Source organism: Lynx canadensis, chromosome B3 (genome assembly GCF_007474595.2).
Source record: "Lynx canadensis isolate LIC74 chromosome B3, mLynCan4.pri.v2, whole genome shotgun sequence".
NCBI classification, from domain to species: Eukaryota; Metazoa; Chordata; class Mammalia; order Carnivora; family Felidae; genus Lynx; species Lynx canadensis.
This window is the reverse complement of record NC_044308.2, coordinates 32138231-32426588: the sequence shown is the minus strand read 5'-3', so window position 1 is coordinate 32426588 and position 288358 is coordinate 32138231. Positions and strand designations below refer to the sequence as shown.

Here is a 288358-nt window from a genome sequence, read left to right as displayed (position 1 = left end):
AAAAAGGATGTCTTGTTATGCAGGATTGCCTTCTTTGAATTCTTCATCCCTGGTAAGTCTTGGCTGATTCTCCAGAAGGCAGATTTTCTTCTCGCTGGATGAGCACTTGCCTAAGTGGGATCAGAGAAATTGACCCAGAGGTCACACCCTTGACCTTATGCTCAAGGCTCCCACCATTCACAGGTGCAACTCCATCTTTCTGTTTAGGGTAGATATGGTCCTCCCAGTGCACCTTCTGCTCTGCTCTGAGGCAGGTCTGCTCTGTGGGCTGGAATTGGGGGTATGTAAATTTCCTGCTGGTTGTCCTGAACTGGGGATGAGGCCCCCAAGAAGTAATATTGGAATCTGCTACATTCCCTCAGGTTTCCCATCTCAAGGCTTCCTGATGAAAAAACTGGAAGGGAGAAGGAACATGGGAGCAGCCCGATTGGATGTAGATGTATGGAGAGAACAAATTAACCACGCAGTCTTGACCAAGCCTTGGTGCCCATCCCTGAGCACAGCCACCAATGGATGGAGGCTGAGAATGGGGCGTCTGGGTGGCTCAGTTGGTTGAGTGTCCAACTCTTCATTTCAGCTCAGGTCATGCCTGATCCCAGGGTTGTGGGATTAAACCCCATGCTGAATGTGGAGCCTGCTTAAGATTCTTTCTCTCTTTTCCTCTGCCCCTGTCCCCAACTCATGCTCTCTCCGTCCTTCCCTAAAAAAAAAAAAAAAAAAAAAAAAAGATAGAGGCTGAGAAGACAAAGAGATGCCCTATTTGGGCCAGTTCTCAGTCTGGTCAAAGCAGTGAAAGACCATACCAGAAGTTTGTAATCAAGGGTCAGAGTGAGTGGTTCAGAAGCTCAGAGCAGTGGTGCTCCTGAGTGTGGTCAAGGTGGGCTTCCTGGAGGGGGTGGAAAGTGAAGTGGATTTTCTAGACAGTGGTTACTGTGTGTGTGTGTGTGTGTGTGTGTGTGTGTGTGTGTGTGTGTTTCTGTTGGGGGAAACAGTGAATGGAGCAGCCTGGCAGGGGTGAGGCCTGCAGAATTCTCTGTGGGGTTAATGAGGCATTGTCAAAGGATAGACCTAGGGTAGCATCCACCCCAGGGGACCACTACATGGTTGCTCTAAGCTGGCCCTAAAAGAAAGTCTGCTCTCTCCATAGGAGGACGGTATTGGGTCCTTTTGACCCCCTCCTCCCAACACACTCACCCTCACAGTCTGGCTGCAAAAACTACTGGGAGGCCACATGCTCACCCTCCCCCAATGACGTTAAGGCACTACTGAAAGAAAGTCCCTACAGGCTCAGTTTCCTATTGGATTTGCCATCTGCTTTCTTCCAGCTCTGCCTTGTTTCTTTAGGAGCTTGGAGTGTGGGCTATGGCATTGTCCCCTACTCTACCCCCTGCCTCTGTGCAGGACCCCACCTGTGAGTGCCCAGAGGCTGGCAGAGCCCAAAGCCCTTTCATCCCCAGGCCAGGCCTTGATCTCTCCATTCTCCCCATCCCGCACTCCCGGCTACTCCCCAGGACTCAGCCAGGACCCTGGCAGGGACATCATGCCCCTTTCCTCTCAGGAAGGCAGAAGAAAGATGTGCTGACAGCTCAGCCAGGCCTGGACTGTGTCTCTGTGTCCCACCAGGGCTCCAGGACGTCTGGGCCACCTGGACTCAGAGCCAGGCTGGAGAGTGAGGCACTTGGGGTCGGGGGAGGCTCCCGAGGTGCTGGCTGAGCTGAGCTGCCAAGAAGTTAAGTACCAGAGACTCCTCTGTCCCAAGTCTGGAATTCACCATATATCAGGGCTGAAGTGAGTTCAGACAGGAGCTCCGGAATGGTTCCAAGCCTGCGCTGGAGGAGTTAGGGAGGGAAAGGAAGAGACAGGATGGCCTGGGAAGGGGGAAGAGGCAGAAGAGGCTTGGCAAACAGGACAAGGTGGAGGATTGGGGGAGAGTGAGGAGCACCGGGCGGGGGGGGGGGGGGGGGGTTTCCACCCCCTCCTCAGGGAAACCTGAGGTGGCCCTTACTAATGCTGGGCTCCTCCCTTCTGCCAAGCCTTGTTCATGCTGTCCTGCCCTCTGTCCGCTCCCCCACTCCTCTACATATTCTTCCGCCAATTTCACATAGTTCCTGTTTTCGTTCAACTGTTCACCCCTTTATTTACTGAGCCGACTATGGAGTACCTACTGTATAATGCTGAGGATCCAGCCCCTAATCTCCAGCCACCGCAGGCTGTGACAAGAATAAGACAGAGACAGAACCTCTTGTAAAGAAGCCAGGGACAAGGGTCATGTGATGTGGACAAGTGGCTGGAGCGCCCGGAAGGAGGAGGAAGAACGTGGAGGAGGGGAGCAGGGGGAAATGGTCTTGCTTGAATTGGCTTTTGCAGAAGGCATGTGTGATTTGGAAAAGTGGAAGCAGAGAGGTGGCCTATGCCGGGCAAAGGGCACGGTGTGAACAAAAGAGGGGCAAACGGGAGCCCGTGCACTGGGGTGGCTGCGCAGTCTGGGGGACGGCAGCCCTGGTGGTCGGGGTGGGGGAGCACGAACACCCAAAGGCAGCCCGGCTCTGGAGGCAATGGGGAGTGACTAGACCTGACTTAAGACAGGCCAGGACTTTGGGGACAACCATCAGGTTGTGCCCTGGGAGCCCAGCCCTGTACTCAGGTCTTCGGTGAGTGAACAAGAAAAGAAAAAGATACAATCCCCGCTCTTGGAAGCTCACACTGGAGTCAAAGAGATTAAAGTCATGGCACAAAACCATTCAGTCATCCTGCCAGAGTCAAGGACCTGGCCCCCAGATGCCTGTGGGCGCATACAGGGAGCCACAGCCAGGGTTGGCAGCTGGTTTGAGAGCTCTGCTCTCCAGCTCCCTGCAAAGCACATCTTTTGTACGGGCCCCACAGCCCAGCCTCCCTCCCACGAGCCCTGCGCATCAGGATAACCTGCTATTACATGAGCCTTTCGCTGGACGCCTTCCAGAGAGAGACAGTTCCGCTGTGTAACGAGAGCCGTGCCCCACAGGCCACCCTGCAGGGTCCAGAGCAGAGGCAGTGTCAGGGAGAGGGTGATAGAGGCTGTGATAGGGGCTGTGGCAGACACTATGTTAGGGTCTGTGATAGAGGCTGTGACAGGGACTGTGACAGTGGCTATGACAGGGGTCTATGACAAGGCTGAGACAAACCCTATGACAGAGGCTGTGACAGGATCTGTGACAGAGGCTGTGATAGAGGCTGTGATGGAGCTGTGATAGGCTGTGATAGAGGTTGTGACAGAGACTGTGACAGTGGCTGTGACAGGGGCTGTGACAGGGGCTATGACAGAGTCTGTGGTAGAGGTTGTGATGGGACTGTGACAGGCTGTGATGGAGGCTGTGATAGGGACTGTGACAGGCTGACACAGGGGCTGGGACAGAGGCTACTACAGGGGCTGGGACAAAACTGAGACAGAATCTATGATAGAGGCTCTGACGGGGGCTAGGACAGAGCCTGTGACAGGGGCTGTGACAGAGTCTGTGGCAGAGGCCATGACAGGAACTGTGACAGGGGCTATGACAGGGGCTGTGATAGGGGCTGTGACGTGGTCTGTGACAAGACTGAGACAGAATCTGTGATAGAGGCTGCGACAAAGGCTGTGATGGACTGTGACAGGAGCTGTGACAGGAGCTGTGACAGAGTCTGTGATAGAGGCTGTGATGGGCTGTGACAGGGACTGTGACAGAGTCTGTGATAGAGGCTGTGATAGGGCCGTGACAGAATGTGATAGAGGCTGTGACAGGCTGATACAGGGGCTGGGACAAAACTGAGACAGAATCTACGATAGAGGCTCTGACAGGGGCTAGGACAGAGTCTGTGACAGGGGTTGTGACAGAGTCTGTGACAGAGGCCATGACAGGAGCTGTGACAGGGGCTATGACAGGGGCTGTGATAGGAGCTGTGGCTGTGACAGGAGCTGTGATGGGGGCTATGACAGAGACTCTAACAGGAGCTATGACAGAGGCCGTGATAGAGGCTGTAACAGGGGCTGTGACAGGTATTGTGACAGGGGCTGAGGCTGTGACAGGAGCTGTGATAGGGGCTATGACAGAGACTCTAACAGGAGCTATGACAGAGGCCGTGACAGAGGCTGTAACAGGGGCTGTGACAGGGGCTGTGACAGGTATTGTGACAAAGGCTGTGGCAGGTACTATGACAGATGCTGCCACAGTGCTGTGACAAAGGCTGAGACAGGGACGGTGAGAGAGCCCGGGACAGAAATGTGACTAAGTCTGGAACCACAATCAGAGTTGGGACAACAGCTCCCGGAGCCCAGGCCTACACTCCCACGGTTGACAGAGCAGTTGGCGGTGACAGCAGCAACACAGCAAACACATGGGCCCAGCCAGGCCCAGGCACTTGTGGAACCGCCAACAGGCTGAAGCTGCCACAGGAGAGCGAAAGGGGGTGAGTGAGGCCCGTTCCCAGCCCCCCTGCCGTGGGTTCCTGTGTGTCCATGGGTAAGTTTCCGGGCCTCCCTTTCCTTGGTAATGCCTGCCTTGGGGAGAGGCCAGGTCGCAGAATGAGACCGGAGCAGATGTGGACCGACCGAGGGTCCCTGTGAGACTCCAAGCTTTTTCAAGGGGTCTCAGGGTCTCCTCAGCCGCCGCCAAGAACAGCCTGCTGGCCGAACAAGAAACGCACCCTCCACCTATACAGACAACCATTCCCCCCATGTGTGGGTGCTAGTGTGACGCATAAAACACCGATTTGTTTTAAAGTATAACTGAATTCATAGTCGTGAAAACTGACATTTATGGAGAGCTAGCTCTGTGCCAGGCACCTTGCCAAGTGCTTAGCATGGATTAGCTCATGTAATCCCTGCTAGAGTCCTGGTCAGGTAAGTGGTATTATCTCCATTTTACAGATGATTAAATCGAGGCTAGTGAGGTTGACTAACTTACCCAAGCTCCCACCGGCAGAGGAAGAGCCAGGATTTGCTGGCAGTTACGTCTGACACAGTGTCTTAATCTCACCCACCATTGGCTGCTTTCTCAATCACAACTGCTATCACGTGAGATGTATTTTGAAGCTTCAAAGCCAGAGATTTTTTTCAGCGAAAAAGAGGTCCTTGTACTCGAATGGGCTGGGACCTACTGTGTACAGGCTCCAGCAGCCCTGCTGAAATCACACGGGTGCCCTGACTTGTGCTTCCTCCAGTTCCTGGTCTTTAATGCACCCGGGGCCACCTGGTGATCCCACTGTATTTTCCTATCTGCCTGTCCTCATGCTGTTCCCATCGGTTACCATTCTCCCAATCTTTGCACCTCTTCCTACAGAGTCCTGCCCATCAGCATTGAAGCCTGATCAGATGCCTTTGATCCAAAAAGGTCCTCTTTGAATCCTATTGTCTCTTTCCCTCCTTCCCATCACATCTAATCTTCTTGAAAGGGAGGGAAGCCCTCACCTTTGTCTCTCAACTGCCACTCATTCCTTAGCGTGCAGCCATCAGGCTTTGCTACCCTGTGTCTTCAGCAAGACCAAGTTCACCTTTCGTTCCCTTCCTTACCTCTCTCTTCTTGAAACATCCTCTTCCCTTGACTTCAGGAGCACATACTCTCCCGATGTCCTCTCCATCTCTGGCAGTCCTCAGTTTCCCGTGTGGGAGGAGGAGGGCTTCCTCAGCCGACTCCGCATCTCTTGGCCTCATTCCTGACTCTGTTGCCCGTGCTTTCTTTTCTTATGTGATCTCTCTCCTGGGACACTGTCACCCAGTTGGGCTCAGTTCTCATCCATGCCCTCAGCCCAGACCTCTCCCATGAGCTCCAGATCTGGTTGTTTAATGGCCTCTTGGGTATCTCACAAGCACCTCACATTCCACACGTTCTTCTTCAAAGACCCCTCTTTCTTCCCAGTCAGTGAATGACCACCATCCTTCCAGTGGCTAAAGCCAGAAACCCGGGCATCATTCCTGACTCCTTCCACCATCAGTCCCACCACCGGCCCCCATATCCAATCAACTCCAACGTCCTGCTATTTCTCCTTCATAAATATCTCTCAAGTATGTCTACTCCTTACCATGTCCGCTGACACAACTCCAGATGACTTCTTGCCTAGGCCATGACAGCAGCCTCCTAATGGAACTCCCTACCTCCAGCCTTGCCTTATTATAACCCATTATCCATGATGCATCCAGAGTGATTTTCCAAAATGTAACTCTGGCATATCTGCTTAAGACTCTATAATGATTTCCACTGGGCTGGGATAAAGACCATTTTTAATGGCCTGGCCACCATGATTTCCTCAGCCTTCCATCTCAACAGTGCCCTCCTTCCCCTGGCACTCTGCACTCATGCACTTTCCTAGACTTTCTGCTTGTGGTGGTAGCGACACTCTCGTTAATGACTGCAGTGGCGATCATGGAGATGTTAGTTGTTGATGATTAAGGTGGAGTAGCAAGTTGAAAACACTGCCTACCACATTGTAACGGCAGTCGTTGGAGGCAAAAACCGTCCCACAAGGTTGGTAACATATGCCCATCTCAGGACCATCTGCAATGGGGGTTGTTTGGGGACTCTCTAGTCAGGGCACAGCTGTCTTCCCATGGTGACTCTTGGCTGTCAGCCTGAACCTATGTCCAGTATTCATCTCTTTTCAGCCTTGAGTTGATCCCAGCAAGTTGGTGCAGTAGTGGCGAGGGTGATGATCGTAGAGGGACCAGGTGATAAGTGTGAAGATGCCACTGCTGTCAGCCCTTAGTGAGGACACAGGCAAGGTTAGCCACGAGGCCATAGAAGACCAGCTCCAGCCAGTTGGTGCCGCAAGCTCTGTCTTTGCTGGTGACTCTCTCGGTGACCAGCTGAGGTGGTGCTTTGACTTTCTCGGAAGCTTAGGTCTATAGCCCCGACCAACCACCCAGTTTCCGTGTATGCCCAAGACCGGTAGCCTGACCTCCATCACGGGGCACTGGCTTGCCAGGCGGGGCCTCTGACACCCCTGATATAGACAACATTCTTCCCCAGATTCAGCATTTATTTGCATCTATAAATATGCATGGGGGCTATTTTCCTGAACTTGGGAAAGGGATTGGGGGCTAAGAAGACAGGAGATGAGCAGTCTGGAGGATGATAAAAAGGCATCTGGCCCTGTGGCAGTCTGAGAAATGGTACCCAAAGATAATCGAGTCCTAATCCCTGGAACCCGTGAATGTTACCTGATATGACAAGACACTCTGAAGATGTGATTAAGGATCTTGAAAATGGGGAGATGACTTTGGATTAGCTGGGGAGGCCCTAAAGGCAATCATTAGTGTCCTTGTAGGAGGGAAGCAGAGGGAGATTTGACACAGAACAAGAAAGCAATGTAACCATTGAAGCATGATGCCATGCTGCTGGCTTTGAAGATGGATGAAGGGGCCATGAGCCAAGGAACACAAAGAAGGCAGCTCTAGAAGCTGGGAAAGGCAAGGGAAAGATTCTCCCTGAGAGCCTCTGGAGAGAGTACAGCCAGGCCTGCCAGCACTGTTATTTCAGCTCGAGACAGACTTCGGACTCCTGGCCTCCAGAGCTGTAAAAGAATAAGGTGTGCTCTTGTAAGCCAATGGTTTGTGGTCATTAGTTACAGCAGCGGTAGGAAACTAAACAGTCCCGTTTTGTCCTCCTTCTCCGTCCCCTCTGTCTTCCTCTTGCGCTGGGTTAATCCCCTTGGTGTTAGCAGGGAGGTCAGACACTGAGCAGTAGAGAAAGCTGTTCTCCTCACTTCTCCTCAGGGCCCAGAACCCTCTGGTTCCAGGAAATGGAGGCTTTGGGAACATTGGAAAGGGGACACTGCCTCACAGCAGTAGTCACACATGGGTCACTGTTGGAGTGGCTTTGCTGGCAGCAGGCACTGAACCAGGAGAGGAGAATTCCAGAGAAGCCATATGGGGATTGTAGCTGACGGGGTGATGCTTCATCATATGTGGGCTCCCTTTTTGGAACTCCCAGAAATACTTGTGGCAGAGGAGGAAGAGGGCAGAGGTCTTGTAGGTGCCAGAAGAGAAACAGCAGGAACTTTGGGTGATGGATGTTAATGGAACTTTATTTATAGCCCCAAACTGGGAGGGTCTGATAACATTTGTGTTACATTGTTCTTCTAGCCCACTAGTCTCTCCCTGACTTTACGCCAAGTGGCTGATTAAGCAAGTAATGATTCCCGAACTCTTTTCATGCCCTTTCCCCATTTCCATTCAGCTTTTTATCTTTTTTTCTTGTGGAGTTGAAGGAGTACTTTCTATATTGGGAAGAGTTTTTCCTTTTCTATCATTTATTGCTACAAAGACTACCCCCCCTCCCCCGGCCCAATTGTTATTTGCCTTTTGTTACGGGCCATTTGCCATGTCAGAAATTTTCATATTTTATATAGTGAAGCATATCAACCTTTCTTTTAAAAAATTTTTAATGTTTATTTATTTTTGAGAGAGAGAGAGAGAGAGAGAGAGAGTGTGTGTGTGTGTGTGTGTGTGAGTTGGGGAGGGGCAGAGAGAGAGGGAGACACAATCTGAAGTAGGATCCAGGCTCTGAGCTGTCAGTCAGAGCCTGACGTGGGGCTCGAACCCACAGACTGCAAGATCATGACCTGAGCCGAAGTTGGACGCTTAACTGAGCCACCCAGGCGCCCCAACCTTTTCTTTTATAATCTCTGACCTATATCACACCTGAAAGAGCTCTTCCCTGCCTGAAGAAATATTTATTTACATTCTTTTGTCTATAAGCACATGCCATATGCATATGTAATCGATCTTTCCCCTATTAACTAGCAGTGCCCCTTTTCTCATACAGTACATTTCTATCTGTATGGATATATATTCTGGATTCGATACCTATTCCGTGATTTGCTTCTTATTCCTGTTCCTATAACACAACCTTTCCCCCAAATTACCATAATGTACTATTATCTTTTAAAAAAAGAAGAAGATAAAGAATCTTTCTCCTCTCCTGCTGTCTCTTTCAGAATTCTTCTAGCTATTTCCTGTGAGATTAACTATATATAATTATTTGATGCTGGTCTTTTGATTAGGATTGTACTGGGTTTACAAATTAATTCAGAGGAAATAGATATCTTTAGATCATGGTATCTTCCCTTCCAAGAGGAAGGTCTGTCTCTATTTAAATCTTCTTTTGTGTCTGAGGAGAATCATGCCATGGTTTCAGCCCTGGTGCAGCCTTTTCTCTCATTTTTGTTTCTTTTTGTTCATTTCTGTCAAGTTTGGGGAGGGTAGTTTTGTAAACCTGCATTTAAGCCACCACGATTCCCTGAAGCATTTAGCTTTGTACTGCGTTGGGGGCGAAGGCGGAGATGATGAGCTGAGGCTGTGGATGGGGGTGAAATTCAGAAGGAGATTAAATGCTAAGTGAAACAGAACCTTACAAAGCTCCAGCATTTGGGGGGAAAGTGAATGTGGTGGGAGTGGATGAGAGAGAGCACACAGAAGGGAGAGGCCAGAACTAGCCAAAGGGTGTCAAGCAAGCCAGAGGATGAGGACATTTCAAGAAGGGCACAGTCAACAGAGCTGGTGTTGCTGGGAGGTTGTGGAGAATAGCTGCGATGAAGCCGTGGGATGTGTTGGTTGTGGCTGGTTCAAGGTCAGGTGATCCTATCACTCCGCGTTTAAACTGGCACATTGAAAACGATTCTGGGACAACAGGGGCAACCCAGGGTTATTTCTGGCAAACTGGAACACATGGTGCCCCTGATTATGGTGACCTCTGAGAAAGTGGTCTCAGCAGATGACATCCACAGTGCCCATCGTTGTGTCAGTTGAGGAGTCAAGACAGTGAGACTAGATTGTTCTTTTTAGAAGTCTGGCCAGAAAGGTAAGGAGACAGTTGGGTCATAGCCGGAGGGAAATTAAGGTTGGAGGACGGCTTACTTGCTTGTTAGTTTTTTACACTTGACAGATTTGTCTATCTGGGGAGGAAGAGGACTTAGCAAAGAGGGAGAGATTGAAGACGCAGGGTATAAAAGGAAAAATTAATAAGGACGGGAGACTTAGGAGGGAAAGAAGCAGCCCCAAGAGCCTACAGAAGACCTGAGGCCAGCCTGGAAGAGAAGGAAGGACAGTTCCCAATATGAGAGGCAAGTAAAAGAATGCATGACAGGCCAGGGAAAAACTGAGGTGCAGAGAAGGATCTGAGACAACTCATTTAACTTCTCAAGGATGGTTGCCGAGTAGGAGGTGGGCAAAAATCCATATGGGGCAAAGAGCGTCCAAAAGGAAGGCCCCTTGGCCCCTTCCTTTGGAGATCAACATGGTTATCCCCTCTCTGATGGATTGAGATGATTCTAAATGAGGTCCACTGGTGGTAGGAAGCTTGACAGATTGTCTAAGCTCAGTACCAGGCCCTAAGCTTGCAGGGTTCTGGCTGGTATGTGTCTGGGACTGGAAGCTTCTCTCACCCTAACCATTTTGACAGGTTGGGGGTCTTTCTCCACTGGAGAACTCCTTTAGAAATCCCTTGGAAATCTGTACCATTGAGGACATCAAAGCACTGCCTTGCTGGACAAAGATGCTGGGATTGTGCAGGACCAGGTTCTACAGGGATACCTCGGTGTGGCAACAGAAGCCATAGCTAATCAGAGGCTCCAGTGCTCTCGTCTGTCCCCTGGCTTTGGATGAGCCAGCTCTTTTGAGGACGTCCTTGTATGCTTTGACAATTCGGGGCGGAGGAAAAGCCCAAGACAGACAGACTGTACTTCTTGTCACTTCAGATGGGCTTGAGTAGTTAGTGTGAATACTTATGAAACATTTATCTTATTTCTTCCCCAACTTGATAAAGCAGGTTCATATAATAGAATGTTTGACAGCCATTCGAAATGATATCAGAAAATAAAACAAGTAAACTTGATGATATGAAAAAATATTTAGGGCACATTAATTGAAAAACGGGTATGAACACAGCAATCTGATTTTTTTAAAAGAATATGTAGTATGTCCATACATGGACAGATAGATGACTGTAAGTATATACCAGCTAACAGTGACTGTTTCTGAGTGGTGGAATGTGGAATTAAGGGTGACTTTTCTTTTTCCCTGACCTTTATTTACAAATTTTTTGACAATGTGTTTGTATTGCTTTTTCTTAGTTAAATAATGTGGTTATCATTTTTTTTTGAAGGATTGCCAAGCAGCAATGGGACCCCATCTGAGCCTGAAAGAGAAATCTGTCAAGGGGCCCATGTATCAGGTTGAGTTTACTCCCTCCAGCTGCACTCAGCAGCTTCCCTTTCCAAAGGGAAAACAACCTGGCCAAATTTAGCGATGTCCTTAGCCCAGTGCTGCTCACGGGTCACCCATGGGACACATCCAGGAAGAGCCTCCCTACATTCCCCACCTGGGGCTCCATGGACAGCCCACCATCGTTGAGCTGGCATCTTCAATCCAGGTGCATAAATGAAATTTTCCCCCTTCCTTGACCCTGCAGACAACTGTCTGGAGACCATTTGTACCCCGACCAAAGGGAAAAGGCACATTGCCAGACCGGAATCCAGCACTCAGAAGGATGGCACTTTTAACTCTAGCCAGAATCCTTGATGAGTCCTAAACAGCATTCAGATGTGAGTTGGACAGCGAGTGCACTCATCCTGGCCTAGTTTGTTGGTCCATCCTCCATGCATCAGTGAGTTTGACTCAAGAAAGTCCCATGGGGCAGTTGCTGGGCTCAGAGGCTTTGCTCCAGGTCAGCCCCATTGGAGAGGAGCTTAGTGACACTTCCTACCTACATTTGGCTAGTGTGTGTAGGGGCATAGTTGTTAGATATGAGGGGGTCTCCACTGGGCCATGCAGAAAGGTCTGGACCTTCACTTGGCATTCTACTCTTACCATATCCCTGAGCTTTTGATCCCTAAATCAGACATCACCACCTGCCCCATGGGAAGCCCCATAGGCAGCCAGACTTTTCTGTCCCCGGAAACAGGGCCACCTCTCCCAGGCACCTTTGCCGCAACAGCAGGAGTGAAGTGGGCCAGGTGATGAGGGAGGGGCCCACCTCTGTGCCCATGTGAAGATTCCGTGCCATCTCTGATACCTACTAGCTTTCTCTGAGCTTCTTCCAAAGACTGTGAAGGAAATGCACAATTCATCTCTGACCCACGATACGCATCCCATAAATATTTGTTAAATGAACAAATGGGTGAAGAAGTGAGTTAATCAATCACCTGGCTTTGTGGGCACAGAGGCCTTACGTGGTCGGATGAGGACATCAACTCTTTTAGACTAGGGACATGTAGATAAAAATACCTACAGCGCTTGGCTATGAGTAAAAAAGAAAGGCTAAGATGCCAAGTTTTGTGACTGCAATTCAAAATTTGTACGTATTAATCACTTGTATGTATTAATCATGATACTTTAAAAAGTCTTTCCTTGGCACTGGAACCACAGATTATCAAGTCCAAGTTTCAGATAAGCCACACCAAGGCCCAGAACAAATTAAAGCACACAATATTGGACAGTCCTCTCGGACCCTGGCCTCGCAGGGCTCTTCCCACTGTCTATGCCAGTGTTACTGGAGGTCTTCTGCTCTGGGGCAGCGGGGGGCAGTTTCTCTTATAAATAGATATTGGTTCGGTCACTATGTGTGCCAAGCAAGCTGCTAGGTGCTGATGATATAATGATGGACTAGATGGTGCTCCGACAAGAGAAGAGATGGGCAGTTATGGTAAGGAAAGTGCACCTGACTTTGGAAGCCTGGAGGAGGGACACCTAGCCCAGACTTGGGGTGAAGGGTCAGGTGGGGGGAGCTTCGGATGGGAAGCAGAAACTCCACATGCTCCTCTTAGAGCTCTCTAAGGGCATCCCTCAGCTGCCACCCCCGCGCCACTCTGTCTCCTGCTTCAGTGAGAGCACCAGATAAGAGTCACACCTCTGGGGCCAAGGGGGCAGACAAGCAATAAAGCTGCTCAAATGAAAGAGGCCCCAGGCAGGGGTGGGTGTCAGGCTCCAGAGGGAGGCCCTGTGAAGGAAGGGACCTGCTGTCCTGTTTGAAGGGATGTGGAGAGATGACACGGACCCCATGGCAGAGGCCTGAGCTCCAGGACTGTCTCAGCAGGCCCTCCAACCCCTGGGCAGTCAAACATGGTTCTGATCTTCAACCTCAGATCAATCTGTCTTGTCTGGAGTCCAAAGCTTCTCAGGAGGCCTCGATGACTCCTGCACTCTGTCTTGTTTTCCGCCTCCTTCCTCTGATTCGTTGAGTCTCCACCTCACTAACAACTCATCCCTCCTGCCTCATCAGCCCGCCCTGAGCTATTTCTTCCATCCTTCCTCATTTGGATGGCTCCCGGAATTCAGTCCCTTCTGAAGAAGCTTGGAGGCAGAAGCAGAGGTGGTGAGAAGAACATCCACCATCCCCCATGCCTGTGGTACTACCAATTGGACTAGCCTAGGCAGGGGCTTGTGTATCAGGACAGGGGAGGCATTTTCACACTAGGTCATGAAGGAGAACCAAGTAAAGAGTATCCATAAGGAGAAACCAACAAGGGACAGGGCAGCACCCCATCAAGAAACAACAGGAAGCGCCTTCCACCTCAGGACCTAAAGGGGCATATGGAAAAAGTTACTGGAACTTGGAATGAGGAGCTCTCTAGAGAGGGCCACCTGACAATGCTGTGGCCTTTCATAGAGGGACAGAGCCCACCCACAGTGGCCAGGCAGGGAGAATGCCACAAAACAAGCACCCCAACGTCTCTCCTTTCCTGCCCTCCAATATTCTGTGGTGTCTTCCAATGGCCAAATCCAACCAGAAGACAGAGGGCAAGGAAACCCACTGATGCAATCCACAAAGGTCAGGTTCACAGGCATAGAGTAGGGTGGAGAAGAGTGGATGGTGGATCTAGAGGGGCAAACTAAAGACACCTAGCTTATCTGGCTATGTGCGGGGCACCGTGCTGAAGTGTCAAATGGCTTAACTCATTTGAGGGCCATGAGAACCTTATAAGGCAGATATTATTATCATCCCATTTTAAAGAGAAGGAATCTGAATCCCAGAGAAGCTAAGAAATTTACCCTAATCGTAGCTAGTGAATGGTAGACTACAGATTTGAAGCAAGGAAACCTGACTTCAGGGCTATGTCTTTGTTTAGATTCTGTCTAATCCACCAGTGTGTCCAATAGAACTTTCTGCCGTGATGAGAAGGCTCTACATCTACATTGCCCAATATAGTAGTCACAGACTACATGTGGATACTGAGCACACAAAATGTGGCTAGGGCAGTAGCTAGGGCTGACTGAAGAAATGAGTTTTAAATTTGATTTTACTTTCGGGGCACCTGGGTGGCTCAGTCGGTTGAGCGTCCGACATCGGCTCAGGTCATGATCTCACAGTTCGTGGGTTTGAGCCCTGTGTCGGGCTCTGTGCTGACAGTTCAGAGCCTGGAGCCTGTTTCAGATTCTGTGTCTCCCTCTCTCTCTGCCCCTCCCCTGTTCATGCTCTGTCTCTGTCTCAAGAATAAATAAACATTAGAAAAATTTTTTTAAAAATTTGATTTTACTTTCATACATTTTAATTAAAATGGCCACATGTGACTACCCTATTGGACCACACAGTCCTCAAGCTTACTCTGTGGGTCTTGGGTTGTTGGACCTTAGAGAGAGGAATTTCTGCTAGTCTTGCTCTGCAGCTTAACCCTGGGGAGAGTGAGTTGATTGACAATGTCATGGGGATGCAGGTTAGCCTTGGACTGAGAAAAGATGTTGGGGGTGGGTGTCCTCCCCCATCTCAGGCTGCAGAAACTCATCAGATACTTCCCTCCACCCTCACCTGGGGAGGAGCAGCCACGGAGGTAAACAAGGGGTCATTAAGATGCTGGGGGCAGGGTCCTAAGGGAGAAGGGACAAAGACATTTGCTCACCTTCTCCCGCTAGACATGCTGGTTAAAATAATTGGCTGTGGTAGGTCGGCATCTCTGAAATTTTATTGCTACTGCTACTTGGCCTGGGGCAGGCCCCCAAGCACTTTTCATGCTTCTTGATCAGGAGTTCTTAACTGGGCTACTGGGGTTCCATGCATTGCTCTGGGGGGGGGTCTCTGAAGCCCCTAAAATTGCGTGCAAAACATCGTACCTGTGTCTTTGTTTCTAGGAGAAGGTCCACGATGCCATGAGAATCCCAAAGGCATCTGTGACTCACAAGACAGTAAAGCCCCTGACTCAGGTCCTTGGAGGAAGAAGTGCCTCCTGCTGGGCTGTGCCCTCCCGCGAGACCCGGTCTGCCCCCCCTCTGGGTTTCTTCCACTGCTATGGCTCTGCAGGCAGACTGTCCCCAGAGCCATCTGGAGCTGTGTGCCTCGCTGCTCACCTGGACACAGCGCTGCGCCTCTATCGACTGCCCTAGTTAAGAGCTGTTGAGCTGACTGCAGAGACCAAGTCTGCACCTGCCCCCTCCAGAGGTGGCCAGGCTTTGAGGTGGGGTATAAGCAAAAGCCCTCTGAATCTCTGGGCTTGCAGGAAGGAGCAGGAGTCCTGGAGCCAAAAAAGACGTGCACTTTACCTTGGATCTGTGCCTCCTTGACAAGTTAACGAGCGTCCCTGAGACTCTGTTTCCTCATCTACAAAATGGGGGGGGGGGGGGGGGAATAATGCCTCCCTACAGGGGTGTTGTAAAGATTAACTGAAGTAATGGCTATAAAGCACCAGGAACCCGATAAACGTTAGCTGTTATCTGGCACAACTGGATCCAGAAGTTTTCTCCACAGTGTTCTGGCAAGAGGCTGTGCAGCTCTGCCCTGGGGAACTGCGGCCTCCTGGGGCGGCCCGGCCTCCATTTGGACAGCTCTGTGAGAAAGTTCGGACGTCAGTCAGGAACCCTTTGCGTTGAAGTGACAGAAATTCAACTCAAACGGCTCACCAAAAAAGGGATTTTATTGGCCCAAGAAATCGGAAAGGGCAGGAGTCGAGGTGATTTCAAGGGCTCTGGAGACCCAAACAGTGTTGTCAGGACTTCCCTCCTCTCCCTTCACAACTCTTGGCTCTCTTTCTCCATGTAATTGAGGAGAAGGCAGCCCACAATGCTCAGCATACATGATCACATCTTACTGAATCACAAGATAAAGCTTCTAGGTCCCACTGATGACATATAAATTCTCGGAGAGGGACTGAGGGGGGGGGGGGCCCAGCCTTGGGTCACATGACCATCCTGAGCCAATCGCCATAGGCAGGGCCATGGGTAATTATGATTGGCCAGGTCTTGTCACATGACCCGAGGCTAGGCAATGCTAAATGGTAGCCCTAGTGGAACCAGTTGGAGTGTGCAAGGGTCGAATCCCCAAAGGGCAAAATACTGTTTCTAGAAGCCTATAGAAAACCAGAGGGTATGCACCACCCTTCTTCCCTTACATTGGCTCCGATTCTCTGTCCCTCTGACAACCTCCAGGCCCACACCGGTCCTCGCTCTGTCCCAGCAGGCATTGCACACGGCTGCTCACCCAGTCGAGCCAGCCGCTTGGAGATACAAAGTGTCAGTATGACTTGACCCGATGTGCTTTCCTCCAAGCAAAGTTGTTCTAGTTCCTCCATTTCTCCGAGTGCAATAGGTTTCCAGACCTCTTCCTTCTCTACTCCTGGGCAGACGGCAGCAATCTGGTGGAAGTTGGAATGGGCGCCAGACTTGAGATGTGTCTGCTGGAATGCTGATGAAAATCATGGAGGGCTGCAGTACCCCCTGGTGCCAGTCGCCAACCTGCTGTTTCCTTTGGCCAAGCAAGTGAGTTGACTGAGGAGGAAGCACAAAGAAGGAGGAGAATGTGGGGAAGAGGAGGAAGGAGAGAAGAGGGAAGAGTGGGAGGAGGAAGCGAGGCAGAGGTAGAAATAGAAGGAAAGGAGACAAGGAGGCCACGAGGAGAACAGGGAGGAAGCTTCAGCTCTCTAGGAGCTCCCAGGCTGGGAAGCACCATCAAATACTTTAAAAAGTACCCAGCTTGGGTGGCACAGACTGTACATGCAGGAACTGGCCAGTCAGGGGAGGCTTCCTGGAAGAGGGGGCCTGGAAAGAAGAAGGAGATTGCAAAGCTGGAGCTTGGCTCAGGGAGCTTGCTGCAAGAAGTGCAGAACCATCTCTGAATGCTCAGCTGGACAGTACGGGGCAGGCTGGCAGGGGAGGGGGCTTATGCTCCCCTTCCCCCCCCCCCCCTTCTTCCTTTCCAAATAGGGCTGCTGTGCAGAGGTCACCCCTAGGCTAATGAGGAATCTTCCTGAGGTTTAAAACCAATTAAGCAACAAACAGCTTCTGATTAGTTATTTCTCTTGATATGAATTTTAATGAACAGCCTCCTCTCCCCTCCTTACCTCCCAAGCACCCCTTGGGGTCAGCCAGCTTTTGGTCTGCCTTGGAGAGCCTGCAGGGGGTGTCTGGGAAGGCTAGAGGGGAAGGGGAGAGGGGCTAAAGTGGGGTCTAAGCAGTTTTCCACTGCACAGCAAGCCCTGCCAGTCAGCTTGCATGTCCCCTGACATTTCAGAGTTTCACTGTGTCCTAAGACAGGGCTGCTCTCTTGGAGGGGAAGGGGTGTGGGGGGTGGGGCAGAGAGATACACAACCACTGACCTCTGCCAGCTCACCTTGTCCGAGAGGCTGAGCAAAATGTAACAAGTTAGAGCACATGACAAACCTAGAAGTGCTTGGTGAAAGACATGGGAATGGGGGCAGTGCCATGTTTCAGGGGGCACAGAGCTGGGGACAGGGCTACAGGAGAAGGCAAAATGGCGCATGGGCAGAACTCAGTTCTACAGGGGTGCGCTGAGTGCTTTTGAACAAGCGAGCCCCCACTCTCACTGCTTATCCTTCCAGGAATGTAGAGATGCTAGCTATAGCTTGGCCTTTCTCTGGGGACTCTTATGTCCCTCCTATGAGATGATGCAAGAGAAAGTCCACGATAAGCCAAAAAAAGAGACTGGGGGTTGGGCAGGGAGTGTGCGAGAGGTGGCAGGGTACTGTCTTCTTTACTGCCCTGAGCGCTCACCAGGAGAACCCCAGCACAGCAGCAGTGGGACCCTGTTTGGTTATATGCCATCCCTATTTCACAGGCAGCAAACTGAGGCCAATATACTCAGCTCTGTCTCCAGTATGGACAAAAGGGGCAGCTGCAGAGCCTCAGGGTCCAGCTCTTTCCACCCTAAAATGGGCATCCTTTAGGATCCTCCCCTGGGATCTAGAAGCCCAGAGGGGAGGCTCAGGAGCTTGGTAAAGCCTTGCTGTCCAGACCCACACTCCTGACTACTCCTTCCAGCTGAGCAGGAAAGCTCTTTCTTGAAGGGAGAATAAAGTCCATGGTGTCTGCTGGAAGAAGGAAAGGGAGGGGGAAGCTCCTCTTGAGAATTGCTGACAACATAAATAAAGATGGATTTTTCTGCAGGTTCCTCTTTACCATCTCCCTTCTCTTCTCTCCTCCCAGAGTACATATTTTTCCTTTCCCTGTCCTCTCTGTCCCTCTCCCTGCCATTCTCTTCCCTACTCAGTCCATGTTGGCTCTGAGGGGCATCTGGCTGAGGGATTACAGAAGGGTCTGACAGGCCCTGGACTCCCAGGGATAGCCCAGTGAGTTTCGTAGTGATTCCCTGAAAGGCAGCCCTGCTGTCCAGGTCAGAGGAAAGACATCATTTCTGGCTCAGGCATCTGAGTGATGACAAATTTAGAGCAGCCACCCCCAAGCCCTATCTCTTTGGCTTCCGTTTTGGGTACCAGGAGCCAGCCTGGCCCAGAAGATTGGCTTCCAACCAGGGCTCTGCAGTCCAGAGTGGGGCCAGCTGTTCCAGGCCTAAGATTTCCCTGTACGTGTCCCCATGTCACCATCAGGCACCTGGGCCCCTCTGGTTTGCTTCACCGCCCCAACTTTCTGGACTGTGTCCTCCTCATGCAGTGGTGATGGGTGAGGAGACAGATTAGTCAGGTCACTTGGTGGCAGGACAGTTCATACTAACGTGGGCACAAAAAGGGACTTTGTTGGTAGATGTTGTGGTACCAAGTTGTCCCTTTTGAGAAGCAAGCCAAGGTCAGGTATGGGATATTGGCAAACGTATCCCAACCAAAAGAAGGGTCGAACTGCCAACCTGGAGAGAGCAGGGATACCACTAAGCCTCAGGAACATCTGAACTCAGTCTCAAATGCTGCCAGGAATCCAACTTCCTCCTTACGTCTCCATCCGTGTCCCTGCTTCTCTCTGACACTAGATTGGCTTCCTATATCTCCTGAGCTTCACCCTCACAACCGCAGCTCCTGGAGAGAGATGGGGTCTTTATCTTAGCGCCAGTTTAAGAAATGCCAGCAAAGAGATCTGATTGGCTCAGCTTGGATGGCAGTCCCGCCCCTGAAGCACTCAACTCTGGCGGGTGGAGGGAATAGCAAAATGGCTGCTCCCATGGGCACCCTATGATTGGAAAGGGAGAAGGTGCAGTTTACTGTAAGTTGGAAGGGGGGGAAGGGGGGAGGAGGGGAGCTCACCCCAGAAACTGAGAGGAGGGATGGAGAGACAAATCAGTAGGTATCTATCTCATCTTCTCTCTGACCATGAGGATAGTGGAATTCTTTTTTTTTTTTAAGTCCTATTACAGAGACTTGGTGAATGTTACTCTCACCAACTCTGGTTTGCTAGGACCACAGACAGCTGGATGTCTTTCCTTCTGTCATCCATAGCTCCTGACCTGTCGTCTTGACTCATGGACTGTAGTCACATGTCACCCCAGATGTGGTCCTGGTAACCTACCCCTGTCATCTTGTTCTGGCATCATCTCATCTTGGTCAGCTTTACTTAGCAGTTGAAATAGAGCCCACAGATGGGAGCCTAGGATTTGGAGTTCAATCTACCTGAGTTTGGATTAAGTGCCACCATTTACTATCTGTTGGATCTTAGCTTCTCTTGTCTAATTCCCTCTGGTTCCTCGCATGTAAAATAATACTTAGCCAACAGGGTTATGGTAAAGGATAAAACAATAGAGTGTAAGCTCATGGCACACAGTAGGCACTCAAAAGGGGCAGCTTGGAAAAAAGCCATGCAAATGTATAGGGCCTTCTCAGATTCTTTTTCAAATAGCAAGATCACTATATCTGAGCAGATGCTATTTGTGCTAGATGAGGGATGAGTGGTGGGGATTTCCTTCAAGTCCCAGGGTCCTGGATGCAGGCTAAGGGAGAGAACTTCAATCCCCTTCCCTAGGGAAGCCCACACACACCCCTTCCGGCCAACTCTGGGGAGCCCTCTCTTTCCTGGGTGACTTCTACAGCCCTGATAAAGCCTTCAGGCCCACCATTGGCCTCAGGGGAAAGGACTGATGCCCTAGAGTCTATCCTGAAAGCAGAGTGGATCAGGGGAGGGGGATCCTGCCTGGGATCCTGGCCACATCTGTCCTGAGGAAGCTCCAGCTTCCAAATGTCTCAGGCCACAGGGAGAACCCTGAATACAGGCTCCCATGTGACCACGATCTGCGTCTGTGTTCAAAGCAGTCTTGTGTATCAGTGCAAGCTGTCCCTTCTGAGGAGCTGGCCGTGACTGGGGATGAGATATTGGCAAACACGTCCCAGCTTCATCCCTCCCCCTTGTTTGGACCAGCATCCCTGAGCTCTGGCTGGTAGTCATAGTATTGGTGGGGGCGGTGGGGCTGCAAGGAGGATCAAAGACATGGGCACACACGTGCAAGCACACTCTCAGACACACACTCACCCTCGCACATGCTGGCCCTGTGAGCGGAGGGAAACAGATGGCCAAGACCAGAAGCCCTACCTGATGTCTAAGCCTCCCAGATGCCTAATAATAGTAATTGAGACTCTACACTGACAGAGCACTTACCACGTGTCAGGCGTTGGGCTCACATCTTCACCTTCATTATTTCATTGACTCTTTTCCACGACCCCTGGACATGGGCATTAGTCTGTAAAACAGGGGTTTTACAGATGAGGGAATGGAAGCCCAAGGGTTAAGTAACTTGCCCAAGGTCATACAGAATGTGACCGAGCCAGCGTTCAATCCCAGACTGACTTCAAAGCCCTGTTATCCTGCGCTCACCTGGGTACTAGAGCAGACACAGTTTTCCCAAGGAGAGATTCAAAGGGGACAGATGAATCTTAAGGCAGATGCACTGGTTCTTGGAGGGAGGCCTGGAGCGGACCAGCCTCAAAGTCACCTGGGGAAGTTGCTGGCGGTGCAAGTTCTTGGGTCCCATCCCCTCCCTCCATGTGCTCCTTTCCTTCAGGTATTGATTCCATGAGGTGGGGTGGCCTAAGAATATGCATTTGAGCAAGCCACCTAACTCCCATGAAAAGAGCTTCCTTCTCCATTGTAAAATAATAACAGTGTTCACTGTAAGACGTTTGAATCCACGTGGGGCTCAGAACTCTGCATTTTAATCACATTCTCCAGGAGACACCTCTGTTCACTAAAATTTAAAAACACTTTCTCAGGGGGTTGAGCCCGTGCCCTTCCTTAGGTGAGTCCCAGGCATCTGCACTGAGGACTGTGGGACCTCCACAGTCTAGAATTCTGGACACCCCCTCCAGCTCACACCTGGCCCCTGAGGCTCCCCTAGGCACTTTGGACTCAGCCTCACAAGGAGGGTGGAGAGGGTAGTGAGCTCTGCTCAGAGGTGACTCTACCAAAGCTTCCCTATCCACCGGGGATGCGTCAACAGCTTCTGCAAGAACCCGCCCTTCCCTCTGCTGCTCTGCCCAGGACCCTCTCTTGGGAAGCCTGGACCCACCCCTTGGCTCCCTACTTGCTCAGCCCCTCCCACACCATTCTGCCAGACTTACAAAACTCCTCTTCCAAGAATGTCCTCCCCTGGGTAATTGGACCCTCAGGCCATTGACATTTAAAGAAATGTTCTTGACCTTTTCAGCAGTTCCATAAAATCACAAAATAGAACGCTAAATATTACTGCAGACTCCTACTTGCCCAGACCCTGGCAGAGACTCATTTTCCAGGCTAACTCAAGAATGAAAGAAAATAGCAAAATTGCCAGCAAAAAAAAAAACAAAAAAAAAAGTAAACCCCTTTCTCAAACATCTCCTTTTTGGTAATCATCCCATTATGGACCACTATTAACTGCATCAAGAATCTGCCATCCTCCACCACCACCACCATCACCACATCCACCCCATCATCATCACCCATGACTACCATTGCACGGTTCACCGTCATCACCTCAATTGCATCATTACATAAAACTTGTAGGATTTGTGCTCCTGAGACCTTCCAGTGTGCAAAGTTTGCTTGTCCAGTACCTCTCCCTGCTTCTCTTCTTGCCTCGTTGCTATGGAACCAGGTGGAATAGTGGATGGAGAAGGACCTAATGGCTCTGGAGGGAGACACAAGAGAGGACACACCTTGTGGGGAGACAATGAATGTGTTAAAGACATTTTGAGAAAATCAAGAACATTTAAAAATAGATTCGATAGTGGATCAGGACCATCCCTTACATTTGCAGAGCTTGGGTCAAGGGTAGAAATTTAAACTATTTTTCCCGTAGGTTTCAAAGAAAGTTTTGTCGTCTAAAACAGGCGTCCACAGATTCTGGTCTGCAGGTCAAATCCAGCCCTCGGCCCATTTTTATGTGGTCCTTGAGCTTAAAAAAAAATGCTTTTTACACTTTTAAATAGCAGCTTTGTTGAGATATAATTCACACACCATAAAGTTCGCCTTTTTGGAGTGTACAATCCAGTGGTTTTCAGTGTATTCACAGAATTATACAACTATCACCACTCTTTAATTCCAGAATATTTCATCACCCGCATCCATCAGCAGTCATTCCCCCTTCCCCCATTCCCCCCCCCCCCCCAGTCCTTGGCAACCAATAATCTACTTTCTGACTCTATGAATTTCTCTGGACATTGTTCTGGACATTTCATATAAATGGAATCATACAATATGAGGCCTGTTCTATCTGAATTCTTTTGCTTCGCATAATATTTTCAAGGTTCGTCTACATTGCAGCATGTATCATATATATAGCATGCATAAGTAGTATTTCATTGTGTGGATTACAGATGTGGTGTTTTCTGATACCGCCTCTGACACCAAATGCACGGGTTTTTTCTTTCATGGCAAATATATATTATTTTCCAAACCAACAACAACCAATTCTCAGACGCCAACTGGGTGTCTAACAACTCAATTCAGTTCTGACACAGTCCAGGGTTAGCACAGACCCCATAGGTTAAGGACTCAGCCCCACAAGACTGCTTCCATTCAGATGCCAGCTATGAATGGGGTGCCCAGGCTACTAAGAGCTTCCACAATCCCTTTCAACTTCCACAATGCACTAGAACAACCCACAGAACTCAGGGAAGTGCTTTACTTGCAATTACTGGTTTATTGGAGAGGATACAAATAAACAGCCAAGTGGAAAAGATACACAGGGCAGGATATAAGGGGTAAGGCATGGAGCTCCCGTGCCCTCTCCAGGTGTGCCGTCTTCCCAGCACGTCAGTGTATTCACCAACACAGAAGCACTCTCCTTGTTGGAGGGTTTTTATGACCTTGCCTCCAGCTCCTCTCTCCTCCTTTGAGGTCAGGGACGGGGCTGAAAAGTTTCCACCCTGTAATCATGTATTTAGTCTTTTTGGTGACCAGCTCCCATCCTGAAACAGTCCAGGGGCCCCACTCTGACTCACCTCATTAGCATAAGCTCAGCTGTGGTCTGAAGGGGTTCTAATGAACAACAAAAGACACTCCCATCACTCAGGACGTTGCATGAGTTTTAGGAGTTCTGTATTAGGAACTGCGAACAAAAACCAAATGGATATTTGATTATGCCACACAATATGCCACATTTTATTTATCCATTGATGAATGGATAGCTAATGGACATTGGGATTGTTTCCACCTTGAGCTATAATGAATAATGCGGCTGTGAGTATGCACACCCTGTTTTTGTATGAATGTTATGTTTTCAGTTTTCTTTTTTTTTTTTTTAATTTTTTTTCAACGTTTTTTATTTATTTTTGGGACAGAGAGAGACAGAGCATGAACGGGGGAGGGGCAGAGAGAAAGGGAGACACAGAGTCGGAAACAGGCTCCAGGCTCCCAGCCATCAGCCCAGAGCCTGACGCGGGGCTCGAACTCACGGACCGCGAGATCGTGACCTGGCTGAAGTCGGACGCTTAACCGACTGCGCCACCCAGGCGCCCCTGTTTTCAGTTTTCTAAGGTGCACACCCTGGAGTCATGTTTCACTTCTTGGGGAACTGTCAAATTGTTTTCCAAAGAGGTGTTTCATTTTACGTTCCCACCATCAATGTGTGATGGGTGCAATTTCTCCATATCCTTATCAACACTTATTATTGTCTGGCTTTCTTAGTTTAGCTATCCTACAGACTATGACGTGGGATCTCCCTGCGGTTGGCTTTTACATTTTTAAAGGGCTGCAAAAACAAACAAAAACAAAGGAGCCTACTATATGTAGCCTGCAAAACCTTAAATTTTTAGTATCTGGATCTCCACAGAAAAAGTTTAGAACCCGTGGTCTGAGATATTCTAAATTATCTTTTGAATTAAAAGGCAAAATAGAAGTCATAATTAGCGAATATCAAGAGCTAAAGTCCAAATTACTTAGCTAAAGCTGAGATTCATATTTAAAACAGAGCACTTATATATTAAGTATTTTTATTGAAAAATATTCACTGGGGTGCTTGGCTGGCTCAGTTAGTAGATTCTTGCATGTGATTCTTGATCTCAGAATCATGATTTCAAGCCCTATGTTGGGTAGGGAGCCTACTTAAAATATAAATTAAAAAAAGAATTAAAAACATTCACAATTTTGGCATTCTTTGCTTTTCTAGTTGCCTAAGGTAAGGATCATATTTCAGGGATATTATATCTAGATCTAGCATACACAAATTTAAGAGTATCATGAATTGTTTAACTTTGCAAAATACTCCTCAGTTGCCATGTACAACTATTGCAAACCCTGTGCTAATTCATGAGTGCCTCCAGAGCTGTGAACTGGAATATGGAGAGAAGCAAGAAATGGTTCATTGGCACTGCTGGAACAGACAATTTATTATGCAAGAATCTACAACATCCACATTCTGTAAGAGGAGGGACGTGACAAGTTAATTAGTCTTTTCTCTACTTACGAGCTTCTGCTGTAAAATCTTGTAGGCTGTCTGCTGTGGACCCATCTCCAACCCCTGGAGCTGTACAGCTCAGATGCCTACTTAGTAGGTAGAGGCCCTAGGGCAAGAAGGGGGGAGAAGTGATTCCCCGGGGCCTGAACTGTGTTAGTCACAAAAGCGGATGTTAGGACAATGGGTCGCTCAGCTCAGTGCAATATCCACGGTGATATTGGTGCCCATGATTTCTTTAAAAAATTTATTTTCTGTGTGTTTGAAATATGTGGGAACTTCTAAAGGACAGGGTCTTGCTCAGGTCTGAGAGTAATATTGTATTCTTGTATTAGAAGATATTGAGGGATTGTTATTAATTTTGTTAGGTGTGATAATGGTATTATGGTAATTTTTAAAAGTCGTCTGCCAACACTGAAGTATTTATGGACGGAATGAAATGATGTCTAGGATTTGCTTTATAATACTGCGGCCAAAAAAAAATCAGAGAGATAGATGAAATAAGATTGACAAAGTATTAATATTAATAGTTGTTGAAATTGGGTGATGATATGACTTCATTTTGCCATTCTCTCTACTTTTATGTTTGAAATTTTTTATAATACAGTTAAAATAGGAAAATGAAACGTAAAAGGACAGAAAGATTGTCAAAGAAAGGAGAGGGTGTGGAGAAGATGTCCTTGGCCTCCTGGGAGGGCAGCCACATGCTTCCCCGTGAGAGTGCAGGAGGAATGCAGCAAGGACACCCATCAAGGCAGCTGTAGTCAGATGCAAGAACCTTTCCTCCCAACCCACTCCATAACAAGTGGTATGAAAGTACTTAGACCTGAAGGAAAGGACTAATTAAATGTTTCCAGGATTCCAGCTGTGCATGTAACCAGCTGATGCTTTGGTTACTTTGATATAGGCCGTTCCAATCCTATTCCATAAAGAAGGGTCTATTTAGGGTAGGTTACACCAGGAAGACTGCGGGATAAGGAGAAGACAAGGCATGCTTGGGATGACAGAAGAGTCCCTGAGAACCCATGGACTGAACCCTGTGGTAGCTGTGTTCCACATAATTTTCAAAACTGGGAGACAGTTCGAACACCAAAAAAAATTGTATAAAATAGCTTGGTAGACATCCATGTACCTGCCACTCAGCTTGTGAAATCTTAACATTTTGCCATGATGCTTTAGACCTTTTTAATAAGTTAAAATACAATATTATAGATACAGTTGAAGCTTTCATGAACCAGTCTGCAATTCTCTTCTCCCTTTTTCCTCAGAAGTAACCATGAACTTGTAGTTGGTGTTCATCATTCCCATGCGTGTTTTATACGTAAACTCCGTACGTATGCATCTGTAAGCAGTATTTAGCATTATATTGCATGTTTCTAAACTCTATATAAATTAAATCACACCTAGGTATCCTTTGGCAATTTTGTTTTTTCACTCACATTCTGCAAGATCTATCTATGTTGATTCTAATCATGGCACAATTTATTTATTCACCTCCCTGTTGATGGACATTTGGGTTGATTCCCATATTTCTCTATAACAAACTGTGCTAAAATGAAAATTTTGTAGCAATCCCTATCAAAATAACACCAGCATTCTTCACAGAGCTAGAAAAAAACAATCTTAAAATTTGTATGGAACCACAAAAGACCTCAAATAGCCAAAGCAATCCTGAAAAAGAAAACCAAAGCCAGAGGCATCACAATTCTGGACTTTAAGCTGTATTACAAAGCTGTAATCATCAAGACAGTATGGTACTGGCACAAAAACAGACACATAGATCAATGGAACAGAATAGAGAACCCAGAAATGGACTCACAAACAAATGACCAACTAATCTTTGACAAAGCAGAAAAGTGGAAAAAAGTGTCTTCAGCAAATGGTGTTGGGAAAACTGGACAGCAACATGCAGAAGAATGAACCTGGACCACCCTTATACCATACACAAAAATAAACTCAAAATGGATGAAAGACCTAAATGTGAGACAGGAAGCCATCAAAACCCTAAAGGAAACAATAGTCAACAACCTGTTTGACCTCGACTACAGAAACTTCTTACTCAACATGTCTCTGGAGGCCAGGGAAGAAAAGCAAAAATGAACTATTGGGACCTCATCAAGATAAAAACTTCTGCACAGCAAAGGAAACAATCAGCAAAACTAAAAGGCAACCAATGGAATGGGAGAAAATATTTGCAAATGATATATCAGATAAAGGGTTAGTATCCAAAATCTATAAAGAACTTATCAAACTCAACACCCAAAAAACAAATAATCCAGTGAAGAAATGGGCAAAAGACATGAGTAGACACTTCTCTAAGGAAGACATCCAGATGGCCAACCTACACATGAATAAATGCTCAACATCACTCATCATCAGGAAAATACAAATCAAAACCACAATTAGATACCACCTCACACCAGTCAGAATGGCTAAAATTAACAACTCAGGCAACGACAGATGTCAGCAAGGATGTAGAGAAAGAGGAACCCTTTTGCACTGCTGGTGGGAATACAAATTGGTGCAGCTACTCTGGAAAACAGTATGGAGGTTCCTCAAAAAATTAAAAATTTAACTACCCTGTGACCCAAGAATTGTACCACTAGGTATTTATCCAAAGGACACAGGAGTACTGTTTCAAAGGGGCACATGCACCCCAATGTTTTTAGCAGCACTATTGACAATAGCCAAAGTATGGAAAGAGCCCAAGTGCTCATTAACTGATGAATGGATATATATATATGTATGTATATATATATATATATATATATATATATATATATATATATACACAATGGAATATTCCTCAGCAATCAAAAGAATGAAATCTTGCCTTTTGCAACAACGTGCATGGAACTAAAGTGTATTATGCTAAGCGAAATAAGTCAGTCAGTGAAAGAGAAACATATGATTTCATTCATTTGTGGAATTTAAGATACAGACCAGATGAACATAAGGGAAGTGGAGCAAAAATAATAGAAAAACAGAGAGGGAGACAAACCATAAGAGACTCTTAAATACAGAGAACAAATTGAGGCTTGCTGGAGAGGTGGGGGTGCGATCTGGGCTAAATGAGTGAGGGGCATTAAGGAGGACACTGTTGGAGTGAGCACTGGATGTTAGATGTGAATAATGATTCACTAAATTCCATTCCTGAAATCATTATTACACTGTATGTGAACTAACTTGAATTAAATTTTTTTCATTTAAAAATAAATGAATTTTTTAAAAAGAAAAAAGAAAAAATGAAAAATTTGTAGATATTTTCTTATGCACATGTATGAGAGTTTCTATATAGCTGATGGTAAAATAGTTGATTTCTAGGGTGTACACATCTCATATGTGCCAGTTCCTCTCCGAAGTGGTGGTATGAGAGCCCCAGTTGCATGAGACTTCCTAATTTTTGCATCTGTTGAGTAGAAATGGTATGTCAAAAAAAATTTTTTTTATTTTAGAGAGAGAACACATGAGTTGGGGAGAGGGGCAGAGGGAGAGAGAGAGGGAGGGAGAATTCTAAGCAGGCTCCACACTCGGCACAGAGTCTTACATGAGGCTCCACCCCATGACTCCGGGATCATGACCTGAGCCAAAATTAAGAGTCAGATGCTCAACTAACTAGCCCCCCAGGTGCCCCATGGTATGTCAAATTGTTTTAATTTTGCATACCTTTGTTATTTGTGAGGCTGTGCACTTTTCCCCTATACTCCTGAAGCTTTATTTTCTGTGAATTCTGTTTGACCAGCTTTACATCAAAGGACCAATACATCATTGGTCCTTTTCTCGTTGCTTTGTAGAAGTTCTTTGTATATTCCCTATACTGACGTTTTAATGGTTTTATGCATTATATATAGATCATCTCTCAGTCAATAACCTGGCTTCTCAATTGTCGTATCTCTTTTGTGCAAAAGTTTTTGTTTCTAATGCAATTGAATTTATCCATTATTCCCATTATTGTTGATGTTTTTTCTTCCTTAAGACATCCCTTCCCACTCCAAGGTCATATAGATATTCTTTTATATTTTCCTCTAAAAGTGTTCAAGTTTTGCCTTTCATAATAGGGCTTTTAGTCCATCTGGAATTTATTTTCGTGTGTATGCTATGAGCTACAGTTCTAATTTGTTACATGTGGATAACCAATGTTTTCAGCACCACTTGCTTCTAATTCAAAATTCTACCTCTATCATGTATCAAATATCCATATAGGCATAGATATGTTAGTAGGCTCCCTGTTACATAGGGTTTTCAATTTATCAACATTTATTCCAAGAATACACTCTCTTAGCTACCCTAGCTTTATACTAAATCTTGATATCTAGTTGGAGAAATATCTCCTTCAAAATTCCATTGGTTGTTTTTGATCCTTCACTACGCCATATAAATGTTAGGATCACATTGTTCAGTTCCACAGAAAACTCTACTGATATGTTACATGACATTATATTGACTGTAGATATTAATTTAGGGGTAAGTGCCATCTTTACAATTTTGGGTTTTCCCAAATATAAATACAAAATATATCTCTATTTGTTTACATTTATTTAGGTTTGTTTTGAAATCTTTCAATAATTTATTTTTATTTTTATTTAAATTCTAGTTAGTTAACATTCAGTGCAATGTTGGTTTCAGGAATAGAATTCAGTGATTCATCACTTACATACAACACCCAGTGCCCATCATCAGTAATGTTTTTTAGTTTTCTCCATTAAAGGCCCTGAATGTTTTGGTTAGGTTTGTTCCTAGTTAATCAATAGTTTTGATTTGCTGTTTTGCTTATATTTTTAAATTATATCTTATAAGTTTTTAATGCTATTGTATGTGAATAAAATTGATATTTGAGTATTTTTACCTTCCCCTACTCTTAGTCCTAATAATTTTACTGTAGATTCTTAGATTTTTCTAGGCAAATAATATTCTGCACATAATGGTGGTTTTTCTTCTTTACTTTCAATAAATTTTTGACAGCTCTGTATTGATTGCTTTATGTTTTATTAGAGGGATGGGTTTTTTGTGTTTTTTCTTTTTCTTTCCAACATCTTTTCTTTCCTTCTGTACTGGCTACAGTCTCCATTACCTCATCAAAAAGAAATGGTATTAGCGTGCATCCTTGTCTTATTTCTGACTTTAAAAGGAATGCTTCTAACACACATGCTGTAGGTTTCTAATTAATATCCTTTATTGTGTGGAGGATGCTCCCTCCCTATTCCTATTGTGCTGAGTTACTTTTCCGAGTGGGTGTTGGGTCAACTGCTTTTCTCTGCCTCTCTTGAGAAGATCACACGGATTTTCTCTTTTAATGGGTTGATGTTTCAGAGTTTGAGAGTTTCAGCACGGGCTGGTATGCAGGCTAGATTCATCTAGAGAGGATGCAGGAAAATGGCTACCACCACTATTAGAACAGGATGCATTTGCTTCTTATCCAGCTGCAGTTGATATATAGATACATAGTTGATGATAGAGATCAGGCCTCAATGAGGCAGTGTCCTCAGGCTTTAGGGCCACTTCTCTGATGAACCATCTCCCTCTCACTGAGAGACCAGGAGAATTTCTCTGAGAAACACTCACACAAGCAGAAGACCCCCATCTGGGAGTGGTTTTTTTTTTTTTTTAATGTTTATTTATTTTTGAGAGAGAGAGGGAGAGAGAGAGAGCAGGGGAGGGGCAGAGAGAGAGGGAGACACAGAATCTGAAGCAGACTCCAGGCTCTGAGCTGTCAGCACAGAGCCCGAAGCAGGGCTCGAACTCACGAACTGCAAGATCATGACCTGAGCCGAAGTCTGAAGCTTAACCGACCGAGCCACCCAGGTGCCCCTCATCTGGCTGTTCTTATGGAAGGCCTCACTGTGTCATGGGCAGCGTGCACCTTTGAAACATTAGGGTGAACTAAGTTGGAGGAAGACTGGAATGGCACGAGAGTGGTGGCCAGTGGATACATCCTTACGATGGTTAACTCAGTCCACCGAGAATAGCAGTGCAGGAGAGGGGACAAGAGAATTTAAGAAGAACCATGTTAACCACATGAGGTTAAGGACCAGGCCCCAAGTAACTCATGGGATCCCAGTAGGGCCCAGTAGTGGTAGCAAAAGAACCAAAGCACTAAGGTAGATGTGCTGAGCACTTCCTTATATGTTAAAGGGTTGGGGTACTCAGTGACTGATTTATTTTGACCTACAAAAATCAGTAAGTCTGAAAATCCCCTGCATCTGAGGGTCATGGCTGTCATTTATAGCTACTATACAGGCAAACAGTTTTGTTTCTTTTGTTCACCTAGAGCAGAGCCTCTACACAAAACACATTCTACCTTTCTGATATTTTAAAAATGAGTGTTTGTTGACCATTGAATGAGCCCCCCCCAAAACACACACACACACACACACACACACACACACACACACACACACACAAAGCAATTAGCACAGGGCCTGGCCCAGTGATACAGGAGCCATAACAGCAGCTCTGAGGGCTGGTTGGTGAGATGTTGGGTGAGCAGAGGCCTTCACAGACTTTCCAGAAAAGTGTCAGACAGATAGTGTCTCCCTGACCAAGCCCAGGACGAGGGAGCAGGGTGAGAGAGCAGCTCCTGCCTCCTTCTCCTCCCCTTCTCTTATGCACAGTCTCTGATGTGTGCCAGAGTCACAACAAAGGAAAAGTGACCGGAGCATGGCAATTCACAGAGGCTGCCCCCCTTGGTATGGCTTCCCCTGTTTTTTGCTTCCGTTTCACTAAGAGAATGAGACCCATTTGAGCATGTGTTCTGCTTCACTCCTTCTCTAGGAGCTGTCAGCTTGCCTGTCAGAATTTATTCTTGCAAAACCATCAATGATCAGGCGATACTGTGGTTGGTTCCGTTCCTTGCTGCCTCCAACAGGACTACAGGAAAAGCACGGATCACATCTTTCCCTCCCTCCCCTCCTATTACCCATGTCCCTGGGCGGGGGAGATGGGCCTCTCAACCTCCATTCTACCTTTTTCTAGTTAGAGAGGTTGAAAGGTAAAAACTGCATTTCTCAGATTGCTTTGCAGCTAGGCTCCTGGATTCAAAGTTCCTTTCATCAGTAAATGCACTCAGACTGCATTTGGAAGTAGGAGGAAGGGGGAGGCCATCTTACTCCTGCTGATGGTAAGCAAGGCTGAGTGTGTGCATGGCGACAGCTGGACTCAGAGATCCGGTCCAGCTGTGGTGTCTGCAGAGGTGGCAGCTGCGGTGGGCGCCTGGTGTGGGTTCGGCGGTGTGTTTGCTTATTCAACAGCCTGAAGCCAGAACCCTGACTTCCACACCACAAATCTCTTCCAAAAACATACCTTATTCTTTCTATTAAATCTCTTTCTGCATGAAATAGAGTGATTTCCGTTAACTGCACTGAACTGATTAATGCACCCATCCTCTGCGAGATCCTCTAAGTATGTAACATTTTGCCCAGTTCAGCTCAGTCTGTACTGACCTTCACCGTGTTCCCAGTTCATTTTCTTGGGCCTTGTCTTCAGGAAGTTCCTGATCTGTCTGGAACAGGTGCAGACTCACACACAAGGGTCTGTTAATAACAGCTGCCATTTATTGAGCCACATAGCAGGAAGTACTGTTGGGGCTTTACATACACTGGTCTTTATTTCCCATCACAACCCTGTAATGTAAGTGTATTAGAAATGCTTTTGGCCATGAGCATTAGAAAACCCTCCTACAGGGGCACCTGGGTGGCTCAGTCAGTTAAGCGTCCGACTTCAGCTCAGGTCATGATCTAGAGGACTGTGAGTTCGAGCCTCGCGTCAGGCTCTGTGCTGACAGCTCAGAGCCTGGAGCCTGCTTTGGGTTCTGTACCTCCCCCTCTCTCTACCTCTTGCCTGCTCACACTCTGTCTCTCTCTCTCAAAAATAAATAGTAAACATTAAAAAAAATTTTTTTAAAGAAAACCCTTCTGGGGTGCCTGGGTGGCTCAGTTGGTTAAGTGTCCGACTTCAGCCAGGGTCATGATCTCACAGCTTGTGAGTTGAAGCCCTGCATCAGGCTCTGTACTACTAGCTCAGAACCTGGAGCCTGCTTCCAATTCTGTGTCTCCCTCTCTCTCTGCCCCTCCCCTGCCCATGCTCTGTCGCTTCTGTATCAAAAATAAATAAATATTTAAAATTTTTTTAAAAAAGAAAAGAAAGCCCTCCTACATACTCAGACAAGAGAAATTTGTCTTTTCCCATATAAATAGGTGTCACGTTAGGAAATTCAGGACTGTACTGCTGGCCAAGGTCATTATGAAGAACTAGGTTTCTTCTATCTACCGGTTCTACCACCATTAGTGTGCTTTCCTCCCTTAGAACAGATGCTGTGCCCTCAGACATCCCATCCAAGTTCCAGGCAGAAAGAAGGGGGTTAGGGAGGCAAAAAGTAAATGGTAAAAAGCAAAAGCCTCCTCCTTGTCAGGCATTGCCTGGAAGGCATCCTGGAAGGGAAGGCCTCTCGCCTCCCGTGGGGTGGGGTTTTCTGCTGCATCTCATTAGCTAGGGGTGTGTTATATCATGGCCACCTCTATCTGAAAAAGAGACGGGGATAGAAGTATTTCACTTGCTAGCCTCTGTAGTAGAGTAAGGCAGTAGATAATATGGTTGACCGGATGCTGAGTCAGCTAATCTACAGTAGCTGCCAAGGCAGGTGTTGTCCTAATTTTGCCGATGAGGAATCTAAAGCCGAGAAAAGCCACATGATGGGCCAGAGTTAACTAAAGGAATGTGGACCACAGAAGATACGTCATTCTGTCCTTGTGGAGAATCTGTGCATCATCCTGAGAGGGGTGAAAGGGTACCTTTCTCCAGTGTTCACCTTAGCCTCCTAGGCCTCAATGCCTCCTGCAGGTATCCCCAGACCTTGGATGGGAAGTGTAGACTTAGAGAATTCTTGAGGCTGTCAAATGTAGAGATTGTGAAACTAACTTTCTGATGCTGGAGCATTACCATGGGGATGCACAGGCCACTGTGAGAAGGAATTCAAGAGAAGTATCCATAGCAAGTGCCACCATCATACCAAGGACGCTTGCCAGCAACCTTGCGTGGCACCAGCAAGGAGCATGAGGGGTAACAGAGGATTGTGGCCATTGTTGAGTCGGTGTAGAGGTGGCCTACAGCATTTGGGATAGCTTAAAAGAGAAATGGTGAACAGGTAAATGGCTTGGGAAGGTAGAGGAAGAGTCTTTGTCCCTGCTGGATTGGCTTAGGCTTAAGGGAAGAGTAAAACTGTGGACAAGGAGACCTGGGGTGAATGGAGGTTCCAGTGAGGAACCTTGAAACAGATAAACACTTGATCTATGGCAAAAATAACATTGCAGAGCACTAAGGAAAAGATAGCCTCTCCAGTAAGAGGTAATCATGCAATCAGGTATTTATGTGGGGAAAAAAATCTGATCCTTATCCTCACACCATCTACAAAAAATGAATTTCAAATGGAGTAGAAAATTCCAGATTGACTGGAGTTCTAAAATTAAAGATAGGATAATAAAGTCTTTAAAAGACAACGTAGGAAAATACCTTCATGACCCTCGCAAAGGAAAAAATTTCATAAGACATATAAAAGTACCAGCCATAAAAGAGAAGAATCCTCATCAAAGGCACTATTAAGAGGGTGAAAAAGCAAGTCACAGAATGGGGGAAGAGGAGAGATCTTCCACACATATAATGGACCGTAAAGAACACCTACCAATCAATAAGAAAAAGACAACAGAGTTTTAAAACTGGCAAAGTACTTGAACAAGCACGTCACAAAAAAGGAAGTCTAAATGGTGAATATACTTAAGGAAAGGGATTCAATCTTATTAAAATCAAGGAAATGCAAACTAAAGCCACAATGAGATTCTATTACACACCCATCATATGGGTAAATTTTTTAGAAGTCTGGTAGGCACTAGGCATTGGCTAGGGTGTAGTGCAAGGGGAACTCTCTTACACTATTGGCTGGAGTGTAAATTGACACAACCACTTTGGAAAACTGGCATTTCCTAATAAAGTATACCCTATGACTCAGAAATTCTTGTACACGAATGTACATGGGCAAGAATGTTCATAGCAGTACTTCCTGAAAAAGCCTCAAATTGGAAAAAACCCACACATCCAGGCGCCTGGTTGGCTCAGTTGGTTAAGCATCTGACTTTGGTTCAGGTCATAATCTCACGGTTCGTGGGTTCGAACCCCGTGTGGGGGTCTATGCTGACAGCTCAGAGCCTGGAGCCTGCTTTGGATTCTGGGGCTCCCTCTCTCTCTGCAACACCCCCCCCCACTCTTTCTCCCAAAAATAAACATTAAAAAGAAAAGAAAAAGAAAAAGCCCACACATCCATCAACAGTAGACTGGATAAACTGTGGTATATTCATATGAGAAAATACGATATAGAAACAGATATAAACCCAGCTACCCTAAACATAAATGAATCTCACAAACACAATTTTGATCAAAAACAGCGACATGTAGAGTGCCTGGCTGCCTCAGTCAGTAAAGCATGCGACTCTTGATCTCAGGGTTGGGAGTGCAAGCCCCATGTTGGGCATAGAGTTTACTTAAAAAAAAAAAAAAAAAAAGAGCCAGATACAAAGGAGCAAACACGATGTGATTCCATCCATATGACATTTAAAACCTCACAAAACTAAGCTACCTCGTCTAGGCTTGCATGCTTAGGTAGGATGTGATTACCGTAAGTATTGGGATAGTGGGCACCTCTTGCAGGACAAGGGGATTGGGATTAGGAAGGGGCACACATAGAGGTGCTTTCAGTGGGTGCTAGAAATACTCTTTCTTGACCTGTCAATTACCTGGGTGATCAGTCGTAAGAAGATTAAAGCCTACATTTCTTCCTTTATGTTCTTTCCTGGGTATTCTTTAGAATAATAAAATGAAAAAATATATCTTAGCTTAGAAACGACTTCAAGAGACCCTCTGGTTTAGGTCCACTCCGACAAACAGATCAGGTGTCTTTCACGCCCATTTTCATTTATTTAATTTTTTTTAAGGTTTTATTTTTAAATAATCTCCACAACGTGGGGCTTGAACTCACAACCCCAAGATCAAGAGTCTCACACTTTTCCGACTGAGCCAGCCAGGCATCCCTTACACCCACTTTCAGATGAGACAACTGAATGTGAGAGCTTTAAATGACTCATCCAAGGCCGTTCATTGGTAGTCATCGGAACCAAGATGAAAACACAGTCTTGCCTCCCAGGTAAAGACTCTTTCTGCTCAGTCCACGTATAAGTGGTTCAGTTCAGAAAGGTTTAAGCAACACACTGAAGGAGGAGCATTTGTGGGTGGCCTGAGTGATCACTAGGGCAGATGAAAAAGCCTCATCCTTTCTGTAGGGTCCTAGCCTCATGCTGATGGTCCAGGCAGTGTAGCAGCTAGAGCTGGAGAGTCGACCCTGACACTCTTAAGGATTGAGTTCCCATTATTACCCTGCTCTGCTTCACGGTCTCTGGATGGCCCCTCTGCACTTGAAAGCCCTGGCTGATGTGACTAGCTCTTGTGATTGGTATGTTTTATTACTTCTCAGTCAGGAAGGGAACTGCTTAAAAGATATACAGTATAAGCTCTGGGAAGGCAGGAACATATCAGTCTTATTCACTAGGCACTGTATTCCCAGTGTTTAGCACAAGGCCTGCACAAAGAAAGAGCTCAAGCAACACTGATTGCTCATTTGGGTTTTTAAAATTTATTTAATTTATATTTATTTATTTATTTATTTATTTATTTATTTATTTATTTAGAGAGAGTGTGCATGTGTGTGAGTAGGGGAGGGGCAGAGGGAGGGAAAGAATCCTAAGCGGGCTCCACCCAGTGCAGAGTCCTACTGTGGGGCCCTTAATGCAGGGTTGGAGGGGGGGACCTTCCCGTGGGGCTCAATCTAACCACCCTGAGATCATGACCTGAGCAGAAATCAAGAGTCAGACACTTAACCGACTGAGCTGCTTAGGTGCCCTGAGTGGTCAATAGTCTAGGAGGGCTGTTGGGGAAGTGAGGTGGGGAAGAGTGGAGCTGAATACAGATCCCATTCCTTACTCAAGGCCATTCAGTCTATGGGCTTTGTAAGCCAACAATGCTTGGTGAAGGAAGAGAGCAATGTAGGCTGTCTGGTCCAAGAAATCACATTTGAGCTAAGTCTTGAACGATAAACAGGAATTAGTAAGTGGAATAGGAAAGGAAGCATGGACAATGGCAGTGATGTAGGGGAACTCTGACCAGTTTGGGGACAGCAATCAATTTGACCTCAGCCAATCGTTTATGTTGGAGTGTCTCAGTAGGAGTTTAGTCAGTAAGTCTCTCTGATATGGCATTCTGCAGGGCTTTGCCCCAGGGCTGCCCCTCGTCATAGCAGAGGCTCTTGCAAGGTGAGGTCATTCCTCCTCTTTGGGGCCCAGCCCAGAGTGCCGCCCTCAGTGGCTTGGCTGAATTCCCCTCTGATCTTCGGGGTCTCGGTCAGCAGTGTTCTTCCCCCTGACCATCTCTGGGTTCCACATGACAGCTCTCCCAGACACACTGTGTTGCATATTTTACAAGTTGAAGTACACTGCTCCATCCTGGCTGTCCCATAGGCCTCAATGCTTCTGCATTCGGTCCCCTTGGCCCCCATATTTTCAGCAATCAATGTAATTAATGTGCTATCTAATTTGTTTTCCTGGAACTGTGATTATGCTCAAGGTATTTCAAAGCTTTTTAGAGTAATTACTGAGAAAAGGCTTGGAGAATATGAACTGTGCGAGTGGAGTGAGCTGTAATCTGGCCCTTGGACACTTAGATATTAAAAATCTCTCTGACTGTGTCTGCTTTCATTTGCATTTCCAAATTTTCAGGTTAGAGGGCCTTTCAGTTGATTGAATAATGGGTTAACGGCATCCTCTCTCTAATTAAATCCAGATTGTCTCTTTGTGAAAGTGCACACTTGATAGTCTCTATCTGGATCATTCTAATTGCATTCTGAGGGTGCCATGGGGGCTGCTTTGAAGAAGTGAATGTCCTGTATGAGGGTTAAAGTTCTATGCAAGAGGGAGGGGAGTAGATCCAGGAATACTTAGAGGCTATCTGGTTCTGCGTGTTGCCATGGCGTAAGACTCAGGAGAGCAGGGACGGGCTCTGTCTTGTTGGCCACCATACACCCTGTGTCTAGAACAATGTTCTCAGTGCTGGCCCTTGATGCTTGATGATTAGTTCTTTTTTTAAATTTTTTTTAAACGTTTATTTATTTTAAACGTTTATTTATTTTAAACGTTTATTTTTGAGAGACAGAGAGAGACAGAGCATAAGTGGGGAAGGGGCAGAGAGAGGGAGACACAGAATCCAAAACAGGCTCCAGGCTCCGAGCTGTCAGCACAGAGCCCGACATGGGCCCTGAACTCACGAACTGTGAGATCATGACCTGAGCCGAAGTCGGATGCTCAACTGACTGAGCCACCCAGGCGCCCCTTGATGATTACTTCTTGAACAAATGAATGAGTGAATAAATGAGTTACAGTTGTGTTGTCATACTGACAACCTGCTGGAGTAGTCTGGATGGTCAGTCACTTGGGTAGTTTTAAGCCCATATTGAACCTAGAGCAAGAGAAGTTTCTGGACAAAGGAGAAACTAGGCTTCAGAGCCTATATCTCTTTAAGTACACATTCCCACAATCAGCCTTCTGTTGTGACCAGGTAGGCCATCTCCTGCACAAACACTTACCTTGCTGATAGTCATCTCATTTCTATGCTAGTTATTCCATATGTCAAAAACTTTTTTTTAATGTTTTTATTTATTTTTGACAGAGAGAAAGAGAGAGCTTGAGAGGGGAAGGGCCAGAGAGAGAGGGAAACACAGAATCTGAAACAGGCTCCAGGCTCTGAGCTGTCAGCACAGAGCCCGATGCGGGGCTCAAACTCACAAACCGTGAGATCATGACCTGAGCCGAAGTCGGATGCTTAACCGACTGAACCACCCAGGCACCCCTCAAAAACTTTTATATGATGTTCTCTCCTAGTACCAATTCTAGGAGATCTAAAACCTGTGGCTGCTCCCTGTAGACGTGCATCTCTGTGCTTAAGTCTCGTCTTTTTTTTCTTAACACTAATTATAGTCCTTGACTACAGAGAAAGGCTCCACATTGTGGTGGGGAAAGTATTCTGGGTATGTTCAATACAAACACTTACACATAAAATATAACAAATGTCACTTTTTAGAATGTATGGTCAAGCTTACAAGAAAGAAGAGTGGATCTTTCATTACCATCAAGGGAACTCATACCAATGAGTTACTATTCCATACACACTAGGATGACTATAGTAATTAGGGGGGAAAAAAACAGAAAATAAGAGCTGGTGAGGATGTGGAGAAATTAGAACACTTATACATTACTGGTGAGAATATAAAATGGCACAACCGTTGTGGAAAGAGTGTTGGTTTCCCTGTCCCCAAATTAAATATAGAATTTAATTCCCAGCGATTCAACTCAAGGGAATTGAAAAATACATGTTCAGATGAAAACTTGTACACAAATGTTCATAAGAGCATTATTCATAATAGTCAAAAAGTGAAAACAACCTAAATGTTCATCAGCTCGTGAATGCATAAATGGAAGTCTCACAACGGAACATTAATACACTTCTCTCAGGTCACTTTTCCCAGCACAAAAGTCAATGACCGGGTGTACTGCATAGAGCTTTGTCTACTAGAAGGTTTATGGTGTTGAGTTGAGTGGTAATGGGTCAGCAGCCTGTTTATGGCTCACAGAAACAAATCAAGGCATTCCATTTAGGAACCTGACCCAGTTTTTTCCTGCCTACATTATACAGAACTTCTCATGAGGCCTTAGGTCTGAGCAGGTGTCGTGGCAACAGAGGGCGGCATGGAGGTGGCATGGAGATTTGAAACACCTGATCATGTAAGTTTTTTGAACTCTCCAGTTTTGTTTGAGCACAGTTCCACCATATGATTGATTGCTGCTGTGCTTCTCAAGCTTATGACTTGGTGGATGTGACAGGATCCAACTCATGAAGGTCAGATCCAGTTACGTAGTCACCTGATGCCCCATGATTATACACTCAGTCCCTGCCCAAGCTCAGTGGCATGCCAGGAGCTGTCGCTTGAATGATGGATAGCTGTCTGCTGCAGATAGCCTTGCTCCAGAACCTTAGCTGTTCGTGGTGCTACTCCCCTAATACAACTTGCTGGAGATTCTGCACAGCACCCTTAACTACCACAGAGACCCTTAGCCCCATTGATCCTGCTGGGTTATATGATTCTAGAGGCTTTTGCTACAGCCTGGATCTGCTGAAGACTCCTGTCTTACTCTGGGCCCCACGCAAACCCAGTGGCTTTCTGACTCATCTGATGAATAGGATTTAATAATAGTCCCATGGTATGTTCTGTCTCTAAAATCCAACAAGGCCTCTCAAGGACTGCGCCTCCTTTTTTATGCCAGGGGGTACAAGGCACAATAGTTTCTCCTTTCCTTTGGAGGGGATATTCCAGCATGTCCCAGACTATTGGACACCTGAATGCTTAATAGGTGTGTTAGGCCCCCTAAATTTTTCTAGGATTTATCTCCCACCCTTTGGTACTCAGGTGTCTCACCAGCGCTTCCAGGATACTTCTCATTCCCACTTGCCAGCTTTGATTAATGTGATTTCATCAATATAGTAGACCAGCATGAAGTTCTGTGGAATGTCAAGATGATCAAGGTCACTTTAAACTATGTTGTGACAGGGGCGCCTGGGTGGCTCAGTCGGTTAAGCGTCCAACTTAGGCTCAGGTCATGATCTCACGGTTTGTAGGTTCGAGCCCCGCACCAGGCTCTGTGCTGACAGCTCAGAGCCTGGAGCCTGTTTCAGATTCTGTGTCTCCCTCTCTCTCTGCCCCTCCCCCATTCGTGCTCTGTCTCCCTCTGTCTCAAAAATAAATAAACATTAAAAAAAATTAAACTATGTTGTGACAGACAGTAAGAGAATTGATCTAGCTCTGGGTCAAGACACTGAATGTGTACTGCTGTCTGTCCTAGAAAATGCAAACTGCTGTTGATCCATTTTCCTGATGGAGATTTAAAATAACACATTCACCAGCTCAGTAGATGCATACCAAGTAGCATAGTCTGTGTTGATCTCAGTAAAGATGCTGTATTTGGCACAACAGCTGGGATTGGGACCACCACTTGTTTAAGTTTATGGTAATCCACCATAATTCACCTTGATTCATTTGATTTTTAGGTCCTTTACAGCAGCATTAATCTCTGCTATCCCACAGGATGCAGTATTACTTCTAATTTACTATCTTGGTTTGAAGGCAGTAGCATAGTGGGCTTCCATTTTGCCTTACATACCATAATGGCTCTTACCCTACAAGCCAGGGAACCAGCTGCTGAATATATCCATCTCAATTATGCAATTAGAGACAGCTAAAATGGACTTGGACTAGGACTCCACGTAACACCTGGCCTCCATATATGCCATCACTAAGCATAGGGACTATGATGGCATTTGGGGGTCCCCATAGTATCAGTGTCAGCTCAGATCCCATAAAAAACAGCCTTCAAAGATCTGGATATTCCCTTGCACTCAGTGTACAATGACTCTGTTGCAAGACTGTAGGTCCCTTTGAAGGAAGAATTGGAAGAATCTCTGCTACATAAACTTGATGTGACATTGCACATTGTTCTTCTTCAAGGGGCCCAGCCCCCTCCTATCAAGTGCTCTAAAAACTGGCTCAGTTAAGAAATCATGATACTTGGGGCGCCTGGGTGGCGCAGTCGGTTAAGCGTCCGACTTCAGCTCAGGTCACGATCTCGTGGTCGTGAGTTCGAGCCCCGCGTCGGGCTCTGGGCTGATGGCTCAGAGCCTGGAGCCTGTTTCCGATTCTGTGTCTCCCTCTCTCTCTGCCCCTCCCCCGTTCATGTTCTGTCTCTCTCTGTCTCAAAAATAAATAAACGTTAAAAAAAAATTAAAAAAAAAAAAGAAATCATGATATTTGTCCATTGCAACCAACCTTTTGTTCACTCTTTCTTGATTTTTTGATCATAGGATTTAAGCAACGTCCTCGCTGCTTGTCCATTTATCTCACTCCTAGAAACATTGTCTGTTAGCCATTGTCCTGATCCCCCAAGATCAAGGCCCTTGATTACCATCTGATCTTGTTGTTCATTATGATAATTACACTCACATGGTATCTGACAGTTAAGTGCTACTTCCTGGCCTCCCTGTTCTCGAGTTCTATCATCTCATTGACATGGGGACCCCAGGTCCACAGCAGCATCTCATACCATCAATCCTGGCCTACAGAAGACAGGAAACACTGAGCCACTTCGTTAGCACATTCCTTATTTCTTTAGTGGAGGAAGTATTTTCAGAGCCTTCCCAGGGAATATAGTCACCTGAGAGCTCTCTGGTATTACATAATAAATCCATTTTAACATGCTTATCCTTCTAAGGTTTGGGTTTTTTTTTTAATTGACGTAGTTGACCTACAATATTAGTTTCAGGTTTACAACATAGTGATTTGACATTTATATACATTACAAAATGATCACCATGATATCTAGTTACCCTCTGTCACCATACGAAGTTATTACAATATTACTGACTGCATTCCCTATCCTGTGCTTTTCATCCCTGTGACTCCTTTGTTTCATAACCGGAACTTTGTACCTCTTAATCGCCTTTACTTATTTTGCCCACTCCTCCACCCCCTCCAGCAACCACCAGTTTGTTCTCCTGTATTTCTGAGTCTATTTCTATTTTGTCTTGTTTTTTAATTTTTATTTCTATTTCATTTGTTTTGTTTTTCAAATGCACATAAAAATGAAGTCGTTCAGTATCTGTCTTTCTCTGTCAGACTTATTTCACTTAGCATAATAACCTCTAGGTCCATCCATGTTGTTTCAAAGGGCAAGATCTCATTCTCTTTTATGGCTGAGTAGTATTCCATAATGTGTATATATATTACATCTTCTTTATTGCTCTAGCAATAAATAAGTTTGCTTCCATATCTTGGCTATTGTAAGTAATGCTGCAGTAAACATAGGGGTGCATATATCTTTTCAAGTTTTTTTTTTTTCACAGATAAATATCCAGAAGTGGAATTGCTGGATTGTATGGTAGTTCCATTTTTATTCTGGAGGCAATCTCCATACTGCTTTCCATGGGGGCTGCACCAATTTATACTCCCACCAACAGTGCACAAGGGTTCCCTTTTCACCACATCCTCTCCAATACTTGTTATTTCTTGTCTGCTTTGATAATAGCCATTCTGAAATATGTGAGGTGATGTTTCATTGTGGTTTTGATTTTCATTTCCCTGATGATGAGTGCTGTTGAGCATAGTTTCACATGTCTGGGGGTCATCTGTATGTCTTCTTTGGGAAAATGTTTATTCTGGTCTGCAGCCCATTTTTTAATCAGATTGTTTTTTGGTATTGTTTTTTTTTTAATGTTTATTTACCCATTTTTGAGTGGGGGGAGAGAGAGAGAGAGAGACAGAGACAGCACAAGTAGGGAAGGGCAGAAAGGGAGGGGGACACAGAGAATCCAAAGAAGGCTCTGAGTTCTAAGCTGTCAGCTTAGACAGCTTGCCGATGCAGGCTTGAACCCACAAACTTTGAGATCATGACCTGAGCCGAAGTCAGATGCTTAATCAACTGAGCCACCCAGGCGCTTCAACACTCTAGTGTTGAGTTGTTGTTGTTGTTTTTTAACCTCCTCTTTAATACTCTACTGAGGCATCCCCACCTTATTTCCTATAGACCATCATTGGTTTCAAGCTTCAATGAATCGATCCATGTGAAGACCTCCTCCAGGATGGTTGCTGAACAGTCCCTTGCCAGGATGTTAAATTTGAAGTCATGGAAGTGTGTCTGTATCATTAAATCTTGCATACCAGATTTATATTTCAAGCTCTTTTGTCCAGCAATCCTGAAATCCATTCTCACCTATATATTTTTTTCACACGTTTGCTGTGCCCTATGTCTCTTTCGGGGAAATAATCCCTTTTATTCCACAGCAAGGACAATACTTCCCAAATGAAGCCAAGCTGAGACCTGACCACAGTTATCAATCTAGGTGGCAACGGGAGGCTAAGTTGTTCTGGCAAATGGGCGGCACCTCTGCTGACCCAGAGGATTCTAGGTTCTCAAAGACATCTACCCAAATATCCCTATCCCATGTGTCAGAGTCCTGATCTCACCTTACCAGGGCCCTGATTTCATCACAGACTTGTTAGGGCTGTGAATTCATCTTCCTTTGCAATCAAATCTTGGCCTGATTTTTTAGCACAATCTGTCTCCTCTATCTGGAGGAGATGAAGGTCACTTGAAACATTGCCATGCAGGCCCTATGACCTTCATGATGTGTCTTGATTTGATAGTAGGCTGACGTGAGCTTGCTATATTTTTTTTTCTTCAGGTTTCTATGGAGTTAACTAACAGACAACCAACTCTGCATTCAGATGTAAGAAATAAAAAACCCAATTCAAACTGGCTTGAAAAATGAAGGGGATTTATGGGCTTACATGACTGAAAAGGCCAGCGGTAGGGTAAGCCAAAACATAGCTGATGTGGTTCAGAGATTCAGCAATGCCATTCCCCTTCAGGGATCTGTGTCCTTCTCTCTTTCTGCTCTGCCTTCCAAGGTCCAGCTTTAACCCAAGGCTGGCTCCCTTCATGGTGCCAAAACGGCTACAGAAGTTCCAGGTTTTGCATTTACCTATCATGCTGCTCCAGAGAGAAGACCTCTCTCCTGGTATCTCTTTCAGAAGAAGAAATTTCTTTCTCATATGATTCAGACAACTAACACCTGAGTCTCCTTGACCAGATTGTGTCACATCTCCATCTCTGAATCATTATCCTGATTATCTCAGAATAGACAGGATCAATCCAAAGCAGATGGGCTAAAAGTCTGGGTATTGCTAGAATGTTGGCTAGGCGTCTAACAAATAAATGTCTTTAAGTGTGTTCTAATTTTTTTACAATGAGCTTGTATTTCTTTGGGAACTTTAGAAACCGTAAATGTGAAAATGTTCTTTTATCCTCATAATAATAGTGTTCCATATGCAGCAAAAAATAACAAACCTCTTTCTCTAGTCTTTTCCATAGTAATATATAGAATAAGCCCAGCATTCTGAAATCAGCCTTGATAATGATCTTGATAATACCATTAGGGATGATATTCAACATATTTAATGAGCAGTATGGCACAGTTATCGATCAATCTGAGGGGTCACGTGATCAAGCAGGGGGTCACTGGTCATCACACTGCATCAGTGACTTCGGCCACTATTAGAGATGCTACCGCAGAGCAGTTGCCATCAGCTCAGAGTGTCACATATAACTGTCCAATCCACCCTTAGCCACCAGTATTGGGTGCCCATAGCCAGGGGATCCTCACTGACACCCAGCCCAGCCCTGGGCTGGGACAGAGGGATTCCCCACCTCCACAAGTTCAAGGGAGGTCAGGACTGTCATTGTGAAACACCAAAAGAAACACACGCTCAAGGGAACAAAAAGAAAACTCAGCAAAAGCCTCCCTGGTCCTCTGTTTCATTTAGTGAAGAGACACAACATGGGAGTCAAGACACACCAAGGTCAAAACGAGCCTGATCATCGATTTACAGCTGTGTCACTTTGGACAAGCCCCTCTACCTTGCCAAGCTTCAGTGTTCACATCTATGAAGTAATTCAAGAATTGCTTTGAAAATGGTCTATGAACACTTAGAAGTAGTATGAATAAGGCGTCTAGCTCAGTGCTAGACACTTCAGTTAGTCATTTGGTTAATCGATGATAAGTATCACTTCTTAGCATCTCAAAGAGACGGGCTGAAAAGCCTCAGACACCCCAAGGGCTTACAAACATCCTTGCAGGAAGATTAGCTCTCTGATTTCTGACATAAGGAAACTCAGCCACTGGCCTCTCCATAATTTCACCCCCATTTTGGGCTTGAACCATCCATTCATCCATGCTGCCCCTGTCTCTATAAATATCTTGGGCTGTCAGCCACTAGGGCTGGAAACTGCTCTTCCCGAGCTGGAATCTCTAACAGCTCAACCTCCACAAGCTGTTCATGAGTTATTTCAAGGGACATTTTGCTGTCAATCACTTATCCTTGAAGTGGACTGCACAGGCCTGCTCTGCACCCAGAAGCATGAGGGGGTGGGAGCAACATTTGCTTCTTGGGAATTAGCACACTAGTTCATGACCTATAACAGGAAGTCGAGAAAAGGACTGTGATGCTAAACAAGGAAAGGAAACTATTCTTACCAAGAGCTCCATACATGTCAGGCACTATGTTACCTTTCAGAATCCTCATAAGAATCCTGGCAGGCAGGTAATAGATTCCCATCTTACAGGTGAAGAAACTGAGGCTCAAAAATGCTAACTTGTCTGGGGTGCCTGGGTGGCTCAGTCAGTTAAGAGTCTGACACTGATTTCAGCTTGGTTCTTGACCTCAGATTCATGAGTTCAAGCCCCACATTGGGCTCCGTACTTAGCATGAACCCTACTTTCAAAAAAAATGCTACCTTGTCCATCTGGTAAGGGGAGGAGTTTCCCTAGGGCTCTTTTTTTTTTTTTAATGTTTATTTATTCTTGAGAGAGAGAAACAGAGCGCAAGCAGGGGAAGGGTAGGGAAAGAGGGAGACACAGAATCTGAAGCAGGCTCCAAGCTCTGAGCTGTCAGCACAGAGCCCAACGTAGGGCTTGAACTCATGAACCGCGATATCACGACCTGAGCCAAAGCTCGACGCTTAACCAACTGAGCCACCCAGGCACCCTTCAAACCTATGGCTTTTTGACTATGAAGTTCTTCCAGTATTCCTCAGAGGTGGTGCTGTTGTATTTGGGGCAGGATAGTTTTTTTTACTGCACAATGTTTAGCAACTCTGGTCCCTGAGCATTAAGTCAATAACATCCCTGGGTCACTGTAGCAACTAAAGTTACCTCTGCACATTTTCAAACCTCGCCTTGTAGAGGTGGGGTACCCCAGGCTAAGGACTACTTACATAGATAGATAGATAGATAGATAGATAGATAGATAGATAAATAGATAGATAGATAATCTATAATGGATCTACCTGTAATAGAACAACATCTTGTTTCAGAACAGGATTCTGACAGAGGGTATGAGGAGAAAGGGAGCTTTGCAGACGTGGCTGTGAGGGCTCTCACCTAGCATGGAAATAAAATACATCTGTGAATCTGAGTATGTGTGTTTCTACCTGAAGTTAATGATGTTCCTTTGTGCATGGTGTGGGCATGCAAATGATTATGCACATGCATGAGGTGTGCCTTTGAACATGCGCAGGAGTGCTCAGGTCCCAGTGACCTGGCCCCCTCCTCTCTTCCTCCACGTTCAGTCAGTTTCTACTGTCCTGGTGAGTCTCACTCCTAAATATATCTCACACCCATTCCCACTACACTGCTCTACATCAAAACTCTTCATGTCTCCTTGGGGCCATTGCAACAACTGCCTCTAGTAGCAGATAGCACCAACTCATTCTCCACACCGTTGCCAGCACGATCTTTCTAAATGGCAAATCAGACTACATCACTCTCTAGCTCAAAATTCCTCTGTCATTGCCATTGCCTATAGCAGTTTTAGACGCAGACCCTGTATCTAAATGAAATCTTCACACAGAAGTGCAGTATGTAAAACAGATAAATGCAGGACCGCTCTGTTGAATTATGTAGACTCCTAAGTGAGGCATACAAGGTCTTTCCTGATCTGTCCCCTGCCGACCTCTCTAGCAACATCTCTTAACTCTACAGAATCAGTATGGCTTGGTAGCTACATATGAGGACTCTGGAACCAAGCTTTCTGCATTCAAATCCTTTGCCACTTACTAGTTGTACAAACTTGGGCACACTGTTTTACCTCTCTGTGCCTGGGTTTCCTTCTTGATAAAACACAGTTACTAGAACATCATGGGCTTCTTTTAAGGATTAGATTAGTTTATATTTGTGAAGCACTTAAAATAGTTTCTGGCACATAGTAAGCACTTAGTGAATGTTAGCTCTTATGACCTTCCTTATATCTCACCGGTGCTCTAAACTTCTACAAGTTCCCTGAAATGTTATGCTACCCCACCCTCCCTTGCTTTTCACTCTGTACACATATGTGGGCAGGTGTGCGGGGCTTGGCTACAAGACCTGGAGTCATGAGGCTGCTTGAGAAAGGAAGTAATTTTATTGTAAGAACACATGGAGACTGAATCTGGCATCAAAAAAAGCTATCCAGGATTTAAGGAGGCTCTAGGCACCAGGTGCTCTCACCAGATCTCCAATTCTTTCTGGAGAATCTCTCTTCATCATCCTTCTACACTGACTGGGCAGTCCAATCTGTACTCTTCAAATTCTTGGGGGGAGGGGTCCAATCTGATTGGCCAAATTCATTTTCCAGTGCTTCCTAACTGGGTAAAGCCCTTTGTGCCCAGCTACTTTGTAGGACATTACCTTCTTGTCATGAAGCCATCTCTGGTCCAGTCAGTGGTCACCATGCTTCAGAGAATGACTTTGCTTCTCTTCTCTGAGCTAAGTGTGGTAGATGAGGCAGTGCAGCTGGAAGGGGCATTATGATCAGGCCTCTATAACATCCTGTAACCTCCACTAGAATGACCTCCTTCCCACTTACCTTCCTGGCAAATTTCTATTTACCTATCAAGTTTCCACTCAAGGACTACTTCCTTGGTCTCTCTTCGCTGGTTTTCCCAGGCAGAATGGGGTGCTGTGTTTACACATGTAGGACCTGAGTATCAACATCTGTAAACATCTCTGGAGGCCTGGTCTTATCAGCATCTATATTTCTGTTGGCCCATCTTTTTTTTTTAAAACAATTGATATATAATTGGGGCTTCTGGGTGGTTCAGTCAGTTAAGCATCTGACTTCGGCTCAGGTCATGTGGTCGCGGTTTGTGGGTTCCAGCCCCTCAACAGGCTGTCAGTGTGGAGCCTGCTTTGGATCCTGTGTCTCCCTCTCTCCCTCTACCCCTTCTGGGGCACTCTCTCTCTTGGAAATAAATAAACATTAAAAAAATTTTTTAATTGACATACAACATTGTATTAATCTTAAGTGCACAACATGCCTGTCTTTTCACAGGAATTCCTCATGTACCTGGCACACAGTGGTGATTGACCAAGAATTTTAGTAGATGGATGAAAGGAATCTGGATATATATGCAAAAGAAGGTAAATTTCAGTCCTTGTTTGTTTTCTTTATTGAAATTGTGTCTCTTCTTCAGAACTAAGACAAGTTCATATTGAAAAGGAGACATAGATGTTGTTTCTATGACATTTTCAAACCTTATTTTACTACCTGGAGGCACAATTGTCTCTCGTGTCTGATTTCTCTGCTTCCTCCAGTTGGGATGTCCTTCAAAGGATCTTCTTGTCTAGCCCTTGTATACCTGGTGAACTACTATTCACCCTTGAATAAGCCCTCACATGTTAGCTTCTCTAGGAACATCCCCTTGACCTCCTCCTCCTCCCAACATTGATACTTCATTCCTCCTTGCTCAGCACTAAGTTTGTGTGGTATCCTATAGCCACTTTTGTGTTTATTACATAGAATGGAGATGTATTTCCTTATATATTTGTGGTTTTTTGCCTAGAAAGGAACTCACTGAAGGTAAGAAGAGGGACTTATTCCTCTTTACAGCTCCCACGCATCCAAGATAGTCCTAGGAATGGAGTACATACCCAATACACGTTTATTGAATGAATGAATGAATGAATGAATGAATAAGTGAATAAATGCACAGGGTGCACAGCTATTCCAAGATGGCAGAAAATCCCTTTGTTATAGCTTAGTCTTTGAAATGTGATTTTCTTGCTGCAGACCTCCCTTTCCATCATGTTTCATTCAGACTAAAGCTACTTTTCTCATAGTTTTCACAATTTCCCTGAATATATTTCAACTGACTAATGGGGGTGAGGGTACCCAAAGTTATTTGCTAATGTGCCACTGTAAACAACGAAGACCTACTATAAACCTCTCTAAAGTGGTTTTGTATGATTGCTTTGCCCAAAGAAGATCTTTGTACTCACATTTGGAAATGTGAAATTCCTCTGGTATCCCCGGTTTCTTCGTGTTTCCCCCATCCTCTGTTACCTTCCTGCCATTTCTAGGTCTGACAAATGTGCATTATGCAAAATGCCAAGACATCTCAGCAAGAAGCATGTTTTAAAGCAAAGAGAAGCTTCTTCTCAATGCTTGTTAGCTCAAAAACACCGATGCTTCACACCGTGCCTGAAAATAAATTCCAGATGTATTAAAGACCTAATTGTGAAATCAAACTTTAAAACTATGAGGGGAGGGGCGCCTGGGTGGCTCAGTTGGTTAAGCAGCTGACTTTGGCTCAGGTCATGATCTCGCGGTCCGTGAGTTCGAGCCCCGCGTCGGGCTCTGTGCTGACAGCTCAGCCTGGAGCCTGTTTCAGATTCTGTGTCTCCCTCTCTCTGACCCTCCCCTGTTCATGTTCTGTCTCTCCCTGTCTCAAAAATAAATAAAAAACGTTAAAAAAATAATAAAGGTTAAAACTATGAGGGGGGACAATAAATAAATATCATGAACCTCCATGAAAATGAGGATCTCTTAAGACACAGGGGCACCTGGATGGCTCAGTTGGTTAAGCGTCCGACTCCTGATTTCATCTCAGGTCATGATCTCAAGTTTCATAGGATCAAGCCCCGAATCAAGCTCGGCACTGACAGCATGGAACCTGTTTGGGATTCTCTCTCTCCCTCACTCTCTGCCTCTCCCCCACTCATGCTCTCTCTCTCTCTCAAAATAAATAAAAAGACATAAAAAATTACAAACTATAAAGGAAAAAATATCTTTTTGCAAGTAACCTGGGAATTTCTAATAAAGTTGGGAATGTATGCATTAGGTGACTGAGCAATTCTACTTTTAGGTTTACACCCTAGAGAATAACTTACACGTGGTCACATGGAAATATATAAAAGAATAAAGCAAGATTCTTTTGTAATCATAAAAAATTTGGAAACCTTTTATGTCATAGCTTAGATTCCCCCCACAAGCAGAAGTAAGACAAAGTCTTGAATGCAAGTGATCCCAGGAAATAGAGATGGGGGGATGGGGAAAGTGTAAGGGAGAAGAGGAAAAACCAATCCAAGAGTATTTATCTAGCCAGTCACCACTGTAGAGAACTCTAGTGGGGCTCCATCCTACTAGAGATCTCTTTGGGAACCATATAGAAAGCACTATGGGAATCGTTTGCCCCAGAGATAGAAGATGAGCACATTTATTCATGGGCTTCCAACTACCATTGGTCAAGGATTGCCCTATAGGGTGTTAACTCTCTTGCATTTCTAGGCTGTACACAGGTCACAATGGCTGAGTAGGATCCCACTGGAGCTCCCAGATTGTCCTTATCTTTTCTATTTTTTTTGAAGATTTTATTTATTTGTTTGTTTGTTTACTTATTTATTTTTAATTTACATCCAAGTTAGCATATAGAGCAATTATGATTTCAGGAGTAGAATCCAGTGATTCATCACCTACATATAACACTCAGTGCTCATCCCAGCAAGTGTCCTCCTTAATGCCCCTCACCCATTTAGCCCATCCCCCCCCACCAAAAACCCCTCCAGCAACCCTCAGTTTGTTTTCTGTATTTAAGACTCTCTTACGTTTTGTTCCTCTCTGTTTTTGTATTATTTTTGCTTCCCTGCCCTTACGTTCATCTGTTTTTTATCTTAAATTCCACATATGAGTGAAGTCATGTATTTGTCTTTCTCTGACTGACTTATTTCACTTAGCATAATACACTCTAGTTCCATCCACGTTGTTGCAAATGGCAAGATTTCATCCTTTTTGATTGCCAAGTAATATTCCATTGTGTGTGTGTGTGTGTGTGTGTGTGTGTGTGTGTATATCACATCTTCTTTATCCATTTATCAGTTGATGGAAATTTGGCCTATTTCTATACTTTCACTATTGATAGTGCTGTTATAAACATTTGGGTGCATATGCCCCTTCGAAACAGCACTGCTATATCCTTTGGATAAATACCTAGTAGTGCAATTGCTGGGTCATAGGGTAGTTCAATTTTTAATTTTTTGAGGAACCTCCATACTGTTTTCCAGAGTGGCTGCACTAGTTTGCATTCCCACCAGCAGTGCAAAAGAGATCCTCTTTCTCCACATCCTTGCCAACATCTGTCATTGCTTGGATTGTTAATTTTAACCATTCTGACTAGTGTGAGGTGATATCTCAAGGTGGTTTTGATTTGTATTTTCCTGATGATGAGTGATGTTGAGCATTTTTTCATGTGTCGGTTAGCCATCTGGATGTCTTCTTTGGAAAAGTGTCCATTCATGTCTTTTGCCCATTTCTTCACTGGATTATTTGTTTTTTGGGTGTTGAGTTTGATAAGTTCTTTATAGATTTTGGATACTAACCCTTTATCTGGTATGTCACTTGCAAATATTTTTCCCTATTCCGTTGGTTGCCTTTTAGTTTTGCTGATTGTTTCCTTTGCTGTGCAGAAGCTTTTTATCTAGATGAGGTCCCAATAGTTCATTTTTGCTTTTGTTTCCCTGGCCTCCAGAGACATGTTGAGTAAGAAGTTGCTGCGGTCGAGGTCAAACAGGTTGTTGACTGCTGTCTCCTCTAGGGTTTTGATGGCTTCTTGTCTTGTATTTAGGTCTTTATTCTATTTTGACTTTATTTTTGTGTATGGCGTAAGAAAGTGGTCCAGCTTCATTCTTCTGCATGTTGCCATCCAGTTTTCCCAACACCATTTGCTGAAGACACTGACTTTTTTTCACTGGATATTCTTTCTTGCTTTGTCAAAGATTAGTTGGCCATACATTTGCGGGTCCATTTCTGGGTTCTCTAGTCTGTTCCATTGATCTATATGTCTGTTTTCGTGCCAGTACCATACTGTCTTGATTACAGCTTTGTAATACATCTCGATGCCTCCAGCTTTGTTTTGTTTTGTTTTTTTTTTCTTCAAGATTGCTTTGGCTATTTGAGCTCTTTTGTGGTTCCATACAAATTTTAGGATTATTTGTTCCAGCTCTGTGGAAAATGCTGGTTTTATTTTGATAGAGATTGCATAGAATATGTAGATTGCTTTGGTTAGTATCAACATTTTAACAATATTTCTTCTTCCAAACTATGAGCATGGATTTTTTTTCCATTTTTTTGTGCCTTCTTCAATTTCTTTCACAAGATTTCTATAGTTTTCAGTGTATAGATTTTTCACCTCTTTGGTTAAGTTTATTCCAAGTTATTTTATGGTTTTTGGTGCAACTGTAAATGGGATCAATTCCTTGATTTCTCTTTCTGCTGCTTCTTTATTGGTGTATAGAAATGCAACCGATTTCTGTGCATTGATTTTATATCCTGTGACTTTGCTGAATTCATGGATCAGTTCTAGCAGTTTTTTGGTGGAATCTTTTGGGTTCTCCACATAGAGCATCATGTCATCTGTGAAGAGTGAAAGTTTGACTTCCTCCTTGCTGTTTTGGATGCCTTTTATTTCTTTGTGTTGTCTGATTGCTGAAGCTAGGACTTCCAACACTATGTTGAATAATAATGGTGAGAGTGGACATCCTTGTCGTGTTCCTGACCTTAGGGGGAAAGTTCTCAGTTTTTCTCCATTGAAGATGTTAGCGGTGGGTCTTTTGTATGTGGCTTCTATGATCTTGATATATGGTCCTTCTATCCCTACTTTCTTGAAGGATTTTATCAAGAAAGGATGCTGTATTTTGTCAAATGCTTTCTCTGCATCTATTGAGAGGATCATATGGTTCTATTCTTTGTTTTATTAATGTGATATATCACATTCATTGATTTGCAGATATTGAACCAGACTTGCATCCCAGGTATAAAATCCCACTTGGTCGTGGTGAATAATTCTTTTAATATATTGTTGAATCCTGTTGGCTTGTATCTTGTTGAGAATTTTTGCATCCGTGTTCACCAGGGAAATTGGTGTGTAGTTCTCCTTTTTAGTGGGGTCTTTGTCTGGTTTTAGAATCAAGGTAACGCTGGCTTTGTAGAATACGTTTGGAAGTTTTCCTTCCATTTCTAATTTTTTAACAGTCCAAGAGAATAGGTGTTAACTCTTCTTTAAATGTTTGGCAGAATTCCCCTGGAAAGCCATCTGGCCCTGGACTCTTGTTTTTTGGGAGATTTTTTATTACTAATTCAATTTATTTACTGGTTATGGGTCTGTTCACATTTTCTATTTCTTCCTGTTTCAGTTTTGGTAGTTTATATATGTCTAGGAATTTGTCCATTTCTTCCAGATTGCCTGTTTTATTGGCATATAATTACTCATAATATTCTCTTATTATTGTTTGTATTTCTGCAGTGTTGGTTGTGATCTTTCCTCTTTCATTCTTGATTTTATTTATTTGGGTCCTTTCCTTTTTCTTTTTGATCAAACTGGCTAGGGGTTTATCAATTTTTTAAATTCTTTTAAAGAACCATCTCCTGGTTTCATTGATCTGTTCTACAGGTTTTTTTTAGTTGTGATAGCATTGATTTCTGCTCTAATCTTTATTATTCCCCATGTTTTGCTGGTCTTGGGTTTTATTTGCTGAGGTTTTTTTCTAGCTTTTTAAGGTGTAAGTTTATGTTGTGTGTCTGAGACCTTTCTTCCTTCTTTTAGGAAGGCCTGGATTGCTATATACTTCCCTCTTATGACTGCCTTTGCTGCAGAGGTTTTGGACTGTTGTGCTATCATTTTCATTGGCTTCCATGTACTTTTTACCTTCCTCTTCGATTTCATGGTTGACCCATTCATTCTTTAGTTGGATGTTCTTTAATCTCCAAGTATTTGTTGTCTTTCCAAATTTTTCCTTGTGGTTGTTTTCAAGTTTCATAGCGTTGTGGTCTGAAAATCTGCATGGTATGGTCTCGATCTTTTTATATTTGTTGAGGGTTGATTTGTTTCCCAGTATGTGATCTGTTCTGGAGAATGTTCCATGTGCACTCGAGAAGAATGTGTATTCCGCTGCTTTAGGATGAAATGTTCTGAATATATCTGTTAAGTCCATCCGGTCCAGTGTGTCATTCAAAGCCATTGTTTCATTGTTGATTTTCTGTTTAGATGATCTTTCCATTGCTGTAAGTGGGGTGTTGAAGTCTCCTACTATTATGGCATTATTATTAATTAGTCTGTTTATGTTTGTAATTAATTGATTTATATATTTGGGTGCTTTACGTTGGGGGTATAAATGTTTACAATTATTAGATCTTCTTGGTGAATAGACCCCTTAAGAGTGATATAATGCCCTTCATCATCTCTTGTTATAGTCTTTATTTTAAAATCTGGTTTGTCTGATGTAAGTATAGCTACTCCAGATTTCTTTTGGCGTCCATTAGCATGATAGATGGTTCTCCATCCCCTTACTTTCAATCTGAAGGTGCCTTTAGGTCTAAAATGGGTTTCTGGTAAACAGCATATAGTTAGATTTTGTTTTCTTTTTTTTTTTTAATTTTTTTTTCAACGTTTATTTATTTTTGGGACAGAGAGAGACAGAGCATGAACGGGGGAGGGGCAGAGAGAGAGGGAGACACAGAGTCGGAAACAGGCTCCAGGCTCTGAGCCATCAGCCCAGAGCCCGACGCGGGGCTCGAACTCACGGACCGCGAGATCGTGACCTGGCTGAAGTTGGACGCTTAACCGACTGCGCCACCCAGGCGCCCCTAGATTTTGTTTTCTTATCCATTCTGATACCCTATGTCTTTTGGTTGGAACATTTAGTCCATTGACTTTTAGAGTGAGTAGTGAAAGATAATGAATTTAGTGTTATTGTGTTGCCTGTAGAGCTGGAGTTTCTGGTGGTGTTCTCTAGTCCTTCCTAGTCTTTGTTGCCTTTAGTTTTTTTTGTTTTGTTTCATCTTTTCCCCCCTCAGAGAATCCCCCTTAAAATGTCTTGCAGGGCTGGTTTAGTGGTTCTGAATTCCTTTATTTTTTGTTTGTCTGGGAAACTCTTTATCTCTCCTATGTTATTTTATTTTTTTAACATTTATTTATTTTTGAGAGGGAGAGAGAAAGAATGCTAGAAGGGGAGGGGCAGAGAGAGTGGGAGATACAGAATCTGAAGCAGACTCCAGGCTCTGAGCTGTCGGCACAGAGCCCGATGCAGGGCTCAAACTCACAAACTGCAAGATCATGACCTGAGCTGAAGTCAGATGCTTAACCAACTGGGCTACCCAGTCACCCCTCTCCTTCTATTTGAAACGACAGCCTTGCTGGATAAAGAGTTCTTGGATGCATATTTTCCCAATTCAGTATGTTGAATATATCCTGCCACTCCTTTCTGGCCTGCCAAGTTTCTGTGGATAGGTCTGCTGTGAACCTAATCTGTCTTCTCTTATAGGTTAAGGACTTTTTTTCCTTGTTGCTAATAATTCTTTCCTTGTTTGTGTATTGTGTGAATTTGACTATGATATACCTTGATGATGGTCAGTTTTTTTTTTAATCTAATGGGTGTTCTCTGTGCTTCTGGGATTTTGGTTTTTGTGTCGTTTACCAGATTAGGAAAGTTTTCCACTATAATTTTCTCACATAAACTTTCTACCCCTTTTTCTCTCTCTTCCTCTTCTGGGACTCCTCTCATTCAGATGTTATTCCTTTTTAATAAGTCACTGAGTTCTCTAAGTCTTGTATCATGCTCTCTTGCCTTAGTTTCCCTCTTTTTTCCTGCTTCATTATTCTCCATAATTTTGTCTTCTATATTGCTGATTTGCTGTGCTGCTTCATCCATCCTTGCCGCCATGACATCCTTTCAAGATTGCATCTTGGTTATAGTATTTTTAATTTTGTCCTGACTAGATTTTACTTCTTTTATCTCCACAGAAAGGGATTCTATGCTTTTTTCAACCGCAGCTAGTATTCTTATTATTGTGATTCTAGATTCTTGTTCGGACATCTTGCTTGTATCTATGTTGATTAAGCCCCTGGCTATCATTTCCTCCTATTCTTTCTTTTGGGGTGATTTCCTTCGTTTTGTCATTTTGGAGAAAGAAAAATAATTAACAAAATAAAAAATTAAATTAAAGTATTAAAAATAACACAAAAAATCAAATAACGGAAGACAGATACTAGAGGTCTTGGGTCTGGTTGTTGAAAGAAGCTTGATAGAATAGAGAAAAAGGGAAAGAAAAGAAAAAGAGTAAGAAAAAGTTTAAAAAACTTAAAAAATGTATATAATAAAATAGAATAAAATTAAATGGAAAAAGTGAAATAGAATTTAAAAATTTACAAAAAAATACATAGCAAAAAGAATTAAAAAACAAAAAATTTTTTAAAAAGGAAAATAAAAATAACATTTTCTCTTTCTGTATCCAAGAACAAGAAAAGGAAAAAAAAAAAGAAGAAAAAAACAATTTAAACAAAAACAGAAAAGAAACAAACAAAAAACAACAAAACGAGTAGATGGCTGCAAACAGAATGAAACCCGAATGAAGTTGCGTCCAGTTTCCTCTAGAATTCAAACTATGAAGCACTTTACAGCACTAAGCTGGCAGAGAAAATTGTGGTGGACCTCTAGGACATGTGCTTGGAGGGCACAGTTGGGCGGGGTTTGGTGTAAAAGCTCCATTCTCCACTAGGTGGTGCTGTTTAGCTTACTGGGGTGGATCGGTGTGGTGCACGCATGTGCATGTATGTACGAGACAGATGAAAATGGCTTCTCCAGTTTCCTAGTCTCTGGCACAGGAACTCTGCACTCTCACCAACCAGCAATCAAGCACGCTTCCTTTGTCTCAGCCTTCTGTCCATTCCCTGCTTCTATACTGTCTGTGTCCAAGCCATCAGCCTTCCAGGTGGCACCTTCCTCCTGAATTTTATCTCAGATGGGGCTGTGTTTCCAAACCCCTCACTACAGGGAACCCTGTGGTGTGGACCTGCTCCAACCCTCTGGGGGAGGGTCTCACTGAGCAATGGCTGGGTGCCAGCTTGCCTCAAAGAATGTTCATGAAATTGCACAGTGGCATAGGTTCAGAGATTATGGCAAATCACAACACAGCCAGCGCCAGGTTTTGCTGCTTTCTGGTGTCTCAAACGTGGCTGTTCTCCAGGGTCCACAGGGACCTTTTCCTGTGGGGAGGCCATATGGCCTCTACCAAATGCTCTTCAAGCCAGGGAACCACTTCTCCCTGTGTGGCCCACTGACCCCTTGGACGTCACCTCCTGTTCCTGGGGATTCACCCTTTCTCCTCACCAGAGTACCACCAGGTATTGAACTCCAGAATTTCCGACTTTGTGCTCCCCTATTTATAGAGTCCTAATGGTATTGAAACCCTCTCCTTTCTCCCTGTCAATGTTTTTGGGGAACAGATTTCTTGTTCAGTCCCTTGTGTTTCCACTCTTTGTCTTTCTCCCCAGCTACTTCTGGGACAACTGCTTTTCCTGAACTCTCCCCCACTTTCTCTGTCCTTTTTCCACAAAAACAGCTCCCTACCCTCTGTGGCTTCTCTCTCCCCCAGTTCACCTCTCTGCACTACATACCTGACAAGTTCTGTGGCTTAAGTTATGTCCTTATCTTTTCTCTTTGTCTTTTTGTCTTACTTTCTGAGATAGTTCCTCAAATTTATTTTCCAACTCTTCTACTTTCTTTTATATTTATACACAATCATATCTTTTATTTTCTGAGAGTACTCTCTTTTCTGTAATTACTTTTTTTTTCATAGCAACCTGTTCTTGTTTTATAGATGCACTAGCTTTTCATGTCTCTGCAGATTTTAATTATTATTTTTCTTCTCCTCCCCCCATGTTACCTTTATCCCCTAGGGTCATTTATCCTTTCTCAAAATTTCTTTTTTATGGTGGAAATTTTTCTCAAATGTCTGATAATATTGTTGGTTTTTATTTAAGCGTGAGGCACTAAGCTGTTTGGAGATGTATAATGGGTTAGGCTTTAGAATTGGTGAACTTTGTCTTATGTTATCAGATAGGAAGTTTGCTTTTCCTGTGAGTGGTCCCCAAATGCCAGATAAATAGGAATTATTCGGTTCTCCATGAAAGAACCCTCTGCCTTGGGAGAGATGCCCTGTGGCTAGATGTTTTATATTTAACTTGTGAGAAGTGGTTCATTTGTAGACATTCAATTAATCCATGTTTTCTGCCCCTTTGGGGATACATGCCATCTCTGCGGGCATGTGGCTTTCTTCTACATTATACTATCCTTCTGGTATGCTCCAGGCTGCAAATTCCCTTGTCCTACTCTATCAATTCCCCTTCTTGATGTAATTTTCTCTCTTCAGAAACTTGTTGAACTCTCTCCTCCACTTTGCTTTGAGATCATAGCCTTTTTTCCTCCCAGGTGAGCTGGTAATCTAAATTTATTAAAATGACAATACATTTCGTCTTTTAGGTCATTCCTTTGTTTAATACTTTCTTGTTATTTTACTATATTGATGTTTCACTTTATAATCTGTGTTTACTTTTCTGGGATATGTATGTATACCTGTGTATGTGGTGTTTTCTTCTGATAATTTGGATGTTTTACAGTCTGCTGTTCTTGTAATTGATAATGTTATAATTCTAACATATAATTAATGTTACGTAATATAACTAATTCTAGCATATAACTAGATTTTTAAAAAATCCAATCTGATAATTCATGTTTAATAAGTGTGTATAATCTATTTACATTTTTGTGAATATGTGCATATCTGAATTTTTAATACCAGTTTATGCAGATTTCTGTTTACCATTTTTTCTTTATTCTTCCTATTGATAGATTTTTCTTATCCCAATTCTCATGTTTTAGTGTACTTCTTTGAAAGCTATAGATTGTACTTCTATTTCTTAGTAGTTTCTCTAATTTTCTGAACATATACACAATTTCTTACCTTCTAACAAAACTAATGTTCTTAAATATTTCAGTTCTACCTTTGGACATTTTCATAATTTAACTACTCTTCGAATACTTCTCATTCTTCATTTTATTATACTTCTTTAGAATTTCGCTTTTATATTTTTACACAAAGTATTTTTTTACACTCAATAGTTAAATTTCTCTACATTTTAATCAAGTTTCTGTGCTATCATTAAATGCATCCTCTAATAATTATTTCAATGAGTGTCTGGAAGTACTCTCTTAGTTGTTCTCATATTTAAAAATGTTAGGGCGCCTGTGTGGCTCAGCGGGTTAAGCATCTGACTTCGGCTGAGGTCATGATCTCTCAGATCATGAGTTTGAGCCCTGCATCGGGCTCTGTGCTGACAGCTCAGAACCTGGAGCCTGCTTCAGATTCTGTGTCTCCCTCTCTCTCTGCCCCTCCCCCCCCTCTCAAAAATAAACATTAAAAATTGTTTAAAGATTTAAAAATGTATTTATTGCTTACATTGAATATTAAATTAGTGAATACCAAACCATTGTTCATAGGGAAAATACAGGGTTAGGCTCGTGAGAACCTCTGGAAACATTTCATAAACCAATCAACACAATTTTGCTCAGTGTGTGTTTCTGCTTGATGATCCCTTATTTAATATATATTGTTGACTCATTAACACAAAATTCATGGCCAACAGCACTATAACTCAGGTCTGAAGGAAATTTATCTAACACACGTATTTTCTACATAAGGCATATCACAGCTTCTTGAGCTTAGGAAGACTAGCCAGCATTTTAGACAGCTTAAAAAAAAGCACAAAAGGCACAAAAAATGCAAAATACATGGCACTAGGCAGACTACAAAAAGGATAATTGTTTACAATATGAAGATTGAAATAAGAAGGCAGAATGTTACCTTGAGTTTGACCTCAGATGGAACCACAAACATCTGATAACTCAAAATGTCCCCCTTACTGCTTATATCTGCGAATGACCACAAAGGGTACATGTGTTGATTTGGGGGTTACAAATAAATTTTTGTGAGTAGGCAAATTCACAAATACAAAATCTGCAAATAATGAAGATTGACCCTATGTATAACACAATGACTTCTCACAAAGTAAAGGCATCCATGTAGCAAGTACCCAAGTCAAGAAACATAACATTTGTAGCATGTCTTTGGGCTCTTTTCCACAAGTAACCACTGTCCTGATTTCTAACATCATAGTGTAGTTTACCTATTTTTTCAAATCATTGTAAGCATGAGTTGTGTCCTCTTGTGTCCGGCTTTTTTTTGTTCAATATTACATTATTTATCCATGTTGTTGCAGGTTGTAATAATATTGCTCATCTTAAAGCATTTTTATTAGTCTGTTCTGTATAATTAGTTTTGTCAGAAGTGAGTTTATATTCTTATTGTTGCTTTGGTTGGCTTTCCTAGAATTGTATTTCCTCATGAGTTTTGGATTTTCAATTTTCAAGTTCATTTTCAGTGGGAAGCTTCCTGCTTCCTCATCTCTCCCTTACTTTCTAGTAGTGTAGCAGGTGTACTGGTGCTTTCCCTGAACCTCCCCAAGCCCCAGTCCAGTCTTACAGGCGTGTCTCTGCATACCTTCTCTGCAGCAACATTGGGGACATCCAGTCTCAGAGCCTGCAGGAGACTTGGCTCAGGTCCTGCTTATGACGCTGTGTCCGTCCATCTGCCTCTGTAGGTCCTGATTTTCCTGAAAACAGTTACATTGAGCAGCAGAGTGGCAGCATTCTGGACCCCCTTCAAAGGAGGGGCTCCCCACTCCAGCCCCTAGCTGCATGCAGGGTGCCTGACTCTGTGCTGTGCCTTGTGTGGAGCTGTTTCATTCCCGCTTCTCTGCTGGAATTAGTCTCCCACCACCATTGTCTGGGTCCAGAGCTGGAACCCAGCAGGCCCTGGCTTCATCTTTGCTCACCTTTGTGGATTTCTGGTCCCAGAGATGCCTACCTTGTCTTTCATCTCAGCTATCTCTTTTTGGTTGTCTCTTCTTATATTTGACCTGTCACTGCTGTGTCTGGAGGTGGGAGAAGTTGTTGAGGACTGAACTTTACCATGCTCTCTGGAAGTCTGTATTGCTTTGTTTTTATCAGCAAAGCATTTTTATTCTTTTATTCTGAAATAAATAAAGCACTGTTCAGGAGTCCTCATCCAGGTGGAAACAACCCAAACGTCCATCAGCCAATGAGGGGTAAACAAAATGATGTATATCTATACAATATAATATCAGCCAACCATCAAAAAGAGTGAAGTACCAGGGCACCTGGGTGGCTCAGTCGGTTAAATGTCCGACTTTGGCTCAGGTCATGATCTCGTGGTCCATGAGTTCGAGCCCCGCGTCGGGCTCTGTGCTGACAGCTCAGAGTCTGGAACCTGTTTCAGACTCTGTGTCTCCCTCTCTCTCTCTGCCCCTCCCCTGCTCACACTGTCTCTCTCTCAAAAATAAACAAACATTTAAAAAAATTAAAAAGAGTGAAGTACCACTATATGCCATAACGTGGATGAATCTTGAAAAAATTATGCTGATTAAAAAGCCAAACGGGAAAGGCCAAACATTGTATTATTCCATTTATATGAAATATCCACAACAGGCAAATCCATTGAGACAGAAAGCAGATTGGTGGTTTCTAGGATATGGGGGAGGGGGAAATGGGAAGTGACTACTAAGAGGTATGGGATTTCCTCCTGGGTAATGAAGATGTTCCAGAACTAGACAGTGGTGGTTGTTGCACAACATTGTAAATGTGCTAAATGCTGCTGAATTGTGTGCTTTAAAAGGGTTAAACTCATAGGGGCGCCTGGGTGGCTCCGATGGTTAAGCATCTGATTCTTGGTTTTGGCTCACAGTTTGTGAGTTGGGGGCCTGCAGGTTGGGCTCCATGCTAATAGCACGGAGCCTGCTTGGGATTCTCTCTCTCTCCCTCTCTCTCTGCCCCTCCTCTGCTCACACTCGCTCTCTCAGAATAAAATAAACTTTTAAGAAAATAAACAAAATGGTTAAATGTGAATTTTAGCACAAGACACCTTACTGCCCACTTTTCTAACTGCTCCTGTTGGACAGCATCACCCTTTCTCTTTCTCGCACCTTCAGTGAGCATCTTTCACATTATATTGCAAGTTGTTTGTCTTTGTGTCTGTCCCACCACCAGACCATAAGCACTGGCAGGAGGGGAGTGTGTCCTATTCAAATTGTTTCCCTGTCACCTTGCTTGGTGTCTGGCACAGAGTAAGCCCAACAAATACTTGCTGAATAAATGAAGGAACAAATTAGTTCCGCTCTTGTGACCACCGAGAGAAAAAAAATTCACTCTTCCTCTAGGTCTCTCAGTTTATTGTTACAGTTATCCCCCCTGGAGAAAGGATTTTCATTCGGAAAACACATTGTGGGGCACGTGCTGAAGCCTTTTGTGTGAGGAAACAGGGCAAACAGCCCTGACCATTCCCCCGGGGAGTGGGGGGTGGGGGGTGGGGGCTGAGGGGGTGGCTACAACTTTGTCCTCCCAGTCTCCGCCAGTCCCCAGTCCTCACCTAACGTCTGCTGGAGGTGCAGTCCCAATGGCTGCAGGCTCAATTACTCAAAATATTCCCAACAACTAAGTGCAGAGATGCTTCTGCTGAGTCACCCTTCAGCACAAAGCATTTTTTACTATGATGCTCTCATCTGTCCTCTGGGGTGTAAATTGCAAATATGGCAGCCTCACTCTACAGAGTGGGTTTAAACACTTCTCCTGGCTTAGGCAACAAATGGTGAATAAACAATGTATCAGATTGGAAGAGACTTCAAGGGGCGCATTCTGTCTCTGCTCCTATATTTGACTCCATATTTGTGGGCTTCGGGGTTACACATTTCCTGATGATACCAGCTATCCGATTAAGATTTTGAGATATAAAAATGTCTTCCTTGGCTTTGGCTACAATTTTCTTTATGACATGGCCAAAGATGTTTCTTCTTGTTCCAGCTCATGCGGAGATAAGGGTGGGGAAAAGTCATTAACCATTTCCCTCGTGTTTGCCCTTTATAGCCTCAAAGTGACTTTTAAACGATCCCTCTCGCTCTCTCATATTAGAATTTGCAATCCTTGGGGCGCCTGGGTGGCTCAGTTACTTGAGCTTCAACTTTGGCTCAGGTCATGATCTCATGGTTAGGTTTGTGAGTTTGAGCCCCACAGGGGTTTGCTGCTGTTAGCACAGAGCCAGCTTCAGATCCTCTGTCTTCCTCTCTCTGCCCCTCTCCCTGCTCTCACTCTCTCAAAAATAAATAAAAAGCATTTTTTAAAAATTTGCAATCCTTTCATAAAAAAAAATTTAAGAATCTACCATGTGCCAGAAACTCTCGATTCCGACATAAGTAAAATATAATCCCTCTCTTCGAGGTATGAGTTCATTAGCCTTTCTTGAGGATTTGCTCCAAGTTCCTATTTCTGACTCTAACCCAGCTTTGTAAAATGTACCCCCAAATTTACCAGCTGGTAAACATTTTTGACTACCCTACTATTCTCTGTGCTTTTTTTTTTTTTAAATATTTGTTTATTTTTGAGAGAGACAAAATGAGAGTGGGGGAGGCACAGAGAGAGAGGGAGACACAGAATCCGAAGCAGGCTCCAGGCTCCGAGCTGTCAGTATAGAACCCTACGCAGGGTTCAAACTTACAGACCGGGTGACATCATGAGCTAAGCTGAAGTTGGATGCTTAACCAACTGAGCCACCCAGGCGCCCTCTCTTTGCTTTTAATAAGTGGATAAAGTCACTATTAATCTCTCTTCATGTTGTTGCAAATGCTCAGCAGCCTCTGGACAGGTTGGGATTGTCTGTGTCTAGTCACACTGAAATCTCTTCAGTTATCTCAAATGGAGCAGTTAGTTTTTGCATGTGAAAGATACAGAGTAGACACTTGAAAATAATTGCTTTCTAGCAGTGAGTGTAGAGTTCCATGGAAACATGCCCTTCTTACATAGCATCCCCAGGTCTGACATCATGGCTTTTCTGGGAAACCCCACAACCATCGACAGTGCCCTGCAGTTCTCAATCACTCTGTGTGGTTCCCAGAGCTGTTGTAAAGGGACATGGCAGGCAGAATAAAGGTGCTTATTTCTCTATCATCCAGGACATAGACCCAAGGAGGCTGAAGCCACCATTTCCTTTGCTTCATTTCCTTTGGGGTCCCTGGTCTGCTTTGAGAGGGATGTACTGGAATTCTGAAGCCAGCCCTACAGCCTGCTCCAACAATGATGCTGACTGCTAATGCAGCCAATATTTCTCTGTCATTCATACTACCTGCAAAATGGAGTTGAACAGTAAAAAGATTTGGGATAAAAAAATGTTCAATGAAATTAACAAACTTTTTTTTTTTTTTTACTTTAGGTGCTAGGTTTTTGGTTTTTATTTCATTTTTGTAAAAAACTGGTAATAGCCTCTGAAAAGGGAGGGAGAGGTGCTAACTCATAGTCACCTGTCATTCATTAGTCCTGACCACAAATGCTGTTGTTCTGTTACTGGTGGTCAGCTTGACGTTGGCGGGTCTGCTTTGGATATGAGAGTGACTTCTTTCTCCTCTTACTGCCTCCTGTACTATCTTCTTGTATGCAACTATATTGTAGAAAATACATGAAGGCGGGGGACCTGTCTTGTTTGTCACTGTCTTAGTTTGGGTTCCCTCAGAAGCAAACCTTGGGACAAAGATTCCTGAAAGTAATTTATCTGAGAGGCAATTCCAGGAAACAGTGGTTAGGGAGGAAGACAGGAGAGGGAGACCGGGAAGGGAAGCTAGCCAAAAACAGAAACATTATGAAGAAAGTTACAGCTTGGGTAACTGGAGCCTAATCCCATGAGTGAACTCTGGGAAACAGGGTATTACACAAATCTCAAAGTTATCCCACCTGAGGAGTGAAGAGATTGGGGTATTTATATGCCAATTTTCAACAGTCCTTGGTAAAAGGTTGTTCCTATCTAACATTAATTACGTATCTGCATAAAAAAAAAAAACCAACCTTAAGTCCTACTTCATTTCCTCCAAACAATTTAGGGCCATATGCCTAGATGTAAAAGTTGGAACCATAAAATTTCTAGAAGAAAACATAGGAAAGCATGTGAACAACGTTAGGGTATGCAAAGATTTCTTAGGACATACAAAGCACTAAAGAAAAAAAAGCACCTGAAAGATTAATAAATTGTTTCCATTCAGAATTAAATAATCCTGCTCTTTGAAAAACATTATGAAGAACATGAAAAGACAAATCACAGCACGGGAAAAATATTTTCAACACATATATCCGACAAAAGACTTATATCCAGACTATGTAAAGAACTCTTACAAATGAATAACGACAAATGATTTGAACAGACACTTCATAAAATAAGATATGCAAATGGCCAGTAAGCCATTGGAAATGGGCTGAATATTATTTATCATCAGGGAGATGCAAATTAAAACTACAATGAGACGTCACTATATATCCACTAGAGTTGCTGAACTAAAAGGACTTGACATAGCAAAGGTCAGCGAGGACAACTGGACCTCTCATATTTTGCTATTAAGGAGTGTGAATTGTACAAGCACCCCTATCACAAACTCTTTGGCAGTTTTTTTTTTTTTTTAGCTTATTTATTATTTGAGAGAGAGAGAGAGAGAGAGTGAGGAAGGGGCAGAGAGAGAGGGAGAGAGAATCCCAAGCAGGCTCTGCACTGTCAGCAGAGCTGGATGTACAGCTCGATCTCAGAAACTGTGAAATCATGACCTGAGCCGAAATCAAGAGTCAGACTCTTAACTGACTGAGCCACCCAGGCTGCCCCTCATTGGCAGTTTTGTATATGATAAAAATACATCTCCCTAGAATACAGCAATTTCACTCCTAGGCATATATTGAATATAAGTGGCAGCACATATCTCCGAAAAAGACTGGTACAAAAAATATTCCTAACAGCTTTAAAAAACACCAAAAACGGGGCAGCTGGGTGGCTCAGTCAGTTAAGCGGCCGACTTCGGCTCAGGTCATGATCTCGTGGTCCACAAGTTCTAGCCCCACGTCAGGCTCTGTGCTCACAGCCAGAGCCTGGAGCCTGCTTTGGATTCTGGGTACGCCCCCCTCTCTCTGCCCCTCCCCCACTCGTGCTCTGTCTCACTCTGTCTCTCAAAAATAAATAAATGTTAAAAAATAATAATAAAAAATAAAAGAGCACCAAAAACAACCCAAATGACCATCAACAGGTGAAGAACAAATTACAACACAATCATACAATAGAATGCTATTTAGCACTAAAAAGGAATGGATTACTGATACACATAACAACACGGGATGAAGGTAAAAGACAAATTTATGCTGACCAAAGGAAGCACATATAAAAGGGTACATTCTGTATGATTTCATGTATGTTAAGTCCAGGAACAGGAAAGCCAAGCCTTAGTGATAAAAAACAGACCAACAGTTGCTCTTGGGAGTTGGAGATTGACAAGAACAAGGCACTCCTAAGAGAACTTGGGGCTTTTGGAAATGTTTTATATCTTTTTTTTGGATGGTGATTATACGAGTGTAGGTGCCCAGACTTCCTTAATTGAACATGTAAGATCTGTGCTTTCATTGTATAAAATTGTACCTCAATAAATATTATAGATCTATCTTTAAGAAAGAAAATACAATGACCATTAAAAATATGGAGTAATTTGCTCAGTGTTCTGCACCCCCTCCCCAACTCCCTCCACCCTCTTGCTAGACTGTAAGCTTCAGGAGGGTAGAAGCCATACCTGGTTTGTTCTCTATTGTATCCCCAGCACCTAGCACAGCATCTGGGACCTTTTGAATGCTCGAGTAGCATTTGTTAATATCATAAGTTTTTAAGAGCCTCTGTGCATTGTGGTGTGGCTTTCTCATATCTCCCTTTGCAGACATGATCTGTTCTTGGCAGACACTGGTGGCCCCAGAAGCTCAAGCACAGGTGCATTGTCTAGGAAGGGAGCTTGCAGGTGGGAACCCAGCAGGGCCCTGGGTGTCCTTGGGCACTGACAGGGTCCCAACTGTGAGCACCATCTGCTCCTGTGAAGGGTGTCTGACAGCATCCACAGCCCTGGACCTGGAAGGTGAGTGCCTCTGAGACCGAATGTCAGGCTCCCATTCTCATCCTCCTGCCTACAGGGAGCCCACAGAAAGTCACTTTAACCCTGCAAATAGAAAGCACCAACATGTGTACTGCTTTGTAACTTACCAAGTATTTTCCCTCATATGATCTTATTTTATCCTTCCTGTGGCCCTGTATTTGCTAACCCTATTTTACAGAGAGGTTAAGTGACTTCCCCAAGGTCACACAGCTGGCAAGTGGTGGAACTGGGATTCCAACCAAATTTCTAACTATTCACTACTACATTAAATGCAGTAGTGCTGTGTCATTTGAGGACCTTCAGAAACAGTTTCTGAAATCTGACCCTTTCAAGCTCTACTGGCTAATGGAAAGATAAGTAACATATATCCTTTGCCTTGAATGCAATTTATTCTGTATGCCCCCCCAAAATCAGCCTGCCTTAGACCACCATTATAACAGTGTCACTCCCCTACACACACGTTCCAAGCTGCTTATCACCTACCAAGTAAAATTCACTCTCCTAAGCTGCTGTTCAGTGCTCTTTGGCCCAACTCAACTTTGTGGCTTCATCTTCCTTAAAACACCTTGCGCTCTAGCTGGTTATGTCACTATCTTCACCCCTGAAACTTTGCTCCTCAACTTGCCCTCCAGTTTCTTCTGTCTTCCCTTGGGAAAATTTCTCACCCTTCAAGTTCACACTGAAATGCCACTGCCATTCTTCATGGTTTGTACCTTTCACGTGGCAGTAGCTATCAGGTATCATGGGTACCTCTCACCTTTCTTATAAGATGCTGAGGTCCTAGAAGGCTAGATGCATGCCTTAACCATTTCTGTAAACAAAGGGTGACTAGACACACTGTGGGTATTTAATCGGTGCTTTGAAGGATGAATAAGTTACCACCTCTCCAACCATTGTCTATCCACTTACTACCCTTTGACATTCAGTTTTAAAAATTATATGTGGGGCACCTGGGTGGCTCAGTCTGTTGAGTGTCCGACCTCAGCTCAGGTCATGATCTCTCACCGTTTGTGAGTTCGAGTTCCACATCAGGCTCTGTGCTGACAGTTTGGAGCCTGGAGACTGCTTCAGATTGTGTGTGTGTGTGTGTGTGTGTGTGTGTGTGTGTGTCTCTCTCTCTCTCTCTCTCTCTCAAAAATAAATAAACATTAAGGGGCGCCTGGGTGGCTCAGTCGGTTAAGCGTCCGACTTCGGCTCAGGTCACGATCTCGCGGTATGTGAGTTCGAGCCCCGCGTCGGGCTCTGTGCTGACTGCTCAGAGCCTGGAGCCTGTTTCAGATTCTGTGTCTCCCTCTCTCTCTGACCCTCCCCCATTCATGCTCTGTCTCTCTCTGTCTCAAAAATAAATAAACGTTAAAAAAAATTAAAAAAAAAAATTACTTGCACCGGGCACCTGGGTGGCTCAGTCGGCTGAGTGACTGACTTCGGCTCAGGTCATGATCTCGGGGTTTGTAGATTAAAGCGTCATACCAGGCTCTGTGCTGACAACTCAGAGACTGGAGTCTGCTTCAGATTCTGTCTCTGGCTTTCTGCCCCTCCCCCGCTTGCTCGCGCGCTCTCTCTCTCTCTCTCTCTCTCTCTTAAATATAAATAAATGTTAAAAAATTATTTGCATTATAACTCTATTTTATGTGTTTGGTTAACATAGTCTCCATCCTCTGTATACTCTGCTTCTGACTTGACACAGACTCGGTGACTACCTAAAATCTTGGCAAGTGGGGTGGACACTTGGGAGAGATTGTGGAGACCACAGTTTTGCTCTGGTTGTGTAACCCTGGGCAAATCGCTTTGACCCTCAGGGCCTTATTTTGCCTCCCATCTATTCAATGGGGGGCAATAATCTCTTTTTTGCTTAATTCACAAGGTTGTTGGGAGGGCAAATGAAATAACAGATGTAGAAGTGCTTTGTCAACGACTCTAAATCACCCAGACCTGTCATTTAGTTGCACCTGCTGTTTGATTGAGGCACATCTTTTATTGCCTGCAGCATGCTACCTATTTGCTTCTCTCTTTTGGAGAGAACTTAAGGGTCTGGAGGGAGTATGTCCACAGAACGAGGAGAAAATAGCCTTACTTCCTGAACGGCGGGTGGAATTGATGCTGTGTTGTGATGGGTTTGGGGTGGGCAGGGACACTGTCATCTGAAAGGCTGCTGTGAGTAAGGGAAATATACTTGTCCACGCAGCCTCAGTCAGCGGGCCTAGTCTCAGAGCGGAGAAGTTACAGGGAGTCCGCCAGCTTTGGGAAATGTCCCAGTCTGAGGGGCTGGACCGTGACACGGGCGGCCTGAGGGAAGGTGAGGGCCTCAAGGATGTAGAGGAGAGGCCAACTACTATCTCCTAGCGTCCCAGCCCCTCCTCAAGGTGGAAGTTACTATCTCCACTTTGCCAAGGAAGAGGAGAAGGTCACAAGAGTTCAGGTGCCCACAGCCTCAGAAGCATGCAGGAGTCTTCGGGCCCGTCCATTGGCTTCCACTAGTGGGGGAGGTGGGCTTTGGACCGTCTCGCTTCCTGATTGGTTGGCTGCGCAGATTGGCAGGTGCCCGCCTGCAGTGCACGTCGGGAAGCTGAACATGGCGGAGGCGGGAAAAGAGCCTGCAGGCCTCGCGTTCCCGGGAGGAGGTGCCACCCAATGGCCTCTGCAGCGGTATGGACGCTTCATGCCCTCAGGCACCGGAGAGCCTCCTGGTCCTGGTCAGGGCGCGGGGACAGCCTCTTCCCTCACATGGAAGGTGAGGCCTGAGGGAGGGAAAAGCCGCGAGGCGCTCACTCCCGTGGGGTAGGTGGGGGAGGGAGGGTAGACCGTGGCCAGATGCCACGCAGGGTTCAGTCCTCGAATGCCATGCAGGCAGGAGGAGGGGACACCGCGGGACTGACAGGAATGGCTACAGCTAACAGAAAAAAAAATCTATGTAATATCTCATGTTTGGACATTCTCAAAATAATTATGCAAGGGAGTAGTCATATATTTAATATAGATTTACTGAGCGTCAGTTATGTGTTAGATTTTATTCAGGGTGACGGGACTATATCATCAGTGAACAAGATCGAAATGGTCCCTACCCTCATTTATGTTTCCAGTCTAGCGGAGGACACAGTATTTATCCAAATAACTTTGTAATTATTAGACCGGTTCCATACCCCTTATGTGGAAGCAATGGTTGAATAGCCCATAACCAAGTTGTCACGCTACAGGCAGTCAAGCACTCCCACAGAAGAAGGACTAAATTTCAATCCTTGCTTTGCCACTGAATTTCTGTGACCTTGGTTAAGTTATGGATCCCCTCTGTACCTTATTTAACTTACCTTAAAATAGAGATAGTAATAGTAACCACTTCATAAGGCTGTTGTGAGCATTGAATAAGTCAACATATATACATTACTTAAATCAGTGCCTTATACATTTATAGAAGGGTTTGCTATTATTATTTTCTGTTGTGGTGGTATGTTTGGTATATTTTAACGCCAAGCGTTGCTAATCATTCAGTTCCTTTCGATCTGGTTTGACTTAGTTGTGGACCCTGAAGTTTTGGATTGTGCCTGTGCATGTGTATGGTAGTGTGATTTGGGTAGCAATGGGTAGGAAAAGAGTAAAAGAACAGATATTTCAGGTAGAGTTTGCAGCAAATGCAAAGGCCCTACACCTGGAAAACCTCAGCATGTATAATGTATGGAGAAAAGAAGAAGGCTGGTATTTAGAGGACAAAGGGAATGATAGCATGAGGTGAGATTGTCTGGAGAGGTATACAGGTGCCTTGTGAACATTATCCTAAAACAAGCTGGAAGGCACTGAAGGGTTTTAAGTGGGAGAATCTTCATATTTGAAAGATCATTGGCCGAAGTCTGAAGACAGAATTGAAGGGGAATAGGAGTAGATTCAGGAAGATCACTTAGAATGCCATTGCAGCAGGCAGGTGATGATGACTAGAGTGGGAGGGGGTGTTGGAGAGGATGACAGTGAGGTTGGGGAAATGGCATATTGAAACTATATTTTGGAGGCCAACATGATAGGATTTGGAGCTTGATTGGGTAGGAGTGGTGAGAGTAAAGGACTTCTGGGCTTCTAGCAGGAGCAACTGGGTAAATGGTAAAGGAATCGAGAACATTGGAGGAGGAACAGTGAGAGAAAGATCCAAGGCTTCAGTTTTGGATGTATTGAGTTTAAATGTGTTTATGAAACATTCATATGGAGATGTTGAGTAGGTAGTTGGATATACTGGTGTAGGAGAAAGATCTGGGTTGGAGATGTAAATATGTTATTAGGCTGAAGGTGGGTCAACAGCATGAAGATGGTATTTATAGTTACGAGATTACATGAAATTCCAGGACCAAGTCCCAAGATAGTCCAACATTTGTAGGTCAGGTAGAGTAGACAGAGTCCCTAAAGAAGACTGACAAGGGGCAGGGAGTTGGGAGGCACCCAGGAGAAAGCAGGTCTATCAAAGCTACAGAAAGTTGTTTTAAGAGGGAGAGAACAGTGAACTTTGTTGAATGATGCTGCAAAGTAGAGAAAAATGATAACAAAGGGATGTCTGTTGGATTTAGCAACATGAAGGTCCTTATGGTCTTTACTAAGAGAAGTTTCAGTGGAGTGAAGTGGATGCAGCGGGTTGAAGAGTGACAGGTAGGTGAGGGAGTGGAGCTAACATTCCTAGATCATTCTTCTGAGAGACTTGGCTGTGGATGAGAGTAGAGATGGGGCATAATGAATTGTTCGCCAAATTTTTGAATATTATAGCTAGGGACACTACTTAAAGCTTGAAATCAATATATCTAGGGCCATAAAAAGGGAGTTCAATACTTAGTTGTACTCTTGTAGAATGCTGTCTATATTCTGGAAAATTATATAGGCTGCAAATGCAAAAAGGCATGAGTAAAGTTAAATAGAAGGATGACTGATCTATAATTGTGTCTTATAAAAAACCTGGGCATGTTTGAGGACATATTTAATTTCTGAGATTGCCCATAACATTCCTTCACACCTTCTCTTAACACCCCTTCAAACTCTTTCTCCCAAGGCATCCGTGTTGGGTGCGTTGGCTCAGATGTACACGGGTAACTCTTGGATTCTTATTCTGCAGCCCAGAGGCCATGGACATTTGGCTATTGTAAGGAGTTCATTGTTATTGCAGTTATTTTTCCCTTCTTTTTGCAAAGCTCTTCATAATTGCTTATGAGGAATGGCACTTTTCAACAGTTCTCAAATGTTTGGCATAAAGCCACAGCTCCAGTGACAAGAGATGAAGTTGGCTTTTGCAGTGCTTTTGAAAACTGAACATTTGTACCTTCCTTTGAATCTGTGCTGAAGCATCCTACCTGCTGTGATCAGTTTCAGCCTAGGTCTGTCATTTTTCTTTTTGGAAAAGCGAAAGAGAAAACAAGATTTGTTCTATTTTATGTGCACTGTGACTATTGTGTAATAGTAATAATAAAAGATGAGCCATCTAAAGAACTGTACTAAGTCCCATGTGAATTTCTTATTTTAAAACTATGTGGTACCTGCAGTAAAAAATATGTGTTAGGTAAAGCATAAAAATATATTATTGTGGAGGATAGAATCATTCTGGTCGTCTTTTCCCTAGGGAACTTTCTCCCCCCCCCCCCACCCCCACCCCAGGGAACTTTCAAGTTCAACCTTGGTTGAAATTATTTTGAATTTTTCATTTTTTTCTGAAATTATGGGGGGAACTGATCTGGTATTGTTCTATATAGTTGTTTAATTACACAGAAGATTTTGTCACAGTGGCCACATGCTAATGCTCACAAAAATGTTGACTCAAGAAAATATGGATAGTACAGCAAGTCTTCTAAGACTTGAAATCATGGTTGAGAGGGAAGGTCAAGTCTGAGACATAAATATATAGAGAACATCTAATATATGTATATCAATTGGATTTATTTGTCTGAATTAAATATTCTTTAAAAAAAAAATTTTTTTTTTAATTTTGAGGGTGGGCAGGGGCAGAGAAGGGGGAGAGAGAGAATCCCAAGCAGGCTCTGCACTATCAGCACAGAGCCCCATGCAGCTCAAACTCACAAACCAGACCGTGAGATCATGACCTGAGCTGAAACCAAGAGTCAGTCGCTCAACCGACTGAGCCACCCAGGCGCCCCTGAATTGAATTATTCTTGATGAAGAGTTACTATCTGGAGATAAGTCAATCAGTGTTTGGAAGCAAATAAACTTTTTGTAATACTGTTAAAAAAAAAAAAGTATGGAAAAAGATCAAGAATTTAAAACTTTGCTATTCAGGTTTCATTGTGCATAAAATCACTTGGGGGAGGGGGTGCCTAGGTGGCTCAGTCGGTTAAGCATCCAACTTCAGGTCATTCAGGGTTCATGGATTCCAGCCCCATATCGGGCTCTGTGCTGACAGCTAAGAGCCTGGAGCCTGGTTCGGATTCTGTATCTCCTTCTGTCTCTGCTCCTTCCCCACTCGTGCTCTCTCTCTGTCTCTCAAAAATAAATAAACGTTAAAAAAAAAAAAAAGAACTCACTTGGGGATTCTTTTCTAATGCACATTTGACTCAGTAGGTCTGGTATGCAGAATAAAATTCTGTAGTTCTAACAAGTTTCCAGGTGATGCTGATGCTCTGGTTATAGAACCACACTTGGAGAGGCAAGGGTTTAGAAGACCTTGAATGAAATGGGCAACCATACAGTAAAATTAATAAAATGAATTTATGGAGTTATGAAGTAAGGCAAGTAGATTCATAATGAAAGTGCAGATGTTTTGTTAATAGGGTTAATATTTAAGCCATCTGTCATTTAAGTGGAATGAGCAAATGAAATACAAACTTGAACTTGATTTTATTTTTTTATTTAAAAATTTTTTTTTAACGTTTATTTATTTTTGAGACAGAGAGAGACAGAGCATGAACAGGGGAGGGGCAGAGAGAGAGGGAGACACAGAATCTGAAACAGGCTCCAGGCTCTGAGCTGTCCGTACAGAGCCCAACGCGGGGCTCGAACTCACGGACTATGAGATCATGACCTGAGCCGAAGTCAGACACTCAACCGACCAAGCCACCCAGGCGCCCCATTGAACTTGATTTTAAACCCTTACATCTGTTAGCCCAAGCCTTTCTGAAAAGATTATGACAATAACAGATTGGTCCATTTTGTGTATTTTACGTCTGAATATAATTTGTTCTACTAATTTCAGAATAATTTTGAAAGGTGGTGTTAATTGTAGTTTCCTTTTAAATTAAAGTTTTATCACGTTTTTCAGATTTCAGGATTTCTTAGACATGCCCTAATTGGTTGAACCTGACAATTTCTTATTTTTCCCTTTCAAAGGGAAAAAAAATCAACCTTTAATTTTTATAGGAGGAACTTAAAATAATTGCCCTACTTAGAAATTAAGAAACAATATGAAGTTTGTACTTGAGATGAACTACGAAATGCGGATTCAACATAAAATATACTTCGGGTCCTCTCTATAGTGGTCTTTTTTTTTTTTTTCATTGTATTCCTAGTGCCTAGATACTAACTAGCATATGATAGTTCCTCAGTAAATGTTTGAGTGTATGCTAATTTTTCTAAACTTTCCTTATGATGATGTGATAATTATGACATGATAGCTACTGTTTATTCAGTGTTTACTTTGGTATATTTCTTATAGAAGCCCTATGAAGCAAATATTATCATACCATTTTATAGATAAGTAAGCCAAAATTCAGAGAGGTTCAGTGGCTTGCCCAGGAACAGAGATAAGAGTTTATTCAGAGTCTGGTTTTTCTGCCTCCAAAGCTTGTGCTTTTAACCATTATGCTGTTTGTCTTTGAAGAGTTAATATTTCATATGGGGAATAACAGTTCAATTATGTAGATGAGGGATTTTTGAGATTAACACACAGGGCGAAAATGATAAAAATGACAGGTTTTTTTTTTTTAAGGAAAATTTAAGATTGAGTAAAACCCCAAGAAAACTATTTTTAAAATAGCAAAGTAGTAGTTCTTCTTTACATGACTGGTAATTTTTGATTGGATGCTTGATGTTGTGAATTTTACCCTGTTGGATGCAGGATATTTTTGTATTCCTATAAATATTCTTGACTTTTCTGGGATAAGTTATCTGGAAACAGTTTGATCCTTTCAGGTCTTGCTTTAAAGCTTTGTCAGGTGGGACCAGAGCAGCATTTGATCTAGGGCTAATTTTTTCCTCACACCTGAGGCAAAACTCTTCGGCCTATCCTACCCAATGAGAAATTATGAGGGTTTTCACCTGAGGTGATGAGAACAGGCACTATCCCCTGCCCTATGTGAGGTCTCTGGATTGTTCTCTTAAATCCTTTCAGGTGTTTTTTTGCCCAGCCTCACACACACACATACATGCTGAAGAGTTGAGTCTCTGCAGGCATTGGGAGTTCTTTCTCTGGTATTCTGTCCTGTGAACTGTAGCCACACTGTTCTTCCTGCACTCACAGCTCTATTCCCTCAACTCAGCAACACCTCACCTGGTTCCGCCTGGGCCCCTCATCTTTCTACTTTGGCCTGGAAACTTTCTCCAGGCAGTTGTAAGGCTCCCCTTTGTTTCCTGTTATTTCTCAGGAATCATGTTTTTTATTACCTAATATCCAGTGTCTTGAAAACTGTTGTGTCCTCTAATTTGCCCTGGTTTTTTTTAGTTGTTTCAGGCAGGAAGGTAAATTCGGTCCCTGTTATTTTATTGGCCAGAAATCGTGGGTCATTTGATTTGGTTCCACTTTGTCATTCTCCACTTCAGTTCATCAATTCAACAAAATATTATTAAATTATCTACTGGGTACTTAGCATTTAGTGAGGCACTGGAGAGGCTATGGAGCTGTCCTTATGTTTCATCATGATCTTTTTTTTTTTTTAGCGTTTATTTATTTTTGAGAGAGAGAGTACATGCCAGTGGGGGAGGGACAGAGAGAGAGGGAGACGGAAGATCTAAAGCAGGCCCCAACACAGACAGCAGAGAGCCTGAGTGGGGCCCGAACCCATGAGCTGTGAGATATGACCTGATCCGAAGTTGAAGTCAGATGCTTAACAGACTAAGCCACCCAGGCGCCCCTCTTCACGCTCTTAAAATAACAGAGCATCAAGCACAGGATAACAAGGATGGGTAGCGCCTGATCATAGAGCAGTGTTTCTCAAGGTGTAACGGGCACATTGCTTTCAACAGTGTCTTGGGGTACGTGCTGAAAATGCAGTTTTGTGGTTCCTGTGCTAGACCTAATGAACCAGTCTCTGGGGGTGATGCTCCAGGTTATGTTTATGTACTGCAATCCATTCTCATGCTCCAATTCTGAAGGAAGGGTGGGGAAGAAGGAATAACTGACAAAGTAATTGATACCATATAGCTGTTTACAATTTGTAGAGTATTTTCGTAAACCTCTTCCAATTCTCACAACTTTTTAGATCTGTCTTACTACCATTTTATAGAAGAAGTTGAGGCCTGCCCAGGTTAAATGGCTTGCCAGAGGTTTTACGTAGGAAGTAGAAGAATTCGTTCTAAAACTCAAGTCTGAATACAAGCCAGTCCTCATTCTGTTGTACACTGCTGCTTCCTACATTGGTATTTTCTCTTAATGTAGATGTAGGAATATCATTGAGAGTTATTATTCTTTCATGCAGCTTGCTTTTTTTAAAGAGTTAACAGTTATGTTTTGTATTAATTAGAATTGATATTGACTCTGAGTAACAAAATATAAAATAACAGTGGATTAAATGAGATGAAAGTTTATTATTCTCCACATAAAAGTTCAGGGCTGGTATGACACTCCACAGTGTTAGGAACTGAGGAGCCTGTTTTGTTCCTCTGCCCCGTGTGGCCATGGTCAAATAGTCCATGATAGAATTGATACTCCAGACAGCTTGGTGGAGAAAGGGATCAAGAAGTTAAAGGATATACACATGCTGTCTCTTAAGGAGGATTTCCCATAAGCTGCCACATGATACTACCTCCTACGGCACAGTGGCCAGGACTTGGACCTGAGGCCATCGTAACTGCGTGGGCAGCTGGCATATGTAGTCTGTATTCCACAAGATCATGTGTCCAGCTAAAACCCAGCAGTTCTATTACCATGTAGAAAGGAAAATGGATATTAGAGAATAGCTAGAAGTCTGCCACACACTCTTCTCTTCTGAATCTGGAGACTGCTAAAAGATGAAGGCTTATTCCTAGGTTCCCTGGTTGGAACTCAAAGGCATTTTCTAATAACAATAGCAATAACCAAAAAAAAAAAAAAAACCCTGTTATTTAGTGCATAATTGCTGTGTGGCAATAGGTATGTATCATTACTTGTTTGTTTGTTTGTTTGTTTTTGCTCTGGGTGTTATGTTGTTGTAATTGTTTTTATTGTTACTATTAACACTTAGCATTTCTATGAAACAGCAAAAACACTGAATTTTATAGTTTGGTAATGGGTATGTAGCAAGATCACTTTCATTAGCATATATACTCTACTAGTTTGTTGAAATAATTTATGAGGCACTTTAGCTACCAAGAGGGAAGCAGCTGATAGCCTACTTAGCAGTTTTGCATGTTTTTCATATTTTGTAATGCATAAATTCCTTAGGGCCAATATATACAACTGTGACACTTTCTGAGGGGCCTCAAAAGCAGGAAAAAAAAACAAACCCTTAAGTACATAATTTGTCACATCTGAAGAGTAATGCTGTTTTAACCTTTCAACTAAGTATATTTGAAATATTTTTCTATATTTTCATACATTTCTTTTAACTGTTTTCTTTTTAACTTTAGTGTTATAGTGCAGTCTTGCACAAATACATGCATATAAAATTAGAATATAAAAATATGCATGTATCTGATTTAACCAATGTATAGACTGTGCCTGAAAAACCAGCTTGTAATAGATAGGCTCTATATCTTAGTGCATCCTATTGTATTGATGTCAAAACACCACAATAGACAGAGGTCATGTTGATGTAAACCTCCCCCCTCCAGTTTTATTGAGATATAATTGACATATAACGTTAAGTTTTTGATACACAACATAATGATTTGAAATATGTAAATATTGTGAAATGATTACCACAGTAAGTTTAGTTAACATCTGTAACCTTACATAGTTATACATTTTTTTCCTTGTGATGAGAAGTTTTAAGATCTACCCCCAGCAGTTTTCAAATATATAATCCAGTATTGTTAGCTGTAGTCATCATGTTGTATATTGTATCCCCAGAACTTATAAGTGGAAGCCTGTACCTTTTGACCACTTTCACCTATTTTGCCCGCCTCTATTCTCCACCAATCTGTTTTCTGTTTCTATGAGTTTGGCTTTTTTTTTTTAGATTTCACATGTAGGTAAGGTCATGCAGTATTTAACCTTCTCTGTCTGGCTTATTTTACTTAGCATAATGCCCTCAAGTTTCATCCATATTGCTTCAAATGGCAGGATTTCCTTCTTTTTCATGGCTGAATAATACTTCATTGTGTATGTATAAGTCTCAAATTATCTTTATCCTTTCATCTGTCTCTTGACCCTTAGATTGTTTTCATGTCTTGGCTATTGTAAATAATGGTGCAGGAAACATGGAGGTGCAGATATCTCCTTAAGGTAGTGATTTCATTTTCTTCAGATATATACCCAGAAGTGGATTTGCTAGATGATGTGGTAGTTCTTTTAATGGTTTTTTTTTTTTTTTTGAGGAACCTCTGTACTGTTCTCCTTCATAGTTATACGAATTTACATTCCCACCAACAGTGTACAAGGGTTTCCTTTTTTCCATATCCTTGCCAGCACTTGTTATCTCATGTCTTTTTTATAATAGCCATTCTAACACATCTGAGGTGATAACATATTGTGGTTTTGATTTATATTTCCCTGATGGTTAGTGATATTGAGCCCTATATCATATACCTTTTGAACATCTTTGGGAAAATGTCTTTTCAGGTCCTTTGCGCATTTAAAAATTGGATTATGTGCTTTTTTGCTATTGAGTTATATGAGCTGCTTGTATATTTTGGATGTTAACCCTTTGTTAGATATGTGGTTTGCAAATATTTTGCCTTATCCATTGGTTGTCTTTTCATTTTGTTAATCGTTTCTTTTTTTATGCAGAAACTTGTTAGTTTGATGTAGTCTACTTGTTTATTTTTGCTTTTGTTTCTTGTGCTTTAGTTGTCATATCCAAAAAAAATCATTACCTAGACCGGTGTCAAAGAGCTGTTTCCCTGTGTTTTCTTCTAGAAGTTTTATGGTTTCAGGTCCTACAGTTAAGTTTTCAATCCCTTTTGAGTTAATTTTTGTGAGTGATGCAAGATGGGGTGCTAGTTTCATTTTTTTGCATGTGAATATCCAGTTTTCCCAGCACCGTTTATTGAAGAAACTGTCTTTTCTCCATTGAGTATTCTTGGATCCCTTGTCAAATATTACTTGTCTGTATATGCATGGGTTTATTTCTAGGTTCTCCATTCTGTTCCATTGGTCTATGTGTCTGTTTTTGTGCCAATACCGTGCATACTTTTTTTGATGACCTAAATCTTAAGCCACATTTAGGTTAGAAACTAAAAAGAAGAGAAGATGTGAACAGGATAAATGTTCTCTCTGACAAATTAAAATTAATGTCTTTTTCTCTGATGACTTGGTCATTAGAGATAACATTTTTCTTTGAGCTTTCCATATTGTGCTAATGTGAACATTTCAGTAAAATGCTAAATCATCACTCATTAAAAATATTTCCCAAGAACCAGAAATAAGTAATTTCTTTTCTCAGATGCCTGGATTATACTAGGCATTATGATATTTGGAATTTGTAGAGTTAGGACACTGCATGTAGTATTCCTGTGCTTTGTAGTAAGCTAAATGCTTTCCTTAACCATAATTCTACCTATTCAACAAAGAAAATGGAAGGCTCTTATAAAACTTTTTGTTATAAAGAAATTCAAACATAATCAAAGATAGATAAAAAAAGTATAGTAAACTCACATGTATGTATCACCAGCTTCAATAGTTATCAACTCATGACCAATCTGGTTTCATCTATATCCTGTGTCCACTGGGTTATTTTGAAGGAAATCTCAGACAGCATACCATTTTATCGATTATTTCAATTACCTCTAAAAGATAAGGGACCAGGGGCGCCTGGGTGGCTTGGTTGGTTAAGCATCCGACTTCGGCTCAGGTCATGATCTCACGGTCCGTGAGTTCAAGCCCCGCGTCGGGCTCTGTGCTGACAGCTCAGAGCCTGGAGCCTGTTTCAGATTCTTTGTCTCCCTCTCTCTCTGCCCCTCCCCTGTTCATTCTCTGTCTCTCTCTGTCTCAAAAATAAATAAACGTTAAAAAAAAAAATTTTTTTTTAAATAAAAGGGACCAGTTTTTGTTTTATTTTTTTTTTTTTAGAGAGAGAGAGAGAAAGTGTGTGCACATGTGCACATGCAAATGAGCAGGGGAGGGGCAGAGAGAAGGAGAAGGAGAGAGCATCTCAAGCAGGCTCTGTGCTATTGGTGCAGAGCCAGACACAGGCTGGATCTCACAAATCATGAGATTGTGACCTGAGCTGAAATCAAGAGTCCCGACAGTCCGACACTTAACTGACTGAGCCACCCAGGTGCCCCTGGATGCTGACTTTTCTTTCTTTCTTTTTCTTTCTTTCTTTCTTCCTTTCTTTCTTTTCTTTCTTCTTTCTTTCTTTCTTTCTTTCTTTCTTTCTTTCTTTCTTTCTTTCTTTCAAAATGTTTATTTACTTATTTTGAGAGAGACAGAGAGTGTATGCACACACATGTGAGTGGGGGAGGGGCAGAGAGGGGAGAGAGAATATCCCAAGCAGGTTCTGTACTGTCAGCATGGAGCCTGATGTGGAGTTCAGACTCACGAACAATGAGATCATGACCCTAGCCAAAACCAAGAAGAGTTGGATGCTTAACCAACTGAGCCACCCAGGCACCCCTGGATGCTGATTTTTAATAACTGCTCAAGGTGGGGTGCCTGGGCGGCTCAGTTAGTTAAGTGTCTGATTTTGGCTCAGGTCATGATCCCGTGGTTTGTGGGTTTGAGCCCTGTGCTGGGCAGAGCCTAGAGCCTGCTTTGGATTCTGTTGCTCTTCCTCTCTCTGCCCCTCCCCTGCTCATGCTTTGTCTTTCTCTCTCTGTTTCTCAATAATAAATAAACGTTAAAAAAATTCATAACTGCTCAAGGAAAGGTAATTGGTATTTGGTTTGGATTTGGGAAGGAAAGACTGTAAGGATGCAAGCTACCGTTTTTCCTAACTCCTTAGAAACTTCTAATTAGACAATTTCAGAATGTATGAGCATACTTTTAAGATCTTTTAGATGAAGGATTACAACAAATATTTGAAAAATAGTATTATATACCCAGATATTTGTGTAACCCTCTCATGCCTTCAAGTCTTTGCTCAAGCCTCACCTTCTCATGATGCCTACTGTGACCACATATTGTAACTTTCATGCCCTGTCTTTTCACTCCTATTCTCTTGACCCTGCTTTACTATTTCCCTACCTTCTAGCACTTTCTGATATACTAGATTATTTATTTATTTATTATGTTAAGTGATGTGCCTAGAGCATTTGACACCCAGAGTGGATAATTTTTTTTTAACATTTTTTATTTATTTTAGAGAGAGGGAGAGAGAGAGACAGACAGACACTGAGCATGAGCAGGGGAGGGGCAGATAGAGAGGGAGACACAGAATCTGAAGCAGACTCCAGGCTCTGAGCTGTCATCACAGAGCCTGAGGTGGGGCTTAAACTCATGAACCACGAGATCATGACCTGAGCTGAAGTTAGACGCTTAACTGACTGAACCACCCAGGCGCCCCTGGAGTGGATAACTTTTTTTTTTAATGTTTATTTATTTTTGAGAGAGGACAGAGCACAAGTGGGGGAGGGGGTAGAGAGAGAAGAAGACACAGAATCTGAAGCAGGTTCCCGGCTCCGAGCTGTCAGCCCAGAGCCCGATGCGGGGCTCAAACCCATGAACCACGGGATCATGACCTGAGCTGAAGTCGGATGCTTAACAGACTGAGCCACCCAGGTGCCCCTGGAGTGGATAATTTTTTAACACTCCACTCCCCTAAATGATGACATTATTTTCATAAAATTTTCACAAATGAAATTGTTCATTTATTTTGTAGATAGTAAATTTTTCTATTGAGCTTCATTATTATACTCATGGCAGTAAAATCAATGAGAAAAGGGAAATACACATTATAGTATAAGACAGGAAAAAAGCATAACTCCTTAGCCAACTGTTTTTACATCTTGTTAACTGAACTTTGATTCTTTGGTTATTAGAGGCTGATACTTTATGTAATTAATCACCCACAAACTAACAAGTGATTAAAAAACCTGAATCTCCAATGGTACAATCTAAGCAACTAATGATAAAATTGCTGTTTTGTTCTCCTTTTTGTTCTTTAGTTTGGAAACATTTAATAATTTAAAATGTTAAAGTTATTATTAAAGTTTAGTAAAATACTTTTAGTGTGAGCTAAAATTTACACTTCAACAAAATGTTCCATCTTGTCAGTTGCACTTACAATTTTTTAAAACACACTTTTAAACACAAATCTAAATACCAAGAGGTCCCAGATTTTGAGTAACTTAAATCCGTTTTTTTGTCTTTACAATCAGTGTGCTATCATTGTTTATTTTGAATCTAGTTTAAATGCAGAAGGACATAGTACCACAGGTTTGAAGTAAACTGCATCCTAAGAAAGAGTTGGAGACAAGAACTTTGCATTAAACAAGCTTGAAGTATTTCAAATCTTTGTGAGCTATTCTTGAAACAAATGTATGTGGTTAAGTCTGCATTTAAGTGGGCCAATGTTATAACTGGGAGTTTTCCAAATGAATGCGTAAAAGACCAAGTTTATTAAAGAATAAGTAATAACAATATGATAATTTGAAGCTTACATATGTGTTATTTAAACTTAGCAGTAATTGTAGCAGTTGTTTGGAACTAAGACCAACAAAAGACTTTTTTCAGGGAGTATTTTCTCAGTGACATTGATTAGAATTGTGGGCATGTGGTAGTAGTAAAAAGCAGAGTGCTTGTTAGTCAGTTTGACTATTGTTTATAAATTCTTGACAAAGCATTCCCTTATTGCCTGAACCAGGATTGACTGCTCTCAACATCCCACCCTTAGAGTGCCACTAATTATACTTGTTTATTGTAGTCTCTACCCTTGCCCAGCATCCCATCCCACATTAGCTCCATGAGGCCAACTAATATTTTGTTCAGTGATGTATCGCATCTTTCAAAAAAAAAAAAACACGCTTGACATCTAGTAGGTGCTCAATAAATATTTGTTGAATGAACAAATGAATGAATGAAGCTCAAGGTCAGGGACATTCCTTGCCATGTTTTTTTTTTTTCTTTCCTAAATATTTATAAAAGAAATTGGTGTATAGTGGGTAGTACTTTGTTAATGTTAACCTAGTGAAATGCTTGATATATGGTGTTTTTAATCTCTACAGAAGAGTTTAGAATTTTTATTACTGCTATAACAAATTGCCACAAACTTAGTGGCTTATGACAATTCAAACTTATTCTTTTATAGTTCTCGTGGTCAAAATAGGTCTTATGGGGCTAAAATCAAGGTGTCGGCAGGGCTGCATTCTTTCTGGAGGCTCTAGGGAAGAACCTTTTTCTTTCCTGTTCCAGCCTCTCGTGGCTACCTGAATTCCTTGCCTTGTACTACCTTCCATCTTCCAAAGCCATCAATCACATTTCCTTCTCTGACTCTTCTGCCTCCTCTTTCCTTTATAAGAACTCTTGTGATTATATTGGGCCCCCCTGTACAATCCAGGCGCTCTCTCATCTCAAGATCCTTAACTTGAATTGCCTCTGCAGAGTCTCCTTTGCCACATAAGAAAGCATAATCATAGGTTCTAGAGATTAAGACATGGAAATCTTTGAGGGGCCATTATTCTGCCTGCCTCAGCATTGTACCAATACTAGATGTTCCTATCCGTGAACAAAATGTCTCCATAGATTTACATGTTCTTAAATTTCTGTCAATTTCAGTGTGCAGGTCTTTCACTTTTCCTCATTTATCCCTAAGTATTTCATATTTTTGATGCTGTGATAAATGTTGATATTTTTAAAATTTCAAATTCTTTTTTATTAAAGTTTATTTATTTTGAGAGAGAGAGTGTGTGCGCATGTGCAGGAGGGGCAGAGAGAATATCCCAAGTAGGCTCCACGCTGTCAGCATGGAGTCTAGCATGGGGCTCAAATCCATGAACCGTGAGATCATGACCTGAGCCAAAATCAAGAGCTGGGCACTTAACTGACTGAGCCACACAAGTGCCCCTAAAATTTCAAGTTCTAATTGTTCTTTACTAGTTTGTATACATTTAGTTTTCCTTTATTGCTCTTGTATCCTGTAACCTTTCTAGAATTCATTTATTCTAGGAAAATCAATTGGACTTTCTACATAAGTGATCCTGTTGTTTGTGAATTAAGACAGTTTTACTTCTTTCTTTACAATCTGGGTGTTTTATTTCTTTTTCTTGCCTGATTGCAATTGTTAGAACCTCCAGGACAGTGTTGAATAGGAGTAGTGAGAGCTAATGTTGTTTGTCTTGTTCTTTATCTTAGAGAGAAAGCTTTTAGTCTTTCACTCTTAAGTATGATGTTAACTGTAGGTTTTTCATAGATGCCCTTTGTCAGCTCTAGGAAATTCCTTCTATACCTGGTTTGCTGAGTTTTTAAATCAGGAATGGATGTTAGATTTTGTCAGATGCCTTTTCTGTATTCTGTCATTATTGAGGTGATCATATGGTTTTTCTTTTTGAGTTTGTTAAAATGGTGAATTACATTCATTTCAAAATACTTCCTAATTTCCCTTTTAATTTCTTATTTGCTCATGGGTTATTTAGAAATATACTACGTAGTTTCAAAATATTTGGGGATTTTTTTCAGAGATTTTTCTGTTATTGATTTCTAGTTTAATTGTGCTCAGAGAACATACTTATAAATTCACCAAGACTTGTTTTATGGCCCAGAATTTTGTCTGTCTTGGTAAATGCTTTCTGTACACTTGAGAAGAATGTGTATTTTTGCTGGTATTGGGTGAAGTATTCTATAAATATCAATTGGGTTATGTTGGATGATAGTGTTGTTCAAGTCTACTATATACATTGGCTGATTTTCTATGTACTTGTTCTATCAATTTTTGAGAGAGGGGTATTGACATCTCTGAATGTAATTGTGGATTTGTCTGTATCCCCCTACAGTTCTATCAATTATTGCTTCATGTATTTTTAAGCTTTGTTATTGGAGACACAAATGTTTAGGATAATTATGTCTCTTGATTAACCTATTCCTTTATCAATAAAAATGAAATGACCTTCTCTATACTTTTTGATACTCTTGCCTAATGTTAATATAGATACTTCAGTTTTCTTTTGACTAGTATTCGCATGATATTATATTTTCCCCACTCTTTTGTTTTTAACCTGTTCATGTTTTTATATTTAAAATGTGGGGTGCCTGGGTGGCTCAGTCGGTTAAGCGTCCAACTTCGGCTCAAGTCATGATCTCCTATTTCGTGGGTTCGAGCCCTTCATTGGGATCTGTGCTGACAGCTCAGAGCCTGGAGCCTGCTTCGGATTCTATGTCTCCCTCTCTCTCTCTACCCCTCCCCTGCTCGTGCTCTGTCTGTCTGTCTCTCTCTCTCTCTCAAAAATATAAACACTTTTTCTTGAAATTTTAGATTCTTCTTTTATTTATTTATTTTTCTCATTCTGGTTTTTTTCTTCATTTAATTTTTTATTTAATTTTTTATTTAATTTTTTATTTAATTTTTTATTTTAACTTACATCCAAGTTAGCATATAGTGCAACAATGATTTCAGGAGTAGATTCCTTAATGCCCCTTGCCCATTTAGCCCATCCCCCTGCCCACAACCCCTCCAGCAACCCTCTGTTTGCTCTCCATATTTAAGAGTCTTTTATGTTTTTGTCCCCCTCCCTGTTTTTATATTATTTTTGCTTCCCTTCCCTTATGTTCATCTGTTTTGTATCTTAAAGTCCTCACATGAGTGAAGTCATGTGATATTTGTCTTTCTCTGACTAATTTCGCTTAGCATAATACCCTCTAGTTCCATCCACGTAGTTGCAAATGGCAAGATTTCATTCTTTTTGATTGCTGAGTGGTACTCCATTGTATATACGTATATGTATATATACCACGTCTTCTTTATCCATTCATCCATTGATGGACATTTGGGCTCTTTCCATAGTTTGGCTATTGTTGATAGTGCTGCTATAAACATTGGGGTGCATGGGCCCCTTAGAAACAGCATACCTGTATCCCTTGGATAAATACCTATTAGTGCAATTGCTGGGTTGTAGGGTGGTTCTATTTTTAATTTTTTGAGGAACCTCCATACTATTTTCCAGAGTGGCTGCACCAGCTTGCATTCCTACCAGCAGTGCAAAAGAGATCCTCTTTCTCCTCATCCTCGCCAACATCTGTTGTTGCCTGAGTTGTTAATGTTAACCATTCTGACAGGTATAAGGTAGTATCTCATTGTGGTTTTGATTTGTTTTTCCCTGATGATGAGTAATGTTGAGCATTTTTTCATGTTTTGGTTGGCCATCTGGATGTCTTCTTTGGAGAAGTGTCTATTCATGTCTTTTGCCCATTTCTTCACTGGATTATTTGTTTTTTGGGTATTGAGTTTGATAAGTTCCTTATAGATTTTTGGATACTAACCCTTTATCTGCTATGTCATTTGCAAATATCTTCTCCCATTCCATTGGTTGCCTTTTAGTTTTGCTGATTGTTTCCGTCGCTGTGCAGAAGCTTTTTATTTTGATGAGGTCCCAGTAGTTCATTTTTGCTTTTGTTTCTCTTGCCTCCAGGAACATGTTGAGTAACAAGTTGCTGTAGCCAAGGTCAAAGAGATTTTTGCCTGCTTTCTCCTCGAGGATTTTGATGGCTTCCTGTCTTACATTTAGGTCTTTCATCCATTTTGAATTTTTTTGTGTGTATGGTGTAAGAAAGTGGCCCAGGTTCATTTTTCTGCATGTCGCTGTCCAGTTTTCCCAGCACCACTTGCTGAAGAGACTGTCTTTATTCCATTGGATATTTCTTCCTGCTTTGTCAAAGGTTAGTTGGCCATACGTTTGTGGGTCCATTTCTGAGTTCTCTATTCTGTCACGTTGATCAAGTGTCTGTTCTTGTGCCAGTACCATACTGTCTTGATGATTACAGCTTTGTAATACATCTTGAAGTCTAGGATTGTGATGCTTCCTGCTTTGGTTTTCTTTTTCAAGATTGCTTTGGCTATTCGGGGTCTTTTGTGGTTCCATACAAATTTTAGGATTGTTTGTTCTAGCTCTGTGAAGAATGCTAGTGTTATTTTGATACGTATTGCATTGAATATGTAGATTGCTTTGGGTAGTATTGATGTCTTAACAATATTTGTTCTTCCTACCCAGGAATGTGGAATATTTTTCCTTTTTTTGTGTCTTCTTCAATTTCTTTCATAAGCTTTCTATAGTTTTCAGTGTATAGATTTTTCACCTCTTTGGTTAGATTTATTCCTAGGTATTTTAAGGTTTTTGGTGCAATTGTAAATGGGATCAACTCCTTGATTTCTCTTTCTGTTGCTTCGTTGTTGGTGTATAGAAATGCAACCAATTTCTGTGCATCGATTTTATGTCTTGCCACTTTGCTGAATTAATGGATCAGTTCTAGTAGTTTTTTGGTGGAATCTTTTGGATTTTCCTTATAGAGTATCCTGTCATCTGCAAAGAGTGAAAGTTTGACCTCCTCCTGGCCGATTTGGATGTCTTTTATTTCTTTGTGTTGTCTGATTGCTGAGGCTAAGACTTCTAATACTATGTTGAATAACAGTGGCAAAAGTGGTCATCCTTGTCTTGTCCCTGACCTTCGGGGGAAAGTTCTCAGTTTTTCCCCATTGAGGGATGATATTAGCAATGGGTCTTTCATATATGGCTTTTATGATCTTGAGGTATGATCCTTCTATCCCTACTTTCTTAAGAGTTTTTATCAAGAAAGGATGCTGTATTTTGTCAAATGCTTTCTCTGCATCTGTTGAGAGGATCATGTGGTTCTTGTCCTTTCTTTTATTGATGTGATGAATCACATTGATTGTTTTGTGGATATTGAACTGGGCCTGCATCCCAGGTATAAATCCCAGTTGGTCGTGGTGAATAATTTTTTTTAATGTATCCAAAACTAAATACACGTTTTAAAAAATAAAATGCATTTCAGGGTGTCTGGGTGGCTCAGTTGGTTGAGCCTCCGACTCCGGCTCTGGTCATGATCTCACAATTTGTGAGTTTGAGCATCCATTAGGCTCTGTGCTGACAGCTCAGAGCCTGGGGCCTGCTTCAGGTTCTATGTCTCCTTCTCTCTCTGCCCCTCCCCTGCTCACACTCTGTCTCTCTCAAAAATGAATAAACATTAAAATATAAATAAAATAAATTAAAATGCATTTCTTATAGGCAGGGTATAGTCATACCTTTTTGTCCTGTTAGATTGTCTTTTATTCAGGTATTTAAGCCATTTACACTTAATGTGATTGATCATTGATAGGGTGGGTATAAGTGTATAATCTTGGTATTTGTTTTGTGCTTGTCCCATCTGTTCTTTGTTCCCTTTTTATTCTTATTCTGACTTTCAGATTGAGTATTGTTTATAATCCCATTTATCAATTACATTTTAAAGAAAATAGGTAGATAACAAGTAAATATAAAGTAACAAAAGTGGAAAGAACTATGGAGGAAAGCAAAGCTGGAAAAAGGAATAGGAGCCATCTGGTTTGGGCAATGAGAGGAATTGGTGGCAGTTTTCAGTAGGATGGTCAGGAAAGGTATTACCTGAAAAGGTGACATTTAAGCAAAGACTTGAAGAAGATGAAGGAGTGAGTTATGTGAATATAAGAGAATTTTAGATAGAACAGGACTGAAAAAGCCCTGAGATTTATAATCACGAATTTTCCTAGTAGGTTCAAAGAGCAGCAAGGAGGCCAGTGTGGATGGAGCAGAGTGCCCAGGGGTGATGAGAGCAAAGGGGCAGTAGGGGCTGGGTTGTAGAATACTTTGTATGAGTTTCTGAATGAGATGCAGGGCTACTGCAGGGCTTTGAGCTGGAAATAACATGATCTAACTTAGGTTTTATTTTTTTTATTTATTTATTTTTTTAATTTTTTTTTCAACGTTTTTATTTATTTTTGGGACAGAGAGAGACAGAGCATGAACGGGGGAGGGGCAGAGAGAGAGGGAGACACAGAATTGGAAACAGGCTCCAGGCTCTGAGCCATCAGCCCAGAGCCCGACGCGGGGCTCGAACTCACGGACCGCGAGATCGTGACCTGGCTGAAGTCGGACGCTTAACCGACTGCGCCACCCAGGTGCCCCATAACTTAGGTTTTAAAAGGATCACTCTGGAGGGGGCTCCTGGGTGGTTCAGTTAGTTAAGTGTCTGACTCTCGATTTCAGCTCAGGTTGTGATCTCACAGTTCACAGGATCAAGCCGCTTGTTGGGCTCTGTGCTGATAGCATGGAGCCTGCTTGGGATTCTCTGTCTCCCTCTCTCTCTGCCCTTCCCTGGTCACACTTTCCCTCCCACTCTCTCAAAATAAATAAACTCTAAAAAAAAAAAATCACTCTGCTTACTTTATTGAGAATAAATTGCGTGGGGAGGGGGAGCAAGAACACAAAGGGAAAGCCATTTAGGAGGTTATTATGTTAATACAACTGGAGATGGTAACTCAGACCAGACCCGTGAGAAGTGATTGGATGCTGAATATTTTGAAGATAGACATGAAGGATATGCTGATGGATTGATTTGGATATGAGGAAAGGAGAGGATTTAAGAATGATTCCACCATTTACCTAAGAATTATATTCTTTGATGTGAAACTGTGGGAGTCAGATACCTACAACAGCCTGGTATGTGGTATGTGTTTTGTGTTGGGAAGGCAGTCTTTTGTGCATGTAGTCTTTCAGCCCCTTTCGGCCAAGACCATAAGAATGGGTCTGAAGCCTGGAACACTTCCTTTACCAAGGGAGAGTCCTCATAGCCCAAGCTCCTTTGTTCTGCTTAAGTATTATATGGCACCCAGCCAATCCTACTGCTGTATCTGTCCCTTTGGGGGAGGGAATGGCGTCCTTCTGCTGCAGCATCAGAGGGCTGAGAACAGGCCAACTGCTCTGTATGGCTGCTGAGAGGGACCTGCTCTCTCTCCCCCGCCAGGGGGAACTGACCCCCACTACTGATGCTCATCTTGCTCTATTTATTCTGTATGTGAGTAAAGTGCTGTTCCATCCAGTACTTGACTGTGTTGTGCTTTCCATAGTGACTCCAGTACCAAAATGCAGTGGGCAGAAATGGTTGGATTTCTACTCCTGGTGATAGGCAACAGATGTCACTTGCTCGACACTTTGTAAATATTGAATGAATAAATGAATGAATGGAGGGTTTGGACTTGGAATTAGGAGCTGTTAATTTTGAAATGACTGTTGGACCTTTAAGTGGAAATAATGAGTGGGCAATTAGATGTAACAATTTGGAGCCCAGGGGAGAAGTCTACTGGGATTCTCTTGGAAGTCATTAGTCACTACTTGAAAAACTTATAAAATAATTGGGAAAGAATTGGGGTCTCCATAGTGAGTGTTCCTACCCAACAAAAGACATATATAAAAATGTTCATAACAGCATTGTTAGTGGTAGACCTAAACTGGAAAACAATATTGATCAACAAGAGAATGAAAAAATAAATTGTGGTGTAGTCATAGAATGGTATTGTACAGTAATGAAAATGAATGAACTGGGTACATGCAACAACACTGATGAAGCCAGACATAATTCTTTCTATATAATTCTATTCTTATAAATAAAGCTAAACTATGGTGTTAGAAATCAAGCTGTGTTAGGGGGAGGAAGGAGCAGGTAGTGATTGGGAGACAGCACTAGGGTACCTTCTGGAAGGCTGGCAATGTTCTGTTTCTTCACCTGGGTGGTAATTATTATATGTTGACGTTATCATTATTCACTGAGTTGTACATTTAAGTGTTGGACACTTTGGGGGGTATTTTCAGGGTGTATATTACATTTCTAAAAAAAAATAAACTATCAGGTTAACATATTGCCTCCTAAAGAATTTGTTGACCAGGCTCTAGTTTTGAAAGCTCCTCTTGACTCCTAGCTATCCTTGTGGTTTTAAGTGGTCATGAAGCATAAAAGATAATCTATTTAAACTGTGGCAGGAAGAGTATCATACAAATAGCAGAATTCTTAATACTAGAAAAGAGGCAGAATAACAACCACTGAAGTTTAGATTTTAGCATACCTTCCTTGACATCTAAAAATCCTTCAAGTTTTTTAAGGTTGGAATTTAAAGTGAATTAGAGGAAACTCAGTAGGAAATCTTAAGTTTAAATATAGCATTAAAGCTGTAAACCCCCCATATGAAACTATAAGAACATTATTTCTCAATAGAATGTAGTAACCTCATAAAGATATACTTGAGTTAGGTATGTGTTAATTGTTTTGAGCTTTGAGCATTGAGGTGAATCCATAATTTCATCTTATTATTTCTACAAGGTTGTTTACCTTACAGTGTATGAAAACCACCTATACAGGGTATCCACTTAAGACCCAAATTCTACTAGTCTGTATCTGTCAGTCATGTCCTCCTTGACATTTTGATTTCATTGCCTCAACTCCCTACGAAAACTATGGACCAAATTTAACATGATAAAATATAATGAGAATAAATGCAAGGTCTTACATTTAGGTTCAGATGAAAATGAAAGTCTGATTTACCAGTATAAGTGATGAAGTTTCAGGAAGTTTTGCTGATATCAGATCATTCTTCAAATGGGACTACCCCCTCAAAAGGTTAATGTGATTATAGGCTGCATTAGTGCAAAAAATAGGAGATAGTTAGACCACACCAAGCATATTATGGTCAGTTTTGGGCACCATATTTTAAGAGTGACATTGACAAATTAAAGTTCATGCAAAGAAAAGCACCAGGTTTTGAGGGATTATAAAAATGGATTGTCTGGCTGATGAAAGGAGGACTCTGAAGTCTCATAGCAACACTGTAGGGCATTATCCCCATTTTACAGAAAGGAAATTGAGGCTCAAAGATAATTAATGACTAATTAAAATGATACTGAAAAGTGGTTGGCTTAGGGCCCACATCTCCTTATTTTTAATCTAGTATTCTTTTCATTTCAAAATATATGTTTTAGTTATATTTTTTAAAAGCTGACTGGGGCGCCTGGGTGGCGCAGTCGGTTAAGCGTCCGACTTCAGCCAGGTCACGATCTCGCGGTCCGTGAGTTCGAGCCCCGCGTCGGGCTCTGTGCTGACGGCTCAGAGCCTGGAGCCTGTTTCCGATTCTGTGTCTCCCTCTCTCTCTGCCCCTCCCCCGTTCATGCTCTGTCTCTCTCTGTCCCAAAAAAAATAAACGTTGGAAAAAAAAAAATTAAAAAAAAAAAAAAAAAAAGCTGACTGTTAGCCCCTATAGAGGAGAAATTTGAAATGATAAGTAAATGATTACAGATCTGTAAATTTTTTTAATGTTTATTTATTTATTTTTTTTAAAGAGAGAGAGAGAGATAGAGTGCGAGTGGGGGAGGGGCAGAGAGAGAGTGAGACACAGAATCTGAAGCAGGCTCCAGGCTCCGAGCTGTCAGCACAAACTCCAACGCAGGGCTCAAAGTCATGAACCACGGGATCATGACCTGAGCCAAAGTTGGAGCTTAACAGACTCAACTACCCAGACGCCCCTACAGATTAAACAGAAGGAAAAGAAATGTTCAGAGTAGGAAGCTCAGTGTGAGAAGATATTATACATTTATTGGTATTTCAGAAGTGTATTGACTTATGCACATTTCTTTCACTTTTTCTTTTTCAAGGTTTTTGACTCCAGTGAAGAATCTGGGTATCTTGTTCTCACCATCGTTATATCAGGTCATTTCTTCATTTCCCAAGGACCCACACTGCTGGTAGGTTTTATGCATATAGTTTAATATGCAAATATATTTCTTTATATTTGTAGCTTTACATTAATTTTTGTACTCTCATGCTTCTTCAGTCTCACAGAAATTCATCAGGTTCAACAAATTAAGCATTTATTGAATGTTCTTTAGCAGTAGGTAATACAGATATATACTGAAGAGGTTTAGGGTTCTGTTTTGGGAATCAAAGTGGATCAAAGGATTGAGATTAACCAGTATTATAAAGGATTCTTAACTGGGGAAATTGGGTTGAGACCGGCTAAATTTATAGAGAAATGTGTGGAGGGTTTTTCAAAGAAGGTAAAGAACATATGCAGAGGGATAGATTTGAGGAAATAGAAAACTTGAAACAGGCTATTATTAACTTACATAGCCCTCTATAAAACTAATTTTATAAAGGTGCATTTGTTCTCTATTCTGAACATACACATGTATTGTAGGAAATTTTTGAAATGAAGAAATAAAGGAGAAAATAACATTCATTTTTGCTTGAAAGTTTGTCTGAATTGGTATTTAGAAACAAAATGAAGAAACAAGACAACTTCTAGTCAAAGAATTGTAAAAGAAAGGAAGTATAAAGGAAGGTTATTACATCATTTACCTGTGAATAATATCTACATAGACATAATAAATTTGTACAGATATTTACTGAATATCAACATAGGCATAACTTATTCACTTAACGGGTATTTATTGAGCAATTATTACATAGTAGGCATTGTTCTAGGTGCTAGGGATACAGCAGTAAACAAAGACAGAAATCCCTATCATCATGGAGTGTCATCATTTTAGTGGGGAGAAACATCATAAATAGGTCAAATAATAAACAAATAGGTCAAATATAGTTAAAAGATATGAATTTTTGGTGGATCCCTTATACATTCTATTTTATTAGGATGGCAGCATCCCACAGTCGTATATTGTGATGATCCGTCTCTCCACTTACGTGGTATATAGCCTTATCCTTGAATGTGAAGTGACCTGCAAAGTCCTCTTTGTGTTCCCTCCTGATTTTTAAAACTGCAGCAATGGTATCATTTTTGCTTTATTTACCACTGTTAGGGCTTGAATCATTTGCAGAAGAAAAGATGTCTTCTTTAGCTTTGAATGAAGACTATTCCAGATGGTGGACAGGGGGATGCCTGGTACACAGCTAAGTTTTCCTCTATGAATATTGTGAGACTTCACTGAATGATGACAGTAAGGCAGTTTGGCTTCCTGAGACAGAGGAGGACATCCTGTGCTTTGTCTGCTCCATCTGTTTGTACCAGTGGTAAATGTTGTTACAAACTGATAGAGGTCTCTTTGTATCATACATGAAACGATTTTTGCAGTGCAGTTATAAAACTAAGGTTATCAAATTCCAAAGAACCACTACTGAGAAATACAATGGTAACTCCACAGTTTGTTGCATGTTGCCTGTACATATATACCTTATATATTGGATAATACTTAAAAAAAAATTCTAGGTAGGCTTCATTCCCAGTATGGGGCTTGAACTCATGATCCTGAGATCAAGAGTCACATGTTCTACTGACTGAGTCAGCCAGGCACCTCTATTGGATAATACTTTTTAAAAGTCTTGCAATGCCTGGGTGATTCAGTTGGTTAAGCCTCCAACTTTGGCTCAGGTCATGATATCACAGTTTGTGAGTTTGAGCCCTGCGTTGGGCTCTGCACTGAAGCTCAGAGCCTGGAGCCTGTTTCAGATTATGTGTCTCCCTCTCTCTCTGCCCTCCTCTGCTTGCACTCTGTCTGTCTCTCTCTCTCAAAAATAAACATTAAAATTTTTAAAAATCTTTATTAAATGCTTTGTTTTACTTTTTTTTAACGTTTATTTATTTTCGAGAGAGAGAGAGAGACAGAGCACGAGTGGGAGAGGGGCACAGAGAGGAGACACAGAATCCAAAGCAGGCTCCAGGCTCCCAGCACAGAGCCCAACGCGGGGCTCAAACCCACGGACCACGAGATCATGACCTGAGCTGAAGCCAGATGCTTAACTGGCTGAGCCACCCACGTACCCCTGTTAAGCACTTTCTGAAGCTGTTTTATTGGGGTATAATTTACATAAAATCACTAATTTTCAGTGTTCAATTTGATGTGTTTTGGGAAATGAATATAGTTGTGTAACCACCATCACAGTTGTGATGTAGAACATCCCAAATAACTCTAAAAGTTTCTGTGTGCCCTGTTGTAGTCAGTCCCCTCTGAGGGGGGGAATCTACCCTTCTACCCTCAGGTCCTGCTTTCTGTACCTACTGTTTTGCCTTCTGTAAAATTTCATGTAAATGAAATCTGATAATATGTAGTCTTTTGTGTCTGCCTTTTTCCACTTAGCATAATGCTTTTGAGATTCATCCATATTGTTCACCCCTTTTCATTACTGAATAGCATTTACTTTATATAAACCTCATTTGCTTACATCCATTCACCTTTTGATAAACATTTGGGTTGTTTCCATTTTGTTAATATGAATGATGCTGGTATAGCCATTTGTGTACAAGCCTTTGTATGAACAAACGTGTTTTAATTTTCTTTGATAAATTCCCAAGAAAGGAACTGCTGCAGGGTCATGTAGTACATCTGTGTTTATAAAATGCTGCACAGCTGTTTTTCAAAGTGGCATTCGCACAAACAATGTGTGGAGGTTCCAGTTGTTCCATGTCCTCACTAACACTTGGTATTGTCAGTCTTAAGTTTATTTTAATGGGTGTCTGGTGGCATCTCATGGTGGTTTTAATTTGCATTCCCTTAATAACTAATGACATTGAACAACTTTTTATGTGTTGACAGGTGTACCTTGGAGATACTGCAGGTTAAGTACTGAACCACTGCAATAAAATGAGCACAATGAAGTGAATCAAATGAATTTTTTTTATTTCCCAGTGTATATATGTTAGGTTTACATTACACTGTAGTCTGTTAAGTGTGCCATAGCACTGTGTTTGAAAAAAAAAAAACAACAGTGTACATGGATGCCTGGGTGGCTCAGTAGGCTAAGCATCCGACTCTGAATTTCATCTCAGGTCATGATCTCATAGTTTGTGAGATTGAGCCCCACATTGGGCTTTGCACTGACAGTGCAGAGCCTGCTTGGGATTCTCTCTCTACCTCCCTCTCTCCTCTCTGTCTCTGTCTCTGCTCTGTCTAAGTAAATAAATAAACAAACATTTAAAAATTTAAAAAATAGTGTACATGCCTTAAATAAAAAATACTGTATGACTGAAAAATGCTAACTACCATCTAAGTTTTTGGTAAGCCATAATCTTCTTGCTGGTGGAGGGTCTTGCCTTGATGGTGATAGCTGCTGACTGATCAGGGTGGTGGGTGCTGAAGATTGGGGTGGCTGTGGCAATTTCTTAAAATAAGACAACAGTGAACTTTGCTGTATTGATTGACTCTTCCTTTCACGAATGATTCCCTGTAGCATGCAATGCTGTTTGATAGCATTTTCCCCACAGAACTCCTTTCAAAATTGGAGCTGATACTCTCAAATCCTGCTGCTGCTTTATCAGCTAAGCTTCTGTCATATTCTAAATCCTTTGTTGTCGTTTCAACAGTCTTCACAGCATCTTCACCAGGAGCAGTTTCCATCTCAAGAAACCACCTTCTTTGCTCACCCATAAGAAACAACTACTTATCTGTTAAAGTCCTGTCGTGATATTGCAGTAATTCAATCCTGTCTTCAGGTCCCACTTCTAGTTCTCTTGCTGTTTCCACCACATGTGGAGTTTCTTCCTCCACTCAAGTCCTGAACCCCTCAAAGTACTCCATGAGGGTTGGAATCCACTTCTAAACTCCTATTCATGTTGATATTTTGACCTCTTCCCTTGAATCAGGAATGTTCTGAATGGCATCTAGAATGGTTAATTCTTTCCAGAAGGTTTTCAGTTTACTTTGTCCAGATCCATCATAAGACCCTCTACAGCAGCTATCACCTTACAAAGCATAGTTCTTAAATAAAACTTGAAAGTCAAAATGACTCGTTGATCCACAGGCCGCAGAATGACTGTTACGTTTGCAGACATGAAAACAACATTAATCTTGTCATACATATTCATCAGAGCTTTTGGGTGACCGGGTGCGTTGTCAATGTGCAGTCATATTTCGAAAGGAATCTTTCTCCGAGCAGAAGGTCTCAACAGTGGGTTTCAAATGTTCAGTAAACCGTGCTGTAAACAGGTACGCTATCATCCAGGTAATGTTGTATTTATAGAACACAGGCAAAGTAGATTTGCCATAATTCGGAAGGCCCTGGGATTTTTGGAATGGTAAATGAGCATTGGCTTCAACTTCAAGTCACCAGCTGCATTAGCTCTTAACAGGAGAGCCAGACTGTCCTTTAAAGCCTTGAGGCCTGGTATTGACTTCTCTTTAGCTGTGAAAGTCTGAGACAGCATCTTCTTCCAATATAAGGCTGTTTCACCTACACTGAAAATCTTTTGTTTAGTATAGCCACCTGCTCATTATCTGAGCAGGATCTTCTGGATAACTTGCTGCTTCACCTTGCACTTTTATGTTATGCTTTCCTTACACCTCCTGAACCAACCTGTGCTGCCTTCAAACTTTTCTTCTGCAGCTTCCTCACCTCTCTCAGCCTTCATAGAATTGAAAAGAGTTAGGGCCTTTTTCTGGATTAGGCTTTGGCTTAAGGGAATGTTGTGGTTGGTTTGATCTTCTGTCCAGACCCTTAAAACTTTCTCTGTATCAGCAAGAAGACTGTTTCACTTTTGAATCATTCATGTGTTCACTGGAGTAGCACTGGTAATTTCCTTCAAGAACTTTTCCTTTGCATTCACAACTTGGCTAACTTGTTTGGCACCATTTGCTTGCACCTCATGTTTGGTACAAGTGGCCTAGCTTTCGACCTGTTCCAGCTTTCAACATGCCTTCCTCACTAAGCTTAATCATTTCTAGCTTTTGATTCAAAGCAAGAGACGTGTGACTCTTTATTTCACTTGAACACTTAGAAGCCATTTCACTGTGGGGTTATTACTTGGCCTAATTTCAGTATTGTTGTGTCTCAGGGAATTGAGAGGCCCAAGGAGAGGGAGAGAGATGGGGAAATGGCTGGTCAACAGAGCAGTCAGAACACACACAACATTTATTAAGTTCGCTGTCTTAGATGGGTGTGGCTCATGACTCCCCAGAACAATTATAATAGTAATATCAAAGATAACTGATCACAGATCACCCTAACAAATATAGTAATAATTAAATAATGTGAAATATTGTGAGAATTACCAAAACATGACACAAAGACATGAAGTGAGCAAATGCTGTTGGAAAAATGGTACCAATATACATGGCTTTGCACAGGCTTGCCACAAACCTTCCATTTGTTATAAAAACACAGTGTATGTGAAGCACCAGAGGTTAAGTATTGCACAAAAGTGAAGTACAATAAAATGACGTATGCCTATATTTGCCATTTGTATGTCTTATTGGTATAGTGCCTTTTTATATCTTTTAACCATTTTTAATTCAGTTGTCTTTTTATGTTTGAATTAAAGGAGTTCTTATTCTGATTACAGCTCTTTTATCAGAAATATGTTCTGCAAATATATTTCTGTGGCTTACCTTTTTATTTCTTAACAGTTTTTTGATGAGCAGAAGCCTAAAATTTTGATGAAGTCCTTTTTTCTTTACTTTATGGCTCATGCTTTTTATTTTTGAGAGAGAGAGAGAGAGAGCGAGTGAGCGCACTCATGCTCGTGCTCATGCAGGGGAGGAGGAGAGATAGAATCCCAAGCAGGTTTTGTACTGTCAGTGCAGAGCCTGATGGAGGGTTCGATCTCTCGAACTGTGAGATCATGACCTGAGCCAAAATTAACAGTTGGATGCTTAACCAACTGAACCACCCAGATGCCCCTATGGCTCATGCTTTTTTATGCTGTTTTAGAAATATTTGTCAATTTGCCATGATTGCAATAAAAATTTTCTGTGTTTTCTTCTGGAAATGTTAAAGTTTAGCTCTTACATTTAGGCTTATGGTCCATTATGAATTTTTAGTATTAGTTGATGACACTAATATTTATTAGGGCCCCTTCTTCCCCTTAATTAAAGCAATGGGTATTGAGAAAAATTACTATATTGTGAAATATGATCATCGATCTTAGGGAATCTACTTCTGGAACCATTGAGTTAATTTTTAATGTATGGTGAGAATTAAGGGTCTGGATTAATTTTTTTGCAAGTAGATAGCAGATGTTCTAGCACCATTTGTTGAAAGACTAGCCTTTGCTCATTGAATTACCTTGGTACCTTTATGAAAATCAATTTGTGATGTATGGGCATATTTCTGGACTCTCTTTTCTATTGATCTATATGTCTATCCTTTCTTCCAGGAAGAGAGTGTCTTGATTACTTTAACTTTGTTGTAATTTTTGAAGCAGGTAGTATAATTCCTCCAAATTTGTTCTTCAAAGTTGTTCTGGCTATTTTAGGTCATTTGCATTTCCATATAAATTTTAGAATCAGCTTTCCTATCAAAAAACCCTGCTGGGGTTTTCACTGTGATGCTTTGATTCTATAAATCATTTTGGGGAGAACTGACATCTTCATAGTGAGTGAACATGTTATAATTATTTATATTCATTATTCCATTTGTTATATATACTTTTCCTCAGCAGTGTTTTGAAGTTTTCACAATAGGTCTTGCACATATTTAACTAACTTTATCCATAAATACTTCATAGTTTTATGTTATTATAAATATAATTTATGAATCTCAGTGTCTAATAGTTTGTTGCTAATGTGTAGAAACACAACTGATTTTTGACTTTGTATCCTGTGATGTTGCTAAACTCATTAGTTCCATAGCTTTTTTGTGGATGTTTTTGTAGAATTTTCCATATAGATGATCTGTTGTCAATACAGTTTTCCATTCTTCTTTCTAATCCAACCTACTCTCCCTTGCCTCCCTCCTTTCTTTTCCCCCAGGTGACACTGGGTAGGACATCCTTTACAGTGTTGATAGAAATGGTGAAAGTTGACATCCTTGCCTGTTCCTGATCTTAGGGGAAGCATTCAGTCCATTCACCAATAAGTATAATGTTAGCACTGAGGTTTTGTAGATACCCTTTATCAGACTGAGAAAGTTCCCTTCCATTCTAGTTTGCTGAGAGTTTTAATCATGAATAGGAGTTGAATTTTGTTGAATGCTTTTTCTGTATCTACCGAGGTGGATTGTCTTTATTTTTTTAGTTCTGTTGATGTAATACATTTTTTTTAATTTTTTTTATATATATGAAATTTATTGACAAATTGGTTTCCATAACAACACCCAGTGCTCATACCCAAAAGGTGCCCTCCTCAATACCCATCACCCGCCCTCCCCTCCCTCCCCCCCCCCATCAACCCTCAGTTTGTTCTCAGTTTTTAACAGTCTCTTATGCTTTGGCTCTCTCCCACTCTAACGTCTTTTTTTTTTTTTTTTTTCCTTCCCCTCCCCCATGGGTTCCTGTTGAGTTTCTCAGGATCCACATAAGAGTGAAACCATATGGTATCTCTAGTTTCTTATTGAATCTTCCTTTATCGTAGAAGTATTTGCTTTTTAAAATAATATACATGTCTAAGTGATTAAAAATAAGAATGCATATTAAATGTACCACCTAAATTAATTAAACAACAATTTTTGTCAGTTCATACTATTTTTTGACAGTATTTCTGGGGTTCCACAAGAACCAAAGTATAGAAGAGCAAACACATTGGAATTATAAAACATTTTAATTACAATTTTATATTGGTATCATATTTATACACCCTCCCCCCTCATGCTAATCTGGGTTGTGATATATTTTTAGAATTTTTCCCCTAAAAAGTAGGGACATAACAGCTATGGAAAGTTTTAGCCACTTCTGTTTTAGTAAGAGAATCCAATTGTTGGCATAGATTAAATTGTGCTATATTTGTACTATCAAATCTTTGTGGAAGCTGCACAAACTCTAAAAAAGTCATTTATTTCAGAGAAACTGATGGCTAGGGCTCAGTGACAGCTCCCACTAGATATGTTTTTGTAGAAATCCAGACAGGTCAACAAGGCTTTGGACTTCCTGCTTGGACCTGGCCCCTATTTAAACTTCATTTCCCTTAAATTTCTTGGTTCTCAGATTGTCACTTCCTATTGAGGTCCATGGGAACTTAATGTTTCAGATTAAATGTAACTTGTGTCCAGTAGTACAATGGATTTTCGTTTAGCTCGTTCAGTTAGCACTTGCACTCGGGTGATGATTCACTGTTGGAAGGCGCTATGCACACCTACCACTGGGCCGTTCTATTGTTACTTCTTAAGGAGGGTTAGTATGGCAAGAAGACAGGGAGACCTTGGCGCCATCCTCATTCTGCCTTGCACTTGAGCTCAACAGGTTTCCCCTTTCCAGTCTTGGCATTTGAACAGATTCTCCTTTGGCTATTTTGGGCTTTTAAAATTTGTTTTTATATAATTGTAAAATGCACATAACATAAAACGTGCCATTTTAACCACTTAAGTGTATTGTCCGCTGGTATTAAGTGCATTCACATGATTGTGCAGCCAGGACTACTGTCCATCTCCAGAAGTCTTTTCATTTGCAAAACTGAAACTCTGTACCCATTAAACAGTAGCTCCCTACTTCTAGTCTAGCACCTGGCAACAATCATTCTACTTTCTATCTCTGTGAATGGTAACTAATCTAGGCACCTCATATAAGTGGGATCATACAGTATTTGTCTTTTTGTGACTGGCTTATTTCACTTAGCAGAATGGCCTCAAGCTTTATCCAGCTGAAACATGTATCAGAATTTTCTTCCTTTTTATTTCATTGTTTTTTATTAATATTTTTTGAGTAGGCTCCACGCCCAGTGTGGAGCCCGACCTGGGGCTTGAACTCACGATCTGAGCTGAAATCAGGAGTTGGATGCTCAACCAACCGAGCCACCCAGGAGCCTATCCCTCCTTTTTAAAGCTGAATAATACTCCATTTTATGTGTATACTACATTTTGTTTATCTATTTATCTGTCAGTAGACACGGGTTCTTTCTACCTTTGCCTATTGTAACTAATACTGCTATGAACATGGGTGTACAGATATCTCTGTGAGACTCTGCTTTCAATTTTGGGGGGTATATACCCAGAAGTGGGATTATTGGATCCTATTATAATTCTGTTTTAAGAAAAGAACTGCCATACCTTTTCCCACAGTGGATACAGTATTTGAAGCTCCCACTAACACTGCACAAAGGTTCCAATCTGTGCCAACACTTGTTATTTTGTTGTTGTTGTTTCTTTAGTTGAGGCATCATTGACATACCATTATTTAGTTTCAGGTGTATAATGTAATTATTTGATATGTGTATACACTGTTAAATGATCACTACAACCATCTGGTTTAACATCTGTCACCTTATATAGTTACAAAACTTTTTTTCTTGTGATGAGAACTTTAATAAGATTTATTCTCTTAGCAACTATTTAATATGCAACACTATTATTAACTATAGTCACCATGGTGTACATTACATCTCCACGACTTACTTGTTTTACAACTGGGAGTTTGTACCTTTTGACTCCCTTTCTTATTCCTCCCCTGCCCCCCACCAGTATCCACTCCTGGCAGCCACCAATCTCTTTGCTGTATCTGTGAGCTGTTTTTGTTTTGTTTTTGTTTTTAGATTCCACATATAAATGAGGTCATAGGATATTTGTCTTTCTCTGTCACTTATTTCACTTAATATAATACTCTTGGGTATATCCATGTTATCTCAAATGACAGGATTCTTTTTTATGTCTGACTAACAGCCTGGTTTTGTGTGTGTGTGTGTGTGTGTGTAACATTTTCTTTATCCATTCATCCACTGAATGGACACTTAGGTTGTTTCCATGGCTTGGCTATTGTAAATAATGATGCAGTGAACATGCACTTCATTTTCTTTATTTAATAAAGCATATTAATACTGCTTTTCATTTTCTTCAGATAAAATAACCAGAGGTAATATTGCTGGATCATATGATAGTTCTAGTTTTAATTTTTGAGAAACCTCCAGTGTTTTACATAGTGACTGCATCAGTTTACATCCCCACCAGCAGTACACAGAGGTCCCCTTTTCTCTGTATTGGTTGCCAACACTTGTAATTTCTTATCTTTTTGATAATAGCCATTTTTAACAAGTACTAAGGTGATATTTCACTGTGGTTTTGATTTGCATGGTGTATGATCCTTTTAGTGTGTTGTATTTGGTTTGCTAATATTTTATTGAGGATTTTTGCATCTGTTTTCCTCATAGATATGTTATTGGGCCATGATTTTTTTTTCCTTTGGTGTCCTTGTCTGGTTTTGGTATCAGGATAATAATGCTGGTCTCGTAAAAGGAGTTCGGAAGCATTCCCTCTTCTCTGTTTTTTATTTTATTTTATTTTATTTTTAAAGACTTTGAGAAGGATTGGTATTAATTGAATGTTTGGTAGAATTCACCAGTGTAGCATCCTGGTCCTGGACTATTGTCTTTTGAGAGGTTTTGATTATTGATCCAATCTCTTTACTAGTAGTTGATCTGTTCAGGTTTTCTTTTTTTTTTTTTTTTTTAATTTTTTTTAATGTTTGTTTATTTTTGAGACAGAGAGAGGCAGAGCATGAACGGGGGAGGTCAGAGAGAGAGGGAGACACAGAATCCGAAGCAGGCTCCAAGCTCTGAGCTGTCAGCACAGAGCCTAGACGCGGGGCTCGAACTCACAGACTGTGAGATCATGTCCTGAGCCGAAGTCAGATGCTCACCAACTGAGCCACCCAGGCGCCCCTGTTCAGGTTTCCTTTAAAAAAATTTTTTTAACGTTTATTTATTTTTGAAAGATAGAGCATGAGCTGGGGAGGGGCAGAGAGAGAGGGAGACACAGAATCCGATGCAGGCTCCAGGCTCTGAGTTGTCAGCACAGAACCTGATGTGGGGCTCCAACTCATGAACTGTGAGATCATGACCTGAGCCGAGGTCGATGCTTAACTGACTGAGCCACCCAGGCACCCTTGATCTATTCAGGTTTTCTTTTCTTTTTTTTAATTTTTTTTTCAACCTTATTTATTTTTGGGACAGAGAGAGACAGAGCATGAACGGGGGAGGGGCAGAGAGAGAGAGGGAGACACAGAATCGGAAACAGGCTCCAGGCTCTGAGCCATCAGCCCAGAGCCGATGCGGGGCTCGACCTCACGGACCGCGAGATCGTGACCTGCTGAAGTCGGACGCTTAACCGACTGCGCCACCCAGGCGCCCCTCAGGTTTCTATTTCTTCATGATTCAGTCTTGGTAGGTTGTATGTTCCTAAGAATTTATCCATTTTTTCTAGTTGTCAAATTTGGTGGCATATTGTTCACAGTAGTCTCATGATTCTTGTATTTCTGTGGTATCAGTCATAAAGTCTCCCTCTTTTATTTCTTTTTTTTTTTTTTTAACGTTTATTTATTTTTGAGACAGAGAGAGACAGAGCATGAATGGAGGAGGGTCAGAGAGAGGGAGACACAGAATCTGAAACAGGCTCCAGGCTCTGAGCTATCAGCACAGAGCCCGACCCGGTGCTCGAACTCACAGACCACGAGATCATGACCTAAGCCGAATTCGGCCGCTTAAACCGACTGAGCCACCCAGGCGCCCCTTTTATTTCTGATTTTATTATTTGAGTCCTTGAGTCTAGCTAAATGTTTATCAATGTTGTATATCTTTTCAAAGAACCAGCTCATAGTTTCATTGATCTGTTCTGTTGTTATTTTACCTCTATTTCTTTTTTCTTTCTCTTTCTTGTTTGCTTGCTTGTTTGCTTTTTTGACTACCTCATCCTAATAGGAGTGAGGTAGTATCTCAGTGTGGTTTGATTTGTGTTCACTAATTATTAGTGATGTTCAATGTCTTTTCATGTGCATTTTGACAATTTTGTAGATCATCTTGGGAGAAAATATCTGTTCAAGTCTTTGCATATTTCTGATTTTTTTTATATTTCTGTTTTTAAATTTAAATTTTAGTTAATATACAGTGTATTGTGTACTGGTTTCAGAAGTAGAATTCAGTAATTCATCACTTACATACAGTACCCAGTGCTCATCGCGACTAGTGCCCTCCTTATACCCATCACCAATCTAGCCCATCCCCCCATCCACCTCCTCTGTCAACCCTTATTTATTCTCTGTTTTATTTTATTAAGAGTCTCTTGTGGTTTGTTTCCCTTGTTCTCTTTCCCCCCTTCCCATGTGTTCATCTGCTCTTGTTTCTTAAATTTCACATATGAGTGAAATCATATGAATTTGTCTTTCTCTGATTGACTTATTTCACTTAGCATAATACATTCTAGCTCCATCCACGTTGTTGCAGATGGCAAGATTTCATTTTTTTCCTGGCTGAGTAATACACACACACACACACACACACACACACACACACACCCATATCTTTACCTGTTCATCAGTCAGAGAACATGTGGTCTCTCTCCATAGTTTGGCTATTGTTGATTGGGGTTTTTGTTGTTGTAGGATTGAGAGTTTGTTGTTGTTGTTACTGAAGTATATTATCACATTTACACACACATGTACACACACACACACACACACACGAGCAGCTGATGAATGCAGCTTCTTTTTTACTAGTCTGATGTGATTTTCTTTTTCTCCCTTGTTTCTTCTTTCAGCTTGGGTAAGTATAGGCTGAGCACTGTGAGTCTTCTTTAGGAGGAAGACATGGAATAATGGCCTTCTGGGCACATCATTCTGCACCCTGCTGACCCTCACCCAGTCACCATTAAGTGCAAGATTGCCCCTGCCTCTGCTCAGTCCTGCTTGGCTCCTGCCCTCATTGGTGCTGGAGCTCCAGGTCAGAGTGAATTTATCCTTCAGTGAGATGTCATCTGTTTTCCTCTTTCTCAACCCTTTAAAAAATCTAGAATTCCTTGTACCCCAATGTTTATAGCAGCACTCTCAACAATAGCCAAATTGTGGAGAAAGCCTAAATGTCCATCAACTGATGAATGGATAAAGAAATTGTGGTTTATATACACAGTGGAATACTACATGGCAATGAGAAAGAATGAAATATGGCCTTTGTAGCAACGTGGATAGAACTGGACAGTGTGATGCTAAGTGAAATAAGCCATACAGAGAAAGATAGATACCATATGTTTTCACTCTTCTGTGGATCCTGAGAAACTTAACAGAAACCCATGGGGGAGGGGAAGGAAAAAAAAAAAAAAGAGGTTAGAGTGGGAGAGAGCCAAAGCATAAGAGACTCTTAAAAACTGAGAACAACTGAAGGTTGATGGGGGGTGGGAGGGAGGGGAGGGTAGTTGATGGGCATTGAAGAGGGCACCTTTTGGGATGAGCACCGGGTATTGTATGGAAAACCAATTTGACAATAAATTTTCATGTATTAAAAAAAATCTAGAATTCATAACTCCTTTTGAGATATTTTTCTCCCATCCAAGTACTAACCAGGCCCGACCCTGCTTAGCTTCCGAGATCAGACAAGATTGGGCGCGTTCAGGGTGGTATGGCTGTAGACGAGATATTTTTCTAAAGTTAAAAACATATTCTGTATATAATTGTAGATCTATAAAGATCCACCTTTTATCAGCATCTCCCTTCTCAAGCTAGAAGTTGCAGAAACCAAAATTCTAAAGATATCCAAATGGGGGAAATTACTTCCTAAGACTTTAGCCTTTATTTCCAGCCATTCCTTTTTATCTCACTTGGTTCTGATCCAGAACAAGTGTCTTCACCTAAATAAAACTATGTCTGAAACACAGGAGTTAATGGTCTTGAGACATATAAATTCTGTCTTCTTGGGGAACATGGGTCATCCTGGAAGTGATGGCATCAGTTTTTGTTCTGTTTTCCTTTTAACTTTTCACACTCAGCCCAAATATTCTTCAAAAAGAAATTGTCTGTTTACCAGTAGAAATGTTAAATTCCTATTTACATGAACTCTGGAAACTTCAAACACTACTTCTAACCCAGTTTAAGAAATATTTGTTTAAGTCTCAGTCTGAACTTAATAATCTTCTGAGAGGAAAGACTCATCAGAGAGTTTTAAAATCAGGTTATTGTTCACACAGTTAAATTCTTAAATTAGAACCAGTCTTTTCTTTGGCCATCTTTTCAAGAAGGATCAAGGACAACAGAGCTTTTGTAACTTTATTATCACCCCCCTTCCCACATTTGGGACCACTGGCATCAGCTGTATCATTGTATTTTGTCTTTTATCTCCCCTCCAGAGAGAATTGGGTTAGCAAGAGTTAAAGCATTCCGCTGCTCTATTTTTATACTTTCCCACTTCTAAATAAACTTCAGCGCCTATGTGGTACTGGCCTGAAAAGTTACTGGCTACTCATCTAAGAGGCATGTGCAGGGCACCCTCCATCATGCCTCCCCTATCTCCCTGTGCTGCCTTTGGGGAACTGTAATCATTCCCACCACCTTCATTAGTGAGCTATCTGTGACTTACACATTAGACTGTCTTGCCTTTCCTCTTTTAAATTATCCATTGGGCTCAACTTGTCAATAAGTAAGAGAACAGCCTGTGAACTCCACTCATGACTACTCCAGAAAAAACAACTCTCATAGCTGCTGTAATTTCTCTCATCTCTGCCCAGACTTCCTCAGTCGTCACTTTCCTCTCTTGTCTTCCCAACACTCTTTCCAGACTTGTTTAACAAGGATGGTGGTGTATCTGTGCCAGTCTCACTTGCCAATTTCAGGTGGGTGGAAGGAGAAGGCACACTCATGCACAATGGAGTTCAAGTTCCTTGCTTAATTGGCAATGGGAATATTATTAGAAGTCAGGTGACCACAGCTGACTGCAGTAGATACAGTGAATGTCAGCAGAGTCTCCCTCACTCTCTTGTCTGATGACACTGGTTTTTGCCAGGCTCTAGAAAAACTCACTTTTTGCTAATCCATAGCCTTTTATATGTGAGACTTATGTTACCATTCCAGAAAAATGAATCAGTCAGCTTCTGATTAAGGAAATGTTGGCAAGTATTAGATTCACATCTGTATCTTTTTTAAGATGGAAAACTGTCAGGGATGCCTGGGTGGCTCAGTCGTTTAAGCGTCCTACTTCAGCTCAGGTCATGATCTCGCCACTCGTGGGTTCAAGCCCCGTGTCAGTCTCTCTGCTGACAGTTCAGAGCCTGGAGTCTGCTTCGGATTCTGTGTCTCCCTCTCTCTCTCTCTGCCTCTCTCCTGCTCACACTCTCTTTCTCTCAAAAATAAATAAACATTAAGAAAAAAAAGATGGAAAGCTGTCAGTGCTCAGGGGTTTCTGCAAGCTTTTCAGCATTCTGGAAACCCACAGGTGTCCTTTCACATTTTCTGTTGGGAACCTGGAGTTTTGTGGTATTATTGGCATTATCTTTCTAGAGTAAGAATATTAAATCTTTGAATGTATGGTGAAATCTTTTTTCTTTTTTTTTTTTAAGTTTATTTATTTTGAGAGAGAGAGTGCGTGTGTGCATGAGTCATGGAGGGACAGAGAGAGGGAGAGAGAGAATCCCAAGCAGGTTCCACACTGTCAGCACAGAGCCAAATATGGGGCTCGAACTCACAAACCATGAGATCATGACCTGAGCTGAAGTCAGATGCTTAACCAACTGAGTCATCCAGGTGCCTGAAATCTTTTTTTCTTGATTTCCATTAGCTTTTTGAAAATGATTTTTAATTGGAGTATCACTTACATAAATAAAATGTACTCATTGAGTGTGTGGAGTTTTGATAAATGTATATATACAGTCATATAAGCATCATCACAAGCATGATATGGAACTTTTATTCCCCCAAATTCCTTCATGGCCACCCATCTCCATCCCCAGGCAACCACTTCTTTCTGCCCTGCTGTCGCTGCAGATTAGTTTTGCCTTTGCTAACAATTGTATAAATGGAATCGTATACTACTGTACTCTTTCTTGTCTGGTTTCTCTTACACAGAATAAGGTTTCAAGACTGGTCCCTGTTGTTGTGTGTATCATGTGCTCTTTATTGCTGGTTAGAATTTCATTTTAGAGTGTACTGCAATTTGTTTATCCACCATCTGTTGATGGAATGTCGGTATTTCCAGTTTGGGTCAATTAGGACTAAAGCAACTATGACACATTTATTTTATACAAGTGTTTGTATGGACTGATGTTTTAATGTGTCTTAAGTAATACCTAGGAGTAGAATTGCTGGGTCACGTGATAAACGATATTTAACTTTATAAGAAAATATTGTAACTGATTTCAAAGTATCCTATGATTTTGCTTTCCCACCAGCTCTGTTTGTTAGTCCATGTGCTCTACACTCTTGTTAACACTTGATAGTGTCGCTTTTTATATAGCGATTCTAGTGTGTGTGTAATGGGATGTCTTGTAGTTTAATTCCCATTTCCGAATGACTATTGATGCACATCTTTCGTACACTTATTGTCCAGGTTAAGAAACAGAACGTTTTTTGAAGTATAATTGACATATAATAATACGTTAGTTTCAAGCATATGATAAAATGATTCAGTGTTTGTATATATTATGAAATAGTCCCCCCAATAAGTCCAGTTAACATTCATCACCATACATAGTTACAGAGATTTTTTCTTGTGATAAGAACTTTTAAGATCTACTCTTTTAGCAACTTTCAAATATGCAGTACAGTATTATTGACTGTAGTCCCCATGCTATACGTTACATCCTCTGACTTACTTATCTTACAGCTGGAAATTTGTACCTAAGAAAGAGAAAAAAGAGAACATTTTGATCACCTCAGAAACCTCTCATGTTCTCCTCCAGTCATTATTGTATATTACCACCCTTCTAAAGGCTAACCACCATTCTGACTTCCAACAGTATAGATGAGTTTTGCCTGTTTTTATATTTTATATAAAATGAGTAAATACCTGGTCTCTTCTATACCTGGATTCTTTCACTCACTATCATATTTATGAGACTTATCCATATTGTTGTATGCAAATATAAATTATCCATTCTCACTTTGTGAATATATCACAATTTACTTATCCATTGAATTGTTTATGGGTATTTGGTTAACTTCCAATATTTAGCTATTAGAAATAATGCTGCTGTGAATATTCTAGTACATATCTTTCAGTGAACACTTGTATGTACTTTTGTTGGGCATGTAGGTAGGTGAGATGGGACAGCAGCTCTGCACTTAAATTTTTTTTTTTAATGTTTATTTACTATTGAGAGACAGAGAGAGACAGAACATGAGCATGGGAGGGGCAGAGAGAGGAGGAGACACAGAATCTGAAGCAGGCTTCAGGCTCTGAGCTGTCAGCACAGAGCCTGATGCGGGGCTCAAACTCACAAACCAGCCAAGATCATGACCTGAGCCAAAGTCAGACGCCCAACTGACTGAGCCACCCAGGGCGCCCCAGCAGTTCTGCAACTTTAATGTGCCTTGGCTCTTAATAAAATACCTGTTGTGAATCAGCAGGTTTTGGGTGTGGCCTAAGATTTGCATTTCTTTTTTGTTTTGTTTTGTTTTGTAAAGAATTTATTTATTTAGAGAGAGAGGGAAAGAAAGAATCTTAAGCAGGCTCTGTGCTTAGCACAGAGCCAATGCGGGGCTTGATCGCACAACCTCTGAGATAATGACCAGAGCCAAAATCAAGAGTTGGACACTTAGCTGACTGAGCCATCCAGGTGGCCCCCCTTTAAAATAAAAAAAAGAAAAGAAAAAATACAAATAATTTAAAAATTAAAAAAATTTATCTTAGAATGGGGGAGAGGGACAGAAGGGAAAAGAGGAGAATTGCAGGCAGGCTCCACGCTCATTGCAGAGCCTGACACGGGGCTGGATCCTGTGAACCCAGGATCATGACCTGAGCCAAAATCAAGACTTGGACGCTCAACCAACTGAGCCACCCAGGCACTGCTAAGATTTTGCATTTCTAACAAACTCCAAGGTGATGCTGTTGCTACTAATCCCTAGACACCTCAGGGATATGTCTATGTTCAGCTTTCGTAGATACCACCCAAGAGTTTCCAGTGTGATTATGTTCAATTTTTACTGTCATTAATGTGTGAGAGTGCTTCACATTTTTGACAACACTTGGTATTTTCTTTTTATTTTGGCAATTTTGGTAGGTGTGTGGTGATCTCGTGATTTTAATTTATATTTTTCTACTTACTAATGAAATTGTGTCCTTCTTATATTTATTGGCAATCTGGATATCCCCTTCTGTGAAGTATATGTGAAATCTTCTGCTCATTTTCTATTGGATTATCATTGATGTAGTTTTTACTTCTATTACACTTATTATTCTTCTGTTAACATTTTTTTAAATTAAAAATTTATTTTTATTTTTGAGGGTGAGAGAGACAGAGCACGAGCAGGGGAGGGCAAAGAGAAAGGGGAGACACAGAACCAGAAGCAGGCTCCCGGCTCTGAGCTTGTGCGCACAGGAGCCTCATGCGGGGCTCCAACTCATGAACCGCGAGATCATGGCCTAAGCTGAAGTCGGATGCTCAACGACTGAGCTACCCAGGTGCCCCTAAATTTTTTTTAATGTTTATTTTTTGAGAGAGAGAGAGAGAGAGAGAGCGCGTGCACACGAGTGGGGAGGGGCAGGGGCAGAGAGAGAGGGAGTCACAGATTCCAAAGCAGGCTCCAGGCCTCTGAGCTGTCAGCACAGAGCTGGAGGCAGAGCTCAAACTGATGAATCTCAAGATGATGACCTGAGCTGAAGTTAGACACAAACAACTGAGCCACCCAGTCGCCCCATCCTGTTAACACTTTTTATTCTGTTACATCTCTTAGTCGTCTTACTCTTTTCTAATCAATCTTTCTTTCTTCCTTCCTTCCTCTTTCTTTCCTTCCTTCCTTCCTTCCTTCCTTCCTTCCTTCCTTCCGCTCCCTACTTACTTCTGTTGACTCTTAGCCAGACTTCAGTCTGGTATACAATATCCGATCTGATAGCTCTGGTTTCAAAGAACCTGTTTTTTAAGTTTTTGTTAAATTTTCATAAAATGCAATGTTAATTAAATTTCTGGGGGCGCTGGGTGGCGCAGTCGGTTAAGCGTCTGACTTCAGCCAGGTCACGATCTCGCGGTCCGTGAGTTCGAGCCCCGCGTCCGGCTTCTGTGCTGACTGCTCAGAGCCTGGAGCCTGTTTCCGATTCTGTGTCTCCCTCTCTCTCTGCCCCTCCCCCGTTCAGCTCTGTCTCTCTCATGTCCCAAAAATAAATAAACGTTGAAAAAAAAAATTAAAAAAAAAAATTCTGTTTCCAGGGTTTTTTCAAAACTGTATGCCCTTGTCTGTATCTTGAGTGTTATATTTGACTTTTTTCCTTTTTTGCTACAGAACAATTCATAGACCCAGGCATGTGTTTTTTTTTCTCCTCCTCTCTCTGTTTACCTCTTCCCATCCTCTTTCTCCTCTTTTTCCTCTTCTTCCTTCTCTTCCTCTTTCTCCTCCTTTTTCTGTTTTATTAATCCTTATGCTTGGAGAAGTCTCATCTAGGGCTTGTGGGTGGATTCATTTGCAAACAACCTCACTGTCCTTGGATACTAATAGATTTTTCCTTTCAATTATTACATAAGTGACCTGGTTGATAGAAATTTATGTTTCTGTTCATCTACCCAGAAGCTTAAGAGGAGTAGATTGGGAGCCCTGTCCTAGCAAGGAGTGTTGTCTCCAATTTCTTCTATGAGGAATTAAACTCATTCAGAAGCTATGAGGCTAGCTTTTGCTAGTCGTAAGGCCAACAAAAAATATTATACAACTGTAATGTTTCATCCACCTTCCTAGTAGATCTGCCCACTGTTTCTGGGAGAAATTGCTAGATTTCCTAAACCATTGTTTGGTATACTGCAGTGCATATCCTGGGGTACAGTTGTTTCCAGCACTTTTGGCCAGTAGAACAGATTTCACATGAAAGATTCTTATTTTTTCCCATGGTGTACCTGTTCCCTAGCTCTTGCCCTTCTTATTAAGGTATTTTTGCCAGTATCTCCTCTACTTTCTCTCTGACTCACAGCTCTCCTTTCTCAGGAAGATAAGTCACTAGTCGACTCAATATCTTTTTTCCGTCCCAGATTTATCTTTCCATGTCTTGCAGAAATTCTTCAGTTTTGTCCTATGAATCTCATCCATTCCTAGTTTCTAACATTGGTATAGTTCTCTCTTATTTTAGATTTGTTTTGGCATTTTAATTGTGATGAGATGAAGGTGATGAGTTTAATGCCAGTATTCAAGATGTTCTCATAACTGGGAGTATAAAAACCTTTTAGGTAATTTTTATGATTTTCTTCCCACTAAAATATTTTATTCCACCAAAATGGAATAGAGTAACACTATAGAGTAACAAATATAGAATTAAAGTTTTGCAATTTTCTGTGAGGCTTGGTTGTTCATTGTATCTCAGATGAGTCTGTATTAGTAATTGGGTGATCTTCTGTTAGTGGACTGGAATATCCAAATATAAATCAAGAACATTTCTGTACTTGAAAGTACTTAACAGACTATACTGGATCAGACAGATGAGGCACTCTAAATAGGTGATCTTTGACCTAAGCCTGAGTTACTTTGTTATACTAAGTGTTTTGTGGTGAGTGAGTATATATATCTAGCTTCACTGATAAGGTAATGGCTCTGATAGGGAATTTAAGGGCTTATCTAGCCTGCTTTGCTTTTAAAACTATAATTATACTTTTGTTATGTTGGATTTTACTGGGGCTTTTCTGTGTATTTCTTGTCCTTCTTAAAGGACTAATTCATGACAGTAATTTGTAAAAAAGCTTCTATTTTGTATTTAGTATGAAAACTCATAAGCATGTACAGCCCGTAATACTGATCATTTCTTCTTCTCTTTTCTCTAAAGTGAGTCATAACTTTGGAATGATGCTTTTGAAGGGGTATCAGCTACACACAAAGAGAAATTTGGACACTTGAAACCCAAGTGCTTCCCCCCATTCCTTTTCATGTTCACACATCTTGGAGTCAAATATATTTGCCAGATTTTGTAAATTGTGTCTTTGTTTTTAAAGCTCCCATTTACTTTACCAGATTGTAGTTTGGAAGAAAAAGTGGCTCTTTGGGGCTGAATTCTGGTTGGTTCTTATTTCATATGTTGAAAGTGTATATCAATATAGAGCTCACCAGTTATCTGTGGTATACTCAAACAAAATATTGTGAATACCATAGTCTTAAAATTTTTTACAGGGCAAATCTTTAAAAAAAATTCTTTTCATATTGTTTTTTACTGCAACAAATTCTTGGTTAATTTATATTCCTCTTCATTGTCTTATCAAAGGATGTGGCATGAGTTTAATCACAGGACTCAGCCAGGCTTCTAGATTCCTTCTCTGGTTAAGAAGTTATAGAATTTAGAGTCTTTCTTAAAATACATCTTTGGTATAAGATTTTTTTTCCCTGCAGTATTCAAGCCTACACAGGTTTCAATTGGATCAGCTTTCCTTGGGTTGTTTTAAAATAGTAAATCTTTTACTATTATTGGAGAAAAGTCTTTTTTTTTTTTTTTTTTTTTTTTGTGTTGCTAATCATTAACGAAGAGGAAAAGAACAGATTTTACTTTGGCCATTACTACTTAAACTCTTCTTTTTAAAAATAAATTTAAAATAATTTAATACTTGAGAATGTTTAGTTCTTCAGTGGAGCTTACGTAGGAGACAAAATTTATACACTTGAAACAAAGAAAATGCAACTCCAACTGATACGGTTTAGATTATAAGCACCAATAACTTTTTTTTTTAACTGGTTATTTGGAAATAATTTCAGACCTAAACCAAAAGGTTGCAAAAATAATACAAGGAATTCCCACATACCTTTCACTCAGCTTCTCCAATGTTCACATGTAGCAGAGAACAATGCTCAAAACCAGGAAATTCACATTGACACAATGCTATCGACTAATCTGCCTATTTTACCAGTTCCACTGGTCTAACTTAGGATCCCACGCTGTGCTTGGTTGTCATTTCTCCTTGAGCTCTTTCAATCTGGACACCTCCTCAGTCTTTGTTTTTTTGTGCATGTCTTTGATACTTTAAGAGTACTGGCCAGTTATTTGTAGAATGTACTAAAAGAAGTGTTTGGCCCTTCTCAGTTCACCATCTCAGGAGGTACCTGATATTGCTAGGTCTCATTGCTGGTGAGGGCCACTTGCTTAAGGTAGTATCTGCCAACTTTCTCCATTGTAAACTCCATTGTTTTCCCCTTGTAATGTGTATCTTGTGGGGAGATACTCTGAGGTATACAAGATTCCTGTTTCTCATTATAGTCTGGTCCATTAATTTTACCATCCACTGATGACTCTTGCCAGCAACAGTTACTACTCTAGTGTTTGCCGAATGGTGGTTTTCTGTTTCTGTTATTTTGTCCACATTTATTCATTGGAAGGGGTGTACCTTTCCCCTTATTTGTTTATTCATTTAGTTGGTTATATTGGTATGGACTCATGGATATTCTGTAGATTATCATCCACAACTATTATTAATTTTGCCACTAGCACCTTTTTTTTTTTTTTTTTTTTTTTTTTTTTTTAAGAATATCAGGGTTCTTAACTTTCCTGTGTACCATGAAATTTGGTTTCAGGCAAAATATTCAACTATTCTCACCCTCCAGTGTATTCAGTAAATTGGAAATAATATCTGCTCTACTGTATATAAAATAGATTTGCAAGTGCTAAAATGTGATACAAATGGTAACATTGTTACTATTTTGTTGTTAAATGCCTATGGCTATTCAGAGAACAAAGGCTGTTTTCAGGGGCAGACTTGAGAGTTCATTCTTTTAGACTCGGTCCTCAAGTCTCCTTCGCCACAGGGAGGACCAAGTCTAAACGAATGAAGGTGGAGAGAAATAGCTATATGGAGATAAGAGTCTGAAGAAAGACAGAAGTAAATCATAGATATACAGAGGCAGCACACATTCTCACATTCTGCTGTGTGCAATAAATATTTTCTGAATGCCCTAGAATATTATGCAATAGTAAATGTATTTCTTTGACTATTAATTTTGAAAACTCCTTTGTTTTGTGTAGCAAAATAGGTTGCCAGATTAAATATAAAAACAACATAATTTTTTCTTGTATCTTAAACCGTTGTCTGATTTGGAAACGTTATCTCTGGTGTACTTTATTAAGGGTGTGTGAAACACACAAGACCATAAGGTACCATGGATGTTATTGCTTTTGGCTTTTTTTTTTTTTTTTTTTTCAATTTGCTTTGTGAGTCTTTCTTGGTACCTGTGACAATACTGTGTGCAGAAGTGCAGAAGTACTTGATGTGTCTTCCTCTTATTAAGTTTCTGAATCAATACCTATATGCCCTGCCCAGGATGATTTGTTCCTCTATCCTCTTTGCTTTAGATATTTGGAAGATACATCGAACATTAAATTTGCGACTTAAGAGCTCTCTTTTTTTGTCTTTGGGGATGAAAGTTTTATTTCTTCGTGTCACCACAATCAGGCAAAAAATAGTAGACTAAGCTGCTAAGTAGGTCGACCTGCCTCAGCACGGTGAGGTGGCAAATTCTAATGAGATTTCCTGACTTCAGCAGTTACTAGTGATGGGGACGGGGAGTGGAAATAGCAGTACTTGAACTGCAAATAGTCAAGGAAGAATAGATGAGATTCCACTGTGTTCAGCATTGTAACTGAGGAGACAGAAGACTTTACATCACAGTACGTTTTTTTCTATTTCATGTTAAAGAATGTGGCCAGATAAAGGCATGAAACCAGAATGAAATAAAGAACAGTCACAGTAAATAATTATATTAATGGATGGAGGACATTTCATTTGGCATCTTTTGTGTTCTCTTCTGCAGTAAAACATTAGAAATAGACTTGCCTCATCATTCTGTATGTTTATAAAAGCTAACATGAGGTACTGAAGCCATCAAAGGTTAATGTTTTTTTGCCAGTTATTTCAGGGATGGATGTTTTATAAAGTCCAGAGACCTCAAAATCAACAATAAATGCAATGAACCTCAAACTTTGGGTTTGGCTTAGCTTTTGCTTTTAGCTTGGAATTTCATCTTTTTTTGTTGGTTTTCAGCTGTTGACTTGTTTGCATAATGGCACTCAGCTGAACTCTCCTCCTTGTCACTGCTGTTCTGACTTGGTCTGCCAAGTAGCTAAGATTCTCCAGCTGACCGTGAGGACATTGGACACTCTCAAGGAACACCTGCCAAGGTGTTAGTACTTCTTCTTTTAATTTTTTTTAATGTTTATATATTTAATTTAGAGAGAGAGAGAGTGCAAACAGGGGAAGTACAGAGAAAGAGGGAAAGACAGAATCTGAAGCAGGCTCCAGTCTCTGAGCTGTCAGCACAGAGCCCTACATGGGGTGCAAACCCACAAGCTGTGAGATCATGACCTGAGCCGAAGTCGGACGCTTAATTTACTGACCCAGGCGCATCAAGGTGTTAGTACTTCTAAGTCAATTAGTTTGATTCCTTTTGTTTTGTCGAACTGAAACCTATTATGAGGGGTAAAGTATTATGGAAAAATATGTTTAATTGCTGTAAGGCTGTGTGGAGAATTTTTAAACAGAAAAACTAAATATTCACCAGAATTCAGTTTGACCATTTGCTATCTAATGCAACCTTTTGTGCTAAATCTTTTAGGTTTGTATACAAAGAACAAAAAGCTAATTAAAAAATGTTTTAATTGAAGTATAATTAACATACAATGCTATATTAGTTGCAGGTATACAGTATACAGTTGATTCTACAATTCTGTACTTTACGTATGGTATGGCTACCACAGTAAGTGTGGTCACCATCTGCCATCATACAGCAGTATCATTGACTGTATTCCCTATGCTGTACTTTTCATCTTTGAGATTTATTTTTTAAAATGTTTATTTACTACCCAGGGCACCTAGGTGGCTCAGTCGGTTAAACATCTGACTTTGGCTCAGGTCATGATTTCACGGTTCATGGGTTCGAGCGCTGTGCTGACAGCTCGGAGCCCGGAGCCTGCTTCAGATTCTGTGTCTCCCTCTCTCTCTGCCCCTCCCACACTCGTGCTCTGCCTCTCTCTCAAAAAATAAAATAAACATAAAAAAAAATGTTTATTTACTTTTGAGAGAGCGAGAGAGTGAGCACGAGCACACGGGGAGAGAATGAGAGAATCTCAAGCAGGCTCTACACTGCTAGTGCAGAGCCTGACGTGGGGCTTGAACTCAAACTGTGAGATCATGACCTGAGCCGAAATCAAGAGTTGGACGCTTAACCAGCTGAACCACCTAAGTGCCCCTTGACTTATTTATTTTGTAAGTGGAAGTTTATAGATCTTAATCCCCTTTATCTATTTCACCCATCCTCCCACCCACTTCCCGTCTGGCAGCCAACAGTTCTCTGCATTTAAGAATGTTTTGTTGTTGTTCTGTTTGTTCTGTTGTTGTTTTGTTTCTCAGATTCCACTTATAAGTGAAATTACACAGTATTTGTCTCAGTTTGACATATTTCACTTAGCATAATAGCATCTAGGTCCATCCGTATTGTCACAAATGGCAAGATCTCATTCTTTTTTATGACTGAGATTCCATCATGTATATGTACCACATCTTTCTCCGTTCATCAATAAATGGCCTAACATGTGATCTATCCTGGAGAACCTTCCATGTGTACTTGTAAAGAATGTGCATTCTGCTGGTTTTGGATGGACTATTCTGTGTATATCTAATAGGTCCATCTGGTCTAATGTGTTGTTCAAAGCCATTGTTTGATTTTCTGTCTGGAGGATCTATCCATTGATTTAAGTGAGGTGTTAAAATCCCCTACTATTGTTGTATTGCCATCAGTTTCTCTCTTTATGTTTGTTAATATTTGCTTTAGATATTTAGGTGCTTCTGTGTTGGTTGCATAGATAGTTCAGGTGTCACATCCTCTTGTTGGATTGATTCTTTTATCATTATGTAGTGCCCTTCTTTGTCTCTTGCTACAGTCTTTGTGTTAAAGTCTATTTTGCCTGATAGAAGTATTGCTACCCTGGCTTTTTTTTTTTTTCCTCTTCTTCCATTTACATGGTGTTTTTTCCATCCCTTCACTTTCACTATGTGTGCATCTTTAGGTCTGAAGAGGGGCGCCTGGGTGGCTCAGTTGGTTGAGCATCTGACTTTGGCTCAGGTCATGATCTCACAGTTTGTGGGTTTGAGCCCTGCGTCGGGCTCTGTGCTTGACAGCTGAGGGCCTGGAGCCTGCTTCGGTTTCTGTGTCTCCCTCTCTCTCTGCTCCTCCCCTGCTCACACTCTGTCTCTCTCTCAAAAATAAATAAAGGTTAAAAAAAAATTTAAATATAGGTGTAATCAGATCATTCTCTTGCTTATGGTTGCTTTAGTAGCTCCTAGTTGCCTTAGAATAAAGCATGAAATACAAGGACCTTAATGATCTGCCTGTCTCTCCTACCTTAACACCTACACTTCCCCAAATGACTTGTCGTTCTCTGAAAACTCTGTAGTTTTCCTTCTCACCTTTGCTTTTCATATTTCTCTTGCTTGGGGCACCTGGGTGGCTCAGTCGGGTAAGCATCTGACTTTGGCTCAGGTCATGATTTCACAGTTTGTGGATTTGAGCACCATGTCAGGCTCGGTGCTACAGCTCAGAACCTGGAGGCTGCTTCAGATTCTGTGGTCTCCCTCTCTCTCTGCCCCTCCCCTGTTCATGTTCTGTCTCTGTCTGTCTCAAAAATAAACATTAAAAATTTTTTTAAAAAATATTTGTCTAGCTAGCATGCTTTTGTCTCATCTTATTGATTAACTCCTATTTGTGCTTCAGGACAATTTAAACTTTATTATAGATATTGTCAAACATACACTAGAGAAAATACTGTAATGACCCCCCACACATCTATCATTCATGTGCAGATAATCAACAGTTAGAAAATCTTTCAACTTGTTCTATTTTTCCAACTCAGTCTTAAATTTTTTTAACGTTTTCTTTTTAATTTATTTTTGAGAGAGAAAGACAGAGTATAAGCAGGGGAGAGGCAGAGAGTGAGGGAGACAGAATCCACAAAGCAGGCTCCAGGCTCTGAGCTGTTAGCACAGAGCCTGATGCAGGGCTCAAACCCGTGAACCACGAGATCATGACCGGAGCCCTAGTCAAATGCTTAACTAACTGAGCCACCCAGGAGCCCCTCCAACTCAGTCTTTATTGGAGTCTTCTATAACCTTTTTAGGCAAAGTGAGCCATTTCTTCCCTGTGTTCTCCTTAGAATGCTTATAAGTTGATATAATTACTCATTTACCTGTCTCCCCCTCTAGATTGTAAGTCCCTGACGAGTAGGTACCAAGTAGGGGCACCTGGGTGGCTCAGTCAGTTAAGTGTCCAACTTCGGCTCAGGTCATGATCTCACTGTTCATGAGTTTGAGCCCTGAGTTTGGCTCTGTGCTGACAGCTTAGAGCGTGGAGCCGGCTTCAGATTCTGTATCTCCCTTCTCTCTGCCCTCCCCCACTCATGCTCTCTCTCTCTCTCTCTCTCTCTCTCTCTCTCAAAAATAAACAAACATTTAAAAAAAAATTTTTTTTTAAAAGAGTAGGTACCCAGTTCCTTTTACCTGGTGTTTTATGTGCCTAATGTAGAGACTGATACATAATAGGTATTTAATAAATATGAAAAGTAATAAACCAATCTCATATCTTTCCCCTGCTTGCCATTACCCCATTCTCCCCTGCTTCCCAGAAATACGTACATTGAAAAAAAAAAAAAAAAGACCAAAAACTTTTTCCCCCAAAGAAACCAGATACAAAAGAGTACATATATTAAAGGAAAAACAAAACTAAGCTATGGTGATAGAAGCCAGAATAGTGGTTACCTTTGGCAGCAGGTGAGGTGGGGGCATTGCTAACCTCAAGAGATCATATGTGAAGGGAAATTCTAGGTCCTTGGTATGTTCTATCCTGATCTGGATGATGGTTAGCTATATATGTGTATAAAATGTATCAAGCTGTAAACTTCTGTGCTTTGCTTAAGGTAAATCCTCCCTCAATTTAAAAAAAAGGAGAAAAAAAAACCAACTTGCTCTCTTCCATTATTTTTTTCTTGCTGGTACCACCATTTTCTTGGTGACTCCAATTGGAAAACTGGGAGCTGCTTCAGACTCCCTGCTTCCTCTTCTGAATAATAACACTTGTCCTTCCCTCCTGTTCATCCTCAGCACCTCTGTTCCTAGAATGCAGACCAGCCTGAAGATGGGCCTACTCTGTGTCAGGTCCCACCCTGGCCTTTTGGGTTGAGGGAGGGAGTGAGTCATTGGACTTACTATCCATTTAACAGGAGTTGTAGTTTGGGGAGGCAGTGATACACTCACCAACACAGATTACGTGAGTATATAAGGCATGTTCATGAAACTATTTTCAGTACCTAGGTGAGAGTGTCCATGTAAATGGTGTATGATACTTGGCATAAAAAAAGACACCAAAACGTTGGTTTTACTAAGAATATTTTTTAATGGTTTTTAAAAATATTTATCTTTAAGAGAAAGAGAGAGTGCACACATGTGAGCAGAGGAGGGACAGAAAGGGAGACAGAGAATCCAAAGCAGGAAGGCTCCATGCTGTCAACACAAAACCCGACCTGGGGCTTAACTCACGAACCATGAGATCATGACCTGAGCTGAAATGGGACACTCAACCAACTGAGCCACCCAGGTGCACCACTACAGGAATATTTCTTATTGCATATCCCTGAAGATGCAATATTCAGTCTAGTTGAATAAATGTTAATTGAAGTCTGAAAGACACAACTTTATATATGTAGTGTATAGTAGAATTTAAGGCAAGATGAAATTATTGCTTGTCATTTTCCTTTCTTGGAGGAAAATATATAGGAGGGTCCAAATTAAATAGTGAGAGTTTATGCTGTGAGTCTTGGCCAGTTTTATTCTTTTTTTTTTTTTTCAATATATGAAATTTATTGTTAAATTGGTTTCCATACAACACCCAGTGCTCATCCCAAAAGGTGCCCTCCTCAATACCCATCACCCACCCTCCCCTCCCTCCCACCCCCCATCAACCCTCAGTTTGTTCTCAGTTTTTAACAGTCTCTTATGCTTTGGCTCTCTCCCACTCTAACCTCTTTTTTTTTTTTTTCCTTCCCCTCCCCCATGGTCTTCTGTTAAGTTTCTCAGGATCCACAGAAGAGTAAAAACATATGGTCTGTGTCTTTCTCTGTATGACTTATTTCACTTAGCATAACACTCTCCAGTTCCATCCACGTTGCTACAAAAGGCCATATTTCGGGGCGCCTGGGTGGCGCAGTCGGTTAAGCGTCCGACTTCAGCCAGGTCACGATCTCGCGGTCCGTGAGTTCGAGCCCCGCGTCAGGCTCTGGGCTGATGGCTCAGAGCCTGGAGCCTGTTTCCGATTCTGTGTCTCCCTCTCTCTCTGCCCCTCCCCTGCTCATGCTCTGTCTCTCTCTGTCCCAAAAATAAATAAAAAAAAAACGTTGAAAAAAAAAAAAAACAAACGGCCATATTTCATTCTTTCTCATTGCCACGTAGTATTCCATTGTGTATATAAACCACAATTTCTTTATCCATTCATCAGTTGATGGACATTTAGGCTCTTTCCACAATTTGGCTATTGTTGAGAGTGCTGCTATAAACATTGGGGTACAAGTGCCCCTATGCATCAGTACTCCTGTATCCCTTGGGTAAATTCCTAGCAGTGCTATTGCTGGGTCATAGGGTAGGTCTATTTTAAATTTTCTGAGGAACCTCCACACTGCTTTCCAGAGCGGCTGCACCAATTTGCATTCCCACCAACAGTGCAAGAGGGTTCCCGTTTCTCCACATCCTCTCCAGCATCTATAGTCTCCTGATTTGTTCATTTTGGCCACTCTGACTGGCGTGAGGTGATATCTGAGTGTGGTTTTGATTTGTATTTCCCTGATAAGGAGCGACGTTGAACATCTTTTCATGTGCCTGTTTGGCCAGTTTTATTCTTGAGGAAGGACAGAATCAATTCACTTCTAAGCAAGCTGATTTTGTGTTTTATTTTTCAGAATAAATGTTTCATCAGCTAATCAGAGCAGGTGTGAAGGATGCAGTGCAATGACTGGAGCAGTAAATACTTACATATATATACACTTCAGGAACAGAATTCATTTTCTTGTGGGATGAATTTTATTAAAAGCATATTCTTTATGCTCAGGACTTAAGAGAGTTCTATTGTGAAAAGTACAATTCCAAGAATGATCTTAGCAAGGAGAGAAAGTAATTTTGTTTTATCTGGAATGTGACACTTGTATACTTTGTGTTCTCCATGCCTATTAAATAATAAACTTTAAGAAAAAAATAATGAGGGGCGCCTGGGTGGCGCAGTCGGTTAAGCGTCCGACTTCAGCCAGGTCACGATCTCGCGGTCCGTGAGTTCGAGCCCCGCGTCGGGCTCTGGGCTGATGGCTCGGAGCCTGGAGCCTGTTTCCGATTCTGTGTCTCCCTCTCTCTCTGCCCCTCGCCCGTTCATGCTCTGTCTCTCTCTGTCCCAAAAATAAATAAACGTTGAAAAAAAAAATAAAAAAATAAATAAAAAAAAAAAAAAGAAAAAAATAATGAAAATAAAATATCAAGCTGAAGACTAAATTTCCACAGTAACATTATCTGTCACACTAAGTAAGGAAGATTAGATTACATTTAAGGAAGTTTGCTACTAAAATTTGTCAGGGTATAAAAGGTTAAATTTTGCATTGATTTTTTAAAATGAAATTTCAGCCTATTGTTTGGAATACCATTGCCTCCCCCAAAAAACTACTTGTAACTGTTATTTGCAAAAAGGATGATCTCTTCAAGACATGTATTGATACTGAAATTAAATAATTTTGTTTTGGCCATTTATAAGAAACCATAAAGGAAGATGTGGAGGCTATTTAAAGATACTTTTTTATGAGAATATCCAAACAGAAAAACATGGGAAAAAACCATTGTATCTACCACTCGGCTTTAACCAGTCTTTAATATTTTTCTGTTTGTGTCAATTCTTACTGAATTGATTACATAGATTAAAGAAATGCAAATTAAAACCACAAGGAGATACCACTACATATGTATTAGAATGGCCAAGACTAAACAAATAAGAACTAAAATATTGTTTGCAAAGATGCAGTTTTCACGCTTTGCTGTTGGGAATGCAAAATAATACAGTCACAGGGGCAAAGAGTTTGGTGGTTTCTTGTAAAGTTAAATACATGCTTATCACATGGCCCAGCAGGAGAGGCTCTTAGATATTTACTAAAGTGAAATGAAAACCTATTTTCACATGAAAATTGGTTCACAAATGCTTGTAGCAGCTTTATGCATTATCACCCCAAACTGGAAGACCCCAAATCTTCCAATTGGTGAACATAGAAATAAAACCTAGGTATATACATGTACTATTCCTCAGCAGTACAAATACCTGACTACCGATATATACAACAATATGGACGAATCTTAAATGTATTTTGCAAGTGAAAGAAGTCGACTCAAAAGAGTATATGCCTTATCATTCCATTTACCTGACATTCTGGAAAAGGGAAGACTATAGAGGTGAAAAAAAGGAGTGATTGCCAAAGGCTGGGTATTGGAGTCAGGGTTGACTACAGACAGGCAGCAGACAATTTTGGGGGATGATGAAAATCTTACTTATTTTGATAATGGTGGGTACACAACTATGGTCATTAAATCCACAGAACTGTATACCAAAAAGGGTGGATTTTACTGTATGTAAATTATACCTCAATAAATCTGACTAAAAATTTTCCCATTTTTTAAAGACATAGCTAAAATATTTACAGAAAAAAAAAATGCTGCAATGCCTGGAATTTGCTTCAAAATTAACTGGCATTTGGGGCCCCTGGGTGGCTCAGTTGGTTAAACGTCCAACTTTGGCTCAGGTCATGATCTCGCAGTTTGTAGGTTCGAGCCCCACGTCGCACTTTGTGCTGCCAGCTTGGAGCCTGGAGCCTGCTTTGGGTTCTGTGTCTCTCTCTCTGCCCCTTCCCCACTTGTGCTCTGTCTCTGTCTCTCAAAAATAAATAAACATTAAAAAAAAATTAACTGGCATTTGAGGTATAGATGAAATAAGATTGACTATGAACAAATGGTTGTTGGATTGGGGGGATGGGTGTATGGATGTCATTTTACTACTCTATTTTCATATATGCTTAAAATGCCCTATTATAATAAAAAATTTTTAAAGTTGCTAATTTGGTGGATAGGAAATAAGATTTCGTGTTTTTAAATTTTATTTTCCTGATTATAATGAGCTTTAGCATCATTTCATAGTGGCAACTGAGGTTCCTTATGTATGGATTGGATTTTTTTCTCCCCATGCCTGTTTTCCTACTAGTTTGTGTGACTTTTACTAATCAACTTTTATGTATTCTGGATACTTGTCCCTTGCCATCAACTAGTATGTGAGTTGCAGATATCTTTTCCCAGTCTTTTGTTGACTTTTTCTAATTAGTTCGTGTTGACTTTTGCTGTACATAAGTTTCTAATATTTATGTAGGTGGGTTTATCCCTTGCTGCTTTCATGATTCTCTCCTTGCCTGAGTATTTGTGAATTTGACTATGATATGCCTTGTTGATCGTCGGTTTTTGTTGAACCTAATGGGGGTCCTCTGTGCTTCCTGGATTTTGATGTCTGTTTCTTTCCCCACGTTAGGAAAGTTTTCCGCTATGATTTGCTCACATAACCCTTCTACCCCTATTTTTCTCTCTTCCTCTTTTGGGACCCCTATGATTCTGATGTTGTTCCTTTTTAATGAGTCACTGGTTTCTCTAATTCTTAAATCATGCTCTTTTGCCTTCATCTCCCTCTTTTTTTTCTGCTTCATTATTCTGTGTAAGTTTGTCCTCTATATCGCTGCTTCTCAGTTCTGCCTCACCCATCCTTGCCACTGCAGCATCCATCTGTGATTGCAGCTCAGTTACAGCATTTTTAATTTCATTATGACTAGTTTTTACTTTTTTTATCTCTGCAGAAAGGGATTCTAATCCCTGGATTCGACTCCAGCTAGTATTCTAATTATCGTGATTCTAAATTCTGGTTCAGACATCTTGCTTGTATCTGTGTTGGTTAAATCCCTGGCTGTCGTTTCTTCATGCTCTTTCTTTTGGGGTGAATTCCTTCATTTTGTCATTTTGAAGGGAGAAAAGGAATTAGTGAGGTAGAAAAATTAAAATTAAAAAAATTAAAATAAAAAAATGTTAAAATTAAAAAATTAAAAACACAAAAAAATTGAATACATGATGCTAGATCCTAGGTGTGTTTTGGTCTGGGGGTTGAAAGTGGTTTGACAGATTAGAGAAAAAAAGGGGGGAAAAAGAAAAAAAAAAAGGAAATCATCTGAGAATTTGAAAAAATGAATACACTGAAGTAGACTAAAATGAAATGATGGGAGTAAAATAGAATTTGAAAAAATTTACACAAAAGTAAAGAATATAGTAGAAAAAAATTAAAAATGTTTTTAATAAAAATTAAAAATAAAAATGAATTTTTTCTCTTTCTGTATTCAAGAAAAAGAAAAACGAAAAAGAGAAAAAAGAAAAAAAAGGAAATCGTTTGAAAATTTGAAAAAGTGAATACACCATAGTAGACTAAAATAAAATGATGGAAGTAAAATATAATTTGAAAAAATTTACATAAAAGCAAAAAGTGTAAAAAATTAAAGAAAAATATTTTTAATAGAAATTGAAACTAAAAATGAAGTTTTTCTCTTTCTGCATTCAAGAAAAAGAAAAACAAGAGGAAAAAGAAAAAGGAAATTGAAAATTTGAAAAAGTGAATACACTGCAGTAGACTAAAAATGATGGAAGTAAAATAGAATTTGAAAAAAATTACACAAAAGTAAAGAAAGTAAAAAAAATTAAAGAAAAATATTTTTAATAAAAATTGAAAAGAAAATTGAATAGATGGATCTGCTATGTAGATGGGTTTATCAATCTATTTCTTTGTGTTTTATGCTTTTTATATCTTGTTTCAGAAATTCTTCCATAGAAATATTTTCATATTTGTTTTTTGCATTTATGTCTCTATTCCTCCTGGAATTTATCTTTGTGTTTAGTGTGATAAAGGAACCCAATATTATTTTTTTCTGTGTGGATAACTAAATGTTCTAACACTGTCCTTTTCTTGCTGGTTTGGAATGCAGCCTACAGTTTGTCACTGGGCTGCCTGCTGATATTGGTTCCCTTCCTGGGCCCTGGTCCTGTTTGGCCAAAAGAATCCTAGCCTTTCCTCCTGCCCACAACCAGCAGTTGTTTCCCCTCCTCTTGAGTTTCTTCACATACTCAAGATTTATGCTCTTTGGCTTTGCCTCCCCTTCAGGTTTGGATATGAATCATTTAAAAAAAATTTTTTTTATGTTTATTTTTGAGAGAGAGGGGGAGAGACAGAGTGTGAGTGGGGGAAGAGCAGAGAGAGGGAGACACAGAATCCGAAGCAGGCTCCAGGCTCTGAGCTGTCAGCACAGAGCTCGACGCACGGTTTGAACCCATGAACCGTGAAATCATGACCTGTGCTAGAATCAGACGCTTAACCGACTGAGACATCCAGGTGCCCCACCAGTGGATATGGATCATTTTTAATTCTTCCTTAGGAATATTCTTGAGGGAGGAGGACAGGGAGGAACAATTAACTGATTTTACAAGTTGGGTTGAGCTGTTTAATCTTTCTGTTATTTATTAAAGCATTGATTACCTACATATTATGTGCTGCATGAAAATCTTGAGTTAGCGATTTTGTGGATTTTGTTAGACATGTTATTAGATTCTGTTCTAATCCAGTTTAAGAAACCCTGGACTTTGGGTTGCCTAAATTTCTACAAGAATAAAATTGCATCCTATTCTCTAATCAAACTAAATTAAATTCTGTTCCTTGTTCATATCGTATTTCCTCCACTCCTCTGTATGTTTGTATTTGCTGTCCTCACTTCCTGGAATGACTTTGTTTTCTCGTTCTCTCCCTAGAACACTTCTACATGTTTATCTTCCTCGTTAGCTTGTGAGCTCTCTCCATGCCTTATTTATCTTTTAATCCTCTTTACCTTGCATAGCCCCTGCAGTGTAATAGGAGCCCTATAAATGTTCATGAATGATCTTACATTCACCATGTTTGTGGTATTCTTCACGTATCAAAGTTCGTAAACTTCTCCCCAATTTGGTTGGACATTTGGCAGTGTAAGTTTATCAGTTAAATACATGTGTGTTACTGTTCAGTTCCTACCATGTGTACTCAACCTGTTTGTCTCATATTTGCTAAATCCACAAAGATTCTTAGGAAAATAGTTTTTTGTCCCATTGCTATGTATATAAATTTTCTGACTATCTCTTTGGGGCAGGCTAATTGGGAGCCTTTTATTAGTGGTAATTAATTAATTAATTAATGAGAGAGAGAGAGAGGTGGGAGAGGGGTAGAGAGAGGGAGAGAGAGAATCCCAAGCAGGCTCTGCACTGTCAGCGCCGATGCTGACTCAGGGCTCAAACCCACAAACTGTGAGATCATGACCTAAGCTGAAACCAAGAGTCAGATGCTTGACTGATTCAACCACCGAGGTGCCTAGTGAGGTCCTTTGCACTAAATAGGGCCTCTTCTTACCCAACATTCAGCTCTAGTCCTTCTTAACCTGGTAATAGTTCATAGAAAATTCCCTGCTTATTGTTGCTCTGTAATGTACTTTTAATTTGAAAAGGCTTTCTTTTTATTGCTACAGATAGAACATTTGAGGAGAACATGCCTGAGAAATGTGGTTTGTGCCGAGCACATCCTTTCTGAACTGACAGAATTAACACTCCGCTGCTTTTTTTTTCCTTTTTGTAAACATGTTTTCATATTAATTTTGTCCTTTTATGCAGAAAATTTATAGAAGGCTTCATAAATTAAAAGTAAGGAAAGCTTTGCTATTTCTTAGAGGCTAAAAGCTTTATGTTTTGCCTTTGGCCTTTTATCACACATATTTTCTAATAACGGAAGATAGTGAGAACTGAATTGTGACCCTTCTGTTTTTAAAAAAGCTGCTCCATTTTGTCTTGATCGTACTTTTAATGTCAGTCAGTATTGTCTGAGTTGTACTGAAATAGCAAGAGGTGGCATTATACCTAGCTCAGCTGGTTCATTGCACTGTTATAATTACTACTACTTGTGAAATCTAAAAATTAAAGTTTAAAAAGATGCCTGTAGTGCTGATATAACATTACTGAAGTGCCACTAGAAATGAATGCGAGCAGAAGTGCTATATTTAATAATTCTGGAATTCGATAAGAAATTGACATTAACTGTGAACAATGTTGGTTCGATAAGGATTATAGTTTAATTCAGCTATAAATATTTCTTTATAAAAACTAAATTCTGTCAATGTAGAATCACTGTTACAATTATAAATCTTTTGGGGGATAAATGTAAATTAATGAGTGAGTTTTATAAATCCTGTCTTACATGTCTGAGAAGCCAATGACCACATCAAACTTAGAGGTCCCTTGGAAGATCAAAAATATAGGTCTGAAAGAAGGTACTTAACACAGATTTGTGTACTAACTCCATAACTCTCTTACCTTTGAAAGGCTTTTCAAAATCACCAAGGAAAATATCAAGAGATGCTGACTACATAGAAGTGGAAAACTTTGGTTTTATGGATTTTATTGGGCATAAAATAAACTAAAAAAAATCTATTTAAAGTTTCTTTATTTTGAGGGAGAGAGAGAGAGAGAGCGCAGGTGGGGGAGGGGCAGAGAGAGAGAGGGAGAGAGAGAATCCCAAGCAGGCTCTGTACTGTCAGTGCAGAGCCCAACATGGGACTTGAACTCACAAAACTGAGATTGTGACCTGAGCTGAAACCAAGAGTTGGACACTTAACTGACTGAGCCACCCAGGTGCCACAAACTAGAAAAATTTTTAAATGGAGTGAGGAAGGTCTTTCTAATTAAGATGTAAAAACCTAGAATTTATAAAAGTTGATAATTTTTGCTAATAAAAAGAATCAGTACTTACACATGGAGAAAATACCATAAACAAAGGTTTTTTTAAATAAAAATGACAAAAACATTCAACTCAAGACAAAGTGTTCATTTCTTAGATAGTGAAGAATATCTATAATTAATAAAACTATAACTCAAAAATAGGTCAAGGCTATAAAGAGAAATACAGAATATCCATGTCTCTGGAAATGGAAACTATGTGTGTATATAACTTAGATAAATGTATATCATGTGATATCTGCTTGTATATGCATGTGCATAGAGTATATCTAGAGGCTTTATGAGAACTTAGTTTCAGTGTTTATGCCAGGTAGGGGACTGGATGGCTGAAGGACAGAGATGAGAGGAGGAATTACTCCTTACTTTCAAATCTTTATCCTTTGGTATTTTTCCATTGCATATTCGATACTATATCTATATGTATATATACACATGTGTATAAAAGCCTAAGAACAATATTTAGAGAACAAATTGACAATATTTTTTATGATAACAATGAGCTCATGCAAGTTAACAAAAACAAGACTGTTATAGATAGAAGTAAGCAAGCACACATGAATAGTGAAAAAGGAAAACAGAACGAATAAATAAACATACAGAACTGTGTTCAATCTCAGTAGTAATCAGAATGAAGCTGAGTTATAACCTCTTAGGAAGTCATTCCTAAGCACCTAAAATCAAGGTAAGCACCATTTCTGTGTGTTTGTGGCACCTGACCTTGTGGTTCTTATCTCATCTCCACCGTAATTACTAGGTTATGTGTTGATGATGTTTTCTGTCTCTACTTTTGCAAGTTCTTTGAGGTTAGAGAGTGTGTCTTTTTTTTTTTAATGTTTATTTATTTTTGAGAGAGAGAGCATGAGTGGGGAAGGAGCAGAGAGAGAGGGAGACACAGAATCGGAAACAGGCTCCAGGCTCTGAGCTGTCAGCACAGAGCCTGAGGCGGGGCTCAAACTCAAACTGTGAGATTATGACCTGAGCTGAAGCTGGACACTCAACTGACTGAGCCACGCAGGTGCCCCGGAGAGAGCACAGGAGATTCTGTTACTCCTGACATCCATAATGGGGAAGGCCAGGAGGGTCTTGAAGAGATCTTTACCAGAACAGAGGCTTCTTCTGTGCTTTTAGACTTTTGGTCTTGAGGTGTTTCAGGTCCTAAACGGTTCTTAAGATTTCTTGGCAGTTTATGATCTTCAGGATCTTCTGTTTACCAAGTAGATATGCAAATGTTTGCATATTTCACCCTTTCCACTTACTCCTTTGCAGAGCATATGAAAAAAAATTTTTTTTTTTTTATCCTTAGAGAAGTAGGACACTATTGAAGGATTCTAAGCAGAGGAGTGACAGGGCCAGTATGCTTTTAGATTAAAATGACATCTCTCACAGTAGTGTAGAGAAGGGAGTGGACAGAAGGTTACAAGAAGCCTACTTTAGGAGGCTATTTTAGTAAGTCAAGAAAGAAGATGTAGCTTATACTAGGATGGAGAGAAATGGGTTGATTGAAGAGATATTTAAAAGCTAAAAATCAGAGAGTAGTGGTGATTTGGAAATGGTGGTGATGGGGAGAGAGTTGTAAAAGAAACATTCTAGGTCTCTAGCTTATGCAACTCAACTGGAGGTAGCCTCATTCATTGTGGTTACGGAACTCTAGAGAAGAGCCAGGCCCTGGCAGTGTGTGTGTGTGTGTGTGTGTGTGTGTGTGTGTGTGTGTGTGTGTGTGGACTGTGGCCCTGGTTTGGGACAATTTGAATGTGTGGTGACTTTGAGATACTCCAGCAGAGATGTCAGTTCCACACATCCTCATTTACTGTTCAACAACTAATCTCCTTGTTCTCTAAGGTCTCAGAGTGGTCTGCACTAGAGGTCTGATTCAGGAATCAGAGGTATTGAAACAGTAATTGAGACTGTGGATGTAGTGAAGATTGCCTCGGGAGAGGGTAACAAAATAAACAAGGGGAGGGTGAAGTTAAGAAGAATAAACTAGCAAAGGAAGCAGAGAAGGAGCTGTCAGGGGTAGGAGGAAAACTAAAGAGTGTGGGATCATACAAGCCAAGCAGACATGTTTCAAAAAGGAAAAAGTAGTTAGCTGTGGTGAATACTGATAAGACATTGAGCAAGAGCAAGATAAAATTAATGTGTTAATTAGTGTATTATTAAATGAGAGGATGTGGGGTTTTGAAAATGTTATGGCAATTGGACAGGGAAATTTGGATACATATTTGAACTGTTAAAAAGTGAATTATGTTTGGGGGCGCCTGAGTGGCTCAGTTGGTTAAGCTTCCGATTTCATCTCCGGTCATGATCTCATAGTTTGTGAGTTCAAGCCCCACATCAGGCTCTGTGCTGACAGCTCAGAGCACGGAGCCTGCTTCAGATTCTGTGTCTCCTTCTCGCTCTGTCCCTCCCCCTCTCACACTCTGTCTCTCTCAAAAATAAATAAACCATTTTAAAAAGTGAATTATGTTTGCTTTAAGCTGGATATTAATTAAATTCTTTGGGTTGCAAATAACAGAAACCCAACTCAGTTTCCTTTAAACAAAATAAATAACTTTTTGCCTTAGGGCATTGAAATGTCCAGATAGGAGTGGCCTCTGGCACAATTGAATCCAGGGGCTCAAACGATATCATTAACTATGTCTTTCTATTTCTGTCTCTCTCAGCTCTGCTTTTCTTTAAGGAAAGATCTCTTCTGGTGGTCCCTGGTAACTGTGGGCTTTTCTTATCCTTCCAATCCTAATGGAAAGAGTTCCTCCTTTCCAGTTCTAGCAAAAATCTCAGGATTTGCTTGGATTTTACGAGTTTGTATCATGTGCTTATTCATAAACAAGTCACTTTGGTCAGAAGCAATCAGATATGCTGCCAGGCCAGGCCTGAGTCACCTGCTCAGCCCTGGAGCTGGGCCAGGTAAGGAAGTAGTCTAATCTGAATCACATGGGCTGTGAATAAGGGAGAAGTGATTACCCAAAGGAAAATCAAGATGTGTTCCCAAAAAATAAGGAAAAATGTGTGCTAGGCAGGCAGAAACAGCAGACACCTATTTCAGCTGTAAAAGTAACCTTTGGCCCAATATTTTTGGATACCTGCTTTGTGATATACTTTGTAAGTAATCTTTTGGCTGAAAGGATGATTGGGTCTATGTGTTATTGTAACTTACAGAAAGAGCCCCTGGATTTGATTCTTATGGCTAGAGAAATGTTGAAATTATCTTGCTGCGTGTGCTCCTGTGTTTGGGGAGCTGAATAATAACTAATCTTAAAGACACATTGAGATCAACAAACACATGAAAAGATGCTCACCATCACTAATTACTAGAGAAATGCATATCAAAACCACACTGAGATACCACCTCACACCCGGATGGCTACTATAAAACAACAACAACACAAACAGAAAATAACAGATGTTGATGAGTATGTGGAGAAATTGAAACCCATGTGCACTGTTGGTGCGTTGATTATAAAATGGTGTTAACTGCTATGGAAAACAATATCATGATTCCTCAAAAAATTAATAGACCTACCATATGATCTAGAAATCCCACTTCTGGGTATATAGCCAAAAGAATTGAAAGTAGGGTCTCGAACAGATATTTGTACACCATGTTCATACCACCATGATTCACAGTGAGCAAAAGATGGAAGCAACCTGACTGTCCATTGACAAATGAATGGATAAAATGGGGTATATACATACAGTGGAATGTTATTCATCCCTAAAAAGGAAGAAAATTCTGATATAAACTACAACATGAATGAATCTTGACGACATTATGCTAGGAGAAATAAACCAGTCAGAAAAAGTTAACTTACATGACTCCCACTTATGTGAGGTACCTAGAATAGTCAAATTTATAGAGACAAAATAGAATGGTGGTTACCAAGGGCTGGGTGAGGGAGAATGAGAAATTGTTGTTTGATGGGTTCAGAGTTTCAGTTTTGCGAGATATAAAAGTTCTAGAGATCTGTTGCACAGCAATGTTGAATGTATTGAATACCACTGGACTGTGCACTTAAAAATAGTTAAGATGATAAATTTTATGATACATATTTTTATCCTAATTTAAAATTTTTTTAAAAACACATTGATGAATCAACAAATTACAGATGTTCCTTAAGGACTAACTTACTACATTTTGAAATAAGGACTGATGCACCTAGCCAAAGGCAAGGGGATCTTAGGGGTTGAACATATCAAAAGCTGTCCCCTAGCACCACCATCACTGCCACCCCTGCTTCATTTTGCCTGGATATGACTCTGAAATATGTGGTGCTACTTGCAGTGGAATTGGTAGATTTGTCTGATCCATAATTTAATGTACTTTTCCCCAGTCTTCTTTTAAATTTTTTTTTTTCCAACGTTTATTTATTTTTGGGACAGAGAGAGACAGAGCATGAACGGGGGAGGGGCAGAGAGAGAGGGAGACACAGAATCAGAAACAGGCTCCAGGCTCTGAGCCATCAGCCCAGAGCCTGACGCGGGGCTCGAACTCACGGACCGCGAGATCATGACCTGGCTGAAGTCGGACGCTCAACCGACTGCGCCACCCAGGCGCCCCAACCCCAGTCTTCTTTTAAATAGTCCACCTGTATTATGTGTTATCAGTAACTACCTTTTAAAAGAGTACTTTTAATGTAGTGTCTAGGAATTTGTAATTTTTCATTATATTTGTTTGAGAAGTGCACACTTTTTATGCCATTGGACATTTTTCATTCATTCAAAAAACATAGGGGCGCCTGGGTGGCTCAGTTGGTTAAGCATCCAACTTCAGCTCAGGTCACGATCTCACAGCCCGTGAGTTCGAGCCCCGCGTTGGGCTCTGGGCTGATGGCTCAGAGCCTGGAGCCTGCTTCCAGTTCTGTGTCTCCCTCTCTCTCTGCCCCTCCCCCGTTCATGCTCTGTCTCTCTCTGTCTCAAAAATAAATAAACGTTAAAAAAAATTAAAAAAAAAACATAAGTGCCTATTGAATATTATTAGTTTTTAAATATTTTTTAATGTTTGTTTTTGAGAGACAGAGCATGAGTGGGGGAAGTGCAGAGAGAGAGTGAGACACAGAATCTGAAGCAAGTTCCAGGCTTCGAGCCTGACACAGGGCTTGAACCCAGGCACCATGAGATCATGACCTGAGCTGAAGATGGACGCTTACCTGACTGAGCCACCCAGGCACCCCTGAATATTAGTTTTTTAAATTGGGGGCACCTGGGTGGCTTAGTCAATTGAGCCACTGACTCTTGATTTTAGCTTGGGTCATGATCCCAGGGTCTGTCTCTCTCTCTCTCTCTCTCTCTAAAATAAATTAAAAAAAATAAAATTGAAGTAGAGTTGATATACAGTATTTTGTTAGTATCAGATGTACAACATAGTGATTCAACAATTATATATATTACAAAATGCTCACCACAATAAGTGTAGTTACCATCTATCACCATACGAAGTTACTACAATATCATTGACTATATTTCCTATGCCATGCTTTTCATTCCTGTGACTTATTTATTTTATAATTGGAAATTTGTACCTCTTAATCCTCTTCACCTATTTTGCTTATACCCCCCAAACTCCTCCCCTGTTGCAACCACTAGTTTGTTCTTAGCACCTATAGGTCTGTTTCTGTTTGTTGGTTTAGAGTCCACATATAAGTGAAATCATATGGTATTCATCCTTCTGTGTCTAATTTCCCTTAGTATAATATCCTGTGTTCCATCCCTGTTGTTACACATGGCAAGATCTCATTCTTTTTTTATGGCTGTGTAATACACCATTATGTATATTTACCACATCTCTCTCCATTCATCTATTGATGGACATTTAGGTTTCTTTCACATCTTAGATATTGTAAATAATACTGCAATAAATATAGAGGTGAATGTATCTTTTTGAATTAGCATTTTTGTTTTCTTTGGGTAATTATAATTACTAGATCACATGGTAGGTCTGTTTAATTTTTTTAGGAACTTCCATACTGTTTTCCACAGTGGCTGTATTGGATTAGAATCCCCACCAAACATGCACAAGGGTTCCTTTTTGCCACATCTTTGCCAACACTTGTTATTTCTTGTACTTTTATTCCAGCCAGTCTAACAGATGTGAGGTGATATCTCATTGTGGTTTTGATTTGCATTTCCCTGATGATGAGTGATGCTGAACATCTTTTCGTGTATCTATTGTCCATCTTCTTTGGAAAAATGTCTATTCAGGTCCTCTGCCCATTTTTTAGTTGGATTATTTGGGTTTTGGTGTTGAGTTGTGTAAATTCTTTATGTATTTTGGAGGTTAATCCCTTATTGGATATATCAGATTAAAATATCTTCTCTCATTCTATAGGTTGCCTTTTTGTTTTGTTGATGGAAAAAGTTTGACATAGTCCCAATTATTTATGCTTGATTCCCTTGCTTGGGAAGTCAGGTCTGGAAAAATATTTCTAAGGCTGACGTCCAAGAAGTTACCACCTATGTTTTCTTTTAGGAGTTTTGTGGTTTCTGGTCTCACGTTTAGGTCTTTAATCCATTTTGAGTTTATTTTTGTATATGGTGTAAGAAAGTAGTCTAGCTTCATTCTTGTTCATATAGCTGCCCAGTTTTTCCAGCACCATTTATTGAAGACTGTCCTTTCCCTGTGGCATAGTCTTGCCTCCTTTGAGCATAGATTAATTGACTTTAAAAACGTGGGTTTATTTTTGGGCACCCGCTTCTGTTTCATTGATCTGTGTGTATGTTTTTGTGTCGGTACCATACTATTTTGATGACTACAACTTTGTAGTACGTTTTGAAATCTGGGCTGGTGATACCTCTGGCTTTGTTCTTTCTGAAGATTGCTTTGGCTATTTGAGGTCTTTTTTGGTTACATACAATTTTAAGATTATTTGCTCTAGTTCTGTGAAAAGTACTGTTGGTATTTTGATGGAGATTGCATTGAATCGATAGATTGCTTTCGGTAGTATGGCAATTTAAACAATATTAATTCTTCTGATCCATGAACATGGTATATCATTCCATCTGTTTGTGTCTTCTTTAATTTTTTTCACTCTTGTTTTATAGTTTTCAGAGTACAGGTCTTTCACCTCCTTGGTTAAGTTTATTCCTAGGTATTTTATTGTTTTGGGTACAATTGCAAATGGGATTGTTTTCTTAATTTCTCTTTCTGCTACTTCATTATTAGTGTATAGAAGTGCAACTGACTTCTATGTATTTTGATTTTGTATCTTGCAATTTTACTGAATTCATTTATTATTTCCAATAGTTTTTTGGTAGAGTCTTTAGGGTTTTCTGTGTATAGTATTATATCATCTGCACATACTGATGGTTTACTTTTTTCTTGCCAATTTGGATGCCTTTTTTTTTTCTTGTCTGATTGCTGTGACTAGGACTTCTAGTACTATGTTGAATAAAAGTGGCAAGAGTGGGCCTCCTTGTCTTATTCCTTATCTTAGAGGAAAAGCTTTCATCTTTTCACCATTGAATATGATTGATGTTAGCTGTGAGTTTGTCATATATGGCCTTTATCATGTTGCGGTATGTTCCCTTTAAACCACTATTGAGAGTTTTCATCATGAATGGATGTTGCATTTTGTGAAATACTTTCTCTGCATCTATTGAGATGATCATATGATTTTTCTTTTTTGTTATGTTAGTGTGGTATATTATGTTGATTGATTTGCAAATACTGAACCATCTTTATATCCCCAGAATAACTCCCACTTGATTGTGGTGAATGATCCTTTTAATGTAGTTTGCTAATATTGAGGATTTGAGGATTTTTGCGTCTGTGTTCATTGGGGATATCGGTCAGTAGTTTTTATTTTTTGTTTCTGTTATTTGCATGGTGTGTCTTTTTCCATACTTTCACTTTTAGTTTGTATGTGTCTTTATTATTTTTTTAAGTAGGCTCCATGCCCACTGTGGGGCTTGAACTCGTAACCTTGAGATCAAGAGTTGCATGCTCTTGGGGTGCCTGGGTGGCTCAGTTGGTTAAGCGTCCAACTTCAGCTCAGGTCATGATCTCGCGGTTTGTGAGTTTGAGCCCCGCATCAGGCTCTGTGCTGACAGCTCAGAGCCTGGAGCCTGCTTCAGATTCTGGGTCTCCCCCTCTCTTTGCCCCTCCCCTGCTCACATTCTGTGTCTGTCTCTCAATAATAAATACATGTTAAAAAATTTTTAAAAATAAAGGGGGTTGCATGCTCTACCAACTGAGCCAGCCAAGCACCCCTTGTATGTATCTTTAGGTCTGAAGTGAGTCTCTTGTGTGCAGCATATAGATTAAGTCTTGGCGTTTTTTTTTTTTTCTTTGTTTAAATCCATTCAGTCACCCTGTGTCTTTTAATTATTCAGACCATTTATATTTAAAGTAATTACTGATAGGTATGTACTTACCACCATTTTGTTAATTGTTTTTATAGTTCTCTGTTTTTCATCTCTTGCTGTCTTGTCTTATGATTGATGACATTCTGTAGTGTTATGCTTGGCTTTCTTTCTCTTCATTTTTTGTGTATGTATTAGGTTTTGGGTTTGTGGTTACCATGAGTTTCATATGTAGGATCCTAAGTAGATAGCAGTTTATATTAAGTTGATAGTCATTTAAGTTTGAACACACTCTTAAAGGACTTCTTTTTTACTTCCTCCTTCATGTATTTGTATATGTTGTCATATTTTACATCTTTTTATTCATAATTTTCTTCTAATTATGGCCTTTTCTTTTCCATTTAAAGAAGTCCCTTTAGCCTTTATGGCAAGGCCCATTTAGTGGTGATGAACTCCTCTTAACTTTTGTCTGGGAAACTCTTTATGTGTCCTTCCATTCTGAATGATAACTTCACCAGATATTCTTGGTTTTGGATTTTTCTTCTCAGATCTTTAAGTATATCATGCCAACTCCTTTCTGGCCTGCAGTGTTTCTGCAGAAAAATCAACTGATAACTTTGTGGTATTTCCTTTGTACTTAATGTTTTGTTTGTTGTTTAAAATTCTTTTTTTAAAAAAACTGTTTTGGGGCACCTGGGTGGCTCAGTCAGTTGAGCATCTGACTTTGGCTCAGGTCATGATCTCACAGTTAGTGAGTTCAAGCCCCACATTAGGCTCACTGCTGTCAGCATGTGAGCATGTCAGCACAGAGCCTGCCTCGGATCCTTTGTCCCTCTCTCTCTGCCCTCCACTGCTTATACTCTGTTCTCTCAAAAAATAAAAATATTTAATAAATAATTTTTAAAAGTTTTAATTTTTATTTTTTTAATTTATTTATTTATTTTGAGGGGAGCCCAGTGCAGGACTTGAACTCATGAACCATGAGATCATGACCTGAGCTGAGACCAAGAGTTGCTTAACCAACTTAGCCACCCAGGCACCTCTAAAGTTCTCTCTTTACCTTCAACTTTTGACACTTTGATTTGCATGTGTTGTGGTGGAGACCTCCTTGGGTTCATCTTGTTTGGAACTCTCTGTGATTCCTGAATCTTGATGTCTGCTTTCTTCACTTGGTTAGGGAAATTTTTAGCTATCATTTCTTCAAATAAGTTTTCTGCCCCTTTCTGTCACTCTTCTCCTTCTGGGACCCATTTAATGCAAATGTTTGTTCACTTGATGTTATCCAAAGGATCCCTTTGCTATCCTCATTTTTAAAGTTCGTTTTATTTATTTTGAGAGAGAGAAAGAGAGAGCCAAAGTTGGGGGAGGGGCAGAGAGAGAGAGAGAGAGAGAGAGAGAGAATCGCAAGCAGGCTCCATACTACCAGCGCGGAGCCTGATGCAGGGCTCAAACCCATGAACCACAAGATCATGACCTGAGCCAAAATCAGACACTCAACTGACTGAGCCACGCAGGCATCCCAGCTATCCTCATTTTTTTTTTTAATTTTTTTTTTAACGTTTATTTATTTTTGAGACAGAGAGAGAGAGAGAGAGCATGAACGGGGGAGGGGCAGAGAGAGAGGGAGACACAGAATCTGAAACAGGCTCCAGGCTCCGGGCTGTCAGCACAGAGCCCGACGCGGGGCTCGAACTCACGGACCGCGAGATCGTGACCTGGCTGAAGTCGGACGCTCAACCGACTGCGCCACCCAGGCGCCCCAAGCTATCCTCATTTTTAAAAATGATCTTTTTTTTTTCTGTTTAGCTTAGATTCTTTCCATTGCCTTTTCTTCCAGATTGCTAATCTGTTCTTCTATATCCACTAATCTGTTGATTCCCGCTACTGGATTTTTCATTTCAGTTATTGTATTTTTCAGCTGATTGGTTCTTTTAATATTTTGTATATCTTTGTTGAAGTTCTCACTGAGTTTACTCTTCTCTGCAGTGTTGTGAGCATCTTTATGATCGTTAAACTCTTTATCAGACATATTGCCTATCTCTGTTTCATTTAGTTATTTTTCTGGAGTTTTGTCGTATTCTGTCACATGGGGCATATTCTTCTGTCTCCCGTTTTGTTTAACTTTGTTTTTGTTTCTATAAATTAAGCAAAACAGCTACTTCTAAACTTGAAGGAATGGTCTTGTGTATGGTGATTCTCCATGTAGACTGTGTGCCTGGTGACTTTGGCTGGTTGGCTGGAGCTGTGTCTGGTGTGGACCAGGGGTTCTGGGTCACTCCATGCTGGGCCACCCTAGTGAGATGGCCAGAGATGAAGTGGGTGTGGGCTGGGGTGGTCCTGGGGTTCTTTGAGCACAGCTGAACCTGAAATAGGTAAGCTAGAGTATCCTGGGGTTCTCCATATAGAGAGTGACCTGAAAGGACAGCTAGAGCCAAGGCAGGGTGACTGCAGAGATCTCAGGGTGCTCCACACTGGGATTGCCCTCACAGGACAGCTGTAGTTGAAGTAGGTATGGACTAGTGGGGTTCTGGAGCTCTTCCTACAGAGGGTACCCTGGGAGGACAGCTGAAGCTGAAATGGGTGCAAGTTGAAATGTTCAGGGTTCTCAGTGCAGGGGGTGCCCTGGTGGGGCAATTAAAGCTGAGACCTGCATGGGCTGGGGTGTCCTGGGGTGCTTTGTGCAGGGGATGCCCTGGTGGGGAAGCTGACCAGGGGTTCCTGGGCCCTCCACAAAGGGGCTATCCTGGCAGGGTGGATGAAACCAATACAGGCACAGGCTGAAGGTTCTCAGAGCATTCTGCACAGAGGGCATCCTGACAGAGTGCATGGAGCTAAAGTAAGTGTGAGCCAGGGGGTCCCGGAGTCCTCTGCTCCAGGGATGCCCCAGCAAGCTGTCTGGAGCTGACGTGGTATGGGTCTGGAGTGTTGGAGTTTGTGCCTGTGTCACCTTGACATTGGCTGGAACTGTGAGTGCTGCCCAGGGGTGTCCTGATGTGTTGCACTGGGGCTGCCTTGATGGGATAGCTGGAGCCTGTGTGGGCTAGGGTCCTGGGGCATTAGATCTGGACCTTGCTCCTGTCCACGCCCTCAAGTTGCAGAGGGGTGAGTAAACCATGGTGCTCACCAGCCCCTCCAACTTGGAGAGTGTCAGCAGCTCTTCAGCTGTTTGGCAGAGTTCTAGGGCTGGATCTTTTATATTCTAGTTGTTCTTTTAAATTGTGGCTCTTTTTCTGTGCCCCAAGGCAGGAAAATCTGCTTATGGCTTTTCAGTGCTGTCCCTTCCCATTGCAGTTTGCAGCATTTGGGGTGGAGGTTCCTTTGTTACCACATCTCCATCTCTTCCTCTTCTCCATGTGGTCTCTCTTTGGTTGTGCGGAAACTGTTGAGTCAGCCCTCAGTTCTTCTTCAAGAGGAATTACTCTATAAATAGGTATCGATTTGGTGTGTCTGTGCCAGATGTGAGTTTAGGATCTTCCTATATTGCCATCATTGACCAGAACCTCTAGTTTCATCCTTTGGTATATAGCTTTCCAGTTTCCCCCCAACACTATCTGTCTATCTATCTATCTATCTATTTAATGTATTCTTTAGATGTATATTTTACTTAGTACATTTCACAGTATTCAATCCCTCATAAACATTTTGCAGTGATATCTATTCAATCCTGATGTGAAGTATAGGATTCCAGTTGATTCAAAGGGTATGATTCCTCTTTTCACTCATGCCCAGCGCCATTTATTGAAGATACTCTCTTTTTCCCACTGTATATTCTTACCTCCTTTTTAGTAGATTAGTTGACCATATAAACATGGGTTTATTTTGGGGCTCTCTATTCCGTTCTGTTGACCTGTGTGTCTATTTTTGTGCCAGTACCATACTCTTGATTACTATAGCTTTGTAGTATATCTTGAAGTCTGAGATTGTGATACCTCCAGCTTTGTTCTTTATTCTCAAGTTTTCTTTGGCTATTCAGGGCCTTTTGTTGTTTCATACATATTTAATTATTAGTTTTTATAGTTTTGTGAAAAATGCTGTTGGTATTTTCATAGGGATTGTATTGAATATATAGATTGCTTTGGGTGGTATGGACATTTTAACATTATTTTTCCAATCCATGAGCATGGGATATCTTTCCATTTGTCTGTGTCATCTTTTACTACTAAGCCACAAAAAAGGATGAGATGCTACCATTTGTGACAACAGGTATGGACCTAGAGGGTATTATGCTAAGTAAAATAAGTCAGAAAGAGAAAGACAAATATATGATTTCACTTATATGTGGAATCTAAAAATACAGAACAGGGGCGCCTGGGTGGCGCAGTCGGTTGAGCGTCCGACTTCAGCCAGGTCACGATCTCGCGGTCCGTGAGTTCGAGCCCCGCGTCAGGCTCTGGGCTGATGGCTCAGAGCCTGGAGCCTGTTTCCGATTCTGTGTCTCCCTCTCTCTCTGCCCCTCCCCCGTTCATGCTCTGTCTCTCTCTGTCCCAAAAATAAATAAACGTTGAAAAAAAAAAATTTAAAAAAAAAAAAAATAAATAAAAATACAGAACAAATGAATAAACAAACAAAAAGCAGAATCAGACCTATAGTTTAACAGAGAGCAAACTGATTGTTGCAGGGGGGAGGTTGTGGGAGGATGGGCAAAATGGGTGAAGAGGAGTGGGACATACCGGCTACTAGCTATGGAATGAATAAGTCACAGGAATAAAAGGTACAGCATGGGGAATATAGTCAATGGTGTCGTAATAGTGTCGTATGGTGACGGAGGGTTGCTCCACTTGCAGTGAGGAAAGCGTTAAGTAGAGAGTCGTTGTACACCTGAAATTAATGTAACATTTTGTGTCAACTATACTCAGATTTTTAGAAATAGAGAAAATAACATTAGGAATGAAAAGAGGTATATCACTGTAGAGTGTACAGACATTAAAGAGGTAAAAGAGGATATATTTTTAATATCTTTATTTCATGCCATTTGATTGTTTGGATGAAATGCACAAGTTTCTTGAAAAAATACAACTTACCAAAGCTAACAGAAGAATGAATAGAAAATCTGCATAATACAATGTCTATTAAGAAAACTGATTCCATTATTTAAACCTTCCCACAAAGAAAACCTCAAGCTGTATAACTTATCTGGTGAATTCTTTCAGATATTTAAGGAAGAAACACCAGTCTTGCAAAACTCTTCCAGAAAGCAGAAAAGGAGGGAGTAATACCTACCTCTTCTTGTAAGAAGGAAGTTATAGAATAATTTGCAAGGAAGGAAAATTGCAGACCAGTCTCTTAGTGACCTTATTTATGGCGTAAAAGTCTTTAACACAATATTAGCAGATTGTATACATAAAAAAAGATAGTGTGTTACAGCAAAGTAGGTTTGTATCAAGTATGCAAGGGTAGTTTAATATTTAAAAATCAATGTATTTTACCACATTGACAGAAAATAGAAAAACTGTATGATCATTTTGATACATACAAACCTTTAAGCTTAGCATAAAAGGCCCTTTTCAAAGAACCTACCTCTGTCTGCAGCCTCCTCTCCTTGCATTGCCACGTATGCACAAATTCCTCCCACCATTTATGGAACAGTGTGCACTTTCTGAATCATGCCCTGTTATTTCTTGATTCTCTGCCTTCGTGCATGTTGCACCACCTGCTTCTTTACCCAATAACTTGTTCTTCAAAAGGCAGTCTCCCCTCCCTTTATATATTCTGGATTTAAGTCCTTTGTCAGATATGTGTATTGTGAATATTTTCTCCCAGTTTATGGCTTACTTTTTAATTTTCTTAACATTGTCTTTCAAAGAGCTAAAGATTTAAAATTTTCATGAATTCTAATTTATGAACTATTGATTCTTCTATGGCTTGTACTTTTTGTGTCCTGTGTAAGAACTCTTTGCCTACCCCAGGGTTGCAAAGATTCTTTCCTGTATTTTATTTTAGAAGTTTTATAGTTTTAGCTAGTATGTTTAGGCTTATGATTTATTTTCAGTTAATTTTTGTGTATAGAATGAGGGTAAGAGTCAAGGTTTATTTTTCTCCCAAAATAAGTAATTTTGTAGTCCCAGTACTTTCTTCAGTGAGTTACTGTGGCACTTTTATTGAAATCAGTTGCCTGTGCATGTAAGGGTCTGTTTCTGGACTCTATTCTGTGACAAGGATCTATATTCTTAATCTTATGCCAAAATCTTGTTGTGTTTATTACTCTAGTTTTATAATACTCTTGAAGATGGTGGTGTAAGTCTTCCAACTTTGTCTGTTTTCAAGCTTGTTTTTGCTAGGCTAGGTCCTTTGCATTTCTGTATGAATTTTAGAATCTGCTTATTAATTTCTAAAAATTTCTGCAAGATTTTAATTGGGATTTCACTATATCTATATATCAACTAGGAGAGAATTGAATCTTAATAATATCATAATCCAGTCTGTGAACATGTATATCCCTCCATTTGCTTAGAGCTTAGTTCATTTGTTATCCAATTATGAAGTATCACAGTCCTGTACTACCTACTTCCCATTGTCTGAAAATAGCTGTTTCTAATAGTTTGTCCTGTTTTCTAGTTGTTTATGGCAGGAGTATAATTTTTGACCTTCTTACTCTTTCTTGGCCAGAAATTGCATCCTAGTTTTTGAATCTCCTCAAATCATCCTATAAAAATAGATCAAATAAGACTACAAAGCCAAAGACCCATGGATAACATCTACAACAAAACTAGGTGACTAGGCGTTTCTTTGACCCTCCAAATATGAATGGGGAGGCTAAATCACTGACAGCTGAAGACCTGTGTGATATCACCATCAGTGCAGGAGGAAACAGGGAGGCAGCCTAGCTTATGATACATGTTCAGTGAATTGAAACAGCAAATATATTTGAATTTGTGAGTTTCAAATGATACTTAAAAAAAAAAAAAATCCCCTCATTGTTATTATTGGAGTATACCAAGGAACCATCTCATTATTTTGAAAGCTGACAAATGAAAGAAGCAAGCATTTATCCTGCCTTTTCTGTTTTTACCTAGAGTGACAAAGTAGTTGATTAGGCAAAGTTTCTCTTTGCTGATGTACTTCAGTTCATAAATGAGTGAAGAATGAATGGAAAACTAACACATCACTTTGCAACCACTGATGAAATTAGTGGGTCTGGGCAGGGATGGTCAATGGCTGCTAATTCACAAAAAGGAAGAGAAGACATTCCTACAGAATCACACATGGCCATCTAGGTGGTAGTCTCACAAAATCTGAAGAAAAAAAAAATCCAAACTGAATCTCATCAAGCTTACTGGTCCACCAGTTTACCAATCACAATTACGTATTACAATCACATATTAAATCACAATCATGTATTAAAAGACACCATAGGGATACAATAGCAAAATTTAGTGAGGACAACTCTAGAGTAGGATTTGGCAAACTTTGGCCCATGGGACAGATCTGGCCCATTGCCTGTTTTTGCATGGCTTATGAAGTAGGAATAGTTTACATTTTTAAATGTAAAATTTAAAAATTTAAAAATTTTTACATTTTTAAATGGTTGAAAAAAATCATGAAATGTGAAAATTAAATAAAATTCAAAGTTCAGTGTCCACAAATAAAGTTTTGTTGGAACACAGCCATGTTCATTTGTTTATGTGTTGTCTGTGGCCACGTTCATGCTACAGTGGTAGAGTTGTAACTGCAACAGAGACTATAAAGCCTACAAAGCCTAAAATATTTCCTCACTGGCCCTTCACAGAAAAAAAATTACTGATCCCTGATCTAGAGGACTAATGACCCAGTTTCTTCAACAAAAAAATGTAAGGGAACAAAAGAGATAAAAGGAAGAACCAACAGTTTGAAAGACACTTAAGAAATGTACCAGTTACTACAAGATATGAATCTTATTTGGATCCCTAATCAAAAAAAATCAGGATGGCTGGCCGGCTCAGCATGCGACTCTTGATAGTGGGGTTGTGAGTTTGAGCCTCATGTTGAATGTAGAGTTTACTTAAAAATAGTCTTGTAAAAAAAAAATAGAGAAATGTGAACATTGACAAATATATTTGATATTAAGGAATTGTTCATTTTTAAAGTTATGATAACCATTTTGTGGTTATGTTTTAGGAAGAGTCCTTAGCTTTTAGAGGTATATTCTGAAATATTTACAGAATATTACAGAATATCTGGAATTGATTCAAAATAATCTGAGGAGTGGGAGTTATTGGGTGTGGGTGTAAACGATTGGCCATGTTATGAAAATTGTTGAGACTGAAAGATGAGTGCATGATGGTTCATTATACTGTTTTACTGTTTAGTGTTGTGAATGTCTGAAAATCCACGTTACAGACTTAAAAATAAATCAGTTATTTCAAAATAGAAGTTTTTAAAAAATTGATTCAAGGGCCATATCCTCTGGGCCTTGTAATCTAATGCCTCTTTTCTGTGCTTCTGCAGAAACATGGGATTTACCACATTGATTGTTACTGTTAAATGATTGTTTGATTTCCCTATGAGTCGCTGAGGGCAGGGATCATGTGTTATTTGACTTTGATGCCTAGTGCTAATCATAGGACCTGGCACATAATAGATTTTTCATTAATATTTTTGGAACAAATTGTGACACTTCATAGCATATTTGATTTCTAGATGTTAAAGATTTCAAAATATAGTAACTCCTACTATTTTATTGACATTATTCATTAGTTTTTATTTGCTATATGCCTTCCAAACAGCCTGTGTTTCAGTATGAAAGCAAACTGTTTATAGCTCTTATAAATCAGGAAAAATATAACTTTAAAGTAAGTTACAGAATGGGCATGTTCATTTGAACTGTCTCAGTCTGAGACATGATATGGTTTGTTTATCTTCATGCTAAGTGTGGAGTAGTTCCTTCCAAATAAGACAATTATTTCTTCTGTAGGCACAATATTGTATATTTCTGAATGTAGGGGAAACATCCACATTCAAATGTAAGTTAAAAATCTAATCATCAAGGAATGCAAATTGGTGCACGCATTATGGAAAACAGTATGGAGGTTCCTCAAATGAAGATAGAGGGACTTACAGGAGTAGATGTAGGGCAGGGTAGGAGGGTCCTAAGCTCACCTTGTCCCATGGAAATGCCTAGATAACACCCACATTGGTGTAAACAACCCAGAAAATGACCCAAAGTCTGGCAGAATAGATTCTCCATAGCTAAATGTAGAGAAGAGAGGCCACATCATAAAGGATAGGAAGGGTGGAGACACAGTTGGGAACCAAACTAACCTGTGAGACTATCTGCGGGAGGGAGGCATGCTGTTGGCACAGAGAGGGGAGAGGAGCAGACCCCACACCAGGCACCCTGGGCATAGATAGGGACCTGTGCTGAGAAGATGAATTTCCATAACATTTGGCTTTGAAATCCAGAGGGGCTTAATTTTGTGAGTTCTGACAGTCAATGGAGCTTAACACCTAGAACTTTAAAAATAAGTGAGGGGTGCCTGGTGGCTCATTCAGTTGAGCATCTGACTCTTGATTGAGGTTCAGTCATGACCTCATAGTTTGTGAGTTCAAGTCCCATGTCAGGTTCCTTGCTGGCAGTGTGGAGCCTGCTTGGGATTCTCTGTCTCTTTCTGCCCCTCCCTGCTTGTTCTCTCTCTTTCTGCCTCCCTCAAAATAAATAAATTAAAAAATTGTTTAAAAAAATTTTTTTAAAGACACCAAAAAAAAAAAAAAAATCCCAAGGATGGACCTTGGGAGACTCAGAGGGCATTAGGAAACTGAGTCCTCACCCTTAAAGAGCACAACAAACAGTTCCACTGAAATATAGCATAGAAGCAGCAGTTTGAAGAACACCTGGGTGGGATGTAAAATGGGAGGGAAATTTATTTACCAATCTCAAAACGTGTTGGAGGGACAGAGACGTTTAGGAGACTTTTCTAAGAGCAAGAGCTAATGGTGCCATTTCCCTCCTATTCACCCCAGCCTAGATACATGGACACATGAAGGGACCAGTGTAGCATGAACACTCTCCACATAGTTTGTTAATAGCATGCCCTGTCCCCTTGCTCTTCTGCAGGCCTGCCCCCCCCCCCAACCCATCCTCAGCAGTTCTCCAAAGCAGCTACAGGTCCCCTCTCATAGCCCACCTGCGCAAACTTTGCTAACACTGTGTACCCTGTCCCCATGTTTTGTGGGCCTCCAACCCACCCTCAGCAGAAGTTCAAAGTGGTGCCACAAGTGGAGCAGAGTATAAGCAGCCCTGACAGGGCCAGTACCACTCCAAAATGACGCCTACCCTGGAGAGAGAGGAAGATAACCACATATACCAGTTCATAGCCCCAGCAGTGTGCTGGGAAGACATCTGGTCTGACCATAGGCCCTGCCCATCAATGAAAGCTTCCTGGGGCACAACACAGGAAGAGTGGCCTGAAGTTCACTGTGACCACAGCTCTGAAAGATGCCTGGTCTGATCCAACTGAAGCCCCAGGTGCTCCCATACTGGCCCACTGACAACACAGGGATCAAACCCTCCCCACACAGGCAGAGAGAGCCACTGAAGACAACTGGACTAAAAGCAAAAGTGGTTTAGCCACAACAGTAGGACACACATGCAACACATACAGGAGACACCCCTACAGTGCCAGTTTCTGGTGAACAAGGAACATTGCACTGCAGGGCACTACAGGACTTCTTCATAAAGCTACTACTTCTTTTTTTAAGATTTTATTTTTAAGTAATTCCACACTCAGTATGGAGCTTAAATTCACAACCCTGAGACCAAGAGTCACATGCTTCACCAGCTAAGCCAGCCAGGCCCCCAATGCCACTACTTTCAAGAGCTGAAGACATAGCTGACTTTCCTAACACATAGACACAGAGAGTTAGGCAAAATGAGGAGGCAGAGAAATATGTCCCAAATGAAAGAACAGGACAAAAATCACAGCAAGAGATTGGGGCACCTGGGTGGCTCAGTTGGTTAAGCATCTGACTTCAGCTCAGGTCATGATCTTGCAGTTTGTGAGTTCGAGCCCCGCATTGGGCTTTGTGCTGACAGCTCAGAGCCTGGAGCCTGCTTTGGATTCTGTGTCTCCCTCCCTCTCTGCCCCTTCCCTGCTCATGCTGTTTCTCTCTGTCTCTCAGAAATAAATGAACATTAAAGAAAATTTTTTTTAAATCACAGCAAGAGTGTTAAACAAAATGGAGATAAGTAGTATGCTTGATAGAGAATTTAAAGTAATGGTCATAAAGATACTCAATGGACTTAAGAAAAGAGTGGAAGACCTCAATGAGACCCTCAACAAAAAACCAGAAAACATAACAAAGAATCAGAGATGCAGAACTCAGTAACTGAAATTAAAACTACACTAGATGGAATAAATAGTAGACTAGAGGAAGCAGAACAGATCTGCAATCTGGAGGACACAGTAATGGAAAGCAATCAAGTTGAACAAGAGAAAGAAAAAAGGGTAATAAAAAATGAGAATATATTAAGGGAACTCTGACACCATCAAGCATAATAACATTCTTATTATAGGGATCCCAGAAGGAGAAGAGAGAAAATGGAGCAGAAAATTTATTTGAAGAAAATTTCTCAAGTCTGGGGAAGGAAACCGATATCCAGATCCAGGAGAAACAGAGATACCCTAACAAAATCAAACCAAAGAGGTCCACAACAAGACACATAGTAATTAAAATGGCAAAAAGTAATGATAAAGAGAGAATTTTAAAAGCAGCAAAAGATAACAGTTACATACAAGGGAAGCCCCATAAAACTATCAGCTGATTTTTCAACAGAAACTTTGCAGGCCAGAAGGGAGTGGCATGATCTATTCAAAGTACTGAAAGAAAGAAAAAAAAAAATCCTGCAACGAAGAATCTATCCAGCAAGGCTATCTTTTAGACTAGGAGAGATCAAGAGTTTCCCAAACAAAATTGAAGAAATTCATCACCACTAAACCAGTCTTACAAGATATGTTAAAAGGGATTCTTTGAGTGGAAAGGAAAGACCATAATTATGAGTCAGAAAGGTAGGAAGCACAAAACGAGTAAAATTAAATATGTCAATAAAAATTAGGGGATTCACAAAATAAAAGGACATGAAGTATGACACCATATACCTAAAATGTGGAGGCAGTAGGAAGAGGAGTAAAAATTTAAGACTTCTAGAGTGGGTTCAAACTTAAACGACCATCAACTTAATATAGACTCCTGTTTGCACAAGATGTAAACCTAATGGTAAACACAAATCGAAAACCAATAGCAGGCAAAAATTAGAAAGGAATCTACATATATCACTAAAGAAAGGCAGCAAAACTGTGAAAGAGAACAAGAGAAGAAAGGAGTAGAGAAAAATTACAAAACAACTACAGAACAAATAACAAAATGGCAATAAGTATGTACGTATCAATAATTACTTTGATTTAATTTTTTAATGTTTATTTTTGAGAGAGAGAGAGTGTGAGTAAGGGAGGGGCAGAGAGAGATGGAGATAGAATCTGAAGCAGGCTCCAGGCTGTCAGCACAGAACCCGATGTGGGGCCTCAAACTCACTAGCCATGAGTTCATAACCTGAGCCTAAGTCGGACATTTAACCAACTGAGCCACCCAGGTACCCCTATCAATAATTACTTTGAGTTTAAATGGACTAAATGCTCCAATCAAAAGATACAGTGTAACGGAATAGATAAAAAAGGAAGATCCATCTATATGCTACCTACAACAGACTCATTTGAGACCTAAAATACACTTGCAGACTGAAAGTGAAGTGATAGAAAGGCATTTATCATGCAAATGTAAGTGAAGAGAAACCAGGGTAGCAGTACTTGTATCAGACAAAATAGACTTTAAAATAAGGACTGTAATAAGAGACAAGGACACTGCATAATCATAAAGGGAACAATTCAACATGATATAGTAATTGTAAACAATTATGCACCCAACATGGGAAAAAGCCACATACATAAACATAAAGGAAGCAATCAATAGTAATACAGTAATAGTAAGGGACACTAACACCTCACATCAATGGACAGATCATCCAAATAGAAAATCAACAAGGGAACGGTGGTTTTGAATGACACCTTGGACCAGATAGTTCTAAGATATATTTAGAATATTCTGTCGTAAAACAGTGGAATACACATTCTTTTCAAGTGCTTGTGGAGAATTCTCCAGAATAAATGAACTATTAGGCCACAAAACAAGACTCAACAAATTCAAAAAGATTGAAGTCATATTATGCATCTTTTCTAACCACAACACTATGAAACTAGAAATAAACCACAAGAAAAAAATATGAAAGAACATAAATACAGTGGGGTTAAGTAACATGCTATAAAATAATAAATGGGTCAACCAAGAAATCAAAGAGGAAATCAAAAAGTACATGGAGACAAGTGAAAATTAAAACACAATGGTCCAAAATCTTTGGGATGCAGTAAAAGTGGTTCTAAGAGGGAAGTTTATAGCAATATAGGCCTACCTCAAAAAGCAAGAAAAATCTTTAATAACCTAACCTTACACCTAAAGAAGCTAGAAAAAACAAAACCCAAAACCAGTAGAAGGAAGGAAATAAAAAAAGAGTAGACAAAAAGTAGGAACAGTAGACCAGGAGCTGATTCTTTGAAAAAGCAACAAAATTGATAAACCTTTAGTCAGTCATTAAAAAGAAAAAGAGGACTCAATATCAGAAAGGAATGAGAAGAAATAACAACTAACACCACAGAAATACAAAGGATTATGAGAATATTATGAGAAATTATATGTCAACAGATTGGACAGCCTAGAAGAAATGGATAAATACCTAGAAACATATAACCTTCCAAAATTGAATCAGGAAGGAATAGAAAATTTGAACACACCAATTACCAGCAATGAAATTGAATCAGTAACCAAAAACTCCCAACAGACCAAAGTCCAAGACCAGATGGCTTCACAGGTGAATTCTACCAAACATTTAAAGAGGAGATAATACCTATTCTTCTCAAACTATTCCAAAAAATATAAGACAAAGGCCATTCTGTGAGGCCAGCATTACCCTGATACCAAAACCAGATAAAGACACTGCTGAAAATGAAGTACAGGCCAATATCTCTGATGAACATGGATGCAAAAATCCTCAACAAAATATTAGGAAACTGAACCCAACAGTACATTAAAAAAAAATTATTTGCCGCAGTCAAGTGGGATTTATTCCCAGGATTCAAGAGTGGTTCAGTATTCACAAATCAATCAACATGATACATCATATTAATAAGAGGATAAAAGCCATATGATCGTTTCAGCAGATTCAGAAAAAGCATTTGACAAAGTACAACATCCATTCATGATAAAAGCTCTCAACAAAGTAGGTTTAGAGGGAACATACCTCCACATAATAAAGGCCATCTATGAAAAACCCACAATTAACATCATACTCAATGGTGAAAAACTGAGAGCTTTGCCCCTAAGGTTAGGAACAAGAAGACAAGGATGCCCACTGTCAATATTTTTATTCAACATGGTACTGGAAGTCCTAGCCACAGCAGTCAGACAAGAAAAAGCAATAAAAAGCATCCACGTTGGTAAGGATGAAGTAAATTTATCACTATTTGCAGATGACATGACACTATAGATAGATAGATAGATAGATAGATAGATAACCCTAAAGACTCCTCCAAAAAACCTACTAGAACTGATAAATGAACTCAGTAAGGATGCAGGATACAAAATTAATATACATAAATCCATTGTATTTCTAGACACTAATAATGAAACAGCAGAAAGAGAAACTAAGAAAACAATCTCATTTGTAATTGCACCAAAAATAATAAACTACCCAGGAATAAACTTTAACCAAGGAGGTGAAAGACTTGTACTCTGAAAACTATAAAACATTGATGAAAGATACTGAAGATGACACAGACAAATGGGAAGACATTCCATGCTCATGGATTCGGAGAACAAATACTGTTAAAATGTCAAAGCAATCTACAGATTTAATGCAATCTCTATCAAAATACCAACAGCATTTTTCACGTAACTAGGAAGTAATCCTAATTTGTATGGAACCACAAAAGGCCTTGAATAACCAAAGCAATCTTGAACAAGGACAAAGCTGGAGGTATCACAATCCCAGATTTCATGGTACAGTACAAAGCTATAGTAATCAAAATAGTATAGTAACTGGCACAAAAATAGACACATAGATCATTGGAACAGAATAGAAAGCCCAAAAATAAACCCACGTTTTTATGGTCAGTTAATCTAGGACAAAGGAGGCAAGAATATGCATTGGGAAAAAAATCAGCTTCAATAAATGGTGCTGGGAAAACTAGACAGCTACATGCAAAAGAGTGTAACTGGACCACTTTCTTATACCATACAGAAAAATAAACTCAAATGGATTAAAGACCTAAATGAGAGACCTGAAACCATAAAAATCCTAGAAGAGAGAAAAGGCAATAATTTATCTGACCTTGGCCATAACAACATTTTTCTGCATGTGCCTCCTTTGGCCAGAGAAACAAAAGCAAAATGAAACTATTGGGACTACATCAAAACAAAAAGCTTCTGCACAGCAAAGAAAACAGTCAACAAAACTAAAAGGCAACCTATGGAATAGGAGAAGATATTTGCAAAGACATATCTGATAAGAGGTTAAAATCCAAAATGTATAAGGAACGTGTACAGCTCAACACCAACCCCCCCCCAAATAATCCAATTTAAAAATGGGTAGAAGGCAGGAACAGACATTTTTCCAAAGAAGACACAGATGGCCAACAGACACATGAAAAGATGCTCAGCATTACTCATCATTAGGGAAATGCAAATCAAAACTACAGTGAAGTATCACCACACACCTATCAGAATAGCTAAAATCAAAAACAAAAGAAAAACAAAAAAGGATATGGACAAAAAGGAACCCTGGTTCAGTGTTGGTGGGAATGCAAACTGGTGCAGCCACTGTGAAAAACAGTATGGAGATTTCTCAAAAAATTAAAAATTAATATAAGACCCAGTAATTCCTCTACTGGGTATTTACCCAAAGAATATGAAAACAGTAATTTGAAGGGGTATGTGCACCCCTATGTTTATTGTGGCTTTACAATAGCCAAGTTATGGAAGCAGCCCAAGTGTCCATCAATAAGTGAGTGGATAAAGAAGTGGTATATATATATACACAATGGTATATTTCTCAGCCACATAAAAGAATGAGATCTTCCTATTTGCAACAACATGGATGGACCTGCAGAGTATTATGCTAAGTGAAATAAGACAAAGACAAAAACCAAATGATTTCACTCATGTGAAATTTAAGAAACAAACTAATGAACAAAGAAAGAAAAGACAAAAACACAGACTGTTAAATACGGAGAACAAGCAGATGGCTGCCAATGGGGAGATGGGGGGATGCAAATAGTTGAAGAGGATTAAGAGTACACTCATCTTGATAGTCGCTGAGTAATGTACAGAATTGTTGAATCATATTGTATACCTGAAACCAATGTAACATGGTATGTTAATTATACTTGAATTAAAAATTATTTTTTAATGTTTGTTTATTTTTGAGAGAGAGAGAGACAGAGCGCGAGTGGGGCGAGGGGCAGAGAGAGAGGGAGACACAGACTCTGAAGCAGGCTCCAGGCTCTGAGCTGTCAGCAGGCTCGAACTCATGGACTGGGAGATCATGACCTGAGCTGAAGTCAGATGCTTAACCGACTGAGCCTCCCAGGTGCCCCAAATTAAAAAATAATTTAAAATTGTAATCCTCAAACCAGATGTTTTTTATCTTTTCCCTTTTATTAGCTTAATAAGTAATTGGTTATGATTATTGAAAAATTAATTTTTATTTAAAAAAAATTTTTAATGTTTTTATTTATTTTTGAGACAGAGAGAGGCAGAGCATGAGCAAGGGAGGGGCAGAGAGAGAGGGAGACACAGAGTCCGAAGCAGGCCCCAGGCTCTGAGCTGTCAGCACAGAGCCTGACGCGGGGCTCGAACTCACAGACCGTGAGATCATGACCTGAGCCAAAGTCATATGCTTAACCGACTGAGCCACCCAGGTGTCCCGAAAAATTAATTTAAAAAAAATTTTTTTTAACGTTTATTTATTTTTGAGACAGAGAGAGACAGAGCATGAACGGGGGAGGGGCAGAGAGAGAGGGAGACACAGAATCGGAAGTAGGCTCCAGGCTCTGAGCCATCAGCCCAGAGCCCGACGCGGGGCTCAAACCCGCGGACCGTGAGATCGTGACCTGAGCTGAAGTCGGGACGCTTAACCGACTGAGACACCCAGGCGCCCCCCGAAAAATTAATTTTTAAAGATCCCAGTTCTTTTTCTTGCTTTCTTCTCTGTGCACATTGTCATCTTCATATTTTGTAGCGGCTCTTGTATCATGGATATTTTTTTCCTATCTTCAATGTAACTTGAACCTCACAGACCTTGAGCTCCAGGCAAAGTGAGTCAGAAACACAACTCTGAAATTTAAGACAGGATCTAGTTTTTAAATACATCACCTGGCACCTAAACACCTCACATTCATCAAGAAGCCCTTTGGGTGTTCTGGGGTTAAGGACTAGGTAGGTTGTCTAATGGTTAGTCATCGATGGAGTTATTTTTGTAACCATATTCTCCTCTGCTGTTTTCCTCTGAATCAGAGTATTTGTAGCAGGTGTGAGCATTTTTTGTTACTTCCATAAAAGTAAAATGCTGTTCCTTCACAGCACTTATGATCATATCTGGCATGGTTTGAAAGCTAATTTACGTAGCTAAATGCGACGACCCCCATGATGCCCTCATGGCTTGCCTGCTCAGACCTGAGAGGAGTCTGAACCACTAACGAAACTAGTTCAGTAATAGAATCAACAGCAAGGGAAACAGTTTAGTCAGGGTGAAGGTGTAGGTTCCCACCCTCTCCCCCCCCACCCCCCGCCATCATTCTTGGATATCACATTGTCTACCTCTGACCTCTCCATTAATTAGTTCCTTTTTACTTTCTTTTGATTGGCTTCCTTTCTGGTAACTGTTAATTATTTATGGTAATGGAGGCCAAGGAGAAGGTAGATAACTAAAATCTAGAAATGAACTTTGTAATTTATAATACTTGAAAATCAAAGTTTGCGGTACTGTTTATATATACAAAAGTGTGGTATGGTGCCCCTTGGAATCATGTGGCTTTGTGCCACTGCAGAGAGACTGTGCTGGAGCTGGACAGCAGGAAGGAATAGGCTACAGGATGATCAGAGGACATGGCAGGGGTGAGGGGGCCAGAGATTGGCACTCCTTTTTTAATTCAATAGACACACAAGATACAAAGATGAATGAAACAATTCTTGGTCTCATGGAGTTTGCAATAAAGTGGGATCTAGAAGGAGAGTGAGGTAGAGTGACACATACACAGACCTAGTAGCATCTAGTCCCACCTGCTGAATTCAGTGCAGACTTCATAGCCCTTATTTTCACTCCATCCCTGTGCATCACCTGACACTGTCGATCATTCTCTATTTGAAAGTCTTATTCCCTTTAGCTTCTGCATGCCTCTATCTTAGACATGACTTCTTAGTTTTGGCTCTATTCTTTCGACGGTGGTAAATTTTGCATTTCCTAGAGTACTCCTCTTTTTTTCCCCCTCTTACCCTATGCTATTAATTCCTAACCATTTTCCACCACCCAGCACTTCAAAGGGATATGGCAGACTCTCTTCAGGTAGCAGTGGCTTCTTATGGCAGTGGTTTTTGACCAGGTGATGGAACAGTATCCTGAGCACCAGGAGGAGCAGCTCCCTGGGTGATTCTGATGCATTCTCCCCTGCCCTTAGGCAGCTTCTGTGTCTTTTTAACCTATAGCACAGTAGTCAGCCGTAGTAGAGCTCAGTGATGGTGAGCCTTTAGTAGCAGCTGGTACAGTGTGCTGTAGGTGCACAGAGCAGGTTTACTTAACTATCTGAGAAAGTCAGGAGAGGCTGCATACAGGAGCTATCAGTTGAGCTAAACTGAATTTATCAGATGGATAAGCCTTAAAGGAGATTCAAAGAGGTGGATTTTCAGAGACAGGGAGATGCATTATTAAAATCTAGGAATATATGAATGGCAAGTGGTTAGGTACACAGGCTTCTTTATTAAAGCCCAAAACATTAGGATGAAAAAGCACTTTTTGAATCTTCAACAAGATTGGTATGAGTCAAATAAAAGTAAGAAGTTCTGCATCATTGGACAGGTAATAAATGTATGCGCTTCATTGTTCCCAAGAAATACTGGCATGAAATATTCTGTTAATTTTAAGAAAGAGCTTCATTCTTTCATTCACTGAAAACTCGCTGAAGCATCTTCCAGTGTCAAACACTATTATGGGTGGTATATATCCAGTAGTGAGCAAAAAACAAATATAGCCCCTGCCTGCATGGGGCTTACAATGAGGGAAAAAATAGACATAAAGCAAATAATCACTACAGACACACCAACTGTGATCAGTGCTGTGTGTGCTATGAGAAAGTCTAACAGCGTGACCCAAGTGAGGTTAGGGATGAAATGAATAATGATTGGAGGTTAATTAGAAAAAACATCAGGGGGAGAGGCAGAGAGAAGACATATACAAAGTTCTAAGGCAAATGGTTTGTACAGGTTTTATGAAGGGCTCTAACATGGCTCGAATGAGAGACACTGTCAGGGAGGAGACACCACTTTTCCCCACATGGCCACTGCACGGAGTCCTAAGTGGAGCGGCCACTGGGGTGGATCCAGTAGCATTTGCTAAACATTGTGCTAGTTGCTGGGATCTCAAGGGGGTAATGAGACACATTCTAGAACCTGCCTTGCCTGCTCAGAGATTCCTCCTCAGTCTATGAAATATAACCACTTATGAGGTAAGTACAAGATCCTTTGAGAGCACGGAATTCTGAGGTCAGCCAGCTTAGTCTCGGGGAATTGTGGAGATAAAGCTGAGTTTTCAAAAATCAATGAAAAAGGAAGCCATTTCAGAAGAGAGCTGTACAACAAAATCCAGGTGTGAGGAGCATGGCGCATTTGCAGAACTTCAGGGACCTTTGTATGGGCTCCGGTACAGCGTTTAGATGAGAATTGAAGGAAATAATCACACATGAAAGGCAGAAGCCAAATGTTAGAAATTTACATGCACTGAGGAATTTGAACTCTATCTGGCAGGTGCTTCTTGCAAGCGGTGAGGGAGGGGATGATGAGGCGGTGGCATCGAAAGGGAATGACTTCATCTGATGCTTGTTTTACAAATTACTATTCTGGCAGTAGCACAAATAGATGGAGAAACTAGGCCTGGACCTAATTTCTAGGGGACCAGGGGATCTGGGGACCAGATCCAAGGATCGTGTGGCAATTCTGGGGACAATTGGTGGTGGCCTGCTGCAGCAGTGGCAGTGTACGTGGGGAGAATGGTGGGTGAGGAAGCTGTTTGGGGTAGGATCTTGGAGGACTTCTTGGTGTTGAGGGAGGAGTGAGGAAAGGAGGAGTCAAGCATGATGCCCAGTGATCGTTTGGGTGACAGGCAGGTGTGCATGATGCCATTTACTAAGGCAACACCGTGTAGGAATGGCAATGTGTGCAGAGGACAACTGTTGAGATCCAGCTGGACAAGCTTACATGGAGAGATCTGTGGAGCAGTCCAGTGAAGATGTCCCTTAGAGCCCAAACTGCACTAGAGACAGGAACAGGTGAGATCAGGGCAGGGCCAAGAGCTGTTCATTTCTTTCTTTTTTTTTTTTTAATCAGCTTTTTATTCTAGAATAGTTTGGGATTTACAGAAAAGTTATAAAAATCGTACAGAGTTCCCATGGATTTATCATTTCTTTAGGTCTTCTACCTCTTCCTTGAGTTTTTGCCGTATTGGAATGGGTGTCCTTGTTTTCACAGATATTCCCACATAAATGCTTAACAGGCTTATGTAGTTCAAAACACAAAGCAATATAAAAAGACATAGAGTAGGGGCACCTGGGTGGCTCAGTCAGTTGAGCGCCCAACTTCGGCTTAAAGTCATGAACTCACAGTTTGTGAGTTTGAGCCCCATATCGGGCTCACTGCTGTCAGCCTGTCAGCGCAGAACCTGCTTCAGAGCCTCTGTCCCATTCTCTCTGCCCCTCCACCACTTGCACTTTCCCAAAATATAAATATTTTTTCAAAAAAAGACATAGAGTAAAAAATCTTACTCCAGCCCCTGCCCCCATCTGCACTGTTTACTCCCACTCTGTACAGATAGCTTTTTTTCTTAGTCTATACTAATCCTTCCAGTTTCTTTTTAATGTAAATATAAGCAAATAATAAGAATATACTTTGTATGTTTCCTCCTTTTCTTATCAAAATGTACTATATTGTGGACACTGTTCTGTCACTTGCTTTTTGCTGAACAATATACCTTAGAGATTAGTACGTATTGTAGAACTACACTGAGAAGGCAGCAACAGACTGGCCGTAAGTGGCTACTGAGCACTCGAAATGTGAAATGAAAACCAGAATTTAAATTTAAATTTAGATTTTAAAATGGAAGCAGTGTAAATTATTTTCCCATTAAACATTATTTTGGTAGAATGACCTTTCACTTCAGCCATCAAAAATGCAGTATCCAAATTAAGATGTGGTGTTAAGTGTAAAACACACTGGGTTTCAGAGACTTAGTTTCATTTTTTTTACACTGCCGTAATGTTTTACAGTGTTTACATGTTGACACGTTTTGACATATTAAGTTAATTAAAATATTAAAATTTTACCAACTTCTTATAAAATGTGGCTATTAGAAAATGTAAAATTACATATGTGGCTCAAATTATATTTCTACTGAACAGCACTGATATAGAGCATTATTTTTGTACAGTTGTATAGTATTCTGTTGTAGAGTACCATATTGAACCAGCCCACTGTTGATGTATACTTGAATTGCTTCCAGTCTTTTACTGTTAGAAATGCAGAAATGCTTAACCTTGTCCATGCATCACTTTCCATGTGTGCAGATTGATCTGTGAAATGAATTCCCAGGATTGGAGTTGCTGGGTTAGAGAGTACTGTGTTGGTAATCCTGATATTGCCAAATCATCCTCCGTAAGAGTTGTACCAGTTTGCACTTTCCACCAACAATGCGTGTGAGTGCCAGGGTCTTCGTATACTGCTGTTTTACACTACAGTATCTACATGTTTAGGATCTGATAGTGAACACATTTCTTTTTGCTAATTCTGAGTTTTAAGGAATCACAGATGGTTTGCCTTTTTTCACTAAAAAAATAAAAGCTACTAACTAATGATGAAACTCTTAGAATCAGCATGTTTTTTTTTTTTCTTTTTCAAATGAAAATGCCAAGGAATTAACTAACACACAGTTTTCCCGGGCTCTCCATTTCTCTGGAAGTTGTGGTTTCACCAGATACAGATTTAGGAAGAGAGACTCTATGAGGGTTCATTATTTATAAGGGACATTTTCTTTTGTTTTCTAAAAGTAGGAGTTTTCTCAGATTCTTCCAGCAGCCTTCCCTGGCTCTGGTGGATTAACACTACAAGGTAGACAGGCAGTGTAGGCAGGATTTGTATACTGCTAGATTTTCAGTTCCCTGGATTAGTATTAGTGGAGCCTAACACATTCTAACTTGACAGGCTTCTTAACTGAGGAAATCCACTGACATAATTGGAGCTTATGAGTGACCATAATGGTTAAATAATCAATTGTTTGCTGTTAATAAGCTGCAGAAAAAGTTCATCTTTCTACCATAAAGATCTAACTGCCATCTCTCTTTTGAGACTAGTGTGCCCTCTACTGCCCTCTTTGCCTTTTCTTCTTTCAGATTGAAATGAAGAACTAGACATTCAGCATCCAAAAACAAGTTGCTTCGATTTTTCCATTTGTAGGAATCGGAAAATGAGATTCTCATGAAGAGAACTCTGTGTAGTTAGACGTGTCAGATAAGTTAATAAATTCTTATAATGGAAATCCTTTACTTACAAGGATGTATCGAATTACCAACATATTGGCAAATCCTAGAAATGTATTTTATAGCAAATATGACTATGGACATTAACTATCTTTAATATTTTATTGATTTTCAGTATGAAAAGTTTAAGCAAAGCTGAGACTGTTACTGTTGATCAGGCAGGAAGAGCCTTAGGACTTACTGGAATGGTCATCCTTGGCAACGGGTGATGTTGAGTCATTTCTACTCTGCTTAATCTAAGAATCAATCTACAACTTTCCAATGGGAAGCAGCTGCACCATAGCTATTCTCCATGTCCCTTTTTGCTTCTTACAGCTAATTGTGCTTAATTATTTTGTTTCAGGAAGGGTTTTCACTCATTGGTAGCAAGAACTGGTTGAAGATTGTGAGACGCATGGATTGTCTGTTGTTTGGAACAACGATAAAGGCAAGATACTGTGTAGCCAACTATTTTTAAGCAAATGATCGTACCCTTGTCATCTTCTAACTATGCATGGGGGTGGAGTGAGTGCGGGAGCTTCTGTTTGCAGGGAAAATGGTACTGGGAAGAATATGTATGTTTAAGAAAGGTTTGTATTGGGAACATAACATGAAACAAGGTGTGTAGAGAGGCAGAAGCCTAGTTAGGAAGAGGGTGTTTCTGAAGAGCCAGGGCTTTGATTGATCTGTCGACGCCTGTCTGACAGAGCCGTGCCACCATTCTCCAGTCCCCAGGCACAAACTGCGAGGATGTGGGGTACATCATTGTTTGTCTTACTATTTTCGAATGCTTTACTGTGTCTTTTCATTTTCCCTTTTCAATATTCAAAAATTTCCCTTTTGCTTCCTACTTGCTTCCTAGCTGCATTAAACATAAAGAATGATCCTCATCAGAGAAACATACAATACAGACTAGTCACCTGGATTATTTTCTTTCAGAAATAACTGTAAAAAAAAACCAGTCTGTTAATAACACATTCACCCAGTAGATAATATTGAAATTTAGGTGAAAGCTCCTAATTTTTCATGGGCTCATAGACTGAGAGTTGGAAGAGCATCTAATAGAGCACCTAATAGAAGGGTCTTAGCCTGGGGTTCACAGACCCTCCAAAGGGTCCTTAAAGAATTCAGGAGACCATGAACTGCGTAGATATTCACTGACACCTGAGATGTATCATTTCCTTCAGCTATGAATGTAGGCATCAGAGCCCAGTCGTATTAGACCTTTGCCCCAGTAGAAATCAGCTGCTTTCATGCCGCATCACAGGTATCTTCAGTGTCAGGCTCATCACTGCCTCAGAATTATGGTGGTGATTAGTCCCTCTGCTAGAGCTTTTTAGTCATGTGTTAAGCATATGTATTGTTAATTCACAAATGAGTGTTTTAATATTGTAGTAAACTACTTCAGTATAATTGGTTTCCTTTATAATCCAATGTATTTTATGTGATTAAAAACATTGTTTTGACTGGGGGCGAGGGGGGGGCTGGAGTGGGGAGAGCTGGGTGGCTCAGTCGGTTGAGTGTCTGACTCTTGGTTTCGGCTCAGGTCTTGATCTCACACTTTGTGGGTTCAAGCCCTACACTGGGCTGCAATGACAGGCTCTGCTCTCTCAAAATAAATAAATAAACTTTATCAAAACACACACATACACATTGTTTTGAGAAGCAATTCACTGGCTTCACCAGATTGCCAAAGGGGTCTGGAGCACATACTCAAGAGCCCCTCTTTTCATTTATGTTTGAGGGCACAGAATTCAACTTATGCCAATAGTCAAGGTTGTAACTGGCTGTCAGAGAACTGGGCCACCGACTTATCTTCTGACTCCCAGCCTGGGACTGTCATGCCAGAACAACATGAGTTTGAACTCGCAGGTTTGAACTTGTGGATTTTTTTTTTTTTCTGATAAATACCGTACGGCACTATAAGTGTATTTTCCTTATGATTTTCTTAACAGTTTCTTTTCTCTAGCTTACTTCATTCTAAGAATACAGTATATACACATGTAACATATAAAATGTGTTAATTGACTGTTTATGTTATCAGTAAGCTTCCTGTTAATAGTAGGCTATTAGTAGCTAAGTTCTGGGGGAGTCACAAGTTCTACTCGAAATTTCAGCACTCCTCACTCCCACATTGCAAGAGTCAACTGTATATGTCTTTCTAAAAGTTACACCGTGCCATATGTCTGATATGTAAGTTCTAATTTTTTCCTGATATATACTATTACAATTTTTAACTATAAAGAGTAAAATAAAAACCAACCATAATTTGACCACTGAAAAATAATCATTATTAACATTTTAAAGTTGCTATGTGGCAGGTATATTATGTCAAGATAGCATTCAGATGCACATAACAGAAAAATCCAGACATAGTGGCCCCCAAAATTAGGGGTGTATTTTTTTTCACTAAATAACAGAAATAGGGAGGTGGTAGCTTTGGCTCAGCAGTTTCACAGTGCCAAGGTCAACATCTTAGCAATTCCTTGGCCTCTCCCTCACATTTGCAAAATGGTTGCTATAGCTCTATTGAATGTCTATTGAAGGAAAACCAGCTTCATCTGTCCCTTTCATAAGGAAAGCATAAACTTTCTATGAGGCTTCCACCTTGCACAACCCCTAGAATATGTCTACTTATGTCTCATGGACCAGACAATGTAATGTGGCCAATTCCAATCTGCTAATATTAGCAAAATGAGTGCTTGGCTTTTCCAGCCTCTTGTATGTATCAGCTCATGGCAATGAACCCTGTGTCTGCTGTATAGATAATTTATAAACTTAGAATTGTAGTATACAGAGTACTTTGTATCCTGCCCTCTTGTCATGTAACATTATGTCAGGAATATTATACCAAGTCATTTCTTAGTCTTTGAAAATGTGATTGTTTGGCTACCTAGCATTTTATTGTTTGGATGCAACATAATTCAGTTAACTAATCCCCACGTTTCCACTATTATAAAAATGTTTTGATTTTCATAAGGATTTATTTGCAGGGCTCTTGAGACAGAAGCCTAGAATATATATTTATCTTGTACATTTGCCCTCTCTGTAGGTTGTTTCTGTTTCTACAGAACTAGTGGTATGTGAGAATGCTCATTTATCCAAATTCTAATAGGGCGTATCATTTAAATTTTGGCGCAGTTCATGATCTCATGGTTCATGAGATCAAGCCCTATGTCAGACTCCATGCTGAGAGCGTGGAGCCTGCTTGGGATTCTCTCTCCTCCTCTCTCTGCTCTTCCCTACTCACTCCACACCCGCCCACTCACACACTCTCTCTCCCCAAAGTAAATAACTATTGGGGCGTCTGGGTGACTCAGTTAAACGTCTGACTCTTGATTTTGGCTCACGTCATGATTTCACAGTTCTTGAGTGCAAGCCCCACATCAGGCTCTGTGCTGACAGCATGGAGCCCGCTTGAGATTCTCTGTCTCCCTCTCTCTCTGCCCCTCCCCTGCTCATGCACACTTCTGCTTTCTCTAAAATAAATAAACATTAAAAATATTAAAAATAACTTTTTAAAAAGCTAGCTTCCAATCTGATTGGCAAAAATGAACATCTTCCTTTAATTTGCATTTCTTTGATAACAAATGAGAATGAACATTTTTTGTGTCTTTGTTAGCCATCTATATTTCTTCTTTGAATCACTTACTGGCTAGTTTTGACTTACTTTCCTCTTCAAAGTATTTAGACAGAATATGTATAGAGATTACATGTTATATACATGTATAGATTACATGCTATGTAGAAATACGTTTATGTAATTTGTGTAGTTATATATATTTGTATGTATGCCATATATGTAGTTTTTAGAAATATTGCTACATAGTTGTGCCTACTGTTACTGGGAATGATATTCTTTACCCCAAAGTTATTTCTAGCTGCTTATTATTAGATTTTTTCTGAATTGAAATTTAGCTTCCTTACTAAACTTTTATTAACTGATAATTTGTTAATTGTTTTAATTTCTAGGAAAGTGATTTTATAATCTACAATGACAATTACAGTTATTTCCAGTAGTTTATATTTATTACTTTTCTCACCTTACTGAATTATCTATACCCTTCAGAACATTAATTTTATGGTTATAGCGTCATCTTTGACATCTTCCTGACCTGAATGGGAAGAAGTGTTTAGATGTTAAGAACATTTCTAGCTGTTGACTGGATGGATATTCTTTACCATTTAAGGGAAATATTCTTTCAGTTATAGTTTATCTATCAATAGTTTTCTCAGGATTACATATTAAATTTTATCAAAAGCTTTTTGACACCTTACCAAGATCTTGTCTTTCTTTTTCCTTTCTATGATGTATTGACTTGATATATTAATATTGAACCAACAGATTCTTATTTTTGCCCTACCCGGAAAAGGATATCTTTGGTGTTCCTTGCCTCGGATAACTTCTAATTAACCAAGTATTATGTAACAAACACCAGTGTTTAAGTTGATAAATGGAAGAAGTATTTTGAAATAAAATTTTTATTCTGTTATCAGCAATTTAGTATAGCTTAAATTCTGTGGATAATAAAAGTTACTTCTTTTCCCTCTGGCTGAAGTAAGTAGATTATATAAGTTCTGCCTACTTGTAAGTTGGGCTTCCTTTTTTTTTGTTAGTAATTCTGATCAAAATGGTCCAGGCCAACCGGCAAAGGGTCAACATGTAATTACCTACCTAAAGGGACTTTGGTTTAAAGGAATAAACATAAACCACTCTCCTCTTTGCCCCCAGTAACTCACTGAAGAATGTTCTCATGATTTTGTCTAGCCTAGGCTTTGAGTAATGCCTCTTGGTTTCAGAGTAAAGGATCAAAGAAAAGTGTTGAAGCCCCTTCTCTCATTAAGTCCTTTTTCTGTACTCCCCTCTCCCTCCTTTTCTATTGTGGAGGAATTCTCTACCAGTGGTGGAGAAAACTGCTTTGGTGGGAGACTATATAGATCTGAGCATTGAATCTAAAACCAGCAGGAAAACCCGGCAAGCTGGTGAGGACTTGTATCTCTGTGGTTCTCCTCCCACGTGGTGTTAACCAGGTGCCTGTCTTCCACGTATGCTGGCACCATATAATATCAGCTGTAGAGCCTGAGGCTTAAGAATCTCCAAAAGGAGATGCTGTTCATGCCCAAGAGTCAGAATTTACTGGGCCAATGCCTTCCAGAAGCTGGAGCCTGACTTTCATGTGAGTACATGAAGAGAAGTGTCAAAAGAGGCGCAAGCCCTTATCCTTAACTTTTGTTTCCTCAAGGCGTCTGTGTGAAGGGAATTTTCTGTTTGTTGTAATAACTTGAAATTAAGTGTTCTAAAATAGGAGAGAACAATCTAACATTGCGCCATCACCTAAAATACAGTAATTTTGAGTTAATCTCCTTAGACGATAGACTATATTTAGGCCAGTTCATGGCTGTTGATACATACTTGAAAACTTTTCATTTCACCACAAGAAGCCCTTTCTCACTTAATTATGGCATAAGAATAAATCTGATTAAGATTTTCAACCTAGGAGTCCTTTTTGTTAACCCAGTGACAGTTTTCCATTGTGCCCCACGGCACTGAGGATGTGGGATGGTGATGTAACTCACTGTCACATTTTTCTTGATGTACCTTAGTTTTATCTTGGGTCCACATGCATTGAGGTGATATTTCTGGCTTCAGATGATAAAGCTCAAATTGTACCTGAGAATTTTACAGAAGCAAACACGGAGCCAGGCTTCAGTTAGGCTATTGAACATATAGCCTACCCTGTCATTCTGGGAACTACATTCTAAAGAAACCCTAACTGTCCAGACTCCTTCTTATGCGCATTCACATACAGACACCTCTAGGCTTACATGATTGGTCTGAGATTTTTGCCCTGACAATACACTTAATACTCATCTGTTTCTGTATACAGCTTTTCATCCAGCTAAGAGGTACAATTTTTAATGTGATTACTTTCCAAAAGGTTAATTACAAAATCAGCATGGAAATATCTAATATAAAGGTATTTCATATAAAAAAGGTATTTCTTTTTTTAATTACTTTTCTAAAAATTTGTTTAATGTTTATTTTTGAGAGAGAGAGCACAAGTAGGGGAGGGGGCAGAGAAAGAGGGAGACACAGAATCCAAAGCAGGCTCCAGGCTCTGAGCTGTCAGCACAGAGCCCGATGTGGGGCTTGAACCCATGAACCGTCAGATCATGACCTGAGCTGAAGTCAGATATTCAACCAACTGAGCCACCGAGGCGCCCCTAAAAAAGGTATTTCGTATAGATGTCTTCATATAGAGTTTAAAGTAGTGTAAGTAAATTGGAAACAGCTAATTAATTGTAAACAGGAAATCGGGTCAGTTTTATAAAAAACGATGCATATCAAACTAGACTTTCAATTAAAGGCTGTAACAAGAGATGAAGAAGGACATTATATAATAGTTACAGGGTCTATCCATCAGGAAGAGCTAACAATTATAAATGTCTATGTGCCGAATACTGGAGCCCCCAAGTATATAAAACAATTACTCATAAACAGAAGCAACCTTATTGATAAGAATGTGGTAATTGCAGGGGACTTTAACACCCCACTTACAGAAATGGATAGATCATCTAGACACACAGTCAATAAAGAAACAAGGGCCCTGAATGAGACATTGGATCAGATGGACTTGACAGATATATTTAGAACTCTGCATCCCAAAGCAACAGAATATACTTTCTTCTCGAGTGCACATGGAACATTCTCCAAGATAGATCATATACTGGGTCACAAAACAGCCCTTCATAAGTTTACAAGAATTGAAATTATACCATGCATACTTTCAGACCACAATGCTATGAATCTTGAAATCAACCACAGGAAAAAGTCTGGAAAACCTCCAAAAGCGTGGAGGTTAAAGAACACCCTACTAACGAATGAGTGGGTCAACCAGGCAATTAGAGAAGAAATCAAAAAATATATGGAAACAGACGAAAATGAAAATACAACAATCCAAACGCTTTGGGACGCAGCGAAGGCAGTCCTGAGAGGAAAATACATTGCAATCCAGGCCTATCTCAAGAAACAAGAAAAATCCCAAATACAAAATCTAACAGCACACCTAAAGGAAATAGAAGCAGAACAGCAAAGGCAGCCTAAACCCAGCAGAAGAAGAGAAATAATAAAGATCAGAGCAGAAATAAACAATATAGAATCTAAAAAAACTCTAGAGCAGATCAACGAAACCAAGAGTTGGTTTTTTGAAAAAATAAACAAAATTGACAAACCTCTAGCCAGGCTTCTCAAAAAGAAAAGGGAGATAACCCAAATAGATAAAATCATGAATGAAAATGGAATTATTACAACCAATCCCTCAGAGATACAAACAATTATCAGGGAATACTATGAAAAATTATATGCCAACAAATTGGACAACCTGGAAGAAATGGACACATTCCTGAACACCCACACTCTTCCAAAACTCAATCAGGAGGAAATAGAAAGCTTGAACAGACCCATAACCAGAGAAGAAATTGAATCGGTTATCAAAAATCTCCCAACAAATAAGAGTCCAGGACCAGATGGCTTCCCAGGGGAGTTCTACCAGACGTTTAAAGCAGAGATAATACCTATCCTTCTCAAGCTATTCCAAGAAATAGAAAGGGAAGGAAAACTTCCAGACTCATTCTATGAAGCCAGTATTACTTTGATTCCTAAACCAGAAAGAGACCCAGTAAAAAAAGAGAACTACAGGCCAATATCCCTGATGAATATGGATGCAAAAATTCTCAATAAGATACTAGCAAATCGAATTCAACAGCATATAAAAAGAATTATTCACCATGATCAAGTGGGATTCATTCCTGGGATGCAGGGCTGGTTCAACATTCGCAAATCAATCAACGTGATACATCACATTAACAAAAAAAAAGAGAAGAACCATATGATCCTGTCAATCGATGCAGAAAAGGCCTTTGACAAAATCCAGCACCCTTTCTTAATAAAAACCCTTGAGAAAGTCGGGATAGAAGGAACATACTTAAAGATCATAAAAGCCATTTATGAAAAGCCCACAGCTAACATCATCCTCAACGGGGAAAAACTGAGAGCTTTTTCCCTGAGATCAGGAACACGACAGGGATGCCCACTCTCACCGCTGTTGTTTAACATAGTGCTGGAAGTCCTAGCATCAGCAATCAGACAACAAAAGGAAGTCAAAGGCATCAAAATTGGCAAAGATGAAGTCAAGCTTTCGCTTTTTGCAGACGACATGATATTATACATGGAAAATCCGATAGACTCCACCAAAAGTCTGCTAGAACTGATACAGGAATTCAGCAAAGTTGCAGGATACAAAATCAATGTCCAGAAATCAGTTGCATTCTTATACACTAACAATGAAGCAACAGAAAGACAAATAAAGAAAATGATCCCATTCACAATTGCACCAAGAAGCATAAAATACCTAGGAATAAATCTAACCAAAGATGTAAAGGATCTGTATGCTGAAAACTATAGAAAGCTTATGAAGGTAATTGAAGAAGACTTAAAGAAATGGAAAGACATTCCCTGCTCATGGATTGGAAAAATAAATATTGTCAAAATGTCAATACTACCCAAAGCTATCTACACATTCAATGCAATCCCAATCAAAATTGCACCAGCATTCTTCTCGAAATTAGAACAAGCAATCCTAAAATTCATATGGAACCACAAAAGGCCCCGAATAGCCAAAGGAATTTTGAAGAAGAAGACCAAAGCAGGAGGCATCACAATCCCAGACTTTAGCCTCTACTACAAAGCTGTCATCATCAAGACAGCATGGTATTGGCACAAAAACAGACACACAGACCAATGGAATAGAATAGAAAGCCCAGAACTAGACCCACAAACGTATGGCCAACTCATCTTTGACAAAGCAGGAAAGAACATCCAATGGAAAAAAGACAGCCTCTTTAACAAATGGTGCTGGGAGAACTGGACAGCAACATGCAGAAGGTTGAAACTAGACCACTTTCTCACACCATTTACAAAAATAAACTCAAAATGGATAAAGGACCTAAATGTGAGACAGGAAACCATCAAAACCTTAGAGGAGAAAGCAGGAAAAGACCTCTCTGACCTCAGCCGTAGCAATCTCTTACTCGACACATCCCCAAAGGCAAGGGAATTAAAAGCAAAAGTGAATTACTGGGACCTTACGAAGATAAAAAGCTTCTGCACAGCAAAGGAAACAACCAACAAAACTAAAAGGCAACCAACGGAATGGGAAAAGATATTTGCAAATGACATATCGGACAAAGGGCTAGTATCTAAAATCTATAAAGAGCTCACCAAACTCCACACCCGAAAAACAAATAACCCAGTGAAGAAATGGGCAGAAAACATGAATAGACACTTCTCTAAAGAAGACATCCAGATGGCCAACAGGCACATGAAAAGATGTTCAGCGTCGCTCCTTATCAGGGAAATACAAATCAAAACCACACTCAGGTATCACCTCACGCCAGTCAGAGTGGCCAAAATGAACAAATCAGGAGACTATAGATGCTGGAGAGGATGTGGAGAAACGGGAACCCTCTTGCACTGTTGGTGGGAATGCAAATTGGTGCAGCCGCTCTGGAAAGCAGTGTGGAGGTTCCTCAGAAAATTAAAAATAGACCTACCCTATGACCCAGCAATAGCACTGCTAGGAATTTATCCAAGGGATATGGAGTACTGATGCATAGGGGCACTTGTACCCCAATGTTTATAGCAGCACTCTCAACAATAGCCAAATTATGGAAAGAGCCTAAATGTCCATCAACTGATGAATGGATAAAGAAATTGTGGTTTATATACACAATGGAATACTATGTGGCAATGAGAAAAAATGAAATATGGCCCTTTGTAGCAACGTGGATGGAACTGGAGAGTGTAATGCTAAGTGAAATAAGCCATACAGAGAAAGACAGATACCATATGGTTTCACTCTTATGTGGATCCTGAGAAACTTAACAGGAACCCATGGGGGAGGGGAAGGAAAAAAAAAAAAAAAAAGAGGTTAGAGTGGGAGAGAGCCAAAGCATAAGAGACTGTTAAAAACTGAGAACAAACTGAGGGTTGATGGGGGGTGGGAGGGAGGGGAGGGTGGGTGATGGGTATTGAGGAGGGCACCTTTTGGGATGAGCACTGGGTGTTGTATGGAAACCAATTTGTCAATAAATTTCATAAAAAAAAAATAAAATAAATAAAATAAAATGATAATGTAGGTGTGTAAGCTCCTACCACACCTTACTCTCTTGCAGATAACAACTATAAACTCTGGACAAAATACAAAAAGCAACAACCTGAAGGCACCAAAGAGAGAACCAAAGCAAGGTTTGAGATCCCATTTTTTACAGCTTTTAGCCTGAAAGCAAGTAAAAGTTGATGCTATACAATGTGGCTAAGATTCCAGTAGGAAAAACCACAATCTTTTTCACCTGAAGAACCAGAGTACAGAGTTCAAATGAATCACAAACAATGGAAAGTTGGGAGAAGGATAATTCTTTGGGAAAAACAAAACAAAACAAAACAAAACCACAGACAAGGAAATCCCCAAATTTTGATATAGACTCTGTACAAATTTCTAATTCCCTAAACATGCATGCAATGCACAGACTCCACTAAAGATTAAAGAACCCAAATAAGATTTGAGCTGTTTGCCAATGCTCAGTTTGTATTTTGAATCCAACCAAAGTAATGTCTGCTAAAATACAAAAGACAACACTCTTTGGAGGAATATAACAGAGTTTCCACAACGTAACATTTCACAATATCTAGGATAAAATCCAAAATTACCAGGAAATATGATCCATTTTCAAGAGAAAAATATAATAAGCAGTGACCAATCCTTGGCGATCATAAATTGGAAGTAGCAGGCAAGGACTTTAAAGCACCTATTATAACTATGCTCAAGTACATAAAGGAAAATATGTACACAATAAATAAATTTCAGCAGAGAGCAAAAAAAAAAAAAAAAAAAAAAAGATGCATAGAGTTACCAAAAATGGAATGTATAGTTCTCTTATCAGTTCTTTTCCCTTCCTCAGGGAAAAATCAGCTTTCAGTTACTCTTGAGAATCTGGGGATTTATTCATCCAAGAGCAAAATGGCTAAGGAAATGAATAGGCAATACAGAAGAGATACAAATGACCAATATGCAGGAGAAAAATATTCAACCTTATTTGTAATCAAAGAAATGAAATTCTGCAATAAAAATCTATGTTACCCGAGTAGATTTAAAAACATTTAAAAGAGGGGCTCCTGGGATGGCTCAGTTGGTTAAGTGTCCGACTTCAGCTCAGGTCATGATCTCCTGGTTCATGAGTTTGAGCCCCACATTGGGCTCTGTGCTGTCAGGGGGAGCCTGCTTTGGAACCTCTGTCTCCCTCTCTCTGCCCCTGCTCCATGCATGTGTGCACATTTGCCTGTGCTCTCTCTCAAAAATAAACTTAAAAAAAATTTTTTTAATTTAAAAGAATAAGAATCTCCAGTGTTGGAGAGACTCTCAGTGGGAGTAAATTGATACTATCCCGCCCACGGCAGTTTGGCACTACCAAAATACCCAAGACCTTTTGACCAGGCAAATCTGCTTTTAGGCATTTATGCACAGATGTATGTATAAGAATGGCTACCAAAGCTTTGTGGCTTACAATAGGAAAAAGGCTATAGATAAATGTTAGTAGGGGCCAGTTAAATAAAGGAATACTCTTCAGCCATTGAGAGCAATGAACTATACTTCTATTTTATACTTATTAAATAAAAAAATCAGGTTACTAAACAGTAGTATAGTCTACCATATATATAATATATTAATATTTTATACATTATATATATTCATTGTTGTAGGGGATGATAATGGATTATTTTATACTTAGGAAAAAGATGAAACGAATTAAAAGATAAGATCACCCAACAGTGGCAGTAAGGAGGGGGGCAGGGTCTGTTCTTCTAAACATGACACCTTACCATCCATCACTCAGCCATGCTCAGAGTTTTCTCTAACTTAAATATGTGGCTTTGCCTAATGGCTTTATCTAAAAATGTAAATAGTGCAAACTGGAACTAGGCAAACCAAGGAATTTTTACCTGTGGGAACTTACAGGATTTTGTGAACTCTAGCTAGAAACATTTTCCTGTTAGCAGAGTGATTTATGTGTTTAATAAATGTCACTGTGCTGAGTTAGCATCTGGATTTCTTTACAGAAGAAACTGAACAAAGGCACACAATACATACCATCTGTTTGGTATATATTGACTGCTCTAAACTAGATGGAATATTAGACTAGAAAAACAGGAAACTATTGCTACTAAAATACTGGATTTATCATTGTTACTGTTACAGTTTAGTTCTAGTTTTAAACTTACAAGCCAGTAAGTTTGATGTAGTTGCCAAATTTTTTTTTTATTTTTTTATTTTTTTTAAATTTTTTTTTTCAACGTTTATTTATTTTTGGGACAGAGAGAGACAGAGCATGAACGGGGGAGGGGCAGAGAGAGAGGGAGACACAGAATCGGAAACAGGCTCCAGGCTCTGAGCCATCAGCCCAGAGCCCGACGCGGGGCTCGAACTCACAGACCGCGAGATCGTGACCTGGCTGAAGTCGGACGCTTAACCGACTGCGCCACCCAGGCGCCCCTAGTTGCCAAATTTTTTACAATTCTAACTGTATCTCTCCCACATTTGCTGATTTGCCAAGGGATGGAACTCATACAGTAAATTAAAGGCAAAAGGCAATTTGTGTGGTAGTCTGGCTTCTTTAAGAATAAAGGGCACTACAGATTGCTAATAGGAGCTTCGTTAGCTCTTAGCATCTGCCTGTCCCCTGTTCCCCAGTCTCGTTTGTCAACTTCGCTGGTTTGTTTAGAGTACCATGTACCCAGTTTGCTCTTTTATATACTTAGGTTTAGAAAAATTTTGTTGAGCTAGCACTGATTTTTCACCTAAGGAATTAGAAGCTATGAAATCTTTATTCCAGAGTAAGACAAAACACTGGTATTTTACTGTAGTCAGTAGTGACTTTCCTGGTCTGTATGATACGGGCTTTTCCATTTTTGCTGATGTCAATTCCCTGAAGGAAACAAATTTAGTATGAGCAGCTCCCCAAAGGGGGAAGAAAAGAAATTACTGCCTTTTCTCTATCCACATTAACAATCTAGAGTTACCGCTCCCCGCAAAGGGAAGCACTCCCTAGAGGTGCCCACAGTAAATAAAAGTGAGGGCTTCTAGGGGGAACTTTGCATCTGTCCAACAGAACAAGAGCCGCATGTTCCGGGTGCAGTTTAGTGGAGGGTCCAAGGAGCAGGCGCTGGAAAGCTGCTGCAGCTGCGTGCAGAAGCTGGCCCAGTATGTGACCGTCCAGGAGCCTGACAGAGTCAGCCAGGAACTCAGGCCAAGTGCTGGCCTGCTGGGGGCAGGTGAAAGCCAAGGGAAGGATTGTGCACAGCACATCCCACCACAGCACCGGGTAAGTAGGCCAGTGTGTTGGCTGCATGAGAAACCTGACAAAGTATTGCTTTATGGGGACGAAATCACAGTGGAATGTGTTGAATCTATCCGGTTTGTAGGTTAAAAGATACCTAATGTTGAGTGACATATTTAAAAAAAAAATTTTTTTTTAATGTTTATTCATTTTTGAGAGAGACAGAGCACAAGTGGGTACAGGGCAGAGAGAGAGGGAGACACAGAATCTGAAACAGGCTCCAGGCTCTGAGCTGTCAGCACAGAGCCTGACGCGGGGCTCGAACTCCTGAACCGGGAGATCACGACCTGAGCCAAGGTCGGACGCTCAACCGACTGAGCCACCCAGGCACCCCGAGTGATGTATTTTTAAAAATATTTTTAAGTTTGTTTATTTTGAGAGAGAGGGCGCACATGAGCAGCAGAGAGAAGATCGCAAGCAGGCCTCACGCCATCAGTGAGCCCAATGTGGGGCTCAAACTCCCAAACCATGAGATCATGACCTGAGTCGAAATCAAGAGTTGGGACACCTGACTGAGCCACCCAGGCACCCCCATAATGTTGACTGACTTGTTTAGATTGAAGATTGATCCTCATTGTAGCTACCTATAATCCTAGACATCAGATTAGCCAGGTGTCCCGGCTGCATTCTGGGTGTCGTCATAGACAGTGGTTCTCAAAGTATGGTCTGTGGACCCTTTCCTGAGACCTTTCTCAAGGGGTCCATAAAGTCACCATTATTTTTATAATACTGAGACGTTATTTGCCCTTTTCACTTTGTCAGTATTTGCATTAATCTGACAAAAGAATTGTGAGCAAAGCTGCTGTCACCTTGGTACCCATCAAGGTAGTGGCCTCAAACTGTGCAGGTCTTCACCAATCACTCGCAGTAAGAACACAGGCAGAGCTGCTGTGCCCTGGGAGGCACGGTGGCTGTTTGGAAGGGAAGTGCCTGAGGGCCTGTGCTGGGCGCTGAACCGGCCTTCTTCACGGAACACCGTTAGTACTTGAAAGAACAAGATAAACTAGGGTTATTCATACTTGGGCATTCAGTGGACACTTTCTCAAACGAAGGGAGCCTATCATTTCAGGAAAACAACTAATAGTATTTATCGACAATGATGAAGTAAGCTTTTCAAGGAAAAATTGGACTCTTGGAAAACGTGTATGTATCTGCCACTTGACCTCCACAGCTCCCTAACCCAGAAGACTATTCTGATAGTGCTTTTAACAAACATGAGTGTTTTTCTTTGGATATAATTACGTGACAAGATGTTTCAACATTTTGGAAGATCTGTATAGTCCAGCCAGTCAGTATTTTCCAAATGACCAATGCAATGATGCTACAAAATCATGCACGGATAAAAGATCCATTCAAAGTGCAAAACAGACCAGTGGTTTTAATATAACAGAGTGTAACAAGTTAATTGCTATGATTTCAGATTCCATGTATACAGCTAACTTTTAAAAACCAGTCAATTGTTGAGTTTTGGTGTTCTATCAAAGAATATCTATCCACAATTATCCGAAAAGGCTACTGGAAGATACTTCTGCCTTTTCCATCTATGTATCTATGTGAAGCCAGACTTTCTTCATGTACCTCATCCAAAGCAACAGACCGAATGCAGTAGATAGGAGAGTCAAGCCGTCTTCCATTAAGCTAGACATTCCAGAAATTTGCAAAATCATGACATCTTTATTTTAGGAAATAGAGTTACTTTTCATAAACATTTTGAATAACATATATTGGGTTCACTTTTAAATGAATATTTTTAATTTTTGCTTTCACTTTTAACATGTAAATATTAGATACAGCCTAAAAAGCCGCTGTCCGAGGGCCTCAATAGTTTGTCAGATCATAGAAGGAGCTTGTGATCCTAAGTTTGAGAAGCACTGTTACAGAATTTCTCCAGGAAGTACATATTCTCATGCTTCTTTGGCCTAATCCCAAATGCTGTTAGCATAGGCATTTGCCTCTGCTTTTGAGATGAAATTCTAGTTTCAAGTTGGGTTTTTTATTTTCTACTTTGAGAAATGATTTTCCAAACCTGGCTTTCTAGCCTTTCATCCTATAAGGGCCCTTAAACTCAATGGAGCAAGACCATTCATTGTTGCTGTTTTATCACCAAGTTTCTTGTGGTTCATAATTTATCTAGGGGGAACATAAATTTACATTATTTATCATAAGGTCTTTTTCTTTCAACAAGTGCTGTATGATTTCCTCTTGAATGTGTTCAGTTTGCCAAATAAGATTTCTAGAATTCTTTCCCTCCATTTGTTTGTCTGATCTTTGTGAAGATTTCTTCATGCTAAAGCTCCATTTCTTACAAACCCTGGATCTGGTTTCATTTTGCCACATCAGCTCCTGCTATATTAAGAATCCCTTCCCTGCAAATGGGATGGAGTGGTTTATTACAAGGTACTCTATTAGTTTATGATCCTTTGCCCCCTAAGTAGAATGTCTTCTTTTGTAGGTTTCATCGATCGTTATTAGATTCAGATTACGGTACCCAGTGCGTGGAGTGGGACAGGAACCGAATAGGGTGCTAGAATTTGGGAAGTACGTCTGGAATGCCTTATAAAGGCAATGAAGACACACCAGGCTGGAGCCTAACCAGGCTACACACTTATCTAAATATAAGAAGATAAATTGAGGCTGTAGCATGTAGGAGCAGATGCAGACTGAGGGTTCTGAGCTACAGCAACAAATGGAAGTTCTAGCTCTGATTTCAAAGGCTGGCCCCCAATACCCAGGTAGAAATATCCCCAGAGTGGCTAGAAATTTTTCACATCTTTCCTCGATGCTGTATTCAGGGACTTTGACGATCTGCAGTTGGGGGTTATGCAATGCTGTGCAAAGACCACAGGCTTCAGAATCAAAATGGATCTAGGTTTGAATCCTGGCCCTGCTAGTGGCCGCGTGATTTCGTGAGCCCCTGAACCTCATCTGTAACATGGCAAGACGGAAATGCTGTATATACAGACATAGTACAATGCCTGGCAAACATCTAAATAACATTATTCATTATTACTATTATTGCCAGTACCGTTACCCTCCCAGATCTGTGTTCCCTTGCAAGTGAACACGTTAGCGCGCTGGTCAGTAAGCAAGGGTCAGAACTCCCAAGGCAAGGGGACCGTAAGATGGAACGTCTACAGCTGCAGAGCAGAAGACAAGGTAAAGCCACTAGGTTAATTTGCCAGAGTGTAGACATTGTGAAATACTGCCTAGAACATTCTAGTCTTCCTAATGGCAAAACATTCCCAGGTTTGTCGTAGTTGCTCCTGTGCAAATTTGGTATCACGTTCCCTTTCTCAGAATCCATCTTGAGAGTTGCAAGCTGTAGCCAAGTTCTAGTCCTCTTGCTGCCCTCCTGGACTCAGGTGTCATTTCCCCAATGCCTTATCTATACCTTCTTATCTGCAATAGTTCTCTTCTTTGCAGGTAGAGATAATTTCCTGTCTTTTCATTTCACATTCTTCAGTCATTTCCCAGAACATTTGGTTTTTATTCTTCCTCAGCCTTGTAATTTTACCAACTGTGGCCTAACCAAGGCTTCTCAATTTGAGGGCTTCTAAGGCAGCCCAGCCCACCCCGAAGAAGGGGGAAAGGAAAGACAGGAAGGCGAATGGCAGTTCCCAGCTGAACTGTCCGTTGTTGATACAAGAAGTCCAAGAGAAGAAAGCAGCCAGGAGGCTCCAGTTACTGTGTGCCCAGCACCTTCCTTGTCTGTGCACTTGGGTGGAGGACGGTCTGATCCCGGAGCCGCCTACTCACCTCAGGTGGTTCCATCACACTTGGCTACTCTCCAGCGTTTGTGCAACATGATGTTGGGTTGTTGTCTGCCCGTGTTTGAAGAACATGTGTGACGTGAACTGGTACTCTAGGAAAGCATCAAAAGTCAGAGCTAGAAGAAATGCCAGGCACTGGAGTCTTTTATTTTTACAGATGAGGAAACTGAACAGAGAAAGGGGGTTTGCCTAAGGACTCCTGATTCACTAGAGTCCCTTATGTTTTTGCTCATTTTTAGTATTCCTGACTAGTTTTTTTTGTTCTTTCCTTCCTGTCTCCCTCCCGTTTTTGATGCTTCCAGATCTGCTTTTCTGTTAGTACCTAGTGTTAATACCTATTACTTTTCTGTTAATACCCACTACTAGCAATAGTCAGCTTCATGTAAGAGGAGACAAAATTTGGACACTCTGACTTCTGCCAGCCGTGACGTGATGCTGTTAGAGGCATCTTCTAGGGAGAGCCTGGTTTCTCTCTCTATGCCACCAGCTTGTACGTGGGACGGGTGCACCTGTGTGCAATAGCCCCAGGTATCCAAAACCTAGCCAGAGCTGCAGACACGTGGCTAGGAAGGAGGGGTGGTGGGGTTTCGGAAACTGTGCTCTTAAGTAGAGGCGGCCTTCAGAGGCCTTTTAGGCCTCCAGGCCACCTCCTACACTTTGCTTTTGCCTGCGCTCTATCCAAGAAAAACCCCTCACATTGTAGATTCTTTTGAAATAGATTCTGAAGCATTCCTACACTTCATGCTTAGTGTACCACCTACTATGGCTCACCCCCTCCACTGTAAGCTTGAAGTCTTATACCTGCCTTCATTCTAGCACCTCTTAGGTTGCATGCTAATCACTGTTCTACTTGTTAGGTTCTCACTTGGCTGTGGGTTCTTGAGGGCTGGACCACTACCTTGTTCTCCGTGGCCCCTTTCCGTGGTAGGCACTAACAATGTTGAATGAAGATATCTCGGTATTTTACTAACAGAAGAACTCATTCCCTTGGAATGTCTAAAATGAGATTTTTTTTTAAAGTTTTATTAAAAGCATATGGTTATCTTGAAATCATAGGGTTTATTTCTTCCCCTGCTTTGCTTTTCTGTCGTGACCATGTATTACTTGAGTTGTAACTCTCAGAAAGTAACAAATCAGGGGCGCCTAGTTGGTTGAGCTCAGTTGGTTGAGCGTCCCAATTCTTGGTTTCAGCTCAGGTCATGATCTTGGCAGTTTGTGAGTTCGAGCCCCACATCGGGCTCCGTGCTGTCAGCACGGAGCCTGCTTGGGATTTTTTCTCTCTGCCCCTCCCCCACGCGCTCTCTCCTGCTCTCTCAAAATAAATAAACTTTAAAAACAAAATCATTATCGGAATCTGGACAGTGTCCACTGCCCTCCAGCACCAGCACATGGTCCTGGGCTGGGCGTCTGAAGACAGGAGAACATGATGGGGTTGGACAGCTGGTGAGACACCGAGGAACACCAGGTGCAGGGCAGGAACCTCAGACAGAAACTCTGTCCATAACCCCCTCCTGTAGTAAATCAAGGGACAGCCCAGCTTAAACCAGGACAGAGTCCACTGACAATGACTTTATGCCTTTACTGACACTGGTATTTTCTTTTCACACAAGTACGTGTGTTGCCAGTCCTATGATGGCCAGTGGCATTTCTGATTACGTTCAGCTCGTCTCCTAATTGCAGTCGCACCAGAAGCCAGAGAAGCAGCAGCAGCATGGACCGGCCGGCACAGGGACTTCAGGAGGAAGGACCTCAGTGAGTTGGTTGGCTCAGGTAGGGCCTATTTCCCTGTCGTCTTCCTTGGTCACGAGAAACAGTGATCCTGAGGAATTTGTATCCTTCTGTTCACCCCTCTGTGGAATAGTGACGTGAAGTGCCAGCAGAGAGAGGACAGTAGAGACAGACGGGGCCGCTTCCGCCTACCTGTGCCGTCGGGTGCGGTGGCGCCACTGAAGAGCTGCCCTCCGCGGAGGGGGTGGGGGCGCTGTTAGCTTTTCAATGCGTGACGTAAAGAATTTAATTGCCACGCTCCCGGAGAGAAATAAAGGGAAGAATTTCCATTTAATTTCGAAAATGAGATTGAGAACTATCCTAAGACAGGTTATCAATATGAATTTGGAGCCAGCTCAGTGATGGTCTCTGTAGCAGCAAATTCCCGGTGCTAAGAGCTGAGGATGTCCGGAAACCTGGGAGGCTTCAGCCTTGTTCCCACAGACTTGCTTTCAGACATTCCCCTTCCCTTGCAGCTTGCTGTTACCAAAGCATCCCACAAAACCTATTCATTCAAATTCAGGGTTGCTTGATGCCCTGCTCTGCTGGGAGCTCCTGGAGGCCTGTCTCCTCCTCACTGTGTTCCCTGCTGCGCTCGACAGCAGCTCTCCGGCCAACAGCTTGTGCTTTCCACACAGTTCTGCATGGAAATCAGTATTTAAGGATGAGTTTTCTTTTTTATTTTTTATTTTTTTTTTTTTTCAAAGTTTATTTATTTTTGGGACAGAGAGAGGCAGAGCATGAACGGGGGAGGGGCAGAGAGAGGGAGACACAGAATCGGAAACAGGCTCCAGGCTCTGAGCCATCAGCCCAGAGCCCGACGCGGGGCTCGAACTCACGGACCGCGAGATCGTGACCTGGCTGAAGTCGGACGCTTAACCGACTGCGCCACCCAGGCGCCCCAAGGATGAGTTTTCTTTTTAATGTATTTATTGAACTGTGCTAACAGTAGTATAAAACGGAAAATATGGGTGTTTCCTCCATCTGGCTTACCACTCAAAATAAATAGACAGTCCTACAATTAAAAATTTAAGACGATTAAATAAGAATTCACATCTATTTCTTTTAATAACTTAGCAACCACAACAAAAAAAAATTAAAAGCCTCTTTGTCCAGCAGCAGGACAAACTCCATAGTGCCCCAGTTTGTAGCCTCATATTTGCATTGTGGTTAGAGGTTAATTGAATGAGTGGCTGAGGAAAACATGGAAACAAGGCAGGGTATGATATCGTTATTCAGGAAAGATCAGATGCTGCAGAAGGCGGACCGTAGCCCAGCGTATTTACATAGTGGAGAACCACGTACGAACCATGCACCAGGTGGGCGGCTCAGATAGGTTTCTCATTTGCTCTAACCTTCTGGACAAGTTGTTGCATGAACATAAGTGCATAAAACATTTTAGGAACCAATTTAATGTTGTATCTTATTACCTAGAATTCCATTTCAGCTACACAAACATACACATAAGGATGCTCTTCAGTGTTGTTCATAGTAACAAAACTGGCAACAACATAAATGTGCACTAGTAGGATACTAAGTGGTTTTAAGTGTGGTATAACCACAAATGGGATAAAAATACAGTCAATAAAAGTGATATATATCCCTATCTGTTGACGTGGAAAGATATTTGTAATACATTAAGTTTTTTAAAAGGTTAAAAACAGCATGGATGGTTTAGTTTTTATAGAAACACAAACACACAAAATAGGTCTGGAAAGAGATACACTGACCTGCTAATAACAGTGGCTCTCACTGGAGAACAGGGCTCCATGTTACTTTCACATTCTTCTGAGAGGCTAGTTTGAATTTATTAAATTTCTATTACAGTTTCTAGAGAAATATCAATTGTGCACACCAAAACACACCAAACCATGCCATCCATAGAAAGGGCATAAAACCACCTACCTAGTAGATGGAGTGTGAAGAGTAAATATGGCGACTGAGTCAAAGCAGCAAACACAGATGTAAGACAGCAGGGCCGGAGCCCATCGTATCACAGTAGACTGTGGATCTGCTGTCACCGTATCTTCCAAATTGCCAAGCACAGTCAGATTTTCATTTGAACTCTGATATCTAAATCTGGGCAACTTACTCAGCTGGTTATTATTTTTTTTTTATTTTGAGAGAGACAACTGAGCGGGGGAGGTGAAGGGGCAGAGAGAGGGAGAGACAGAATTCCAAGCAGGTTCCACACTGTCAGCACAGAGCCTGACTCAGGTTTTAATCCCACAAACCGTGAGATCATGACCTGAGCTGAAATCAAGAGTTGGGACACTTAACTGACTGAGCCACCCAGGCGCCCCTCAGCTGGTTTAAAACACTGCAAGTTACCAAAGGAGTCATACAGGTGGCAAATAAGCATGTGAAAAAATGCTTGACATTATAGAACTTCCATTTATGACATTCTGGAAAAGGTAAAGCTACAGAGTAATGGAGAACAGATCAGCGGTTGCTTGCCAGGGGGTGTTTGACATAAGAGTGTAGGCAGCATGAAGAAATTTTCGGCGGGAGGTGGAGAGGTATGGAAATGTCCGTGTCTTCTCTGTGGTGATAGTTACATGCCTCTCCCTGTCAAACTTCGTGGACAGGACTGGAAAGAGACATGAGTGAGCTAATTATCTCCTTTGGACAGTGAGTTTGTGACCTCTCTTTATTACATTCAGAACCTGCCTTCCACAAGGTGAACGGCTCACACCCATTCATCTGGGAGGTGAGAAAGATGAACTAAGCTAGTGCATTTCATTCACTGACAACTTTCTTACCCACAAAATGTTAACACAGTATTCTTCATTAAAGCAGGACCTTACCTTTGTAAATCATTTCATTAATTTGACATGCTTAAGGATACAAGTTTATCTCACTTCCTATATGTAGTTAGAGGCATTATATATAGGAACCCCGTAAAGGTAATAAACACTAATTTTTGGTGTTTCCCTGATATTTCCTAAAAGCAAAGTTTTTCTGTGTTCTGTTATTTCAAGCCATTGCTTTTGGCTATAATCACTAATAAACTACTCTTCTGGAATCCCCCTAGTCTCTCCTGGTGTCAGAGGAGCTGTCCCCGGTCTATGAACAATCTGCGTGGGACACGGAAGACTTACGCCCCTTTCTACGCTTGTGCCTCATGGATCAGAATTTCCCCGCATTTGTGGAAGAGGTGGAAAAGGAACTTAAAAAGCTGACAGGGTTGAGAAATTAACACTCCACGTACATATAGCACTAAGGAACTTGAAAAAGTTCACTGAAAAAGTGCTTCCTCCTAAGATTAGATACAAGAATAAAGAGTATTATTCCAAGCACCTTTTATCAATGTTTTATTTTTAAAAACAGTGAATCCACTTTTTTATACATCATTGCACTTCAACACTTACACAGAACACAAGTACATGCATCTACGGTTACACACCGCATGAGAACCCTGCCGGGTGAGAAAATCTACACTCAACTGTTTTAAATCAATGTGAAAAATACAGTGTCAACCCCAGAGGATAACTAGTTGCATAGAATACCATGCTATAACATTTCAAGGTCATTGAAAACAAAAGGTAAATTATAAAAGTTTGCCTTAATTGAATGTACAATAAGGTTCAACACATCAGTGCAAAAGGATTTAAGAATTTACATGATTTAACAGAAGAAAAAATAATCACTTAAAAAGCAATCATACATATATACTGCAATTCAATATATCCATTCAGTGGAGTGTTCCAGCTTTTTATCAAAGTCATAGGTTAAGCCCTTAAAATTATAGATTTCAGTTTATATTACTCATCTTTATGTACCAGAACTGCACAATCTCCTCATCTGACAACATACAGTAAGGAATGAATATCAGCAGCTAAAAAATGAAACAAGCATTTATTTTATTTTGGATTTCTCCCACCCCCAAAAATATAAATATATATATATATATTTATATACTGTATATATCTGTAGGTTTTGCTGTACTTTACAAAAATGTTATCACTAGATGGCAGCAGTGCATTTTAGAGCTTTGCCAATTTAACAGCTGCATTAAGTAAAAAATGGCGCATGCATGATCCGATCCTCAGAGGACCTTTTCACTTCTACTTAAATATTTTAACAAAGGGGGGAAAAAAAGCAACATTCACAGCACATCAAGCCCCAAATAGTTTACACCTTCTACACTGAAGCATTGTTTAAAATGTACCTGACTAGATCACCCTTACAGGAAAGGCTAAATAAGGCATGCTTTAGACAGTCATTTGTGGTGCTGCTCACTTAAAAGGGGAGAGAACCAAAGAGGTCCAAGCAGAAAATTTAGCAGATCATGTTGCCACCAGTTTCAGGAACCTAAAGATCTGTGAAGAAAAAGTATTTGGAAATTAAAAAGGAATATGCACTGTCCCTGAAGACTACACCAAATCCTACATACAACAAAGCTTTGGTTCAGACAGCATGCGCAGGGATGTGGTGTGAAACTCTGGTCTCCATGTGCCGGCATGGAAGGCACTCTGGCCCAGCTATGCCCGGCCACCATTCTTGCCTTGCCCTCACAAGCAAAGTGGAATTAACTGGCCTCTGGGAATAATCCACCCAAGGTGACAATTTTTACCTCTTTTTTAAAAAAACAGTTAAATAGTGGTGCAAAGGATGCATTTTGAAACACCATACGTATTCTGAAACGGCACTTATATAAATATGTGGAACAACACAGCTGAAAATGTTCCTTTCCGGCTGCTGCACTGGACGGAGGGCAAACAGAACTTGTTCCATCATATCAACAGCTCTGAAATGAACTAGAAGATCCTACAACATGCTACCAACTACCAAAGAATGTGCAACAAGGTCAACAGAGGCAACGTTCGTTTGCATATAATTTTTAAAATTTCTAAGGAAGGCCATACTTACATTATAAGCAGTATTTAATTTGTGTTTCTCTGGCGCAAGTTTTTATCTTTGTGATTGTTGGTAGAGTTGGTTTTCCTTTGGAGGAAAAATTGCATTATAAGAATTAAAGTCAGTGGCAACTCTTGAAATTATAACACATGGAAATACAGGGATTCTTTCACTTACTACCATCCCTGGTATAGTAAGAAATTTTACTGCACAACATTAGTCAATAAAAATATTCTTTGTGTAAAGTGCATACACACACACCTTCAGTTAATCCTTTTGATTCCCAAGGCAGACAATATACAGGTAACTTTCCATCCAATTTACAAACTATAATTACTCTAACGGTGTATGGACAGTGGTTTCTTCTCTACTGAACACCAGTCTCTTCTCGAATGATAAAAGATAATCACACACAGGCGGGCAGTGGTGTGCCCTCTGGCACTTGGCCAATTTGGGCCTCTCACACCTTAGTCCCCAACTCTAGGAGACTCCGCTTCTCCTGGACCGACTGAAAATTTGCAGTACCATCTGTCTTGGCTACACGCAATTGTTAATGAAGCCAGACAGCTTCTCCATGCTACAGTCCAGCTTGAAATTAACGTTCACAAAACTGGCAGTCTCCGATACACTTGTTATTTCCTCCACACTATCAATTCAAGTATGTAGGACGTGCAAAATTTTAAACGGTTTTTTGCATGGCGTTCCACCTTGTGTTGTTACGGAAAACAAAACCGCACAGCCTGTCCTGGGAATCAAATGGCTGTCAGCTCCATGTCTGTGTAGCTAGGGAGTCTACACTACAACACTCATTTCCACCCGCTGGCTCCCCACCACCTTAGCTACTCACTCCATTCAATTAAACTGCAAATACAAAATAAACTACTGAATCAATGTCCAACAAAGTACTCACATTGGCCCAGCTGGTTCATCGTCTGTAAGGTATTCCGTTTTTTAATAATCCATTGAGAGACAGGAGGAGAAAGGAGAAAATCGTGAGACTCTACGTTAAGAATTAACAGAAGAGCAAACGGCAAGTGGCAAACATGGCTATTCATAGCATTTATTCAAGGCCATTCCATCTGGAGGTGCAAAACACTCATGGAGTTATTACTTCTAGATTCGAGTTTTTAATGGTGGGTATGTTGTTTCAATGGTTTTAGTTGACACTGGGAATGCTTGTCATGAAAAACTGCAACTGTAGCGGACAGACAGGCTGCGATATTATACTCATCTTGTCCCCAAGTTCCAGTGGTTCACTCTTAGAGAAATGAGAACACAAACCAACATTTCAGTTGTAAAATCCTGCTGTTTGTTTTCTTGTGGTGAATGCATGGCTCAATCCTGCAGTGTGGACGGATGTGTGTGTTCTATACATTTAGCCACACATCCTCACTTCCCCAAAAGACAGTGTTCTTGCTGTTTTGTAATCTTTAGGAGAGTCTTTAGTCTGGCGAATGAGATTGAGGGAGAGGAAGCCACAACAGTTCAACCTAATACTGGGTCAGCCCAGCTGGGCTATGCCAGCACAAGTGCATACATAACCAGAAGACGTTCTGTGACACATCAGGGAGAGCTGAATAGTGGTGACATCCCTCTAGAAAAGACTTCAGACTTCTGACAGAAAAGACAGGCTCAACTCGAGCCCTGGCCAAAACCAGAACCCGAATCCAGATGAGCCATGAGATAGTTTTTGTTTTGTTTTGTTTTGTTTTTAAACCAAAAAGCTTACATCATCTGAGTTTAGAAGCCTTCTTAAATTGGTATTTCATTATTCTGATTTATAAGTTTTTCTTTCCTGTTTCAACTAAGGGCAACTTGGTCCCCTTTAAGCAGGGATATATGTACATGGGGAGGGAACAAGCAAGTGCTCTTAGTTTTTCTGTTTTATACCAGTCAGGTAGACTAAATGATTCTGAACAGTTTGGTTTAGCTGAAGGCTTCTAGAAAAACTCTCAGCAGGATTCCACAAGGGGGCTTGGTGCACATGAAGCAGTTATGGAGATTACAGTCTCAGTGTAGGCATCTGCAGGCGCACACGTCAGGAGTAATGTCTGTCACAGGGAGACATTGCTCCACCTGGTCCTTCGAGGCAACGGAGAGGCAAAGCCACCGCCAGCACACACAGTGACTGGAGCAAAAAAAGATTAAAAAAAAAAAACAAACAAACGAACGAACTAACCACAAACCAATGACTTCTCAGCCAAACAACAGGCTGGCGACACACCAGTGTCCAACAGGATTCTACTACTAACAGTACACTATTGAACAGGTACAAAGAACAAACTAAGAGTCGAGGACACCCGAGACATCAGTGTGCTGTGTATGCAGTGAAGATATACGAAGACATATCAGGACTGAGACACACGAGCCCGGCCTAAATCTACCCTCACCACAACACCCGACTGCTCTCAGCATCCAGGCCAAGCCAGCTCAGCTACATGCTAGGAACTAAGCACTTCAGGGACTTAAAGGAAAAGACACAGGAGCAAACTTAGGATAGTTTTAGTGCTCTGGCTGTGTACCGGAAAACACAAAATTCTAAAGATAACTGACAAGACCACCACCAACCTACTCCCAATGTGGAAAGAAAAAGCAGGGGAGGGGGGGCATCGCGATAGCCAAGCTACTCTTCTCAAAGCATGACGCTGTCGGCACCGACCCGAGCACTTTACACGCAAGCTTTTCTTTTGGTGGGGGGTTACGCCCTGCTGTCCGCCCAGTGGGGTCGTCTTCCAGCCTGACAAGCCGGTAACGTGCAAAGGGCCGCACGTTGGGGTTTTAGCAACAGCGGCTCCGGTGCAGCTGCCATGCCTGCAAGTGGGAGCGGGTGCTGTTCACGCTAGTGTCTAAGCCTCACTTCATCTCTCTCCCCACATCCACCTGCACATTTACAAGGAATCGAGAAAAGAGCCTCGTGTCTCCTACTGTCCTGGACTGAGCCACTATCCGCAGCACCACTCTCCCTTTACAGGTCAGACAATAAACAACCTGACCCTAACAGGGAAACCAGGAGAGAGGGAAAGAACAGAACTACAGAAAAAAAGGTACGAAAATCAAAAAGTAAATGAGAATTGAACAGCAAACTGAAATCCAAATTAGTTGTGAAAGTGAATGAAGTAAACTTGAAGAAAAGTGTTAACATCATGAACTGTGCATCGTATAGACTGAAGCGGAGATTAAACAAACTCCAAAAGCATGCATATCGCTCACTTACCACCATGTTTTAAGGGTTTGATGCAATTGAGGGGGGAAAAAAAAGAAGTCATAGTAACCGACAAATATCAACATACCCCAAACCCTCAGGCCAAAAGATAGCTGCTTAAACAAGGGCTCCTCTCTTCACCTAGGCATTACTCACAACCACTGGCTAGATGAGAGGAAGAGGACTGGGGAGAAGGGAAACAAGATGCTTCTGGAATCCACCTCAGGAGAGTGAAGTTCCTGGTGGAACTGCTGTCTTCCCAACAGACGTACTCCGGCCCTCACTCCCCTAGATCACATGGCCGTGTCATCAGGAAGAGTGCTCTGCGATGCCCGCTAAAGAATGGGTTACCTGACATGGTAGCACCTCCAAAAAGATGGCTTTCCAGTCAGAATGACCAAGAGGGGCCTGTCTGGTCAAAGCTCCTTGTTCACTGCCTTCATCTCACGGAGGATGGGCTTTTATAGTTTCTAAACCTGCTTACATTTTGCCTCATCTCAGCAGATTAGCATTAAACCAGAGACTGATTAACAGTTACTTCCAGTTTCCTTTCATATTTGGTCCTATTGTATTTTCTCCATAAGGTAACGGACTCAGAGGACCCCTAGTTAAGAGACAATGAAAGGTGTGTTTTGCATGTCATTTTAAAGATCACATTTCTTTACCAACATTCCTGGTCTGTTGTAAAGCTTCATATTCCCAACTGATAGATTTTTCGGATGTCAGAATACCTCTTAATCGTAGAGTGTCTAAAAGAGTTCGAATGCATCAGAGCCACTAAAAATGGTCCCCCCAAAACCTCAGATCTCCATCAGTAACTTAGAAGAGTCCCTTTGAACTGCTTATAAAAATTATCTCCCTAACGTGAAAACAGAAAACTTTTTGATGCCACCACTGCTTTTCTTAAATCAGCTCCTACTGTTTTCACCTGCGGTCACTAAAACGTCCAGTAGAACTGAAGGCACCAACCATGAGGCAGGTTCCCGCCTCATCTCCCCAGGTGAGCGGGGAGGGGGGAACTTGGAAGCACACACCAACCCCTCTGCTTCACTCAGCAGAGAACCAGCACAGAAGGTCTGCTCCAGGCATGTGAGCTGTAGGATGGATGGAAGGCTAGGGGGATGCTGGCTGGACCCACTCTTTTTAGAAAATTATCATGTAATATTTTCAGAGAATGTAGTCAAGTGATGAGTAAGCTGAAAAAACGAAGCCCTTGTTTGTCTCCATGACTCATCTGTTCCTGAAAACACTGAAGGTAAAAGGTGAGATGCAGACCATCTATCTAGAAGACAACCAATCTACTGGGCACCGATCCTCAAAGAGACCACAGCAGGGGCTTAAAGGGACTTAGTGTGAGTTTTGCTTAAAAATGTTCTGAGTAGATGCCAGGAGACTAAGACACAGAGGCCTTTTTTCCCCCTCCCCCTACTGGAAGTAGCTAACCCTTAACCCTAAGCATTTTCTATGTGAGAAATCTAAAGCAATCTTTGCCATTCCGGTGAAGCGTACTTGGAGTAAACTCTCTAAGTTCAAATCTGTGCAGGTGTGTAGTTTTAAACTGTTCACTTGGTGCTTTTCTGGTCAGGGTTACCAAGAACTTGGTCTGAGTAACTTGGTCTGAGTTACCAAGAACTCACAGACTACCCGAATATGAGTATTATGAGTTTTGTATGAAATTTTTTCATATAAGAAAAAGTTCAGTAAGTCAAAAATAAATCCTAGGTCTACCTTGATAATAAAAAGTACCTATTTTGGCAGAGAAAGCATGTCAGGCATATTAAAAAAAATCCATTTTCACAGTGGCACAAATAAGTCAACAGAGCCACAGATGGCTGGCTGATAAAAATCCATCACCTCTAAAACTCCCAATTCGTATCAGATACAAGGTACCTCTTCATTCATTCCACAAAGGAGTGCCTGCATCTCTCTATATGTAGACCTGGGGACAGGGTAGGTGGGGAGAAAGCATATGAGGGATGCATGGGAGTTGAGGGGAAACTGGCTGGAAAAAAAGCCACAGCATAAGGAAAACTCACTGAGGAACAATCAACTTTTTTTTTCTTTAATGATTAATTCCAGGAGGACAAGAAATAAAGGGGCATAGGAGCAGGGAGGGGTTTGAGAGGAGGAGGCAAACAAAGGAGAAAACTCTGGGATGGAAATGCCAGAGCAAGGCAGGGAAGTGGAGATGGAGAATGGAGCCTGGGCCGCGCTGGCTGTTGGGAAGGGAGCAGAGAGGAGGCGAACACCGCAATAATTCCAGCATCCCAGGTCTGTTGCCCCAATTCAAGAACAAAAAAAGTAAACGCTGCTTGCATTACATTTCTTCCAGGAGATCAGAGCAAAGAGATTTTACTTTGCACTTACCCACGTCTTTTATGTAGGATTCTTCCACTGTCTATAATAATTTAGCTTAAAAGAAGTACCTTCCCTTCAGGAAGCTGTTCAGAAGATTTACTGGCCACAGAGGTCTCCTCTACTCAACTGGCCACCACTTGAGTTCAGTAGCCATGGAGCTCTAGCTCTTTTAAGATAGCCACTTCCCCGGAAAGGTGTCTGCACTTGTCAGAACCAATACTAACCACTTCTCAAATCTAACCCAAATGTCTTCCAGACACGCTGGGAGAGCAACCTGGTAAACAAAGTGGCTTCCTATGAGGAAGACCGGAACCTCTGATGGAGACCAGCTAAGCCAATATATCACTCTGCCAAGAGAGCAGCACCCAGCCTCATCATCTTAAGATAAAAAATCAGGTCCGGAAGCCCATCTTTGCCCTTTCCTACCTGACTTTTTGCTTCTCCACCTTTCCAAAGGGAAGGCTGAGCAAGGTGATATTTAGCAAAGCAAAAGCATTCTGAGGGGATGAAAAGCCCTTTGCAGGACTGAGGCATAACTGCTTCTAAAGAGCTGTGCTAGAAATACAGACAACTTCCCTTTACTCTCAGGCCTAAATACAGGTATTCTGCCTTGCTTGGGAGTCCTAATTTGTAGCAGGAAAGAGAAAAATCTAGAGAAAAAAGCATTATGCATATGTGAAAAATCCCAAGAATGCAGTTCACCTCGTAGAACAGCAGTTCTGTGCACCTAGGAGAAGGAATGTAAAAATCCCGGGGGCACACTTCTGTTGCAGGGAATCAGCTCATTTATTCACACAGGCCCATCGACTTCCAGCTGGCGTCCGCCTCACTCCTCTGTCTAGCTCACTGATGGATGTACACCGGGAGGGGTTCTGCCAGAGCTCCCTACATGCGTTGTTAGTGTCAGCGACAAATCTTTTTGCCAGCCTCCCTAGAATACTCCCCTCTACTTAGTGCAGGCAGAGATTTTGAGGTGCTGAGAAGAAACAAAAAGAGGGGAAGAGGCTGCTGTTCTCAAACATGGCCTTCCAGACAGGCTGAAGCCACCAGCATGCCTTCAGGGCTGCATGACTTCTGAGGGAGCAGCAGACCCCCCTTAGCAATTCTCCACAGACACACATGGTTGGGGCTGCAGTCCTGCTGGTCAGCCACGGGGACAAGGACAACTCTGTGGGGCAAGGCACAGGACCACAGTGCACAAGCACAGGCCCAGAACAGTCACACCAGAGTTGGCAACCCCACCATCACCCAAGGCCCGCCTCCACTGAACTTGGGCACACACCCTTCTCATCTAGTCAGTGATGGACATTTGGGGGTAATCTCTGGCTGGCCGATTCATTTGCTGATGACGTGACAGGAGGGTGGGGAGCTAGTCAGAAAGCTGAAGGAGCTACTGATACAAGTCTCCAGCAGGAGCTGTCCCCTGACTGGAATCCCAGGGTTACAAATGGAATACCAAAAAAACAAAAAAAAAAAAACCAGATTTCCTAGGACCTTCCTGATTGTAAGCATGTCCCCAAATCTAAGATCCATGTTCTTTCCAAAGCTTAATAGTTCACTGTAGTCCTAGTGCCGCTCTATCCACTCCCATCTCTGGCACTCCACCAGCCTGCAGGTGCCACCCTGGGGCCTGGGCTCCAGGTGTTACTGCTTAGCTATCTCTGCCTTAAAAGTGGGGGTGTGGATGGATCAGACTCCACCATTTTGTCTGTGAGACAGAAAAGCCAAATGCTAGGTGCCTGCTTCACCAAGAACCTTGAAAACCTATCAAAGGGACCAACCAAGGGAACCAAAGGCTGGCTTGTTCCAATGGCTTTTCTCAAGAACAGTTTGACTGGACTGGGGCAGTTACCTACAGGGGCTACACGAGGCAACCATGTGACAACCAATTAGATACCTTAAATCTGCCTGAAAGGCCAGGTGGCCTGCGATCTTGGGGTGGCTTCTAGGCTTGACTTGGATTCTCCTCAAGCTCAATCTGCCTGATGATCTGTATTGAAGGAGGACAGAGCTGAACAAAGAGACTGACAGCTGCCCGCTCCCCACATGGGGCCTGAAGGGCAGATGGGACTGGGGCTTGGAGAACACCCAAATGGAGGGACAGAGCTAATAATTATAGCTCTAGGTGGCTAATCTTAGGGGTAGGGATTAAGGAACCAGTATGAGAATTTTCCTTCTCTCCTTTTGGGACTGAACCCCAACATACTTATAGTCCTCTTTGGGTGCTTGGAAACCATCCCAAGGAACCAACCCCAACATTATAGCTATTTTGTAGGGATGCTCTTACCATCAGGAACTTCATCCGGCCTCTTCCTCTTCTCATACACAACAATGATCACCACCAAGATGATGATTTCAGCCAGAATTCCCAAAAAAGGCCAGAGTGGGGCCAGGTGGCTCCGTACCCTGAGGATGGTGACAACGGAGGCAGAGCCAATGGAGTTGGTAGCATTACATTCATACTCGCCAGGGTCTTCCGTGATCTGGAGATTCACGATGTTCAGCTCAGTATAATTTTCCTTGTTGATGATGAAGAAGCGGCCAGAGGTATTGACAATGTCCTGCTCAGGGTGGAGAAAGGGAGAACACACAGAGGTCAGAGTAGTTGAGTTCGTGTCCAAGATAAGGTGGCACTGTTCTCCATTCTTAGCAAGATCATTGGCTGGGATGAGGGAGCAGTGTCTAGGACCATCTTTGTCCAGGGAACTTGTGAGCCCTTCATTATTAACTTCCTTTCAACATCAACAACAACAACAACACATTAGTAAACTTCTGGTAGAGCCAGGTTAAGGCCTCCACCACTGTTGGTCCTCCAGACTTCTCCAACTTCTATGAAGTGACTGGAAGACCTACTCAATCTAGAAAATGCTACTTCAAATACCATATGGTAAGAAACCATAACACAGAAGGAGAATTGAGAAGGAGGGGTGTGACCTCCACGGTCAGGCATATATGCTAACCTCAGGCCTGTCTGATGACTTCAGAGTCAGGACATCTACTTCGTGCTTGGTGAATTCTGGGAAGTCTCCTTAAACTTCCTCCAAAAACAATGCTAAGAACTTGCTCCTAGTCAAGACTAGAGAAATTCATAACTGCCCTTTCCTTTCAGAATTACAGGGTTAAAGCAAAGTTTATTCAATCAATCAACTATTTACTAATGTATGCTACATGTCTTATATCCTACCAAGGGGAAGGTGAAATAGGGAAAAGTATGATACAAAAACGAACAAGGAGACTGACCTCAAGAGGGAACCTCAAAAGGGATGGTCATAGGAATGCGACGAGAAGCCCCAATGGAGGGCATGTACCAAATACTGTGGGGCAGAGTGAGTGGCCAGTGCCAGAAACAGTCAGGGAAAGCTTGACAAGAGCCAGCTTTTGCACTAGATTGTGGGGAGGAGAGGTGCTAAGTAGGACGGGAGTACTCCAGGCCCATGTGGGAAGGCGGAGGTGAGAGTGCACAAGCAGGGCTCTAGGTGGAGCTGGGATCCAGCAGGCTTATAGCACTGATCCCCTGGGGTAGCAGGAAAATGGACTCATGTGCCAGTTGTTATGCAACTAAAGTGTAATCAGAAATAGTAGAGAGGAAAGGGGAAGATAATCCCCAGAATGATGTCTAGCTATAGCATACAATCGTGTCTGCAGTTGAGTGTGGGTATGCCTGAAATGGCAAACTCAGCCTTCAAAACAAGTTATCCCATGAAGCTTCGACTCGAGGACTTGGAAAGCTGCCAACTTCTCTCACCTCCCCCCCACCCCGCCCCCCCCATCCCGCTCTACCGGCTCACTAATTCCACGTTTTTCACTTATAATCAGAAATGATTATTGTCTTCTTTGATCCACAGGCCTTCACTAAGTATTTTCTGAATACCATTTTATGCAAGAAACTTTTAACCTTTTCAATCAATGCATAATAAGATACTGAGTGGAGACTTGTCCTGTTGCTACAGAATTGATGACTAAGGAGAAGCATCAAAAGTACCCTATATTCTTGGATGAAAGCACAGCATAGGGAATAGAGTCGATAATACTGTAATGACGTGTAAGGTAACAGATGGTGACTATGCTAATCGTGGTGAGTGCTGCATTATGTACAGAACTGTCAAATCACTATGCTGTATACCTGAAACTAATATAACATTATATGTCAACTATACTTCAATAATAAAAATGTGTACTTTTTTTTTAAAAAAAGGATTCAAACACCATTAACTTGCACTTAGGAAGCGTTCACATACATTTATGACTGATAGTGATTGATACTTAGGTTTCAGTATCAAGACTATGTCACCTTAGTCATTAGATATTCAAACCTTCTACAGTGTTGGTGATTTTTCATCTCACCTGTCAAAGACTAAAAATAATATATGTAAGTATGCCACCATATAATTGTGCTTCTGGCTACATTTCCTTGTATTTCCAATTTTTAATTCATTCATTTTGGAACTGTACTATGTAGTGTGAAAAGATCATGATAGCTTTGTCTTTACTATGGATTAATCCTCTTATCATGATAAAAAGGAACTCTTGGTTTAACCCTTTTAAGGTATTACTTTTTATTAGTTATTATTTTTGAGAGAGAAAGAGACAGAGTATGGGGGGGGCAGGAAAGCGGGGGGAAGAGGGGCAGAGAGAGACAGAGTATGTGAAGCAGGCTCTCCACCGACAGCAGAGAGCCCGATGCTGGATTCAAACTCATGATCATGACCTGAGGTGAAGTTGGACACTTAACTGAGCCACCAGGCACCCTGGTTTAATGTTTTTTATTTGAATTTCACTTTCTGTGATGTTAAGATTTCCACTTGTTCTTTCTATTTATAGAATTTCACTATATCTTTGTCCATCATTTTCGTTTTAACACTTTTATATTATTTTGTTATATGTAGATTATCTTAAACAACATATCATATTTTTGTTTCTTAAATCTGCCTTTTAAGGAGGATACTTAAAACTTTGTATTTAACACGACTGTAATTTTTACATTTATGGTTAGAAATTATGACTTACTTTAAAAAAAAAAAGTACCTATCTCTTTAAAAAAAAAAACAAGCTTCAAACAAATCAGGGGGCAAATAGTCCTGCTAGGGCTTACTACAAGGGAGTCCATCAAGCTACCTTACCCCTCACATGACCACATCAACCCTAGCCAATCTATAAAAGAGAAGACAGGATTAGAGGTGACAGGAAGAGAGTTATACTGGGCATTGCATGTTGCTTCCCACCCTGCAGCTGAGCGGAACAGGCACCAAGAGAATCACTCAGGCTGGGGGTGCCAAGAAGAAACTATCTTTTTCCAGTGGGTATTTGTTTAGGCAGGAGACCGGCTGATGTGCCGTATGCCTCTCAATCTTGGAAAGGGCTATTTGGAGATCTGAAGGCAGAGTCGCCTATACTCCCAGGATTTGAAGAGCCATAATGTTCACGTTTCCCTGACAGGGTTGGTTGCCTTCTGGGTGAGAAGACCCCAGCAGTAAAAATCATCTGTGGCCGGAGCTAAGCAGGAAACAGATTTCGGTTAGAGTAGACCGCTAATATCTGAGAACTGGTCCTATAAGAACCAACACAAGTTCTTACAAGATCCAGATCTGGACACCTGCCACGCAGAGACCACAGAAGGAGCAGCCAAGAAGCAGTGGGCTATAGAATAAGTCAGATGAGCCATACTTGTCCTCTTTCCCACTCCATACAGAAGAAAAACCCAGAAGACAGAATGAAGACAATCCTCTGCTCCCCTTGCAGTCTAGGGAAAGGGGATGAGAGAGAAAACTGGAATTTTGGATTGGGCTGGACTAAATTCTTTAAAAACAAAGAGGTCCAACAAAGTTATGGGATCTGTCTAGAAAAGGGATCTGTACTGAAATTAGTGTCTAGAAAAAAACTGAAAGCATTTTATCTTAGCCCTCAACCAAGTTTAGACTGTTGGACAAACTGGTTTTCAAAGGCATCAACCTAGAAATTGCTTTTCTTTTCCCTACCCCTCTTTCATTAAAAGTTTTCTGTTTCCCAAACGATTCACAGCTTGAAAGCAATAAGAAGTAGTAATTGATTTCAAAGGTTCTTCACAATGTAACAGATAATTAAGAGTTCATGGGCATGAGGGGCATCTGGGTTGTTCAGGAGGTTAAGTGTATGACTTCATTTCGTGGTTCATGAGTTTGAGCCCTGTGTCAGGCTCTGTGCTGACAGCTCAGAGCCTGGAGCCCACTTCAGATTCTGTCTCTCTCTCTCTCTCTCTCTCTGCCCCTCCCCTGCTCACACTCTGTCAAAAAAAAAACATAAAACAAACAAACAAAGAATTCATGGGCATGAGAAGAAGAGGAGATGAAAATATCCACTGAGGAATCCCAATCTGCTTTGGCAAAAGCTCAAGGGCTCTCCTACCCAGATACCAGGAGAGAAATGGGCATTTGCTTGCCAGCACTTTAGAGAATTAAATATTTTGTTGACTTTTCAGGGCCTGCTCTGAAAATAACCTCTCCCTTCCTCATCACGACCCCTTATTAGTGGGTTTCTGAAATCTAGTCATCATTGTTAATGTCAGAGTCCTTACCACCACATGACATATCACTATTGAGAGATCCTAGAGTGGGAAGAATTATGGACTTGAAATTTAAAAAAAATGGATTTGACCCTTCCTTGGTTTTGTCACTAATTTACCTTGGTTAATAATGCAACCTTTCTGAAGAAGCAGATTAGATTATCTCCAGGGTCCCTTCTGATTCTGATGATTGACAAAGAGGATGCCTAAAAAGTACAGTGCTGGGCATGTAAGGCCTCGGGAGAGGAGGAATGTATGACACCCTCTCACAGAAAAAGAGACTGGCCAAATGTCACGAAATCAGAGAGAGAATGAGAGTCTAACAAATATTTGACTCCCCCAACACCATCAAGAATCATCCCACAGATTGAAAAAGATGTCTTCTTTGACCTTTTCTGAAGCAGATACTGTCAGATTTCCAATGTCTAAGGCTGCTCCTGAGGCTCATCATGTTGCCCCAATTCCTAATCAGTACTTTCTGTGTCCCAGGCATATACTAGTAATTGCCCTCATTGCCTTGTCTTTCCAAAAAACAAGAAAGGTATGTTAAGACTACACCAAGAACAATATTTTCTTTAGGACAGATGCACTAGAATAATAAAAAAAAGTTTAAGATTGGGATTTGCCCTTTCAGCTTCTTGTCTTGAAGGCAAACCAATCAAATCGCTTAGTAGACAAACAGCTCTAACAGATCATGTAGGGATTCCAGTGCTGGACAGAGACTGTCAGTGACCTCCGGATTCATAACATTCATGACTAGAAAGGGTAACCGGGGCCATGCCATTATGGCAGGGGTTGCAGAAACTGGTCCAGATGTCTGGACCTCCCCAGGAGAAACTCCAGCAACCACAGAGACCCAGGTATAGAGAATCAGGGCTGCCTCCTACTCACCATGGGCATACCATTCTCCTTCTTGCGCCAGATCCACTCTGGGTGCGGGTAGCCAACTGATTTGCAATACATCATGGCATCTTGCCCTTCATTCTTGTTCTCGCTCCGTTTGTGGCCAGTGATGTCAGGAGCAGCTGTGAGAAAGAGTGTTGAACAGTTATCATGGGAAGCTATTCTGAAGAGGAGACAAAGGCCCCACCTACTGACTCAGAGCCCTGCTTCTAAGATAGCCAATCTTTAGGCCCATCCTCATATTTATCTTTGATAACATGCATTTCAGGTCAGAACAGAGCAATGGAATCAAACCATGCCCTACCTCCCACCCAGCAAAGGAGCCAAAGCAGATACCAGGATTGCTATATGTGAAGTTCTGCTATTAATACAGGTGGCTCTCTAGCCTCCTGGAAGAGGAGGCATAGGCTCAACTGCCCTAAATTAAGACATCCTTTAAAAAAAAAAAAAAATGCAAACAGAAGCTATTATCATCTCCTCTTCCAGTCATGGTTTTTTCATGCCTGAACTAATAACAATTATGGATTATATCAAATGTCATATATTCCCTTAAGGAAATGAGAGATCTCTAAGGTCAAACATTTAAAATCAAGTCAAAGATTGCAAGCTATATAAAAATAATGAATGCCTGGAGAAGCTATCTGATGACTATCAATGGGCAAGGCTCTTCCAGGAAAGAGGGAATCCAGCAAACTGGTCTTCACAAGAAAGGAATAAACAGGAAATTCAACCAGTGTCCCAAGAGATTTTATTAACAGTTTAAGAATCTGACCTGTACACCTGATTTGCAGTAATCTCAATAAACCCAATCTTGGGGGAATTTCTAGACATGTTAGACGCTGCTGGTCTTCTCTGCTTTAAGGGATCACTTAGGAAGAAATAGACAGCACCTGTGGTTTAAAAATTAGATAAGTTTCAAGGATCCAGGAAGCCTGAGATGGGGGCTAATTCTTTGAATTTAGCCTCCTTTGATCTTGACAATATTTTCTACCATACCTCACCAGTTACAGTAAGTAATGTGAAAGCAATAAAACTCAAAGTAGGCCAGATGTCACGTAGTTGGCCAAGACAGGAAAGAGAATCAACAGGTCTGGTCCAAATTCAAGTTTTGCTAGTTCTTTAATTATTCTGTGCTTCATTTCTACACCCATTATCAAATGGAGATAATCCTAGCCCCTGCCTACATCCAGGGGCCTTGGGTAGGAAAGATTTAAAACACTCACTTTGCAACTATAAAAGCCTGTACAATTGTATTATATCATGGGCTTATCCCATGTTCCCCCTCAAAACAGCCTGTTTTTTCTTGGCTTAAAACAAATCCAAAGTTCTGCTACTTCTCAGACTGTGCTTCCAAGGCCACCTCCAGAGGCACCTGGACAGAAATGGAATGAATGAGGTTCCAAGCTGTCTCTATCACCACTGCCAGCCAAACTGAAACCTGCTCAGCACTACACAGTGTGTGGTGTTTTCTATCTAAAGAGGAGGTTTTAAAGGAAATGCCTTTTTGTTTTTCCAGGTAGACTTCCTCACTGCAGAAGGGAGTGGGCCAGGCTGGCTCCATCTTACTGCCATGTCACCAGATTTCTCCCAAAGCCACTTGGTTACTGCTCAGACCTACTGCTCCCCCTGCTCCCCCTTTCTCAGAGCTTTCTTCAGTCAGTAAAGAGTGAAGAACATCTTAAGTCCTCCAAGGAGCAAGCTCCATGGCAATACACTAAGTAAAACACCATCATGGGGAGACACAGCAAGCAGGACTACCACATATTGCTTCTAGTTGTATTTCATTCATCCGACAAAGATTTGTTGAGCACCCACCACATGCCAGATACATCACTGACTAGTGGGGGAAGGTCTTTCTACTGAGGTGCATTTTAGCACAGTCATGAAGAACACTAAGGGAGGAGCACACTCCTGTATCTGTGGGAAGAACACTCCAAATAAAAGACAAAAGCCTTGAGGCACAGGTGCACTTGTTATGTACAAGGAACGGCATGGAGGAGTTTGGCTGAAACACAGTAAGCCAGGCAAAGATGGTAGGAGATGAAATCAGAGTGAATGGAGCCCAGATTGAATAGGACTTTGCAGGCCACTGAAAGGACTTTGGCATTTACTCTGAGTCAGCTGGGAAGCCACCGGTAAATATCAAACATAGGTATAAAATGATCTGCATGTTTTAACAGGCTTCCTCTGGCTACTATGTAGATGACTATGTGGAATCAAGACCATTTATTTAAGGGAGCTATTAGAGTAATCCAGGCAAAGGAGAGGGTGGTTTGGATGAGGGCGGTAGCAGTGAAAGAGATTCCGATACATTTTATAGGTTGAGTTAAGGTATTTGCTAATGGAATGGATGTGGGATGTGAGGAAGAAAGTCAAGGATGACTCAAAGGTTTCTGGCTTGAAGAATTATAAGAATGGAGTTGCCAGTTACTAAGATAAGACTACAGAAGAACCAGGTAGTTTTTTGTTGGCTTGCTTTTGTTTTGTTTTTGTTTAGGAATGGAGCAATGGCTGTGGTAAAAACCAGGAGTTCAAAGTTGAGGACATGTTAAGCTTAAGATACGTCTTTAACCTCCAAGTGAAGTTGTCAAGTAGACAGCTGAGTATCAAGTCTGAAGCCCAGAGGAGTAGTCTAGGGTGAAGATATAAATTTTAGAAATCAGCTTATGTGTGACATATTTTTCCGTTTTCCTTTGCCCCACAGAGAATACCCACTCTAGCCCAGTTAACTAACTAATTCCAATAGTACTGTGAATTCAGTACCATAAGCTTTTACCTTGGGGACTCATCTCAAGGTTACACATTAGAGCCACCCAGAAGGCTAAAAGTCAATCTGGTTTATGGCACCATGGCCTCCAAGAAAGTCACTATTCTGTGCAAACTGGTGCAGCCATTCTGGAGCACAGTATGGAGATTCCTCAAAAAGTTAAAAATAGAACTATCCTATGGTCCAGCAATTGCACTACCAGGTATTTACCCAAAGGATAAAAAGATACAGGTTCTAAGGGGTACATGCACCCTGATGTTTACTGCAGCATTATCAACAATAGCCAAACCATGGAGAGAGCCCAAGTGTCCATCAATTGATGAATGGATATAGAAGACATGATATTTACACACACACACACACACCCACACACACACTGGAATATTACTCAGCCACCTAAAAGAATGAAATCTTGCCATTTGCAAAGTAAGTCAGAGAAAGACAAATACCATATGATTTCACGCATGTGGAATTTAAGAAACAAAACACATAAACATATGGTGGGGGGGGGGGGGGGAAGAGAGATGGAAATAAACCATAAGAGACTTTTAAAGATAGACAACAAACAGAGGGTTGAGATGGAGGTGGGTAGGGGATGGGCTTAGATAAGTGATGTGTATTAAGGAGGGCACTTATTATGAGCACTGAGTGTTGTATATAAGTGATGAATCACGGAGTTCTACTCCTGAAATCAATATTGCACTGTATGTTAACTAGAATTTATATAAAAATTTGAAAAGAAAAAAAAAGTCAATATTCTGAAAGGATGCAGACTAGAAGGCCAAGACCTGAGGAGAGAGATGGGGATGGTCTTCACTCCTACCTTGGTGTTTAGGAGAACACTACTTCTCCTTTTCATTCATCTACCTTGGTGTTCTACAGTGGCTTCTATTTATAGATGTGAACATGGCCTTAAAGGCTACTATGCACAGAGATTATCTAGGAACTTAGCTACCCCATCACACTTCATTGGTCATATTTACATAGAATAAACCTACAGGAAAGAGTTTTCAATGGTTAGATCTGTTGCTTTCTCCTCAGCTTAGCAAAGAATACTGAGTGAAGCCCTGATTATTCACCCTTAGGATGGTGGGAGTGTCACTAGTATTATGAGCAGAGAGAAAATTAAGCCACATCACTCTATCCTTAAGGGAGTGATTATAACAACTATCACTTTAGCCTCTGGGTCAATGAAAAGTTTTTTCACTTCTCTCTTTCCTTTATGGTAGCTGCTCAATCAAAAATCACGTTCCTCAGTTGGTAGCCACACTTGTGAACATAGCATGATGCACAAACTTGTCAAATCACAAAGTTGTATACCTGAAGCTAATGTAACATTTTATGTCAACCATAGTCAAATAGTAAAAAAAAAAAAAAAAAAAAAAAATGTTGGGGAGGGGGACAAAAAGAAAGCAAGCCTGTTCCTGTCCTACCAGCTAAACAAGACAGAGGAACCAAAGCAAGAAATGAAACCAGGCTCTCAGAGCACATGTAAAGCACTGGTCGAGAGCAGAGGGGCCCTTAGGGCTCAGCGTCCACCCATGGTGGTTTTTAAATAGTCTCCAAATTCTTTGATGTTCTTCCCTTCAAAAGGTGAAGTGTAATAGCTCCCTCCCCTTGAGCGTGGGCTGGACTTAGTGGCACAATTCTCATGAATGAAGTAAAGCAGAAATAAAGGTATGCAACTTTGGATAGTTCACAAAGCCAGTGTGGCTTTCTCCTTGCTCTCTCTCGATCACACAATCTGGGGCAGGTTAGCTGTCATACTGGGAGGCCACTCAAAACAGCCTGTGGAAAAGGCCCACACAGTGAGGAACTGACCAACAGCAGCCATGTGAGGCGGCCACTGAGGACACAGATCCTCCAGTGCCAGTCGAGCTTTCAGAAGACTGCTGCTTGCAGTCACCCCCACTAATCTGCTCCCTAATTCCTGACTCACAGAAACTATGAGGTAGTAAGAGTTTCTTGTTTTAAGCCACTAAGTTTGGGGGTCATTTAACGACCCAATGAAGAAAGAAAATATTACCCCATTTACATAAAAGAAAACTCAAGTTTGGAAAAGTTATTTAACATCTAAAATTACACTGCTAGTTAACAGTGAAGCTAGAAACAAATTCAGGGTTGATCCCAGAGGCTATGCTTTTTGAACTTTACATACAGAAGGGAAATAAACCAAACTAGAACAGAGTCCATAAAAATAAAAATATACAGTATGCTTTACAACATGCATAACAAACTGTCCAAATGTTATCTTTGCTTGTAGAGGTACTGGAACATTCCAGATCTGTAGTGGACTGATTTACCTGTCACAGTTTAACTACTCCATACACTGTAACAAAAAAGCTTTGGACTTTAAGTCAGAGGAATTTAGGCTCTAATGAGACTACTACTCACCAATAGTAACCTAAGGCGGATCATTTAAAGTCCTTTAAGTCATTTAAGTTTCATTACTCACTTTTGTAAAATAGTAATATTCACATACCTCACAGAGGTCTTGTGAGGATTAAGTTATATCTCTGTAACAACTAGAGCTCGGGGTCAAAAATAAACATTTAAATTGACCTATCAGTAGTCAGGGAAAGGAAAGGCTAGGCTTAGACTCTGGCCTTTGAGTTCTAAGAAATCAAAGAGATGCTGATTATTATGTTCTCTGTTTGCCGACACAAACAGGACTTGTGCTTGTAACTCCAGTAAGGTTTAATCGGGTCAGATACTGGACAAATTTTTATTAATGGCCTATTTATTTATATTAGTTAACGTGCCTTATCTTCTGTGGGCTTGCCACTTAATAAGGAACTGCTTAACCAGGATCTGCTGGTCTGAAGGTAGGTCTGAGGAGTCTGACACAAATACCTTACTTCCCTTTGCCCTCTCAGGGAGGCAAGGAGGAAGAGAGAGACTTTTAAAGAGCTCACAGACCCACTTGGGAATTAACTGGCTCTCTCCCTTCATTAGTCACATACTCTAATGAAATTAGGTAATGCATAGATATCCTTCCAGTATCCTAATGAATGGCAATACAGGGGCTCCAAAAGAGTCTTAGTTCCCCATCAACACCCAACCCGATTTCATTATCTGGGTCTGTGGTTGAGAACAACCTCATGCTCCTCAATACCTTCTGTTGCCTGACCAGCCTACACTCAGAGCACAGCGTCCAGCTTCTCTGTCAGACTGGTGGCTGTAGAAAGTGTCCACTTAGGCAATGGAGTTATGTTCACCTGAAGCTGATGTTAAATACAGTTAAGCACGACAGAGCCGAGAAAGGGGTCATGGTATGGAGTTTCTTACACGGACTGCTTCTTTGGTGCTCACTTTTCAAAGCAAATTCATAACCTCACAACTCGTTTTCAAAGAAACTCTATCCTTAAAGGTGTCAATGAGTAGCCTGTTTCTAAGTAAACATACTATTCCATATGATGATCTCATTGCTTCCTTTATGTAGCCTATCAGATCCCAAAGACACCTCATCTTGCTGTAGGCAAAATTAAGAGGCTTGGCTGAAGAAGGCAGAGATAACAGCAAGATTTACTGTTGGGGCACCTGGGTGGCTCAGTCGGTTAAGTGTCCGACTTCGGCTCAGGTCATGATTTCAGGGTTCATGGGTTTGAGCCCCGCATCCGGCTCTGTGCTGACAGCTCAGAGCCTGGAGACTGCTTCAGATTCTGTGTCTCCCTCTCTCTTTCAAAAATAAACATTAAAAAAAAAAAAAAAAAGATTTACTGTTAAGCCAAGGGCTAAGCCCAAGAAGCAATACGAGACTGGTCAGGATGGAAGCAAGGATGCTGGCTTGTGGCTCAATAAGCCTTCTCTACACAGAGTAGATTCATCATCAACTGTAAAGATTAAAGCAGGGACTTGTGGGACTTGTGCTGCCTTCAGCAGATGAGGCTTTTCCCTTTCCTGCAGGAGAGAGCACTGAGTGGGTAGTAACTGAAGTCTCCTCCAAGACCATGATTCTAACCTCGGCTATATGCTATAATCACCCGGAATGCTCTTAATAAAGCCTGATGTCAGACCACATTGCCTACACATTAAATCAAGTTTGAGAACCATGCTTTCATACCCTTCCTCGCACCAGTGTTTGAGACAAGGCGACTGTAAGAAGGAGTGTCCCCTAAGACAGGAAGATGAGTGGAAGTATGGGGAACACTGAGGTGACATTCACAAAGTTGAGAAGGTGACACAGCCGCTACCATGAGGAAAAGAAGCTTAGAGATCATTTTCCTTTAATAACCCAACCTCTCATTTGTATCCATATAAGGGAACTACAGACTGCTGGAGCCTTACAGGACCTCCAAGACCATCTATCTCATCCTGCTTCATCCCATGCTTGTGGAAGCTGAGGCCCAAGGTAAGAGAGCAAACGGTTAGGGCCACAGCAAGTTTAATGGCAGGGCAGGATCAGAATCCGATTCCTCTAACTCTCAGTCCAAGGCCTTCTAACTGTTATATGCTGCACACAGTAACATGGCTTAGTGTTCAGGAGCACAGGTGAGAACCCACGTTCCACTCTTTACCTGCCACACCAGTTAAGTCATCTAATTCCTTTGAGTCTCCATTTCCTCAAGTAGGAATAACAACAGCATTTCCATCCAAAAGTTGTGAAGACTACTGGGAGGACAGAAACAGCAGTGCACCCAGAATGGCGCCTGGCATACAGTTAATGTGCAATGTTAGCCATTCTTATTCTTTTTAATGAAGGTCAGGGTAGCACCATGAAAAGAAAGTATAGGTATGGTTATCTGGGCTGAAGTTGATGCTCAAAGTGTTCTAGAAGCTTCAAGGTATTATTATTATTTTGCTCTCGAAGACTTTTCAAGTATGGGCAATTCTGAGTCAGAACCAGCTTTGCCATCAGCTCTGACCTAAGGATGTCACAACCTCTAAGCGTCCTCACCTACCAAACTAGCTGCCTATCAAACAAATAACCATGAGAACAATCTGCATGCTAAAGGGCCATACAGATGAGAGATATGTATTATTACTCTTAATGATATTCGGTGTCATCACCATGAGGTCCATCTCGGCCAGTCTGAACTGTAATATATCATTTGTAAGGCCACACAACAGAGGAGGAAACAGGGATGCCAGACAAGGTCACTTAAAGAGATCCTAACATTTAGTCATAATATTAAAATACAAAAAAAACTAAGAAGTATGGAGGGAAAAACAAGATCAGTCTTAGCTCTGGTACCCCCCAGAAGCCTGAAACTCACCCACAGTGCCCAGTGAACAGGAAGAGATAATGAGCCTGATGAGACCCTAGACCCAGACCTTCCTTCGTAGGGCTAGGATATACCTTTCACAAGAGGCAGTAGCATGTTTGTTGCAGAGGATTTAATGACCACCAAAATCTTTTCCTAAAAACAGAATAAAATTGCATTTCCTTGTTTCTTGGATTAATCAAAATAACTGAGCGATGAGGATGGGGTTTAGGAGTCATGAGAGGGATTTCTTCCTTTTTGCAGATTTCACAGACATTTTTATGTGGTTTTTTATGAGCACATTTTTTTAATTTTAGAAAAGGAAGAAAGGGGAAGAGGGAGAGAGTAAGAGTTAGAAAGGTTAAAGAATTACAGGAATAGAAAGTTCAATACTTATCCATTCACAAATGCTCTGTAATGAGCTGTGGACTCTCTGGAAGACATAAGCCTTGAAAAGTCAAAAAGCTGGGGAAAGAGATGCCTCCCCAGAGTTATCTAAGTGGATCCCCAGAGAGGCTGGGCTATGGGGCAGAGGTCCCACTAAGGTCTAGTCATTGCTGTTTCCTCTCCCCTGGCCAGCCCTGCTCCATCTTTCACCTCCAGCATCTGCTCAGCTCACCTGCTAGATACCTAAGAAATGTAATCCTAAACAGTAACAGTATCTTCCTGTTTACACTGTGCCTCATTCTTGGCCTTTAAAAAAAAAAAAAGTGAAAGAAAAAAACCCTACTTCAGACGCAGGGCCTTCCCTACTACACGCAGATATTACCATCCTCAAAATTCCTTTCTTGACAGACTAAGGTGGAAAACACTGCCACCTCAGGTCTGTTCCAGGACACACACCCCTCCCTCGGATTCCTGCAGCCTTCTTTTCTCTTGCACACAAGTAACTCAAGATGTGCTGATCTGCTGCACAGTGCCCAGTTCTGGCCTAGTATAAACCCTTCACTCCCCACAGTGCTGAGCCCAAACAACACCCCAGGGAGGAGGTGCTGAAATGCAATAAAAGCCAAATGGGGAAGAAAAGCACTGAGTGCAGAACAGGTGCTGAAGAGATCTGTCTGGTGTAAATTCTATTGCCCTCACACGCCGAGTTAGTTAAACCACAAAGAAGACGCTCAAGAGACTCCTTTCAACAGAGGTCACTCATGTTCCTTAAATCTCTCTCGAGTACAACCACCTCTTACCTGTATTACTCAGATTTTTCAAGTCTTTATAGCTATAAAAAGGTAACTGTCTCTTACCCACCATAGAGGCACCAAGGAAATAAAACCAGAGTTTATATGAAAATGCTTTGGGAATCAATCAACCTCTCTCTCTCTTTCCCTCTCCCTCCCACCTTGGCTCCTTCTCTTTCCATCTCCCTCCCTCCCTCTCTCTCAATGCAAGGCATTGGGTTGGCAACCACAACCACCTAGCTTAGAATATGATCCTGGGGCACCCCCAGGGTGGCTTAGCCACCTGGGGTGGCTTAGTCAATTAAGCGTCTGACTCTGGATTTCAGCTCAGGTCATTACTTCATGAGTCGTGAATTCAGGCCCGAGTCGGGCTTTGTGCTGACAGTGCAGAGTCTACTTGGGATTCTCTCTCTCCCCCCTCTCTCTGCCCCTCCCCCACTCACTCTCTTTCTCTCTCTCTCTCTCGAAAATAAATAAATAAACTTTAGGGGTGCCTAGGTGGCTCAGTCGGTTAAGCATCCAACTTTGGCTCAGGTCATGATCTTACAGTTCATGGGTTCGAGCCCCACATCAGGCTCTGTGCTGACAGCTCAGAGCCTGGAACCTGCTTCAGATTCTGTGTCTCCCTCTCTCTCTGCTCCTCCCCTACTTGCACTGTCTGTCTCTCTCTCAAAAATAAACAAACATTAAAAAAAATTTTTTTTTTAAAGAATATGATCCTGGGCCTATAGCAAATCTTTTTGAAGCTAAACAGAAAAACTCAAATGTTCAGTCTTTTCCATACTAAACTAAGGATCACCTGTAAGACATTAAATGTTCACCTGTCTTCTATCCAGGTATTAGGGGACAGAAAGGAGAAAGACTGGAATTCCCTGTGAATTTTCTTGAGAGACTAACATATCTGTCCAAGCTAATCACAGCATATGCTTAGGATTCTATGAAAGAGAATTTTCTTAAGGTCTACTCCTTTAAAACCAGGATAGCACCACCTGCCCAATCTTCCTCGCAGAGCTGTTGTCAGTAAAATGCAACAGCACACGTCTCGCGCAGTCACGAAAAAATGCCATGGAATGTTTTAACTTCCTCTGAAATCACTCCTGCTTGCAGCCTCCCATTCTCTGCCCCCCAGCCCACCACCTCCTATCTGCTAAAGACAATGTGAGGAAAGATGCTGCCTCAGGGGTCACTGAAGCCCACCTCTCAAGCAGCCAAGCCAATGGGAAAACTCTTCTGTCTCTACTCCTGAAAGTTCTGCTAGAAATCATTAGAGCCCAATCAGCACTATCACATGGAAGCCAGGACTAGGAACTACATGTAACCACCCTTTAGGTTTGGGGAGGGTGGCTAACTACACACACCACTTTCCCTCCCTCGCCCATCCTGCTACCTCCATACTTGGACGCTGTGCCAAAGGCTCAGCCTGGAATGCTGCAGGGCCTCTGGTCTCTCGTGGAGGAGTAAAACATCTCCCCATGCAGGCCAGCTCACCCAGGTGAGGAAAGATACATGGCAGGCTTAGAGAAAAGGCGACTTCTCACACCTTCATCCTCATGTTGAACAAATGTGCCATCCTTCAAAAACAGAGATAAACCCAGATCCCTCCAAGAAAAGCCCTGAATTAATCAAAGCCCACATTCTCTGGCTGGTGTGGACTATTACCAGGCCATCATGACTAAACCCTTTCAGGCATTTAGAATTCAACGTGGCAGCTGGAAGAGACACTGGCTGTCCTTACGTCAACTTACAAATTAGGGCTGGGTCACCAAGACACTACTTTCATTTAATAACAGATCACTGAAACTTGGAATCTAAGCCTTTCTTTAATCTGAATTTCTAGTCTTCTAAATATTTTAAGAAAGATCTGATACTTGCTATTATAGGACCTTCCCATTTACTAAATTTATCCTTCCAGCTGCTAAGGATCACCCAAGGATTTGAAGAACAAATCCGTATCCTTCCTGAGCAAAATAAAGACTGAAAAAAATCTGGGGCGCCTGGGTGGCTCAGTCGGTTGAGCGTCTGACTTCAGCTCAGGTCATGATCTCATAGCTTGTGAGTTCGAGCCCCGCGGCGGACTCTGTGCTGACAGCTCAGAGCCTGGAGCCCGCTTCAGATTCTGTGTTTTCCCCCTCTCTCTGCCCCTCCCCTGCTCATGCTCTGTCTCAAAAATAAATAAAAAGATTAAAAAAAAATTTGTTTTAAACATGAAAAAATTTAAAAACCCTCATTTCTTCAGTCTGACCTCAAACAGCAACCCCACCTCCCCCTGGTCATTTTATAAAATGGAAAAACATGGGATTGAGAATCAAGATCTGGGTTCTAATGCTAGCTCTGCCACAAACCACTCTGTGAGCCAGAGTTCATGGCTGTACTTTTCTGGGTCTCAGCTGCTTCTTTGAAATAACACAGGAAAGCTGGGATTCATGATGTTAAGTAGCTTCAACTTTTACAGTTTTCTTGGCCCTTTTGGGAACTTTTAGCTACGGCTGCATCTTTACGATGCCATGCACCCAGAGTTTCTATTAAAATTCTAATGAATGGGGCACTTGGGTGGCAACAAACTTCAGCTCAGGTCATGATCTCACGGCTTGCTACTGTCAGCGCAAAGCACTTCAGATCCTCTGTCCCCTTCTCTCTGCCCCTCCCCCACTTGTTCTCTCTCAAAAATAAAACAAACACTAAAAAAAAATTCTAATGAATTATCCACAAATAGTTTATGTTCACTCTGCACACTGTACTTTGCCAAATCCTTCTGGCCCATTGGAGATCTGTGTAATAATATTTGTACGGCACTATTTGCTCGAAAACATTTACATAGGTTGAACCATACGAAGCTGCCAACATTCAAACTTTTACCAGACAAAAACAGCAATTTCATATGGTTCAAACTACTACATTAACTTATTTATTCCCCCTTACAACCCCATGAGGTAGATTTTGCAAATGAGGAAACAGGAGCACAAAGAATCTAATAACTTGCCATAGTCACACAGCTAACAGATGATGGGGTTTGGATTTAAACCTGGGCAGCTGAACTCCTGAGCCTGTAGTCCTACCATAATGTTTTATTGCCTCCCATAATGGGAACAAGAACAGCTTGAAGACTGGGAGTCCAGAACAAGGTAGTGTCTCAGAAGGAGAGGGAGAGGCTCACACTGCAGCCTCTGTTGGGTTGTACCTTTCACTTCAATGGTGGCATTTGCTTTAGGAGCACTGACAAAGTGATATACACAGTGGTATTCGCCTGAATCCTCAGCTCTCGGCTTATTGATCCTGCAGAGATGAGAAAAAAAATCAAGTAAGGAAGCTGGGAACAAATATACAACAAAATATACAACAAAAGAAGAATCAAGAGGGTAACCAGGGACTCTCCTCTCCAAACTGTGTCCCTGAATGCAACTCCCCTCCTCCTAACTAAAAGCAAAAGCCTCCCTCCATGAAACATTAATGCTTTACTCCTTACTGGGAGTAAGATAGAATACAAAGATAGAATGATACATGGTCTCTAACCTTAAACAAGTAATCAAAATAGAGGGCTGTACAAAATACTATGGACTATATTTAGATATAGAGGATGGAGCCATCACCAAAAACTTTTTGCTCACCTTGTGGTTCTAGTCAAATAAATAAGAGCAGAAAAAAGCAAACCTTTTTCTGTGTTTCTCTAAAGACCCTTGTTCTTCTCATCTTGTTCTTCCTACCCTGTATTTCAGTAGCATGCCTTTCAATAAGTCTACTCACCAACAGGACCCAAGGGATAGTTTAAAAAAAAAAAAAAAAAAAATCCGCCATCACAGCACCGACCGCAGAGAGGCAAATACACTTTTAATGCTTAAGTGCAGCTAAAACTCCACAGCACTGCATAATCTGTCGTACCCTCATCTCAGCCACTTTCTAGCCCTGCTGGGCTCTTTTCAGTTTTTCAACGTGTCACACTCGTTCCTATCTCAAAACCTTGACACAAGGGGCGCCTGGGTGGCTCAGTCGGTTGGGCGGCCGACTACAGCTCAAGTCATGCATGATCTTGTGGTCTGTGAGTTCGAGCCCCGCATCAGGCTCTGTGCTGACAGCTCAGAGCCTGGAGCCTGCTTCTGATTATGTGTCTCCCTCTCTCTCTGCCCCTTCCCTGCTTGCTCTCTCTCTCAAAAATAATAAACATTAAAAAAAAAAAAGTTAAAAAGAAAAAAAGCCTTGACATGAGATGTTCCTTTACAGAGAATAGTCTTCCCATCAATCTTAGCCTACTTTTGCATCAGTCTCGGCTCACATCACTTCTTCCTACCCCCCAATCTAAGTGACATCCCCTCCATGATATTATCTCTAATACTACAATGTCATTCTTCACAAGCATTCACCACAACATGTAATTATATGTTTATGCAATTGTTTGATGAATGTCTAGTTTCCCAACAGACCAAGTTCTATGTGGACAGGCACTGTTTATTTTGTGAACAGATCTACACCCAGCTCATGGCCTCGCTGGAATATAGCAGGGGGATGAATAAATAAACGAGTAAATGATGGAGTGAATGTAAATTCAGAATGCATAGCTGTGCAGAGATCCCAACCAAGGTAAGTAGAGGGACAAGGAGGACTGTAGGAAGTGTGTATGGCCAGAACAGCACTTCCTCTGAATTCACAAGGTGATCCTTAACAAGCTGTCTTGCCCCTAATGACCAACTTCACACCAGCTCAGCACACTATGGCCTACACACACCCCCAAACATATGCAGAAAGACTGGTGTGTAATTACCGAAAACAGAGAAATCCACATCTGATAACCATTATACAGATCCTGCTCTTTTACTCAGTGGTTAAAACAGAGAACTTGCAATGGTCAAAGCTCCACTGCACTAGTTAATGCCTGAGAAAAACTCAGAGAAACCTTGACCACTGAGTGGCCGAACATATTTATCCACCTTACTGTTCAATCGCAAAAAAGAAATATGGGTTACTAGACCACGGATGAGGAGAGACACACAGTCTATCCCCAGGACTGTCTCAGCATACCCATGGCAACCTAATATTCTAAGAGGAACTGCCAAGAGTCTTCTAAACCTCATACAAGTGGCTCTTCTTAAACCAATATCCTCCCAACTGGAAAACAGACACAAGTCAGCTGCTCTTAGCAAATGTTCCAGAGTTTGGAGAAAGAGCAGCAGCTATATCTTCAGAGCTCAGACTGACTCTAAGTTCCTTGAAAAGACTTAGAAAGATGACTCCCAAGCTTGAGCCCATGGGCTCAAAATCTCCCTACAACATTCCTGTCAACTAGCTACTGGGAAACAACGCAAATGGAAAACGTCCCCTACAGCTGAGCAGGAGCAGGGTCTGAGACTGGCTCCATGGCTGACCAAACTAACAGGTGGCTCAAGGGCTCATCAGCTGTTTTTTTTTTTTTTTTTTTTTCCTCACAAAATGTGGGAGAACACAGATTCCTTGAAAAACGGACAATGCAGAACACTCCTGGAGAGCTTCAAATAAACTAAGAGGAAGAAGATAAAAGAGGAAGAGGAGGAGGAGGAGGAGGAGGAAGGGGAAGAAGGGGAGGAGGAGCAAGGGGGAGGAGGAGGAGCAAGGAGGAGAAGGAGGAGTAAGGGGAGGAGAGGGAGGAGAGGGAGGAGGAGCAGGAGGAGCAGGAGGAGCAGGAGGAGCAGCATTTTATAAAGTCAGGCTCAAATTTATAGTTACAGTTCAAATCTATATGGGTGACATAGTACAAGACCCATGTCTGGTACCTTGAAAGAGTTGTTAAAAAATACAAACTTGTAAAACTAAGAAACAGACCAGGAATATATATATGCCTTTCATTCCACCAAACACTTCTATTTGATTAACGTTTTCCAAACTATGAGAATACAGCTGAGGCTATATTTCCAATTTAATATGAGAAGAAACTACAGTCGAGACAGATTAGCTTGCCACTAAAATGGCAGGGGGAAAAAAATGACCTAGATTCTAGAAAGTCAGAAGACCTGGAACCAACCCTTGCTTCTGTAATTTACTAGATAGAGTATTTGGCCTGGAAAACAGTCATTACTCTTGGAGTTTTAGCTTCCTCACTTGAGAAAAGGAGGAAGATCCAGAAATTAACGTGGGTCAATAAATAAGGGATATGAAAAGATCTCAATTTTGCAAAATACTGCAGAATGTCCTTGCTACTACTGGGTACACAAGTCTTCCTGATCTCACTCCAGTGCACTCTTTCTTCTCACTGCATAATCCTGCCAAACAGGATTAGCCGATCCTTTTTGGGATTAGGTTTTAAACACAAACTATTCTGAAAGGTGAGGTGCCATGTGTTCTAGATATTACAAAAAAGCACCAAATGTTTGGGTGCCAGGTTAACTTCAGCCAGCAAATATCCCCCCTTTCATCAAAGGATGTTTACAGGCTACTAAACTTATTCCAGATCACTAAAGAGCCCTATATCCACCGGTCTTGATCTGGTTATGGTCATATTAATCACTCCTAAAAGGTAACTCACTAGGAATTCTATCCAATGGCGAAAGATCACTTACGGTGTTCTTGCTCTAAGAGTCCTAAATCAGATTTCAATCTGATTCCTCAAAGCACTGAATTAAGTCAAGGGACCTGCATTCAAGTTCTGACTTTCCTACTGACTAGCATGGTTACCCTGAGCAAATCACACCTTATGCCCTCCGTTTCTCTATTATCATAATGAGAGGAACACCTAGAGCTCTCAAGCCTAGCTATTCATTGGACTCCGTCGGAAATCTTTAATAGGTTCCTGGGCCTCACCCGACACACTGGATTAGACTCTCCAGAGAAGGACCATATATATCTTATGTGTCTCCTATGTAACATAATTATGGATTATGAATGTCCATAGTAAGTTCACTGCTTCCTCCCATCTTCCTAGGAGCTGTTAGTCCCTCTCACCTGTATTCCATGTTGCTGGCATTCTTGCGAGTGGCAGTCAGCTCTACCCCATTCTTTGTCCAGTAGCTGTATGTAAGGGTGTGAGAGCTGGAAGTGAGGTTACACTGCAGAGTGACAGGAAGAACAGGGCTGTCTCGAAGAATGACCTCTTCACTGGTGACAATCCGTGGCTCTGTAATAAGAGTGCACAGTGATAGGGAGCCACAGCCTTCTGTTCTCTGTAGCCCTGGCCTGAGAATTGGATGGGGTAGGATGGGGAGACTAGAAGAAGAGGGAGGGCAGACAGGACCACATGAGGAATTTCACTTTACCAGTTTGGAGGAAGTCAAGAAAGGAAAAACAATGATTATAAGCAAATGACCACTAGCGCAGACAACAGCCTGAAGACCAGTTGGCCTAGACGTGAAAAGAATGGGAGTATTATGGGTACTTATACTGGCAACGATCCACTTACACTTTTAACACCACGGTTTTATGATATAAGAACCACCAACCAATTCAGCTTCAATTAGAAAACCAGGCTCCACCTTGCAGTTCTGAAGACAAAGGCAGTATCATTTATATAACTAATAAACTCCCTATGGAGTCACTAGGCCTTGGAACAGTAATTTCTATAATTAGATAATACATGTATGGCTTTTCCCACATTTAATTCTGATAAACCTATGGCAAATCAGCCATGGCCATTAATTATGCAGAAAAAGTGTAGATCCTTAAAAGCAAATTTCCTGCCAGAAGTCTATTGTATTTTCCAAAATATGCCACGGGAAAATTCTTAAGGAATCATCACAGTTCTTCTCTCCAGCCCATATTTATTCCCAAAACAAAACCTTTTCAGAATTCCTGTTTAAAACACATTCCACTGTGGAGATAATATAACTAGAATGCAGTATGTGTTGGTATCATGGGCTGTAAACATTTTAGAGCTGAGAGGCCCTTAGAGTTCACTAAACCCCACTCTTGAAGAGCTAGAGACAGAAAATGGCTTGTGCAAGGCCATAATTATTGTTAGTGGCAAAGCTGGGCCTAGAACACACATCTGACTGAATTCTCTACCTCTGCCTCCCTTTCCCGGCCCCAAATCCCCCCCCACACTTTCCACCCTACAGCAAGTTACATACTTCATCTTCTGGTTCTATCCTGGGCTTAGATAACCTGGGGTCATTAGTTTAGAATCTACAAAAATAACCTATTTGACCCAAATATTAGAACACATTGAGCAGAAATTCTGTAAGGCACACTCTGTCATTCCTGGAAGGTTCATCCTTAAAGCCCTTTGAATTCCACCACTATATGAAAGTCAAGATGTTTGTTTGCTGTCTTTTTGTTGTTGTTACTTATCTCTAATCTTTTCCCACACTTAAACATTTTCAGGTAAAGTCTAAACTTTTCCCATCCACCATTAGAGGTACTTCTTCCTCTTTTATCCTTTTTCCACTTTTTCTCAGAAATTCTTGACTAGCTTCCCATTTCCCTGCCCCTGGCAACTCTGTAGCAGCAACCTAACACCATTTTACGCAGTATAGTGCTGACTCTTAACTCTTGAGGACAGAACTCTCTCCCTTCACTGGAACTAAACCTTGTTCACTGTGCAGGGAGGAGGATAGTATGGAGCAGTCATGGGACACTTGAAAAACATAATGCCCAAGGACCTCCTAATCAATGCAACATTTCTGACTGTAGACTCGTATTAAAGAACACTGTGGCAAATAAAGCAAATCCTCAAGTTTCTTCAATTAAATTGCCTCTCACTATTTTCTGACTCTGGCAAAAGGATAATGGTCATCTTCCATTCAGCACTGATCCTTACTGGTGACATCAAACAGGGTCTCTATGTACAGATAATGGAGGCATAGCAGCCACTAAGACAGAAGCAGATGCATGTAAACACGTTAGCGCAGTGGTGTCCCATGGTTTCCAAAACACACTGGACAGAAGCCAAATCCCTGGGCCTTTAAGTCGAGCAGAACGGCTGCAAACCCTGCAACGGAAGGCGCACACACACCATCAGCAGAAAGCACCACAATTCCAAGAAAAATCAAAACCAAGCAAAAACAAAAACAAAAAAAAAAAAAAAAAAAAAAGAGAGAGAACCAGTACTCCACAGAAATTAAAAATATAAAGGCAACATTAAAACCCAAACACACTTTTAGGTTTTTACTAAATTTTTATTATCCAATTTTATTTCCTGTCCCATTTGGGACTCTCCTTCTGGTTCTTCTTCTCAGACTGCACTGAGAAAGGGTAAACTCTGAGAATGAGGCCAAGAGCTTCTAGATGTTTAAACACAAGGAGGCCAAAATAAATGCTACTCTTACCTGTGACGATGCAAATGCCCACTGCAGCTCAGGGAGATTAAGAAGTTGATGAGAGCAACCTGGTAGACTTTCTGCCAAGAATTCTTGGAAGGCAAAGGAAAGCACTTTTCCCCTTAAGTGTTAAAGATCCAGGAGAGAGTCGGCTGGGAGCAAGTGGATAATTTAAATAGGTTTAAATATGATTCTGCACCATAGGAAGGTTGTGGGGTGTGGTACCTCCCTCCAATGATCGCTGTATATGGAAACCAGTGCTAACCCAAGCTCCTTGGCCATGGTGCCACATCTGCATTCTGCACCAGGATGAAGGTGGAGCTTTTGTTTCTGTGGCCCAGCAATGCCCATGAAAGTCCAAGAGAGATGAACATTTAGGAGAAGCCCCAAAATTTTTGCCTGCCACTGACTCCTACAGAGAAGCAGTGGATGGGAGACCCCTACCCTCACCGTCACACATGTGTAGAACATGCTATGGCCAGGGAGATACCCTAAAAACTGGGCATATTTCTCATCCTGTCTTATTTTAGTTCTGGGGGGAAATACTGTCAAGGAGTCATTTTAGAAGACTTCAACCTCCTCCTGGAGGCAAATGTCCTTGGGATGCTAAGATCATAAAATCCAATTAGAGTGAATTCAGGGTGTTTTTTAAAAGTAGCATCAGCAGCTTGGCTCTCTAAAACAGTTAACTAGAATTAACTGATTGATGGGGAAGTCTGGGATGAGACTGAACCAGAGTTTGGTTCAACCACATGCAGACACTTCTAAGTTAGGAAGTTTATTTCCAAGTAAACTGGAGAAATGTTATGTATTCTCAGGATTGGTAGTAAGTACCCCCAAAGACTCATCTTCTTCTAGCCCCAAGACATGACCTCTTAACTATGAGTCTACTTGAGTCAAGCTCCTGGAAGTACAAATACCAAATGCCCAGCCCAGTCCATGCCTACAAACTTCTGCAGGTCTTTGTGGCCATTTGGGTAATTCTGGTTTTATAAGGAAAGGAGCAGGGGGGCAGGAGAAGGAAGCGTGCAAGGGAAAAATTGTTAAATAAAAGGAAAATCGCTGGGTTAATATTCCCCATTTTCACATAGACAAGGTTTTCTTTTCCCCTTTCCAGAAGCAGGTTCTCTGATTGAACAGTGCCAGCTGCAGCAGCCTCTCCTACCTCTTCCCGAAGGCCTCTTCTCTCCATAAGCATCTTCTAAGGAACTATGAAGGACAGACAACTAACTTGCTATCTTCCATATTAAGTACATAGATATTCAGGGCCCATATCCTATTAATCCCTGTGTTACTACCAAATTCCTCATGAATGTGTTCTTACTATTTTTACTTACTCTTTCTAAATCAATCAGTTCTTTAAGCCAGAACTGGCTACAGGTCTGAGTTCTTAAAAGAGAAGGTGAAAACTCCAGAGGATCATTCCATTAAGTAGAGTATGCTCCCTCAATTACAATCAGGTCAGATGTGGGGCTAGAACTCTTCCTGGCCAGGAGCACTGGCTCTGTGGTGGCTTTTCCCTCCCTCTCCTTGCCTCTATGCAAGTAGCAAGACACTTGCTAGAAAGGGAGGTGGCCACAAAAGTCCCTGTGTCTAATGTCTTACTTATACCTGACACAACAGATGAAGAGAAGAATTCTAAGCCAGCCGCTTAGCTTTCCCTCATCACTCGGTTGGACGTTAGTTTCTTCTTTTTTCAAAACACAAGAAAAGGCCAGTGTGAATGGCTTCCAAACTATTTCTAGGGTTGCCAGCTTCTGGGAAGAGGAGCACTGTGCCAACAGTCAGTCATCAGAGTCAAACTATCTGTGAACAGGAAGCAGATGCAACTCTGACTCTGAAACAGCATGATGGGGTTTAAAAAAAAAATACTTTGCAGCTTGTGTCACCTGGTGCCTAACAGCAAGACACATGGAGGAAATCTCAGACTACTGCTTTTAAAAGAACAGGAGACTGGATGGGCAGAACCAGTAAGGAGTGTGCTGCTGTAGTGCAGGGCTGTTATCAGAGAAGCACGTGCCACTGTTTTAGAAAAGAAAAAGAGCTGGAACTATGGAAATATCCAAGCTTACATGCCACCCAACAACCAAAACACACCATCACACCGCACCTATGGCGACATTCCCATCACAGAACAGGATGACACCAAGTCACAGTGAGGGAAGAAGCTGGGCAGACACAAACTTAAAATCATAGAGGTGAAGGCAGCTATTCAGAGAGCTTCAAACAGATGAACAGAAGAAATAAAAAGTAGTTAGACTGGGGAGAGAAACAAAAATAAAAAGGCACCAGAGAATAAATCAGCAAAAGGATAGCAGGAAACCTACTACAAAATTAAAGGGGAGGGAAAGAAACAATTCAACACTACTACCCTGGTTTAACTGCCTGGTCTTGTGAGTTTTAGGTGGTTTTCTGAGCCTCCCCAGTTCTCCCTCCCCACCTCTTCCCAATGCAGATGATTTTGGACAGGCACGGATTTCCCCAAATTCTTTGTTCCTGAGGAGAAAGACACAGAGAAGGGTTGGGGGATGAGGGAGGTAGAAAGGACGGCAAAGAAAAAAAAAGTTGCCACAGATGTTTTTATACACTACAACCAGAAGGGTCGTGGGTTTGAAAAAACGAAGACAAGGGGTGGGGTGAGCGATCATACTGGGGAAGAGGGAAAGGAAGCAGAAGGGAAGGGTCATTGGGCCACCTCTAATGACTACAGTACTACTACTGTAGGGTGCTGGACTCACTCTGAAGGACGCTTATGGTGGCCTGGGCTCGAATCCATGTTATGGAGGGGTTTTGCCTCAAGTCATTCCTCTTGGGGTCGTTGCTGGCCCTGCACTCGTAAGTCCCAGAGTCCTCCAAGGTGAGCCGGGTTATTCTCAGCACACTCACGCCGTTTGACCCGTAGGCGGTGTTTACGGTGACACGGCGCTTCCGAGCACCGTCCCACAGCTGTCTGAAAGACTCTGCCCGGTTGACTTCTGCGTACCACCACTGGATCTCTGGCGTGGGGCTCCCGACCACGTCACAGTACAGCTCAAAGGCGTCCCCAGTGAGCTTAGTTTCTGACATGGGCGACTTGACAAACCCAGCTAGAGGGAGGGGGAGCAGGAATGCAGTGACAGGCCAAGCAGAAAAAAAAGAATCAACAGGTGTTAATAGTAATTTAAAGAAAAGAAAAAAGCAAATGAGTTGCAAAGAACAAAAAGGATTCATTTTTAAACTATAAAGATATAAAGAGACAGTAAATAGCATTTCATACAAGCTTTTAGAAGAAGAACCACCCTGGGAAGCTTATGAAGCAAAGGCAGGCTAATTACAAGCTGGGGCAGCCCAGGTGCTAGCCAGGCAGAAGCAAGCCCACTGGAAAGCATTTTAGCAATGGGCCCAGTTGGTAGGAATGAGAAAGCCTCAGGTCTCAGGGAAGAGTATCTTTCCTTAGAGCACAAACCATTACCTTTTCAAATTCAGGCAAGTGATGAAAGATAAACGCAAGTGGCAGTAGTTCTATATGCCAAGTCAGGATCTCTCTTTTGGATGGGGGAATACTTTGTCCGAGATGCAATGTCTTTTGTGGGCCTCAACAAGAAATATTAACTGACCTAATGACACCTTCTCTTGGGAATCAGGGTCCAAATTTCAACTGAAAAGGTAGCATAATTCTCTCTCATACAGGATTCCATCCTGAGTTCAGCACAGACTTCCCCCACATCCTATTCTTCCCTGGGCCTGTGGCAAACAAACAACCCAGCAGTCTGTGATTAGGTAGCCTCTACCCGAATGCAGACATTCAGGCACAGGTAAATAAGACAGTCTGTACACTTCAGAGTGAGAATTACGATGGGTGTCAGCTCAGGAGTGGAACCAACAGTAGCATCAACCCAACTCATTGCCAATTGAGAGACTATACCTTCCACAATTCTGAGTTCATACAACTAGAAAACTCTCCCGAAAAGTGAGTCTTCAAAATAACTATGGTACTTGACAGTCTCTGTCTACATAGTTCAGTAGCCTAGCCCCCAGAGTCCAGCTCATAAAGAATAAGAAATGTATAATGATGAATTAAATTAAATTCTATGGTGAAGGCTAGGCCTCAACATCATTGCCAGGCATTTCCCAGGAACTAAAGTTGATGCCTATTTCCACTTGTCCAGAATTTGCTTTAGGTTACACTCCCATAAGACAAGGTGGCAATGGCAGAGACAGAGTAGAAAACCCAAGCTTATTTGAAGAACTTGGAGTGGGGTCCATAGTAAATTAAATCACAGTGCAAGCATACTCTCTCTCACCCATTTACTCCACCCAGGGTCCAGCAGCATTTCTACCATTTCAGGCAGGATTCTAGGATACAGGGCAAGAAGCTACAAGAGGTACTCTCAGTGGCTGGGCAATTTCTCCTGGGACCAAGCTGGTCCCTCTGCAGGGAGTGGGGGGGGGGGGGATCTACCCACATCAGATTAAATACATTTCAGAGGGAAAGTATGAATTATATGGAACAGTTTTCCTACAGTCCAGAAGCCAAGGACATAATGGAGCTGCCTGAAAATGGAGGTTGCTAAGTGGAAAATTTTCTGTTTATATCCATAGAAGTATTTGCCTTTGTAGATAAACTCCACCTTATGGACCTCAGAACCCTAAGAGAAGTACTATACTTATTCAAGTAGAGGTCAAGACCTCCAAATTCATACTAGCCTTTCAATTCATAAAACATACAAAATGTGGGGAGGACAGGAATCCAGTAACTAACAGCCTTAGACTAAATGTTCTACCTTGCAAATACTATTCTAAACTACCTATTCAAATTGTGTCAGTTCCTTGTAAGGAACTATCTACCAGAGGCTCCAAGAAGCCAAAAAGATGTCATTGTCAGATGCAAAGGAAGTTTCGGAATTTGAGAAAGGAAACACCAACCCCCAGCAATGAAAACCTGAGCCCACTTCCAGGTAAAGTGGTAATAAAGGACTAATGTCTTAATCTCAAAACCTGCCACCTGCCAACCTGTCAAAGTCGATGCCAACTAATATAGAAGGCTAGCTAAAAGAAGCTGGTTCCATTCATTTTACTATTGGTTTAACCACCATGGAAAACTGATTATCAGTAAACCCCTAGGGAGCAGTAAAGAGGAGTACTCTATTTTAATCACACTCTCGATCATTAAGTGGAAATTACGAGTGCTCTTATTCTCACATTCTCTGTGAACTGGGAGAGTTTATGCCCTCTCAAACACTGATTATGCACAAATCATCCTCGACTTAGCGATGGTGTTACATCCTAATAAACCCATTGTAAGTTGAAATTTTAAGTCAAAAATGCATTTAATACACCTAACCTATTGAACATCATAGCATAGCTTAGCCTAGCCTACCTTAAACATGCTCAGAACACCTACATAAGCCTACAGTTGAGCAAAACCATATAACACAAGCCTGCCTACTTTATAAGAAAGTGTCGAATATCTAACATAATTTGTTGAATGTTGTACTGAGAATGAAAAACAGAATGGCTGTATGGGTCCAGAACAGTTTTAAGTTTATCGGTTGTTTACCCTCATGGTAGCATGGCTGTCTGGGAGCTACAGCTTGCTGCCACTGCCCAGCACTGTGATGGAGAAATGTACAGATCACTGCCTAGGAAAAGATCAAAATTCAAAATATGGTGTCTACTGAATACATTATCATTTTTGCACCATCATAAAATTGAAAAACTTTAAATTGAACCACAGTAAGTCAGGGACCATCAACTTGATTATGCTCTAGAAATCTGTTAGTGGGTTTTTGTATTTTTTTTTCCCCTTCTGAAATGCGGGCTGACATTTAAACCTCTTTATCAATCTAGTGACCATGCTAATGTGAAGGGAATGCCTGCAAGTACGTAAAGAACCCCAAGAACCCATCCAATCCCAATGTAATCTCAAATCCCAACACCACACAATTCAAAGGTAGCCAAGAAACAGCCTGAACACAATTTTCATTGCACAGAATCAACCAAGTCTTTCAACCTGACACCACCACCCTTGGGCAAGAGTCACTTCCTAAGGAGGAAAGAATGCTGATCTGATTTAGTTAAATTTTCTATCTGAATACAGGAAAATGGAAGTAAAAAATAAATGTTCTTTGAATTAGTAAATGTTATGATGTATATTTAAAAAAAACTTATCTAAAAACAAGATTTAAAATCCCTTAAAACACTAACAACAGACATCTATTTACGTATTCTTTGAAAGCTATTATTATTAGACATGTACATCAACAGGTAACACTTCCTAAGTATGTGTTTGTTATGTGTTGGACAATGTGGTAAGCACTTTATATTATCTCATTTAATCCTACAACAGCCCTATAAGATAGGTGCTATTAGAATGCCCTTAAAGTTGGAAACTAAGGCCCAAAAAAGTTAAGTACTTTGCCCAGAGTCACAAGCTAATAGTGCAAAAGTCTGATCTGGAATCCAGGTGTGTCCAAAGACAAAGCACAGCCTCCTAACACTTTCCACAACTGCAGTCAATGTCCCTTATTACAACAGAAAAAGTTTTCTGTAGCTATTTAAAAGTTAAACATATTTTGTGTCACCGCTTAAATATAACTAATTAATAATTTCTGACTACAAAAAGCAAGGACGTGTCCACTGGAATGTGCAGGACACTATGATCACTAACTCCTTCAAATTATAATCCTAGTAAAGAATGAACATAGTGAAACACAGGATCAGAGTTTCCCAAGCAACTGGGGGGGAGGGGGGGGGAAGGCATGTGTGTGTTGTGGGGATTGTGGTGAGAAAATAAAAGAAAAGATGGTTCCAGAGGCAAGATCCACCCCCCCCCCCCCCGCCCAGTTCTAATGATTTCATCACCCTGCTCCTGAGAAGGCTGGCTTCATAGGAGGGAAGACATTAGATGTGGCGCCTGGGTGGCTCAGTAGGTTAAGCATCCAACTTCGGCTCAGGTCATGATCTCATACTTCATGAGTTTGAGCCCCACATCAGGCTCTGTGCTGACATCTCAGAGCCTGGAGCCTGCTTTGGATTCTATGTCTCCCTCTCTCTCTGCCCCTCCCCAATTGCACTCTGCCTCTCTCTCAAAAACAAATAAACATTTAAAAAAATTTAAAAGACATTAGATGCATTTCTCTGGTATTGTGGTCAGTGGGCAAATTAACAAAGGGCAGCACCTGAAATTTTTATAAAACTTAACAGTTTACAAAGTGCTTCCACATATATCACATCTCATTTCATTCACATAGTTTGACAAGGTTCATAGATGGGACAAGCACAGAGACAGGTTCATGACTTGCCCAAGATTGCCTGGGTAGCTAATCCTGAATGGAGATGGGATCAGAACACAGGTCTTCAGCTCTTAGACTATGGTTCTTTCCATTAAACTGTAGTGCCTCTAAACAAACCCAAGCACAGGATTCTTGATAGCTCAACATGCATCAAAAATCATGAAAACACATCTATTTCTCCTCCTAGCAGCAAGGAAAAGAAAAAACAAAAAAACAAAAACCATCTTTACACAGTATCGTGAAATCACAATTAGCAAAGGAAAGTTATTAGCCACCATCTACCTCATTATCCATCCAAAATTAGCTCCAATTCAGAAGAGAACTAGCTTGCAGCAGCAGCAGCAGCAGCAGCAGCAACAGGAGGAGGCGGCAGACAGCTCAGACCCTGACTCACTGCCCTGCCTTTCATTATCAAGGGCTTTCAATCAAGTATCTGCTCTCAACGTAAGAGCCCACAACTGCCTAAAGTTGGGAGGCCAATAGAAGCATCTGTTTGATCTCCAGCTCAAAGCCCATCCAGTATTTTGGGAAAAGCCTGAATTTCAGAAAAACAACTTCCTACCCCTTCCCCACCATCATCTCTATCCAATGTAATACGTAACTGGGCTCAGACCTCAAACAGGTTTGAGAAAGTACTAATAAAATACATTAAGTTCAACAATGATAAAGAGGGAAGCTGAAAGGTGGTCACTGGTTTGGGGGAAGGGAGGGACTAGAAGCTGGGGATGGAGGCAAGCAGCAAGCACAGTATAAAAAATAAGAGACAGTAAAACCGGGAAAAGCGTAATGTAAAATTGCATAACTAGGGATGGGGGATGGGAGGCGAAGATGACAGCTGGGGCTAGCAGCCGGAGAAAAGGAGGAGCTCTCTGGCAGGAAAAACTGGATGTGTAGATATGTAGCAGCGGGTGAGAAGAAAAAGGGAACACAGAAGAGCAAGTTGAGCCCAATCCCAAGAAAACTGCTTTTATATATGCCCTAAGGAAGCAAAAAAACTAGCCTAGCCCCACACAAGAGAGACCATCACTGACTTTTACAGCTAAAATTCTTACTTACCTCCAGGGCAACTGCTGAACAGGTAAGGAGACTAACTTCCCTCCCTCTCTCTCAGGTGACCATTGCCTGCTTTTATCACCTTTAATTTACTTTTTAAACAGCTGTTCCCTTCAAGCCCCAGTTTACTAATTCCCTGTGGGTGGCTCAGTGGGTTAAGCTCAGGTCAGGATCTCATGGTCCGTGGGTTGGAGGCGTGCATCAGGCTCTGTGCTGACAGCTCAGAGCCTGGAGCCTGCTTCAGAATCTGAGTCTCCCTGTGTCTGTCTGTCTGTCTCTCTCTCTCTGCCCCTTCCCTGCTCATGCTCTGTCTCTGTCTCAAAAATAAACAAATCTTTTTAAAAATATTTAAATAAAGAGAAAGTGACAGCCAAGGACAAAAAAGCATTTCTCTCCCTCCCGCCCACCACCCCAAGCACACTATAATATGTACCTCAAAAAGAAGAAAGACTGAGCAAGACAAGCTGATCTCTAACTGTGGTTATATGCACAGTATTTCAAATCTGCTTAAATGACCGTGAACAGCTGTAAGGCTGTATACACAGGCTGTACACATCTCACCTATCCTCACTGTTAACTTAAGAATTATTATCACTATTCCTTAACAAAAAAGGCAGTTCATAAATCCATAGGCACTTATTCTGTGTGTGACCATAAAGGGTAAGGCAGGCTTGAGGCCCTGGGAGTGAATGAAAACAGGATAACCTCATTTTTTGCAGCAGGAAGGAAGTATCTGCGTCTGATCTCATGGATTAGTCTGATCTGTCGGTAGAGAAGGCAGCAATTACAAAGCTTTCACAGCTATCTCTACCAAGCAAACATGACAAAGGTTTAGGGTTGTCACCATCACTAATTTCTAAACCATGGCCCACCCTTTATTCAGAAAGTATACCTCCAAAAGGCTAAAGAAATCTGCTCAGCATTTTAGCCAGCCTTCTGCTTTGAAGAAACAGGGATATCTAGTTCAAAGGAGACTATCTAGTTTGGTGATTAAAAGCAGCAAACTCTAAAACCAGATTGCCTGGAGGTGCAATCACTAACTATATGACCTCAGGCAAGTGACCTAACCTCTCCAAACTTCTCCCTAATCTGTAGAAAGAGACTAATAATAGTAGCAACCTGACAGTGTTGTTGCAAGGATTAAATGAAATAACACAGTTTACAACAGTGCTTGGCACACAGAAAGTACTCAATACTGTTAGCTAGTATTATATGTCTCCACAGAAATAATGCTGAACAGGCCACATGCAATAGCCTTCAGCACTGCTCCACAACAGCGGAGAAACGTTACATCCAAAATGAGTTGTTGTTGTTGTTGTTCTTCTTCTTCTTTTTAATTTTTTATTTATTGAGAGAAAGAGAGAGAGAGAGAGAGAGAGAGAGAGAGAGAGAGAGAGAGCGCGCGCGCGAGCGTGCACAGACCCTGACTTGGGCCAATCCCACGAACCATGAGATCATGACCTGAGCTGAAATCAACAGTCAACACTAAACCAATTGAGCCACCCAGGTGCCCCTCAAAATGAGTTCTAACTGAGAACGAACTTCTTCAAGAAATAAAAATTAACCTTTAAAATTAGAACCAGAATGGAAATACTGATTGCAGGAGGCAATGAAAAAGGAGGGAATTCTTCATCCCTTCCTACTCTTAGAGCAAACTAGAATAGGGAGAGTCATAACAGCAGTGCAGACTCCAGCAATTTGCAAATTTCCTAGAGTTATAAACCATTAAATCTGTGATATTATGAACAATGTAGGAAGTCCAAGGGTAATGACAATAAAAAGAGGCAGTATAAGATTCTCCTTAAAAAAAAAAAGTAAAGACTAAACCTACCAAGTATAAATCAAACTGTTTAGTAATGATATATGGAAAGATACTGAACACTGGTCAGGCCAAACTGTAAATTCACAAAATGTAAGATTAAATGGTAGTTATGGGATTTTGGACCATGTCAGATTAAGCTTAATCTCAGTGTAAGAGTGTCAGCTTTTGAGCCCATACCTCCACACCTTAAATTCTCTTAACGCTGAGCAGTTTCTTCAAACAGAAATGCTGCCACCTTCTTTATAGGGTAGTTGTGAAAGTCATGTAGTTCATATGGAAGAGCCTTGTAAACTGTAAAACTCTATCCAAATGCTATTGTAGGACAGTAAAGGGATAAGCATCTGATATGACTGATCTTCAACAAGGAATTTCATTCAGTCCTACTGTCAATTCCCACTGACAAGCTAAAAAAAAAGCATGATCTACCTAGATTCCTGGATCTAAAAATCAGTGACCCCCTCCCCCCCCCAAAAAAAAGAGGTTCTAAGTATGTTAAAAGGCATGGGTTTCTCTCATCCCAGAAAATACACTGAAACAAAATTCTGCCATTAATACAGGGGTGTCCCAGACACCAGATTAGACATCTGTGTCTGAACTGTACTGCTACTGAACGAGGTCAGATAAAGGTCTATGAAGCTGAGAGAGCTGCTCACCTTATAGGGAAATGAGGCATGGTTTACATCTGGGTTGGATTCTTCAATTTCTTCAATTTTAATCTCCTCATCTGAAAACTGGGGATAATAATCCCTACCTTCTTCATAAAGTCATGGCAAAATTCACATAAACAACGGTCTGTAAAATTACTTTGTAACCTATATGGCTATAAATATAATAACACAGATGGTCATTTTATGCAAGCATTTTAGTCTGTAATAAAGGATGACTTAAACCAGTCTTGGGTGTTCTAAGACTCACCCATGGGGGACAGATGTTATCTACTCCTATGGTTTTTCTTAATTTTTCAATTTTCCAAAAGAATAAAAGCATTGAAAACCCACAGAATTTAAACATGTTCAAGTAGAAAATGACATTAAATAAGGTAGGGTTGCCAGCAATTAATGATAAAATTTAAAATTCTGGTCCCTTCTTGCATTTCTTCACGGATACTAGCCTATGACCATGAATATCCTCAAAAGGGGCTCTAGCAGATTCAAAGCTCTGCTTATATGTTACTTATTAGAAAATCCTAGCCACTTAAGTCTTTTACAGACCTCAAATAAAGAGCTTCATTATTGAAGACACTCCTTGAGACTAACGTTTAGTCCTCAGTCCAAGAAGGAAACAGGCATTTTAATCTTGAACAAAGAGAGGCTAAGTATAACTGATCAGGTCCCATTTGTCTGTGATAGCAAAAGGTTTTTAAAAACTAAGGGTGCATCCAAGGAAGAAACATCATAGCCACAAACTGCTGTCAAGCTAGTCTTTTTAGGAAACTTTAGGAAATCTACTTTACTCCACAAATAGTACTCAAGCTGCTAGTACACAAAGGGAAAAAAGCTAGTTTCGCTAGCCATTAAAAACCAAGGCTATCTCATCCAAAGAAAATAGACAAATGCACATAAATCAGCTGTATGTCAAAGGGCGATCTTACTGAAAGGTCTGATTTCAAACTGTGAAACCCTTATATATTTAAGTAAATGCTCATAAAAGTTCTCTTATTCCAATAGATTGTCAAAAATAGCTATGCCCACCCCCCTCAAAAAACAGCTATGGACCAATCTAGAACTATACCCAAATGGAACTTTGAGGTCAAAAACAATTTCTTCTGTGGTGGAGAGAACAGTTACAGAGCATTTTAAGAAAGTATGCCTCAGTTGACCCTCCAGTGAGGATTTATTAAAGGCAAAATGAAAACAATATGCTAGAAAGGTTGAATATTCCAGTTAAATAAGTGATTCTCAAAAGCCATGGGTAATTACTAATGAAAAGCTAACCTCCACCAATTACTTTTTCTGTGAAATTTACTTGCCTATAAATTCACTATAACTTTTAAAAAAAAATTTTTTTTTTCAACGTTTATTTATTTTTGGGACAGAGAGAGACAGAGCATGAACGGGGGAGGGGCAGAGAGAGAGGGAGACACAGAATCAGAAACAGGCTCCAGGCTCTGAGCCATCAGCCCAGAGTCTGACGCGGGGCTCGAACTCACGGACCGCGAGATCGTGACCTGGCTGAAGTCGGACGCTTAACCGACTGCGCCACCCAGGCGCCCCTCACTATAACTTTTAATATCAAACTCACTTTCTGTCCCTGTCAACATCCAACAATCAGGATGTAAATGTTAAACATAATACAATTCATCTCATTCTTTCATCATCATATATCCCCCATAAGAATGACAAAGGACATAAGCAGTGCAAGCTGATATTCTGGATATAATCTAGAAGAGATTTTATCTGAAAGAGGTAGAAAACCGGCTTTCTTTTAAACAGCCATTCCCAGAAACCAGAGTCAAATACTTTGCACATAGGGAAATTTAATCTTTGAATCACATCCCAGAATGTTAGGTAATATAGTCCCAGTCTTCTTTTCTGATGAGTTATTTCCAAAGCATAAATAGCATATAGTGGAAACCACACTGGAAACTTTGTTATTATATGTCTAAAGCAAAACTTTTCTTAGATGGCAGAATCCTAGAGCAGCTATTCTTAAACCTTATTATGTATCAGAATTATCTGTTAAAACACAGACTGCTATGCCCCATACCAAGATTCTGAGTCAATAGGTCTGAAAGTAGGGCCGGGCACGTGCATTTTTCTAACAAGGTCTCAGGGGACACTGATGTTGCTTGTCCACAGAACACACTTTGACAACTAATGTCTTAGTTGAAACTGCTAAACTCATCAGCTTTTTCAAAGAGAAGGGAAATATGGGCATAGGAGCCACACAGATGTGTCTGAAACCATATATAATACTCTCCTAGAAGCTGAGTCTGATTCATAACCAACAAAGCGAATATGGGAAAAATGGTTGCTAAAAAACTGTATCACTCACTACAACTTGTGCTTGCTTTGGCAGCACATATACTCCTTATAACTTCATGACTTTTATCTTGTCTTTGCTCAACTTCTCCATCTATAAACTGTGAGCATGCTTTTAATTCAATTTGCCATTTTTTGAGGGCCTATTTACTAAAGACTGTACAGAGGAGTAATTAAAATAAAGTTTGTTTAAAAAAAATGTAAATGAACTTTGTTCCTAAAGAGAGCTCAACCTTGAAGACATGACACAGAAAAATAATCAAAATACAGTAAACTGATAATGGTTACTTCTATAACAGATGTACAAAAGACAACAGGAACATACAAGAAATAACTAATTTTGCTGTAGGACAGGGCTGATACATGCACAGAAAATGTATGCATGTCAAAGTCTAGCCTTATCAGCTGTGTAGAAAGGAGAGATGGTTTGCTCTAGGCAAGAGGAAACAGTTGGAAGCACAAGGTTAAGAAGTGGCAGAACTGTTCTAGGTTCAGCTGAAAAAATTCAACTTTGAGTGCTTTTACATGCCAAGCACCTGTTAAGTACTCATGCTGCTCAGAAAAAAAAGATAGTCTGTAACCTCAAGACCTCACAATTGAGGGAGAATGACAAGCATCCTGCAGGCTAAGGCCTGGGCTTCTTTCCACAGAACAAGCAGTGTCACCAATCTGGTGGCAGTATGAAGGATAGATCAGAAAAAAAAGGAGCTAGGAAACTCCTTCAATAATCCAAATGAAAAATGAGTCTGAACTAATTAAGAGTAGCTGTAGAAATGGTGAAAAGGTGATGGATGTGACAAATGTTTAAGGGAATGAGCCAATTGAAATTGTTGACCACCGGGTGGAGAGTGATACTGTAAATGGAATAAAGGAAGACGAACCAAGAGTTGGCTTTGGAGACACATACAGGATAAGCTATGCTGGTGAGTGAGATGTTCAGATGTAGTTAAAAATATGGATCTGTTATTCAGGAGAGAGGTGGAGGCTGGAAATACGCACTTGGGAATTATCAGCTTAGATGGAAGTTGAAGCCAAGGGAGGAGATGAGATCACTCAGGGAGGATGAAAAAGGAACTGAGAATGGAACTTTCTACATAATTACACTTCTTTCCAAATGATTCACCACTGAATGCAATGCACTTTTGCTAGGATAAAATATACCAAAATAGGAATTAATTCCCTTCCTTTATCTGGACAACACTTCTAATAACATCAGGTAAATAATATATTATTCTGCTTTGGAAGATGTAAAAGAAGGGTCTTCTCATGTTGTTGCTATTAATGACTTGGATACAAGGCACAGGATCCATGCCAGAAGCTCCCAAAGCAACACTAGACTTTCCTTGAGTACAGTGCCTAATGCTATTTATTCACCTTTATAAAGAATCCTTAACCTTTCATAAAAACAGCACCCATTTGGTTCCAAAGATTATCTTGAGAAACAATTTTTCTTGGGATAAAGCTAATACTTAATCCTAACCAAATTTTCTCAACTTTTAAAAAGGAAAATGTATGGAATCTCAGCCTGAAGCCCAAGATTAGACTAACTCTCACCCTGCATGCACTCCACAGTAAAGTACTGAAAACAAAACCAATCAATATGCCACATACCAAATGAATCTAGACAGGGGAAAAAAAAACAGGAATGTAGCTCCTATTTTCATGAAGTGCTGCAATGTTTATGTTCTTTTTCTCACCTTCTGGTCCTCTTCAATATTTCTATAAAGACTAACCAGATATGAATTTGGAAAATAAAGACAGTAACACACAGGCAAATGACCACGACAGATTCTCCACTTCAACAACAGCATGAAATGGGCAATTTCCTTCCCCAATCTAGGCTCCAATGGTCTCTCAACTTAAAAAAACTGAGGATATTCAATAAAACTATGTTGTGTCTTATTCTGAATTTTTAAAAATGAGTTATGAGACAAATTTGACTCCTTCACCTATTTTACTGAAATTGCAAACTTTCCTACTACTTAAGTCATGACAGTGGCAAAATTATACGGTGAGATTACGCAACAGAGAGTAAGGAATATTTGTTATTACACACTTCATGGAGATCTGTATTTCTCTCCAAATTCTCAACAACTGACATAATTATAGTTCACTCCTGAAATTTCACTTGCATCCCCAAAAGGGGCATATAATATGAAGAAAGTTTTAAGCAGGGAAAATCATGCTTAAAGCAAATAAACAATTTCTCCCCCACTAAATGGGAATATAACATACATTCAATCTGCTGTTAGAAGAATTAAGATCCTACTTGTGGAATTTAGTAAGCCTACTTATAAAGAGACTATCAAGAACACTTTCTTAAAATTAAATATACTCCAGACAATGAAATATTATTCAGTGCTAAAAAGAAATGAGCTATCAAGCCATGAAAAGACATGGAGGAAACTTAATTGCATATTACGAAGTGAAAAAGCCAATCTGAAAAGGTTATATACTGTATGATTCCAACTATATGTCACTCTAAAAAAAGGCAAAACTATGGAGACAGTAAAAAGATCAGTGGTTGCCAGGGGCTATGGGACGAGGGGAAAATGAACAGGTGGAACACAGAGGACTTTTAGGACTGTGAAACTATTTTCTATGATACTATAATAGCGGATACAGGTCATTTCATGTCTCAAAACTCCTAGAATGGACAACACTGAGAATGAACTCTAATGTAAACTATGGACTTTGAGTGATAATGTGGTATCGATGTGGGTTCACAAATTGCCACAAATGCACCACTCTGATAGGAATGGGGTATTAGTGGAGAAGGCTGTAGGTGTGGGTAAGGGCAGGGGATATATGGTATTTCTCTGTACCTTTTTGCTCAATTTTGCTGTGAACCTAAACTGCTCCAAAAACTAAAGTCCATTAAAAATAATTAAATAAACTAACTGAAAAATACTTATAACCACATACTAAGATTTATTTGCCCTTGGGATTGAGTACCTGATTTCAGATAATTTTTTTTTAAATGACGCATAATGGGCACCTGGGTGGCTCAGTCAGTTAAGTGTCCAACTGTGGCTCAGGTCATGATCTGGCAGTTTGGGCTCTGTGCTGACAGCTCAGAGCCAGAGCCTGCTTCAGATTCTGTCTCCCTCTCTCTCTCCCCTCCTACTCGTGCTCTGACTCTCTCTCTCTCAAAAATAAACATTAAAAAAAACTTTTTTAATAAAAATAAAAATCAGACATAAATGCAAAATTATCTTTGAGCAATGAAAATTCAGTTTAACCCAGATAAGCTAAGTAATATCCACCAGTCTTGTGTTTCTGATGCAAGCAGGACACTTTAAAAAAAAAATTTTTTTTAATGTTTATTTATTCTTGAGAATGAACATGAGTGGGGGAGGGGCAGAGAGAGAGAGGGAGACACAGAATCCGAAGCAGGCTCCTGGCTCCAAGCTGTCAGCACAGACGCCGACACAGGGTTCAAACTCACAAACCATGAGATCATGACCTGAGCCAAAGTCGGACACTTTACCAACTGAGCCACCCAGGCGCCCCTAAACCAGGACACTTTTAAGAGTGAAAGGGATGCTATGAATAATTGTGATGGGGCAATAGTCACCAACAGAGAATTATGGTTACCCCACTAATGGGGAACCTGGAGGTTGTACAGTGTAAAATCAAGCAATCAGAATGGAGCTATATAGATTAAAACTCCAGGTCAATTAACTTTCAATTCTAAATACAGTGTATTTGTGATTTACAAACTTTTCCCAAGAACTCTAAGCAATAATTTTCCAAGAACCCCTTTGACTGTTAAAACAACGATGTCTCAAATTTAAGTATATCTAGTCCTACAAAGCACCTCCAAATTCCTGGATTCCCACCCCGCCCCCCAATCAAAACTGGTAAGTCCTCAACCCTATTCCTCTACATTCAATATTATTTGGTAGCTATACCACCCTTGGCTAAGATAATTTCCCTACTAACCATATAAAGTATGCATATATATCCAAGCTCTACTGCCTTGGTTTCAAATGACAGTATACAAAGATCAATGAACTCTAATATCTGCAAAAGGTAGTTCCCTACTTGGTAGTCTGAGAGTACTATCTTATCTAGTAAAATTAGAAACCCTGGTACAAAATAGGCCAAGATTATGCAGGCTAGCACTGACTCTTTCAAATGTATTATTAGGTGCTTTCTGATACTGTTTCAGAAATGAATACCAATTTCACAGTAATAAAATGCTAGACATACCAATTTAAATTGTGACTAAGAAAAGTTATAATAATGTAAAGAAATCGTTCCATTTGAGAATATAGATGTTTCATCTGAAACCTCAGTTCACTTGTGTATATAATCATAAGATTGGAATAGATGATTTGTAAAGTCTTTTCTAATGTAACAGCTAATATTCTGTAAATCTGCATATTATTAATGGTCAATAAATTGAAATACAGTATTCTCTGAATCCATGAAGATGCATAAAGCAATACTGTGCTTGAGAGTATATTTTAACAGATTATGAATTATTTGAAAACCAGAACAGGTCTATAATTTTGTATCCCCACAATGGCTTGCTGCACATATTATAGTCAATAACACCTGTTAAAAGAATGGTGAGAAATACAATTCTCATTAACAGAGGATTAAGGGTAAAACGCTTTTGTCAAATTTCAACCTATTAAAAACTTAATAATATACTAGTAATTAGTATGTTAATGAGTAGTACAATAAATGAAACCATATTTCTTAAATTAGTGGAGTTTTTCACAATATCAGTCATATTTCTGAGTATTGACAGAATCATAAATTCTAGAAAACTCGACTATGGTATGTTTGAATTTACCACAGATGCCCCTAGAAGTTACTGTCATTAAAAAGAAAAAAAAGGGGGGGGGGAATCCCTAACGACTGTTTTCTTGCCATGCATCCATATCCATTAATCCTAACAAGCAAGGGAATAAAAACTGAGTTAAAAAAATTTTTTTAACATTTATTTATTATTTTGAGAGCAGAGCACAAGCAGAGGAGGGGCAGGGAGAAGGAGACAGATAATCCAAAGCAAGCTCCAGTCTCTAAACTGTCAGCACAGAGCCCAACACAGGCCTCGAACTCACAAACTGTTGAGATCATGACCTGAGCTGAAGTCAGATGGTTAACCGACTGAGCCACCCAGGCACCCCCAAAATTTGAACTTAAATAGACTTTTGATATTTTACTTTACAGTTGGAATTCAGCTTTCCCATTCTTTTCCAAATTAGGTAATGATGTTGCCCATCATCCATCCCAAAAGAGAAGGAAATTCAGATTTCCCTGTAAAGCTCCTGGAGTCAAAAACAAACAGCCTAGAAATTTCTTCTTTGGAAAGATAATCTTTAAGAAAGTCATCTATGGAGGAAAGGGCAGAAAGCAGGACATTTTCTAACTATTCTTTAAAAAAAAAAAAAAATTCTAGGGACATCTGGGTGGCTTAGGTCATGATCTCATGGTCCGTGGGTTCGAGCCCCGCATCAGGCTCTGTGCTGACCACTCAGAGCCTGGAGCCTGCTTCGGATTTTGTGTTTCCCTCTCTCTCTGCCCTCTCCTGCTCGTGCTCTGTCTCTGTCTCTCTCTCAAAAATAAACATTAAAAATAATTAAAAATAATAATAATTAGGGGCGCCTGGGTGGCTCAGTCGGTTGAGTGTCCGACTTTGGTTCAGGTCATGATCTCACAGTCCGTGAGTTCAAGCCCCATGTCAGGCTCTGTGCTGACAGCTCAGAGCCTGGAGCCTGTTTCAGCTTCTGTGTCTCCCTCTCTCTTTGACCTTCCCCCATTCATGCTCTGTCTCAAAAATAAATAAACGTTAAAAAAATTAAAAAATAATAATAATAATTTAAAAATTCTAAAAAGATAGTAACAGTTAACTGAATGTCTCTGAAAACAAATTTATTATAACAGCACCTAACCTTTACTGATCACTTATATATGTCAAGCATAGTGAAGTGTATATTATACAATCTCATTACATTAAAATACAGCCTATTCCTTGAGGTTGTCATTGCCGTTCTACAGATATGCAGAGGCAGGATGCAGATGCTGGCAGTTATGATTCCGGAGTTCAAAACACTACACTGTTCTGCCTCACTGACAGCAATACTTTATTACAGATAACCAGACTAAATAATATCCTATATGCATTATGTAAACCAAAAACATTTTATCTCAGAATGACTATTGCACAGTGTGTTCTACTTCTTTTTCATCAATATTACCAGTTCAGGCCTTTTTCAGTATACATCTATCCCCAATTATCTAAGTTACCTATACAAAAATTCTACGTGTGCCTATGAATTTAAAAGGTCTTTGGCATTCCCAACTGTGACATATTGTTTTAAGCTGGTGTTCCTAACTAGTAAACTGGTACTTAGTGGTAGATTTCTAGTTCTTATTGGCAGATTGCCAAGGTGGTTCTAAAACCACACATACCCTGAAGATTTTCCTCCCACGGAGGGATGAAAACGAACGGCACTTTGAATCCTTTTCCAGGCAGGGACTTAACAGCGTGGCTCTGCACTCTCCTATCTTGTGCATATTCTTGGATTTCAAAACTCAATGCATATGACAAGCAGGTCTTTCTCACAAAGAGTCTGACAAATCTTGCAATAAAGATTATTTTAACAATTATTTTAACATTTTGCACAGGATGACTATCTTTGTGCTATTTTATAGATTCTGCCTTAAAGAGATCATCATTTCCTTTGGTCTTATGTCAACCATAAACAAATCTATTAGTATAAATACTTTAATCACTGACTTTGCCAAGTATCTACAGGACCTCTCCCAGGCAGCTATAAGACTGAGCAAGTAGATCATGAACCAAAGGTAAGATACATCCTTGTGCAAAAACTTCAGTAGTAGGTCTACAAAGAGGACACCCATTTCATCAATTTTAAAATTCTGCTCCTCCAACCCTAAGGATTCTGGGGAACAATTAGGAATCTCCCTCTCCCCCTAAACAACTCTACTTGAGATTCTACTTGATTTTTAAATGAAAAAAAAAAAAAAAAATTTTTTTTTCAGCTGCCAGAAGTTGAAAACTTAGGGGCACCTGGGTGGCTCAGTCAGTTGAGCGTCTGACCCTTGATTTTGGCTCAGGTCATGATCTTGCGATTGATTCGTGAGATTGAGTCCCGTGTCAGGCTCCCTGCTGACAGAGCAGAGCCTGCTTGGGATTCTCTCTCTCTTCCTCTTCCTCTCTCTCTCTCTCTCTCTCTCTCTCTCTCTCTCTCTGCCCCTCCTCATCTCATGCACAGGCTCTCTCCTTCTCTCACAAAACAAACAAACATTTTTAAAAAGTTGAAAACTTAAATCTAATTCTTGCCCCAGTCTACAACTTAACATATACCATGGTCCAAAGAGGCTCTAATTCAAGTGCAGCACCCTTACTAGAATCCAAATCTTCTGAATCCTATTCACTAATATTTTATCCACTACAATCTGCTCCCTCCTTGATTCCTCAGGAAATCCCAAAATTCAGGCAACAATTCAACTCTGTTCTCTCCTTTCATAATTATTTATTTGTACTCTAATCATCTTGTTTCAGGTCTTCAGTATCTCATACCTCCAAGATTAAGTAGTACCCCTCCACCACCACAATGAGGTTATATTACTTACTTAGTCTCCCAAACACCAGCAAAATATTGCCGCTTCTCTTGAAAAGGGACAGCAAAATTGTATCCAGAATGCTTTCACTAAAAACTAGCAGAGTTGTCCCAGGAATTATCCACATGGCCAAGATATTAAATGCGTGAACATTTAGATTTCAGCCAAAAAAAAAAAAAAAAAATATGCCCCAAGATAAAAATAAATATATTGTTCTTTTCCATTTAATAAAGTTTTCCCTATTTGAAATGAAAAAGGCCCTCTCAGTGGGCCAGTTTCAGGTATCAAGAATTCAGTCATCATCAATGTAATTCCCTTCAGTGACAATGTGAGTAACAACAGATGTATTCTAAAGGCTCCATACACTTAATAAATAAAAATATCTATCATTCCAATTACCATAGTCAATAAAGGAAGGCTATAAATACCAAGATAAATTATATCATAATTAATACTACTAGAGCTTTACAGTCTATAAATTATGTCTACATAGAACAAGCTTTGTAAGGATACCCAACAGACTACTAACAGTGCTTGTTCCTGGAGAGTGGGCATCAAGGCATAAAAGGAGGAACTTTAATATTTTACCTTATACACCTGGGTATTATTTGAAATTACCATGTAAGCAAGCCCTTTCATAATTTTTTGATCCAGTAACTATCCCCTTTTTTCAAAAACTTAAATGAAATAACTCCACATCAAAATGGTTAACTAGTATCCAAGGCAGGAAGGTTTATCCTACCTGTCTGCTAATATTCCCTCCTGTAGTAAATTATATCCATTCTTTGAAAATTCAACCCAATGAAAACTTCATTATATTTTAGGTAGAGATAGCTGACAAGTTTTATGTATCTGGTTACCTCAGGCTCTCCTAGTTACTACTGGGCCTGTTAAGTTTTTCCAGTGGTGTATTTTGAGAGTTTAAGACTTGATACAATTCTTGAGCTGTTGCAGTGACAAATGGATACTGTTGCAGAATGGTAAAGTGATACTCTAAGACGCTACTGAAAACACATTCCCATTGTTTCTTTCCCATTCTGACTTTAAAGCTGCTAAAATACACATACCTGTTACTGAAATAAATACAAATGCTAGCCATCTCATACTTCTACTGGTAATTTCTCAATTTTCACTATAGTTTAGTGTTGTCTCTAAAGTAAGAATTACTACTCCATATACTCTAGTGTTTTTTTTCTTTAGTGAACATCAAAGTTTGCCCTTTCGTCCTACAGCTGTAAAACCTGATTACCCCTAGCACCACCCCCATCCCATAATTGAATTTTAATGTCTGCCTGCCAAAGGATAGCAAATTATATGCTCTATAGGCAGACATTTCAGAATGTTTCATGTGCACTTCACAGTAAGTGGTAGCTTTGCAGGGAAGCACTAAAATTTGCCAGCCCACAGTAAGCACCTCATAGTTCATAATCAATATTCATTACTAGCCACCTGCCTGGAATTCTTTCTCTCTTTATGTCCTCACTTCTATAAGGAATTAACTTCCTTTGTGCTAGTCCTCGAAGACTAGCTGAGCAGTTTCTGGAAAATATGGACATTATAACCCTGTGGGAATTAAAAGATTTTAAGAGCATGTTAGAAAAATCTCCATCACATAAAGAAAATCATTAAACAGCTATTAGGAGAAGCAAAAATACCCAGAAGTCACAATATGCAAACACTCCGGCTCAAAAACATGAGTCAATTAAACTAAACTTTGCATATGACAAGTATAATTGAATGTGCCACCCCTCTGCCTCAAAGATATTCAAATAAAACAGAACAAAGAATTTAAAAGTGCCAAATGTTTGCCTAGAAACAATGGAAGACACCAGAATGGACAAGACCAGATAGGTATGGGTAAGAACTAAAATTAAGATAGAAAAAAAAAAAATAGGAAAAAAAGCAACATCTGTTGGTTACTCATTGTCACTGAAGGGAATTACATTGATGACTGAATTCTTGATACCTGAAATTGGCCCACTGAGAGGGCCTTTTTCATTCCAAATAAGAAAAAAAGAGGACTTTAAAAAATTATATGTATACTGTATGTATACTATATATATATATTATATATATATATTTCTTGGTCTTACACATATATGTATATATACACATATATGTATATACATACACACATGTGTATATACATGTATATATACATACGTATATATATACACATATATAAAAAGCACAGAGCTCTTAAAAATGACTCAATCATATTGTAGAGGAAAACAAAGATGAACAACAGAATTCTGAGGATGGGAATAAAGGAATAAAGCACACATTTCTTGTATTGCCTTAATCATTTAGGTATGTCTTAATGCCTAAAGTTAAAAAGAAAAAAAACTTTCTGCTGCTAAAGTATGAAAACAAGATGTACAGCAAGATCTATATGCTTTTAAAGCATTTTACAAGAACAAAGAAAATGTGGAACCTTTAAAGCATTCAATGCACAACTGGAAGAAAGTCATACATGTGAGTTTCCTAGTGAAAATTATGTTGCTAAATTTCTCACTCAAGCAACAACTATAAAAATATGTCACTACTATGGCATAATCTAATTTTGAAGGTGCAATAAAGTGTTGTAGTATTAGCAATATCGTTACTTCAAAATTAAATAGCACTGCTAAATAAACATAATTGCTAAGTTAAAATTGAAAGCTAACCAAAAGTCACTGATCTACCGAAATAGTTTGGAATTAGCAATGTTTAGGGTTATAAGCATCAAGCTCCAAATACCTTAAATGGTTGATAGGTTGTGTGTTAGCCGAAAACTTTCATTTTAATTACTTCCTTGTTTTTATTAAAAATAAGGGACTAATATCCCCATATTAGAGATTTCAAGTTTCATAATCATTTCACTATAAAACACAGCTAGCTTTGAGATTAAAAAGTAAACCAAGATAACTGAAATGGTATTAGTGACAGAAAAGGTTATCCAGCACATATCTTCTGTCAAGTATCATGCTAAGTGATTTACATATGCAATCTCATCCTAACCACCACTGTGTATGAGGTGTCTGTTATTCCTAGTTAACAGATAAGGAAACGGGGATTAAGAGAACTGCCAAAAATCAGGACTCCAATCCAATGTCTCAGGCTTCAAAACTCATAATATAATCCTTTGGTAAAGGGCATGCAAAACGGGGTCCAGCGACAGTTTTATTTGACCAGTACAGTATTTTTAGAGGTCCAACTTGCAGTGTTTTCAGTCCAAGCATGTAATGCAGTTTAGCAAGCAGTACTTGCCTCGCTCCTGCAATAACTGAATTTGCAACCCCTGCTTTCACGCATATTAACAAAAAGAGGGGCGCCTGGGGTGACTTAGTTGGTTAAGCATCAGACTTTGGCTCAGGTCATGATCTCATGGTTCATAGGTTGGAGCCCTGCTCGGTTTCTGTGCTGACAGCTCAGAGCCTCCAGCCTGCTTTGGATTCTGTGTCGCCTTCTCTCTCGGCCCCTCCCCTACTTGCACTGTGTCTCTCTCTCAAAAATGAATAAACATTAAAAAAAAATTTAATGCATGTTAACAAAATGAATAAAAACAAGTAAACAGCTGCTCTCCTTACCTTTCCATTCCTAGAACAGTGTGGCTTTGACCAATGGTTGTCCTGGGGACTAGGTACTATAATCCTCTAGCAGAGGATATTTACAAGTGGAGGGAATCATGGAGATATTTTCAACAGAGATTGCTCTGCCTTTTATGGAGCATTTTGGAAATCTGTGGGTGTATTTTTGATTGATACATGATTGAGATGGTACTACTAGCCTCTAGTAGGCCAAGTCCAGGGATCCTCAATATCCCACAAAGTAGGAATGTCTTGCACAACAAAGAGTTGTCCCCCTCTCCCTACACAACTTTCAAATGACATTCAAGATGAAAACCTTGCTCTGAGCCTAGAAACTCTGTTTTAAATATAACACAAAGTAAAAAACAATAAACAAATATTTACATGACTTTAATCATCATTCAATCTTCCAGGAATGCAATTACTACATAAAGTGAGGATAAACTGGACTTTGTTTCATTTGAAACTTCACCAAAACTTGTTCATGTTCTCAGAAAATGACACTGTCAATACCAATGCCACCTGTGGTATCTGAATCACCTTTACAAAGCAGGACTATATCAGCCTGCATTTGGAGCTATCACATTCTTGTTTTTCTACATAAGAATATAAATGGCAGGCTACCTCACTGCCTTCCTATGCAGCCATGCCTGAACATTCAGACTGAAATAAGTATTTTAAGTTATATTCTCCTTTACATTACATTTATGGAATTACATATTTTTTTTCTTAATGTGTAGGAAGCTTAAAACATCTATGAAGTTCATGGAGGATAGCAAAGGAGAGTTACGAAAATGTGTTAAAAATGAGGACACAAAATATACTTTACTTTCTGTCATCTATCTAGGGGAAGGAATGAATAGGGATGAGGCATAACAGGGTGTCCCTGCAACCAGATTTAACATGAGATGACAGCAGTACAGGGAAGCACACTTCAAAGACTATAAAATTTTAGTATCAGCCTTCCCTAGCAGAGGGAGGATGATTCAGTCAAAAGGCTAGTCTGCTGACAACCAACTAAAATGCACATTCTAGGGGCACCTGGGTAGCTCAGTCAGTTGAGTGTCGACTCTTGATTTCAGCTTAGGTCATGATCCCAGGGTGGTAGGATCAAGCCCTACATCGTGGAGCCTGCTTGGGATTTTCTCTCTCCCTCTGCCCCTCCCCTGTTCACAAGTACACATGCTCTCTCTCTAATAAATAAGAAACAAACAAAATGCACATTCAAATAAAATAAAATGCATATTCTAAAATATAGTCATCATTTGTCAGAAAAACCAACCTTGAATTAATCTTGCCCTTCTCATTAGTACTTTATTTTCCTCTTCAATTTCCTATGAACCACCAGGGTTGCAGTTAACCTATAAGGGTAAATACTCTTATAAAGGACAAGGTCCTATATAACTGAATACTACACATGCATGCCACTTTACAATACAGCAGTCTATAAAGCAGTTTCCTGCACATCATTTAATCTAATGAAAATCCTATAGATTAAGTATTATACCAACTTAAAAAATAGAAACCATAGCAACTAAAATGGAAATAGGAATTCAAGTCTACTGCCAAATGCAGTGCTTTTTCTACTTAGCCACAATGTCCCACAAAAATAACATTTTAAACATAGTTTTTATTTACATTTTACATTCACAGGGAGGAAAGAATCTATCAGTTTATCCTGTAATATGGTCTCCAACTGAATTTAGGCACCAAATGTAAACTATATTAATTTTCTAGTTTCATAAAAACCATGAATTATTTTTAACACTTCTTAAGACTGCATTAAATATATTTCAAATAAATGCATAAGTATAATTATGATTATGTTTTATGCTACTTTATATCATTCACCCTGGAACCTCTTACATTGTTCAATTCTTGTTATTTTTATAGCCACCTCACCCCAGCCCACATCAAAAGGACAGAAAGTAAAATCTCTTATACTGAACTATTAATACACAGTGACACACCTCTGGTCAAAGACCTTATAATTAAAGTTCACAAAACCATGATTTTTCTTAGTATTAAAATTTAACTGTAGGGGTGCCTGGGTGGCTCAGTTAGGCATCCGACTTCAGCTCAGGTCATAATCTCACGGTTCATGGGTTTGAGCCCTGTGTCAGGCTCTGTGCCAACAGCTTAGAGCCTGGAGCCTGCTTTGGATTCTATGTATCTCTCTCCCTCTCTCTCTCTCTCTCTCTCTCTCTCTGCTCCTCCCCTGTTTGTGCACTCTCGCTCACTCACTCTCTCAAAAATAAACATTTTTTTAAAATAGATAAATAAAATAAAATTTAACTGTAAAGAAATCATATCCCTAGACTGCAGGGCTAACATCTACTTTCTGACTCTTTATATCAGATGGCTATAATTCAGCAAGCAAAAATTATTCTGAACCCACTAGGAGGAAAAGGGTGTGTCATATCTTCATTTATACCCTTCTTCCACACCAATAATGCAAATACATTCCAAGCCCCTGAGTAAAAATCTGAAGGACAATCTTTGAACTAATAACCCCAGAATCATCTCTGTTATATACCCTCAGGCAATAGTGCCCTAAATTTTAAAATATTTTTAGGTAAGAAGAGAGGAATTGCTAAAAAATCTAACTTGAGACCTTCTGCTCACATCCTTCCTGAAAATAGCTTCAATTTTTAGACAATAAAAAACATATTCTATCAAATATAACAGAACTGAAGAACATATATAGAAATGTGATGGAACCAAAAAAAAAAAACTACCCTATTTTCTCATACACAATTTGCAATATAAAACAATTTGGGTCATATCAAATCTACTTTAAAAAGATTTGTTTTGGGGGCCCCTGGGTGGCTCAGTCGGTTAAGCACACAACTCTCTTGGATGCTGCTCAGCTTATAGTCTCACAGTTCATGAGTTTGAGCCCCACATCAAATCCCCTGCTTGGGATTCTCTCTCCCTCTCTGCTCCTCCACTGCATGTGCGCTCTCGCTCTCTCTCTCTCTCTCTCTCTCTCTTTCAAAATAAATAAACCTTAAAAAAAAAAGATTTCAAACTCACCAAATGACAAGATTCTTTGTCTTTAAGTTCTAAATGGAAAACCAAAATGGGGGTGGAAAAAGACATTCTTCTACTGTTTAACAAATAAAACAATAACAAATAAAAATTTCTCATTGTTTATCTGAAATTCAAATATAACTGACATCTTGCATTTTATCTGGCAACCCTACACTCTGAACTAATTAAAGTGAGCTCCCACCTCTACCAAAGTATTACAGCACCAGCTCCCACTCAAAGAACAAGGGAAGGCTTCTATGCAGCAGAACTTTGACCAATGAAGTCTTAATGAGAGTCTGTAAGTGCTCTTTTCTGTTGATAAGTCTTTCTTAATAGCTGACATTTACCATATAAAAGACAAAGCCTAATTTCTAAGAGCCAAAGGTTAAACTTTTACTAGGTTCCAGGCAGTCTAGTGAATGAACTCTTCTGAAGCTTATGCTTCCAAGTGTAAAACAAACTGTAAAAGTTTCATTGTATAGGTTTTTGATAACTAAACAAAAAAAGTTGTTTATGAAAGTTATAATAAAGAGAATCCCATTTTCAGCGTTACAGGTAGATCCTAAAAGCTACTTTAGGGGTACCTGGGAGGCTTAGTCGATTGAACATGTGACTCTTGATTTTTTTCCCCTTTTCCTCCTTTTCTCCTTTTTTTAAAATTTAAATCCAAGTTAGTTAACATATAGTGTAATAATGATTTCAGGAAAAGAATTTAGTGATTCATCACTTCCATGTAACATCCAGTGCTCACCCCAACAAGTGCCCTCCTGAATGCCCCAAGCCCCTTTAGCCCATCCCCCTACTCAACAAACACCCCACCAGCAACCCACACTTTGTTCTCTGTATTTAAGAATCTCTAATGGTTTGTCTGCCTCTGTTTTTATCTTATTTTTACTTCCCTTCACCTGTGTTCATCTGTTTTCTTAAATTTCCACGAGTGAAATGTTTTTTTCTTTCTCTGATTTATTTCATTTAGCATGATACACTCTAGTTCCATGCACATTGTCGCAAATGGCAAGATTTCAGTCTTTTTGATCGCTGCTGACTCTTGATTTTGGCTTAGGTCAGTCCCAGGGTCATGGGATTGAGCCTTCGCTGGGCTCTGAGCTGAGTGTGGAGCCTGCATGGGATTCTTTCTTTCTCTCTCTCTCTCTCTCTCTCTCCCTCTCCCTGAAAGATTTTTTTTAATGTATTAAAAAGCTACCTTAAAAAAAAAAAAAAGCTACTTTAGTGGATTTCAAAATTAATCTACCATTTTTCTTGAATTCATAATCACAGAACTTTAGTGTTGGAAACAAACTAATTCTGACCCTTAGAAACTTCTGGACATCCCATTTCATTTTATATTCATTTCCATAAAGGTTTTTTCTTCTATTATTGAGCTTCTAAGTACTAGATATAACAGAAAGAGATCCTCCCTTTTGTTTTATGAGGTCCCTCCCAATCAGCTCTTTGTCCTACTTATAATGGCTCTGACAATGAGTAAGTGCAAATAACTATTCTTCTGCTAGTTTCATTAAAATCTTAATACTAAACCTATACTTTTCTTCCTCCTGCTCTAGGCCACCGCTCTTTCATACAGCCCATCCATCTTTGGAGACTGCCTAATTCCCTTACTTCATTTACACTGCTACCTTGAAGGTATTAATAGATAATCATATCCCCCCCTAGTGCTCCCTTTTCCTAAATTTAGATCCCTCAGGATTTTTTCCTAAGTCTTATGCTACCATCAATGTAGAATTATCTGGGAGCGCCTGGGTGGCTCAGTCGGTTAAGCGGCCAACTTCGGCTCAGGTCATGATCTCGCGGTCCGTGAGTTCGAGCCCCGCATCAGGCTCTGCACTGACAGCTCGGAGCCTGGAGCCTGTTTCAGATTCTGTGTCTCCTCTCTCTGACCCTCCCCCATTCATGCTCTGTCTCTCTCTGTCTCAAAAATAAATAAACGTTAAAAAAAACTTATAAAAAAATGTAGAATTATCTGCATTTCATCTTAAATGTGGATAGAAAGTGTTCATAATTATTTGAAGTTCTATCCTAGTAAGAAAACAGTAATACTGTTAGAAGTTCCATAATTTTGATATGTGATCACTAGGTTACTTGTCTAAGGGTAATTCAATGACAGCTCCCAGCAAGTTATCTGAAACCTCTTTATAGCTGCTTTTTCCCAGGTAGCAGTTTCCTGGTTTGCATTAAGACCATTTATTTCATCTTCCTTGGTGAATGATTTGATGTTCAACATTAACAAATACAATTTCAATGCTGAAGCTACTATGCCATTTTTTCCAGTTGTTCCACAATGGTTTCCAACCTGCTAAACTTAAATTAAAAATGAAAAATCCTAAGTTAAATGTAACATATTCCTTCAATCTATGGACTGAGAAGTATTTCAGTGGTGCCTCTGGCTCCATCAGAAGAGCCTATGATTCTTGATCTCAGGGTTGTTGAGTTCAAGCCCCAAGTTGGGTGTAGAGATTACTTTAAAAATAAGGTCTTTGGAAGGAAGGGAGGAAGGGAGGGAGAAACAGAGTATTCCAATAGTTGCCAAAACAGAACAAAGGACATATTGTTGCCTTTTTTTCCTCTAAGCAATGTCTAAAAATGAGAAAACAAACTTGCCAACTCTAGGATCTTAAACATGAAAGGCTAATGATTCTTCTGTGATGCTTCTTTCTTTTTCCCTCCCTTCCTCTGGCCAGTGCTCAAGTCATTCTGGACTCACCAGCAAAGTGCCTCAGACAACAGCATCAGAGTAAGCATTTAGCTCTGAGTAAACAGGTAAAGCTACCAGCCCTGTACTCAACCAATAATTCAAAGGCAGGGGCTACAGAATAAGGAACGTAAGTTCTAATTTAAAAGGACAACTAAACATACTACAAAACTTATGTTTTGCTTATGATATTCAAATTACTGTAGCTTCCTCTATGTCCCAAATCCAAATAGGGAAAACAAAAACCAATATTATACAAGTAATGGCTAATGTATTAATTCAACAATGCTGTATTTTCCTCTTTAATAGTGACCAGTAACAGTACATGTTGATACTACTGACAGATACGTTGTGAAAATCTTTACTATGTTTATAAATATCATCAGATTGTTCCAGACTAACATGGCATATAACAAATAAAAACAAAACAACCCAAAACTACTCCATACTAGAAAAGGCTGTTTTTCAAACAGGAGTCTCACCATCCATTAATGAACTAAGGATCTAGCCAGGTCACAATAGTTTTCTTCATATACATTACAAAGTGCAGACATTGCTGTACAAAATGTTACATATTTATGCATCTAGTTAGTCACAAATAAAATCTATTTCTCCATCTGGGTCACAGACTAAAGTGTGAAAGTCTTTTTCTAAAGAGCTTTTATATTTTTAGAATCATTTCAACATAATTAAATGTGAACCAAATTGTTTCTATTTTACTAATAATATAAGCTAATGTCTACTAAGTGTATTTCAGCAACTAGAAAATTTAATTTGTAATGTTAATTATCAGGTTATTTTAAAATTAATAAGCAGCAAGGATGTAGTTGATAACACTTGAAACTAGATAAGTATATGGGAGATTATTACATTACTCTGTATGTTTGAAATTCTAACAAAAACATTTTTAAAAAAGCAAGGAAATGGACATACCTAACAAATACAAAGAAGTATAATGAATAAACATATAAATTGAGACTTTTGAGGGGTGCCTGGGTGGCTCAGTTGGCTAAGCGTCTGACTTCGGCTCAGGTCATGAACTCATGGTCTGTGAGTCTGAGCCCCACGTTGGGCTCTGTGCTGACAGCTCAGAGCCTGGAGCCTGCTTCAGATTCTGTCTCCCTCTCTCTCTGCCCCTCCCCTGCTCATGCTCTGCCCCCCTCTCTCTCTCAAAAATAAATAAACATTAAAAAAAATTGAGACTCTTCAACACACTGTTTCTAAGGACTATCTCTCTAGGAACTTCCTCAGATTTAATTCCAGTAATAGTTCGATTGTCTTGTTCAACTATAATGGAAAGGGTTAGAGATCTTAAAAAAAAAAAAAAAAAAAAAAACTAAGACAGGAGAAATGAAGTCATAAATAGAAAACAAACCTGCTCAAAGGAGAACACAATTATTTAGTGTGCCTCATTTTCTCTTCATGGCCTCCACAATAGCCAACTACTTTTCTTTTTTTTTTTTTTTAAGTTTATTTTTTGAGAGAGAAACAGAGCATGAGTGGGGGGGGGCGGGGGGTTAGGAGGTTGGAGGACAGGGGGTGAAAGAGAGGGAGACACAGAATCCAAAGCAGGCTCCAGATTCTGAGCTGTCAGCACAGAGCCTGACGCGGGGCTTGAACCCATGGACAGTGAGATCACGACCTAAGCCTAAGTCTGATGCTTAACCTACTGAGCCACCCTGGCGCCCCAAGTCAACTACTTTTCAACCAACAGAAAGAACACAAAATATCTACCTACCTGGCAGTGATTTTCATTTCTTAAAATGTTTAACTCACACTGGCAATTTTCCCAGTGAGTTTAATATAAGATCTCTATTACACCATTCTGCCTTCCTTGAAACAAAAACTACAAACATTGTCTGAAGTAGGTTTACAGGCAGTTGGGATTTCAAAGCAGTATATGCCTCAAAGTCAATTTTTCTTATTTCCAAAAAGTAAGTTTCTAAAAACTTATTAAAATAAAGTATTCTCTCCCTCGGGCCTCTAAGTTATAAGGTCAATAGAACTGTGTAATTTTAGAACTGGAAGGGAATTTAGAAATCATCTAGTCAAAGTGGTTTTCAAATGCTGTATCAGGAAGAAAAGAAGAATCAATGTCCTAACAATTTATATACACAAGTACACTCTTCTTTTTACTGTATCATACTGCATAAGGAACATTTCGCCTTGTTAATATTCTATCAGAAAAGGACTTGACCTTTTGTCTTGTACAGTATTTTATATTTAATCACTTTTAGAATGTGAGTATACATTTGAATATGATTTAAACTACTGGTACATTTTGGAACTTAATGTTTTCTGATAATAGAATCTTACATAATATATAGAACCCTGACACTTTCAGAGTGATTTCACATTGTCTCATTTATATTTCACTGTCTAGTCACTTTGAAGCGATACTTGGGTGTAACAACAATATAAACCAAGCTAAAACAGAACGAAGCAAAGCATATCTAAACTGATATACTTCTGGAAAATACCATAAAACACACCATAAGCTTCTAGTAATTAAGATTATCTGGAAAGAAAGCCAGTCTTAAAACATTCCATAATTGTTTTCAGAGATGCAAAATACCATTCACAACTTTTTAGTACACAAGATTGCTTCCATCAAAGCTGACCACAATCTGTTTTAATGAAGAGATAGGACTGGGTTTTTAATATCCAAAACATAACAAAAATAAGAAACAAAAAAACCAACAAGTGGGTGAGGAACATCAAATATGTCTCCCACTAATTTACTGTATTGCAAATACTTAAGAAATTCTTTAAACCCCATTTCTACACAGATAGACCAATTAAAAGTTATGAGCAACGAAAACAAAAAAAGTTATGAGCAATTAGGTAAAATTAACCTCAAGTTAATTAGGTTTGATTAACAAATGTATATCTTTGTATGTACATAAAAACAGACAAAAGTTAGAACTACTTTCAGTTTTAGGTAACACAGTAAATTAGAATTAGATAGGTACAAATCTGGACTCCTCCTAAACTGAATAAATTCTTGAAAAACAGATAATGTTTTACCTAGAAATAATGTTTTTTCGTAAGATCGCTGCAATGTCACTTTAAACTCAGTGAGAAGCATGTATTATATATTATATAACCTCACAAACAAGTTTAAAAATGCATTACCTAAGGTGCTTAAAATTAAACTCTATGTCATCAGGGGCACCTGGGTGGCTCAGTAGGTTGAGCATCTGACTTCGGCTCAGGCCATGATCTCACCATCTGTGAGTTCGAGCCCTGCGTCAGGCTCTGTGCTGACAGCTCAGAGCCTGAAGCCCGCTTCTGATTCTGTGTCTCCCTCTCTCTCAGAGTGCCCCTTCCCCTTTCACACACTGTCTCTCTAATAAAAAACTTAAAAAAAAAAAAACAAACTTCACATCATCAATGGTAGTTTTAACAATTCATGTAAAACAATACAATAATGTTTTATTTAAAGAGGCACACTGAAAGTCACAGGAGGTGATTTCGCACCATTTTAAAAAAAAATTTTTTTTTGATGTTTACTTTTGAAGGAGAGAAAGACAGAGCGTGAGGGAGGAGGGGCAGAGAGAGAGAGAGAGAGAGAGAGAGACAGACAGACAGACAGACAGACAGATCTGTAGCAGGCTCTAGGCTCTGAGCTGTCAGCACAGAGCCCTATGCCAGGCTCAAACCCGTAAACCATGAAATCATGACCTGAGGCGAAGTAGGAGGCCACCTACTGAGACACCCAGGCGCCCTGCATCATTTAAAAAAAAATTTTTTTTAATGTTAATTTAGAGAGGGTGGGAGAGAGAGAGAGAGAGAGAGAGAGAGAGAGAGAGAGAGAGAGAATGAGCAGGGGAGAAGCAGAGAGAGAGGGAGAGACACAGAATCCAAACAAGGCTCCAGGCTCTGAGCTGTCAGCACAGAGCCCGACCTCACAGAGAGCGAGATCATGACCTGAGCCGAACGAAGTCAGGACGCTCAACTGACTGAGCCACCCAGGAGTTCCGCGTCATTTTTTGTTGTTGTTGATGTGTGAGTTTACTTTAGAAGTTCCTGCTCTATTCTTTCTGACAGATTCTATTTTTCCAGATGCTTCTCAAGTGAATATTTATTCCTCAGTCTTACATCTTACTTTTCTCTTTGTACTTCTGCATCCTTTCCCTTTCTCTTACAACGTCATTCTCTATGTCTGATCCTGTCCAGACTGTCCTCACTGTAACCAAACTGAACAGATGTAGAAAATTTACAGAATTCACCTCTTCCAAAACTTCTTTGCACAATTTTACCCAAAGTTTTATTGAACATCTCCTGTATTTTATCCAACATAGTCATTCATTGTGTTTTTACATACTTCACATTTGTATAGATTATTAGCTACTCGCTACCTTCCCAAATTGTCTTGCAAACAAAACCCTTTACATAGATCCAGCAAGTATCAGATTTTACATATACCTTACTTTGAAAAAGTAGCTCAAACTAAGTAAATGAGAAAGTGTTCAAATTGTCACAGCACTTATTTGACCACATCTGTTCATCTTTGCAGACCCAGTTAAACAATTAACTTTTATTTTAAAAAAGAAAAAGACAATACAGTAACATTTTGCCTTTTACTAATGTCTAAAAATATGCTCCACTAGAGAAAACATTTCATATCAAAATTGTATTTATAAAAAGAACGGGATTCCTTCAAGACATAACAGTCTAATTCCTCATGAAAATTTGTATAACTCAAAGTCAGGCGTGTAATGATCTTCGATCTTAATTTTTGGCCAATGTTTGGACTATGGAGCACATTTATATTTAAAGACTTTTATTTCCTTTTGTTGTTTTAAACCTTGGAGTATTAGCAGGTCAGCTCTATTAAGTCTCACAACACAAAAACCCCATCTGCATCTCTTTCCAATTTGAATCTAGTAACGTTGAAAAACAAAAACTTAAGAGCACAGGACCAATCCTGACGTAGTAACAGGGCCTTTCCACCCCAGACCCAGGACCAATTTCTCTCGCCTCAGTGCTCTGTGATATCAGCAGTGACACTTCTGTCAGTTGCCTAAGAGACTAGAGGCTTATAATCTCTTCAGGAAATGCTTTATTGCAAAGCAAACTATTTCTTCTGGTCATTTAAAATCTTATTTGGATTAATTATGTTAAGATGTGTTGCTTGACATCTGGCATGTCTTTTGTGCCACAGCTGCTCTAGGTACATCTGTCTTCTGTAGCTCATTTAAGTTCACCCAAAGAAGAGATGCACAATCAATAGTGAATATATGTCTAAAAATGTACTTGGAGAGAAAACTGCCAAACCATTGAAGCAAACAGCACTTGACAGAAAAGAAAAAGATTTGTGAATCATCTATTTCAAATACTGGCATTGCTACAAATCACAATGTTCACAACTACCCAGTATCACCCAAGCAAAATAGTTTCTTAAAGTTGAGCTCATTAATAATAAAATTCATGGGGCGCCTGGGTGGCTCAGTCAGTTGAGCATCTGACTTCGGCTCAGGTCATGATCTCATGGTCTGCGAGTTTGAGCCCCGCATCGGGCTGTGTGCTGACAGCACAGAGGCTGGAGCCTGCTTCAGATTCTGTGTCTCCCTGTCTCTCTTCCCCTCCCCCGTTCATGCTCTGTCTCTCTCTCTCTCTCTCAAAAGTAAATAAACATTTAAAAAGTTTAAAAAAAAATAACAATAAAATTCATTAGGCTCCTTATTTTCTCCCAGTGAGCAGTGTTAATTATCCAATTTTATATTTTCAGCATGAGTATATTACATTGTTACACTCCATTCCACATTCTTTCATCAGTTAACATCTCCAACACTCCTACTGTGTGCCAGGCACTACATTCAACTTCTTTTTCACAATGGGATTCTATGAAAAACTTCTAGATTCTATCTAGCCCATATGAAAAGATATTTCGTTCACTGAAAGAAAAAGCCATGAAATCTCCCTGACAATGAAATGGAAATACAAACTTCCTCACCAGAATTTGCAACTGCAGAGGCAGCGCAGCTGGTCACTTTAAGTTATATAAGCTCAAGCGCAAATCTCTCCGTTGAGGGCCTTCAAAATGGCCTACTTTACTTTATTCAAGATAGTGAACAGTATTAACTAACAAGTGGTTCAACATATACATGAAGAAAAATAATAATGCTACTTTTTAAAGGATAACAGTAACAGCTAACACTATAGTGAGCACTTAGTACATATAGTACTGTTATACTACATAATATAGCATATGGCACATATAGTAATATATATTACATATAGTAAAAATTCACTCTATTAAAACTCACTCTCTATATGCCAGGTAGAAATCTAAGTACTTTATGGCCATTACCTCATTTAATCTTTGCATCATTCCCTAGGAGACTGGCATTATTATAAATTCCAAATTACAGATGATAAAACTGATATTTGGAAGTATTAAGCACTTTATTCAAAATCACTTAGCTAAAAGGGCTGGACTCAAACACAAGTCTATCAGGATCCAAAGTCTGTATTCTTTTTTTTTTTTTTTTTTTTTTTTTTTTAACATTTTTATTTATTTTTGGGACAGAGAGAGACAGAGCATGAACAGGGGAGGGGCAGAGAGAGAGGGAGACACAGAATCTGAAACAGGCTCCAGGCTCCGAGCCATCAGCCCAGAGCCTGACGCGGGGCTCGAACTCACGGACCGCGAGATCGTGACCTGGCTGAAGTCGGACGCTTAACCGACTGCGCCACCCAGGCGCCCCCCAAAGTCTGTATTCTTGATCACCATATAATAACGCTTGGCTTACGCTCATTCAATTTTAATTTTAAAGTCTAAAGTTCTTGAATGTCTTATCAAAAAGGTTACTTTTTTTGAGGAATTTAATTTTTTTTCAAGTTTTTATTTAAATTCTAGTTAGCTAACATATATGATTCCTCACTTACTTAAAACAACCAGTGCTCATTACAAGTGCCCTCCTTAATACCCATCACCCATTTAGCCCATTCCCCACCTTTAAAACAAGTTTCTTCCTTTAAAATGAATTACAACTTTCTTGATACATACAAAAAAACCAACACCGTAACTAAGGACTTTAATTTAAACTGTGGTCCTACCAAGTCTAAATATTTGGATGAGAAACAAAGTCTACCTGAATGAAAGCCTTGGGTCTCTATGGTAATGGGTCACAGAGGTGAGAAGTAAGAGACCTTGAGGGTCCAAATTTTTCATTTTCGGGATAATGAAAGAGACTTTTTGAAAAACATTTATACTCAGTCTAAACTACCACATACTTAATCCAGAAACACTTAGGTGTTTTTTTCCCTAAGTCATCATTTTAAATAAATAATCTAACATTTTGATATCATACAGAGCATGGTATCCATTTCTGATGCACTATGTAAGAAAACATAAACTCCATAACAAGAGGTCAGACTATTGTAGGGCTATTACCAGTTGAAAGCATGAATCTTATAAGACATGTTATAGAAAACTATAAAATGGCATCCTTACCTATATGGACTCAAACTCAAAAAAACAGCCATTTTTTTCTTTTAAATTTACATTCATTTGGGTCAGGAACAAGCTCAGCTCCACTTCACCAGTCATGTCATATGACTGAATTCAAGCTCATTTCAAGGAAAAGCTGCACTATGCTGTATTTAGAACACATTGCTGAGAATAGCCAGTTGAGTCTTTGGTAGGCCTATCCAAAAACCTTGCTTTAGTTGCTAAGAAACTACAATTTCACCGTATTATAAATCATTGAAAGAAGCCAAGCCACAGCACAGAGATTAAACACGTTAAGATCAACAATCTGTCACCTATTGTGCCAAATGAAACCATGCTGTTTCCACACATCAAATAGGTAAGGTGAAACTAGTATTAGGCTCCTTTAAGGCACATTGTTAACACAGACTAAAAACTGATGACACAAATCAGACTTCCATAGCGGCCTCATGCTTTGGAGGAAATCGAAAACTACCCAACAGACTTCACATGTTCAATGCTAGAGACAGAAGAATATGTCCTCGCTGACCCCTGCAGTGATAATTCAAGGCGGTGAAGCATACATAAGATTTGATTAGTGCAATCTGTTACAACACTTACATTTAACGGATAATGGGTTTTCAATCCTTGATTGATGCATTTTCACTGTAATCTTCAGCATTTAAGCCCAGACTCTCCTTAGAATGCTTAACTCCGCTGGCTCTTTTTTTTTTTTAAATGAGCCAATTTTTTTTTTCATTTTCATTAAAAAAAAAATTGAAAACCATTACATCTCAACTATTCTAACAAGAGTAATTTTAAATTGTTCTAGCATAATGAAGACACTGAGGAATTAGCAAAAGTAATTTATAGTTCACTCTCTAGTACTGACTTCTCATAAATTCTTCCCTATAAAAATACTTTAAAGGCTGTTTCCACAAGAGCAGAAACTAGTTCACAGTACTTTTCACCGGTGAAAGATCAATTCAGCAGCTGAACTGCAACACATGTCCTCACCAGTCAGAATTCTCTGTCCAGATCCCCCATCACGGGGATTCCTCACGATTTCTCTCCATCTTCTCTGAAGAGCTTCAGCTTAAAACCGAATTCTGTTTCCACCATCCCCTGCACGCATCTCAGGAACTACTTGTATGTTCCTCAGAAATAATGTCTGCTCTTCCTCGAAACTTTTAGATCTTAAAAACCCACTTCCTCCATCGCCTGGTCTTCAGGCGGATTCAGTCCCACCAGGGCAGTTCCAGTTACGTGTCCCTGCCTTCCCAAAGGCCTAACCAGTATCCTCCAGCACTCGCCACAACTCCGCTCCTCCCATCCCTAATATATCCTCCACACTGCACACCAACATTACACCCCCGGCTTCCTGTATTTTACTCCCTTCCCTTATTTTCTGCCTTCGCCTCACCCCCATCTCTCTACCCAGGCACCTTTACTGCTCTAATAAATATTCCCCCTGCCTCAGTTTCAACCCTTTCTCCCCATCCTCTGCTCATTTTTCCTCTCCTTATTTAGACACTCCTTTTTGCTCTCCCAACCACTACCCCAGAATGCCCAACACTCCACCCTCCTTAGCAAACCCAGCCCTCTTCCCCCATCTCGTTGAGAGCCCCAGCTGCTTCTCTTTCCAGATCCCTTACTGCAGTCAACCCACTACCTTAGCATTCCACCTACCTTCCCTCCACCTCCTTATCCAAGGTTCCCCGAGTCTTTGCCCCTCCTTGGGGCTCTAGTACTCTGCTCAGTATTCTTCAGGACTCCCCTCCCCCCTCCAAAGTCTCCCTTATTTTTTTAAGGATGTCGCCGGTCTCGCGGGGCTCCGGTAGAATCCCAGATGACCCCAGTGCCCGGGAGCCCCGCTCTCTTGGGCAGCCTGACACCACTCTCGTCGCCTTAACCACAAATACCTGTTTTCCACCTCCTTCTTTAAAAGCTGCGCCCCCTCCCCATCCGCCCCCGCTACTCCAGCTCCTCACGTCGGCTTCCTGGGTGTCCCCTCCCTGACTCGGAGCGACGAGCCCCAAGATGCGGAGCCTCTAAGTCTGCAACACCTCAGGCTCCTAACGGACGCCCCCACCTCTCGGACCGGCGCCTCGGTTCTCACACCCGCGCCTCTTGGAACTCCAGACCGGCATCTCCTCTCGGGTCCGCAGCCCCTCAGATTCGACCGGCCCTCTTCCCCTTGCTCCGGCACCTCCTCGGGCCCGGGACGGCCTGCTCGGGTCGCCGGCGTCTCTCAGCCCCCGCCCGGCCCGCCCCCGGCGCCCCACTTACCGTTCTGAGCGGCGCCTGGCCCTGGGAGGAGGGAGCCGGAGACCAGCAACAGAGAGAGGGCCAGGGCGCTGGGCAGCGACGAGCCCGACATCCTCCCTGCGGAAGACCGAACAGCGAATGGGCCGGGGCCGGGGCCGGAGCCGGGGCCGGGGAAGGGAGGGGAGGGAGGGAGGGGGCGGGCGAGTGCGCGAAGGAGTGAGCGAGGGAGGCAGCAACAGCTAGGCTCCGTCCTTCTCCGTCCTCCTCCTACCGCCGCAGCGCCCAAGCCTCGCGAGATCTTCACTCCGGGCCGTGGGCGGCTAAGGAGCAACGGCGGCAAGGCTCGCGAGAAGAAGCGGCCTCGACTGTGTTGCTGCCGCCCCTCACACTCTGCGTCCCGCCCCTGCGGAGGCTGATTGGCCTAGAGCGGGATGGGTCACGTGCCAACGGCGCTTCTGGCCACGTGACGGAGAGAGGCGGGGCTCCTCCACTCCCTTGGCCCTGAGGAACCGAGTAGTGTGCTTGCAGCTTACCTTCTGTGAAACGGGAGCGCCCATAAATAAGAGGAAGCTTTGGGGACACAATATATTTCCTCCTCTCATCCTGCTTTTCATTTCTTGGAGCTCTTGGCCGCAGAATTTGATGCACCACCGCCTTTTTTACGCCTTCCTCTCATTGTCTCCAATCCAAGTCCTGTTATTTCTTCTTTCTGGTCGTTGACCTTAGACCCCTCCAGGCATCTGGCTCCAACCTCCCTCCTTCACCTTATGTTTTAATTTTCCAGGCATAGTGATGTCTTCCCGGTGCCCGATACTACCTTGTCTTTCCTGCCTCTCGTGCTCCCGCGGCTTGAAATGTCCTCCTTTTCTGCGCTTCTCCTCCTCCTCCTCCTCCCCCATTTTGACCTTATTTTGGTTTCATAGAATCTCTGGGCCTGAAGTTCAACTAGCCTAATAGCGCATCCATACACACTAAATTCTACAAGGAAGTCATCATATATTAACTTGCATGAAGAATCTTCAGAAGCATTTTTATGCAGCGAACATTTATTGAGTACCTGCTGGGTATCAGGTTTTTGCATATGCAATGAAACCCAGATGAAAAGATAGTCCCCATTTTCAGGAAGTTCACCACCTAGTCTATCAGGGGAGTGAGGAAGAGGACGACAAGTGGCTGCATAGCAAAACGACCCATAGGGAAGGAGCCAACGAAGTGCTCTGGCAGTGTGATCACCATGGTTTGTATAGAATTGAGAAATGCACTTTTTAAGGGTGTTTTTTTGTACTGCTCTTAGCACCGACAATCCTTGGCTAACAAAGGAGTTTCTGTAGCTTAGCTCATCCCTGACTCAGAGCAGACATCCTGGGGAGTGTCCCTGGGGTGAAATTGTGAGAAGCCAAGTAAACAGTCCTGGTGATCTGACTTGATTCAAAGATAGAGCTTGGGGAACCTGGAAGAAGGATCACTCACCAAGACCCTCACACTCTCAAGCCAAAGCAGTCTCAGGCTTTCAATATGAACTGGACAGCTGGTGGTTCCAGACTGAATTTTCAAGCAAACACTGGGACTACAACTATGGCCATGTTGATGACGGAAATGAAAATATTCTCTGAGACGTTAGGTGTGTAAATGACCAAAAGGTTGGCATGTATCCTTGGATAAAGGCTATTCTGCAGAGAGCTCCATATGCAGGGCTACAGGGCTGCCTGTGGTGAAGCAAAAATTGTCAGCTAATGGAAGCTTCAATGGGATGCAACTGTTCTGCCTCATCATAACCATAAGCAACATCCCCCATTTAATTAGGGAGCCTCATAACAAGGGATCCTTACAAAATGATTGTGCTCGTTTTGTGGGTAGGGAAACTGAGGCCAAGAAAGGCATGACCTGCCCAGGGCCTGAGTGTTAGTGGTAATCATTAATACCAAACAGCTTGTTTGACTCCTTCTGGGCTCATGGCAAGAGTGCATTTCCTTGCCCCTCCAAGTTGGGAGTGGCACATGACTTGCTTTGGCTAGCAAAATATGAGAAATGACACATACCATTTTCAAGTAGAAGCACATCATTTCAGTTGCAGACACTATAGCATACTCTTCTCTTTGTGTGGCCATCTGTGATGGTGGAAGCATGTGTCAAAATGAAGCTTATGTCAGCCTGGGTCCCCAAATTAGCACAATAAGCCCAGGCCTCCTGCCAACCTACACAAAACAGGTAGCGTCTTTTGAGTTAAGCTACTGAGATTCAGAGGCGTTTACTCCTACTGCATAATCTGGACTATTCTGGTTAGGGGAACAATGAAATTCAAGTCCATCCCACTACCCCCACCGCCCCTATTAGCTGTGTGGCCTTGGGCCAGTGACTTAATCTCTCCCTACTCATCTACCAAATGGGGCTAATGATAGCACCTACCTCATAAAATTATAGGAGGAATAAATGATCAATTTATATACAATGTTTACATCAGTTTCTGGTGCATGTAAACACTCAAATGTTGATTATAATGATAATAAATACTATTGTTGGTGCTGCTGCTGCTGCTACAATTATAATTCCAGCCCTGTACTCTTCCCACTAAATCATGCTACTTACAAAAAAATTAAGTACGGTGTTACCATCAACCCTCAAAACCTGCAGTTATGAGGACTCCTTTCACTCAGGAGAAAATGTAAAACCCTACATGATAGTAGCCGCGCTTTTACATCTCTTTTATTGGAAAAATAAATGATAGCCAAAGCCTTCCAATAGTTCAGTAAAGGAAGTAAAAGGAATTTAGGAATTTGTTTGGGGTTTTTGTTGTTGTTTTTAAGATTTACTTAATGCTTAAAATCTCCCTACAGGTAAGCGCAGCTGTGGGGAAGGATGGCTGAGCTCCTTGCAATATCTCACAAGAGCCCTAGGGGTCCTCAGTGCTCAGGCTGAGACACACTTTCCTGGCCTCCAGGGACTGCTTGGAGGTCTGCTTTCCAGTATTGACAGTGCTTCCTGGTGGCAAGACCTGTAATAAAGCATTCCCAGTTGAAATATATCTGGTGGTTTGGTTTGGTGTGGTTCATTGGCCATAGGAAGGATGCCAGTAAAATATAGTAGTGTTGCTAGAGTTGACTTTAAACTTCCTAATGGTTTCCCCCCACACCTCCTGCAAAAACCTCTGCTCATTTGTTAAGTTCTCTCCATTCAGATATACCACCCTGACCATCTTGATTGTTGTCACCTTCTGACCTCCCACGTAATCTTTTTCCCTGCCCCTTCCAACTCCTAGCACCATGCTTGAACACCATGGGTGAGTTCAACATCCATGTTGATGCTCTAGTCAATATCCTGGCCTCTCAGCCCTTTGACCTTCTCACCTCTAACAACCCTCTCAACTTAGCTACTCTTTCCAAGTAGCTAACCTTTGACACTTTAATCACCCAAAAAAGGGCCCCATCTTTGAAATATGAAAATATAATACCTCACTCTCCACGTGCCACCTTCTCTCCTTTAAAGTTCTGTGTGCTAGGACCCCATTTGCCATAATTCTTCAACCTCATTGAGTGAGACCTCTAATCCATTAATCCCACCAATTCTTGTCCATTCTTCACTTCCTTCCTGATCCAGCTTAGAGTCCATGATTCATCATTACAGTCATTTCCTTACCCACCTCAACCTCCAACATACTTTCCTGGAAAAACCACACAATCTACCTAAATAAGCACTATAGTCTGAGATGAGGTTTCATACCTGCACCTGAGCAGCTGAATGTCGCCAGAGAAAAAACACACAAACAGGTTGAATGACTTCATTTTATTTATTTATTTTTGCAATGACTTCATTTTGAATTCCTGGTCTCAAACCTCAAATAGGTACTCAACATCACCCAGCAATCCTACTCTTTCCTACGTGGAAAAGCATGAATTTGCAATCAAATGGTCATGTGCAGGAAATGAGCATTTCTTCATTTCTCTAAATCAAATTTAACCCATTCTGAGCACCTTTCAGCTGAGATGACCAGAAATTCCATTTTGCTTATTATGAACTTCCCTCCTTACTTCCTGGGGTAATATGAAATTCCTGGGGTTTTATGCAGCCCAGGACATTACCAGGTTTTGTTTTGTTTATTCATTTGTTTAGTTCACTCTGGTCACTGCTGGTATGTGCATTGCCCAGAGCCACATGGTCCCTTGCAGGTGAATGGTTCAGTGCTTCCCACCCCTTGCCTCACAAGCCTCACCCCACACCATACTCCCTTTCAGTTCTTTATGATTGCTCTGCTCCTTCCCACCTTGGGGCCACAGCACATTCTGTGATCTTTGCCCAGAATGCTTATCACCCATCCTCTTTACCTCATCTGCTTCTTATCCTTCAGATATCAGCTTCAAATCATCCCTACTTAGTGCAAAGGGGCCTCTGGGTGACTCAGTGGGTTGAGTGTTTGGCTTTTGATTTCATCTCAGGTTGTGGTCCCAGGGTCGTGGGATTGGGCCCAACTCGGGTTCCACACTGAGCGTGGAGCCCGCTTAGGGGATTCTCTCTCTCTCCCCCCCGTCTCTCTCTCCCCCATTGGGCTCTGTGCTGACAGCTCAGAGCCCAGAGCCTGCTTCATATTCCTTCCCCCCCCCCGCCCCTCCCCTGCTCACACATGCCCCCCCTCAAAAATAAATAAACATTAAAAAATTTAAAAAAAAAGAGTTAACCAGGTATATAGGGGACAAGCAGAGGCAGAAGAAGTGTGTTCCAAGTGGGTGTAACTTCCAAGTGTGAAGGGTCCCAAGTGGGAGGGAGCAAGGGCTAGAGAGAAGCCCAGTGTGCCTGGAACTCAGAAAGCAAGGGGGGAGGGTGTGTAAAAAGAGGCCGAAGTTGAAGGAAGGGCACTGGGGTCAGATCAGCAAGGCCTTGAGGACCATGTGAAGGATTTGAGATTTTGGCTCCTTTAACAAAACCTAGTCCAGAGCCTCTTTGGTTGGAAGTAAAGTAAATCTCTCCATAGAGAGTGTTTAGCTGTCCTCTCCAGGCTCAACTGTGCTGCAGGGAATTAAGGGAAGGGCCATTTGTTCCTTGGGTTAGAACATGAATGGGCAGGAGTCCTCCCCTAAGGCCCTTGTATGCTGTCCCTAAGGGGAAAGTGAATGAAGCACAGAGGGCAGAGATCAGTGTGGTGGGTCCAGTCTTCCCTCAGCACAAGGAGACTCTAGTTATTTCCAAGGCTGGATGACCACCCCTCAATTTTCCTTCCTCCAGAAACCTATAAGGTATCTCTACCATTGAAAACTCTTATCAAGTCTTCCATGATGGGTTCATTTAATACATCTCTCCACATCTAATCTCCCCATCTAGAGTATGAGCTCATTGTAACAACCTCTTATATTTCACAGCTTTTCACAGATTACAAAGCATTTTCACATTCATTATCTCATTATTTCACTTGGTTATCAAAACTCTATTTCAGGGACGCCTGGGTGGCACAGTCGGTTAAGCGTCCAACTTCAGCCAGGTCACGATCTCGCGGTCCGTGAGTTCGAGCCCCGCGTCGGGCTCTGGGCTGATGGCTCAGAGCCTGGAGCCTGTTTCCGATTCTGTGTCACCCTCTCTCTCTGCCCCTCCCCCGTTCATGCTCTGTCTCTCTCTGTCCCAAAAATAAATAAACGTTGAAAAAAAAAATTTTTTTTAAAAAAACTCTATTTCATACACAAGATAACTGAGTCTCAAAAAGGAGAATATCTTGTTCAAGGTCCCCAGCTGGCAAGTAATAAAACCAAATAGAATCTGAACCCAAGTCCTTTGTACTCCAAAAGGAATGTGCTTAGGGTGGCTGAGTCACTAGCCTGAGAAAGACAATCTCAGTCTCCTAAAATGACCCTCTTCAGACAGCCTGAGTCTTTTCTGATGACAAAGCAAGGTCTTTGGGCAAGATCTGCTGAGGTTAGAATAAGATTGGCTCATCTCCTGGTGAGGAGTTTGGTGTGCCCATGATTTCTTCAGAAAGTACCTTGGGTACCATCTCTACTCTGATGGGGCAGAGCAACTCAACAGCCAAGTTAGGCTCTCCCTGGTGTTACAGATGGGGTTCTAGGGACTAATCAATACAGAACCTTCTTTTAATTCCTGCTCAAATTTGGAAACAATTGAAAGACATAGGAGTCAAATGTTGACTGGATTAAGTCGGCCAAGAGCACCTAAGTGGCTCGGTCAGTTAAGCATCTGACTTCAGCTCAGGTCATGATCTCACAGTTCGTGAGTTGGAGTCCCACATAGGGTGAGCTGGAGCCCTGCTTCAGGTGAGCTTGAGCCTGAATCAGCTGAGCTCAAGCCCCATCCCGGGTGAACACAAGCTCTGCCTTGAGTGAGGCCCACTTCTCTTCCTCTCCCTCCCTCTTTCTCTCTCTCCCTCTGACCCTTGTAGGACTCTCTCTCTCCCTCTCTCTCTGCCCCTTGCTCAGTTGCCCACCCTCACTCTCTCTCTGTGTTTCTCTCTCACTCTCAAAAAAAAAAAAAAAAACAAAAAAACAACTTTGGCCAAATTCAGGGGCAAAATGTTAACAAGCTTATTTGGCTAACAGGCTAATCCACATTCTCCAACATCACCTATATAAGGGGGATATTTTATCCAAAGTGACGTTGGAGAATGTGGATTAACCTGCTAACACACCTGTTAAAACTTTGCCCCTAAATTTGGCAGACTATCCAGGCAGAGACACCAGCAATGTGAAAAAAATCACAATTCTCCCACTGCCACTGGAAAACATGGGGCACCATGGAGATACAGACAAACACCTCTCTGGGGGTGGCAGGTCCCAGGCTTGCTCACATCCTTCTCCCACGCTTACCCACCAGAAAACTCACTCTTGAGCCCATGGGGAAAAGCAAGTAACAGGAGGTTAGGAGTGTTACAATAATGAAGTAGTTCTCTGCCCTGACCACACATTAGAATCATCACAGGAGCCTGGAGAAACCCCAACGCCTATGTATAGATATATACTTGCTAATATCCAGTCCCAGCCCCAGAGATTCAGGCTTGTTTGATTTGGGGTGGGGCCCAGCATGTGTGGCCATGTAATGCATTCTAATGTGCTGTAATGCACGGCTTCTCAAATTTGGAGGCACTTTAGGTCACCTGGGAACTTTAAAAATTCCCAATCCCTAGACCACAACAATTAAACCAGACTCTCTGGAGGAAGGACCCAAGCATCAGTGTATTTTTAAGACTTCCAAGGTGATTCCAATGTGCAGCTAAAATTGAGAACAAGTGCTCAAATTCAATCTTTTTTAAAAAATTAGGCACATAGCAGAATGACAAAGAAGGCTGTTCAAAAACAGATTTATTGGCCCCACTGTATTGGGGGACCTGTAGCTGGTGTATTACATTAAGAATCTAAAGATTATGATCTGCTGAATTAGGAGGCACAAGCCACCCTGAGCAGCTGGGCTCCCACTTTGGGGAAGTGAAAACTCCAAGGGTCATTTTGATTGAAGGCACTATTTTAATACATTCACACAAAGAAAGTCACACGATTTATTGCTTACAGATCCCAGAAATGGGGATGAGGAGGTGTGCAATGAGCCAGTCCTCTCTCTCAGTCAGGAGCATGCAAAATAAAAGAGAGAAGGGCAGCAAACCCCTATTATTTATAAGGTGGTTGGGGTGGAGGTCACTAACTTTTTGCAGGCCGCACACTGTGTGGTTAGTGTAAAAGATGCCTCTGGAAGAGCAAAGCAGGAGCTTGTGGTGGAAATCCTAACCTTGGTTCCTTATCAAAATGTCCAGACTCGTCGTGAGCAGGGTTGTCATACCATAAAATGAAACTCAAAATAGCTGTTTTCCTTGTGACATTTACCCCTAGAAATTCTGATTCAGTAGGGGTGGAGGCTGAAAATTTGCATTTCTAACAAGCTTCTAGGTAATGCCAATGCTCTTGGTTTGCAAACCACACTTTGAGACCTGTCTCTGCACAGGGCACAGCAGAGAAGTATTTCCTCCTTTAGTTGACAGAGCCATAAGCCTGACATGATAACTTTCATCTGTGAAGGTCCATAGGAAAATAATTTTCTGGCAAAAAAAAAAAAAAAAAAAGAAAGAAATCAGTCCAGTTGGCCCATGTGGGGTTTTAAAGAGGGTTAATAGGTTCTGGTTTTTAAAGGGATGCACTCTGCTAACTGTGGCTAGTGCCAGAATGCTCAAGATGTTCTCCAGGTCCCTGATCTTCCCACAGATGGGAAACTCATTTCTGTTGTTTCCATGTTAATGACTGATTAAAGCTGTACTGCAGTGTCTTTTTTTTTTTCCTGAGAAATGCTCTGATCCACGTGGGTCTAATGGGACCATTCCATTCTTGCAAGATCCTTTTTCCCTGTTTGATTCAAAGGAGGAGGCAAGACTCCAGACAGGCTACCCAGAAGCCCTAGGAAATTTATGGATTATAATTTAGGAAAGCCAGCCAGTCTCTCTCTGCTCAGGGATATAAGCTATGAGATGTGAGAACTGAGGTGTCAGTGGCCAGGAGTCCTGCCATTTTCAGGAAGCCAATCTGCAGAGGGAGGATGAAGATGATGAAAGAAAGAAAGAAAGAAAGAAAGAAAAAAAGAAAGAAAGAAAGAAAGAAAGAAAGAAAGAAAGCAAGAAAGAAAGAAAGAAAGAAGGAAGGAAGGAAGGAAGGAAGAGGAAGGAAGAGAAAGAGAAAGAGAGAAAGAAAGGAAAGGAAGAAAGGGCAATGTTCCCTCTTCACTATGAGCTCCTCAAGGAGGGACATTACTTTGGGTTCTGGCACAGTTAATAGCACAAAGGAGAGAATCAATAAGTGTCATCAACAGTTTTATTGAGGTATAATTAATAGACAATGAACTGCACATATTTAAAGGGTGCAGTCTGATAAGTTTCGACATATTTATATACCTGTGAAATCATCACCATTCATTTCACTCCCAGAAGTTTCCACTTTTTCCTTTATAGTCCCTCTCCCCACTTCTCTCCAGCTACCCCTGGGCAACCACCGATCTGCTCCCTGTCACTATAAGTTTGCTTCTTCTAGAGTTTTATATAAATGGAATCATAATATGTATTATCTTTGACAGCTTCTTTCAGGTTCGTTCATGCTGTGTGTGTCAATAGTTTAATCTGTTTTACTGTGAGGAGTGTTTCATTGCATGGATATGTCACAATTGTTTTATCCATTCACCTGTTGATGGATCTTTGGGTTGTTTCTAGGTAATGCCTGTCACAAATAAAGCTGCATGAGCAATCTTGTACAAGACTTTGTGCGGACACATGCTTTCATTTCTCTCGGGTAAATACCTAGGTGTGGAATGACTGAATCAAATGGTAGCGTACGATTAACTTTTAAGAAACTGCCAAACTGTTTTCCAAAGGGGGTTATGCCATTACATTCCTGGCAGTGTTTGAGGCTTTGAGTTCTCCCACACCAACCCTTGGCAAAGTCAGTTTTTTAAATTTTAGTCATTCTAATAGGTATGTGGCATACCATTGTGATTTTAATTTGGATTTCTCTAATGATTAATGGTATCTTTTTATGAACTTATTGGCAATCCAGGTATCTTCTTTGGTGAAATGTCTATGAACATCTTTTGCCCAATTTTATTTGGGCTGTTTGTCTCACTATTGAGTTGTAAGATTTTTTATATATTCTAAATATAAATACCAAATATGTTTTACAAATATTTTTTTCCATTCTGTGCCCTGCTTTTTCATTTCCAAAGTAGTGTCTTTTGAAAAGAAGAAGTTTTGATTATGATCAAATCTATTTATCAATGCTTTCTTTTAACATTTACGTTCCTGTGCCCTAAGAAATCTTTGCCTACCCCAAGTCACACAGATTTTCTCCTATATTTTATTCTGGAAGCCTTAAGTTTCAGCTTTCACATTTATGTCTATGATCCATTCAGAGTTAATTTTTCCATATAGTATGAAGTAAAGATCAAGATCTTTTTTTTTTTTTAGTACCATTTGTTGAAAATACTGTCCTACCCCATTGAATTCCCTTGGCACCTTTGTTATGAATCAGTTGTCCATATATGTATGGTCTATCTTTGGACTGTCTTTTGTTTCATTGATCTGTATGTCTAGCCTTCCCCAAATCACAATGCCTCAACTACTTTAAATTTATTCTAAGACTTAAGATAGAAAAAAAAATAAGATAGAGAAAGTTATTTGGAAAGAATAAATATGTAAGTAAATATAAAAGACTTTTCCTCATTTAAAAATATTAAAATTATTTTTTAATGTTTATTTTTGAGAGAGACAGAGTGCAAGCAAGGGAGGGGCGGAGAGAGAGGGAGACACAGAATCTAAAGCAGGCTCCAGGCTCTGAGCTGTCAGCACAGAGCCCGACGTGCGGCTTGAACTCACAAATGGCGAGAACATGACCTGAGCTGAAGTTGGAGGCTTAACCAACCGAGGCACCAAGGTGCCCCTCATTTTAAAATATTTTGAAAGATAATTGACTGTTTAAAACAAAAATAATAGCAACATATTATGAGGTTTATTATGTAGAATGTAAAATGTATGACAATAAAAAAAAGGCATGAATGGGGAAAGGAGAGTATACTGTTTTAAGGTTCTTACACTTTGTATGAAGTGATATAATATTGTTTGGAAGAAAACTGTGATCCATTAAAGATTTAGTAGAGCAACTTGTAAAAACTAAAAGAGATAGAATTAATAAGAAATGGTGAAAATAAAATGGAATCTTAAAATATATTCAATTAGTCCAAAAGAAGGCAAGAAAGATAAAAAATTAACAAGGAAAAAATGGGTCAAATAGAAAACAAATAGTAATAAAATAGATTAAAACCCAGCCAGGGGCATCTGAGTGGCTCAGTCAGTTAAGCATCTGACTTCAGCTCAGGTCATGATCTCACATGATCAGGAGTTTGAGCCCCACATTGGGCTCTGTGCTGACAGCTCAGAGCCTGGAGTCTCCTTAGGATTCTGTGTCTCCCTCTCTCTCTGATCCTCCTCCGCTTACACGAGCTCTCTCTCTCTCTCTCTCTCAAAAATAAATAAACATTAAAAAAAAAAGAATTCCAAGTTGACAGATGATTTTTTCCCCAATTCTTCAAAGATCCCATTGCATATCTTCTGGTTTGCATAGTTTCTGGTGAGAGGTCTACTGTAGTTCTTGCCTTTGTTCCTTTGAACACGTGTCTTTTTTTTTTTTCTGGCAGCTATTAAATTTTTCTCTTTATCACTGTGTTTCCAGAAATTTGATTATAATATATTTTGACGTTTTTTGCTTTCTGTTTCATCTACTTGGACTTCATTGAGCTTATTGGATCTGTAGATTTATAGCTTTCATTGAAGTTCACTGGATTTGGAAAACTTTTAGCTATTATTTCTTCTAATATGTTTCTGTCCTCCTCCTCTTCTGCAACTCAGATAATACTTATTTTAAATCACGTAAAAGTGTCTCATGGGTGGGGTCAGTGCCTGGGTGGCTCAGTCAGTTGAGTGTCTGACTTAGGCTCAGGTCATCATCTGGGGTCGGTTGGTTCGAGCCCCCAGTCAGGCTCTGTGCTGACAGCTCGGAGCCTGGACCCTGCTTGGGATTCTGTGTCTCCCTCTCTCTCTCTGACCCTCCCCCACTCACGCTCTATTCTGTCTCTCAAAAATGAATAAACGTTAAAAAAATTTTTTGGGGGGGCGCCGGGGTGGCTCAGTCGGTTAAGCGGCCAACTTCGGCTCAGGTCATGATCTCGCGGTCCGTGAGTTCGAGCCCCACGTCGGGCTCTGTGCTGATGGCTCAGAGCCTGGAGCTTGTTTCAGATTCTGTGTCTCCCTCTCTCTGACCCTCCCCCGTTCATGCTCTGTCTCTCTCTGTCTCAAAAATAAACATTAAAAAAAAATGTTTTTTAAGTATCTCATAGGATCACTAAGTTCTGCTAATTTTTGTAGTCTTTTTTTTTTTTTTTTTCCTCTGTGTGCTTCATTTTGGAGTTTTTGTTTGCCATGTCTTTACATTCACTGGTCTCTTTTTCACTGCAGGGTTTAATCTGCTCTTAATCCAATCCTATATAAATTTCACCTCAGATCATTGTTTTTTATCTTTAAAAATTCCATTTGGGCCTTTTTATATCTTTAATTTGTCTCCTCATTATTTTTATGTTTTCCTTTCAATTTTGAGTGTATATAAAATAGCTACTCTGTTGCTTCTGGGTTTGTTTCTGTTGATCAGTTTTTCACTTAGCTATGTGCCATATTTTCCTTGCTTATATACATGCCTAGGTGGTTTTTTATGCATGCTCTACATGGTAAAATTTACCTCGTTTTATGTTGCATCTTGCTGTATTTCTTTATTTTTTTTTTAAGTTTTTTTTTTTTTTCAACGTTTATTTTTATTTTTGGGACAGAGAGAGACAGAGCAGGAACGGGGGAGGGGCAGAGAGAGAGGGAGACACAGAATCAGAAACAGGCTCCAGGCTCTGAGCCATCAGCCCAGAGCCCGACGCGGGGCTCGAACTCCCGGACCGCGAGATCGTGACCTGGCTGATGTCGGACGCTTAACCGACTGCGCCACCCAGGCACCCCTTGCTGTATTTCTTTAAAGAGTGTGGGGCTTTGTTCTGGCATCCAGTTAAGTTATTGTGGATCAGCTTGATCATTTTGAGGCTTGCTTTTCCATGTTGTTATGACATGAGAGCAACATCTCTTGGTTTAATTAGGCCCTGTATTGGGGGCCCCCCTTCTTAGGATGTCCCATATATTACAAACTCTCTTCACTCTGGCTGTTGGGAACAAAAACCAGTCCCAACTGAGTATGAGTTCCAGGAATTGTTTGACCTACTGCTTTCTAGTGGTTCCTTCCCCAGCCTCCTGGAGTTTCACCACAAACATGTTCAGATCATCATTCAGCCAAAGATTCGTCTCTAGGATCCTTCTGCAGATCTCCAGAGCTTTCTGTGTGTGTAGCTGCCTCCCTTCCAAGATGGTGCCTCACAAATTCTAGCCACCTGTCTCTCCAAATTCCAATCTCTGTCTCCTCAACTTAGATAGACTGATTCTGTTTGAGAAATTTTGAGAAAGAAAAAGAATCTCAAGCAGTCTCTGTGAAGCCTGATGTGGGGCTTGAACTCATAAACCCTGAGATCATGACCTGAGCTAAAGTCAGACAGTTAACCCACAGAGCCACCCAGGTGTCCCAAGCTGGGGCAATTTTAGGACTCACACGTTTGTTTCCCTTCTTTCAGTGATTGCAGTCCTGTGCTGTGTGATCAACTCACATTTCCTTCTTTACAAGATCACTGATATGAACCTGTGATACTTGAAAGAGACCCAGGTCAAATGGGTTCTCTTTTGCTTCCCATTTGAATGATGACTTTTTTGTACACGTTCTTCCCTAGAATTTCTAATTATCTTCCTCTGTTGTTGAGAAAACTAATATGGCCATACCACTAAGCTCTTTCAGATTCTTTCCTACTACTTTTGCTTGAAATCTATTCTATGCTTCCTCTGAAAGACATTCTTGTTGGATCCTTCTGGTATGTTATCCTAATATGAAATGATTGGCTTCTAGATCTGTAACAATGTGGTCTTAGTGAGACTTCTTTCCCCTGGTGAGCACAATAGGAAGTATTGTAGTGAACACTGCTTGATTCCTCCATTCGCATTCCACTGAGATGATTAGTCTAGGTCAACAATGATGATCCCATTCACTTTGCTAGTGATTGGCTCAGAAATGTGACTCAACTGTGGCTAATAAGACATGAGGATAAATTAGCGAAGGGGCTTCTGGGAAAGATTTTCTTGTTTCTTTGAGGGGAAAAAATACAGAAAACAGTCTTTTTTCTTCCTCTGGACGTGCCATATGTAGCTTTTACACTGAAATTGTGACAGCCATCTTGCTATCAGCTTGAAGCTGAAGCCAACACTAAGAAATGGCAGAGCAGAGATACGAAAAGAATCTAGCCTCCAGGTGGTGTCACAGAGTTAATGAATCAACTAATTCTGGAATCACTACATCTGGATTTTCTTTTTCCTTACTGCTTAAGCCCTTCTTGCTTTGTAGAGCCAAAATTATGTTTTATGTGGTAAGCATTGTTGGCTGACTGCCCAATAATTTTTCTCCTTTTTTTTATTACTATGAGAACCTCACTTTTTTTTCTTTAGGGAAGGAAGGGGAATATACCTTAAAAATGCTTTTCTAAGCCAGCCTAAAAAAAAAAATGCTTTTTCTCTTTAGGTTCTTTTTCAGCTAGGGGTGGCTGGCCATATGATCCATTTAATTCTAGCTAATGAGATATAAATGAAAATTTCTGAGTGGGTCCTCAGGAAAATATTTTTGATGGGAATAGATTTGGCTTTTACATTTGCTTCTTCCTTCTTTTCCATGGGAATGGAGATGTGATGTTTAGAGTTACTGCAGCCATCTTGTTACAGGGAAGATGAAGATCAAATGTCAGAGTTGGTAGAACTAAAAAAGAAGTTTAGAACCTAATGACACCCAGGAGCTCCTAAAGCAGCCATTAAATGCCCCCACCAGACTTTTTATGTGGAAAAAAACCCCACATTTATTTAAGCTGCCTTTAGTTTTATTTTTAGAAAATACGTCAAGAATCCAACATCTTCCTCTTCCATGGTTTTTACCTGCATTTTATTTCATTATATCCTCAAGATTCTACCTCCTAAAAAGTATATAGGAGGTTAATGTTCTTAGTCTTTGCATATCTAAAATGTCTTTATTTTGTTTTCATACTTGACTGGTAGTTCCACAGTATGAGTGAGTATACAGTTCTAACTTGAAAATAATTTTCCCTCCGAACTATTGAAACGTCGCTTCATTTTCTTTTAGAGTGTAATGTTACTGATGCAAAGTCCACTATTAACTTGACTTTCCACCAATGTAAGTGGCTTTTAAAAAAAAAATCTTTGGAAAATAATAATAAAAAGTAAGAATAGGTTAAAAGAACTCAGCAACATGGGGCGCCTGGGTGGCTCAGTCGGTTGAGTGTCTGACTTCAGCTCAGGTCATGATCTCACAGTCCGTGAGTTCGAGCCCCGCATCGGGCTCTGTGCTGACAGCTCAGAGCCTGGAGCCTGTTTCGGATTCTGTGTCTCCCTCTCTCTCTCTGACCCTCCCCCATTCATGCTCTGTCTCTGTCTCAAAAATAAGTAAACGTTAAAAAAAAAAAAGAGAGAGAACTCAACAACATTATCAAGCACAATAGCATTAACATTATAGGGATACCGGAGGAAGAACAGAGAGAAAAGGGGGCATAAAATTTGTTTGAAGAAATAACAACTGAAAAAATTCTCTAATCTGGGAAAAGAAACAGACATCCAGATCCAGGAAGTACAGCGAGCTCCCACCAAAATTAACCCAAAGAGGTCCACATCAAGTCATACAATAATTGAAATGGCAAAAAGTAGTGAAAAAAAGAGAATTTTAAAAGCAGGAAAAGAGTTACATACAAGGAAAACCCCATAAGAGGCTATCAGCTGTTTTTTTCAGCAGAAATTTTGCAGGCCAGAAGGGAATGGCATGATATATTCAAAGTGCTGAAAGGAAAAACCAGCAAAAAAAAAAAAAAAAAAAAAAAAAAGATAGAAAGAAAAGCAGAATACTCTATCTGGCAAGGTTATCATTTAGAATAGGAGAGATAAAGAGTTTCCCAGACAAACAAAAGTTAGAGGAGTTTATCACTACCAAACTAGTTTTTTTTTTTTTTAATGTTTATTTCTGAGACAAAGAGACAGCTCAAGTCAGGGAGGGAGGGACAGAGAGAGAGAGGGAGACACAGAATCCAAAGCAGTCTCCAGGCTCTGAGCTGTCGGCACAGAGCCCGACATGGAGCTTGAACTCCTGAACTGAGAAGTTATGACCTGAGCCAAAGTCGGACCCCTGACCGACTGAGCCACCCAGATGCCCCACTAGTAAACTAGTCTTGTAAGAAACATTGAAAGGAATTCTTTGAGTGGGGGGGAAAAAAGGCCATAACTAGAAGTAAGGAAATTATGAAAGGAAAAAATGTCACAGGTAAATGCAAACATATAATAAAAGTAATAGATTAATCACTTATAAAACCAGTATGGAGCGGCACCTGGGTGGCTCAGTCAGTTGAGAGTCCAACTCTTGATTTCAGCTCAGGTTATGATCCCTGGGTCATGGGATCGAGTCCCATGTTGGGCTCCATACTGAGAATGGAGCCTGCTTGAGGTTCTCTCTATCTCTCTCTGCCCCTCTCCTCTGCTCACACACTCTCTTTCTCTCTCTTTCTTTAAAATAAAAAATTTTAAATACAAACAAACAAACAAACAAAAAACAGTATGGAGGTTAAAACACAGAAGCAGTAAAATCAATTGCATTGACAAAAATCAGTCAACTGATTCACAAAATAAAATGATGTAAAATATGACATCAGACAGATAAAACGTGGTGGGGGGGGGAGTAAAATCTAGTGCCTTTAGAATATGTTCAACCTTAAGTGACCATCAACTAGATGGCTATAAGCACAAGCTGTTATATATGAACTTAATGTATGAATCAAAAACCTGTAATAGATATACACACACACAAAGAAAGGAATACAAGCATAACAATATAGAAAGCCATCAAACCACAATGCAAGAGAACAACAGAAGAAGAAAGAACTGTAAAACAAATAACAAGATGGCAATAAGTATATGCCTATCAATAATTTCTTAAATGCAAATGGACTAAATGCTTCAATCAAAAAACCATAGGATGGGGGCGCCTGGGTGGCGCAGTCGGTTAAGCGTCCGACTTCAGCCAGGTCACGATCTCTCGGTCCGTGAGTTCGAGCCCCGCGTCAGGCTCTGGGCTGATGGCTCGGAGCCTGGAGCCTGTTTCCGATTCTGTGTCTCCCTCTCTCTCTGCCCCTCCCCCGTTCATGCTCTGTCTCTCTCTGTCCCAAAAATAAATAAAAAACGTTGAAAAAAAAAATTAAAAAAACAAAACAAAACAAAAAAAAACCCATAGGATGACTGAATGGATAAAAAAGCAAGACCCATCTATATGCTGCCTATAAGAGGCTCACTTCAGACCTAAAGGCATGCATATTGAAAGTGAAGGGATGGAAAAACATTTAACATACAAATAGAAGAAAAAGAAAGCTGGGATAGAAATACTGTATCAGAGGGGCGCCTGGGTGGCTCAGTCGGTTGAGCGTCCAACTTCGGCTCAGGTCATGATCTCACGGTCCGTGAGTTCGAGCCCCGCGTCGGGCTCTGTGCTGATAGCTCAGAGCCTGGAGCCTGTTTCGGATTCTGTGTCTCCCTCTCTCTCTGACCCTCCCCCGTTCATGCTCTGTCTCTCTCTGTCTCAAAAATAAATACACATTAAAAAAAAAAAAGAAATACTATATCAGATAAGGTACACTTTAAGCAAAAATTATAGCAAGAAACAAGGACACTCTATAACACTAAGGTAATAATCCAAAGGATATAACAATTGTAAATATCTATGCACTCAACATGGGAGTACTTAAATACATAAAGCAACTATTAAAAACTTAAAGGAAGAAGTTAACAACACAATAAGTAATACAGTAATAATAGGAACTTTAACACCCTACTTGCAACAATGGATAGAGACAAGATGGACCTAACAGATATATATAGAACATTCCTTCCAATAACCAGAGGAGTACATATTCTTTTCAAATGCACATGGAACATTCTCCAGAGTAGATCACATGTTAGGCCACACACACACACACACACACACACACAAATAAAATAAATAAATATCAATAAATTCAAGAAGATTGAAGTCATATCATGCATCTTTCCTAATCACAATGTAAAGAATTAGAAATCAATCACAATAAAGAATCTAGAAAGAATACAAATACATTGAGGCTAAATAACAGGTTACTAAACAATGAATGGGTTATCCAAAAAAATCACAGAGGAAATTAAAAAATACATGAGACAAATGAAAATTAAAAACACAATGGTCCATGGGATACCTGGGTGGCTCAGTCGGTTGAGCGTCTGACTTCGGCTCAGGTCATGATCTCACGGTCGTGAGTTCGAGCCCCGCGTCAGGCTCTGTGCTGACAGCTCAGAGCCTGGAGCCTGCTTCAGATTCTGTGTCTCCCTCTCTCTCTGACCCTCCCCCGTTCATGCTCTGTCTCTCTCTGTCTCAAAATAAATAAAAAAAACATTAAAAATTTTTAAAAACAGGGCGCCTGGGTGGCGCAGTCGGTTAAGCATCCGACTTCAGCCAGGTCACGATCTCGCGGTCCGTGAGTTCGAGCCCCGCGTCAGGCTCTGGGCTGATGGCTCAGAGCCTGGAGCCTGTTTCCGATTCTGTGTCTCCCTCTCTCTGCCCCTCCCCCGTTCATGCTCTGTCTCTCTCTGTCCCAAAAATAAATAAAAAAAAAAAAAAAACGTTGAAAAAAAAAATTAAAAAAAAAAATTTTTAAAAACAAAAACAAAAACAAAAAAACACAATGGTCCAAAATCTTTGGGATGCAGTAAAAGCAGTTCTAAGGGGGAAGTTTATAGCAACACAAGTGTGCTTCAAGAAAAAAGAAAAATCTCAAATAAACAACCTAACCTTACTCCTTAAGGAACAAGAAAATGAAGGAAAAATAAAACTCAAAGCCCATAGAAGAAAGGAAATAATAAAGATTAGAGAAAAATAAATGCAACAGAAGCTAAAACAAGAAAAGACTACTAAAACCAGGAGCTGGTTCTTTGAAGAGATCACCAAAATTGATAAATCTTTAGACAGACTCATCAAGGAAAAAAAATAGAGGATTCGAGGGGTGCCTGAGTGGTTCAATCAGTTAAGCATCCGACTTTGGGTCAGGTCAGAATCTCATAGCTCGTGGGTTTGAGCCCTGTGTCGGGCTCTGTGCTGACAGCTCAGAGCCTGAAGCCTGCTCCAGATTCTGTCTCCCTCTTTCTCTGCCCATTCCCTGCTCATGCTCTGTCTCTCTCTCCTTCAAAAATAAACACATTGGGGCGCCTGGGTGGCGCAGTCGGTTAAGCGTCCGACTTCAGCCAGGTCACGATCTCGCGGTCCGGGAGTTCGAGCCCCGCGTCAGGCTCTGGGCTGATAGCTCAGAGCCTGGAGCCTATTTCCGATTCTGTGTCTCCCTCTCTCTCTGCCCCTCCCCCGTTCATGCTCTGTCTCTCTCTGTCCCAAAAATAAATAAACGTTGAAAAAAAAAATAAACACATCAATCAATCAATAAAAATTAGAGGACGCAAATAAATAAAATCATAAATGAAGGAGGGTAAATAACAACTGATACCATGGAAATACAAAATATTATGAGAATATTATGAAAAATTACATACCAACAAGTTGGACAACTTAGAAGAAATGGATAAATACCCAGAAACATATAAACTACAAAAAGTGAATCAGGAAGAAATAGAAAATTTGAGCAGATTAATTCCTAATAATGAAATTGAATCAATAATTTTTAAAAACTCCCAACAAAAGTCCAGGACCAGATGGATTCACAAGTGAATTCTACCAAACATTTAAAGAGGGATAATACCTATTCTTCTCAAACTATTCCAAAAAAAAAAAAAAAAAAAATAGAAGAGGAAGGAAAGCAGTGGTCCTAAATTGCCTTTAGGTCTGAAGTGAACATCTTGCAGTCAGGTGGAAAATTGTGGTCCAAATTTGTTCTACGAGGCCTTACTTACCAGCATTACTCTGATACCAAAATCAGACAAAGACACTACAGAAAAAGATAACTACAGACCAATATCTCTGATGAACATAGATACAAAATTCCTCAACAAAATATTAGCAAACTGAATTCAACAATACAGTTTTAAAAAAGTCATTTGCCACCATCAAGTGGACTTATTCCAGAGATACAAGGGTGATTCAACATTCACAAATCAATCCATGTGATACATCATATTAACAAGAGAAAAGACAAAGATCATTTCAATAGATGCAGAAAAAGCATTTGACAAAGTACAATGTCCATTCATGATAAAAACTCTCAACAAATTAGGTTTTGAGGCAATATACTGCAACCTATTAAAGGCGAAATATGAAAAGCCCACAGCTAACATCATACCCAGTAAAAAAAACAGCTTTTTCTCTAAGATCAGGAAAAAGACAAGGATGTCCATTCTCATCACTTTTATTCAACATAGTACTGGAAGCCCTAGCCACAGCAATCAGATAAGAAAAAGAAATAAAAGACATTCAAATTGATAAGGAAGAGGTAAAACTCCCACTATTTCAGATGACACAACACTATACATAGATAATATACTAAATATAGATACTATGTAGACAAAACCCTAAAGACTCCATCAAAAAATTGTTAGAACTGATTAAAAAATGTCACAGCATAAAAAATTAATATACCTCTATATACTAATAATGAAGTAGCAGAAAGAGAAACTAAGAAAAAAATCCTGGGGTACCTGGGCAGCTCAGTTGGTTGAGCATCTGACTCTTGATTTTGGCTTGGGTCATGATCCCAGGGTTGTGGGATCCATGCTGAGTGTGGAGCCTATTCCCTCTCCCCTGCTCTCTCTCTCTCTCTCTCTCTCTCTCTCAAATAAATAAATTAAATTAGATAAATAAATAATTTAAAAAATCTCATTTACGAGTGCATCAAGGAGAATAAAATACCTAGGAATAAATTTAACCAAAGGGGTGAAAAACCTGAAAACTATAAAACACTGATGAAAGAAATTAAAGATGACACAAATAGAAGATATTCCATGCTCATGGATTAGAAGAATTAATATTGTCAAAATTTTAGTATTGTCAAATATGTCCATATTACACAAAGCAATCTACAGATTTTTTTTTTACATTTATTTATTTTTGAGATAGAGAGAGACAGAGCATGAACGGGGGAGGGTCAGAGAGAGAGAGGGAGACACAGAATCCGAAACAGGCTCCAGGCTCCGAGCTGTCAGCACAGAGCCCGACGCGGGGCTCGAACTCACGGACCGCGAGATCTTGACCTGAGCTGAAGTCGGCCGCCCAACCGACTGAGCCACCCAGGCGCCCCAGCAATCTACAGATTTAATGTGATCCCTAACAAAATACCAACAGCATTTTTCACAGAAATAAAACAATTAAAAGACCCCAAAGTAATCTTGAGAATGAAGAACAAAGCTGAAAGTATCACACTTCCAGATTTTAAAGATATACTACAAAGGTATCATAATCAAAACAGTATGGTGCTGGCACAAAAATAAACACATAGGTATTAATGGAACAGAATGGAGAACCCAGAAATACACCCACTCTTTTATAGTCAATTCATCTATGACAAAGGAGACAAGAATATGCAATGGGAAAAAGATAGTCTCTTCAATAAATGGTGTTGGGAAACTGGACAGCTACATGAAAAGAATGAAACTGTGCTGTCTCTCCCTGTCTCAAAAATAAAAATAAACATTAAAAAAAAATTAAAAAAAAAACTTGGGGCACCTGGGTGGCTCAGTCGGTTAAGCATCCGACTTCGGCTCAGGTCATGATCTCGTGGTCTGCGAGTTCAAGCCCCACGTCAGGCTCTGTGCTGACAGCTCAGAGCCTGGAGCCTGTTTCATATTCTGTGTCTCCCTCTCTCTCTGACCCTCCCCTGTTCATGCTGTCTCTCCCTGTCTCAAAAATAAAAATAAACATTAAAAAAAATTTAAAAAAAAAAGAAAAAAAAAGAAAAGAATGAAACTGGACCACTTTTTTACACCATATACAAAATAAACTCAAAATAGATTAAGCGCCTACATGTGAGACCTGAAACCGTAAAATTTCCAGAAGAAAACACAGGCAGTAATTTCTTTGACATCGGCCATAGAAACATTTTGCTAGATATGTCTCCTCAGGCAAGGGAAAAAAAGCAAAATTAAACTATTAGGACTACACTAAAATAAAAAGCTTTTGCACAGCAAAGGAAATGATCAACAAAACAAAAAAGCAGCCTACTGAATGGGAGAAGATATTTGCAAATGATGTATCTGAAAGGGGTTAGTATCCAAAATATATAAAGAACTTACACAACTCAACAACAACAAACAATAATAATAATAATAATCTGATTAAAAATGGGCATTTTTTCCAAAGAAGACATACAGGTGGCCAACAGACAAATGCAAAGATACTCAACATCTCTAATCATCAGGGGAATGTGAACCAAAACCACAATAAGATATCACCTTACACCTGTCAGTATGGCTAGAATCCAAAAGAAAGCAAGAAATAACAAGTGTTGGTGTGGATGTGGAAAAAAGGAAACCTTGTGCACTCTTGGTGGGAATGAACACTGGTGCAACAACTATGGAAAACAGTATGGAGTTTCTTCAAAAAGTGAAAAATAAAAATACCATATGATTCAGTAATTCCACTACTGAGTATTTACCCAAAGAAAACTAAAATAGTAATTTGAAAAGGATATATGCACTCTCACATCATTGCAACATTATTTACAATAGCTAAGATATGGAAGCAGCCCAAGTGTCCATCAACAGATGAACGGATAAAACAGATGTGGTATATATACACAATGGAATATTACTCAGCCATAAAAAAAGAGATCTTGCCATTTGCAACATGGTTGGACCTAAAGGGTATTATGCTAAGTGAAATACGTCAGCAGAGAAAAACAAATACCATATGGTTTCATTCATATATGAAATTAAGAAACAGAATGAAGGAACAAAGGGACAAAAAATCCCAGAATCCTAAATACAGAGAATAAATTGTTGAAGAGGTGAGTGAGAGGTTGGGTGCAGTACAAAAAGGGGATTAAGAGGTACAAACTTCCTGTTACAAAATAAATAAGTCACAGAGATGAAAATACAGCATAGAGAAAATAGTCAAATAACAATGGTAATGACGTTGGTGACAGAAGGTGACTACACTTATCGTGATGAACACTGAGTAATGTGTAGAATTATTTAGTCATTATATTGTGTGCTTGAAATTGACGTAACATGTATGATAACTATACTTCAATAAAAGGGTTTTTCTTTGGAAGTTTTGGAAATGGCACTTATTTTTGGTGTTCCAAAATTTATAAGGGTATGTTGAGGTGTGGGTCTTTTCCATTTATTATGTTTAATACTTGCTGGAATCTTTCAATTAGAAAACTACTGTCTGTTCACTACTTGGGATAAATTCTGACCCTCCATGTTTTTTTCCTCCCTTTCTGAATGTTTGACTTTCTGGATCAATTTTCTTTGTCTTACCTTTTTCTCTCATATTTCCCAGGCCTTTTGCTTTTTGTTCTGTGTCCTAAGATATTTTCTTTATTCGCCAATTCTTCTATTATATTTCTAACCTCAGCGATTATATTTAAAATTCTAACAGCAATTTCTTATTCTGTGATTGTTACTTTATCAGAGCAATCTGTAATTCTTTTATGGATATATTATCTTTTAAAAATCTCTCTGAATAGGTAGTTTTTAAAGGTTTTCTGTTCTCTGAATTCCTTATTCATTTCAGGCCAGATTTTAAAAATCCTGATCTTTTTCTTCTATTTGTGTGTGCGGTGATCTATATTTGCTTTTCTATATTTAAGAGAGAAAAACCATGTTGGTATTTCTGTGTAGCTGGTATGAGTTTCCTGTGTACTGTATAAGTCTAGATCTGTTTCCTCATTCAGTATCTCTCTGAAGGGAAAAGCTGATCAGAGGCTCCAGAGGTTTGTTATTATGCCAAGACAGGGCTTGGAACTGACTTTTAGAATTAGAGGGAGGGAAAGGAAGAGACGCCTCAAAAGGAGAAAATCTTAGGGCACCTGAGTGGTTCAGTTGGTTAAGCATCTGGACTCTTGAATTTGGCTCAGGTCATCATCTCATGGTTCTTGAGTTTGAGCCCCATGTAGGGCTCTGTGTTGACAGTGCAGAGCCTGCTTGGGATTTTCTCCCTGCCCCTTCCCCCTGCACATTCTCTCTCTCTCTCTTTCCCTCTCTCTCTCTCTCTCAAAATAAACTTTTTTTTTTTTTTTAAAGGAGAAGACCTTATTCTGAGATTATTACTCACCTGGCAACCTTTGTTCTCTGTGGTTGACTCTCTCTGGTGAGCTCTGCCTGAGCGCTGATAGCAGGGGTGGGATGGTCCAAGGATGGCCTCTTGGGAAGTTGTTTATAGAAAGACTTCCACTTAGCTTCCTTTTAGATCTTGTATCTCTTCTGTCCTCCCCTACCAACTCTTGGGCTCTGCTGGACATTCCAGCTCCCTCCTCAGCTAAAGGCCCCTTTCTTCACTTATTCTGGACAGTGGGCTCACTCCATGTCTCATCCATCAATTCTCTCTACTTACTGTTTTCCAGAAAGCTTAGGAAGTCTCTTGCTTGGTGATGGTCCATCATCATTCTCTTTGCTGTATTAGGTTATTTTACTCTATCACGTTAATGGAGTTTTAGGAGAAAGAATAGTCAGATGTGTGTGCTTAACCACAATCTTTGCTAGTATTTTATTTCTAATTTTCCATCTGTGTTCATAAATGAGGTTGTTCTGATAGTTGTTCTTTTCTCCATGTGATCTTTCTTGGTTTTGGGTTCAGGGCTACAGTAGCTTTAAAGAATGGTTGGCTGACATTCCAGGTTTTTCCACGCTTTGGGCTAATTTAAATTCTCCCAAACATTGGTCCAAGGGCTACTGCATATACTGTGACTGTATTTAAAAAAAAAAAAAAAAACTTTTTTAATGTTTACTATTTATTTTTGAGAGAGAGAGAGACAGAGTGCGAGCCGGGGTAGTGCGAGCAGGGAGGGGTAGAGAAAGAGGGAGACACAGAATCTGAAGAAGGCTCCAGGCTCTGAGCTGTCAGCACAGAGCCTGATACGGGGCTCAAATCCATGAACTGTGAGATCATGACCTAAGCCAAAGTTGGACACTTAACTGACTGAGCCACCCAGGCGCCCCTTATAGATTCCATTAATTTTTGTACCAATACAAGAAAAATATGAAATAATATACATAAATTGATAACATTTGTTAACTCAGAAGGAGTGGGAGAGAAATGGGGGGACTTCATTTTTATTTTATGCACGTCTTTATTGTTGGATTTTTTTTTCTTTTTTTACACAACCACCATACATAACATTTGAAAACAAAATCTTAATGGAAAAAATAGATTGTCAGAGCAAACTTTGGAGACTCTAGTTCATTGAGTCTGGGAAGCCAGGAAATCTATATATGTATTTTAAAATGTACTCAGATAATTCTAGGTACTTGCATACATAAACCTACAGGCCTGGGATTTGGAGGGGAAAGGCAGGGCAACAGAAGGGAAGGTAGCTCTTCGACTTCTTTTTTTCTTTTTTTAACATTTATTTATTTTTGAGAGACAGAGTATGAGCAGGGGAGGGACAGAGAGAGAGGGAGACACAGAATTCGAAGCAGGCTGCAGGCTCCGAGCTGTCAGCACGGAGCCCAACGAGGGGCCCGAACTCATAAACTGCAAGATGATGACCTGAGCCGAAGTTGGACACTCAACCGACTGAGCCACCCAGGTGCCTCTCTTTGACTTCTTTTTCACTATTATCTATTTGTCCAGTTTTTCTGCTCTTCTTGAGCCAGTTTTGGTGCTATACGTATTTACTAGGGAATCTTACCCACTCTTTTAAATTTATTCATGAAGCTGACAAGAGGGAGGCAGGTGGGGAGGGAGCCCTCAGTCTCAGTGGACTCTGGGCTTCAGGGACCACCCCCTGGGTGGGGCTGCCCACAGGAATGCAGACAGCTCTTGGACTGGTGGCTAGCCTCCAGGATAGTGGAAGACGGTGGTTCTCATGGGTTCGTCCTTGCTGCTTGGGGCTGAGCTCAGCCGATTGGCTCTTTTCCAACCAGTCTTCTAGATGGCCCTCAGGGAGCTTGAGGACATTTAGTGGCCACTTCCTGGCCCACTTCTCTTTCTCCACCTGGATACTCTGCCCCTGCAGGTCTGTCTGTGACATGTGGGGAAATCTGCATTTGGAGCCAAAGTCACACTGGCCTGTCAGTAGAAACTTCCCGCGGGGCCGCTTCTTCTGTTCATCTAACAAGATGGCAGACGCATCTTAGAACAGGTCATACCAGACGTTCTTGGCTTTGAGGTGCTGCAGCCCATTCAGGTGTTTCTTGTGGGTGTGGAGCTTGTCCTGGAAGGAGTGGTTGCCGTGGTCACAGAAGTAATGCTTCCCCATGGCCACCTACGCCGGGTGCTGCTGCTGCCTGGCTCTGCAGGGCCCAAGGGCTCTAAGCTCCTCCTCCTTCTGTGCCTTCCACCTTCTTTAGCTTTCATTTTAACCCCTTTCTTTTCCTTATTTGTGGTTTTTCTATTAAAGCATTCTCTTGTGGTAAAATATGCATAATGTAAAATTTTCCATTTTAACCATTTTTAAGTATGCAATTCAGTGGCATTTAAGAATATTCAATGTTGTGCAACCATCACCACCATCTATTTCTGGAATTTTTCACCATCCTGAACATAAACTGTACTGTTAGTTAACCTTAAAAATAAAACTGCCAGTTCATTTTACCAGCAAAAATGGGTCTATTCGGGAATAGCAGAGACTTGCAATCTGGGACCCGCAAGCTACAGCAAAAACCATAGGTAAGTCTGGAGAACAAAGGCGAGAAACTGCTCTTTTATAGAGGAAAGGGAGAAGTTGGGAGAGGTGTTATAAACAGAAAGTCCAGTGAAGTAAACCAGGATTTGGAAGAATAGTGGCTTCTCATTGGCTGAGTAGTAATTGTCTCTCATTGGCTGGGCTGTTGCTAGGGGGAGAGGAGGGTAGCCTTTTCCCTCCTGCCTGGATAGTAAAGGAGTACGGAGATGCAAAGTCCATTTCTTCCTCTTGGATTTGTAATTGATGATGAATGGTAGGACATGAGAGCTCCCCCTACCAGCCTTCCGATTCCATTTTAGTGGTTTCCCTTTATTAATTTTCATAATGCCCATTAAATAGTAACTTCTCATTCCTTCCTACTCCCAAGCCTCTGCTAACCTCTAAGCTACTTTCTGTCTCTATGAATTTGCCTCTTCTGAGTACTGCATATAAGTGGGAGCATACAATTGTTGTCCTTTCGTGTCTGTTTTTTTTCACTTAGCATAATGTTTTCAAGGTTCATACATGTTGTATCAGAATTTCATTCTTTTTAAAGACTGAATAATATTCCATTATATGTGTATACCACATTTTGTTTTCCATTCATCTGTCGATGGGTATTTGGATTATTTCTACCTTTTGGCTATTGTCAATAATGCTGCTATGAAGATTAATGTGCGAGAATTTATTTCAGTCCTTGCTTTCAATTCTTTTGGGTATGTACCTAGAAGTGGAATTCCTGAACCATCAGGTAATTTTTGTTTAACTTTGAGAAACTGACAAACCATTTTCTATAGCAGGTGTTCCATTTTGAATTCCTATCAGCAATGCACAAGAGTTCCAATTTCTCCACATCCTCGCTAATACCAGTTATTTTCTGGGCTTGTGTGTTTATTTGTTTTTAACTGTAGCCATCCTAATGGTTGTGAAGAAGTATCTCACTGTGTTTTTATTTGCATTTCCCTAATGGCTAATGATATTGAAAGTCTTTTCCTGTGCTTATTGGCCATTTGTTTATTATCTTTGCAGAAAGTTCTTTTCAAGTCTTTTGCCCATTTTTGAAGTGGGTTGTTGGTTTTTGTTCAGTTGTATGAGTTTTTCTATTTTTTATTGACTGGATTTATTTTTCTGTCTCTCCTGAATTCCTAGGAAGCATACAGTGGATCCTCTCTATTTGTGCTGTCCAATGTGATAGCCACAAGCCACAGGGGACTATTTAAATTTAATTTTTTAATGTTTATTTATTTTTGAGACAGAGAGAGAGAGAGAGAGAGACAAAGTATGAGCAGGGGAAGGGCAGAGAGAGAGGGAGACACAGAACCTAAAGCAGATTCCAGGCTCTGAGCTGTTAGCACAGAGCCCAATGTGGGGCTTGAACTCACAAACTGTGAGAGCTGAAGTTGGAGGCTTAATTGACTGAGTCACCCAGTCACTAATTTTTTTAAATTCATTTTTTGTTTTAATGTTATTTAATTTTGAGAGAGAGACAGAGACAGGGTGTGAGCAGGGGAGGGGCAGAGAGAGAGAGGGAGACACAAAATCTGAACAGGCTCCAGGCTCTGAGCTGTCAGCACAGAGTCCATTGCAGAGCTCAAACTCGCTAGCCGTGAAATCATGACCTGAGCCAAAGTTGCATGCTTAATTGATTGAGGCACCCAGGCACCCCGTGACTATTTAAATTTAAACTTTAATTGATTAAAATTAAATAAACTAAAAATTCAATTCTTCAGTGGAATTAGACACATTTCAACTTGTCAATCAATAATCACGTGGCTGATGGCTATCATATTGGACAGCACAGAATGAACACTTTTATCATCACAGAAAGTTCTATTAGACAGCATTGTTCTAGATCTACCTTCCATATCTTTTTTTCCCCTAATATTCTGCATCTCTATTTTTATGGTCTTCATCCTGAGAGAGGCCCTTAACTTTATCATTCACACCTTGAATTGGTCTTCAGTCATGCCCAAATACATTATTGACCTCTAATATTTAATTTTAAATCTTATTTAGCAATTGGCTTTATAAATGTCAATATTTCCTTTTGTTTTTCTATTCATAGGAGCATATTCTTTTTTTAAAAAAATGTTTATTTATTTATTTTGAGAGAGAGCGAGAGTGTGAGCAAGGGAGGAGCAGAGGGGGAGAGAGAGAGAATCCTAAGCAGTTTCCGTGCTCAGCACGCAGAGCCCAATGCAGGGCTTAATTTCATGACCATGAGATCATGACCTGATCTGAAATCAAGAGTCAGATGCTTAACCAATTGAGCCACCTAGGTTCCCCCATAAGAGCATATTCTTATAGATGCAGTTTGCTTTTGATTAACTACAAGGACTCGAATTCACTTAAAAAACTTTTTTTTATGTTCTGTTTCCTGAATTAACTTTGTTTCCTCCAGGGTTGAATGTCCTATTTGTTCCTCTTAGTTCTTCTCTTCCATGCTGTTGGTTTTCCTAATGTCTAGTGATTCTTAATTGTCCATTTACATTTTTAAAATGCAAGGCTATGTTGATATATAGCTCATATTTATTATCTTAACAATTGAAGTTCCATTTCCACAACTGGGCTCACTCCTTAACTGCAGGATTGATAGAAGGTTCTAGGTTGAGAACAGTCAGATAAGCTACCACAGTTGTTAAAACAAATGGAAGGCTTTATGCTAGAGGTGAGTGTTTCATTTCAATCATGGGTGGGGGCTGCATTCCCTTATTTTCTTTCTTCTTTTCCTCCATGTATATTGTGAATGTACAGAATTATCTCGGACCTAATTTGATTCTCTGGTCTCAAGAATTGACTAGGCAGGTTCTCCAATTTGATTAGAGAGTGGTAATCATGGGTCTATCCTGGGGCCAAATGCTGCAGCCAGCTGCTCTAAATAGAGAGAGGAGCTCAGATGATCCAGGACAGACCTTTAATTAGTTACTCCACGGTCCACTTGTGCTCCCTGCCCTTGCTGACTCCTTGAAGCTCTGAGAAAACTCATCTCCAGCTTATGTTTCAGATTTCTGCTACTTTTGTTTGTTTAGGATGTGGATTTCTCTACTCTGCTTTCTCCATCAGATGAATGACATCTGCCCATCTTCATTAATTGATCTTTGCTTTTGTGGACCTCTGGTGCATTAGGTGGTATTAATCCTCAATTTATAGTGATCAGTTATCATTAGTACATTGTTCCATCATCATTGTTGCTATCACTGTTTTTTTCATCATCACACACCATCTCAACTCCTTTCTTACAGGATGCATGTATTTTTGCTAGATGTGTGTTTGCATTTTTAACTGATATAAATGGTACTAAGAGATTTGTTTTCTTTTCTTCAATGTTGTGTTTTAAATATGTACCTGTGATGTCCTATAAACATCAAGTTAATGCTTCAGAATTCATCCTGATATTCCATTATAATCCTCCACTGCATTCATTTATTTATTCTCTGGTGTTGGATACCTCAGTTACCTCCAACTCTCTACTCCCACAAGCACTTGGTAGGGATCTCTATTTCCCCATATATTTCAACAACATTTGCTATTCCTCTACTTTCTAATTTTTGCCCATCTGATAGACATGAAGTAGTATTTCATTGCTGCTTTAATGTGTATTTCTTGAGCATCTATTCCTATTTACATGTTAACAATTTGGATTTCCCCTTCTGCAAATTGCCTGTTATATTAGCCAAGATATACTAGATTATGCTGTTCTAGCAGACAACCCAAAACACTGTTGGCTTATAAGAAGAAATGTTTATTTCTTGTTCTTGTTAGTGGTCGGAGAGGTTCTAGTCCTCAGCCACTAGGGGACCCAGGATGGTGGAGCAGCCATAATCTTAGAGATTGCCAATCATTATCCCAGAGGAAAAGAAAACTTGGTTAATCGTGTATTGACTCTGGAGCTGCCATTTGGCAATGACACACTTTATTTCTACTCACATTTCATTGCCGTAGCTAGTGACAGGGCCATGTTGAACTTTAAGGGTATGGTAAAGTACAAGCGTACTATGTGTCTGGAAGGAGGAGAACTGGAAATATTTAGTGAACGTCCCTAATGACAACACTGGTCTGTCCTTCTGGTCAAAAAAAGTATTCAACTTGTTTGTTTCCACTCATAAAAACTACACTCCCTCCCTACCTAAGGCAGTTGTCTAAACATCTAGAGGGAAGGAAAATTTTTTCTTTCTACCCTCTGGGGGACCCCTATAACAAAAGACAGATTAACAAGAGAAAAATAAAGAAAAGGTTATTAACACTTATATTTCATATACACATGGGAGAAACTCAGGAAAATAAGTCAAAGAGGTGGCTTACAATACAGGTTTATATAGCATCTTCAACAAGAACAATACATTTGAAGACAAATGATGGGACCAAGAACACCCACACATTTTTAGGCTTCCAGGGTGACAAATGGGGGAAGGCAAATATATGGGAAACTAATGGGGGCTAGTTCGTAAAGTTCATATGTAGATTCCAGGCTCATAGGGTCTAAAGTTACCTCTGGTGATTAACTTTCATTTTTTTCTGGTAGAGAGGGAAAACTTATGTCCTACTTTTAAGCAAATAGGAGGACAGGGAGATTTTCTTGTATTTCCTTTTTCTCAATTGCCTTCAGCTCAAAACATTCCTTATGCCAAAGTGGCATATTTTGGGGGTGCGTATTCTGGTTTCTTTCACATTCCACCCAGTCATCACACTCTGTATCCCAGGAATGCATATGTTCCTTGCTTCAGCCCCAATTCCCTGCTCTGGACTAGCTTCTCTGTCCTTTGTTCTCCATAACCCTTGGCTGTAACCTTGTGGAAGTTTCTTTTTTTCCCATCATCCTCTTTGGCCTAATCTAACATAGACATTAGCACATTTCCTGCCCACTGATGGTGGGGGCTTTAGCATCATTTTAAGACTTAAAGAGTCAGAACATTTATGCTCATAATTTCTTTGGCCATTCAATGCTTCCTAAAACCTTAGT

General features: G+C 40.9%; 2 protein-coding genes and 1 pseudogene across 4 annotated transcripts; 1 reads left to right on the top strand and 2 right to left on the bottom strand.

Moving 5' to 3' along the window:
* The first annotated feature begins 70499 nt into the window (after positions 1–70499).
* On the top strand, positions 70500–184147 carry REC114 (REC114 meiotic recombination protein). Of its 2 annotated transcripts, XM_030317754.1 has the most exons (6): positions 70500–70658; positions 93791–93880; positions 162324–162407; positions 175184–175396; positions 180862–180951; positions 183983–184147. In XM_030317754.1, the coding sequence occupies exons 1-6, from the start codon at positions 70500–70502 to the stop codon at positions 184145–184147; spliced, it is 801 nt and encodes a 266-aa protein (XP_030173614.1). The 2 variants fall into 2 exon arrangements, with proteins under 2 accessions (XP_030173614.1, XP_030173615.1); XM_030317755.1 differs by lacking the exon at positions 162324–162407.
* Positions 184148–184245: 98 nt separating this feature from the next.
* Positions 184246–257200, bottom strand: NPTN (neuroplastin). Of its 2 annotated transcripts, none has more exons than XM_030317753.1 (9): positions 256942–257200; positions 219909–220256; positions 214862–215033; positions 211137–211231; positions 198798–198931; positions 193656–193929; positions 186719–186728; positions 185821–185895; positions 184246–185270 (listed from the first exon to the last, which is right to left on the bottom strand). In XM_030317753.1, the coding sequence occupies exons 1-8, from the start codon at positions 257030–257032 to the stop codon at positions 185835–185837; spliced, it is 1185 nt and encodes a 394-aa protein (XP_030173613.1). In that variant the 5' UTR covers positions 257033–257200; the 3' UTR covers positions 184246–185270; positions 185821–185834. The 2 variants fall into 2 exon arrangements, with proteins under 2 accessions (XP_030173613.1, XP_030173612.1); XM_030317752.1 differs by having other exon boundaries at positions 186719–186740; positions 256942–257198.
* Positions 257201–282488: 25288 nt separating this feature from the next.
* On the bottom strand, positions 282489–282993 carry LOC115516980 (annotated as a pseudogene).
* Between the last annotated feature and the right edge of the window lie 5365 nt (positions 282994–288358).

Bases quoted from the DNA above. Each gene is read 5' to 3' on its own strand.
- NPTN (XM_030317752.1), bottom strand. From the start codon at position 257,032: ATGTCGGGCTCGTCGCTGCCCAGCGCCCTGGCCCTCTCTCTGTTGCTG. The intron at 186,741-193,655 runs GTAAGAGCATCC...AATACCTTACAG, and splicing joins GCCGGATGAAGTTCCTGATG to ACGATGAACCAGCTGGGCCA. The intron at 185,896-186,718 runs GTGAGTACTTTG...TTTCCTCCAAAG, and splicing joins GATGAACCAGCTGGGCCAAT to GAAAACCAACTCTACCAACA.
- REC114 (XM_030317754.1), top strand. From the start codon at position 70,500: ATGGCGGAGGCGGGAAAAGAGCCTGCAGGCCTCGCGTTCCCGGGAGGA. The intron at 175,397-180,861 runs GTAAGTAGGCCA...TCCTAATTGCAG, and splicing joins ACATCCCACCACAGCACCGG to TCGCACCAGAAGCCAGAGAA. The intron at 180,952-183,982 runs GTAGGGCCTATT...GAATCCCCCTAG, and splicing joins CAGTGAGTTGGTTGGCTCAG to TCTCTCCTGGTGTCAGAGGA.